This window comes from Symphalangus syndactylus, chromosome 9 (assembly GCF_028878055.3).
Source record: "Symphalangus syndactylus isolate Jambi chromosome 9, NHGRI_mSymSyn1-v2.1_pri, whole genome shotgun sequence".
Taxonomy (NCBI): domain Eukaryota; kingdom Metazoa; phylum Chordata; class Mammalia; order Primates; family Hylobatidae; genus Symphalangus; species Symphalangus syndactylus.
Window position 1 is genome coordinate 36,724,263 of NC_072431.2, and position 288,358 is coordinate 37,012,620.

General features: G+C 37.1%; 1 protein-coding gene and 1 long non-coding RNA gene across 3 annotated transcripts; both read left to right on the forward strand.

Annotated features, from left to right (window-relative positions):
- The first annotated feature begins 19,675 nt into the window (after positions 1-19,675).
- On the forward strand, positions 19,676-146,763 carry GRB14 (growth factor receptor bound protein 14). Of its 2 annotated transcripts, XM_055291943.1 has the most exons (14): positions 19,676-20,038; positions 21,339-21,471; positions 91,335-91,491; positions 111,978-112,099; positions 114,032-114,106; positions 117,026-117,163; positions 130,411-130,521; positions 130,713-130,808; positions 136,889-136,969; positions 141,702-141,818; positions 141,909-141,981; positions 142,097-142,184; positions 144,660-144,753; positions 145,999-146,763. In XM_055291943.1, exons 1-14 carry the CDS (start codon positions 19,848-19,850, stop codon positions 146,143-146,145), a joined length of 1,623 nt encoding a protein of 540 aa, XP_055147918.1. In that variant the 5' UTR covers positions 19,676-19,847; the 3' UTR covers positions 146,146-146,763. The 2 variants fall into 2 exon arrangements, with proteins under 2 accessions (XP_055147918.1, XP_055147919.1); XM_055291944.2 differs by lacking the exons at positions 19,676-20,038; positions 21,339-21,471 and adding an exon at positions 70,334-70,541.
- Positions 146,764-184,109: 37,346 nt separating this feature from the next.
- LOC129490535 (uncharacterized) lies at positions 184,110-197,515 on the forward strand. The gene is made up of 3 exons (XR_008660279.2): positions 184,110-184,233; positions 189,486-189,564; positions 197,395-197,515. It is a non-coding gene; the product is annotated as an uncharacterized lncRNA (long non-coding RNA).
- The last annotated feature ends 90,843 nt before the right edge of the window (positions 197,516-288,358 follow it).

A 288,358-nucleotide genomic window follows, 5' to 3' on the forward strand; every position in this document is an offset into this window, starting at 1 on the left:
GTCATGTGCCTGTAATCCCAGCTACTCGGGAGGTTGAGGCACGGGAATCACTTGAACCTGGGAGCCAGAGGTTGCAGTGAGCCGAGATCATGCCACTACACTCCAGCCTGGGAGACAGAGCAAGACTCTGACTCAAAAAATAATAATAATAATAATAAAATAAAACAAAGGCTGAAATTGTAAAAAAGGTCCTGTAATTAAGAAGAAATTTTACAAAGCCTCTCTTTACTAAACATACCTAGATTAGCAGAAAATATTCAGAGAGCTATGAACTCACATGATCTCATGAAGACTGGGCAAGCAAATTTAGATCTTCAGCAATGAAGTTATTTTATTCACTTACCTTTTGTTTTCTTTTTACAAAAGTCTCATATACTGAAACAACAAAAATATGCTGAATGCTTATCAACCAAAAATATCCAGAGATAGAAGAATTTTTTTTGTGTTTAGCATTATGAAAGGATGGAGAAGCAAATGTTACTTATATTAAATTGGAATTTTAAAAGTAAAATGATATTATCTAACTTATTAAAAATTGAAAACCAGAGGGCAATGAAGGATTAGTATTTCAAAGACAAAATATTAGAAAACTAAAAGAGCATCTTAATAGTTGAGATAAAGTTATACAATTAATTGACTTTATTTTCAGTTCAAAGTGTTCTATAACTTCAGTCGCTGATAGTTCAATTCACATTTGAAGCAAGTCTGAAAGTTAACTTAGAATGGTATTCCTAAATGTTTTCTAGTCACGATTTCCTAGAAACCCATTGTCCATCAGTATTGCCTAGACTTTACCAACCTACTTTTATTCAAAATGGAGGCAGGGGGAAGGCTGGAAAAATAAACCAGGTTTGAAGTAACATTTTACAAAGTTTTAAAACCTTTGTAAATAAAAAGGTTTTAAAAGTCAATGGTCACAAAAAAATTATATTCAGCTCATCAAATTTACCTTGGCCTAATCCATATTTACCAACTTAGTTCCTCCTAGCTATTTTCATCATCTTCTATCATTAACTAAGACAGTAGTCCTCAGTCTTGAAAGTAGCAGAAATAACCCCTTGAGGGAAGTAATAGCCACCTACCTCTCCAACCCCGCCTTGTCTGTCTACTTTGAGGCTTCTTCTTCCTCCTTCTGCCCCCTGAATGTTCCTGCCTGAGGTTTGTTCAAGTCTTTACTTTTCATACCCTTGCCTCTGACAATCTCATTTGCTCTGTGATTTCAATTATTGTCTCTCTGCAGAAAAATCCCCAACAGACGACTCTAGAGGAGACTTTTCAAACTACAGGCAGGCATTCCAACTTCCTGCTGTCCATCTACATATGGGTATACTACAAGCAATGCCAGTGTAATGTATGCAAAACCAAAAGCATGATTGACCTACATTCTCCATTTAACTCTTCCATTTCTGTTAATGCTCCATTCCCTACCTACCTTGTCTTGAAGCTCAGGGCTTCTTTGAATTGTCCCTCTCCTTTCCCACTGTCCTACCCTTACTATCATCACATGCACTATTTTCAATAGCTTCTTAAATTGTCTCTTTACTTCCAATTAAGGAACGTGTCAACTTGAATCACACTCTAAAGCATGGCTTTAATCATGTTTCATATGTTCTTTGAAAACCTTTGTTTGCTTCTGATTATCTATAGAAGAGTGTTCAAATTGCTCCATCTGGCATTCAAGAATTTAAAGATCTGTCAAACTTTTTGGGGGTCATCCTCCATCCATTTGATTACTTATAGCTTATACACTCAAGTTGAACTTGATTACTTAATATCTTCCTAATATAGCATGCAATCTCTTGCTCCTTCATATTTTGCTGATATTGTGTATCCTGTTTGTAGGTTGAAGTACTACACAACCTTAAAAACCCAGTTCAAATTATGTCTTTTCCAAGAAGCTTGAACTCCCAGGTTCAAGCTCTAGCTAGCTGTTATTTCTATTCTGATGAGCACCATGATGTAATGGAAAGGGCATGAGCTTTGAAATTCTATACGGCTGGGTTTCAAAGTCATTCTATTACATTTTTTATAATAGAAAAGATATTTAACTAATTTAAATCTTGGTTTTTCCATCTATAAAATGGGTATAATACAACTTACCAAAGGAAACCCTGTGTGATGTGATTGATGTCACCAGGAGAGTCAGTAGAGTGACTTCTAAGAAGCCTGAGAAAGGAGAATTTTCTTTCATTCAGATACATCAGATGTCTACTATGGATCAGGCACTTTAAAATAAAGAATAATGAGTGAGCTAAACACAGTCCCTGCCTGCTTCAAGCTAATAGCCTTAGAATATAAATTCACCTGGCCAGGCGCGGTGGCTCACTCCTGTAATCCCAGCACTTTGAGGGGCTGAGGCGGGTGGATCACGAGGTCAGGAAATCGAGACCATCCTGGCTAACACTGTGAAACCCCGTCTCTACTAAAAATACAAAAAAATTAGCCAGGTGTGGTGGCAAGTGGCTGTGGTCCCAGCTACTCGGGAGGCTGAGGCAGGAGAATGGCATGAACCCGGGAGAAGGAGCTTGCAGTGAGCTGAGATTGCACCACTGCACTCCAGCCTGGGCGACAGAGCAAGACTCCATCTCAAAAAAAAAAAAGAATATAAATTCACCCGAGCCCAGGGTCTACTCTACTTTACAGACTCAGGAACTTGATCTGATTTTTTTTTTTTTTTTTTTTTTGAGACTGAGTCTCACTTTCTTGCCCAGGTTGGAGTGCAGTGGTGCAATCTCAGCTCACTGCAACCTCTGCCTCCTGGGTTCAAGCGATTCTCCTGCCTCAGCCTCCCAAGTAGCTGGGAATACAGGCATGTAGTACCATCCTTGGCTAATTTTTATATTTTTAGCAGAGAAAGGGTTTTGCCATGTTGGCCTGGCTGGTCTCAAACTTCTGACCTCAAGAGACCCACCCACTTTGGCCTCCCAAAATGCTGGGATTATAGGCGTGAGCCACCATGCCTGGCCTTGACCTAGAAATGATTGGATTAATGGATGTGACTCTTGCACATGATATCCTTGAGACTAATATTTGAAACCAGAATAACAATGTACTTCCTTCCCTCCCTCCCTCCCTCCTTCCTTCCTTCCTTCCTTCCTTCCTTCCTTCCTTCCTTCCTTTTTTCTTTTCTTTCTTTTCTCTGAGACAGGGTCTTGCTCTGTCACCCAGGCTGGAGTTCAGTGGCACAATCATGGCTCACTGCAGCTTTGACGTCCCAGGCTCAAGCAATCCTCCCACCTCTCAGTCTTCTGAGTAGCTGGGACTATAGGTGCACACCACCATAACCAGCTAATTTTTGTATTTTTTGTAGAGAAGTGGTTTCACCATGTTGCCCAGGCTGGTCTCAAACTCCTGGGCTCAAGCAATCTTCCTGTCTCAGCCTCCCAAAGTGCTGGGATTACAAGCGTGAGCCACTGTGCCTGGCCCAACAATCTCTTATTCATCCTGAAAATGCAACGGTCAAACAAACTGGTCCCCCAACATTGGTCTACCCACATAGCCATATAAAATCAGAACTAGAAGGGGAACAGATTAAAATATTGGATAGACTTGGGCTATGATAGCCAGACAGATAATTTCCAAAGCAGGAGTCTTTCTTTCTTAATACATGTTTGTAGATATGTGGCATCTAGAATATCCAGCCCAAGAGAGGCCCTGGAGTGATCCCCCTCTCCTATTTTCCTTCATTTTCTGAAGAATTTGCAGAAGAGGTTTCCACATGTTCCTATAAAACTTAAAGGTAGGGATGGAAATGTTTGCTACAGATCACTGCACAAGGTGTTACCTCATGATGAGGCTGGGAGTGTTTGCAGAGGAAGAGCTGGAACTTTGAACTAAATTTTGAGCAGGGCCTAGGAATCATCATGTGGCAAGATAAATCACTGGATAAGTGGGAATGAACTCGACTGAGTATCTGCCATTAGGCAACGTAGCAAATCAGAGTCAAAGACTAGATTTCAGTGTCCAGCCAAAAGAAGTATCATTATATCCACACTGATTTTTAAGTTGCAGATTGTTACGTGTTTGTTAATGTATGACTTAAGTTTCTTAAACGCTGAGACAAGATTTTCTAATAGAACGCCATACCCCATAGACAATAGACTCAGAATTGATGCATAAGAAATAAATGAATGATCCATTTAATCCTTAAAGAGCATACAAATTATCTAGGCATCCTTTGTACATTGAGTAAGCCCCCTTATGAGAGAGATATTTGGGGGTTGGAAGAGGACATGTGAAATGCAGGCCTTAGATGGCATGAGACTTAAATAGTACCAGGTTGGCATCAGAAGGGAGGTTGAAATTTTATCTCTAACTTCCTCCTATCCCTTTGATATTCAAGTGTCCAATAAGAGAGAAATCTCTAAGACATATTGGCTCAGCATGAGTCAAAGGGAAAGTATAAAGTCAAAATAATCTTACCAAAATAGTGTTTCTCTGGCTTTGTCCACACTTAACTCTGCAGGTTATTTATCCCCTCACAAAACTGTAGTGTACAGTAAACATAGTAAGTTGTTAACTGTTATTTTTATATGTCCATCTATCCATCACTAAGTTTGTTCCAAAAAGGATTTGAGGTGGCTTGCACAAATACAGCAAGATAACAATAAAAATAATAGATGCAAATAAAATATATAGAAGGAAGTCAAGGTCAATGCTGAGAATAAGAAAAGAAAATAAACTAAAGCCGAGAGTATTATTCACCCACAGAACACAGGATTTAGGGATCCGTGTACTTGCTATAAATGGGGTACAAAACCACAATACTGAGCTTTCTTATATAAGCACTTGATCTTTGCTGGTATATTCTAATTCCTTGGGAAATCCAAGTTCCTTACAACATGAAAGCCAAAAGAGAATCTGTAGGGAAGGGATATATTAGCATTTCTTTAGGTATATCATCTATTTCCTTAGGTATAACACTTAAAAACTGGTACCAGAGATTTTCAATTCCTATAGCACGTTCTTCAAGGGAATTTTCGTTTCTATTTTATCTTGCCACAATCCCAATCCTTTTACTTCTTTTTATCTTTTTAAAATCGAATTCTGCTGCTCCTTTAAGACATTCATTCAAGGCTAGTCCTTGGATTTACTAGCACTGCCGTTGTAAATAAGAGATAACTAATTTGTTTATATTTCTAAATAAAAGTCAATAAGATGGGAACTATATCCAGCTACTGAGAGTAATAAAAGTTGAGATATGAAATAGCTGTACTTTACACTTCCATATTAAAGCTGGTAGCAGGATCACTGTGAGCCATCTGGAGCTCAGAGGTCTATGAGTATGCACAGTTTTGATCTAATAAGGGCAGGCATGCATAGGTGTGCCGAGAGGCACTCACTAAAAGTTGTGCTTCAAGGGCTGAAGAATAAAGCACACACCCTGGAGTACTGCTGTGGTTTTCTTTACCACTTTAAAATAAATAATATTGTACTGACTATAGCTCATAAAAGTGACAGACTGACAGATGGGGCCCCAAATTTCTTCTTCCCACAAAGCAATCACAAACAGGAATATTACAAATGCTGAAAAATGTTTGGTACTACCGAGAATTAGGGGACTTAATTGGTGCATTATGGAAATTCATAAGCATGCTAAAAGTTTTACATGAAGCAGTTTGAGCATCTGAAGGTTGTGTTAGAAGATAAATGAATAGGCTGGGTGCAGTGGCTCATGCCTGTAATCCTAGCACTTTGGGAGGCTGAGACAGGTGCATCGCAAGGTCAGGAGATCGAGACCATCCTGGCCCACATGGTGAAACCCTGTCTGTACTAAAAATACAAAAATTAGCTGGGCGTGGTGGCGTGTGCCTGTAATCCCAGCCACTCAGGAGACTGAGGCAGGAAAATCGCTTGAACCAGGGAGTCGGAGGTTGCAGTGAGCTGAGATTGCGCCACTGCACTCCAGCCTGGCAACAGAGCGAGACTCCATCTCAAAAAAAACAAAAAAAAGATAAATAAATAAATTCATAGTCTCGGCATGGTGGCTCACGCCTGTAATCCCAGCACTTTGGGAGGCTGAGGCAGGCAGATCACCTGAGGTCAGAGTTTGAGGCCAGCCTGAGCAACATGGAGAAACCTCGTCTCTACTAAAAATACAAAATTAGCCAGGCATGGTTGGCGCATGCCTGTAATCCCAGCTATTCAGGAGACTGAGGCAGGAGAATCGCTTGAACCTAGGAGGCAGAGGTTGTGGTGAGCCGAGATTGCACCACTGCACTCCAGCCTGGGCAACAAGAGTGAGACTCCATCTAAAAAAAAAAAAAAAAAAAAACCAATAAATAAATTCATAAGAAGTATAGGTATCTTTGTCTGTCAACTCAATTAGTGTTCCTAGAAGTTTCATTTTTAATTAGGCCCAAATATTATTTTAAATGGTCTTTCATGGGAGAGGACCACTTAACAGAAGATACTAGGATCCCCAATTGATTGTGGTCCTATAAAATAGGGCCTGCACCAGTTGGCCGCAGTAGTACCCTTCTATCTTAGAGGAACTTAACCTTTTACCATTATTCTCCTATGCTTTATTTTACTCGGGTGTGAACTTTTTCTTCTAAAAGCCACTGAAAGAAATGTATGGTCACTATAAAAGTTTGAAGATGCTTAAGCCTGGCCCAATTAAATTAAAAATTGCTTTGGTAGAATGACTAGCAATAAGCTAGGGGGCTAAAGAAGTCCTGTTCTAAATGAATAAAGTATAGACTATGTTATGATTTGATGAAAAGCCTCCCTCTTCCCAGGAGCATTTGTTAATTTTAGGCTGACATGTGATATCTCAATACAAAAAATTAAGCCAGAACAATGAAAGAATATATTCAAAATGTTGAAAGAAATTAGTGCCAACCAATAATTCTATAGCCAACAAAAACATCCTTTAAATGTGAAGAGGAACAGAAAAATAGTTTGACAAAACCCAATGCCTCTTCATAATAAAAACACTCTAGAAACTAGGAAGAGAAGCAACATTTTCAACTTGATAATGCAACATTTTCAACTTGACATTTATAACAAACCAACAGCAAACATAGTATGTAGTGCTGAAAGATTGACTATTTTCCCTTACGATCAGAAAAAGACAAGAATTTATGTTCTTGGCACTTCCATTCAACATTGTGTTGGAGGTTCTAGGAAAAGAAAGAAAGGAAGGAGGGAAGGAAGAAAGGAGGAAGGAAGGAAGAAAGAAAGAACTAAAATTGTCTCTGTTTGCAGATGACATAGTCTTACCTATAGAAAATCCTAGGAAATCCACTAAAAGATACAACAATAAAAACAAAAACTATTAGAACTAATAAACTAACTCAGCGAAGATGCAAGGACACATAGTCAATATGCAAATCAATTTTGTTTTCATATTAAGAATAAACAATCTGGGGCCGGGCGCGGTGGCTCACGCTTGTAATCCCAGCACTTTGGGAGGCCGAGGCGGGCGGATCACGAGGTCAGGAGATCGAGACCACGGTGAAACCCCATCTCTACTAAAAATACAAAAAATTAGCCGGGCGTGGTGGCGGGCGCCTGTAGTCCCAGCTACTTGGAGAGGCTGAGGCAGGAGAATGGCGTGAACCTGGGAAGTGGAGCTTGCAGTGAGCCGAGATCGTGCCACTGCACTCCAGCCTGGGCGACAGAGCGAGACTCCGTCTCAAAAAAAAAAAAAAAAAAAAAAGAATAAACAATATGGAAATATAAGAAAACAATCCATTTATAATAACATTAAAAAGAACAAAATACTTAGGAATAAATTTTTAAAAAAGTACAACATTTATAATCTTAAAATTATAAAACATTTTAAAACAAAACTACAGAACACACAAATAAGTGGAAAGATAATCCACGTTCATTGGAAAACTTAATATTGTTAAGAGGGCAATGCTCCCGAACTTGAACCCCAGATTCAATGCAATCCCTACCAAAATCCAAGCTGGCTCCTCTGCATTAGCTGATCTGAAAATTCATGCAGGAATTCAAGGGACTCAGAATAGCTTAAATAATCTTAAAAAAGAAAAACAAAGTTGGGGGACTCACAATTTGTGATCTAATTTTTTTTTTTTTGAAATAGGGTCTGGTTCTGTCACCCAGGCTGGAGTACAGTGGCACGATGATCTTGGCATACTGCAATCTTTGCCTCCCAGGTTCAAATGATCCTCCTGCCTCAGCCTCATGAGTAGCTGGGACTATAAGCACACACCACCAAACCTGGATAACTTTCGTATTGTTTTTGTAGAAACGAGGTTTCACCATGTTGACTAGGCTGGTCTTGAACTCCTGGGCTCAAGCCATTCACCTGCCTTGGCCTCACAAAGTGCTGCGGTTACAGTTGTGAGCCACCATCCCTGGTCCCCTGATTTCAAAATTTAAAGTTTACTACAAAGCTACAATAATAAAAATAATGTGGTTCAGCAGAAGAATAGACAAATCGATGGACTAGATCTGAGAGCTCAGAAATAAACTCTCATATTTATGGTCAATTGATTTTTGACAAGGGTGCCAAGACAATTCAATGGGAAACTAATAGTGTTTTTACTGATTGATGCTGGACAACTGGATATATACATGCAAAAGAAAGAAGTTGGACTCCTTCCTCATACCATACACAAATATTAACTCAAAATTATCACAATGTACATGTAAGGACTAAAACCATAAAACTCTTAGAAACAAATATAGGAGTAAATCTTTGTGACCTTCGCATAGGAAAAGCTTTCATAGGATCACAAAATCAAAAGTGTCCAAAGGAAAATATAAATTGTACTTCATCATAATTAAAAGCATTTTTGGTTCAAAGATATCATCAAAAAAGTGAAAAGTCAACTCCCCATATGAGAGAAAAATTTGCAAATCATAAATCTGATAAGCGATTTGTACCTAGAATATGTACAGAACAATTAAGGTCAATAATAAAAAGACAAATGACTCAATTAAAAAGCAGGCAGGATCTGAATAGACATTTCTCCAAAGACAATATGCAAATGGCCAATAGGCACATGAAAATATACTCAACATCATTAGCCATCTGGAAAATGCATATCAAAACCATAATGAGACACCAGTTGGCACCCACTGGAATGACTATAATAAAAAAGACAGATCATAACAAGTGTTAGTTAGGATGTGGAGAAACTGGATCCTTCATAGATTGCTGATGGGAAAGTAGCATGGTGCAAATACTTTGGAAAACATTCTGGTAGTCCTCAGATTATTAAATGTAGAGATATCACATCACCCAGCAATTCTAAAGAGAAATCAAAACATATGTCCAAACAAATACTTGTACACAAATCTTCATTGTGTCAGTATTCACAATAGCCAAAAAGTGGAAGCAATCCAAATGTCCATCAATTGAATGAATAAAAAATGTAAATACATATAACTTTATTCTTCACTAAAAATATAATAAAGTACAGATACATGATACAATATGTATGCACCTTAAAAACATATGCAAAGTGAAAAAATCCATTCATAAAAAATACACATATTGTACAATTCCTTTTATATGAAATATCTAGAATAAGCAAATCTATAGAGACAGGAAGTAAATTAATGGTTACCTGGGACTGGGTAGGTTGGAGTAAAATGGAGAGTGATTGCTAATAGAAAGTGATTGAGTGATAAAATTTTAATATAACATCTCTCAGGAGCTAATAGAATAAACAAAAAATCAGTAAGAATGAGGAATTTAAACAGCATGGTTAACACATTTGTCCTAATTGACCTACACATACATAAGTGAAGAAATTTGAGAAAACCTCTTCTTCTATATCATACATAGAATATTATTAAAAATTGACCATAGTCTGTGCCATAAAGTAAGTTTCAACAAATTTCAAAGGACTGAAATTACATAAAGTATAGTCTGTGATAACAAGGTAGTTAAATTAAATATTTTAAAGAATCAAAATCGACAGCTAGGAGAATATTGCAATGGAAAGTATAAAATACTTTGAACTGAATAATAATACAAATCAATATGCTAAAACTTCAAGGATACAGTTAAAAATCATACCTGGAGGGAAATGAATGTCTTTAAATGTGAATATTAGAAAATAAGGAAAGCTAAACATCAATAAGCTTTCCATGTAAAATATTTAGAATATCAACAAAAAATAATCAAAAAACCAGAAAAAGAAGGAGGGAAATAAGAAAGAAAAAGATAGAGGTCAGGAGCAGTGGCTCACGCTTGTAATCCCAGCACTTTGGGAGGCTGAGGCGGGTGGACTGCCTGAGGTCAGGAGTTCGAGACCAGCCTGGCCAACATGGTGAAACCCCGTCTCTATTAAAAGTACAAAAAATTAACTGGGCGTGGTGGTGGATGCCTGTAATCCCAGCTACTGAGGAGGCTGAAGCAGGAGAATTGCTTGAACCAGAGAGGCAGAGGTTGCAGTGAGCTGAAATTGTGCCACTGCACTCCAGCCTGGGTGACAGAGTGAGACTCCATCTCAAAAAAAAAGTATAGAAATTAACAAAATAAAACACAAATGAAAAATAAGGTTATTCTTGAAAAGCTTAAAAACTTGATAAACTCTGGGGAATATAATCAAGAAAAAAGGAGAGAAAGCACTAATATCCAATGTCAGGAATGGACATAGGGAAGCATAGTAAATCCTTCAGATATTAAAAAGTTTAAAATTTAGATGAAAGAGATACATTCCTAGAAAATACTACTTGTCAAAATTGACAGTAGAAAAAATCAAATTTGCAAGAAAAAAACAAACAACCCCATCGAAAAAATGGGCAAAGGATATGAACAGACACTTTTCAAAAGAAGACATTTATGCAGCCAAAAGACACATGAAAAAATGCTCATCATCACTGGCCATCAGAGAAATGCAAATCAAAACCACAATGAGATACCATCTCACACCAGTTAGAATGGCGATCATTAAAAAGTCAGGAAACAACAGGTGCTGGAGAGGATGTGGAGAAATAGGAACACTTTTACACTGTTGGTGGGACTGTAAACTAGTTCAACCATTGTGGAAGTCAGTGTGGCAATTCCTCAGGGATCTAGAACTAGAAATACCATTTGACACAGCAATCCCATTACTAGGTATATACCCAAAGGATTATAAATCATGCTGCTATAAATACACATGCACAGGTATGTTTATTGTGGCACTATTCACAATAGCAAAGACTTGGAACCAAGCCAAATGTCCAACAATGACAGACTGGATTAAGAAAATGTGGCACATATACACCATGGAATACTATGTGGCCATAAAAAATGATGAGTTCATTTCCTTTGTAGGGACATGGATGAACCTGGAAACCATCACTCTCAGCAAACTGTCACAAGGACAAAAAAACAAACACTGCATGTTCTCACTCATAGGTGGGAATTGAACAATGAGAACACATGGACACAGGAAGGGGAACATCACACACCAGGGCCTGTTGTAGGGTGAGGGGAGGGGGGAGGGATAGCATTAGGAGATACACCTAATGTTAAATGGCGAGTTAATGGGTGCAGCACACCAACATGGCACATGTATACATATGTAACTAACCTGCACGTTGTGCACATGTACCCTAAAACTTAAAAGTATAATAATAAAAAAAAGAAGAGATATGAACAGAAAAGAGGGAGAAATACTTAGGAAGTAGAATTGCTCAGGCTTAGGACTGATTTTTAGGCTGGTGCAAAAGTACTTGCAGTAATTGAAAAAACCACAGTTGCTTTTGCACCAACCTAATATCTGTAGGTGAGAGGTGATTGGCCAGCCTTTTGATGCTGCATTTGCATCAGCACCACCCTTACCTGGGCCAATTGGTTGTGCTCAGGGTGAGAGTCATGGGTTCAAAACATAGTGAGAGGTGACAGCATGCTGGCAGTCCTCACAGCCCTCACTCGCTCTCGGCATCTCCTCTGCCTGGGCTCCCACTTTGGTGGCACTTGAGGAGCCCTTCAGCCCACCGCTGCACTGTGGGAGCCCCTTTCTGGGCTGGCCAAGGCCAGAGCCAGCTCCCTTAGCTTGCAGGGAGGTGTGGAGGGAGAGGCGCGAGCAGAACCGGGGCTGCGCGCGGCGCTTGAGGGCCAGCTGGACTTCTGGGTGGGCGTGGGCTTGGCGGCCCCACACTCGGAGCAGCAGGCCGGCCCTGCCGGCCCCGGGCAATGAGGGGCTTAGCACCCGGGCCAGCGGCTGCGCAGGGTGTACTGGGTCCCCCAGCAGTGCCAGACCACTGGCGCTGCGCTGGATTTCTCACTGGGCCTTAGCTGCCTTCCCGCGGGGCAGGGCTCGGGACCTGCAGTCCGCCATGCCTGAGCCTCCCACCCCCTCCGTGGGCTCCTGTGCAGCCCAAGTCTCCCTGACGAGCGCCACCCCCTGCTCCACGGCGCCCAGTCCCATCGACCACCCAAGGGCTGAGGAGTGCGAGCACACGGCATGGGACTGGCAGGCAGCTCCACCTGCAGCCCCGGTGTGGGATCCACTGGGTGAAGCCAGCTGGGCTCTTGAGTCTGGTGGAGAAGTGGAGAACCTTTATGTCTAGCTCAGGGATTGTAAATACACCAATCAGCACCCTGTGTCTTGCTCAGGGTCTGTGAATGCACCTATGGACACTCTCTATCTGGCTACTCTGGTGGGGCCTTGGAGAACCTTTGTATGGACACTGTATCTAGTTAATCTAGTGGGGACGTGGAGAACCTTTGTGTCTAGCTCAGGGATTGTAAAGGCACCAGTCAGCGCCCTGTCAAAACAGACCACTGGGCTCTACCAATCAGCAGGATGTGGGTGGGGCCAGATAAGAGAACAAAAGCAGGCTGCTGGAGCCTAACGGTGGCAACCAGCTAGGGTCCCCTTTCACACTGTGGAAGCTTTGTTCTTTCGCTCTTTGCAATAAATCTTGCTACAGTTCACTCTTTGGGTCCACACTGCTTTTATGAGCTGTAACACTCACCGCGAAGGTCTGCAGCTTCACTCCTGAAGCCAGCGAGACCACGAGCCCACCTGGAGGAACGAACAACTCCAGCTGCGCCGCCTTAAGAGCTGTAACACTCACCGCCAAGGTCTGCAGCTTCACTCCTGAGCCAGCGAGACCACGAACCCACCAGAAGGAAGAAACTCCAAACACATCCGAACATCAGAAGGAACAAACTCCGAACACATCCGAACATCAGAAGGAACAAACTCCGAACGCATCCGAACATCAGAAGGAACAAACTCCGGACATGCCGCCTTTAAGAACTGTAACACTCACCGCCAGGGTCCGCGGCTTCATTCTTGAAGTCAGTGAGACCAAGAACCCACCAATTCTGGACACAATAGCAGCAAAGGAGCTCCTCAGTAGGACACATTGGCTGTGCCAGTCTGAATAGCCCCTGACTCTGGTTCCGTAGGGTGAGCAGGAAGCAGAAGACTACAGGAATAAATGTCTGCAGACACTTCTCTGCATCAAGAACAAGGGAGGACTTTCATGAGGGCCAGTAAGAGTCTTCTAGAGGATGGAAGGGGTAGCAGGATAGATGTATGGTCCCCAGCAGATTCTTGCCTTTCCTCCAGATGGTGTGGATAAGTGGGAAAGCCCTATTGTTCCTCAAAGTGATCTTGTCTGCCGTAAGTGTTCCTTTATGGAGAGCCACTTGGTAAGATGAGGCAATTTGCTTTCCTGTCACCCAAGTCCTAATCTCTAGCAGCTCCCTGGGAGGAAATGAGAGTCACACTGCAGTCTCAGACAAGGGCATCCTGCATCTTAACACTCAGGTAAGCAACCCCGCTCCCGGTGGTTATTCCCCCTGGACTTATGAAAGCTGTTTTTCAGATCTACAAGAGTACCTCTATTTTACCTTTATTCATTCTTCTGTGAAAGGAAGGTTTCACTCTGAATAAAGCTATGCTATCCATCAAAAAAAAAAAAAAAAAAAAAAAGAAAAAATAAGAATTTGGAATAGTCCTGTAACTATTAAAGATATTGAATCATTTATTAAAAACATTTCCACAAAGAAAACGACAGGGTCTGATGGCTTGACAAGTAAATTTTATTAACTATTAAGGAAGAAATAACACAGTTTATATAAGAAATAATCTGTATAAACTCTTTAAAGAAAGAAAAAGAGGGAAAACTCTGCATTTCTAACAAGGCCATCATTAGCCTATACAAACATCTCAGAAGAATATTACAAGAAAGAAAAATTCAGGCCAATCTCACTCATGAACATAGGTGCAAAAACGTGTAAACAAAATATTAGCAATCTTATTAAATATATGTATAGATATGAGTAGGGTTTATCCTATGAATGTACACTTAGTTTACCATTAAAAAAGTCAACACAGTTAGGCCGGGCTCCGTGGCTCACGTCTGTAATCCCAGCACTTTGGGAGGCTGAGGTGGGCGGATCACGAGGTCAGGAGATCGGGACCATCCTGGCTAACATGGTGAAAACCCACCTCTACTAAAAATAGAAAAAATTAGCTGGGCGTGGTGGCGGGCGCCTGTAGTCCCAGCTACTTGGGAGGCTGAGGCAGGAGAATGGCATGAACCTGGGAGGTGGAGCTTGTATGAGCAGAGATTGCACCACTGCACTGCAGCCTGGGTGACAGAGCAAGACTCTATCTAAAAAAAAAAAAAGTCAACATAACTACTTTTTAATACATAAAATGATGGAGAAAAACCATATGATCAACTCTAGAGGCAGAAAAGTTGATTTAATAATATTCATTCATAATAAAAATTCTTAGCAAACAAGGAAAATGAGGGAACCTTTCTCTCATCTGATAAATGATATCTGTGATAAAGATATGATATCATATTTAATACCCATCCTTTTGAGATCAGAACTCAGACTAAGATCTGTGCTATTAACTATCTTGAAGAATCCGTCTTGAAGAACAGAATGAAAAGCCCTGCTCCATTGAGTATTAAGACTTGTTATAAATCATAATGATTATGGCAATGTGATATTGACATAAATATTGGTAAATAAACTAGTGGAATAGAACAGAGAGCCCAGAGCAGACCTATGGGTAGATCAGCAATTGAATTATGACAAAGGAGCCACTGCAAAGTTGTGAGGATAGGATAATCTTTTCTATGAGTGAGGCTGTGATATTACTTATTCATATTAATAAAAACAACCTATATACCTTCACAGATAAGATAAAAACAGAACTTAAAAATAACTCATAAGTGAGTAAGAAAAAGACAAACAACTCATCATAAGAATGGGCAAGAGATTTGAATTGGTCCATCAAAAGAGAATGTCCAGGCCAGGCTCTGGGGCTCACCCCTGTAATTCCAACACTTTGGGAACTCAAGGAGGGAGGATTGCTTGAGCCCGGGAGGTTGAGATTGCAGTAAGCTGAGCCATGATTGTGTCACTGCACTCCAGCCTGGGCAGCAGAACGAGACTCCAACTCACAAAAAGAAAAACAAAAAGAGGATGTCCAAGTGGTAACTAATCATAGAAAAAATTGCTCAAACTCATTAGTCATAAAGAAAAGTTGAATTCCACAATGAGATAGTGCTATGCACTCACCAGAATGTCTACTGTGACAATTCTAATACACTAATTGTCAAGGATGTGAAGAACTGGGAAAGCTTATGCATTCCTGGTAGTGATAAAAATCAATACAAACAATTCGGGAAACTGCAATATCTACTAAAACCGAACATACATATATATATACCATGACCTCACATTGCCACTCCTACATGTATACCTCCCAGAAGTGCATGCCTATGCATACCAAGGGAAATGTGCAAAATATGCATTGTGGCAATATTAATAATAGTCAAAGCTGGAAACAGCCTAGATATCTTTCTGCAGTAAGATGGATCAGTAAATTGTGGTATTACATACAATAGAAAAACAAAAAGACTACAGCTATTTGCAACTGCATGGAAGAATATTACAAATGTAATATTAAGGGAACCAAGTCAAACATAAAAAGGCGAAACAGTATGATTCCATTTATGTAAAGATCAAATCTAGAAAATCTATTTCGTTGAGGGATGGATAGTTAGGTGTAAACTATAAACAAAAAGAAGGATTTGATTATTCTGAACATTTGTATTGGGCTGGGAGTGGTGTCTGAAGCCTGTAATCTCAGTACTTCGGAAGGCTGGAGAGGGAGGATTGCTTGAGCCCAGGAGTTTGAGACCAACTTGGGCAACATGATGAGACCTTATCTCTACTAAAAGTAAAGAGCTGAATGTGGTGGCATGTGCCTGTGGTCTCAGCTATTTGGAAGGCTGAGGTGGCTGGATTGCTTGAGCCTGGGATGTCAAGGCTGCAGTGAGCTATGTTCCTGCCACTGCACTCCAGCCTGGGCAATAGAGACACTGTAAAATAAAAGGAAAGAAAGAAAGGAAGAAAGGAAGAGAGGAAGAAAGGAAGAGAAATGGGGGAGGGAGAGAGAGAGAGAAAGAAAAGCAAGCAAGCAAGCAAGCAAGAAACTAACAAACAAATTAACTAACTTTGAATTGAAGGGAGGGGCAAAAGAGGAGTTTCTGGAAGGCTGACAAGAATCCATTTCATGACCTGGCATCAGTATTTTCCTTGTGATAAGCCATTATACATTGTTGTTTATGAACTTCTTTTCTGTATGTGTGTTATCTTTCACAATACAAAGTGTTAAGAAATTTAATTGATGAGCAGAGAGAGAGAGGAATGCAATGAGGACACATTTTCCAGGAGGGGTAGAAAGACTGGGATTCCTGAGGAAAGACAGGAAAGGGAGGGACAAAGAGTAGAAAAGGCCCACAGAGGAAAGGGGCCAGGGGACAAGCTGCTTCTCTGCAACAGGCCCAAGTCCAAAAGGAGGACAGCCACCCAGGGGACTGATATTGCTCTTTGATACCCACATATCTGCTTTATTGTTTCAGAAATCTGTTCATTATGAGGATGAAAATTTCTCTTTTAAATCTTCTCTTTTATAGAAAAATACCTCTATTTTCTTAGGCTGTAGCAGGTCTGACGGGATTCTGTACATTTTATACCGCATAGTTCTTTATTTAGAATCTTTTTTTGTAAACCATTTGGATGAAAAAACCTAGTTCTTTTATTGACTTGCTTCAAAAATGTGAATGAGCTAATTCTAAAAACTCTTGTTACAGATTCTCAAGGTATTACTGGGAGTAAATTTAACATTTAGTGCCAATCTACAAGACAAAATTATTTAGTTTCTCATTCTCAGAGACCTGTTCCTTTTCTTTTTGCCCCTGGTAATCTCAGGGATTACAATTTCTACCCATTGGGGTCAGAGGACCAGCATAAAGCCTGCAAATTGACCCTCCCTGGATTTCCACTAAATAGGAGAATGCTTGGAAAGGGGAGACAAAATAGAGATATCTTTCCAACCAAGGAATACTCTTTCTTGAGGTTAAGAAATTATGGCAATTATGCTAAGATGTGGAGCAAGATGCACATTGGGAATAGCATTTCCAGTGATTCCAAAGACATATGCAGATTTCACCTATCCCTTTCCCCAAGAAAAAAAGAAAAATAAAAAATGTGCTCTCTTTCTTTCTCTCTCTCTCTGTCTCCGCCCCCCGTGTGTGTGTGTGTGTGTGTGTGTGTGTGTGAGAGAGAGAGAGAGAGAGAGGAAGGGGGGAGAAAGAGAGAGAGAGAGAGTGTTGTTGGGAGTGGAGACAGTAAACTTCAGCCACTAATTCATGTGCTCAACTATATTATTCTCAGAAGAAGTGGCTGCCTGCAAGAGTTCTGGATAAAATTGGGATAATGACGTTAATGATTAAAGTTTACTTATTTCTTTGTTTCTTTAGTTCAAGTTGTCTGCAACTACATACCTTATTTGTTTTTTGCTGGAATAACCTCAGTATATCTGTATGCTTTTAAATTAAATTCACTTGAACTCAGGCATAGAATCTGTAATTCAGAGAACTGGATGTGAGTGAGGGCTTTGTCTGGCACATGTGTCAATAAATGTTAGTTATCATCATGGTTATTATTATTATTTTTTCCTGAGAAGGAGAATCACCATTTTGTCCTAGCTTAGCCAAAGTATTGTATAAACTGCAGTGTCCCCAACCTTTTTGGCACCAGGGACCGGTTTCATGGAAGAAAATTTTTCCACGAATGGGGTGGGGGTGATGGTTTCGAGATGAAACTGTTCCACCTCAGATCATCAGGCATTTGTTAGATTCTCGTAAGGAGCAACCTAGATCCCTGGCAGGCATAGTTCACCAATGGGGTTCGCTCTCTTATAAGAATCTAATGCCCAGCTGATCTGACAGGAGACGGAGCTCTCGCGGTAATGCTGGTTCACCAGCCGCTCACCTCCTGCTGTGCGGCCTGGTTTCTCACAGTTCATGGACTGGTAAGGTGTGGTCCAGGGCCCAGGGGTTGGGGACCCCTGGTATAAAAGATCCTAGAGATCACACCCGCTGTGACCCAGGTCACTTCTGGGCCTTAATTTTGACATTAGGAAAATAAAGAACTTGGATTCCCTGAACTGTGATTCAAGGATTTTCTGTCTTCACGGAGTGCCCCAGGTTTCCTCACAGGCTGGGAATTAGTGACCCCTGGGTTCTCCAGTGGTCGGTGCCTCGGTGGGCGAGGAAGCACTGAGATGGGGGAGGGGAGCTGCTGCTTTCTTCTGGAGGCAGTGTTTACCTTTCCCTGGGCAGAGGTTGTTGAAATTAAGAAAACCTGGTAAAGCACATGCCAGGGACAGATATTACCTAATTTGGTCAAAGAACAAAGACCCCGTGAAACATTTGGAAATCCTCAACAGTGCATAGGGACAGGCACACTTACTGGAAGAGCAGAAACAGGATCACCCAGCATTTCAGAGTAGGGTTGCTGCATCTCAGAGGGTGAGCATAATAATGTCGTTACTATTTCAAACAGTCTGGGTTTTTGAGAAGGAAGCTTCTGGGTTGGAATATTGACTCCACCAGCTACTAGTGCTCTGTTACTAGTGCAAGGTACTCGATGGTTTTGAGCCCCAGTTTTCTTTTGTGTAAAATGAGATAAACATCTAATTTATGGAGCTGTTGAGAGGATGGAATAGGTAGCGTAAGGCAACCTGGAATTCATTAATGTAAGCTTCTCTCATTACCATAAAACTAATAGTCTAATTCCAGATACCCTCAGGTTTACTCATGCTTTACTGAGAATTCTCAAAATCTCAGTAGTTTTCTATAACGATTGGACTCTTTGCTCCCCATCAACCCCCCAGTCTTTGGCTGCGGAGTGGATGGAAGAAGAGGCACGTGGGGAAGGACTGGGGCAAACCCCCTGGTGTCCTGACCTCCTGGCCTCCTGGCCTCTTGGACCGGTGGGGACTGTCATGGCGGCCCAGCAACAGCTTAGGTGATCTCAGATGGCAGAGCAGAAGAATGCAAGTGTATGAGGGTCAGGGCTGCGCGGACCCCTATCCCGCCTGCGGTCCTCCCGGCAAGCCCAGCGGGAGCGCCCGCTAGGCTGGGTCCCCGCCTTCAGCGGCGCCGGGGCCGCCCAGACCCTGGGCTCAGCCTCGCGCCCCGGTGCCCACCTGGGGAGGCGGCGGTCCCGGCCTCGCGTCCCGGATCGGACGGCGCGGGAGTAATGCCAGGGGCCCCGAGCGCCACGGGCCACGCGCGGGGCAGGCCAGCCGCTCTCGCGCCCTCCCCGCCCCCTCCGCGCCTCGCCTCGCCGCCCGCGGCCCCCACCCACCGGCCGCTCCTCCCCTCTCCCCACCCTCCTCCTCCGCCCCCTCCCCTCCCCCGCCGCCTCGCAGATTGCTCGGCCGAGCGTCTCAGCCGCCGGAACCCGAGCGCAGGCGGCGAGGCCACCACACCTGCAGAGCGCTCGGGCTGCCTAGCCCGCACCTCGCCTCCCGCCGCGCGATCCCCTTCTCCCCACGCGCGGAGTCTCCCATGACGCCCGAGCCCCCCGGTCGGCGACAATGACCACTTCCCTGCAAGATGGGCAGAGCGCCGCGGGCAGGGCGGCTGCCCGGGATTCGCCGCTGGCCGCCCAGGTGTGTGGCGCTGCCCAAGGGAGGGGCGACGCCCACGACCTGGCGCCGGCCCCCTGGCTGCACGCGCGAGCGCTCCTGCCCCCTCCGGACGGGACCCGCGGCTGTGCTGCAGACAGGTAGGCAACCCTGGAAGGCGCGGGGGAGTGTCCTGGCTGGGCAGCCGGCGAGGGGGTGAGGAGGCGGTCCTAGGGGGTGAGCCATGTGCCCAGAGCTGGGCCAAGTTTGTAAAAGTCTCTGAAGACAATCCCCTTTGAGCTGGCTCCTACCGGATCAGCAGGACATTGCGATCTCACAGCGCCTTATAAATAGCATCACTGTTTCATTGAGAGCTCTCATCTCTCTCGCCTCTGCCCATCGGTGGTGAAACTAGGAGGTCAGGCTGCAGGTCGATCACCTTCTGTTCCTTCGTCGCCATGCATTTTCACAAAGTAAACTCTATTTTATTTTATGTATTTTAAAAAATCGTAGCATAAATGTATTCACCTCCCACATAGAGTCTTACAGCGACCCTGTAGAAGCAAAGCATGGATTGACATTTGAGCAGTCTTGCTGTTCGGCAGGAAAGAATAGAGGCTTTAAAGGGTTTCCCAATCTCCACAGCATTCAGCACTAAGTGCCTTTAGAGTTGCACATACTTTCGGAAAGAAAAAAGGTTACAACAATACAAAAATCTATAGTCCTTTATATTCATACATTTAAATGTTACTTTTTTTTCCTGATTTTCAAAGCGTTCCAACTTCAGTGAAGTTAAAATTACTCTCCAGTGGACTATAATACATTTATACTAGCAAGTTCTATTAACTTACCTCCTCAAAACACTGCCTTGCTGTTTAATATCTATAAGCACTTGAAAAATCAACAGACTGTGTGTGGGTAACATTGTGAATGAAATTTGAAGTGAGATGAGCCACAGCTGTAATTAATAAATCATAACTTCCAAAAGTGATTAGCAAAATATCATAAGGATGAATGCACTAAATGCAACTTAGAGACTGTCGATATCATGGATGCATAACAATGTATGACTTCTCAGGTGATGTTTGGATTAGTAATTGTATAGTCTATATTTCTGTTTCAGGAAAATTATCAAAAGTGATGGAGTTTCTATGCCTGGTGATTTAAAGGCAAAAGAGAGAGAGAAGGCAGAGGTGGGGGGAGGGGTGGGAGGAGAGAGAGAGAGAGAGAGAGAGAGAGAGAGAGAGAAAGAGGAACTATAGGAGATTTGTTTGTATCTAATTAACATACTATATTTTGACCCATAGAAAGTACATCACAGACCTTTTCTGTATACTTTATATAATATGAGCTTTGTCACAGAGTGGTACATGTTCGCCTTAGCACACTTTTTAATCCTGACAGCAATTATATTTTACATTCTGTTTTATGTAAATTACATCCTATGTTCTCTTGCTGTAGGAGAAAAAAGAAAGATCTTGATGTTCCGGAAATGCCATCTATTCCAAACCCTTTTCCTGAGCTATGCTGTTCTCCATTTACATCTGTGTTGTCAGCAGACCTGTTTCCCAAAACAAATTCAAGGAAAAAACAGGTATGTATTTTTAAATTTTAAAATTCAAAAATCTTAGGAGTTCTGAATCCATACAGTCTTTAAGATGTTCTGTAATTTACAGTATTAACAAAGGATTAGCATGGGCTCTGTTAAATAACTCTGTTGACTGACATGGTCCTTTGGCATTATTTTCCATTTAGGGCCTCATTTTTCTAAGCTGTATAATGGGAATGTTAAAACCTATCTCCGAGGGTCTTGGGATGGATTAAAACAGAGAATATATATAAAGTGCAGTGGTTGAGAGCAATGATCATTCACCAGATAGATAGGAGAGATGATCATTTTTAAGCCAGGAATTGGGCAGAGGCTGGGGCGGGGTGGGCAGTAGTAGTGGGGTGAGAAGGGGATTGACTGATTCCTTTAATACTTTCTTTAATTTTTCACATTTTCAACCCAAGCCAACCTCATTTACTAAAGGAAAGTGATACAGTGATGCTGTGGCAAAAGGTACTTAGAGTTTAGGGTCGACATGTCTTCATTTCAGTGGATTCCTCAGTTTGGAGGCTCTGGCTGCAGAAGATAGATGACTTGCAGAGATAATTAGAAGACTAAGGACCATATCTTTATGATTTTGTTTTTTTCAAGTTTCTAGTTTGGGACTGACTTAAGCAAATTAGATTTTAAGGACCAAGCAACTAACAGAAAATACATCATGGCTATACATTTGGAGGGGAAAAAAATAGTGTATCATAGAATAATTCATCTCTTGTCATATACTTTCTCCCAGTTTTGACTCAGCAAAACAAAGAGAAGCCTCACTAGACAAAATGCACCTTATTCTTACAAGGGTGAAAGCAATAAATTGAAATAGCCAGATACTTGAAATGAGAGAAGGATAATGAACAGCGAGGACAAGACAGTTGGCCATTTTTCCGCATCTATTGCTCTTTCTTATTTCTGCACCTTTATTACTTCTAATGGGTTCAACTATGTGTGTTTATATTTTTAGGAATAGAGGAAATACTTTAGGAAGCAGATGAATTATTGATCATATACAGCAATGATAGAGACAGTAGGAAATATGTTTCATGGAAGCCCTGTGTATATATGTTTTGGGGGAAGGGCTTGAAGTCACTTGGTACACAGGTTTTTGGGTAAGGATTGGAGAAAATGGGAGTAAATTTTTCTAGAAGCAGAACTATGTTCTGAATTGGCATCTTTGAAAGGGGAAATAAACCTTTAAGTGGGTGGGACTGTAACTTTGGGGAGATAAAGAGGAGACTCTCTTGAGACCTTTATTATCAGGGTGAGGTTTAAAGTCAGATCCCGAGGAAAAAACAGCCCTAGTGAAACTTCCAAGCTCTTTGAGAGTTGACTTTTTGGTTTGGATAGAAAATGGAAGTAAGGATAATAGATTTGACTGTGTGCCATGGTAGTGGAAAAAAAAAAAGAGGCCGGGTGCGGTGGCTCATGCCTGTAATCCCAGTAATCCCAGCACTTTGGGAGGCCGAGGTGGGCAGATCATGAGGTCTGAAGATTGAGACCATCCTGGCCAACATGGTAAAACCCCATCTCTACTAAAAATACAAAAATTAGCTGGGTGTGGTGGCCTGCACCTGTAGTCCCAGCTACTCGGGAGGCTGAGGCAGGAGAATCGCTTGAACCCAGGAGGCGGAGGCTGCAGTGAGCTGAGATTGTGCCACTGCACTCCATTCTGAACGACAGAGCGAGAATCTGTCCCCCACCGACACCACCCCCCCACCCCCCCCAAAAAAAGATTCTGGATTGTCCTTGAGCCAGAGTAAGAAAAGGAAATGTCTGATGATGACATAATGGTCATCTGGAAGAATTTAATAGGTAGTTCCCAAATTACTAAGGGCCTGCTATGTTTCTCACAAATCCTAGGCAGTGAGGCCCCTAGCTAAGCAACAATACCATGCAAGATATATTTAAAAGATGGGGCTTTGATTTGGGGTTGTGGTAGCGGGTGGCGCTTGAACCAGAAGGAAAGTAAAGGGAAGGAGATCTGGGCTGACTCACTTTAATGCTATGAATGGACACTTGCAGAATGCCTGTGTCTAAGAGATTTGTTGATGATGCAGGGTTTGTTTTGAATAGAAAGTGAGAAGAGGTGTTGGTATGTTTATGTTAGTATAGGGGACAAAAGAGAAAGAATGGGTAAAGTGCCAGGGTTAAGGCAAGATGTGCCCTAAGTGTGGATAGTCATCAGACTAGAGTAAGACCTCTTAGAGATTGATGACATTTCCTCAGATCAGGTTTAAATTGGAAAATGGGGAAAAAAATAGCAAACTGGAAATGGGGAAAAGGTGATACTCTTATTGACCCCAGTAGGTTTCCTGCTCTGGCCTTGTATCCTGTGTCCACAATGACCTTCTCAAAGAACACTGTACCCACACACACAGCTGTACTGTTCCCTGAGCAGAGAGTCCCCACCTGATTTTTAAAGATCAATCCCAGAGGGCTGTCCCTACCTTTGAAGGGCCCTTCCTGCTGATCTCTTCCTTGGCCCAACTGTTGAGATCTCTATGAAGACAAGGGTGCCCCAAAGTTGAGGAAGAGGGAGGCTGCTTTTTACTTTCTTTTATGTTTCCTTTTTCCCCCACCTAGACTTTGCATTTAGAACTGATCCTTTTTCTTTAGTTTCTTTATATACACTCAGTTCTTTGAAATGAGGAAGGTTTTGAGAATAGACGGCTCTATGTAAGCGAGTCCCCCAACTCAGTAGCTTTGCGACACATATTACCCTTTTACAAGATGCTGTTTTTGGCCCAGTTTATCTGTAACCTTCAGTTGAGATGATGTAAGTGACTATGCGATATGTTCTACTGAGTATTATTTATGGTTGAAATATTATAGGAGAAGATGTCTCTTTACTTTATATTTTCTCTCATTTGTCCTGTTTAACCATTCCAGTCATTTTAGTGATTCTTTTCTCTGCATAGAAAAAGCGAAGAAAATAATTGTACTTGTTATTTACAAATCGATGACCAGAAAATTTGAGAGAATCCAGACTAAAAATGTTAAATTTCATCTGGCCTTTCAAAATCACAGTCAAAAACCATCTTACAAGTCATAAATTTTGTTTACTATTTGAGATGCATACATAATGCATGAGTGGTAAAGTGCATTGAAGCCACAAATGGGATATGCTTTATCACTTTTTGCAAATAAAATGTCCCAAAGTGTACAATACTGTATGCTTTCAGTACCATTATTTTTAAATGAAAGCTAGAATGAGAGAGAATCCATGTTCTTTTTTTTTTTTTTTTTTTTTTTTTTTTGAGAAGGAATCTCACTCTGTTGCCCAGACTGGAGTGCAGGGGTGCGATCTCGGCTCACTGCAAGCTCCACCTCCAGACTCTTGCCATTCTCCTGTCTCAGCCTCCCGAGTAGCTGGGACTACAGGCGCCTGCCACCACGCCCAGCTAATTTTTTTGTATTTTTAGTAGAGGCGGGGTTTCACCGTGTTAGCCAGGATGATCTTGATCTCCTGACCTCATGATCCGCCCGCCTCGGCCTCCCAAAGTGCTGGGATTACAGGCATGAGCCCCTGTGCCCCGCAATAATTCATATTCTTTATTCCCTTTCCCTATTTTTATAATGATGGCCAGATTTCCTAGGCATCTTTCTTTGTGTTTACTAATAAAGCAAATTTAAAGTATACCTTCCCTTACATACATGGTCCAGAAAAGTTACTTATATTAAAAGTGACTTCCATTATGAACTTAATCTCTTTTTTTCTAATTTCTGACTTACATTTATAAGGAAATCATCTGTTAGTAACGAACCCTAAACACCTATTGTTTGAAGAAAAGCAAAGAGTTAGAAATCTTTATTTAGCTCTTGCAGGAGAATCAGTTCTTGTCTTTTGTGTTGACCCCTAGGTAATTTTTGTGCTTGGACATAGCCTGTGTAGTAGCTCTGGTTAATTGCTTCCCAGGACTATGTTGTACAACTAAGTAAGAATAAAGCCTCTGAAGGCTTTAGAGATTTAAAAAATGCTGTGAAAAACTGTGTCACGAAATGTTTGAGTTGCATGAGACTTTTCAGATCTTCTATTCCGATATTCTTCTTTAGTGATATGTAAATTGAGTTTAAGGAATGCTATGTGGCACAGCCAGCACCTGAAATCTGGATTTCTTGAGGCTTTGACGGTCCCTTTTTAGGAAGGTACAATTTCTAAAGAAAGCGAGGACTGTAAATAAGAGTAATATAATAATACATGTATACCAGTGTTGTTAGTTACAACTCTCCTCATAACACAAGAAGAACAGGGGAGACAAACACCATTTGTTAGTATTCATCTAAGGACCTGGAATTCCTCTTTTTATTTCTCCCCAAAATGTAACTATGTTTTTTCTTCTAGCTTTCTTCTCCATCTTCTCCCTAAAATTGGTCTGAGAAATCTATCAAATATTTGATTTTATTATCAAATAAGATTTATTAGTATTATTAATAACCAGCTTTTGTGTGTAATTTACAGTCCACAGGATATTATTTCATAGGAACACAAGAAAATGAGTATGTCACCTGCATTTTAAGATTACAAAAAGATATGCAAAAACCAGAAGGGATTTGCCCATGCTTCCACAGTTTAAATAAAGGGAGATCAAAAAGAACATCATGTCTCAGTGTGTCCTGTCCCTCACCACACTGTTTCTAGTCTATTCTTTATTAAATTAAAGCCTTTTTTTGTATGTCTCAGAAAAATAAAAATTTATCTCAAATAATTAAAAAATTAGTTTTCCATATGCTCGGCCTTTTATTTCTTTTTAATCTACCATGTCATGGACTTTCAAAGGATAAGCAGATCTCTGTCCCCAAATTAAAGGGCCTCTTACATCATTCCTTTGTGATGCCAGTAATTATCCCACTTTGGACATGCTGAACTTGTATGTGTGGTCTTATCGGAATCTTGTGTGGCTGCTACATTAACTGAAATTTCATGTACTTATTTTTCTAATATACATAGAAGTAAAAGAAGAGAAACCCTATGTACATATTGTATTTTTTCCAGACTCAGCAATTATCAAGATTTTGCCTCGTTTACTCCATCTATTTCTTTATTAAAAATTTTATTTTCTTTGCTAAAGTATTTTGAAGTATATCCTGGATACCCCATCATTGCATCTCTACGTAGTTTTGTATTCATCTCTGAAAAATGAATTTTCTTTTATATCCCAAATGCCATTATTCCCTAACAGAAATAACAGCAATTCCTTGGTATCGTCTAAAACCATTCATAATTGGATTTTCTCAGTTGGAATGGCTCATGAAATTCTCAAATTACAAACTGCTTAGCTTTCAAATGTCTGAAAATTAGCTCTTTGGAAGTTTAAATTCATTTTTAGATGGAAACAACATCATAAATAGTATTTAGGCCCTCTGAGCTATTTTACAAAATCCCATTTAATTGGAAACAAAACATATATGCAGAAAGAATAATAGAAACAATACTCTCTCCTATTAAGGTTTCAAACAAATCTATCTTTCCAACGGCAATTTGCTACTTTTGAATGCTGGCACTTGATGAATATAATTTTTTGGGAGAATTTGAAAGTGTGCAGATCTTTGTACCAGTGTTGAAGCAGGCTTTACAGCTGCGCTTCTCAAAGTGTGGTCATTAAATCACCTTCTTCAGAATCAGCAGGGATGCTTATTAAAAATATGGATACTTGGACATCTTGCAAAACCCACTGAATAGGAATGTTCTGGGGAAGGTTACAAGAATTTGATTTTTTATATTTTTTTCTCTTTGACATGTATGCAAATCAGTGCTACTCTTAATCTCTACCATTTTCAAACTGGGGCAATTGGACCTTTCAAAATTGATGACAGTTCTGTTTTATTGACAAAGGTGAGTATGTTACAAATGGCCTTTAGTTGATATTTTAGCCAGGTATTGATTGTTCAGACAAAACAGAGCCTCAAATAAACCAGCCTGAAAGGCTATGTTGTAGTACCTGAAGGCCAAAAGGTCACTGGTCTCATAAGAGGCTGGAATTGGGAACAAGAAAGTCAGCAAAAATCAAGTCAACCACTTTCTCTATTCTCTCTCTTTTGTTCTCCCACAAACATACCAAATGGTCTCTGCCTCTCCTTGCAAATTCACATCATTTTTGAGATTTCTCTGCAGTCTTGCTTGCCCTGATTTCATGTCAGTGCCTGCGGCCCCAAGTGGCTGCTCCCAAGTTTTCCACCTATTAGTGGTTCAGTACTTGGTAACTGACTGGGAACTGTATCTGGAGAGGTATGTTAGTCCAGTGTGTCGAGCTCCTATTCAATCAGATGTGGCCAAGGGGACAGTGGGCCCTGGACCACTGTTCAGTCTGCAAGGGTGTGGTAACATGTGAGAAAGAGGTACAGGTTTAGTAGGTATGGCATATGGAGGCACTGTGTCCTAGGGGCAGCTAGTATCCTAGGGGAAAAAAAAGATCTCAAGCAGGACACAAAAACTAATTCTAATCATATTTATATGATATATGATGATCCACCAATTGGTTTATTTGACTTAACGTACCCAGTTCAGATTGTTCAGTTCCTTTGTCTCAGTTCACTTAATGTAAATGAAGCATACTTATTGGGCAGTAGTTTCAGTTGATATCACCGTTCAGGGATGCTCAGCTTCCTTGTCCATTTTCCTGAGCTTACATCTTACTGAGGTCCCGTAACCTCTGATGACAGGAGTTACCAACTCGGGTTCCTTCCCACCTTATGCTAGTTACCTTCATTGTAGGAGAAGTTAGCTTTCTTTTCCTATTTTAAAACTTAAATCCCCTAGCAGATCTTCTATTTGTCAAGGTTTTATTTCTAGTTTGAAGGTTGCCTCTAATTTTTGGTTAATTTGCAGGGTACATTTGCAGTCCAAGCTTTATCTACAATATGGGTTTTCTTTTCAACGTTATTGAAATCTCAGCTTCTGGTTTGTTTTTGCCTAGGGGCATATAATATGTTCTGTCAAGAGAAAGAAAATTGGAGTCATCCGTGGTTCAATATAAGTGTGGATTTTAATTAATATAAAGATTTCTGCAGTTTTATGGATATTGCTTTGAAAAAATGTCAGCTTATGTCAAATAGTAATAAACTCTATTGTATAAGTATATACTTATGCGTATTTCAGTGGTGGTAAGCAGACCTGAGAATTGTCCTTTTGGCATTCCAGATAAAGGTCAGCTCAAGGGAGACCCCAGGGAATGGCCACAAGTCTTTGCCAAGGCAAGGGAGTAGAAAGAAAGGGATCAGGATAAATTTAGAAGAGAAATGGCAGGACTTACATAGGGAGACCATCCTTTACTTCTTGTCCTTTTCTTTGGCCTACTTATGAACATTTTTTCAAAGCCACAGAAAAAATAAACACAAATAGGAGGTTTAATATTCTTAACCAGCTTACAAATGCTTGTATTACAGAAGATCTTTAATAAATTGGCCATTTATTCACATACATTTTTCCATAGACGTATTGTTACATGCAGTGGTTAGGTTGTCAGGCCAAAGCCTTAAAATCCATAATGGCTCCAAAATATAGTACTCTTATAACACTGCGTGCACCATTTTTAAAATTGCTTCTGTGGAAAGATGTGTCAATATGATGTGATTGAAAGATATTGGAAGAGGAATCAGCAAACCTAGTTTTTAATACAGTCCTACTACAGATGAGGGGTGTTAAATCAGCCCCATTGCTCACCCTTTCTGTGCCTTAGAGCGCTACAATTTTATTGTATTCCTAGAACAAGTGATTCTGATGGCTCCAGAAGCAGTAATGGCTCCTGTGCAGCAGATACAGGAGTTGAGGAAAGCAGGGTTTCATTTGTTCCTCTTGCCCTAGAAGCTCCCTCTCAGCCTCTGTTTAGGTATTCTCATATAGTGACCACACTTTTTTGTGATAAAGAGTATGTTTAGGGTGCCATAGGACAAAGAGCACATGAGTCACATTCATGGAAATAATTGGGGCAGAAGGGTCTGGTTAAACTAGAAACTGCTTCAAAGTCAAAGTTCAAATATTAGAAGAAGCATCAGAAAAGGAATCACATCTAGTAGGAGCCAGCTTGAGTGGTGAAGTTAAATACAGGACCAAGTATCTAAACTTAGAAATAAGGATACGAGATAAGATGTGACCACTTGAGACCGGCATAGGTCCAATACACATTTGGCTCTACTTGGTTTAATAGGTATGGGGTGGTCGTAACCTCTGAATTCTCTAAATTTATCTTTCTCCACCCTCAAATCATCTATTTGATTACTTAAGCCAAAATTCAAGGAGTCCACTTTCTGTTCTTGTTAAGTACTGCTACATCTTTCATCAAGGTAGGTTTGAATCTATATACATCTCCCCATCTCTGCTGCTACCATCCCAATTTAGCCATTGTCTTCTCACCTACAGGAGCCCCATAAATGGCCTCCTTTCTTCTTTGTTAGCTTATCTTGGTTCATTCTACATACACTTGTTATAGGGAACTTTCAGAAATGTAAATCACAGCATGTAATTTCCTGGTTTAAAAAATTTTAATACCTTAGAATGAAATCCACATTTCTTCCTTTGACTGACAGGACTCTCCACGGTTTTGTCCCTGGCTACCTCTTAAACCTCATGTACATTCTACCCTTTGTTCATTAGACTCCAGCCACAGTCCTATCTATTTATGAACTTAGCAAACTTTTTTTTCTATCTCAAAGGCTTTATCTCGGCTGTTTTCTGAGTCTGGAAACTCTTTCCCTGGCTCTTGACATACCTGATTCCTCTTTATTCTGTAGATTTCAGTATAAGGTCATCTCATCAAGGAGATTTTTTTTTTTGACCAGCCTAAATGTAGCCTGTTTTTTTGTTTTAATTTTTTTTCCCATCACATTTCTCAGTTTGTTTCCTTGGCTGCACTTACCATAATCTGAATTGTCTCATTTATCTATTTGGTCTAGTTGTTTTATTCTTTTTCCCTCTATGTAAATTATCTTGGCTTTATTATTCTTGGATTATTTCACGGAAAGAATGAATGAGTAAATGGATTATTGAAGATACATAGTTAAAACCAATTTAACAAATTATATTTTGACATATTTATTCTAATCATCAGTCATCTTCATTAAATTAGAATAAAATTAAATTTGATTAACAGATTCTATTTACCAAAATAAATTACATTTTTATTTTTTAAAATTTTTTCTTGCCGATTATTTCTTTGTAATATTCTTTGTAAAATAAAATTAAATCTAGATCCTGGACTAATTGGATTTTAAAAATACGTATCTTTTGCTTTCATTTAACACATACGAAAATTTGATCACATGTAATCAAGATATTTCTGATTTTATACATTTTTTATATAGTATAATTATAAGTGAGTGCTCAGTGAACTGCTATACTTTCTTTAAGTTTACTGTGTGTTCATAAGATCCACAGCTTTAGAAAAGATTAAGTGGAAATATTAGTTAGGTTTATAGTATGAGTCTCTTAGAGCAAGAGGTATGTGCTAGCAAATGTTGTAATTATTAAGAATTAATGTTAGTGGTGAATTATTTAGGTCAGTGTTCATCACATGGAAATGGGGAGACATATACCTTTTGAAAATACATGAAGACTTCCCAAGGGTTGTACAAACATAGATTTAAGAGAATCAGTTTTCACTTCCTGAGAACCCATCTGTGCTCCCAGTAACCTCCTCATGGTGCATTACCCTGGGGCATGTAAACCTCCAGGTCATCACACACAGGGAAAGCTTCCTTTAATGATTAATCAAAGCATCACAAATAAGAAGTAGTTCCTTTTTAATGTCTTAAGCCTCTTTCTGTTAAGGGTGAATCATGGTAGAGATGAGGATTTTGACCAGTGTTGAAATATTTTGAATTCAGATAGATGATGGTGTGATGGAGTAATCACAATTTTCATTTTTCAGTTTTTGACTTCAGTTCTTCCATGTCCTGACTGTTGTCAAAGAATATATAATAACCCTTGAGGGATAACTTCTTAAGAGCAAAGCAAGGAGTGCATTAGTGAGAAATATTGATTGCTGAAATGGCCTTTTGTCATGTATTTAAATGTATTATCTGCTATTCTTGATACATATTTATAGGATGCTGAAAGAAATCCTATAAAAGCACTGAATTTATGTAATTTATATAATAAATATGTATTCATAAATGCAAAGAAATCCTACAAAAGCTGAAAGAAAATGCACCTACAAACACCTGATATGATATAGGTTAGTGCTGCTGGTGAAGTTACCTGGGAAGTAGACTTGGAGCACAGGTTTGCCTTCAGGAAGTTTGCTGGGGAGAGCTCGTGGAAACAATACTTGTAGGAATGGACACAGGGAGAAGTTGGGCTGCAGCACAGCCACAGCAAAGGTCCAGTTGATCCCATAGGAGAGCTCTGGAGCTGGATTGGCCCTACAGAATTGTTCAGAATTAGGGCACAGGTGCTGGGATGTCTAGGAAATGTCAGAACTTGGGCATGGCAGCTTTCTTTAGCATAGTGCAATGGCAGTCAAGGAGGCCTTGGCCACAGGTCTTAGTGGCTGATACTCTTAACAGCTGGGAGAATGAGTGCTTCAGTCTTGAAGGAGGTGGATTTGGATGTTGTGCCACAGCATCTGCCATAGTTAGTAACTGATCTTTTAAAATGTTAATATAAATCTTCTTGGGGACTACCAAAGTTTTCAAGATAAATTGATTAAAACTCAAGAATAAAACATGTACATGATTTCTTTCAAATTTTTTTGTGTTATTAAATATTGTACTTAAATCTATTTTGGCAAATCATGCGATAAACTCTTTATTCCAATTCCAGTCAATTTCCATCCTATTTTATCATAAAATATTTTAATATTTTCTAATACCTAAAAAATGATATGCTAGCTACTGGACTATTTTTTTAATGTGCATATACCATTTGCATTCCTGAAAAACACATGAAATTTTTGTCATGGTGACTACTACATTTAATAGAACTATTTCTAATTTTATATTTGATTTTTATTTAGTTATATCCAAAAGCTGAAACCCAGTGGTGAAAATGTAGAGTAACACAATTGCCAAAGGAATTCTATGTACTTCCTAGCACTTCATCATACTCCCCAGAACCCTTAGTTCTGTATTAACTTTTTTTTCTTTTGTTTTTTTCCATTTGTCCAAGGCATGAACCAGGCATTGGCAACTGGGATATATAAGGGGTTGCTTAGCTTTGTTCCTCGTTGATATGAGATAGGCACCATCAATGTATTACTTTAATTTTGACTGCTTTCAGCTATTTCTCTTCTAAGATATAATAATTTATTTTTCAGTGTTTTAAAATTTTTTTTTTCTCAAAACGTAACTAATTTGTTTGCTTTTTTTTGAGAGGGAGTCTCGCTCGGTTGCCCAGGCTGGAGTGCAGTAAGTGATCTCAGCTCACTACAACCTCCACCTCCTGGGTTCAAGCGATTCTCCTGCTTCAGCCTCCTGAGTAGCTGGGATTACGGGCACTCGCCACCATGCCTGGCTACTTTTTGTATTTTCAGTAGAGATGGGGTTTCACCATGTTGGCCAGGCTGGTCTTGAACTCCTGACCTCAGTTGATCTGCCTGCCTTGGCCTCCCAAAGTACTGGGATTACAGGTGTGAGCCACCATGCCTGGCCAAAATATAACTAATTTGAATTGAAAAGTAAAGTTGGACTTTATCTGATAAAATATAAGTCTAATTTGGCCAATTGCTTTGAGAGTGAGGATTAACTTTCCAATTATATGGCTGACATTTTTCTTTAGAAACTAAATCTGAAGCCTTAAACTTTTAATGAAAATATATGTAAGACACACTATAAGACAAAAGCATCTTAGGAAAAAAAATTGGGAAGAAATCATGCAGAAGCCTCGCACTTTGGTTTGGCCAAGCTATGATAAAATTAACACATTTTCTGAGTGTATTAATTTGAACAAAGTACATTTAAGTTGAAGGGTAAAAAATCATTAATGGCTAATGGTAAAGTTTTGTTGATGGTAAAGCTTCATTGAAACTATCCAGAAATTGATAAAATGAGTGAATCAGGGTGACAAATCTTTATCAAGTCAGACGGTTTCTAATTTGTCGTTTTCAGTTGTATTATATGAGGTCCTTAACTGATTTGCTGGTCAACAGATTATTAAAGATTATTTTAGCTCTGATGGAGTTCAGAGATTAACATTGCCTTCCACCGCCTCTGTGCTTCCTCTTCTCCCTCGCTCAGATTAATTTTTCTAACTGGCATTTATTATTATCTGACATGTGTTATGTTCACATATATATGCATTCATCTACTACCTTTCCCTAGTAGAACATAAGCTCTGTGAAGACAGGAACTATTTTTTAGTAGAGTAAGATTTATTTATTCAATCTCTAGCATGTAGAATAACGCCTGGCACTTCACAGGCCCTCAGTAAATTTTTGCTGAATGAAAGAATAAATAAATGGAGAAATGAATGGATAAAGAGCAGGGAAGTCATTGTTATTAAGGGAGAGAATATTTGGAAACGTACTGATATTTTAATATAAATGACATCGAATGTGTAAAGAAACTTTGAAAAGTGAAATTTAGTTTATTTTCCAGGAAGAGTCTGATATTGTTTGATGTTAAAAAAGAGCCTGGTCAGGATAAACGTTTTGAGGATTGATTTACCACTATAAGCACATTCTAAATTTGGATTACCCTGGGTCAGAATGGGTTCTGTTCTTTGTCTCTTTGGTTCCCTTGTAAGCATTTTCAGTCTTAGCAGCACATGTATGCCAGTTAAAAAGCATGCATACTTTATGGGGCTGAGTCCAGTAAAAGCTTTTCAATCAACCCACATTCACAGTGGAAGATTACTTTCATTCCTGGGAAGGGTGACATATGCGTGTGAAACACAGTATTCAGATGAAAGGGCTACTTTGGTATTATTTAACTGTGTATTGGCAAGACTCTAGCCAGTATCTAGTTTCTCTTTAGAGCTATTTTGCATTATATTACAGTACTCTTACTGTGCTGTGCCAAGGAAATTAAGATCAGCTGGAACACTCTGTAGGTCATTGGCTTGGAATCTTAGGGCACTGGGAACTTGATGTTTTGTTTTAATGACCTCATTTAGGCGAAACTTGCCTTTGTCTCAGAAGCCTAAGGGGCCCTTTACAAAACCATGCCTGCACCTTGGGAAAGATATAGGAGAGGTTCAGAGAAAAATGACTAAATATTTAAAGCTATTGAGTCAACCTCCATGTATAAAGTACTTTATAAATTAATTGACTCTTTAGTCAAGAAAGATAAAGAGGAGTCCTAATGAAAGCCTCTTCAATACAGATTTAGCCGCCAAGTTCCATGATATCTGAAACATACTTTTAAAGTTGAAGGTTGTAATTTTAAGAAAAATGGAAAGAAGAAATGATTACAAGTCATGTAGGGGTTTATGGGTATTGTGTTGTGGCAAATGATTTCTAAAAGGGATTTCTAGGGGCAATCACTCTTGTGGAATGATGAACCTCCTCCATATTTCTCAAAGTGGGAGTATAAGATGCACATATGCATATGGGATGTGTGGGGATTGTGGGAGGGCCATATGGGAAGTTGCATGATAAACATGGAACACCTTTTTGGAACATTAACTTTAATTGAAAATATGGGAAAAACATTCTTATATTAAAATAAACACTCCTGTATTTATGAGTAGAATACATAATGTGCATGAATTTTTAAGAACAAATTATATGCCTCAGATATTCTTACCCTGAGATGGCAAAGGCTGTACAATTACTTTCTTTTGCATGTTGGGTATTTCTGGTGGAAACATTTGAGAAGTGCTAGTGTAGTTTTCATTTCTGTGGGAAGTGGCTCCTTGTAACTCTCATGAGGGTTGGTTATCTCTTTCTTCTTTAGCCATAGTCTTTTCTAGAGCTTCTCTGATTTTATTGGTATCTATATCATCACTACTATGAAAGATATTGGGTTTTAAACATTTGAACTATTTTCCTACTCTACTTTTCTGCAGCGTGGCAGGAAATAGCTCTCAACTAAAGTCTCTGAAGACCACCTTATTCCCGAAGACCTACTTTTGAGTCTTTATGTTGATGTCTGAGCAGTTTTAGACATTTTGACTACTTTTTCCTTCTTGAAATACTTTCTTGACTTCTGCCTCTTAAAGGTTCTGTTGTAGGATTTGAGTGTTGGTATTCCTTAGGGTTTTGTCCTAGAACTTCTTGTTTTCATTTTACTGCCAGGATGATCTCATCTACTTCCACAGCCTCAATTGCAGTGTGCATGTAAGTCTAGGCTAGATCTGTATACTGGGCTGCCTGTTGGATATCTTCATTTATACAGTCCATAGACATCTCAAACTCAGCAGATTCCAAAACAAGTGAATACTCTTCATCTTAAACTTGCTTCTTCTCTCATGTTTTCCTTCCCTGGAAATAGAATATACTCTCCCTGTACTAGAAAATAAGATATCTTAGCTCATCTTTGGCTTCTCTTTATTTCTCTCTCCTCATCCAGTTGGGTACCAAGTCCTTTGGGAAGAACAACTCTTGGATTTATCCACTTTTCAAAACTTCTCTGCTATTGCAACAGCTCAGGTCAAATCATCTCTTACATAATTACTTTGAGACTCTCCTCACTGATTCTCTAATTTTAGTAGTTTTCTACTCCTAGAGGTGTTGTTTGCTTACATATTTTTATTAAGGAGATAAAATTCATTAAGCCTAAAATTAGCCATTCCCAAATCTACAATTTACTGGCATTTACAATTTACTGACATAAGTGCATCCACAGTATTGTACCACCATCTCCTTTGTCTAGTTTCAAAACATTTTCATTGCCCCCAAAGAAAATTCTATACCCATTGAATAGACATTCTCCATTCTCTCCTCCCTCTCGGCCCCTCGCAACTGCAAATCTGCATTCTGTTTGTATGGATTTACCTATTATGGATATTTCATTAAAATGGAATCATATAGTATGTGACTTTTTGCATCCGGTTTCTTTCACTCAGCCTGTTTTGGAAGTTTATCCATGTTGTCGAATGTAATACTAGGATTCTCACCATGCAGTAATTCCAGACAGTTAGGGAACTAACATTTTTTTTTTTTTTTTTTTTTAAGAAAGAAGAGATTGTTCATACATGATTGCTTCCACTTTGTGTCTTTTTTCTCAATCCCATTTTATTTCCCCTTTTTCCTGCTGTGATGGAAACACTGTTCTGAGGTTGGTGAGTATCGTTTCTTTCCACGTTTTTATGCCTTTACACATATAATACTATAATGTGTCCCAATGATTTATTTAAAAATATATTGTATGTCTATCTCTGTAACATGTTTTCATTTGACATTTTTGATTAATCCATATGAATAAATATAAATCACTTACTTTAATTTTATTTCATTGTATGCATGTACCACAATTGTTTGTTTACCCATTGAAGGAAACTGAGAATTTCTCAATTTCCATCATTAAAGACCACACTACAATATACATTCTTATGCCTGTGTGCAAGCGTTTCTCTATTGTATGTATTTAGAAGTAGAATTGCTTGGCTGTAGACAGGTGCATGTTCAGTTTTACTAGGTATTGCCAAATTGCTCTCCAAAGTGGTTGTGCCCACCAGCACTATATGCGTCTCCGTTTCCACACTTTCTCGTCAACAGCTGGTATTTTCAGAATTTAAAGTTTTTGCCAATGTGGTGAGTGTAATGAGATTTAATTACTGTGTTCATTTGCATTACCTTGATTATTTGTAAGGTTGAGCATCTTTTTATTTGCTTCTGTCCATTCTTACTTCTTCTTTGTGAATTACCTGTATTATTCTATTGCATTGTTTGTATTTTTTAAAATGACTTGTAAGAATCCTTTATATGACATTGATAGCTATCTTTTTGCAATTGTAAACATTGCAATTATCTTTTCTCAGTAATTGTGACTTGCTTTAACTTTGTTTGTAGTGTTTCTTATGATACAGAATATTTTTGTTTTAATTTAGTTAAATCTAGTTTTGTACTTTTGTGTGTCTTATTTAAGAATTTTTTCCCTCTCTGTCATGAATATTTTTTCATCGAGTTTTTTTTTTTTTTTTTTTTGAGGTGGTGTCTCACTCTGTCACCCAGGTTAGAGTGCAGTGGCTTGATCTTGGCTCACTGCAACCTCTGCCTCCAGGTTCAAGTGATTCTCCTGCCTCAGACTCCTGAGTAGCTGGGATTACAGGTGCCTGCCACCACACCCAGCTGATTTTTGTATTTTTAGCAGAGACGGGGTTTCACTATGTTGGCCAAGCTGGTTTCGAACTCCTGACCTCAGGTGATCCTCCTACCTCAGCCTCCTAAAGTGCTAGGATTACTGGCGTGAGCCACCGCATCCAGCCTCATGTAGTCGTTTTTATGTTTTACTTTTCACGCTTGGGTTTTTGACATAGCACAAATTATTTTTTTATGATAGGAATTTGATTTTTTATCAAATGACCATCCATTCATACTAGCACCACTTATTAATCATCTTTTCTTTTCCCAAAGCTTCTTAACATTTTTTGATCATGTATTAAGTTCCCCTTTTCATAGGTGGAAGCAATAATGCTAAATGGCTAATCAAATTATCTTACTCCTAAAACCATTCCATGAATCCCCCTCACTCTTCAGATACTGATTTAAATGGGACCCTGAGGTACTATACAGCTGGACCACCTCTCTAATCATGCCTCTGACCCTTTCCATCTTATACTCTGTGCTTTGGCCACACTTAATTTTTTTTAGTTTTGTACAATGTCTTTCTTTTTCTTACCTGACTTTGGTCTTTACGTGAGATAGATATTCAATCTTCCCGCATATCTCTTTTCCTTAATCTTTAAATAGCTAGCTTCAGATAACATATCTTTGAAGACTCAGCTGCGAGAGTCTTCTCTTCCCATACCAGATATATGTTAGGTGCCCTGCTTAGGGATAATCTACCAGGTCAATTACATTGCATTATTAGTGTTCCACAATCCAGGAATCTCTGGGGGCAATAGGGATCAGTTGGCTTGGATTCTGGATTCTAGCCTTGTGCCGGGCACATACTAAATCTTCTGTATATACTTGCTGAATGAATGGAAGTTTCAGATAACACTCTCACCTAGAGTAGGATTCATTTTTAAAATATTTGTTAGATGATCATCCATATGATCTCCTCTTGAACATTTTCAATGATAGTGAGCTCATTAGCTTATAATCAATAAAATCCTCTTATAATGCTTTCTTATGAAGTACAGGTAAACCAAGCTTGTCTATAATTGTGAGGAAAAAATAATTGCACATTTTTTTTCAGGATATTGCCTCCATCCCTATGTAAATCTCAATTTTGACCTATTATTCCAGCATGTCAAGATATTATTGAATTTTGTTAATTTCAGTAATCATCTCTCTCATCATTTCCTTATATATTCATAGGTATAAAAGATGTTAGTGTCTTCGTTCAAGAGTTAAAATAAAGACTGTATTACTTGATTAAAATTACAGAGATAGGAAGTGGCAGAGGCAAGGTATGAATTCAGACTGCCATATTTTATGCTGTTTGTAGACTCCTAATCTCTCTTCCTTTCCCTTCCCTTCCCTTCCCTTCCCTTCCCTTCTCTTCCCTTCCCTCCCTTCCTTTTTTTAAAAAAAAATTTAAAATACATTTGGAGACACACAAAAAGTGTTTTGTTTTTTAAATAGACCAGGCCTATACTATGGATAATATTGCAGAGTAGAATTCCAGAGGTGGGTGTCATTGATACATTACTCTTACGTGGTATAACCAGTGTGCCTGAGGGAGCAGAACCGGTTTTAGATTTATATAAAGTTTCCTTTCACTGAACATTAGCTTGGACTTGATTAGTTTATTTCTAGATATGTAAAATTATAGGAATTAAACAAAATTTAAGTATAAAAATATTTTTTACTTCTTTGGGAAAAACAGTTCTTCAAAACTATTAAGATTGTATCCTGAATTGTGAAGGTCTGCAGCTGTAAAGTAGTGTGATTTATTTTCTTTTTCACTGGTTTATAAAGGTGCATATATCGTACCTTTATATTAATGATGACACAGTTTCTAAGATAATTTCAAATATGTTGTTATTTTTATTCTTTTAATATCTGAATGTAATAAATGGAATTCTTAGTTTTGTCCTAGTTTTGCAGATGGAAAAACATAGGGTCAAAGATCAAGGGTTAAATATACAGATTATGCCTGAGAGAACCAGGACTTGAACCCAGATTTTCAGATTTCAATTCCAGCCCTGCCTACCTAACACAAAATTCATAGGTAGAATTCTATTCGGAAACTATGTTCAAAATACCTTCTCTGTGCTTTCAATATTGTAGATGTTTATATAGTGAAATATGGGTTGTGACAACAATAAAAAGAGTTGTCCTTTACACAACCCATGAAACCAACCTTAATATATTCTGATCTCCCTCTACCTCCATAGTGTCTTTCTTATGGTATCAGTATACTGCCTTCATGAAATATCAAAAATCCTTTGTATTATTGTTTCAGAAAATGTCAGAAATCATTGTTATTATTATTATTATTATTATTTTCAATTTGTAAGATTTTGAATGACTTTCAGAAATTGCTAGGGAAATTGGATCATTCTAAGATCAGGATGTATTCTTACTGAAAGAGCTGAGCTGTACTCTGCAGTGTTAAAATTAATTTTCATTGACAGATCCTTGTCTGGGATTTAACTGAGATTTAAGTCAGTAAAAATTCCGCCCTGTGGCCTAGAGAACAATTGGACAAAGCAGATGAGGTGGACAGGAATGTATTTTCTCAACCTTTTTTTTTTCCCTTGGAAAGAACCCAGGTCACTTGCAGAGACGGTAGAGATTTGGCAATGGACTGGTCCTGCTGTTGTGTGGTCACTATTAGCAAGCCAAATACTCATCATTATAATAAATGTGGGGTTATAAATATCAGTGCAGAGAATACTGGGTTTTAAAAGCATGGAATCAAAAATGATTTAAGTATTTAGAGATTGAATTAAATTCCATTTTTAAAAAGAAATTAATAATTCTTTATTTTACTTGTCAGTATAATTATCCTTCCATCTTAGAAAAGTTGTTTTACATGTAATGCTTTAGGATGGCAATTCTCAAACCCCAGTGGGCATATCACATGCCTAGAGTATTTGATATAAGTGCAGATCCCTGGGTCTCATCCTTGGACAGTCTATTTCCATAGGCTGAAACATTAAAACCTTTAACAAGTACCTGCCGGGAAATTCTTATAGTTCAGGGGCAGCTTGACTCTATACCACTTTTGAAGAAACCCTGATATAATCTGATTGAATCAGGGTTTGAAATAATAACATTTCTCCTACAGAAGGAGTAGTCAATCAATACAGGAGGAGCTATTACTCATACATCCACATGCTTTATATATATGAGGTTCTATAATTTTTTAAAGGATAACCATTGTCTACATCTGTTTGCTACATCTCAAAGGTATTAGAAATTGCTTGAATTTTAAGTTGCACTGCTTTTAAAATTAAAGTATATTTATTGTTTAACAAACAACCTCTATGGCAACTGGAATTGTCCTTTCTCTATGACTCCTAAAGTGGTTGCTGAAGTAGATCACACGGGGGGGCGCTGTTTAAGTATGTTTGTCTGTGGATAGTTCCAAATCCATACAGCAGAGGGTGCACGCTTTAAATGACACAAGGAACCTGTGACCTGATTGTTTTAGTTTGAATTATTCTAGATTGCGTTATCAATTTAATTTAGACTATTAAAGAAATATGACTTGCTGAAACTTATTTAAGGATCATGTGAAGTTTTTATAAGTTAATAATTTAGACATGTATTCAAATTATTCTGGTTTCTTCGTGTTTTTGCATTACATTATAAACAGTGGCTCTAAGTAGCATCTCTTCTAGGTTGGGTCTTTTCTTTTTTAGTCATAAGAACTAAGATTCTGATATGCAAAAGTGCTAGTTGATTATAAATCTACAACGGACAGATATCTTCTACAGATGATTTGTTGTGTAATATTTTATAGTGTTTTGCCTGAGAATTGAAGATATATGTCATTCACATCATAATATGCTATTTTTCCTCTTTCCTTCCAGACTTAGTGCATATGCAAATGCTTTGTTTATAACTAGTTCTTTTTATGTAGCATTTTCCCATATATGCTTCTATCAATTCTCTATTAGTTACAGTAGAATAAATAAACTTGAGCTTGGTTAATCAGAAAAGCAATGCCTACTTTGTCATTCTTTTTGTCAAACTGTGAAGTTTTCTGAAGGTAGAGACTGTTCCTTATTCTTATCTCTTCAGTTTCTGCTATGAAACACTGGATAGAGTGATGCGTGTCACTGCTGGTGTCAGTTCCTAGATATAGGCCATGGTGGATTAAAGATGGTTGTAAATTCTTTACTACATTTCTCATGGGGAGAGGAAATCTATGTCCTATCCTCTTGGAAGGCTCTGATTATTTCACCCATATGATACTTTGGCAGTGATAGTGTGACCATTTGTGGTCCAAGGCTTTAAATGGCTTTGATTCCATTTCCTGTTTCTTGGAATACTCTCTTTGGGAACCCTGAGCTACCTTATCTGAGCCCTCTCTGACTATATCGAGGCACTGTGCTGGAGAAGCCATGTGTAGATTCTCCGATAGTCTCAGCTGCTCCCATCTTTTCAGCCATCTCTGCCAAGGTGTTAGACATGACGCTGAAGCAAGGTTGGATGGTCTAGACTAGCTCATTCACCAGTTGCATGCCTTTTAGGGAAAGTGACCTTCACTGACACCATGTAGAACAGAAGAATTGCCTAGATAAACCCTTCTCTCCAATTCCACAAAGTCATGAGATGTAACATAAGGGTTATTGTTTTAAGACACTGTTTGGGAGCAGTTTGTTAGTGTGATAATAAGAGATCCATAACACAGGCTAAGTTCTGGAGAGAAAAGTAGATGGTGGCAACTGGAAGGAAACTTGGAGAACATCTTATTTAACCACATCCATTTATAGGGAAAAACTGTTTTCCAGAGAGATGAAGTGGCATGCTCAAGGTCATCTAGATGGCTATGGTCACTGTCAGGACTCTTATCTGACTTTGTTGCCCTTGCCTTTAGCACATCCTATAAGATCATTGAACTTTTTACTTTAAAACTAGTAAGCGAAGACCAATAGATAGAGCCTGGAGACACCTGAAGACCTCCTACCATGCCAGAAAGAACTTTGCAGTCTCAAAAATACCAGGTTCCAGGAATACCCTGCCCAACCATTTTGTCCTATGTAACCATGATTATAAAAAGTTACATTCCAGTGTAATTGTACGTTTAATTTAACATTCAAACATAGTAAAAGATACTAGAAAAATAATTATGTGCGCAGATGTATGCTATCATATGTAAGCAATCACAACATTTAGGCAATTTGTATGCCAAAAATTCTTTGGTAAATTTGGGAGCTTGGAATGCATTTTCCCATAGAAACAATGCTATTCAAAATTCAATTTAATACCTAACATATCTAAAGTATAGTACTTGAAGTTATCACCATAATTATCAGATTTCTTTGAGGAAATGCTTTCTGAATGCCAACTTGTTATCTATGGACCCATCAGTCCAACCCTTCCCTTTATTTGGCTTTGGCAGAAGGACTTCCTGTTGGTTGAGCAATGGAGGATAGCACCGTATATCTTGCTCTCAGCACCAGCTTGCAGAAGATGTCTTCTTAGGCTTCAGGATGAAGGGAGAAAAGGTTCTAGGGTCTCAATGCAGTGAGAGAATGTCCTCTACTTAGTGAAGAAACAGCATGGTTCAGGACTTCTTGTTGGTTAAATTTCTTAGTTCAAGTCAACTCTTAGTGATTCCCTTCCCCTCCCTATTTTAAGTATCCTAGGGACTGGTTTACTTGCTTTCCTTTCTATCTGCCCAATAGCTTCCTCCTTCCAAGGTATCAATTTTGAAACTCATTAGAGAACAGGATGAAGTATTTCCATTTTTCCCTATGTTCCTATTTCTAAAACTAAGAAAGTGTTTTTATTTTTTGCTTCTCTTTCCTTGTCTCGTCCCACTTCTCCTCCTCTTTCTTCCTCTCTCTCCTTCTTTCTTCCTTCTGTCTCCCTCTCCTCCTCCTCCTGTCCTTGCATCCCTCCCTCCATTCTTTTTCTCCCTGCCTTTCTTCTTCTCTACCCATTGTCTTATTTTTCTTAAAATGAACCCAGCTTCTTTAATGGTTCCAGAATTGTTAGCGAGTATAGTTAATTAAATTCCTCAGTTTATTTTTAGATTTAGGGAAAGTGAGTGGCATTGCTCTGTATCTTTGCTGCTTGTATAAATAAGACAAATTATAAGTGTTCCTACTAGATTATAGGCATTTGAAAGGAGGGGCTACATCTAATTTTTCTTTATAATCCCTATCATAATTTTGAAATGCTTAGCAGTATTTATTGTGCAAATTTAATATTATAGCTACAACTTCTCTTTATTAATATATATCTGCACTATGAAAGAGGGTGAAATGCACTGAAAATTATTTTGACATCCTGTAAATCCTTGCACATTGCCTATGTCTCTAGTTTGTATATTGTATATAGCAAGTATATGTGAGGTTATAAAGTCAAATTTTGCTGTTGATTTTCTCTTTTACCTTTATTTTTCACTTTTACTGATCGTCTTTCACTGAATTCACTTTCACTGATATTCACGATACTGAGGGATTTTCTTCTTGAGATACAACCAAACAGTGGAACTGTGTAATGTTATGGATTGATGTGGTCAATTAACTAGTCATAAAAAGGATACCTGACATTTAATCCTTCCGTTCCTTAGAGTTAGATTAAATAAATGAAGGTTTTGTAGGTTATTTCAAGGATTAAAGACTAGATCTAGGAATCATTTTTTTTAAAGCTGGTTTTTTGATGGCAAATGAACTATAGTTCTTTACTCAAACAGAATCATTTGTACAGTGAGTGACGGTTCCAGCTTTCCCCAAGGATAAGACAAAAATTGTGCTGAAAAAGTTCAAGGTAATATTTGAGTTTAATGTTTGCTTGAGTCTGATTTGAAGTGTAAAAATAAGATGCTAACAAGTCCCAAGTTGAAGAACATATTATTCCACAAAATGTTTTCTTTGTGTATTTATCAGTATTTTACTCTAGCCATTCTAAACTATTTGCTATTTTTATCTTCTTAGACCAAATGTACTTTAAGTAATTCCTCAAGTCATCAAGAAGGAAAACACAGCTATGAGAGAATCTTAGATAGTAATTTTAAAATAAGATTAGAATAGCATGTAAGGAAACTTTTTAAAAAGGACTTTGGTTTTTAGTCGTTTCTGTCTCTGTCTTCTATTTTTGAGAAAGCTGGCATCTTAATGACTTGAGGGATAATTAGTTGCTTCTCATGTTAGGGTTCAGGATTGCTCTGATTTTCCTTGGTGCACAAATATTTTAGGAACAATATTTCAAAAGACAAAACAAGTCTTACTGCTTTATTGATGCTCGATTCATTTCTGTTATGTATTTAAAAAATAGCTTGTTATGTTACTTCTATCACTGTATGGTCACTTGTGTTTGGGAAAAACTGATTTGTGATTGTGTGTTAAGTAGAATGCCTACAGTATATTCTAAGTTGGGGGTTCACGTTTAAGTACAAATATAGAATTCAGTCTGTGTTTCTATCTTTTTTTTTTTGACGGAGTCTCCCTCTGTCATCAGGCTGGAGTGCAGTGGTGCAATCTCAGTTCGCTGCAACCTCTTGCCTCCTGGGTTCAAGCGATTCTCCTGCCTCAGCCTTCTGAGTAGCTGGGACTACAAGCGCATGCCACTAAGCACAGCTAATTTTTGTATTTTTAATAGAGACAGGGTTTCACCATGTTGGCCAGGATGGTCTCAATCTCCTGATCTTGTGATCCGCCTGCCTTGGCCTCCCAAAGTGCTGGGATTACAGGCGTGAGCCACTGTGCCTGGTCCCATTGAGCAAATTCTAATTAGATTCATGATCTTATTTCTGCACCATTGCAATAGTCTCTAAGTGCCACCAACTCTTCTGACAGATCACACCTGTCTCTTCTTCTTCTGGTATTGCTAGAGTGCTGTCTATAAAAACTCAAATCCGAACATGATATTTATCTATGAAAGTCATAGCTAAGAGACATCTTAATGACATTAATTCTTGAGTGGCTCCCCACTGCCTATAGAATGGAACCTAAGCTCTTTACTGCTTCTTACAAAACCCTCTGTGATCTGACTCCTGACAGCCTTCCCCTGGCCTCTGTTTCATCCTACTCCACATCTTACTTCCCCTTCAGGCTTAGTTTGCTGTCCCAGAGTGAATTATCCCTTTTTCTAGATAGCATTTCCTAATGTCCTCAAGAAAAACAAATCACATACTCCTTAGGCCTCACTGTGTCCATTGTGTTTGTTTGTTTTCATAGCATATATAACATCTGTGCCCAAATAGTTTTTTATATCTGCTTTTGTCTGCCACTAGACACACAGATTGTTGAGAATAGGGATTGTGTCTTACCCATTGTTAGCACTGAGCCCTTGGCACAGTAAAACTTTAAAAAGTTGGATGAAAGCATGAGTAGGCTTACCAAACTGAAAATTCTTAATGTCCATTTGACTACACAAACATTGGTTTATTGCAAAATCCTTTGCATGCTCTCAAGTATTCGATCATCTGGATTATTTTATTCTTCCTTTGATTTATCTAATAAACACATGTTTTCTTCCCTCTAACTACAGATACTGAGCTGGGCACTGGTGAATGAAACAGATATGGACTTATTAATGGGTCTAATATTGTCTGATTTAAAGGGCAAAACCAGGGTCTAAGATTGTCTGTTAAAGGGCAAAACCATTTTCATGAAGAACCTGTAGCTGAGTTATGGCAGAAACAGACTTTGATGTTTACTGTGAAGTCTGACCTTGAAGAACTACAGGAATACACTTTTCTTTGCCTCTTCTCGAAATGCTGTTTTTATTTTTGTCAATTTCCTTTTGTTATAAAAGTTTAAAGGAAAATATTTAGTGGGTAAGTTAAAATGTGTACACGATACTTGTGGTAAAAAATGTCTAGCCATAGAATCACTTATGAAGAGGTTTAAGAAGAAATGGATTTCATCTTTCTGCTCTTAAATGTGGCGACTTCAATTAACACCCTGGAGCTTGTCAAATTATGGGTGAGTCCAAAGTTCTCGGTGCACCTGTGGTAGATAATGAGCATTATTTAAAAATTTCTGAGTCAGTAATTACATACAACCTCTGTACTTTATAAGACAGAATATAGGGGAAAGCATCCTGGAGGATGTTGAGCAGAGGGTTTTCATCAATATTCATCTACTGTGTTGTGAGTCAGCACAAGATAGACTTTTTTTTTTTATTAGACAGACTGTAATAAGATATTTTAGATGCTATCTACTGATGGAAGCTGAAGATTTTTAGTTTTTGAATAGACTCCCCTTCTCCCCTACTGACAATATGGTCACATCAAAATTTTTTGTTAATTCTATTAATATGACTATGTAAATATCATTCAGTACTGCATAATATGTTATGATTATATTCTTTTGTTGTGAAAACATTCTGTTTTTCCTGTAGTTAATAATTGCTTTGTTGTTTCATTTGCTTCATTTTCTTTGATTCTATTTCCAAATTTATTCTCCTCTCCCAAGAAATGTAAAATAATCTTAACATAAACTTCCAAGTGGCCAACTGTGCAGGGACTCTGTTAGTTCTGTCCTTCACCCGAAGGCATCCTTCCTGGAACTTTCCATTCTTCTGCCTCTGTTCTGCCCCTGCCGAGAGACGTTGCTCTCCAGGGCTGCCACAGTACTGTCCTCACCTTGGGATTTTGCTTTGCCTTTGTTCTGGGAATTCCTTTTTTCTCTCTCCTGTATTGGATTCCCTGTTTCCAGGGTCTCATGATTTCTTCCTTTTCCTCTTTTTGTGGTGGTGTACCTAACTGGGGGAAAGAGGAGTAATTTTTCTGAGTCTTTATTGTTCTGAAAATGCCTTCATATTAAGTTTACAACTCAGAAATACTTTTGCTGAATATAGAATCCTAGTCATTTTTTGCTCAAGGCATTTTAAAATTGTCTTTTATTTATATACTGTTAAGAGTTCCAATTTATTCGCAATTCCAGCTTGCCATCTTGAATCTCTAAATCCTATGAAAACATATTCATTCATTTATTTACTTGATTTTATTTTTTAGTAGTCAGAATGTATATATAGTTTAATACTATTTAAAATACATTAAAATTATTCATTGAAAAGTCTTGCTCCCGTTCTCATATTTATCAGCACGTGTCACCTCCCTCAATACCTACAGGGATTTGCCTCCAGTAATGTCTTTTATACATCCCCATGTACTTACTTATGTAAATATAAGTAATTGTAGTTATAGGTTTATTATAGGCATATTCTATTTGCTTTGCCTTTTGGCTTAATGGTTTCTTGGTGCCTTTACAGGAAAGCACTTTAAAAAGTACAGACCACTATGTAACATAAAGTAATTGTATTAACTCATAATTTAGGATGGGTTTTTGCACACTTGCAACTACATGTTGATTAAACAAAAGGCTTATTATGGGGAATGACAAAGATAAGAATAACTGATCAGAGAGCTAAGGGCATGGAGGCAGAGTTGAAATGCTTTGAGAAAAGCAGAGCAATATTAAAAGGAAGTAAGAGACATGGAGGTGGGTATGTAGAACAACTTTCATAAACTGAGGAGTATTTCCATATTTGAAAAAAATTGTTGGTATGATAGAGTGCTTTACTGTATGCGGAGCACATACAAAGTAAGCAGAGAGAGAAGTCTTACGGTGTCATTAAGTCCTGATTCTCTTCTTTCAGTTTTTTAGATTGCGAGTAGGTTGCCATGCACATGAATGTCAGACAATGAAGAGGAAGGCCATATGAATACTATGTGTCTAGTGGCTGATGCTGGCCACAGACTTGGATCCCAGCCTAGTGGCGCCCAAGAGGTAGGGCCTCCATGTCAGAGCTGGCTTGTTTAAGGTGGGTCCCAAAGGTTTCACTGGGTGTATTAGTCAGTTTTCACACTGCTGATAAAGACATACCCATGACTTGCCGGGCACGGTGGCTCACACCTGTAATCCCAGCACTTTGGGAGCCTGAGGCAGGTGGATCACAAGGTCACGAAATCGAGACCACCTTGGCTAACACAGTGAAACCCTGTCTCTACTAAAAATACAAAAAAATTAGCCCAGCGTGCTGGTAGGCACCTGTAGTCCCAGCTACTGAGGAGGCTGAGGCAGGAGAATGGCGTGAACCTGGGAGGCGGAGCTTGTAGTGAGCCGAGATGGTGCCACTGCACTCCAGCTTGGGAGACAGAGTGAGACTCCATCTGAAAAAAAAAAAAAAAAAAAATACCCGTGACTGGGTAATTTATAAAGAAAAAGAAGTTTAATAGACTCACACTTCCACGTGGCTAGAGAGGCCTCACAATCATGGTGGAAGGTAAAAGGCACATCTTACATGGTGGCAGGCAAGGAGAAGTGAGAACCAAGCAAAAGGGGTTTCCCCTTATAAAATCATCAGGTCTCGTGAGACTTATTCACTACCACAAGAACAGTATGGGGAAAACTGCCCCCATGATTCAATTATCTCCCACTGGGTCCCTCCCACAACACAAGGGAATTATGGTAGCTACAATTGAAGATGAGATTTGGGTGGGGACAATGCAAAACCATGTCACTGGGATTAGTAGCCTATGAAGCACGCTCTGGGTCAAGTTTACCAAGTGTGTCAGCTCAGCCTCCCAGAGCAATAGATACTGCTTTGGACAAGGCAGTAGGCTCAGGAAATAGTTCCTGAGGATTAGTGAGGAATCATGGGGAAGTTAACTGCCCTAAGGCCTTTGGAAACCAATGGCCCTCAGACCAACAACCCTGGGAATTAGAGAAGATCAGGTCTCCCTAGACCTGTACTCTGAAAATTAGCAAATTAACAGAATGATATTGTAGGATGCAGTTGGACCTGAGCAGAATAGCCTTTTCCCTTGACCTCTTTTATTGAAGAACACAAGTACTATTAAGGCCTGGGCCTGAGGGTCTATTATAGGCATACTTTATTATAGGCACCTCTACATGAGGTGTTATTGGTTGGGGGATAGAAAGAGAATAGCAGTTTTGCTTTGTGGCCTTCAAGATTTTGTCACTCAGTAGACACTTTCAATGTAATGTTTTGGTCAAAACCCCTTACTTAATGGACTAAAGTGGAAGGTACTTCTGTGGTATGATGACAATAGAAACAAAAGTTAGTCTAATCTTCCTGTGTGCTCTTTCTCCATCCCTGGTCTTAGAAAGTCTTAATATTCTACACAGAAGATTAATGTGGAAGAGTATTTCTAACTGCCAATTTATCTATTTAACTGTTGTTTTGAGAGGAAAGCTCAGTTAAATACACAGACAGAATTTCTGTGCATAATCTCCAATCAGCTTTATATTAGAACTGAAAACAATTTCTTAGTGCTAATAGACATTCATTAGGCCAAATAATTTTGCTTTGTTAACAAACTGTATAATCAATTTAGGATTGCAGCCAAGTATTAGCATGTTATTCCACATGTGACTTAGCTGTTTTCAAAAGACATCAAGTGGCAGCTTTGCAAACATGGTTTAGAATAGCGGGACCAGTGCAGTTGTATATTCAGAGCATTTTAATATAAAAATAATGGAGTTAATATTTTCTATTCAAATAATGAAGAAAATGATTGTATCTTATTTGTGAAAATTTAAAAAGGTGAAACCACTTGTACAAAGCACTATCAAAGTGGTTTCAACCATAGGTTTAGATGAAATGATAGTGCAGAAGAGACATGATTAGGCTTGTAGAATTCCTCCAGTGTCAGGGTGCTATGTGCTGTATATAAAGCATAAACTGAATATCAATTTGTGTAGGATTATAATCTGAATAATGGCTTCATTGTTTCCTTCCCCCAAACTATTGAACTTGCTTTATTTGAGTGTGGCATAAGGTCATGAAATTTATTTGTTTATTTTATATCAGAATTGAATTGATACATCCACATAAGTATGTTCTCATTCACGGTACTCACTGGGAGACAACTTTAATTCTACTGTTATAGTTTCTGCTCAGTAATTTTGAGACAAGTAATTTTATTTTCATTATTTATAACCATCTTTTAAGCATTCCCATTGGTGACTGGTCCTAATTCCTTGACAGTATCTGCTTTTGAGAATGAGCAAAAAGTCGTTTAGAGCCAATTCTGGGAAATAAAGTAAAACACTCAAACTAGAGAATATATGAAGAAAGTAATGAGGCTCTGAGTTTCTTATGCGACCTGGACACATTTATTCCCTAGGAAAAATATGAAAATTGCTTGTGGAGGGGTATGGTATGGACTGAATGTATGGTTCCCGCTGCCTGCAAATTCATATGTGGAAATTACCCTATGTGATGGTATTAGGATGTGGGGCCTTTGGAGGTAAGGAAGGTGGAGCCCTCATGAACAGGCTTAGTGCCCCTATAAAAGGGACCTGAGAGCTAGCTAGCTCTCATTCACCACGTAAAGACCCAGTGAAAAATTGGCTGTCTGTAACCCAGATGAGGGTTCTCACCAGAACTCGGCAATGCTGGCACCCTGATTTCGGACTTCCAGCCTTCAGAACTGTGAGAAAGAAACTTTTGTTGCTTATAAGCCACCCAGTCTATAGTGCTTTGTTATAGTGGTCCAAGTGAAGTAAGACAAGGCCATTCTTGGATTAAGGGTTCTGTGGTTAGGATCTTTGACCCCTCCAAACCTCATGTTGAAATTTGATCCCCATTGGTGGAGATGGGGCCTACTTGTGTTTGGGCCATGGGAGTGAAGTCCTCATGAATAGATTAATGCCCTTCTTGGGTGGGAGGCAAATTAATTTTCTTTCCATGAGCTCTGGACAGAGCTGGTTGTAAAAAGAGCCTGACACCTCCTTTCTGTCTCTTGCTTCCTCTCTTGCCATGTGATCTGTGTACATGCTGGCTCCCCTTTGCCTTCCACCATGAGTGGAAGCAGCCTGGGGCTTTCACCAGATGCCTAATCTTCCAGCCAGCAGAACTGTGAGTCAAATAAACCATTTTTCCTTATAAATTACTCAGTCTTGGGTATTCCTTTGTAACAACATATATGGAGTAAGACAAAGGGTATAGGATATCAAAACTTTTTCTGTGACGTTGCCTGCGAAACTGCAAAGTAGAGCTTATAGGATTTTTAAAAAGGATAAACAAAGTATTATTGTAGGTGTAATTTAAATGCATTCACATAGGACAGTTTCTTGAAAGCAAAAATATAATAATTATAAACCTTTATCAATAAGAGTTGAATACTAATCTTATATTTTAACTTTTCTAAAATGTCTGTAAATGTGACTACAAGAGAGACCTCTATGTACTGTGATATGTACATTCAACCTACAAAAAATACAGTCCTACCTCATCAAAGTTGACTTGCAACTAATATGCTGGATTTATAACCATAACTACCATTAAATGAATGTTATCTGAAAGCAGTTTTTGGAATTATTTCTCTGAATTGGGAATTTTAATAAAGGTGTCTTGGAGGTTTAAACAGAAGTCATCTTTTTCTCAACATAGCCTTCCCTGCAGCAAACTGAGTATTTAAAACTATTGCATTGATTTTAGAACGATGTTACTTAAAATAGCTTGCAGCTTTTTCCTATTTATGCCAGAAAATAATGGTCTCTCTTTTGTTAATAAACTGTCAAATAGATACAGGTGGCTAACAGTGAAAATACAGGCTGATTTTAAACAATTTAGAATGAGGTTCAACATAAGGAGGTCTACCTGAATGACTTCTGAGACAATCACTTTTGAAGATTTCACTCATTTGCTGCATATATATGTCCTGGCATATTTGTTAAATAAGTATAATTATTGCATAGTTACACATCATAAATATTTGAACTTGAGGTAAAAAATGCATGTTCTCCTATAGTTACGGTTAAGAGTACTTTTCTCTCTCCACCTACATATGACTCTATAATGATGTCCACATTTGCTTTCTCGATGTTTCTGCTGTGACCACTGGCAGAAACAGCATAGCCGACCAGATGGTCTGTTGATTTAAGTAGAGAAATTCTTTGGCCCTTATTTAATTCAGTTGTTCTACTCAATCTGCTCAGGAGAGTCTAATGAGAGAACATAAGGCTGCTGCTGTTAATATGAGGTACATTGGCAACATTTCTGCATTTCTTGCCCACCCTTGGCTGGGCATTATTGTTAGTTTTCTTATCTTTATAAAACCATCAAATGAATCATTTAAATAATAAAAATTGTTTTCATGTGACATAATATTTTTAAAGAGGAGTTCTAGGTTTAAATCCTGTTACCTGTAGTTTTAGAAGATTGGAAACACATTTATCTGTTAACAGTTGATAAGAAGTTGATTATCTCATTTAGCTTGAGAAATATTTTGATGACCACCATGCTTCCAATGTGGAAAGATAGGAAAGAGCAGTTGGGAAGTCCTGAAGGAATGCAGTTCTTTAGAACTGCATGTTTATTTCAGAAATTATCATGGCAAACACTGCCTTTGAAAAGATCCTTCCAGTGCTCACCTCCTTTTAATGTGGACCGCAGTGACGCCATTTCACCCCCTCTTTCATGTGGTGTTTTACTTCTGTGAGAAAAGCTTTATGTCCAGTGCAGTTTTCTTTCCCATTGGTTTTGATATCAAGAATGAAAAATTTCTTGGGGAGATAATCCTAAATGTCAGTTTCCGGTTAGTAAGCCCAGCAGAACTTGCATTGGGAAAAATAAAGAAGGTGAAGATCTTTGCCTTAAATTCTTTATTGGACTTTAAACTAATTGACGGCCTGACTCCCTCCTTCCTTCCTTCCTTTCCTTTATTGGCAGTAATATTATCTGTTAGTATGTAGTATGAAAATTGGTAGATACAAGCAATATGACATTATTAAAGACAATTCCTATATTAAAGACAATTCCTATATTAAAGACAATGACTGTAGGGACATGGGGGTTCAGCATGTTTAGGGGCTACATTGTTCCAATAAACTGAATTTTTAAAACAAATTATTGACTGAAAGACAACTTTCTTAGGCAGAGGAACTATCTTGAACAAAGTAATTCACCTTAGATAATGAACGTCCAGCACAGTGCCTGAGACATAAAGGATGTTCATTACTGAGGGGCTCTGTATTTAAGGATGTCTTCACTTGACCCCTACTCTTGTTTAATCACTTGCCTGTGTATAGAATTCTAAAGTCAACTTTGAAGATATTGATCCATTGTCATCTGTCATCCAGTTTTGCAAATGAAAGTTTTTTTTGCCAATCTGATTTCTTGTTATTTAAATAAGACTTTTTTGTTTTGATTTGTTGTTGGTTTTTAACTTTCTCTCTGGAAACTGTACAGTTTTTCTCTTATTGTTGCTATTAAGATAGTTCATTAAAATATGTTAAAAATTGTCTTTAAAAAATAACTATTTCTGCTCTGTACTTGGTAGGCTCATTTAATCTCATGCGTTCGGTCTTTTATTCAGCAAAGAGAAAAATTATGTGTTTCATTATTTTCTTTCTTCTGTTTTCCCATTCTGTGTCCAAATTTTGCCAAGCATTATGTCAGCCTTGTGGTTTTCAGCAAGTTAACCTCTAACATCTTTGATCGTCAATTGCATTATTATAAAGTGGAAATTATAATCCCCAGGAGGCCAGTACCCAGTATGGTAATTATTCTTTCTCCTTCAGATGTCTTGCTTCTCTAAGCTTATCATTTTGATCAAGGGATTTGAATCTAAATATAGACTTCTGGCTCTTAAAGTTGTGTCTAGGCTGTTTTCAGCATGATGGTTATTGGGCATGACTCTGGTCTTCCTCAAGGTAGCGCTGGCTCATTTCTGAAAGCTTCGACACTGTAGCCTGTGTTTTGTGGCAAATGCAGAGATCAGCATGTAGAAATGAGTCAAAGCATATATGGAACGGGGAGACATAATGTTAAATAACAAGGAAACTCTTAGAGTTTGTTTTAAGATAGAAGTCTATAAAAGACAACAGTGGGATCTATAGTATTTTTATGTGGGTTCATCTGATGAATGGCTGCCACATTTATCTTCCCAGAAGAACAGCTCTCATCATGTCATATTCTTTGTTAAAAATCTTAACTGGATCCCCACTGCCTACAAAATTAACATCAGATGCCTCAGCTTAATTTTCGAGTTGTCCAAAAGATTAACTCCAATGCAACTTTCTAGTATCGTATCCCACTATTCTCTACATATTCCTTCACTCAAATCCAAATATGTTACTCTGTGCTTTCCAGATCTATCCCATGCTCTTTCCTTGGATTCCTTCCCTTCCTCCCATTTATACCAGGACATTCTTCTCTTTTAAGGTTCAACTTCATGACCTCTTCCTTTAAAATACCTTTGCCAATCTCTATAACTCCAGGTTCTATTTCTATGTATGCCCCAAAGCACATGCTGTGTGCATCTTTTATGTGTAACATTCTGCATTGAAGTGACTTAAGGCATAATCTATGTCACACTCATCTGTGAGGTCTAAGTCTAAGTACTTATAAGTACTAAGGTCTAACAGTACTTATAATCCATGCTCAGTAAATATGGTTGACTAAGTGACTGGATGCATTGTAGTCATGCTGCATTAGAATGTTTTACATTGAGAAAATAAATTTGGAGGTTGTTTTGTTTTTGTTTTTAAAAGGAGCTGACTGGTGACCAAAACTGTGCTTTGTTGACTACATTGACCTTACAGGTTTTTATATTATCTATATGCTCGCTTCTTAATATTTATTTATTTATTCAGCTTTATTGAGGTATAAATGACAAGTAGAAATTGCATATATTTAAGGCATAAAATGTGATATTTTGATATATTTATATATTGTGACAATAAATTAACATGACTAAGCTAATCCCATCATATAGTTATCATTTTTTTGGTATGGTAAGAATCCTTAAAATCTACTTTCTTAGCAAATTTCAAGTATGGGTTTCCACAAATAATGATAAACACTTGCTAATGACACAGGAGTACTGTCAGATATTTGGGAAATAGTTATTCAGCTTTCAGTCTGTTTCCTGTCAGAAGTTTATATAAAGAAAAATGAAAATCAAATATAATGCTGCTTGTAACTGAAAACATCGTGCATTTAAGCGAAATTTTTTGTACCATTTAGCTTGTTTTGCTCTTGAACATTATTTGAAAATAAACCAACTTATTACTTGGGATTGATGGTATTAAGTGTGCTGGGTGTTGAGATTTATTTCAAAATGCGTGGCCAGGTGCGATGGTTCACGCCTGTAATCCCAGCACTTTGGGATCTGCCCAAGGTGGGCAGATCACCTGAGGTCAGGAGTTTGAGACCAGCCTGGCTGACATGGCAAAACCCCATCTCTACTAAAAATACAAAAAAAAAAAAAAAAAAAAAAGCCAGGCATGGTGGTATGCGCCTGTAATACTGGCTACTCAAGGGGCTGAGGCAGGAGAATCACTTGAACCCAAAAGGAGGAGGTTGCAGTGAGCCAAGACCACGCCACTGCACTCTAGCCTAGGTAACAGAGTGAGACTCCACCTCAAAAAAACCACAAAAACAAAAACATATAAAACAATCGCAAAGGCATTCTCTCTTCTAGTTCTTTTCCACTGATGAAATCAAAGATACTGAACAATCCAATCTTTAAATTGGAGAATTCCTTGTAAGGAAATGTGTAACTTTTATAAAGGTACTAGCAGTTTCTTGATAAACATAAGAAAGAGTAGAACAAGACATTGTATGGCGGTTTGTTATGTGTGATTTATAGTATTTGGGGAAGATCAGCCATAATTTTGTGTCTTTAGTCAGTAGAATGGCATTGATTTGTGGCAAGTCAACATATTCCTTTGTATTTTTGCAATGGTGATAATATTTAGGAGAACAGTACTTAAGCCTCTTGAAAAGTATTTTTTTTTTTTTTTTTTTACATTGTAGGGACTTAGTCACACATCTCCTAAATATTTAAATATTTTAGTTTTGTTCAGGAAATGAAACTGTTTTCAAGTGTATATTAATGTTTTTTTCTTCTTATAAATGGAAAAGTACTTAGAAAGATAATTTTGTTTAAAAGCTTCATTTTGCAGATAGAAAGATAAAACTGAATTTTATTGGGCTGAATACAAATTTTTATTTAAAATAAATATAGGATAGAAATTGAAATTGGGTTAAACTGTAGCCAATAAATTGAATTAAATGCAATGCTGGCCTGGTGCGGTGGTTCACATCTGTAATCCTAGCACGTTGGGAGGCCGAGGCAGGCAGATTACCTGAGCTCAGCAGTTCAAGACCAGCCTAGGTAACATGGTGAAACCCTGTCTCTACTAAAATACAAAAAAAAAAAAAAAAAAATAGCCAGGCTGGTGGTAGACGCCTGTAGTCCCAGCTACTTGGAAGACTGAGGCAGGAGAATTGCTTGAACCTGGGAAGTAGAAGTTGCAGTGAGCCGAGATCGAGCCACTGCACTCCAGCCTGGGTGACAGAGCAAGACTCTGTCTCCAAAAAAAAAAAAAAAAAAAAAAAAAGCAATGCATTCTAAATTCTGCATAGTAATATAGAATTTTATTATAATGCCTAAGTGCGTATGAGATCACCTAATTGTGTCAAGAAGACAAAATAAGTATTTTCAGCACCAGGAAAGGAGACTCCCTCAAGTAAGAAAAGTCCAATTTCATCGAACTTTTCCACAATGTTTACAGTCAGAAAATCTATGAAGAAATGATTTCTATTTTAATGTAAGAATGAGTACGATATTTTACAATTTCAGATGTTTTCGCTTATATTCTTTTACTATTTGTCCCACCAGTTTTATGTTTCTTATTTTTTCTTTCTTGCCTTTTTCTGACTAATCAAGTATTTTAAAATTATTTTATTATTTTACTCTATTAGCTTGTGGTTATACACTATTTTACTGGATTCTTTTTGGTAGTTACTCTAGATACTGTAATGTGCATCCTTGATTCATTGAAATGATATTGTTAACACTACTTAAATCTGTTCCTTCACTTTCCACCCTTAATGTTAATATTGTCATGTTTTTTAATTCTACATAGATCTTCTACTTCACAGGACATTAATATGTCCACTCAATATTCACTCTGAATTAGCAGTATATTCACTTTTTTCACTGTTCTACCTCCGCTCTAACTTCTTTTTACAACTGTTGATTCTCTCTACCTTTTACTCTCCTTTTTTTTTTCTTTCTCTGACGTCAATTTTCTTCTACCTGAATATTTCTCTTTAATGTTTATTTTAGTGCCATTCTGCTAGTGACAAATTATCTCCAGTTTTCTTTGTCTGGAAATGGTTTTAATGTAAGAGGGCCATAGGGAGAACAGTGATATTTAGTGATAAACAGGGTTAACTTAGAATGAAGGGAAAGTTGAGAGAAGAGGTTGAATTTTGTGGGATTTTGTTTCTGATTAACTGTGAGATTCAGAAGCATAGTAAAAGAATTTTGGTAGCTGGAGAAGTGTGGATGGTGAAGTAAAATAAGCCAATGGACTGCTCTTCAGTAGAGAGTCTGGGGCCTGAGAATGGATGACCTGGGAGTTCTGGACCTGTGGTGATTGACATAAATGGGGAAAGGGGAGGGCATGAAGACATTGTGTTGAGGGACTCAAGACAAGCAATCACAGGGAAACTGTAAAGAGGAAAGTGTTTGTACCACCATACTAACTTCTGTGTTCTCCTCTTAGCTATTTCCACGATGATGTGGAGGCCAGGGGAGGTATTAGGTTATGGAGACTTGAAGGTTCCACTTCAATCCTAGGGAGTGAACTATAAGAGCTGAAAATAGGCTGGGTGCGGTGGATCACGCCTGTAATCCCAGCAGTTTGGGAGGCCGAGGTGAGTGGATCACGCAGTCAGGAGTTCAGGACCAGCCTGGCCAAGATGGTGAAACCCCATCTCTACTAAAAATATGAAAACTAGCCGGGCATGGTGGTGGGTGCCTGTAATCCCAGCTACTCGGGAGGCTGAGGCAGAGAATTGCTTGAACCTGGGAGGCGGAGGTTGCAGTGAGCCGAGATTGCACCACTGCGCTCCAGCCTGGGCAACAGAGCGAGACTCCTTCTCAAAATAAATAAATAAATAAGAGCTGGAAATAAATGGATTGATTTGGGAGATGCTTAGGAAGTAAAATTAGCAGAACTTGGTGACAGAGTGGATATGGATATGGGTTGTGAATAGAGGGAAATGTCAAAAATGACTCCCAGATTTCTGGTTTATACAACTTGAGGTATGTGGTGGCCATTCACTGAACTAGAAATGCTGGATGGAGGAAGACTAGGTTTGGGTGGCAAATGGTGACACCATCAGTTTGGCTTAGACTTTTTGAATTGCATGTGAGTCATCCAAATGGGGATATCAAATAGCCAATTAAATATATGAGTCTATTGCTGTGCAGAGATACCTGGGCAGAAGATAAAAATTTGGGAACATCTTTCTATAAATTGTTAATTGAAGTCTTGGGTCTGAATAAGCTGGACAACAGAGAGTCAACAGAGAGAGGCTAGTCAAGAATGCCAATATGATGCTGAAGGACAAATAGAATGAAGACAAGGGTCCTTAAAATTGAGGAGTTTATTGGTAAAAGATAATTCAGCTGGAGGGAAATTTTAGTGTCTTTTTTCTTTAAATCAAGGGGCTTGAATATGTGTAAAAGCCAGTGAGAGGAATCTGGTTGAGAAAAGTTAACTATCCAGGAAAGAGAAGAGATCATAATATAGAACTTCTAAGAAGCTGGGAAGGAAATAGACATATATGATTTTCCTCTTGCTGCTGTACAAATTACAACAAATTTGGTGACTTAAAACAACACCTATTTATCTTAGAGTTTTGGAGGACAGAAATTTGAAGTCAGTTCACTGGGCTGAAGTCCAGGTCTCAGTGGGGCTTCCTTTGTTCTGGTGGGTTTGGGTGGCAGGGCAGGTGTGGAGATCCGTTTCCTTTTCTTTTCCAGCATCTAGAAGCTGCCTGCATTCGTTGGCTGTGGGTCCTGAATCGCTTTGATTCCTGGTTTGTTTTTTGCCTTTCTTTTTCTCTCTGTTTTCATGGAAACATTACCTTCTCTAACTCTGATCCTCCTCTTTCTCTCTCTTTTAAGGACCCTTGTGACTACGTTGGAACCCCCTGTATAATTCAGGGTAATCTTCCCTGATCAGGACCATTAGCATAATCACGTGTGCAAAATCCCTTTTACAATGTAAGATTACATATTCACAGCTTCCAGGAATTAGGACATTGACATGGGGTGATGGCGGGGGAATTATTCAGCCTCCTACGAAGACCAAGCACAGTTAGAGGGGCAAGCCCTAAAAGAAAGAAGGGAAAATTTCCTAATTTAATTGAAGAGAAAGAAGGTAGAAAATAGAAATATGGGTGGTTTGTATATGTCATAGTGGAAATACAATGTATTTCCTATTTCACTAAAGTAGAGGTTGTTTTACTTGTTTGAGGGAAGAGGCACTGGTAGTAGATCCATAGAAGAAAGTATCATCCTGACAACTAGAGTATGTTTTCACTTCACTGATAGAACAGCCTGCTGTGTGCCAGGAGCCCAGTGGGCAGAGGGATATACAGATATCCAGCACAGGGTGATGACTACCTTTCTGTCACTGGGCATTTTCTTTACTTTTTTTTTTTTTTTTGAGACGGAGTCTCGCTCTGTCGCCCAGGTTGGAGTGCAGTGGCGCGATCTCGGCTCACTGCAAGCTCCGCCTCCCGGGTTCACGCCATTCTCCTGCCTCAGCCTCTCCGAGTAGCTGGGACTACAGGCGCCCGCCACTACGCCCGGCTAATTTTTTTTGTATTTTTAGTACAGACGGGGTTTCACCGTGGTCTCGATCTCCTGACCTCGTGATCCGCCCGCCTCAGCCTCCCAAAGTGCTGGGATTACAAGCGTGAGCCACCGCGCCTGGCCTGGGCATTTTCAAAGCATGTTAAATATACATTTCACTGGAAAAGTTTAGTAAGTACTCCTGGGTGCTCAGTTACAAAAGATGACTTCATTGACAGTTCTAATATTTGCTAATTGTGTAAGTAATGCATACTTTCTAAATAGAATGTTCTTTTTTTCTTTTTTTCCTGAGATGGAGTCTTGCTCTGTTGCCCAAGCTGGAGTGCAGTGGCACAATCTTGGCTCACTGCAACCTCCACCTCTTGGGTTCAAGCGATTCTCCTGCCTCAGCCTCCTGAGTAATTGGGATTACAGGTGCGTACCACCACACCTGGCTAATTTTGTGTTTTTAGGAGAGATGGGATTTCACCATGTTGGCCAGGCTGGTCTCGAACCCCTGACCTCAAGTTATACACCCACCTTGGCCTCCCAAAGTGCTGGGATTACAGGCATGAGCCACCGCGCCCAGCCTAGAATACACTTTAAAGAAATGTATCATAAGGCTGGGCGTGGTGACTCACACCTGTAGTCCCAGCACTTTGGGAAGCTGAGGCGGGCAGATCACCTGAGGTCAGGAGTTCAAGACCAGCCTGGCCAACATGGCAAAACCCCACTCTACTAAAAATGCAAAAATTAGCCCGGTGTGATTGGGCACCTGTAATCCCAGCTAATTGGGAGGCTGAGGCAGAAGAATCACTTGAACCTGGGAGGCAGAGGTTGCAGTGAGGCGAGATCACGCCACTGCACTCCAGCCTGGATGACAGAGCAAGACTCTGTCTCAAAAAAAAAAAAATGTATCATAGAATGCTACTAGAAATAATTGATCAGAAGTAAAGATACAGTAAGAATTCTTAAGAAGTTTTTCTAGATATTTGTGTAGTCGGAGATCATGGCACTCTATTAAGTACTTGCCCTTTAACTTGAGTAATCTGATAGCTTTTTAAAATTTAATTTTTCCACTGATAGTAAATGAATTATAAAAATTATAAGAATGAAAATAGATATATTAAAAATAACCACTTTGTGATCTCCTCTGTTCTCTTATTTTCCTTCCTAGAGATCAAGATTGTTAAAAATTTGGCATAGCTTCGTGGAGGTCTTTTTCTATGGGCTTACCTATGCTCATGTGTATAGCTGGTCCTCCAATAAGGTCATTTTCTTCAGCATCATTTTTATCTAACATGGTTGAGGAAAAAAAAAATCTATTGCAGGATTAGGCCACTGTCTGTGTGAAGTATGCACTTTCTCTGTATTTCTGTGTGGGTTCTCTCCAGAGACTCGTTTCCTCCCACTTCCCAAAGATGTGCAGGTCAGGTTAATTTTGATGTCTAAATGGTCCCAGTGTGAGTAAGTGTGTGTGTATGTACAAGTGTGCCCTGCAATAAAATGAGGTCCTGGCCAGGTTAGGTTCCCACCTTGAGCCCTGAGCTGCCAGGATAGGCTCTGGCCACCTGTGACCCTGAACTGGAATAGGCAGATAAATCATTAGATCATTATCTCACTTGTTTTTACTCATCTTTCTTAAATGTATATATAGCTCACATTTATTTCAGTGTTTAATATCAGAAGTGTTTTGGGTCTTTATTTAGAAATTTGGTGATGTTTTTATGACCAGAAATGTGCCATAGGACCTTAACTTATGTATTTTATCATTTAGCCCATGGTGAAACTGGTTTAAATCTTTATTATGTCTTTTGGCTTAAAGTCACGGTTTCTAAGAAATGATTGACAATGTTAAGTAAGGATTACTATATATATAGAAGTATAGGATATTTTATTGTTTTTACACAAATGGGGTCATACTAAGTAATATTGTAAAATTTGTTTTTTTAAATTGGATACTGTGTTTTAACAGTTCTTTGTTAGTCCATATTTTAGTTCTCTTAATTCCTACCTAGTATTCCATAGTCTGAATATATTACATTTTATTTATATGTGACCATTTCCAGTGTATATGGTGTTTCCACATTTTCCCTTGTAAACAGTGATGCAGTGAATTCTTCCAGATACTTTTCTAATCATTTATGCTCCTTAGTCTATAGAGAACCAGAAAAGGAGTGCCTATGTCAAGGGCATGGCCTCTCAAGATTTTTACAGGTGCTGCCAGATTTCCTTCCATAACATCTGTTCCCATCTATATGCTTTTTATCAGTATTGGAGAATACCACTCGCTCACTTGACACTTGTACCAGCCTTTGGCTTCATCAGTCATTTACATTTTTGTCCAACTCATGAAGATGCCTTATGTTAATGTATGTTTCTCTTATTACTGATGAGATTATCTTTTTAAGTGTTTATGTTCAGTGGTATATTGTGTGTGTGTGTGTGTGCGAATTGTCTTTTCATTCCTTTTTTTTGTTCATTTTTCTTTTGGGTTTTTATAAACTTTTCATTTTTAAAGAATGCTTTATGTAATTTATGTATTTGGATTATTAGTTTATTCTTAAATATATTGCATATATACTTACTCAATATGTGTTTTGTATTTGAATTTTATTTGTGGAGTCTTCTATAGCATTAAAATATTTATGAGTCAAAATTGTTTTTGTAATTCCTTTTAGGTCTTACTTTGGAAGACTTTTCATATTACAAGATTATTAAAGCATTCTTTTTTTTTTTTTAGACAGAGTCTTGCTCTGTTGCCCAGGCTGGAGTGCAGTGGCACGATCTTGGCCCACTACAACTGCCGCCTCCCAGGTTCAAGCAATTCTCCTGCCTCAGCCTCATGGGTAGCTGGAATTACAGGTGCACACCACTAAGCCCAGCTCATTTTTGTATTTTTAGTAGAAACGGGGTTTCACCATGTTGGTCAGGCTAGTCTCAAACTCCTGACCTCGTGATCTGCCCGCCTCGGCCTCCAAAAGTGCTGGGATTACAGGCGTGAGCCACCACGCCCGGCCATTAAAGCATTCTTGAGTTATTTCTTCTAACATATTTACAAACTAATTAGTTTTTTAGAATTTCTTTTTAGTTGTCTAATGTTACAGTCTATTTTAGAGTATGGTGTTAGGTAAAAAAATCTATATTTTGTTTACTCAGATGGGTATAGTTAGTCTTTTTAGAAAGTCTTATTCTTTATTGATTTTCAGTGGCATCTGTTGCATATATGCACACACAAACACGAGTCTGTCAAAACCTTTTTAAAAATTGGCTAACTACAGTTTTATTATATATTAGTGTATTAGTCCATTCTCACACTGCTATAAAGAACTACCAAAGACTGGGTGATTTGTAAAGAAAAGAGGTTTAATTGACTCACAGTTCCACTGGCTGTACAGGAGGCATGGCTGAGGAGGCCTCAGAAAACTTACAATCATGGCAGAAGGGTGAAGGGGAAGCAAGCATGTCTTCACATGATGGCAGGAGAGAGAGAGTTGAAGGGGAAGTGCTACACACTTTCAAACAACCAGATCTCATGAGAACTCACTATCACAAGAACAGTAAGGGGGAAATCTGCCCTCTTCATACCAGATCCCTCCCCAACCGCTGGGTATTACAATTCAACATGAGAGTTGGGTGGGGACATAGAGCCAAACTATATCAATTAGTATACCAGGTATGTGAAGATCCCCCTCATTGATGTTGTTTGCCTGCCTTTCTTGGCTACAATTGTACATTTTCTTAACTTTGAAATAGTTTGACTAGCACTGAAGTGATTTGTTCTTAAAAGGTTATATAGAATTTTTTTGTAAATCAAACCATCTAGGATTTGGCCACAGTTTTTGGGAGTATCTCTTTGACAACTGTCTTTCTTCTATGGCAATTAGTTTCTTTGAATTTTATGGAGTCAATTTGTATAAATTATATTGTCCAGAGAATAATCTATTTAATTATGTTTTATTTGCATAAAATTGGGGGAAGTAGACTCTTATGATTCTTATCATTTCTCTGGTATTATTTCTTATTTTGTATATTGGTACTTTCTCCCTTTTTCCCCCTGGATTTGTTTCACTATTTATCTATTTTATTGTTTTCCCCAAAGACAAGATTCAGGACTTATTAGTTTTATCATTCTACCTTTTTTTTCAAGTTTTAATTTCTACTTTTATATTTATTAGTTTATTCTTTCTGATTTCCTCAGGTTTAATTTAATAATTTTTTTTAAATTTTTGGATGTTAATAAATTTATTTTTGTTTAATATACATGCATTTAAGCTTATGAATTAGAGTCTGAGAATTGTTTTAGCAGTATGAGATATGATATATAGTGTTTATTATATTTATTATTATTACATAGACATTTTACACTTTCAATTTTCATTGTTTTCTTTGCCAGAACAGTTATTTGAAGAGTCCTAACATTTTCAGATGCTAGGAGCTTCTTAACCCCAGATTTATTAGTGATTTTTCCTTTTACTGTATTGTGATTAGTAACTATTATCTGTATTCCAGAATTTACTGGGGTTTTATCTTCGATGTCCAATGTGATCAAGTTTTTTTTTAAACCAATATCTTAAAGAGAAGGGATATTCTCTGATTTCAACTTAAAGTTAAATATATGGCAATTAAATCTATTTTATTATGTTACCCTATTTATATATTTTATATTTATACCTACTTTTTAATTCTCTTGTTATTCAGGCTTTGAGAAGGTTAAATAATAGTCAATTAATAGTGTGTTTCCATCTGATTCTCTTTATACTTATTTTAGAGTTTGCTTTACAAATGTGTACTATATGACACCTAGACGTTCATAATCATTTTATTTTTATTGTGAATTACACCATAAGCATTATAGTGTTTTCCTCCTTGCTCCTTCCTTCCTTTTTATTTTTATTTGTCCTGTGTGCTTTTGCCTATTCTTTTGAATAGGCAACTTGATGAAACACTTGGTTAAAGGGAGTTACTTCACTCTTAGAGTGGAGGGGAAAAAATGGCTGGTGGTGGATCAGATCAGCTCATCAAATGTAAAGACTGACTCTATGTCATTTACTTAAGGAAGTGAAAATTCATAGTAGAGTATGATGAGCTGGTAAAACCAGAGTTTCTGAATTTACCTCTGAAGATCTAGGCTACATATTTATTGCTGCAACAATCATGTTAAGAATTTTCTGAGACTGGTGTTCTCAAGACAACATTTAGATTTAGTGTTCACACTAGTGGTCACTAATAGAACTGTGTCAGATAGTAAAAGAATATCTGAATTTTCGTGTAAAGAAGACTTTGTGCTTTTGTTCAGAAAAAAATCGTAAGGCTAACAATTGTTAAGATGAGAAAGGAGGCTCTTGTCCACTATGTAACCAGAGTGACTAGTCTTTCCACATTGATTGTATGTGAACATAATGCCTACTGTGTACAAAGAACACTCTGCTAGGTATTCTGGGAGAAGCAGAGAAAATAAGAGACTCGATCCTAACCGTAAGGAATATATTTGTGTTGAGCAGAAAAAGTAAGGCCTGAAAAAGGATTTATAAGTTATCAAAACAATGCATTAGTATCAGGCAAGAAAGGAGAAATGGAAAAGTTTAAGTCCTAAAAAAAATTACAAAACAGAGAATGATATGATTTATATGGAGGGATGACTGCTTGGTGGAATAAATTTTGATCTATGTCTTTGAGAGAGATGATGAACCTAGCTAGGCAATGAGTTATCCCAAGGGGGCACAGCACAATAGTATGAGATACAGGGAAAGATGAAAGGACAGTGCAAGTTGTATTTTGTGTGAGGCAGGAGATTTGTTGGATTAAAAAAGTATTTGTAGGACTTGATATTCAAGAAGCATCTACCTTATTGCTTTTTTTTTTTCTCTGTATAAAGTCACTGGGGGCTTTATACAGTCAGATAGACACTGAGATGGTCAGAGAGAAGTTAGACATGCCACTGCCCTCAAGGAACCTCCATTCTAAATAATATAGAATGCATCCACATAGGAGACAGTAGCTGAAGTTTGAATAAACTGGTGTACGATAAAGAATAAAGTGGTAGTATTGGAAGGACAGGTAGGGTTTGAATCTGTAAAATGAGGTGAAATAATACTTTGCAGGGCTGTTAGAATAAAATGAAATAACATATGCAAAGTGCTTGACACTTAATGGGCAATTGATAGGTGTTTGTCGTCTTTCCTTCTTTCCCCACCTCTCAATTCTGAGACAACTTGTACTATAAAAAGGAGAGATCCTTGAAAGATGCACAGAAGTGAAATTTTCAGAAGAGGTGTGACTGGCCTTGGGCCTTCATTGTGGGGCTTAATGAACTGAGGAACATTGTGAACAAAGAGGTGGGAATACAGAACATGCTTTTGGGAGCTTTGTTGACGTTGAGTGGGAGAAGAGATTTGAAAGGGAGACTTGAAACCTAGAGGTTGGATGGTACTTTTGTATTAGATTGATGCAAATGTAATTGTGGTTGTTGCCATTACTTTCAATAATAAAAACCGCAATTACTTTTCCACCAACCTAATAGTATTCTGCTTCTGCCCAGATTCCACCTTGTATACTATAATAACTGATGGTTTATGTGTCACCCTGCATCAGCTCTCATGGTAAACAGGAATCATGAGTTGATTAACTTTGAATTCTCCATAATAAACAGCACAGCACTTTACACATAGTAAGGTCTTCAATACGTATTTATAAAGCAGGTTAATAAAACAAACAAATGCTTGGGTACGTCAGAAACAAGGGCTGTATGAATGTGACATTTTATGCTAATGTTGTATCAAGCTATGTATTTAATAATAAAATACAGAAACACATGTTGTAGAGTGGAATAGTGGGGTGCCTTGGAGAGGGCCAGATGCAGTTTTCTCCCTGGCTTAGTGGCTATGGACTTTGTGAACTTGGACAAGTTCTTTTGCAGTATGTGCTTAAACCCAAGACCATTTCTTAGCTGCCTGCTTTTCTGGCCTTAATTTCCTCATCTATTCAATAGCTAGTACCTTATAGAGTTGTGAGCATTAAGTGAAAACTAGCTCAGTGCCTGGCACATAATGGGTGCTCACATAAATATTATTGATAATCACAATGATAGTTATTTTTATTTTTCCTAATTGAAATATTGATATGAAAATATTTTAAGTGACAACATTTGTTCTATCCAGTTATCAAACAAAATTCTAAATAATATACACTGCTATTCTGTAATATTTTATTGTTGACTCTGTTGTGTTAAAAACATCTTGTAATGTTAGTTTCATTTTTGGAGATAAAAGACCAATTCTCTGCAGCGGGAGTTTAAGGAGTGTTTTGTTAGTGTCTGCCTTGGGCTCTTCCAGGCCTTCTGCAAACTTGATTTCCTTTGATCCTCACAGCAGTTCTGAAAGTGTTGGTCATAGTTTTTTATCCTCATTTTGCAACTGAAGAAAATTAAGGCTCAGGTGACAAGGTTAGTGAGTGGCAAAGTCATTTATAATAATTAATGAGAAAAAAGAATAGGCTGAATTAAATTTGGAATCAGTGTCTAAAATAACTAGGGAGTAAGATAAAGCACAGTCAATATGAGCACCTGCAAAGGATTACAGAAAAATGAGATTCCACCTGTCTTAAGTAGGCAGCGTGCTGTCTTGTTCAGTTGGCTGACTATGAAAAGTATCGGTAAGCTTCATTTTTCAAAGACCGTTGCCTTTTTGATAACATAGTCACAAAATGCCAAATTTTGCTCTTCATAATTTTCCCTGAAAATTTAGAAACTTATTTTTCCAGCGTTCTGAAGGGATGATCTATCACACACACGTAAGCAGCTAGTCATCTATTAAGTGTTTTTAAGCCCTTTTAGGGCATGTATATATTGCACTGTAATCTATACAGTACCTGGATACTGTTTTGAATTGAAGCATTTATTTTATAAATAGTGTTTAACAGGCTCTATGGTGTGATACAAAACAGCATTTCTAACTTCCCCATCATCTAGACTTCAAACCTCAGATTAAACTTTGAGACCTTGACCCTGGGTTCACATCAGTTTTCAAGTTCTGCATGTTCTTCCTGTCTTCACTTTTCAAAGCAAGTGCCGTTTCCTCCTTGAAGCCTGCCCTGATCTCACCCCTATTGCTTCTACCTTGGTGCACCCTTGATACTTAGCATTTAATCACTATTAGTCTCAGCTTACTACTGAATGGGATATTTTAACTTAAAAATTAGTATCTCTATTCCACTATGAGACAAGAGACCTTAACTGTCTTAATAATAGTGTGTTCCTACTGCCTGATACAGGGCTTGGCAAATATTACTTTGCTTGATAATTTAGTGAAATGAATTGCTTTCATTATGATGGAACCCCAATAAAATTTTTGAGACCAGAGATAACACTTTATTTTTATTTTATTTTTTTTGAGACGGAGTCTTACAATCTCGGCTCCCTGCATCCTCCGCCTCCCGGGTTCAAGCAATTCTCCTGCCTCTCAGCCTCCCGAGTAGCTGGGACTACAGGCATGTGCCACCACGCCCAGCTAATTTTTTGTATTTTTAGTAGAGGCGGGATTTCACAGTGTTAGCCAAGATGCAGAGATAACATTTTGTAATATTTGAAGGCTAAATTGAGAAAAGAAGACAGATAAGGCCAAATATTACGGATGATATTCTTGAAATTATTAGTTACCATGGTCTTTGTTATTGCTGGCTTGCTGAAAAGTAGCTCAAGGTTAAAACAGAATCTTTTACTTCACAAATGCTAACCCCCCCATTGCTGTATTAGTTGATATTTTCTTTCTTGGTAATTTTCTTTTAAAAGATTATGATAAACCTAACTGGATAAGGATCAAATTAATTAATGCCTCCAAACTAGATCTGTGACTTTTTATTTTAAGCGCAGTATTGCCACTCCCAACTACCATTCTGAGGGATTTTTGGTTTTGAAATTCAAAGCAGGGAACCTTGGAGTTGTAGTGTCTCTTTTTTCTTTTGAGGAATATGAGCTCACCATGCATATTAAACTCACTTATGTGTAAAGCAGTAAAGTGAACCCTGCCTAGCAGCAGTCAAGATAATGAAATGGAAAGTTTGTGTCTGTGTTGCTGAGAATCTTCCATTTTGCCTTGTTACTACAACAATCACATTGTAATCTAGAAATTACCAGTTCTTCTGCTGAAAGCAGTGGGTCATGACTGAAGAGCATTGAACAGTTCAGTAAAGCTTGTCCGGATGTCAGTCCAGAAGATATTTTACAATTGTAAAAGCTCAGATTAGTTTTAACGTTGCAATCCTTTTTGTCATTTTTGAGTGTTTCTTTCATTTTTTATTTAGACTTCATTGAAATTTTTCTTGTCAGTTATAGATATTTTCCGCTGTAAACCTCCTCCAGTCTCCCTCCCCTAGAAACATTAGAATAAAATTTTCAGTTTTTATGAGAAGAAATGCAAAATGGTCATTAAAATTTTGAGAAAGCTTTGGCGGTAGTTATTTTTTAAATGCTTTTAATGGAATGAAATATGCTACATCACACACATTTGTGCTTTTTAAAAACATAAGTATTTGAGATTGATATATTGTAATTTAATCCCCTCTTTGTATTTAACACTATTATTTAGGTTTATTGTTAAAATAATATTTAGCAGTGTGTGATATCAAGCATAGCTGGAAGGTTTATAATACAAAAATTTTAGTGTTTAGGAAATGAAAGATATTAACATATATTAAAACTCTTTTATTAGAACATAGAAATTAACACTTTGTGCCAATTCTAACCTCAGGATTATTTTTTGTGCCTTGTGTATGTTCCAATTGATCTCTTCATCAATTTTATGAACAGCATAAGTAAATTTAGTTCATTAATGTATTTATATACTTTAAATAGACCAATGTAAACAGATTCTTATCTGCCATATGTTGAAATGCTTTAGTAAAGACATAACTGCCTAGTCAACAAAGATGGCATTGAATTGCACTGTTTTGGAAAAAAGTTGAGCGAACTAGATGCCTGTTAATCTGGTTCTTTAAATATCATAAACAAAAGTATCAGAATGTGTTTCCAAGGACAAAGGCGGGGTTTTCCGGGCTTTGATTGGTTGCTGCCTTGTCCTGTCCCACAGCCATCCTTAACTGGCTTTGGGTAGATTGGAATCACATAAGCAGGGTGACATTTATTATTTTCCTAGTTGTTTCATTGCATTGAGCCCTGAGATTCCCAAGGAGTAACCATAAAAGATTTCTTTTATTTTGTCCATGACCTACGAGAGAGGATTATTCTAAGAAGAGCAGGCATGAGTTTGAGTGCAAGAAGAGTCACTCTGCCTGCAATAACGCCAATAATTCTACAGAAAAGGGTATGTGACTTCTTTTTCCTTTTTTTCTTTAGTTTTTCTTGCTGCTTTTTTTCCCGTTACTGTGTGTTTATTAATACATAGGAAGCTCTACTTATATACCCTTGAAAGAGCCTATAATTCATTGAAGTTGTAGGTAAAATTAAAAGACATATTATTGGAATTGAACTAGGAAAAATAATACTGCGCTAGAACATTGCTATAGTTAAAGACTTTCATCTAAAAGAAGTTTGATCTCGATTTCAGGTCATTGTGATTTAGAGACTGTATTGAAACTTTTTCTTTTTTTTCTTTCTACTGTAACTTCAAGCCTCTTTGTTTTTAGTTCAGTAGGAAATCTGCTATTATGTCTTGTATTTGTTTACCAAGGAATAGTTTCTTTGTTTCACCATAATTCATAATATATCAATCTCTTCATTGTTGAATAGACTATACAATTATTTTACTGTTTAAACATGTGTCACCAGTTTATTCTCAAGTTTCTACCCATTTCTATTGAGCTTCTGCGTATTTGCTTAAGAAAAACTTTCCATTAAATTCCCCTGTGAAAGGGCTTTCTGTTAATTATTAATGCAGTTAATCCTGGGTATGAAAATATTTTATTTATTAGTTTTTTGTAAAGATTATTTTTATGTCTCACTTTCAGCATTGCATTTTACAAGGTGGTATATGCAACCATGTCATGTAGCCATAGTAAACTTTTCTTGTAAATCTCCAAAATAAGAACATCGCACTGGACTTCTTAAAGAATCAAATCTGTCGCATTGAGAAGGAAAGCACTAAAACTCAGTTTTGGCAATATGCTTTCCAAATGGTTTTGGTGACACTAGAAACTGTAGTGTTTATTTTTGAACTCAACTTTTAATAGTTAACTGTTAACTATCAGTGCATTCCATTAAGTCAAAGGTCATGTTGCAATTTATTTGAAACATGGCAAATCTAACAGTTAAAGTGGCTATATTTTTTAAAAACGAAGTGCCTCTTTACTATTTTTAATTTTTAGATTTTCAGCTTATTTTCTTATCCAGTCAACCATTTATTTACTAAGAATATTTTATTTGGCATTGGAACAGCTATATGGTCATTTTGCCAACATGAGTTCTTTATCTTTCTTGAGGCCTTTTGCTAATCGTAAGCAAATTTAATTAAAAATATTTTGCTTTGGGTTTTAACTTTTATTTGGAATTGGACTTAGCAATGCATTAATAATGACAATATAGGTTCCTGGACTCATTGAGGATGTGAAAAGGCATATTAACATTTATCAAGTCTATGTTCTCATGTTTGAGTTCTTCTTTATCCAGTTAATATTGCAGTTTAGATTGACTCAGAAACTTCTATCATATGGTTTGTTTTTGATGACATGTTGGTATGATGGAAAGTGTACTATCTGGACTCTCCATTTACTAGCCCTGTGACTTTGGGCAAATCCAGTAAACTCTTGGAGTCTTTACTTCCTCATCTGTATAACAAACTGAGGAGTTTTCAGTAAATAATATCTTCAGCCTTATTTGTGTCTATAATTCTGTGAACCAAATATTTTATATTTTCATGGTTATAGTAAAATATGTAAATTATTTTTATTATTTTAGAATTATTATAAAACATTAGGAAAGTATGCTGTACTTTTCAAGGAGTTTGAACAATTAGCCTAGGAAAAATTGGTTATGGCAAAACTTGACTAGAAAAATAACTTCTGGTACTGTTTGCCAAGTAGGAAAACAAGATTACTCTGGAAAGCTGTGGTTATTATTGATGTTACATCTGAGCTACCAATGGTCACATCATTGTGATTTATCATGGTATTTTAATAATAAGCTTCTTGTCAAGTTTCTATTATAGTATTTATAAAAGTCAAAATTCCCTAGACTCAAATCTATGCTATTTTTTCAGTGAGTGCACATATTTTGGTGTTTATATAATTTAGCACACCATTATTTGCTTCTCCTGATATTTTAACTCCGAAAATTCCCATTTTTGTCTATTTGATTGTTCTGAAAATCTTAATATCTTTTATTTTAGGAGTTGGGTATTTTCTGATTTAAAAATCATCCATCTGCTCTGGTCACACCATGATTAATTTTCTCTTCCAATATAAGAAGTTATTTCATACTTGTAATTAACTTATTTTCCATGTTTGCCATAATTTTAAATGATCTTATAAATCAGTACAAGCATTTCTCAGAATTTGGGGAGCAACTTCTCATTTTCCCATGAAGGCAGGTGCTTTTTCCACAGGTTTGGTGTAAAGTTCGCTCATCCTGAAGGAGTGGCCCTTGACAAATAATTTATCAAATGGAATCCTAATCATTTAAAAGGCTGAGAGCATTTCTGAAAATGCTCCATAGCAATGGGGAGTAATTTTCTTATCAGCTAGTGTGTCTGATCCAAGGGGCTGTAAGAGTCTCTGGTAGTGATTAGGAACTTGAATTTTAAACATGGCCCTTCATGTGGTATAGATCTATTTTGTAGCAGAGAAAGTACGCCTTGATCTTTGAGAAAAAAGATATTTTGGTAGATTCTCTATCAAGTGAATTGGAAAGAAAATTTTCACTTCCAAATTCTATTAGGATCTGATTTCTCTGATTTAAGTGAATTAAGGTTCTGGTTAAGAAGGCTTCCTCATGTGCCTCAGAAATGATCACATCCTCAGCAAACATTGTGAATGAATCTTTTACCTCATCGCATTTTTCTCAGATCATCACTAGGTTGTAGCTTTTTATTTTTTCAAATGAGAAGTCTCAGTCTCTTGGGTGTTGAGTGACTTAGGCAAGGTCACCCAGAAGGTCAGTGGCAGAGCTAGAAATAGAATCTAGATCTTGTGACTTCCAGTATGCTTCTCCTAGATACGTGTTACCTCCTGAAATTAATATGATAATGAAATTGCCTTATGGTGGGTATAATTGCCATTCAAGTCTGGAATTAGCTTAGGCAAATCCTTTCATCTTCCTCTGCACCTCCACCAACTCCCTTATGCTCTAGCATAGAAAATATTTTATTCAGAAAGCAATTGTAAGCAGCCAAGTGTGTGTGTGTGTGTGAGTGTGTGATAGAAAGACAGTTTATACCTGGAACTCCAGATTGGCACATTACATAAAGAAAACATTTTAAGGTCCCTGAGAGTTAACATAAGGCTCAAGTATTGTAAAGTATAAAGTATAATATAAAATTCACATTCTTTTATGGAAACACTACCAGGTCAGAAGGCCTTATGTCCGTATCCTGATTCGGTGGGTTAGGCATATTTCATGTCTCTATCAGGTTAACATTTTTTGTTTGTTTGTTTATTTGTTTATTTTTTGAGATTGAGGCTTGCTCTGTCACCCAGGCTGGAGTGCAGTGGCGCCATCTTGGCTCACTGCAACCTCTGCCTCCTGGGTTTCAAGCGATTCTCCTGCCTCGGCCTCCTGAATAGCTGGGACTACAGGCATGTGCCACCACACCTGGCTAAATTTTTTTATTTTTAGTACAGAAGGGGTTTCACCATGTTAGCCATGATGGTCTCCATCTCCTGACCTCGTGATCTGCCCACCTTGGCCTCCCAAAGTGCTGGGATTACAGGCGTGAGCCACAGTGCCCGGCCAACATTGTTTTTAAGTTATGTTTGCAAGCATTTTTGCATTCTTCATACATGCTACAATTACAGGAGATGTTCATAAGCACACAAGATCCTGAAGTATCTTCTGAAATCTCAGAGAAAAAAAAGGGATACTTTTAGTGATATATACTTTTTTAAGATTCAAAACCTTTTGAAAATTGTAAATTCATGAGTGTAATACGGAGCAATGCCATTTATGAGAAGATCTAATTCTCCATTCATATAAGAGAATAGTTCATGTTATAATCATTTCTTTCCTCATACAATTAGAGTCATTGCTATGATTTTCTAAAAGTGATTTAGTGGAGAAAGAACACATACCATCACATCCCTATTTTTCCCAGAATCTTTTAAACATGTGCAAAATCAGTCCAAACTTCCTTAGCGTTTGCCGTGCTTCAGGGCCTGCCTGGCCCTCAGCCTGCCCAGCTTCCCTTGAAGCCATCACTGCAGCATGTCGTTTGCCTCCTTCTGCTTCAAACAGCTTTTAACATCTGTATCTCTGCACTTCTGCTCCCAGGATTGTGCTCTGTAGCCTATAGACAACTCTAGGCTCGTTTGCTTTCCCAAGTGCTGTCTGTTGTCTAAGCATCAGCTCAGGCTGTGGTCTCATCCTAAAGCCTTCTAAGACTCTTTTGCTTCACATTTATCTTCATGGTGCCTTGATTTAGTATCAGTGGACACACCTTTGTTACTCATTTGTCAATTCAACCACTACAGCCCTGTAACATCTATTTTATTATTACTTTTAAATAATATTTAAGTCATATTGCCGTCCATAGGTGTGTACAATATGACTTTCAATTGCTCTATCTTGTTTATTTTTGTATATCTTGGACCACCATTTGGTTTCCAAAAGTTGTCTTTTGATTTTTGGTCTTACGACTAGATCTTAGTATTTTAAGGGAAGAAATCTTTAAAATGTTTTGTCAATTATGGGCAGAATGTAATTTCATGTAACCAAAAAACACAAAGGATTGTGGATTAAGGAGGAAAAGAGATTTATTTTTCTTTCACTTTACAAGGATCCATCCAAAGCTAATATTGCAGCCCCACAATGTCCTCAGGCAACTGAACTCCTTCTTGCTTTCTATTATTTATTCTCTAGTGTGGATCCTTTTTCCTTTTATGGAAATATACATGTAAATTTCCAGTCATCCTGTTTATAGTCTTTGCACAGAGAATGTGAAGGACCAAGAACAGGCTAGTGAGTTTTATACCAGTTAACATGCCATTGTGGAGTAACCAGGAGTTTCTGCTTACATCTTATTGGCCAACTCTGGATACAAGAGAAGTCAGGAAATGCAGGCCTGGAGTGTAAGCACACTGCCCTCCTCACCAGAATCGGGATTAATCAGGAAGGGAGGAAGGGTGGATATTGGTGGGTAACTCGCCATCTCCTCTACAAGTGCTTGGACATATTAGACATTTAGTGAATATTTTTCTGGGATTTTTATTATTCTGGTGCCAGATATGAAATGTGGCTATGCTTTTTGAGCAAATAATATTCTATTACTTGTATAGGGATTGTAGGTATGGTACTAAGTGGGGAGAGAGCAGATTTCCTGAGCAGAAGAGGGTTGTGAAAGGCCATGGATGGTGGTCTTAGTTTAGATGGTGGACTTGCTTGGAAGGTGATAATGAAGTAAGTGGTAGTGGGCATTGTTACTGCTTTTTATCCAGAGTTCTCATTTTTGCTAAACCTTGATATTTCTCCTGCCCTTTTTACTTTTGTACAGAGTAACTTAGTTGCATACTCAACCAGGAAGGGTGTCACACAGATGAATGGTATTTGCATTTTCATAAAATGTTTCTTTTCTGAGAAGTGAGTTTTTAGGAAGTGTGATGTAGCAGATTATTTGTATGCTTTAGAGCCAGGAAGCCCAGAGTTTGAGCTCAGCTTCATCACTCACCAGTGCCCTGGCTTTGGGAGCATTCTTTCAAAACCCTCTGAGAATCAGTTTCTCTGTCTTGGGGATGATGATGCTTCCTCACAGAACAGTTGTGAGGATTCAACAGAATAAATATTTAGAAGCATTTCACACATAGTAGAAGTCTAACAAATATGAATTTCCCTTTTTCCCCACCTGTGAAATGGCATGTTTTACTAGTTTCATAAACAGTTTAAATTTCCCTGAGACTGAGAATTTAAATTTTCTGTGCCCTATTCTCCTAAAGTGGTTATCCAAAGATTTCGTAGTAGAAAATGAGTCAAACAAAAAATGGTTTTTCTTCATAGATTGCAGCCAGGGAGAGAAAGACAATATATCTTTCAAATGCTTGCTCCCACTGCTTTCCTTTCTGTAACTTTAGAAGGACTCTAATTTGAATTTTAAAAAAAATGAATCCAACTATATATGCTGATGAGTATTTTTTTAAAATCTTTGGGAACATAGATTTAAATACAAGATAGGTGGTTAATTACTCTTCCTTTCAATGTCCTAAGGAATATTAGACAGGGACTTCTGGGTTGTATATTTGAAAGGGATAAAAGTAGGTCTAGTATTAAGACGTTGTTTCAGTAGGCAAGTGGTGTTACCATTAATAGAACCTTAGCTGTATGATTGTGAGAACTTGTTACTTTTGATCATCATCGGACCCCAATGCCCAGCACATAGAAGGCACAAAGTTGGTATCTAATTACCAATTAGTTGGATAAAAACAATTTCTGTAAAGGCAATATTGAGCTCTTTAGATACTGACCTACTATTTGCTTCCTAATATTTGTCTCTCTGTTCCTTTTCCTTTATTTTTGCCAAGTTTCTCATCTTTTGGGATGAAAAGCTATAATACTCAGGCCTTTTCATTACCTTTATCTTGCTCCAACTTGCTGCAGTGGGCAATTTGGTATACCCTTCACACAGAGTATTGCCCTTCACACAGAACAATAAAAAATAGCAGCTACAACATGTTCAGCATTGATTACACATTCACTTTAACCCTCATAAGAACCCTAAAAGCTTGGTGGCTAAACCCATTTTTGGAAGAGGAAAATTGGCTTGGAGAGTTAAGTGTCTTTGCCAAAGCACCTCGCTCATAAATGACAGAGGCAGGACTGAGGGTCCAGGCCTCTGCTCCACCAAGCACAGGAGGGTGTGTCTCAGAATTGCCTGGGCACGTGTACTGCATAGCCACTCATCACCGTGTAGCTGCAGTAATTTGTCCTCTCACCTGTAGTCTTTTCATGGGACGAATCTCACCTTTTCTGCCAATCTGCCTTTTGCTCTCCTAGTTATTTTTCCTTGCTGTGCACTCAGTTTTGCCTCAAAGACATAGTGATTCAACCATCAGTTCAGAGTTTCTTAGAGCTCAACAGGACTGTAGGGGTCTCTTGGGACTTATTCAGAAATGCTTTATTTTGCTTTCAAAAATTTATAATAATAATTGCTAACATTAGTTGAGTGCTATCAGTTTGCCAGCATTTTCCCATTTTACAGTACGAGGAGTCTAAAACTCATGGCTAATAATAAGTTTGGGGTCTGAGATCTGATCACAGCAGATTCCAGGATCCCCTGTCCACTGTGAACACCTGGGCTGAACCCCCATGAGTACAGTTGCTGGGCATCACGATTTTGCACACTGTAATGCATGTTCCACATTTGGCAGTGAAGGCTGATTAAAAATAGCTGGGCTAATGAACGGTCTCAGACTATTGCTTGGGGCGGTCTGTAGGGCTTGCTCTCTTGGCTGTGCCCCAGAACTCTAAGCCAAATATTGAAAATAATAATCTCTTTTTGGCAGGAAAAAAAAGAAGCAAGACTTTTGGTAATTTCAGATTCTAAACCCCTAGAAAGGATAAAGATTTTCTACCCCTGTAGGATATGAAAAATGCTTGCCATTATGATAATTCTCAAAGAGGAATTCAAAATTTGTTTTGGCAAGAACAGCATTGTCAGAAAGCCTTCTAATCAGACATGCATATTTGAACGTATACATTCAGGCTTTGTTTGGGAAAATACCAGGAATTATTATTTTGCAGTTTCAAAACTGAAATTATCTTGGGTAGTTTTATCAATATTTGAAGAAAAAATTTGATATAACTGTTCGAAATCCCAGCGAAAACTTCAAGTCTGAGTTCCAGGAAAGTTTCCTGGTGAGGTGACACATAAGTATACATACATATGCCCCCAAAATCCTTCTTATTAATGTTTAATATGTAAAAATCATTTATCTTAAAAATTCAAATATTTAATAATTATGAAAAAATAGATATTAACTTTGTCACAAGCTTGTGATTATATCAAACAGAAACCCCATAGTTTTAACAAGGTCGCAGTTTTCGAAACATGGTATTTTCTCTATTTGCACAAACTGAGAAATAAAGACTCCCTCTGCTGGCTACTTCAGTATTTGCAATTATTCTGGCGAGAAGCTGTGAAAAGTGAAAAAACAAAACAAAACAAAGAAAAACAGTCTTTTTTGACACTCGAAAAGCTAGGTGCTTTGGGATATATGTACATATACATCTAATAATGTTCTAGTGTTTATTTATCTAATACTTTTATCCAAGATGTCATGTAGAAGCAGCAGCTTCAAGCAGCCTAAATACTGGACGAACAGAATGGTAAGAGTACAGCATCAGATGGGAGCCAGAAATGGGGATCTGTGGCTGGCTTGGCCAGTGACCACTTGGAGGTCCCTGAGCAGGTCAAGACTCCAGCTTCAGCTTTTTCATTTGTGAAATGGGAGGATTTCAGTGGATGTTCTCCAGGAACCCTTCTAACCTTTAGTATTTTATTATTCTAACAGTATAGATTCCATTTCTTTTACAAGACTGTGCTCTATGCGTGTCTTTCACTGATATAAAATACATATTTAGAAAAATGTAAACCAGTACAACCACTATGGAAAACAGTATGGAGATTCCTTAAAAAACTAAAAGTAGAACTACCATTTGACCCAGCAATCCCACTTCTGGGTATCTACCCAGAGGAAAAGAAGTCATTATATGAAAAGATACTTGCACATTCATGTTTATAGCAGCACAATCCACAATGGCAAAATCGTGTAACCAAGCCAAGTGCCCATCAATCAACGAGTGGATAAACAAACTGGTATATTTATACGATGGAATACTACTCAGCCATAAAAAGGAATGAATTAATGGCATTTGCAGCAACCTGGATGAAATTGGAGACTATTATTCTAAGTGAAGTGACTCGGGAATAAAAAATCAAACATCGTATGTTCTCACTAATATGTGAGAGCTAAGCTATGAAGATGCAAAGGCATAAGAATGATACAATGGACTTCGGGGACTTGGGGGGAAGAGAGGGAGCGGTGAGGGATAAAAGACTGCAAATGGTGCAGTATATGCTGCTCAGGTGATGGGTGCACCAAAATCTCACAAATCGCCACTAAGGAACTTATTCATGTAACCAAACACCACCTGTACCCCAATAACTCTTGGAAAAATAAAATAAAATAAGAAAATTAAATAAATAAATATTTAGAAAAATGAAGGAAAAGTAAAATTACAAAATGGGTATAAATCAGTTGTTCCCAGTGTTTGTTACTGCATGGGAATGTTAGGATCCAGAAAGTGATGTTTTGTACACTATTATAAGTTTATGAAATAATACCCCGAAATGTCCTCGGAAGGTTGAACATAGCATATTTTATTGATCGAATGGTACTTTAAGTTGTAAGAAGCATCATTATTTTATATACTTCCAATAAAACTATAGCATACCATTAAGGGTAAGTTACATCCAGGTTTCAGAGAAGTTAAATGTGAAAAAAATGTGCTTTTAAAAATCATTGAAATAAGGTAGTTCCTAAAAGGGCTTCAATTGATGCCAGACAACTCAATAATTGCAATCAAGTCTGATCTGTCTTGGGCTCTAGTAAACAGTATCTTTCTCCTCCTCACGTTTTCCCTCTCTTCTAAATACTTATTCCACCCGTCCCCTACTTGTTCTTCTTTCTCACTGTGTGAACCAATTTTTAACTTTTTCACTTAGACATGTCTTATGGCTGTTCCGGGAATAAACTATTGCTTAAAAACTGAAATGAGATCCTGAAATAACATTGTGTCCGACATAAGCATGGACAGTGGTATTCTGCTTTAAATATGAATTAGCATTAGCACTTGCAGAGGTTTTCTCGTTTCAAAGATGAATTAGCCCTGGTATCTTAGCAGGAATTGCATGAGTATTAATAACACTGAAACTTCAGAGAACACAGCTTTGATGAAATCATCAGAAACTTTAGTGTGGGATTTGTGATTTGAACCTCTCTTTATTATTCATATTGGATTTAGGTCTTAAAATAACATGTGTGCCTGTGTGTGTGTCTGTATGTGATAACAGGATATTTTCTAACTTAGTTGTTAATGTTTGCCTTCTTTTACAATGAAATTAGAGCAGTTTCTTTTGCCTTTTTTTCTGCCACATAATAGAACCAACTAAGGGCTTGAATTTCTCTTTGTCAAATTGAACCCCCACTTGGGTTGGAGTCCTTCTTTCTACCTAATAGGAAGAAAGGAGGCCCAAAGAAGGAGTACTCTTCATGGCTCTTGGCCTGAGACAACGAGAGCAGAAAAGGTAAATAACAGAGTAGGAGGATAAAGGTGAATGGAGGGGCTTTAAGGAGATGTCGTGAGCCTCTTCTTGCCTGTGGGCTTCTTTTCTCTTGGTTGGAATCCTAGATGCGGCATGCTGCTGCAGTGTCACTGCCCCAGGCTATCTGGTGTTTGACAGTGCTAATTTCCCTTCTGTGCCAAGTTTAGGGCATTTCCAGTAGTGAGACCACACTGGGCTTCTTTAGCCTGTTACTGGATGGGAAATTAATGCATCATAAAACCTCATCTGTGCATTTTGAATTCATATCCAGGACTCCTGGAAGCTCTCTGTGGATCGCCAGGAACACAAGTTCTCTATTTCTGAATCTCTTTATCCAGGCATGATCCTATAATTTACTGCAGAAATGTAATGTCATACAAATCTGTACCAGGGCTGGGTTTTTACAGAGGTGGTGTGGAGATGATCCATCTTGCGACCTTAATGATAAGAGCCATACCTCAAAGATTGTGCAAGGACAGAAAGAGCCTTGGTCAGGGGTGACTTGATGGAACCGCCTCACCAAACCCTGAGCTGCCTGCCCTGGTTTCGAATGTGAGAAGGAAATCAACCTCAATCTGGCTAAACCACTGTAGGTAGGAATGACTTTCTGTTATTGTAGCTGAACCCTTTCCTAAGTGATTAAGTCACCATGTGGTTATTTATCCTGATTCTCTTACCACTTTGTAATCATATTCATGTAAAACTGTCATTTTTATTATTAAATAACATTTAATTTTTAAGAATTATTTCTACGTTGCCATCTTTTTAAAAAGCTACCCATCACTTGTGTGTCTTCAAAAGCATCTCCTATTGTGGTGGCCCCTGGCTAGTTTGCACTGATGGAAACCAGTGTTCCATAGTACCGGGTGAAGGCACCCCCTCCTCAGGCTGCCTGGCACCCATGCTTACTTCCTGTCCTCATAACTTAGCCCTTCTGATCTCCATTTAGTGTGGTCTGATTATTCTTTCCTGAGTACTTTTCGCTCCTTTCTTCCTCAGTATGTTTGCTCATGTTTGTCCCACACAAGTGTTTTCTTACCTTCTTTCCTTATGCTTTCAGAATCCCAGATATAAAATGGCTCTCAGCAGTCACCTAAGCCACCTTTGTTCAGTCCATAAGTTTCATGAAAATTTGCCTAAATTTTCTCTTTGGTTCACATGGGTCTTTTCTCGCACAGAGGTTTTCAAACTCCGTGAGGTGTCAACACTACCATTTTGGCATTCACTAATACTGTCTCATGCAGGGGTGTACATGATGGTTTCTTTCATCATTGAAGGAACCGTTTTGATTGTTGCTGTGTGGCCCACATTGTGCTCACTGCTGGGGATATAAAAAGGAGAAAACAGTGGTCCCTGATGTCATACATTGTTCTTATGGTGAAGGGCAACGCGTAGTAATTATAGTTGCACACATGCATGCATGCAACAAAGGGCCTGGACCTAAGCTGGAGGGTCTTTGGAAGCTTCCTCCCAGAAATAACGGTTCATCCTAAGATACGAGGGAGCAGAAAAAGTAGAGGGTAGGGAAACTGTGTTCTAAGCACAAGCAGTAGCATGTGCAAGGGCCCTATGTTGAGAAGGAGCATGACTTTTTCAAGAAACAGAAAAAAATGTAGGATTGGAGTCAGAGGACAGGATTGTAGGGAATAAAGTTGAAAGGGGTTACAGAGATGTGGAATAAACCTGTTTGTGTCAATTCTTGTAATTCTGATATTGGTGACAGTATCTGTTTTAAGTAATGTCTTGTAACTAATTTAACATGTACTGTTCATGCTCAAGGAAAATGTGTTTTTGACTATCCCTTGCAAGTGGAGAGGATTGGAGGCTTTTCTTGCAACCTGATTTCTCAAAACTATGTACTGTTTTTCTCTTAGTAAATATTTGACAGCTAGCAAAATAATACAGGATAGCAATAAGAAAGCAGTGGATATTCTTGAGCTGTTAGGGTCTTTTGGAGCAGTCTTTGTTTTTAAGATGCAAAATTTTAAAAACACAATTAGAGATTTGGAATAAGTAATAATGACTACATTGCTTCCCATTCCTTTTCTTTCAAGGGAACTACTGAGTTGCTTAATTCAAGATATCTAAAAATGTCTCTTGTTATCTTAGGACACTGTGTTTCTTATTTAGAAGAATGTAAAAATTCAGGACTGCTCTGACCCTGATATAAAAATATTTCACATGACTTAAGTACATTGCCTATCTATTAAAAATAATAAAGAAAAATATTGAAACATTATAAGCTCTTTTATAATTTTACTGTGGTTAGATGATAAACTTTCAAAGAGCTGTAGAAATAAGCTTAGCTTTAGGACACAGTTCAGAGCCAATTCCTGTGAGCCTTGTTTCTTACTTTTATTTTGTATTAACTATATGTTAACTATACATATATAATTAATAGATACAATACATAAATTAATGAATTTATATTTCTGTTTAAAAATTATATATGTCTTATCATGCTAAGGTCATATTTAAACATGACATTTAAAATAAATTTAAAATAAATATAATATTTAAATTATTTTAAATCGAAGACTAATTAATTAATAGTAATTTAGTTAGGTTTAACTATTGAATTTAAAATTTCCTAAAATAGAAACTTTGACACAGAAGATAACCATAGATAACTATGCCCAAATATCTTTTTCTTTCACTTTTGCTCTTTTTTTCTTTAGCTTGCTTCATCGTATGCATTCTTACTCATTGTTTTGTGCTTAATCCATGCTCATTATTTTACCTGCTGAATGATGATTTCTCTTCTCTCTATTCTTGAAGAAACAAAGGATAAGTGGGGCAAACCTATGGCATAATTAATGACTTTCCAGTCATGACAGATCCAAAGCCCTCTTTTGCTCTGTGACATTCTCAAACGACCATTGACAACACCGAATTATTTCAAATATTCTAGAATGAATTCACATTGAAAAGGATCTGGCTATCCCATGCCATCCCATTCCTTGGAGTCAGCAAGGAGGAGGAGAAAGGCTGACTGCTTAGCCTTTGCTCACTTTTTTCCTTAGTTACAGCTTTCCAAATATGTTCTTAGAATTTCAGGTGATGCACAGAAATAATAAGTATGCTTTGGGAGCAAGGTGATACATACTGACTTGACTTTATTTTGTTTATTTATTTTTAGAAATGGCCTTTGCCTTTATTTTAAATATTTTGTCGCTTTTAGTCTAGAGGTTTTTTTTTCTGAAAAGTTACCATTTCTTCTTGTACTTTCACATTGTTGCGTCTAGTATTCTAAAAATGGGTTGTGTTAGTTTTTTTCATCTCTTTCCTCCACTTACTTTTTATGAAGAGCAGTCTAGGGGAGGAGTTGATGTGTAAAGTGTATAAACATGCCTTGACAGAATGTCAGCCAAAACAGAGATTTGCTTCACCCACATTCCAGCATATCCCTGCAAGGGCTGCAGTGACTACCTATTAAATTTGCATTGCTAGGTGCCATGTGCTCCTAGGGCAGTTTTTGAAGCTGTAAACTACTCCAAAGGCCAAGGTTGTTGTGATTGTCAGGATTAGAATGACACAGAAGGGCTTTCCAACACAGGCAGTGTGTACACTCTTGGCCTTCTTTGGACGCTCTGTTTATGCTGGTGGGTTGTTATAGATAAACTCTATCAGTGCTATGTTTCTCTTGCTAGTCAGCTTTCAATCCTTTGATGGAACAAAATTTCTTCCTATTCTTCTTCAGGGTCCAGGAAGAATTTCTTCCTGTTGGCATCCAATTTCAAATGATCTTGTAAATAAATTGATATGAATAATATACTGCTCACTCTAAAGCAAGCTGTGAATTTGGGCCACTGCACTGGAAATGTATAATATCCCTTTATTAAAGAGATGTATAATATCCCTTTATTAAATAGCATGATTATATAATGTTTAAATTTTTTTTTACCTTTTAGTATGTATAGGAAATAGAATACTAATATTTTGCTTCAGTGGTTCTTAAGAAGAGCTCTGCTATTTGTTTTTTACATGATCACAAAAGTCTTTAACTTAGTTTTAACCCATTTAGTCATGCAGTTTTCGTGATGAGTTGAATTCTTCTTAAATAGGAAAGTTTAGTGTAGTAATTCTTTGGGCAAGAGGCATATTCAACTCTACTAGAGAGTTAAGTCTTCAGTTGTCTGTTCCTTTTTCATATATATAGATATTCTTTATTGAGTCAGAGTGTTGCTCTTGTTGCCCAGGCTGGAGGGCAGTGGCGCCATCTTGGCTCACCGCAACCTCTGCCTCCTGGGTTCAAGCGATTCTCCTGCCTCAGCCTCCTGAGTAGCTGGGATTACAGCCACTCCTGGCTAATATTGTATTTTTAGTAGAGATGGGGTTTCTCCATGTTGGTCAGGCTGGTCTCGAACTCCTGACCTCAGGTGATCTGCCCACCTTGGCCTCCCAAAGTGCTGGGACTACAGGTGTGAGCCACCGCACTGGTCTTTTCATTTATTTTAAGGAGGAATAAATAGAAATTAAATGAGACTTTTTAACAAAGGCATCCCATTCATCGTATAAGGAATTTTCATAATTACAGACTATATCTAAGAGATGACAGAGATTTACTGCGTGGAATATCAACCTAAATATAATTTCATTATTCATAGATGAATGTGTATTTTGGATAAGTGTGAGCATTAAATAGGATTTTTAAAAAATAAGGGCTTGAAATGGATTTCAAACAAAAATATTACGTTTTTCTCTCAGCAGGTTTTATTCATTCTAACAATGAAATATATGCACTTATTCCAGAAATTCAAGTTGGCCTAAGCCCCTCTAAATTTGTGCATCTCAATTCTTGTCAACTTATGTCTAAATTTGCAGTGACATAGTCTGAAGAAAATAGTGGCATATCCTGATTATTTAGTCACTTTCTCATTTTATCCAACTTTACCTCTTGCTCTTTTCTAGCCCTTTTTTAAAAAAAATTGGTTTAGCCTTCAGAATGTCTCTAGTTTTTCATTTTCTCAGCTTCTCTGAAATAAGAGATAGAACATGCAAAATAAGAGGCATACTTCTGTTACCCCAGGTGATGAGAGCTTACTGTAGGAAAACATATGGGGGTAGTCAGGAGGTGCAGAGAACATTTTCAGCAACCCCTCGATCATTCTTCAGGCCCCCCCTCTCTTGGCGTGGAATGTACAGCAGGGAACAGAAACAGTGATGTTATTGCTGCATATGAAAGAGCAGTCCCAATTAAAAAAAAAAAAAAAGAAAGAAAGAGCAGTCCCAGAGTTGGTTCCTCTTGTCCTCTCAGGAGTGGTCATCTTCACATCATCTTTGGCAGAAGCACCCACGAGTGTTTAGTCCAGGCAGTTGTAAGCACAGCAGCATGCCTCAGAATTCCATCAGTTGTCTAGTATACATGCAGATACTGAAGATATATCCTTAAGAGCAGTAGCCTCCCAAGATGCAAACTTGAGAAACACTGAGACTCCAAATAGACCTTGACATCATAGTGAATGACATGTATTTACCAAAATTTGAATTAAGTGAAAATTCAGAGAGAATAGCATCTGATTTTGACAGTGTGTTTTTATGACCTTTTTCATATGACTTGGTATCAGACTAAATGACTTCAAAAACTCAGAACTGCCATATTGAGTCAGTTCCTACCTAGGAATTTGTATGATGAGAAAGTATATGTCTCTTACTCATTGAGAATATTTTTAATTTCCTGAGCATAAAAATGGTAATTAATTATATACTCAAAGGCAGAAAATACTTTTCTATTAAAATTTGCCATTATATAGAGTACCTACCATATACAACGCACTGTGATAGGCTTTGTAAGTGGTACAAAGTTCCCTCGCTCCACATTTCTGTATTAAGTCATGTATCACACTGGGGTAGGTTCCTGTGATACAATGATAAATGATGAATAAAGAGAGACTTTTCTTAAAAGAGTTTTTGCTAGGAGAGTGATACAGTTTGGATATTTGTCCTCTCCAAATCTCATGTTGAAATTTGTTCCCCAGTGTTGGAGGTGGAGCTTAGCAGGAGGTGTTTGAGTCATGGGGACAGATTCCTCATGAATGTCCTGGTGCCATATTCATGGGATTGAGTGAGTTCTCACTCTTAGTTCCGAAGAGGTCTGTTTGTTAAAAAGCATCTTACACCTCCCTCCCCTCCCTCTTGCTTTCTCTCTTGCCTTCTTTCTTGCCATGTGACACCCTTGCTCCCCCTTTGTCTGCTGATGTGACTGTAAGCATCCTGAGGTCCTTACCAGAAGCAGGTGCCAGCACCATCCTTCTTTTCCAGCCTGCAGAACCATGAGCCAAATAAACCTCTTTTCTTTATAAATTACCCAGCCTCAGATATTCCTTAATATCAGCACAAAACAGTCTAAGACACATAGATGGGAAGAAAGACATGCAAACAAAAAGTTACAAAATAAGAGCACATAAAAGAGGCACATTATGAACCCTTGGACAGTCAGGGAAGACTTTCTGGAGCAAGTGCGATGGGAACCGGGGCCAAATTTAAGTGGAAGTTTGCCAGAGAAAGCACGTTGTTTGTGAGTGGAGCACTGAAATTTCTTCCAGGTAGAAGGAATCACATGTGCAACTAAGAAAGAATGGTTTGCAAGTGTTTGTCTTGTTTGGTTTGGATCACATAGTGATCTATTCCATAGGACACTAATCCTATTTATAGGGGCCCCACCTGCATAATGTAATTACCTCCCAAAGGCCCCACTTCCAGATACCATCATCTGGGACTAGGGATTCAACATGTGAATTTTGGAGGGTACAAACATTCAGTCTATTGCTCATGACTTACTCTGTGTGGGCCCCATTTGCCCACAGTTGTTCTTGTAGTAACAGTAGCGGCTCCAGCCTACATTTTTCCAGGCTTAGGTCCAGTAGAAAAGGAAGTGTACTCCAAGGTTATGTGAACATATATCTAAATTGGCTCTAACTGCTTCTGATTAAGTCACATGCTCATCTGTTAAATAATCACTGTTGTCTGCGTACTGATTGGTCAATATAGGAAACATCTTCCACCCTGGAGCTGAGGCGATGGTGCACTGACAAACTGGCTCTAAAAATAAAAATTTTAAAAAGACCTTATATGTAGAAACCAGTATATGTAGTATACTGGTTTCTATCATAGAAATACTTCCATCATGGCTGATTTTAAGATGCCTGGCTTTTAGAGCTCCTGAATGTTTAATAGTCAGCTCTTGCAAGCCAGTTCCAGCAGCTCCAGCAAACTATCACTGAGCTGAAGGTGGAGCTACCAGAGCACAGAATCTGCTGGTGAGGGAGGGAGTGGTACTCTAAAAGGAAATTATCTATCTATGTATCAGAAGAGGAGTAGGAAACTAGTAGACAAAGCCAAGTAATTTTGCACTGTACCACTGAAGAATTTTTTTTTTTTTTTTTTTTGAGACGGAGTCTCGCTCTGTCGCCCAGGCTGGAGTGCAGTGACGCAATCTCGGCTCACTGCAAGCTCCGCCTCCCGGGTTCACGCCATTCTCCTGCCTCAGCCTCTCCGAGTAGCTGGGACTACAGGCGCCCGCCACCACGCCCGGCTAATTTTTTGTATTTTTAGTAGAGACGGGGTTTCACCGTGGTCTCGATCTCCTGACCTCGTGATCCGCCCGCCTCGGCCTCCCAAAGTGCTGGGATTACAAGCGTGAGCCACCGCGCCCGGCCTGCACTGTACCACTGAAGAATTTTTAAGTGTTCTTATACCATTTTCTTGAGTAACATTTTTAAGGCCCATATAATATTCCATTCTGTGAAAATACTGTAGTTTGCAATTTTTTTATTGTTGGATATTTAGGTCAATAGAATGATACATAATGCTTTGCTGGACATGTCAATGTCTAAAGCCATTTTCCATATTTAGGTCAGATATTTGAGATAGTTTGCTTAAGAAAAATTGCTGGGTCAAAGGAATAGACCATTTAATACTTTTGATAAATATTCTCCAATAGATGTACAAAATAGTTTTACCACTTTATATCATTGTGAGAGAGCAACTATTTCATTGCACTGTCATTAAGTATAATTTTTAAAAGATAGGACAGAATTGATATATCATTTTAATTTATAACATTAGCTGCTGTAATAGATAAATCCTAATTCACAGTGAGTTAACAGAATAGAAGTTTATTTCTTGCTCATGTCAGAGTCTTATATGGGTTTTCATAGGCATCTTCTATCTGGTTATTTAGGAACAAAGGCTCATTCTGTCCTATGGCTTTCCTTTCCTCTAGGCCTTTGTAGTCATTCTGTTCAGTGGGAGAATGGCAAAAAGCAATGGAGGACAACGTATAGGAGATTTTCATGGGCCAGGAAGTGTAACATTCTATATGCTTACATTCCATTGACTAAAATTCAATTCTTTGGCCACAACTAATTGCAAGGGAGAAAAGAGAAAGGATTTGGTGAACAGCTGGCCAGTTTTTATTCAAATATTCATACCTGAGATGGAGAAATCTTTTCATAAAGTCTGATTCTATTCCCTCCTTGTACTACTTGAGTATATCTGCAATAAATCCCCCACGTTACTAGGGTTATTTACAGAATTTAAATATAGAATATGACATTTTATTTTACTTTTAGATGGAGTCTCACTGTGTCACCTAGGCTGGAGTGCAGTGGCACGATCCTGGCTCACTGCAACCTCCGCCTCCCAGGTTCAAGTGATTCTTGTGCCTCAGCCTCCCAATTAGCTGGAATTACAGGTGTGTACCACCACACCCAGCTAATTTTTTATATTTTTAGTGAAGATGGGGTTTTGCCATGTTGCCCAGGCTGGTCTTGAACTCCTGACCTCATGTGATCCACCTGCCTAAACTTCCCAAAGTGGTGAGATTACAGATGTGAGCCACTGTGCCCAGCTATAATACTGATAAGAGGTACATAGCTTTTTCATAGACCAAAGTGGTGGGGAAGTAATACTAAATAGTTATTGAATGACCTTTAGTTTAGACACTGAAGAGAATGAAAGTTGTTGGACAAAGTAACTTTGACACATAAACAAGTCTTGGATAAGTAACATTCATTCAATGTATAAGAAAATTAAATATAGAAGACACTGTATAGGGAATTATAACTGACTAATGTTTGCTGACTTACTAGAATGATATTTTAATAAAATATTTTAATAAAAAGGCTACCTGTAGATAGGGAAAAAGTATTTGCAAACCATATGTAATTATAAGGGTTAATATCCAAAATTTATAAATAACTCATACAACTCAATATCAGAAAAACAAATAACCCAATTAAAAATGAGCAAAGGACTGGGTGCAGTGGCTCATACCTGTAACCTTAGCACTTTGGGAGGCTGAGGCAGGCAGATCACCTGAGGTCAGGAGTTCGAGACCAGCCTGACCAACATGGTGAAAACCCGTCTCTACTAAAAAAAAAATACAAAATTAGCTGGGCTTGGTGGTGCATGCCTGTAATCCCAGCTACTCAGGAGGCTGAGAGAGGAGAATCATTTGAATCTGGGAGGTGGAGGCTGCAGTGAGCCGAAATCGCACCATTGCACTCCAGCCTGTGCAACGTGAGTGAAAGAATGAAACTCCTTCAAAAAAAAAAAGAGCAAAGGGCCTGAATAGATATTTTTCCAAAGAAGACATAAAAATGGCTAACAGGTATATGAAAAGGTGGTCAACATCACCAGTCATCAGGTAAATGCAAATCAAAACCACTATGAGATATCACCTCATACCCATTAGGATGGCCGTTATCAAAAAGGAAAGAGATACCAAGTATTAGTGAAAGTGTAGGAAAAAGGGAACGCTAGTACATTGTTGGTGAGAATGTGGATTGATACAGTCATTCTGAAAAACAGTATGGATATTTGTAAAGAAATTAAAAATAGAACTGCCATATATGACCCAGCAATCCCTCTCTTGGAAATATACCTAAAGGAGTTTAAGTCAGCATGTCACAGAGATGCCTACACTCCCATGTTCATTGCAGCATTATTTACAATAGCTAAGATATGGAAATAACTTAAGTACCATGTCCCATTGATGGGTGTATATTTGAGCATATATACATAATTTATAGTATATTTGCATTACACACACACACACACACATACAGATACACGCAATGAAATACTTTTCAGCCTTAAAAAATAATATGCTGCCATTTGCTAGAGCATGGATGAACCCAGAGGACATTATGCTTAGTGAAATAAGTCCTTCTTTCTTTTCTAACAGAAGGAAAAATATTGCATGATCTCAGATGTGCAGTCTAAAAATAAGTCAAATATGCAGAGATAGAGAACAAAACAGTGGTTACCAAGGGCAGTGGTGGGGTGGAGGGAAATGAGGAGATGTAGATCAAGGATACAAAGTGGCAGATGTGTGGGATGAACACATCTAGAGCTCTAATGCACAACATGAGAACTATGATTCATAACAGTGTATTGAATTTGGAATTTTGAGAAATGAGTAGATTTTAGCTGCCCTTGCCACACTTGCAAGAAAATGGGTAGCTATGTGAGGTGATAGACATGTTAATTTGTTTTACTATATAACCATTTTGCTATTTATTTATATATATCTCATAACATCATGTTGTATACTTTAAATATATAAAATAAAATTTATTAAAAACACAAACAGGAATATTTTAGGTCTTTTTCTTGTTTCTACCTACACAGGTGATTAAAGTATACAGTGAAGATGAAACCAGCAGGGCTTTAGATGTACCCAGTGACATAACGGCTCGAGATGTTTGTCAGCTGTTGATCCTGAAGAATCATTACATTGATGACCACAGCTGGACCCTTTTTGAGCACCTGCCTCACATAGGTGTAGGTAAGGATACAGAGTTATTGTCTCACATCATTGCTTTTCTATTGCTCGTTCAGCTCCCTCTTGAACACCAATAATTCTTAGATTTGGTCTTTTGAGATAATTTTCTATATCTTGTAGGTGATCTCAGTTCCTTTTCATTCTTTTTTCTTTTTTTCCTTCTGATCATGTATTTTCAGATAGCCAACTCATTGATGTTTTCCTCTGCTTGATCCATTCCGCTGTTGAGAGCCTCTAATGAATTTTTCAGTTCAGAGAATGTATTTCTCAGGTTCACAATTTGTTGTATTTTTTAAAAAATTCAATCTCATTGCTAAATTTATCTTATAAATATCTGAATTGATTTTATCAATTTCATCCTGGCAGTCACTGAATTTCCTTAAAGGTGCTATTTTAAATTCTTGGTCAGAGCTCACATATCGCTGTCTTGCTGAGGTCACTTACTGGTTCCCTGTGTCTGTTTAGAGAGATTGCGGTTCCCTGTTCACTGTTGTTTTTATGGATGTGTGTCTATATCTTGGCACTGAAGGATTAGTTATTTGTTGGAGCCTTCTTTACCCGGCTTCTTTTGTTCTTTATTGGATATATTCCTTAGAGGTTTTTGCCCATAGGTCGTTGCCTTCTTTTTGGCTGTAGGTGGTGCTTTAAACCTAGGTTCGCCTTGGCTCTAGTAAAGGTCAGAGCACTGCACTTTCCAAATGGGAGAGGTTCCCAAAGGGGATATCCCAACAGTGCGGGACAGCTGGCTAGGGACCCATGGCCAGGGGACCTGTGGGATGAACCTCCTACCGTGTGGTGCTGCTGAACAGCCACTCTGATTTGGTTTCTCCTTTGGCTGGGTTGCAGAGCAGAGTTTCTGGGGCTGGGAATGGTTGTCCTGCCCCCTTTTATGTCTCTGCCTGTCCTCAGGCAATCAAGCAATCAGGATGCTTCCTATGATTAAGACAGAGACAGATCTCCTGTCAGGGAACCCAAGATGGGGTAGGAGGTTGTCCACCTTAATGTCACTTTTTCTGGTGTAAACACAGTGAGTTGGGGGAAAGTTTTTCACGAGCTTGTGGGAGGGGCATTGTGGTGGATATGGAAGTTTGATTCTCTTACCATCTGGAGCTTTTCTTTCCTTTTCTGTCACCCATGGAACTGCCTCATCTTCATATTTGAGTTCTGGGATACTTCTGGGGAAAATCTCAGTGCTATTTATTTGGTTTTGGTTTTCTATTGGGGAGAGTGAAGCCAGTGGCTTCTTTGCCGTTATTTTTCAGGAAGTCCTGCTTTTCTGTTTATTTTAGTATAGATCCTATGGTGAAGATTTTCTTCAGAGGTACAAAAATAGAAAAGAATTATGAATAATCATTTCTTTATTCTTTTTATTTTTTGTTATTTGTAGTCACGAGAGAAAGAAAGTAGCACAAAGTGGAAACAAGCCTAGAAATTTTTATAATTTACCCACCCCTCTTCATTTAAAGATCTATGGGAATTTTAGAACTAAAACAGCTCAAATTGATGGAAGAATACATTTCATAATAATTTTATTAGCACAATGCAAAGTGTTTGATTTATTAAAAAAAGTAAGCTGTCATTTGGACAACATTTTGAGTCAGTTGTAGCACAGACAGGTACAAATATCCATAGCAGTGGTTCTCTTTATGGGAGTGTAGACCCTAAATTTTTCTTGAAGAAATAAGTAAGTCCTTCACATTTTAAAGACATAAACACAAGGAGCAGCCTCTTAACAATGTTTTATTTGGAAATGCATCTCTATTGTGAAGTGTGAAGGGTTTAAAAAAATTCTTTTAATATGTTCTAAAGAATTTGTTCTACTAGAGTGAGGCAGGATTTGGCAACAATTTTGTCCCCTGATTTCTTATTTTTATAGATTTATTTTCGAAACATGTTTACATATAAGTAGATAAGACAGGAAGGAGTTTGTTATGGCAATGTCATTCGATTCTTTGAACTCCTTATTAGTTTCCTGTGGTTGCTGTTCCAAATTACCACAAACTCGGCTTAAAGCAACAGAAATTTATTCTCACACTTTTGGAGGCCAGAAGACTGAAATCCCTAACACTGGAGTGAAATCAAGGTGTTGTCAGGGATGTGTGTCCTCTGGAAGCTCTAATTTCTTGCCACTTCCAGCTCTGGTGGCTGCCAGCATTTGTTGGCTTGTGGCTGCATCACCTAATCTCTGCTACTGTGGTCATATTGCTTTCTGCTCTTCTGTCTGTGTCAGGTCTCCCTCTTTCTTATAAAAGCGGTAACATTTCGGGCCCACCAAGATAATTCAGGATAATCTCCATTTCAAGATCCTTAATTTAATACTGTCTGCAAAATTTTTTTTTCCATGTGACATTCACAGGTTCTAGGAATTAAGATGTGGTTATCTTTTGGGGGCTATAGTTCAGCCTGCCACAAACTTCGTTGCATTATATGTTTAACAACTTTTAGTAAGAAATCATCAAAATCATTTTAAATAATTTATCAGTGACAGCTCTATTTGTTGCTTCAATTTGTTCAGACTTGTGAAAGAATTTTATACATAGTCATTGGAGTCATTTACTTTCTAGCATAGCTGCCAGTATATAAAATCGTCCCTTTGTTTGATGCATTCAAGAGTTTATGCCTCAGAGCAATGTGCCAATGTAAGGTTCTCTTCAAATGAACATCTTTCTCTTATGAAATGGAATTAAAAATGATTTTGGTAGAAAAGGTGTGTTCTTAGAAGGATTCATTTTTTAAAGATTTGGGAAGTGGTTTTTTTGAACACTACATGCATTCCCTGAACCATTTAGAAAATGTTTGTACTTCTGATTTGACAACTGGTGTCCTAGGACATGTCAGAACCTCATGAAGGGGACAGAGTAAGGCCTGTGGAGAGGAAGCTAGAATTGTTCCATGGTATCTTCAGCTGATAGCTGATGAGCTACAATAGTGCAACTGACTTTGACAGCTCAGCCTAGATAGTTATCAACCTGCCAAGGACGCTTGCTTCTAAAGGTATGTCATACTGGCCAATATGACTTGTCTCATCTTCTAGGACAGAAAAGTCTCAACATATATTTTCTTCATTGTCACTTGTAACTAGTTTAACTTCTGTACATGATAATTAATCTAGAAGTATGGTGTTAATTCTCAATAGATATCTGCCCTATTCCAAGCTATTTCATTTAGCTGCTAATTAGCATAATATATTATTACAGTATTTTATATTCTTAAATTTTTCTTTCGGGGGGACTTAAATTTTTTTTTGTTATAGTCACTACCATTTATCTCTAACAAATAACTTTGCAGTTCAGTAATAAAAATCTGCTCTGTAAATCAAGAAGTATTTTTCCCTGAGAACACTGAAAATTATTTGTATTAAGGAATAAAATGCACAGGTCTTTTTTTTTTTTTTTTTTTTTTTTGAGATGGAGTCTCTCTCTGTCGCCCAGGCTGGAGTGCAGTGGCGCAATCTCGGCTCACTGCAAGCTCCGCCTCCCAGGTTCACGCCATTCTCCTGCCTCAGCCTCTCCGAGTAGCTGGGACTACAGGCGCCCGCCACCACGCCTGGCTATTTTTTTTTTTTTTGTATTTTTAGTAGAGACGGGGTTTCACCATGGTCTCGATCTCCTGACCTCGTGATCCGCCCGCCTCGGCCTCCCAAAATGCTGGGATTACAAGCGTGAGCCACCGCACCCGGCCATGCACAGGTCTTTTAATGCAAAAGCTTAAAGTGGAGCACTGGGAATTTATTTGATCCACATACTAAATTTAAACTTTTAGGCATCAAGTAGTAATAGAAGTTTATTTCTTTATTACTGTATTTTCTGGAAACTGCTGAAATAAAATCAAAGATATAAGCATATTCTCATGACTTCATCAACCATGCATTAGACCAAAGCTCATGAGAAAGAATTTTATTTCCAGAGCCTTCTTGTGTTTTTTTTTTCTTTCGTTTTTCATTCAGATTATATGTTTAAACAGAACAATTACAAACATTAATTCTACCCCAATACTAACGTGTATTAGATTTAATAGCTTCCAGTTCTTTACCGATGTAACAGGAGAGTAATCACTATTGAGGTACTGTCATCTTCCTCAGCACAAAATATTAACAGATTTGTCTTTAAAATGTTTTTTGTTTTAGTTTTGCCTTTTTGCATAGTTTATTATAATCTTGCAATGTCTATTCAGTCTAATAGTGGTGGGAAGTAAAATGTTCAATTTAATTTGCATATTTAAATGAATGGAAAGAACTACAGTGGTTTTTTTCTCCTTAAATGTGATATGCAGCTACAGATGCTCTTTGTTAACAGAATAAACCACTGACATCTTTACTGGAAGCCTTCTGTGAGTGCTACTGATGTAAAGAACCAAAGGATGAACTATTTTCCAGAACTTTAGTGATCAGCTAGTTGGCTCTGCATATTGTTTAAGAAACATTCTTGCACTCTTTTTGTCCAAAATGATGAATTTTCAATAAATAAAATTCTATTTGGTTTTCCGTTCCTGTGTTAACTTGCTTAGGATAATGCCCTTATTGAATAGGGAGTCCAGCATCCATGGTGGCTGTATGAGAGTGGCTTTATTTCTTTTTATTCAGAACATGATTGCATTCGTTTTTTGATGGCTTCATAGTATTCCATGATTTATATGTACCACTTTTTTTTTTTCTTTTCTGAAACAGAATCTCGCTCTGTCGCCCAGGCTGGAGTGCAGTGGCGTGATCTTAGCTCACTGCAACCTCCATCTCCCGGGTTCAAGCTATTCTTGTACATCAGCCTTCAGAGTAGCTGGGATTACAGGCACATGGCACCACACCCAGCTATTTTTTTTTTATTTTATTTTTAGTGGAGATGGGGTTTCACCATGTTGGCCAGGCTTGTCTTCAACTCCTGAGGTCAGGTGATCCACCTGCCTTGACCTCCCAAAGTGCTGGGATTACAGGTGTGAGCCACCGTGCCTGGCCTATATGTACTGCATTTTCTTTATCCAATCCACTGTTAGTGATTCTGTGTCTTTGCTATTGTGAATAGTGCTGCAGTGAACATATGAGTGCAGGTGTCTTTTTATTTATTTTGGATATATGCCCAGTAATGGGATTGCTGGGTTGGATGATAGTTCTTTTTTAAATTTTTTGAGAAATCTCCAAACTGCTTTCCACAGTGGCTGAACTAATTTACATTCCACCAGCAGTGTATAAGCATTCCCTTTTCTCTGCAGCCTTGCCAATATCTGCTATTGTTTTTTAACTTTTTGATAATAGCCATTCTGATTGGTGGGAGATGGCATCTCATTATGGTTTTGATTTGCATTCCTCTGATGATTAGTGATGTGGAGGAATTTTTCATGTTTGTTGGCTACTTGTATGTCCTCTTTCAAGAAGTGTTGATTCATGTCCTTCACCACTTTATAATGGGGTTGTTTTTTGTTTGAATTAGGTTCCTTATAGATTCTAGATATTAGACCTTTGTCAGATGCATAGTTTGCAAATATTTTCTCCCATCCTGTAGGTTGTCTGTTTAATCTGTTGATAGTTTCCTTTGCTGTGCAGAAGCTCTTTGGTTTAATTAGGTTCCACTTGTCTATTTTTGTTTTTGTTGCAATTGCTTTTGAGGACATAGTCATAAATTCTTCCTCAAGGCTGATGTCCAGAATGGTGTTTCCTAGGTTTTAATCTTTTAAATCTTTAATCTGTCTTGAGTTAATTTTTGTATGTGGTGCAAGGTAGGGGTCCACTTTCATTCTTCTGTATTTGGCTAGCCAGTTTTCCCAATACCGTTTATTGAATAGGGAGTCCCCTCCTCATTGATTATTTTTGTCAACTTTGTCAAAGATCAGATGGCTGTAGGAGTATAGCTTTATTTCTGGGTTCTCTGTTCTGTTCCATTGGTCAATATGTCTGTTTTTGTACAAGTATCATGCTGTTTTGATTACTGTAGAATTATAATATGGTTTGAAGTGGGGTAATGTGACCCCTCCAGCTTTGTTCCTTTGCTCAGGATTACTTTGACTACTTGGTCTCTTTTTGGGTTCCATATTAAGTGGGAGCTAAACATTGGATACTCATGGACATAGAGATGGCAACAATAGACCCTGGGGACTACTAGAGGAGGAAGAGGTGGGAGGAAGGGTTGAAAAACTAACTGTCGAGTACTGTGCTCACTTTCTGGGTGACGGGTGCGATTGTATCCAGACCTCAGCATCACACAGTATACCCATGTTAAAAACTTGCATATGTATATGTGCATTTCTTGAATTTAAATAGAAGTTGAAATTACAAAAAAAATCAATAAATAGAATTGTAAAGGGAAGGGCATAGTATCTATTTATTTAAATTTAAATTATTTACTTTTTTTTTTTAGAGACAGGATCTCTTTTGCCTGAGGTGGAGTGCAGTGGTGGAGTCATGGCTCACTGCAGCCTCAGATTCCTGGACTCAAACAATCCTCCAGCCTCAGCCTCTGTTATTATTATTATTATTTATTATTATTTTTTTTGAGATGGAGTTTCACTCTTGACACCCAGGCTGGAGTGCAGTGGCGCCATCTTGGCTCACTGCACCCTTCACCTCCCAAGTTCAAGTGATTCTCCTGCTTCAGCCTCCCAAGTAGCTGAGATTACAGGCACCCGCCACCACACCCAGCTGATTTTTGTATTTTTTAAACTAGAGTCAGGGTTTCACCATGTTGGCCAGGCTGGTCTCGAACTCCTGACCTAAGGTGAACCACCCCACCTTGGCCTCCCAAAGTGCTGGGATTACAGGCGAGAGCCACCATGCTGGCCTATTATTTTTAAAAATATTTTAAATACAAAAATAATCTATCTTATTGTAAATACCTCAAAAAAATCATGAAGTAAACAAAATTATTTATAATTTCAACACTGAGATAACTGATGTTAACATTTTTTAAAACTCTTTAATCAGTTTCTCTACTTTAACATAGTTGCTATATGTATTAACTCTCATAGACTACCTTTTTTTTCTTTTGTGCACTTAAAATATATCTTGAGTATTTGTAGTTTTTTACTTGTCATTTTACAGATCCCACAAAAATCAGTAACTCGTCTTGCCTTCTCTGTCTGTGTTACCCAAACAGTTTAGCAAATATTTATTGACAATTTTGTACCAAGCCTATATTTTGTTGTAGATTCTGGGGATGCAGTATGAGCAAAACAGACAAAAAGTATTGTCCTTGTGAGTTTGCATTTTCATAGGGAGAGAGACAGGAAACAAGGCCTAATATTTGTTATCCCATAGGGGATGATAAGCTCTGGGGAGGGAAGGCAGGAGGAAAGAGGGAGAGTGAGTGCTAGAGCAGAAGGGAGATGTACTTTATTTTTTATTTATTTATTTTGAGACCAAGTCTCACTCTGTTCCCCAGGCTGGAGTGCAGTGGTGCAATCTCAGCTCACTGCAACCTCCACCCCCCGGGTTCAAGTGAGTCTCCTGCCTCAGCCTCCCAAGTAGCTGGGATTACAGGAGCCTGACACCACACTCAGCTAATTTTTGTATTTTTAGTAGAGACAGGGTTTCACCATCTTGGCCAGGCTGGTCTTGAACTCCTGACCTCGTGATCCACCCGCCTTGGCCTCCCAAAGTGCTGGGATTACAGGTGTGAGCCACCACACACGGCTGGGAGATGCACTTTAAAGAGGCATCAGGGAAAGCCTCCCTGACGGAGTGATGTTTGAGTAGAGAAATGAAGCACATGGCAGGCAGGCTGTGCAATTAAATGGAAGATTGTTCTGGACAGAGGGAACAGCAAGTGGAAAGGCCTGGACATGGCAGTGTGCTTGTGTTCAGGAAGCAGCCTAGGGGCCATTGCACCTGGAGTGGAGTCAGTAAGGTGGAAGGTAATGGGAGAAGACATCACAGAGTTGCCCCAGGTCCAGATCGTGTAGGGTCTCATAGGCCAGGAAGTGGGCCTGGCATTTACATTGAGTGAGAGAAAAAGAAAGGGGAGGTCTTTGAGTCAGAGAAGACTATGATGTGATTTAGTTTTGAAAGTATACTACTAGGGAGGCCAGAATGCAAGATTTGACCTTTTATTTTGCTTTTCCATCAGACTACCTGTGGCTCCCTGGAATGATCCCCACCTATCTGTCATTTCTACTAGCTGTACATGCCCCCATTGTACCATCTTCACACGTGGTCTGCATGTTTATGAGATTTAGTGTTTGTGAGATCCTGAGGTCTCATAGGTAAGGATATTTTGACTTACAGGATAGATGAGAGTTGAGGGTTTTCTGCACTTTAGCTCACTTTTAGTGACCAAGATAAGCTTAGGCCAGTTTCAGAGACATTCCAAGTTGTTAATACATATGCTACTATCATTGATTCTCATCTATCTAAACCATATCACAAACTACTAAAAGCAGAAGGGGGAATACTTGATATTCAAAATGTGGTACTTTCCTGAACCTGAAGTCTAATTTCAGAGTTACGTTTTTTGTGGCAAAGGAACTTCAATCTTATTAGTATTTTTTTTTTTCTTTCCAAGATGGAGTCTCCCTCTGCCACCCAGGGTGGAGTGCAGTGTGTGATCTTGGCTCACTGCCGCCTCCGCCTCCCAGCTTCAAGTGATTCTTGCGCCTCTGCCTCCTGAGTAGCTGGGATTACAGGCATGCACCGTCACGCCTGGCTAATTTTTGTATTTTTAGTAGAGATGGGGTTTCACTATGTTGGCTAGGCTGGTCTTGAACTCCTGACCTTAAATGATCCATCTGCCTCGGCCTCCCAAAGTGCTGGGATTACAGGCATGAGCCACCACGTCCGGCCATTATTAGTAGTTTTAATATAAATGCATATGTGCGATATCTACTACTAGTGTGCATAGAGTATGTATTTTAATATCCACTTACATACAGGAATACAAAGATCTAGATTCTGTCAGATTGTGTAATCTGCATTTTCCACTGAAGCAAGTTGGTTTCTTCCCACCACAATATTTCAAGCAAATGTTCCTGAGATTCTGCAGTCGGTTTGCCTCTGTCTCACTCTACATCTCTCTCAGGAATGCTATAATTTAAATTGTGAACCACCAAGAAAACTTTCGTATAAACGTTCCTAACCCAGGTAGTAATGAAATTATTGAGATCGAACTGAGCCAACCCAGTTCACTTTATAGCAGAGGCAGATGTTTATTTTGGCTGAGTGGGAGAATCATGCTAAAAATTACCTGTTTTTGAATCTGTACAAAACATGAATTGTATAATAATATTATGTTTGGAACTTTGAATGCAATGTCCATGTTTCATATCCTCTACCTGTAATTATTAATATATGCTGCTGAGAATTTTAATAGAGTCAATCATTGAAGACAACTAAATACCTTGATTTTATTATGAATCTCTGAATGTCCTGATTTTGGATCATATTATTATATGGTTCTACTTGTACACACACTTTGATAGACATTGAATTCAAAATGTCAGCATATCAACAAATATTTCTCCTTTCATGAGGTAGTAAACCAGGTTTTGCAACTGGTGTAGTTCGCTTCACAGCCACTGGATGTCACTATAGTTCCCCAGATGGAATCCTCTGTGCTGTTATAATCAATGTAAGAGTAGGGTGGGGGAAAAACTTTAGCTTCAAGTCCTCTGAAACTTAATGGGATCCATGTTTGTCTTGCTCCCATTCTGATTCCTAATTGAAGCCATGGTATGAAGCAGTGGCAATTAACACAATACCTCAAGCGCATACCTACAAACTCCTCGGGAAGAGGAATTAATTGTATTTTAGTATCATTGCTAGGGACAGCTGAGATTTCCATTGTGAATATCATTGTGGAGTGGCTTTAATAAGCAAAATGAATGACTGGAGGCTTTTAATGAAACCATTTTAATGTGTGCATCTATGCCCACGTGATCGCCTTAAGACAGAAGCGATGCACAGTGACAGTGAGGGAATGGTTCACAGCCTCCTGCTTGGAAGCTGCTCCTTCACTCTTTTTTCTTTTTTAACAAAGGAAGTACAAGTGTTTTTCCTGTTCCGGAGCTGATATGTAGTTGGACTTTCTGTGCAGTTTATAACATACCAGCCGTCAGAGTTGTGACCACCCTCATCACAGCAGAAATCATTGTGAAGCCTTTGGGACGTGTGGCACCGTGCTTCCTTCCATAAAGAGAATCATGTGCCCTGACCCTGTGGGCTTTCAGAAGACATGGTGTCCTGGTGGCACGCACAGATCGGAAATGGGCAATATTTAACTAGCAAAGATAGGAAGTGCCTATAACTAAATCTGTTTCTGATTCAGCTGATTTTTCCTTCTACATATTCTCATAGCCTCGGCTACATGAATTCAGGTCCTAACATCTCTCCCTTCAGGTATTATGTTAGCCTCACAACTGGTCCTCCTGCCTCTGGTAGTACCAACATTATCCATCTGAATACAGACCTGATTCTTTTTGCATTTGGATCCAAGGTCCTCTGTGGGGCTTGTAGTATCTTATGACCTGTCTACCCTTCATAGCTGCAGGCTTAATGTCTCACCCCTCCCTCCTTTTAGTTTATACGTTAGAGAACTGCCTGCAGATGCCTGCATATACTACAGTTTCGACTCAGTTTTCTTGTTTATGATGTTAAGAGTCACAGGAAACCTTCCTGTCCATCTTTACTTGGCTAACTGCTATGCATCTTCCAGGGCTTAGTTATTTTAGTTAAAAATGGCAGGAAGGTAAAACCCCAGCCTTTTCTTAAAAATACTTATGACAATAAAGATGAAAACTCTTAGCTGTCCAAGCTGACTGATAGGTAACCTAGTGCCACAGTCCGGGGAGAGTGGAGAGGGAAAAGCAGTTGGAGGCATCCCATGCTCAGCCTTGTGAAGTAGAGTCACCCTTTCCATCTGACAGCAGGCCGGGAGACACACCTGCCTCTTACACTTGCCTGACTGCTCGGCACAAACTGCTGCTGCTGCTCCAGGGCTGTTCCTTGAGATGATCAGGATGCTTGCTGCCACCACCTGTACTCATACACTTCTTGGGAAATTGCAAATCCTGAAAACAACAGAGAACTGCAGGAGGCACGAAGAGTGTTAGTGATGAATTGTGCCCTGGGAGGTGATGCTTCCACAGGACATACTATATACGTGGGTGTGAGAAACAAGCAGTGTGGACAAGATTTAGATATAAGGTTGTTCAAAGTAGATTGTTTACAATATCAATTAATTAGACAAGTAAAATCTCAGTATAAAAGGAGAATGTTATAAATTACAGTACATCCATAGGATGTAATGTTATGCAGCTTTTGATCATGCTTTTATTCTTCCTTTGAAGACTGATGTGGGTAAATGTAAGGTTGTGGTGACAATTGAATAAAATCAGTGTATAAACATATAATGTTTTCTAATATTATAAAAAGTATATACACATACACTCATATAGAGCAAGAGAAAAAGACAAGAAAGGAATATGCTGAAAGGTTAGGTGCTTATTCCTGATTGACAGGTTTAAAGATGTATTGTGATTGTAAGTTATCTGTATTTGTAAAATTTCCTTTAATGGAATGTATTATTTTAATAATCAGAAAAAAAGAAATAAACACAATTTTTAAAACTTTTAAAGAGATTTTTAAAGCCTTAGCTCAGACATCTTTCTGAAGCCCCAAGTTGGACAAAATACACATCTTCTTTGCTGCTGTAACGTTTTCTACAACTATCTTAACAGTGATGATATTATTAAAATTAGGCAGTAATTCTATGGAGCTGGGACTCTCTGTACACATGCATCTTTGTAACCCAGGGTCTAAGACAAATAAATGTGTTTTCAACTAAGTCATACTAAGCTTTAAGGCATTTATATCAAAAAATTAAAATGATGGATTACAAAGTACATAGAAGGAATAGACTTGGAAAAGAAGCCAAAGACATCACATGCCGTGCTCAGATAGAATTTACTCTGAGTCCTTAAAGAATGCTGTGAGAACCTTCGAATTAATGGAAGCTGTCTGTAAGCTCTTCAGATATTTACCCAGTCAACTCGAGATCATATATATGCAGGCATTTTGTGGAAAAATAAGGCTGCCTCTGAATATAAGTTGCAATGGTTGGGTCGGAGTTAATTGGAGACTAATTCCCCTCGCAGAAGAATGAACTGCAGGGCCTTTATGGCCATCAAGCTGAAGTGTCACAATTTTCCTATTATTGCACTTGGGGAGTTGAATGTGTCTGATGGCAATTTTCTGGGGGATCCTGCTGGTATTAAGTAGTATTCTTAGGTTAAGGAACCTTTTAGAAATTGAGCTGCGTTTTATTCTTTGCTTCTCCAGTTTTTGTTTTGCTTGGCCAGAGGCTGTTCATTTTTATCTGAAAATAAGACTGACAAAATGTATGTAGTTTCTACCCAGCATAGAGAAGTACAAGGACCATTTGTCTCCTGGAGTTTCCTGTAAAAAAAGGTATTCAAAAAATTGTTTTCTGAGCGAATTAGAGGTAAAAGCCACTTTTGTTTCTTCTCTTATCGAGTGAGAGAAGAGTAGGGACTCAGGTTTCTATTTGAGCTCCACGCTGTACTTGGCAGTAGATTCAGCAAAGAAATCCAGGCAGAAGGTCACAGGTGAGCACTTTCGATTCTTGGAGGATTGAGGTTTTTAAAAAGACTTTGATGCTAAATCAACAGTTTCAGAAGAAACTTCTTGCTTTCTTCTTCTTTTTTCTTTTTTTAAAGAAAGAGTTTCTGAAAATTCAAAAACAGAATTACATGTAGTTATCATTATTTGGTAATATTTCTTTTTATTACCATAAGACCTCACTGACCTATTAGAAACAAAAAATACAACTTAAGGCAATACGAAATTTTTGTTTTTGTTTTGAAAAAGCTTTTAAAATGCTTTTGAAGCTTTTCTTTCTTTTTCCTTCTTCTTGATTGCTATGTTGAAGTAATTTAAGAGGGCTTCCCTCCTATTTTTCTGCCTACATATGAGTGGTAGTTGACAATTGTAATTTACTTTCCAATGCCCAAAAAATAACGTCAGAAAGTTTTATTTTAAATAGACTTGTACTGTGAAGTTTTAATAACATGTTTTATAATAGTATTTTGGATGGATTTTATAAAGTTTTAAAAATAAAGTCTTTAAAATAATAATTTTGAATTCATGTGATTCCTACCTGTGGTCACTTCTCAGATGGTAATTCAAAAAGTACCTGCATTCATTCTGGGTTTTGAACATTGCAGCAAGGAGCCCCTCATTGTAGAATTAATATTGTTCCTTTTGATATTTGAAATAAATGTTAAATAACTTAGTAGGATTACTTACTTGGTTAAAATTTGCCTGGTAGGAGAAAGGTCCAAGAAAGTTTATTAAAGGCCTTTTGGTTTAGTGTTTTGTTTTGTTTTCCCTTTTCTTAGGTCTTGGTAATGATGTATTTTGGTGAGACCAAGGCAAGAGAAAGTTGGTCTTCAGCAACATTTCACCTCCTTTTGCAGCGTTTTTATTTTCTTCTCAAAGTAATCCATCTAGTCATCTTGTATCTTCCTGTCGAATTTTCTGTCTATTAGGGCCTGTATTTAGTCAGATATCTGCATTGAAAAAAGAAATGCTAATTTTATGTGAGATGTGATTAACTGATATTCAATTATGCCTCCCAGGGTTATTTGGATTATTGTAACATTAATCCTTTAACATAATGAGATTGGTTGGGGGAAGGTACAATGCATCCAAATTGGGATGGTGATATATAAATTTAAAAAGAATATGTAATATAATTTCTAAAAATCAGATTCTATAATAAGAAAATTATATCTTCATTACCAGGCTAGTATATAAGGTAAAAAACTATAGCTGCTTTCAATCCTCTTGACTTTTATTAGCTTCCTTAATATGTTATCTGAATTTTTGATAGAATAGTACTAGAAATCTTTTTTGAAGGAATGGAATGTATGTCTTTGGTTTTCTCACATACTCTCTATTTCTTGATGGCTTTTTAAAAGACATATTTTTCTTAAGATTACCAGATTATTTTCCTAGTGCCAGTAATTGCATTATGTAAATACTCGGTTTTATAGTTCTGTGACATTTTTTGCAAATCTTTTATCTTTTATTTTATTTTTTCAAGATTGGTATTCTGGTTTTTATTTGCATGTAGTCAACAAAACCCCTGACTAGATTCCACTTCTTGGTAAACATACATGTTACATTAGTTCTTTTTTATATTCAGCCTCCTGAGTAGCTGGGATTACGGGCATGAGCCACTGAACCTGCTTAGTTCTTTAGTTACACATTTGTCATAGCTGCTCAAATGTAGTTTGATTTTTCAACCTTTTTTGTTTTATTTTCTTTTTTGATGTAGTCTAAATTCAAATGATTTGTACTTTAATGGAAAGTGAAGACTGATGTAATTTGAAACATTGCCCATTACTGTTTTGTCCCTTACACTTAAAATGTGATTTACTTTCAGTTAATTAGCAAATATTTACTGAATACCTTTCAAAATAAAAGAATTGGAAGCAACTAAGGTAGAGAACGGCAGGATCATGAAAGAGCAATTTTAGTTGTTATAGACAGAATGTGCAGGATGTAAATAGATCCAGCAGAGGTGGTAGGGAATGTCCCTTGGGTGAGAACTTCCATGAAGTTGAAGCAATGTGTGCAGAGAAAAGAACATCAACTTGGGCTCAGGCATGTGGTTGTCATTCAACCTGGGCACTTGGGACCTACAAGTGGGGGCACTTGGGACCTACACCATCCAGTTACCATCTAGCTCCCTCACAGTCTCCACTCCACCAGTTTCCTTCAATAACTCTTTAACTGTGCCTCGTTTCCCAGAGGGCAGAGGGTGGGTCCATATACATGGCTATTCTGAACCCCTGTTTCTATCTGTAAAATGGAACTATAACTTGCTTATTACAGTATCATATTGATTTCCTAAGGCTTCTGTAACAAATTACAAATTTGGTGGCTTAAAAAATAGAAAAATGTATTCTTTCACAGTTCCAGAGGGTCACATTCTTTCCAAGAACCTTAGGGAGATTCCATCCCTTGCCCGTTACAGCTCCTCTTGGCTACTAGCATTCCTTGGCTTGTGATGATTTCACTTGAACCTCTCCTTCCCTGATCACATTGCTTTTCCTCTTCTGTCTGTGTTAGATCGCCTGCCTCTCTCTTAAAAGGATATATATGATTGGATTTAGGGCCTACCTTAATCCAGGATATTTCCCCCATTTCAATATCCTTAATTCAATGACATCTGCAAAGGCTTTACCATATAAGGCAACATTTACAGGTTCTAGAGATGAGGACCTGATATCTTTAGGGCCATTATTTAGCTTACTACAGGTTTTATAAGAATTAAATACAATAATGAAACAGTTCTCAGACTCAGACATGCAGAAATGTAACTTCCTTTATTACTGTATTTTGAATTAGTTTCTGATACTGAGTAACCTGGCTTAAGAACAGACAGTTTATTCTTCTATTATCTGTTTGTTCTCTGGATTGTTCTTAGTCTTGTTGGGGAAAATAATCAACCCATTTTTTATCAATGAGTTCCATACACATTTAAAATGTGTTCAGTTAAAGGTTTAGACCTACCTTCACTCCTCCAGCACTCTGTTGGGAAATTTAAATCCCCAGAGGGATATCTGTCTAACTTTTATCCAACTGTTGTCTTCATGTTGTAGAAACTCCTGCTTTTTAAGCTTATTGCTTATGTCATGATGACCCTTAGGTTCATGGTCTTCCTTTAGTCCTTCCATATTTCTTCTCAGGAACTTGGCACTGCAATACTCTTGCCCTGTGCTGGGATGCTGTGGACTTGACATTGTACTTAGCTATTGCTTCTCTGTCTTCTTTGGTGAAGGGCTTCTATTTAAAGCCAGAGTATAGACTTAGGAAAGTCTATACTCTGATTTGAGCCACATACCACTGTTAAACCTATCTGGAGTCTTACAACTTTTAGAGGGTTCTGTTCAGGAAGGAGGCAGGATATGGGGTCACTTGGGACCTACACCATCCAGTTACTATCTAGCTCCCTCACAGTCTCCACTCCACCAGTTTCCTTCAATAACCCTTTAACTCTGCCTCCTTTCTCAGAGGGCAGAGGATGGGTCCGCACAAGTGACAATGGAGGATTGGCTAGGCATGCTTCTTCCTAACCAATTATATTTGTCAAAAATTGATAAAGTCTACTGTGACACTCAAAAAAACAACAAAATGCCTCTTTGCTATTTTTTCCTTTCTTTATAGTGTAGTATGAGGGCAGAATTCATACTGTTTTCTTAGAGGTAGAGAAAGGTAATGGGTCCAAGGAAACACAGGTTGGCAAAGCAAACAAACAAGCATCTTCATTGATATCTTGATATCGTCTCCCACTGCAGTTGCAAAGAATACAGATACCGTGCTTAGCACATAGTGCATTTAATAATGTGTACCTGTGTTTCATAATCTTGAAAATACCAGCTGAGTTTGTGTGAAAAGTAAACAGAAGTAAGGACAGATTTTTCAGGATGCAACTTCCCACTTGGTAGCTCAGTGATCACTGGATGTCCCTCCAGTTTGTCTTGGCAGTTTTTCTAGCTTATTACTGGTAACATAGTCCTTCCAATTGCTAAGGCTGAGAACCTTGATGTCTTCCTCAAGTGCTTTCTTTTTCACTCCATATCCAATTTGTCAGTGAATTCTGTTGGCCCTACCTTCAAAATAGATCAAGATTCTGTGTATTTTTTTTTAACCACATCAACTGCTACCATGCTAATCTAAGCTGTATCATCTCTCCTGGGGTTAGTTCCAATAGCCTACCAAATGGTCTTTGTGTTTTCAGCCTTTTAAAATCAGTTTTCTGCTCCACAGTGTGATCCGATTGAAACTTGTTAGTTCATGTTATTCTTGTGTTCAAAATGACATCCTGTCTAACACAGAGGAAAAGCCTATTCCTTACTATAGACTGCAGGGCTTTCTACAACCCACTATCTCATCACCATTATTTACTTAACTTCTTCTCCTGGGGTAACCCCTTTTCCTCATTCAGCATTAGCCACACTAATCTCCTGGCTGTATTTCAAACATACCAGCCTTTCTCTCACCTCAAGGGCTTTTTTTCTTGCTCCTCCTCTCTATCTGCTTGGCTTCTGTCCTCTTCTCCTTTAGGTCTCTGTTTAAACATTGCCTTCTCAATGAGGTGTTCTTGACAAGCTGATGGAAATGGATTCCTATCCCCTATGTCCTCAGCACTTTCTCTCTCTTCCCTGCTCTATTTTTCCCCATAAGGTTTATCACCACTATTATGGTTTAAATATTTGCCCCTCCAAATTTCATGTTGAAATGTGATCCCCAGTGTTGGAGGTGGGCCTAGTGGGAGGCGTTTGGGTCATGAGGGCAAGTCTTTCATGAGTGACTTGGTGCCATCCTTGTGATAATGAGTGAATTCTCACTCTATTCGTTCACACAAAAGCTGGTTGTTCAAAAGAGCCTGGCATGTCTATTGCTGTCTCTTGCCATGTGACACGCCTGCTCCCCCTTCACCTTCCTGCATGATTGTAAGCTTCCTGAGGCCTCACCAGAAGCAGGTGCTGCTACCATGCTTCGTGTATAGCCATGAGCCAAATAAACCCCCTTTCTATATAAATTACCCAACCTCAGGTATTTCTTGATAGCAACGAAAGACTAAGACCACTACTTTTTATGATTCACATTTTATTTATTATCCATATATTCCCATTAGAATGAAAGCTTCATGAGGGCAGTTATTTTGTTACTGTCTTCTCCATTACAAAATTTTTAGCCCTAAGGTGAGTTTTTGACATACTGTGAACCTTCCACAAATATTTGTTGAATGGATGAACAAATGACTAAGTTATAACTAACTGCCAGACTATATGGATTTATCTATAACAAGCAGAAGCAGACAAGCTTTTTGGGCAGGGTTCACATTCATACACATGTTTTAGGAGGTTTGCTATGCTAACAGTGTCCATGTTGGATTAGAAGAATGAGAAAGTAGAGGCTTGAAGATTAGTTAGGCTGAACAAGAAAAGGCAAAGTTCTAAATTGAAATGGTGACAGTGGGACCTCGTGTGGGGGTTGTTTGTTGTGTGAGAGACACTCAGAGGAAGAATCCCTGCTATCTGAGAATTTTAGGAGTAGAAGATATTGGAGTGGAGGTAGAGAAAGTTGCAAAGGTGAGTTGTAGTTCTACTTTTTTGGAGAGAATGTGGTAAAAATGACAGTAATGGAGATAGGATAATTTAGAAGAAAAAGTCATTTGAAAGGGAAAAATGTAGATGACTTTGTTTCGTTTTTAAGTTTAAAAAGTTTTTTGGTACCATTTAAAATTTTGTATATGTACAGTGGCATTATATGAATTCACATTGTTGTGCAACCATCACGACTGGCCATCAATCTCTAAAATATTTTAATTTTCTCATACTGAAACTCTGCATCAATTAAATGATAACTCCTTATTCCCTACTCCCTCCTGCCCCTGGCAGCCACCATTCTACTTTCTGTCTATGAATTTGACTATTCTAGGTACCTTGTGTAAGTGGAATCATACAGCATTTGTTCTTTTGTATTTGTCTTATTTCACTTAGCATAATAGCTTCAAGGTTCATCTATGTTGTAGCATGCATCAGAATTACATTCCTTTTTAAAGCTGAATATTCCATTGTAGGTACTGCATATACCACATTTGTTATCTATTCGTTGTTCATGGACGTGGACATTAGGTTTTCACCTTTTGGCTATTGCAAATGTTGCTGCTATGAACATTGCTACACAAATTTCTGTTCGAGTCCCTGCTTTCACTTCTTTTGAGTAAACAGCTAGAAGTGGAATTGCTGATCCTATGGTAATTTTATGTGTAATATTTTGACTTTGGTTTTAGACACACTGTGTTTGAGGTGGTGGACAGCATAGTAGTTAGGACAAGAGCGTGGGTGAGAACAATTATAGCCAGAGATTTCACTTCAGAAAACCTGACAAATGAGATGGTTGAAGAGGTGAGGATGGATTAATTTATAGGGGGAGAAAGAAAAGAGTTGAACCAAGGTCTGAGATGTAGGAGGAGAAGGAGCTAGTGGAGCCAGTCAATGGGATAGAAAAGGAACAATCAGAGTTAGGAATAGAACCCCAAGTGTTGATATATACTTAGCTTAAACTCATCCATATTCATTGAACACTGTTACCTGAACTTCTTTTTGGATGAATAAATGTCTATTTAAGAATGATATTACTTTCAAGAGTTTGGGTGTTGTAGGTCACAAATCACTACTGAATGTTGAATTTCTGAGACATAAATGCTTTTTAAAAACATCCTAGAAACAGTAAAACAGCAGAGAATTTCCATATTCCTTATTTGGTTGTTCTCCATTTCCTGTTTTGCATTGGTAATTTCCAGTTTCTTTTCTTTTTTCCACCTTTTATTGAAGTACGGCATACATTAAGAAAAGTGTACAAACCAAGTGTGCACAATTCAATGAATTCTCAGATATTGCATATACTGGAGTAACCAACCCCAAGATCAAGAAACAGTATTGTACTCACCCCAGTGATTCCCTTCATGCCCCCACTTACTTAATATCTCCAAAACCCTTTCTAGCACTGTAGATTAATTTTGCTGTTTTGAAGCTTATGTAAGAAGAATCATGCAGTATGTACTATCTGTGTCTGGATTCTTTAATTAAATATTGTGTTCATGAAATGCAATATTTATCCATACTGTTGTGGGTTGTTGTAGTATATTTTTACTGTGTGCTTTTACGAAATTTACTTATTCATTCTCCTATCAGTGGGCATTTGGGTAGTTTCAAGTTTGGGGCTATTATGAATAATACTACTGTCAACATCCTCACAGTTTCTTATAAAAATAGGAATTTTGCACCTCTTTAAAACTGCCTTTGCTTACTTCATTTAAGTGCCTTTTCTGCCAAGTGCCTTCCCACCCACTTAATTATCTTCATTGTTAATACAAAATATATTTTCCTTAGTATTAGCTTTGAATGTATAAAGTGCCCCAAGGAATTGGGTTGCTTAAAAAAAACCTGTATCCTCTTGTATTAAAATTTTCCTTTTAAAGCATTTATTTTAATTTTTCTCAGCTATCCAGATTAGTCTGGACAGTCTTAAATGCACATGAACCTGTCAAAATTCTTCATCTCTTAATGAGGTGAATTGTTCAACCTTGAAATAAATATTTTAATTTTGTCACCATGATGAGTCAGAGAAAAAAATAGCTCCCATATACTTAATGCAGATTTGTTATCAAACTTATATTATTTACACAGTAATAAAAGGAAATTGAGATAGCAAAAAGTACATTATGATATTTTATACATTTTTTTCTTTTTAGACAACAGTCTGCTTTGGTATGAAAATGAACATTAGTAATTGAAAATTGATGACAAATTTTATCAATCTGGCTATTTCATAATTAAGTTGAAATCTGCTGTGTTTAACAAAGATGCGTAATACATTTTATATGTTTGTATGTGTCTATGTGTGTGTGTGTATATATATATATATATATATATTTGTCTATCTGTCAACATACTCATTGAAACATTCTTTACAGAAAGAACAATAGAAGACCACGAACTGGTGATTGAAGTGCTATCCAACTGGGGGATAGAAGAAGAAAACAAACTATACTTTAGAAAAAATTATGCCAAATATGAGTTCTTTAAAAACCCAATGGTAAGTGAAATCCCCATTAATAGTTACGGAAAATAAATGAACCCATAAATTAAATTTTATGCGAAGAAGATAGTCACTATAAATAAAATACAGTCCTATTTGGTAAATTGTAGATGAAGACTCTGGTCCTTTAAAATTGTACCCATATTTCTTATGCTAACAATGATTAGTGAACATTATACACAGAAGTTCAGATACACAGGTGTAAAACTTTTTAAAGCCATATTGGTAAAGTCTGAATTGAGATGAATTTGGTTTACTTAATTTAAAAGTATTAGAAAACCTAGTTTTGCCTTTTGTGAAAAGGAAACAATTATACATTTGATGTGGGAAATGAATTTTTATAGGTTCTCAAACAGATTAAGAACAAGTGTTAAGCAAAATATTATATCTTAACACTTTCTACAGAATTTAGGAAATTTAAATAGCTTTCTAAAGTAAAAGCAGACTAATGATTGTTGAGAGTATTATAACTTAGCCAGAAATTAAGATTGACATGAATCTTGCTGTTCCAAATTATTTTGTTTTCAGTGCAGTAATTTTTGAACTAAGTAGAAATGAGATAAAGACGAGTGCATTATCTAGTAAATACTACTTTCATTGTAGTTCTCTTTAAAAGAAAATAAATGTATGTCACATTCTAATGAAGACTAGGGATCTAGAAAAGTCAGAATAGCCTCTGGGCTCATTATTTTAAATTGTTTTTGTCTCTGCAGCTGAAGCATATTTTTACACTAAGTTTTGGGTGATAATTGGATTGAAATGATTCTTTAGGAAAAATATATGATACACACCATAATAGAATATTTTCAAACCCTGAAAGACCTCTCACGTTCTCTTTTATCTTAACCTATTAATAGAAACATAATGGGATGATCTTTGGCAAAGAAAATTAGTCATAATAAAAATTAAATAAATTCAAATGTGAAGAGAAAGTGTTTTTCTTGTAAGTCTTTATTAAAGACAAGAATTTAAAAAGATATATTTAAAGAAACATTGTTCAATGCTTGTTTTTTATTTTTATTTTTTATTTAAACAAGGCTGGACATTTGTTTTGTAGACCTATTGCAGTGGTTCTTAACTGCGGATTGATTTGACAATGTCTGGACACATTTTTGGTTGTCACAACTGGCGGTGGGGAGCAGGGCTGCTAGTGAGCAGAGGATAGGAATGCTCTAAACATCTGTAATATTCAGGAGTGCCCCCCTCAACACAGAATTATTAGACCAAAATGTTAGTAGAACTGCTGTTGAAAAACCCTGTCCTAGAGGAAATATAGTAGAATATATTTTCCCAAACTTGTCTAATCATAAAATTTACTGAGGGGAGAGTGCTTATTCAAAACACAGAACCCAGGACTTGCCCGGACCTACTGAATCAGAAACTCCAGGAATGAGGCCTGGGAATTCCTATTTTAAACAACTGCCCTGGGTGAATTTTATGATTAAAAGGTTTGGAAAAATGGTAGGTAGAAAGAACTGGACTTTTAGCTCCCCAGCCCAGTTTAAGTCCTGACCTCCACTGTGTTGTGGGCTATGACCTTGGGCAGACCCTAAACTCTGTACTTCTATGAGCCTTTTCCTTGTAAAATGGAATGGATAGTCCTTTTGACCTCATAGGCTGGTTGCAGGACTCAGGAATAAGATGTGGGAGTAAGCACATTGTCAACTTCAGGGCAGTGTTTTATAACTCCAGATACTTGAATCCATCCACATCAGCATTATCTGGGGGCATTTGCTAATCTTTGTGCCCAACTCCAGACATTCTCATTAAGGTACCTATGAGTAGAGTCTAAGGAGGGGCATTTTCAAAAGCACTTTAGGTGAATTTTAGTCACACCAGTTTAAAGAACTTTTGCTTTTACTATATTGGTCATAATTGAATCTTTTCTAGCATGAATTTTGTGATAATTTAACTGTGTCTTTTTGACAGTATTTTTTTCCAGAGCATATGGTATCTTTTGCAACTGAAACCAATGGTGAAATATCGCCCACACAGATTTTGCAGGTAAAATATATTTTTATTAACATATATAAATAATAGCATAATGAAGGAAAACTTTTAAGTCCTTTTTTATACATGCCCAGATTTTGAAAAGTTATGCTTTGAATTATTATTAATATTTTTTGCTGGAGGTAAAACTAAAAAAAAAAAAAAAATGTACCCAGGTAAAGAATGTCCTAAATCAATAAACCTCTTTAACAATATTCTTCTTCCCAGTTTTAGCCAATTATCAAAGGATGTTACATATTTAAAAATGTGTGTCTTAAAAGGAAACTTGCAATTTTGTTCTGTGATGTGTGTAAATATTATGTCTTTAGAAAAATCAAAATTCTTAAAAAAAAAAAAAAGAAAAATCAAAATTGTTTGTAAAATACAGATATTTTACCAGTAGATACTCAGTATTAGCTTTCATAATAAACACCCTCAATCCTATTTGTAATAAAATATTTACCAAATAAATGAAAGGAGATAAAAGATACAGGATGCAAATGTATTCACTAGCGTTTGTAATAGCTGTTACGGAAATCCTTGCATAGAATTGTGAAATATTCTTAGCTGAATTCAGAATACTAGTTATCTAATTAAAAATCTCCTTATTTTTGTGTCTATTGGACTCATTTCTTCCAAACTGGCAGTGGCTTGAAATGGTCATTGTCAAAGTCATTACAATAAATGAATAATTTCGGTTATTTTCTTTAATTTTTGATAGATTTGTAGATTTTACATCAGAAGCTCTACAGTTGTTTTTTACAGGTTAATGTTGAGCAATGTCTTTATAATGGTTGCTGTTTGAGCTCAGCCCCATGCATCCCCAAACCCACTCAGTATTCCCTGATCTTTAATGAAGACAACTTTTAATATTTCCAGTATTGTTTGACCTTAAAAATATTAGGTTGGCAGAGCTATCATGGATTTTTCTGTGGGCTTTTTAATAGGTTATATTTCATTTTTGTGCTTCAGAATATTTTTGAAACATGATTAGTCCCCAGAGATTTTTCTAAAAGCTGCTTCTGTGCTCCTGGGTTTTTACAGAGACACCCCGTCAAAATGTTAGGTAAATGGCAGCAGCAGCTGTGCCCCAGGACTTTCAGATCTCAGCCCTCTGAATGCTTCACCACTGTATTACAACACAGTGGTGGGATGGAGTTTTTATTCCACCTCCTTTTGCAAGTCTTCCTGTAGCACAGTTATGTTGCTTTAATGTTAAATTATAAAAACAAGAAAAATCATAGGCTTTGGAATCAGATAGTCCTGCATGTGCCCCTGACCTCTTCTCTCCACTGAGGCAATGTTTCCACTTTTTAAAAGGTTTCTTCTTTTTCTAGTGTGACCTCTATGACTGTCTTTTAAAAATTTAATTGGTTTGGTTTAATAACTTGGAAAGCACTCAAACTAAAAAACCTACTTGCCTGTTTTGCATGTCAATTAATTAGTATCTGTGGCTCATTAAATTAAATTTCTTTTAGTAATTTACTTTAAAAAACATAAATATCTACTATCAGCATTTCCTTTAGTAGCCTTTTAAAATGTGTTACACTATTTTAGTTAATAAATTCCCTTATTTCAGATTTTTTCCATTTGTTTATTCAGAGGGATTTCTATTTTCTTTTTTGTTTTTAATGAGACACTAATGCATTTCCACTGTCTTATTAAGGATGCTGAGCACAACCACTCAGTTGAGCTATTCCTTTTCATTCTCATTTTCTTGACCAACACATGCCTACTGTATCAACTAATTATTACCATGTAACAAACTATTCCAAGCCTTTGTGGTTTAAAGTATCCGTTTACATTTTGCCAACAATTTGTGGGACAGGCATCTGGGAAGAATTTAGCTGGGTGGGTCATCTCTGAGGCACGTTGACTCAGTGCTGGGGATTGAAGGTCCCCTTCTAAGAGAGTTTTTTGACTGCGTGTTGTTTGATACTACTTGGTCTCTCTCTCTCTCTCTCCGCTGTTTTCCCCCACTTACTCTCTCCCTGTCTGTCTCATGGTGTCTCATCCTGCAGGGCTTTTCCAGTTGCATTGGACTTCTTACCTGTGATGGTCTCAGGGTAGTCACATTTCTTATGTGACAGCTGGATTCCAAAGGCCAAGTCACGAAAATCACCAGGCTAGTTAAGGACTACACCTAGAACTGGCAAAGGGTCACTTCCACGTATTGTATGGGTCAAAGTAATGATAGGCTTGCTCGCATTCAAGGGAGTGGAGAAAGACTCCACCTTTTTGTGATTCGGTGGTAAGATGACATTACAGAAGAGCATGTGGGATGGAAGACATTGTTGCCGTCCTCTTTGGAAAACATGACCTGCCACATCCACCCACAACTGAGAACCATAGATGACAAAGAAGAGATAGTTTTGTTTGCTTTACCCGCCTCAAGGAGGTGAACTTGGCTCAACTTCCTGCTTCACAATTGAAGTCAGGATTGTGGTCTTACTTATATACCATAATGAAGTTAATAGGTAAACCTGTAATCTCAGGGAAAACCACAGAAAACAATGAAAAGTGTATCAGGACTTAACGCTATAGATGACGTCCAACTTTTTGAATGGACATTCAATTAGCTGATAATTTTGGTAGTTAGATAACTATGTACTATCACTTAGAGTGTATATTTTGTGAACTCATTTTCATTTGAAACGTCTCCGGTTTTTGAAAGACTCTGATTTATTTTCTCTGTGTGTTTGTGTGTGTGTATACACACACACGGAGATAGAGAGAGAGAGAGAGGAGAGAGATATACCAAGGACTATCAAAGCAATGCAGTATACACAAACACATAGTTAATTACCGTAATGTTATATGTTATGATCCTGTGTGATTTTTACATGTTTATATTTGAAATCTTAATATGATTAGTATAAGGTTACCATATCATTGATTTAATCATAGTTTGAAAATATATAAATTTTCTTTCAGATGTTTCTGAGTTCAAGCACATATCCTGAAATTCATGGTTTCTTACATGCGAAAGAACAGGGAAAGAAGTCTTGGAAAAAAATTTACTTTTTTCTAAGAAGATCTGGTTTATATTTTTCTACTAAAGGAACATCAAAGGTAAATTGAAGTATCCATGATGTGTTATGACTGACATATTAAGCTGTAAGTTAAAACACATTTACTTTGTTGTATTTATTACTTTATTACTTGATTCAAAGGTTGGTCTTTGATTTTCTTGATTTAAAACGTTTGCCGTGATTATTTAAACACTATTCGGCTTTACTTCACATTGGTTTCAACGTAGTATCTTTGATGGAGTCTGGATAATCTTATTTCAGTACAACATATATTACTCCTTTGTCCTCACTCCTTTCTCCTCATCCTTGGCTGCAGAGTTTGAAGCCTAATGTAGTGTATACCTTTTCTTTTTACCCCAGGTCATACTGCTGATCTTGTCTACTTCTGAATCTCTGTTGATCAACATGAACAGAACAGAACAGTTAATAATAGAACAGTTAATAAAATGTTTCATCTGAGTCATTTATTGCTCTTTTATTATTGATTGATGGATTTATTTCAATAGGTTTTTAAGGAACAGGTAGTGTTTGATTACCTGAATAAGTTCTTTAGTGGTGATTTCTGAGAGTTTAGTGCACCCGTCAACAGGCAGAATACACTCTACTCATTGTATAGTTTTTTGTCCTTCACCCCCCCTCACCTTTTCCCCGAGTCCCCAAAGTCCATTGTATCATTCTTATTCCTTTGCATTTTCATAGCTTAGCTCCCACTTATGGGTGAGAACATATGATTTTTGGTTTTACATTCCTGAGTTACTTCATGTAGGATAATGGTCTCCAGTTCCATCCAGGCAGCTGGGAATGCCATTATTTCATTCGTTTTTATGGTTCCATGGTCTGTCTATCTATCTATCTATCTATCTATTTATCTATCTGTCTGTCTGTCTGTGTCTATCTATCTATCTATCTCACAATTTCTTTATCCACTCGTTGATTGATGGGGATTTGGGCTGGTCCCATATTTTTGCAATTGTGAATTGTGCTACTTTAAACATGTATGTGCAAGTATCTTTTTCATATAGTGACTTCCTCTGGGAAGATACCCAGTAGTGGGATTGCTGGATCAAAATGTAGTTCTACTTTTAGTTCTTTAAGGAATCTCCACACTGTTTTCCAAAGTGGTTGTACTAGTTTACATTCCCATCCACACCAACATCTACTGTTGTTTGATTTTTTTGATTATGGCCATTCTTGCAGGAGTAAGGTGGCATCACATTGTGATTTTGATTTGCATTCCCTTGATCATTAGTGAGTATTTTTTTCATATGTTTGTTGGTCATTTGTATATCTTCTTTTGAGAGTTTTTTATTGATGTCTTTAGCCTACTTTTTGATGGGATTCTTTGTTTTATTTCTTATTGATTTGTTTGAGTTCCTTGTAGATTCTGGATATTAGTCCTTTGTCAGATGTAGAAATTGCAAATATTTTCTCCTGCTCTGTGAGTTGTCTGTTTTCTCTAATGAGTGTTTCTTTTGCTGTGCAGAATCTTTTAGTTGAATTAAGTCCTATCTATTTATCTTTGTTTTTGTTTCATTTGATTTTGGGTTCTTAGTCGAGAAGTCTTTCCCTAAGCCAATATCTAGAAGGGTTTTTCTGATGTTATCTTCTAGAAACTTTTGTTGTTTCAGGTGTTAGATTTAAGCCTTTGATCCATCTTGAGTTGATTTTTGTATAAGGTCAGAGATAAGAATCCACTTTCATTCTTCTACATGTGACTTGCCAATTATCCCAGCACCATTTGTTGACTAGAGTGTCCTTTTTCCCACTTTTTTTTGTTTGCTTTGTCAAAGACCAGTTGGCTGTTAAGTATCTGGCTTTATTTCTGTGTTACCTATTCTGTTCCGTTTGTCTATGTGCCTATTTTTATACCAGTACCTTGCTGTTTGGGTGACTATGGCCTTGTAGTATAGTTTGAAGTTGGGTAATGTGATGCCTCCAAGTTTGTTCTTTCTGCTTAGTCTTGCTTTGGTTATGCAGGCTCTTTTTTGGTACCATACAAATTTTAGGATTTTTTTTTCTAGTTCTGTGAAGAACAATGATGGTATTTTGATGAGAATGGCATTGAATTTCTAGATTGCTTTTGGCAGTATGGTCATTTTCAAAATATTGATTCTGCCCATCCATGAGCATGGGTTGTGTTTCCATTTTTTTGTGTCATCTATGATTTCTTTCAGCAATGTTTTGTAGTTTTCCTTGTAGAGTTCTTTCACCTTCTTGGTTAGGTATATTCTTAAGTATTTTATTTTTTTTTTACAGCTTTTGCAAAAGGGATTGAGATCTTGATTTGATTCTCAGCTTGGTCACTACTGGTGTATAACAGAGCTATTGATTTCTGTACATTAATTTTGTATCCTGAAACTTTGCTTAATTCATTTATCAGTTCTAGGAGGTTTTTGGGGGAATCTTTAGGGTTTTCTAGGTATACGATCGTATCATCTGTAAACGATGACAGTTTGACTTCCTCTTTACCAGTTTAGATGCCCTTTATTTGTTTTTCTTGTCTGATTGCTCTGACTAGGACTTTCAGTTCTATGTTGAATAGAACTGGTGAGAGTGAGCATCCATTTCTTGTTCCAGTTCTCAGGGGGAATGCTTTCAACCTTTCCTCATTCAGTATAATGTTTGCTGTGGGTTTGCCATAGATGATTTTGATTACTTTAAGGTATGTCCCTTCTATGCCAATTTTGCTGACGTTTTTAATCATAAAGTGTTGCTAGATTTTGTTTAATGCATTTTCTGCATCTATTGAGATGAACATGTGATTTTTGTTCTAAATTCTGTTTATGTGGTGTATCACATTTATTGACTTGCATATGTTAAATTATACCTCCATCTCTGATATATAATCCACTTGATCATGGTGGATTATCTTTTCAATATGCAGTTGGATTCGATTGGCTAGTATTTTGTTAAGGATTTTTGCATCTATGTTCATCAGGGATATTGGTCTGTAGTTTTCTTCTTTTGTTATGTCCTTTCCTGGTTTTGGTATTAGGGTGATACTGGCTTCATAGAATGATATAGGGGTGATTCCCTCTTTCTCTGTCTTGTGGAATAGTGTCAATGGAATTGGTACCAATTCTTCTTTGAATGTCTGATAGAATTCAGCTGTGAATCCTTCTGATCCTGGACTTTTTTTTTGGTTGATCATTTCTTTTATTACCATTTCAATCTCACTGCTTGTTATTGGTCTGCTCAGCGTTCTTATGTCTTCCTGGTTTAATCTAGGAGGGTTATCTTTCCAGAAATTTATCCATCTTCCCTAGGTTTTCTAGTTTATGTGCATAAAGGTGTTCATAGTAGCCTTGAATGATCTTTTGTATTTCTCTGGTATTGGTTGTAATATCTCCTGTTTCATTTCTAATTGACCTTATTTGGGTCTTCTCTCTTCTTGGTTAATCTTGGCTAATGGTCTATCAATTTTATTTATCTTTACAAAGAACCAGCTTTTGTTTCATTTATCTTTTGTATTGTTTTATTTGTTTCAATTTTATTTAATTCTGCTCTGATCTTTTTTAGTTCTTTTCTTCTGCTGTGTTTGGGTTTGGTTTGTTCTTGTTTCTCTAGTTCCTTGAGGTGTGACCTTAGGTTTCCTGTTTGTGCTCTTTTAGACTTTTTGATGTAGGCATTTAAGCCTATGAACTTTCCTTTTAGCACTGCCTTTGCTGTATCCCAGATGTTTTGATAGGTTGTGTCACTATTATTGTTCAGTTCAAAGAATTTTTTCATTTCTATCTTCATTTCATTATTGACCTAACAATCATTCAGGAGCAGGTTATTTAATTTCCATGTATTTGCATGATTTTGAGGTTTCCTTTTGGAGTTGATTTCCAATTTATTACACTGTGTTCTGAGAGAGTACTTGAAATAATTTCAATTTTTAAAAATTTATTAAGACTTGTTTTGTGGCATATCATATGGTCTATCTTGGAGAATGTTCTGTGTGCTGATGAATAGAATGTATATTCTGCAGTTGTTGGGTAGAATGTTCTGTAAATATCTGTTAAGTCCATTTGTTTTAAGGTATGGTTTAAATCCATTGTTTCTTTGTTGACCTTCTGTCTTAATGACTTGTCTAGTGCAGTTAGTGAAGTATTAAAATCCCCCACTATTATTGTGTTGCTGTCTATCTCATTTCTTTATGTCTAGTAGAAATTGTTTTATAAATTTGGGTGCTCCAGGATTAGGTGCATATATATATTTAGGATTGTGAATTTTTCCTACTGGACAATCACCTTTATCATTATATAATGTCCCTCTTTGTCTTTTTTAACTGCTGTTGCTTTAAAGTCTGTTTTGTCTGATATAAGAATAGTTGTTCCTGCTCTCTTTTGGTGTCCATTTGCATGGAATGTTTTTTCCACCCCTTTACCTTAAGTTTATGTGAGTCCTTATGTGTTATGTGAGTCTCTTGAAGACAGCAGATACTTGGTTGGTGAATTCTTATTTATTCTTCCATTCTGTATCTTTTAAGTGGAATATTTAGGCTATTTACAGTCAATGTTAGTATTGAGATGTGAGGTGCTGAGGTACTATTCTATTCATTGTGCTATTTGTTGCCTGAATACCTTGTTTCTTTTTTATTGTGTTTTTGTTTTATATGTCTTGTGAGCTGTGAGCTTTATTCTTTTTTTGTAAGATGGTGATATGGTTTGGCTGTGTTCCCAACCAAATCTCATCTTGAATTGTACTGTCATAATTCCCATGTGCTGTGTGTGGGACTCGGTGGGAGATAATTGAGTCATGGGAGCAGGTCATTCCCATGCTATTCTTGTGATAGTGAATAAGTCTCACAAGATCTGATGGTTTTATAAAGGGGAGTTTCCCTGCACAAGTTCTCTTGTCTACTGCCATGTGAGATGTGTCTTTCACCTTCTGCTGTGATTGTGAGGCCTCCCCAGCCATGAGGAACTGTGAGTCCATTAAATCTTTTTCTTTTGTAAATTGCCCAGTCTCATGCTGATAAAGTATGTCTTTATCAGCAGCATGAAAACAGGCTAATACAGATGGAGTCTTGCTCTGTCACCCAGGCTGGATTTCAGGGGCACCATCTCGGCTCATGCAACCTCCACCTCCCGGGTTCAAGTGATTCTTCTGCCTCAGCCTCCCAGATAGCTGGGATTACAGGCAAGGACCACCATGCCAGGCTAATTTATGTATTTTTAGTAGAGACAGGGTTTCACCATGTTAGCCAGGCTGGTCTCGAAATTCTGCCCTCAAGTGATCCACCCACCTCAGCATCCCAAAATGCTGAGATTTATTCTTTAAAGAGGTTCTATTTTGGTGTACTTCGAGGATTTGTTTCGAGATTTAGAGCACCTTTTAGCAGCTCTTGTAGTGCTGGGTTGGTAGTGGCGAATATTTTCCAGCATTTGTTTGTCTGGAAAAGACTGCTTAGTTTCACTGGATACAAAATTTTTGGCTGATAATTATTTTGTTTAAGGAGACTAAAGATAGGGCCCCAATCCCTTCTAGCCTGTAGTGTTACTGCTGAGAAATCTGCTGTTAATCTGGTAGGTTTTCTTTTTTTTATTTTTCTTTGAGTCTCGCTCTGTTGCCAGGCTGAAGTGCAGTGGCATGATCTCGGCTCACTGCAACCTCTGCCTCCCAGATTCAAATGATTCTCCTGCCTTAGCCTCTCAAGTAGCTGGGATTACAGGCACATGCCACCATGGTAGGTTTTCTTTTATAGGTTACCTGATGTTTTTGCCTCATAGCTCTTCAGATTTTTTCCTTTGACTTGGCTTTGGATAACCTGATGACTATTTCTCTAGGTGATGATTTTTGTGACTAATTTCCCAGGTGTTCTTTGAGCTTCTTGTATTTGGATGTCTAGATCTCTAGCAGGCCAGGGAAGTTTTCTTTGATGATTCCCTCAAATATGTTTTCCAAACTTTTAGATTTATTTTCTTCCTTGGGAACACCAGTTCTTCTTAGGTTTGGTCATTTAACATAATCCAAAACTTCTTGGAGGCTTTGTTCATCTTTTAAATTATTATTATTTTTTATCTTTGTTGGATTAAGTTGAAAGCCTTGACTTTGAGTTCTGAAATCTTCTTCTACTTCTTTGATTCTATTGTTGAAACTTTCCAAAGCATTTTGCATTTCTCTTAGTGTGTTCTTTATTTCTAAAAGTTGTAATTGTTTTTTATTCATGCTATCTATTTCACTGAAGATTTTTCCCTTCATATCTTGTATCATGGCTTTTTTTTTTTCACTAAGTTGAACTTCACCTTTCTCTGGTGCCTTCATGATGAGCTTAATAATCAATCTTCTAAATTCTTTTTCTGACAAGTCAGAGATTTCTTCTTGGTTTGGATCCATTGCTGGTGAGCTAGTATCATCTTTTAAGGGTATGAAATAACTTGTTTGGTCATATTACCAGTATTGTTTTTCTGGTTCCTTCTCATTTGGGTATACTATGTCAAAAGGAAGATTTGGGGCTGAAGGGCTGCTGTTCAGATTCTTTTGTGCCACAGGGTGCTCCCTTAATATGGTGCTCTCCCTCTTCCCCTAGGGACCCTAGGGATGTGATTTCCTGAGAGCCAAACTGCAGTGAGTGTTATTTCTCTTTTGGATCTAGCCACCCAGTGGAGCTCCCGGGCCCTGGGCTGGTACTGGAGAGTGTCTGCAAAGAGTTCTGTGATGTGAACCATCTTCAGGTCTCTCAGCCATGGATACCAGCACCTGCTCCACTGAAGGTGGCGGGGGAGTGAAGTGGACTCTGTGAGGGTCCTTAGTTGTAGTTTTGTTTGTTGTGCTAGTTTTGTGTTGGTTGGCCTCCAGCCCGGAGTTGGCGCTGTCAAGAGCATATCAGCTGCAGTAGTACAGGGAGGATCAGGTGGTGGATGGTGCCCTGGAGCACCCAAAAGATGCTTTGTCTTTGGCTACCAGGGCAGGTAGAGAAAGACCATCAGGTGGGCCAGGGTTAGGCATGTCTGAGCTCAGATTCTTCTTGGGCAGGGCTTGCTGCGGTTGCTGTAGGGGATGGAAGTGTGGTTCTCAGGCCAATGGAGTTATGTTCTCAGGGGGATTATGGCTGCCTCTGCTGCATCATGCAGGTCACCAGAGAAGTAGTGGAAAATTGGCAGTTGCGGGCCTCACCCAGCTCCTGTGCAGCCCAGAAGTTCAGTTTAGCTCCCAACATGCCCCATCAACAGCACTGAGTATTTTTTCCAGGCAGCAGGTGAACAGGGCTGAGAACTTGCCTCAGGCAATCGGCCTCCCAATTGAGAAGGCAAGCAGGGATTTCAGGTTTTGCACCTCCCCGCCTGCCAAGGCTTCTGTACTGTGTTTGCACTACTGATTCATCCCCTCGCCCAGGTTCTGTCTAGGAAACAATGAGTCAGTTGAAATTGTTACAAAGTTCAGCTGGAATTTTCCTTCTCTCTGTGGTCTTTTCCAAGTTCCTCTGGCAGCCCTCCCCAGGGACCCCTGTGAGACAGTCAGAAAAGGCTTCCCCGGGGACCAAGAGTACCCACAGGCTCTTCCTGCTACTTTTTCTACCCTGTATTTTGTGCAACTCTGAATTTGTATCAGCTGCAGGTAATGTCAAATCCTTCTCCTGTGTTCTGGACCTTCAGGTTCCCCAGTGAGGGTGTGTGTTCAGGGGTGGACGATCCCCCTTTTCACACTTTGGGTACTCACAGTTTTTTGGCTGTCTTCTGGGGGCCCTGCAGCAGCAATCCATTTCCTTCAAAGGGTCTGTGGATTCTCTTGGCTTTCCTTTTATGTTCCTATGGTAGTTCTTGGAGCAAAAGTTCACAATGTGAGTCTCCTCATGCTGTTCTGCCTGTCAGAGTGGGAGCTGCAAGTTCGTCCTGCCTCCTGTTCCTTTACTTCTCTTTAGTTATTTTGTGTGTGTTATTTTGTCTCCTTACATACATTGTAAATTCCTAGAGGAAGTTATGATGCTGTCATCAGGAATGAATAGATATATTTAGCTACATGCTTATATGTTTGCCTATCTAATGGTTACATAGATATACATGTGCAGAAGTTCATATGCACATACATTATCACTTAAACATATATGTGTATTCTGCAGTGCCACCTGGTTTCTGTGTCTAGTCTATGTCTATTCTGTTATATAGTCTTTGGCATGCAAGTGTTGACATTTTATGCAACGCATTGGTGTCTTTCAAGTAAAAATTCTTTTGAGAGTTTTTATGGGAGGTTATTGTTATTCTATTTTCATGCATCTGTAGTTGTCAATGACAGCACCATTGCTTCTTTATGGGTTAAACTGTCTTTTTTCTCTAGCAATTTTTCAAACATTCTTATAAACTTTGGTGTGCAGTAATTTCCCTGCTATATTACTAGGTGTGTTGAAATATAGTCTGCTAAATCTTGCTTGATTCTCAGCACACACATTCAATCTGCAAACTCATCTTTTTTTCATACTAGAAATGTACATCCATTATTTATTTGACTACTTCTTTTCCATTCTTGTTATGTGATCTTTTGCATTTGTCTTAGGATTTTCTGTCTTGGCTAGTCATGACTGCAGACGTCCCATGGCTTGTCTCTGCCTTTGTATTCACATGGCCTTCTCCCTTTCTCTCTGTATGTCTCTTATAACAACACTTGTCATTGGATTTTGGGCCCACCTGGATAATCTAGAATAATCTCATCTCAAGATCCTTAACTTAATTATATCTTCAGTGACCCTTTTTCTGAATTAAGGTTACATTTACAATTTCATGGCATTAGCGCATGGGCATATTTTTTGGGGGGGCTACTATTCAACCCACTACAGAAAGCCATTGAAGTGTTTGAACAAGGGAGTGAAATTACCAAAAGAGTATCTTGAGATTAGTTTCGTCACAGGGAGCTTAACAAATCAAAGAGAGAGAGATTGAAAGAGAGAAAAAGAGACTGAAGGGAAGAAGGCAAAGGAGGCAGAGAGGGAGGAGTGGGAAGGAAAGAGAGAGAGAGAGAAGTAGAGAGAGAGAGGGAATTGGTTATAGGTACAGATGCTAATTAGATGATCATTTCATTAATCCAGGTGAAAGTGATGTGATCGAACCTAGGACAGGCAGTGAGGGGAGAATAAAGGAATGGCCACAAGATTAAATGGCAAAAGGCCAGATTTTTGTGGCTGACTGATACCAAAGAAGAGCAAGCAGTTAAAAATGTTCTTAAAGATAAAAGAAAATTAAGAAATAGAAAATAAAAAATAAAAATAAAAATAGGAATAGCATATTTGCTAGAAGGTAACTCTCTTAGAAGACAAATAGTGATCTTAGTTCTGGATATGTTTTATTGAGGATGAAGCAAACAAATGGCAATGCTCAAAACAGCTAACGATGGAGACCAGATGTTTCGGTAATGGTCTTGATAGGAGATATGGAGCTGCAAAATACTTATACCTGACTTTTTCCCATATTTTCCCCCAACTGCTTTTGTATAGCTTCCTTCTTTCCCTCATACACAGTTTTCTTTTGTTGCTGTTCTTGTGTGTGGGTCTTATGTATGTGCATGTATTTCCTTGTGGTATAATGCTTCATGAATCACTACCTGGCTACCATCTATGTTTGCTCAAGGCCCTGGGTCTCTACAGTCAGCACGTAGTGAAGCCTGCCAGGCTTGTGCCCTTCTCTCAGGGCAGCAAGTTCCCCCAGTCCCTGGGTTGGTCTAGAGATGCCATCTGGGACCATAGCCAAAAACCTTGGAAATCGGCCAGGTGTGGTGGCTTACATCTGTAATCCCAGCACTTTGGGAGGCCAAAGCAGGTGGATTACCTGAGGTCAGGAGTTCGAGACCAGCCTGGCCAACATGATGAATCCCCTTCTCTACTAAAAATACAAACATTAGCCAGGCGTGGTGGCACAAGCCTGTAATACCAGCTACTCAGGAGGCTGAGGCAGGAGAATCACTTGAACCTAGGAGGCGGAGGTTGCAGTGAGCCAAGATCACACCATTGCCCTCCAGCTTGGGCAACAAGAGCGAAACTGTCTCAAAAAACAAAAACAAACAAACAAATAAACAAAAAACCTTGGAAATCTACCTGTTGTTCCATTCTACTGTGGCTTAGCAGGCACTCAAACCATGAGACGCAGTCTTTGCCATTCTTTCCCCCGCTTTTCACTGGCAGAGGAGCCTCACCTCTGGCCACTATTACTACAAGTCCCCAGGGAGTACTGCTAGCTACTGCTGATGTTCATCTAAGGCCCAAGGGCTCTTCAGTCACCTTGTGGTGCATGCCACCAAGTCTGGGACTCCCCTTAATGGTAGTGGACTCCCCTCTGACTCAGAGCATGTCCAGAAATGTCATCCAAGAGCCGAGGCCCAGAACCGGGGACCCCTGAGAACCATCCCAATGCTCTACCCATCTGTGGCCGAGCTGGAATCGAACACACAAGACAAAGTCTCCTTTACTTTTCCCTTTGTTTTTCTCAAGCAGAAGGAATCTCTCACCATAGTCACCACAACTAGAAATGTGCTAGGTTTCACCTGAAGCCAGCATATCTTAGGATCTATCTTAGGGTCTCATCCAAGTCCCATGGATTACTACCTGGATATCACTGCTGGTTCTTCAGGGCCCAAGATCTCTTAGTCAGCAGGTGATGGATCCTGCCAGGACCAGGTTTTTCCCTTCAAGGCAGTGGGTTCCCTTCTGGCTCAGGGTGTGTCTAACAATGTCATCTGGGAGCTACTTTCTGAACGAGGGCCTCACAACTCTGACTGGTGCCCTGTCCTACTGTGGTTAAGCTGGTATCCAAGATGTAAGACAGAATCCTCTTTACTCTTCCCTCTCCTCTCCTCAAGTGGAAGGAAGGGATCTCTTTTTGGAGCCACGAGCTGTGCTGCCTGGGGTTGTGGGAAGGGTAGTGCAAGGACTCCCATAGCCACCCCGGCTATTGCTCACTAGCTTGTGTGCCCTCCAAGTGCATGGCTTCCAATCCCAGCTCATCACTAGGACTGGCTTAGGAGTTGCAGTCCTTGCAGCCTAGACTGCCTTTCATGTCTATTTAGGGCCTCAGAGCAGTTTAGTCCGCAGTTGGGAGGCTTGCCAGAACTCGAGTTCCAACTGCTGGGATGGGCGGTTCCCCTCTGGTTAGGGCAGGTCTAAATCCTCCCTCCATGGGTAGGTGTCAGCTGAGTTCAGTCCAGTTTTGCTTTCCACTGTGACAGGGCAGCACTGAGTTCAATGCAAAGTCTCACAGTTACTGTGCTCTCCCTCTCTCAAGTACACAGATTCTTTCTCCTGCTGAGGAACAGGGGAGGGGAGGTACTGACAATTTAAGACTGTTTTTCCTACCTCCTTCAGTGCCTCTTTCGGTGATACGAAGGCCCCAGGGAGTACTGCAGGGACTGCTGATGTTCACTTAAGGCCTAAGGGCTCTCCAGTCATGTTGTGGTGAATGCAGCAGGACTGAGACTCACCCTTCGTGGTAGTGGGCTCCCCCCTAAAACCAGATACTGTGAGTGCTCATCTGATTCTGGTTCTTAGGAAGGTGCTTTTGTTTTGGTGTAGATGTTAAATTTGGTGTTCCTGCTTGGGGGAGGATAGGTAGAGCTTTCTGTTCAGCCATCTTGCTCTGCCCCTCCTAATGTCATATATGGCATTTCTACCTGGCAAAGAAACGATTTCCTATCCTTTTCTCTGAGCAGGTCTTGATTGGTTTTAGTTCTAAATTTAGTTAACCACTGCTGCAAATCTTAAAGATGTGGTCATGAATATATTTACAGAGAAATCTCTAAGTGCCCTTCTCTCCACCTCCCCATGTCCGTACACATGGGGAGATGTACAAATGTACACATACTTACATTTTGCTAACCATGCCAATTCAACTTCATAGCCTTATGGTGCCATAAGCCTTAGCAGTGGTGGAACAAAAATCAAGAGAAAAAAACTCATCATACCTCTTACTGCCTTCCAGTGTTTCTTGAGCTACCTTTTACTCTTGTTTGAATATCTGAACTATATTGACTTCTACAGCATCAGTGGACAGGAGTGATTTTATTCCATCTTACTAGAAATCAAACATTTTTTACCAGCAAATTAGTTTCTATCAAGGAATAAGATTTTTAAAGCCAGGGCAATAAGTGTACCGTTCTCTTTCCTCCTACCTTTTTCCAAGGGTCCTATTCTGGGTCTTTTTAAAACAATTTTCTTTCCTGTCTCATTCTCCAATGGTGTTAGAAACTACAGTCATTCATTCGATTAAAATGCTTAAGAACAGTGAATACAGAGAAACTCTGGTCTGCCAGTTATCAGAGGTGTAATAACACGGGTAAATGACAATGAAAGATTCTTTTGGTTTTCGGATTTGAATGGGGTTGCCCGTTTTGCTCAGTGTGGTCTTCTGTGGGATGTTTTTTTTTTTTTTTTTTCCACTGCTTCTCAAATTTTACTGCTTATGAATCACCTGGGATCTTGTTAAAATGCAGATACTGATTCAGGAGGTCTGGGATGAGCCCTGAAAGTTTGCATTTCTAACAAGCTCCCAGGTGATACCAATGCTGCTGGTCTGAGACCACACTACTAGCAGCAAGGTTTCAGAGAACAAATGCATTTTGGTCAGTTTTGATTATACATTCAACCTCAGAATTAAGCACTTCTCCAAGTTATTAACCTATCACAGAATAATATGACCTAGTGATTTCCCATGACCAGTTTTAAATCTCATGGATTTCCCAGAGAAGAAATAGCTGTTCATGATTCCACTTTGCGTTGAAAATCAGAAACATTCTGCTGCCAGCTAATTTCCCTGAACTCATCTATCTGTACAGACTTTCTTTCTTTCCTTTAGTAAAGTTAGAGATTCCTGCAGTCGCTGCTTCCTGTGGTGTGTTCTGCTGTACACAAATGTGAGGGATGACTGTGTGAATGAAGCAGGAATCATTGTCTTGCTCTCTTTTATCTTCTCTGACTGCTATGGAAGCTCAAACCAACCTTCTCCCCTTTGTTGAGCTACCATTATTTGAAAGCTGGATGAGGAATACATTTCCAAAAGCCAATCTTTGCTAACTTTTTTCTCTCTCAGATTCCTTGAAATGGTGGCTAAAGAGAATCGGCAGTTTAAAACAGAAATGTATTTGTATTACTGGAAGTTAAATTATAAACAAAATTTTCACTTCTCAAATTAAATAAAATTGTATCCAGCTCCTGGTTAATTAAAGATATAGTAACTTAGATTTTTTTTTCTCCTTTTATTTTTGTGGCATCATGCTGAACTTCTGTTGGTCATAAGTTTTTGCCCAAGGTATAAATTATGTAATACAAACACACAAAAAAGATAATGCAAAAATATGTGTCCATTTCAATACTTTTTTTTTAAGGAACCGCGGCATTTGCAGTTTTTCAGCGAATTTGGCAATAGTGATATTTATGTGTCACTGGCAGGCAAAAAAAAACATGGAGCACCGACTAACTATGGATTCTGCTTTAAGGTACAGGCTTAATATTTTGATAGATGAATAAAGCAAGCCTCAGCCTTTTAGGTAAGCTTGAGTTTCTTTTGATTGCTTTTGAAAAGAGACAGCTTTCTCTTATATATAGGAGAATTTTAGTGGCTTTTATTTCAACAGGTGTTACCTTCAAGATATGCATTAACGATAAACAATGTGCTGTGGCCTTCTAGCCTAACAAAGCGGGAGGGCCCCGAGACCTGAAAATGCTCTGTGCAGAAGAAGAGCAGAGTAGGACGTGCTGGGTGACCGCGATTAGATTGCTTAAGGTAATCTCGTCAGAGGCATGAATTTCTATTAAATGCTGTGAGTACCATAAAAGTTAGAAAATATCTGTATTTCAGAACGTGAAGTCTCACTGGGTGGCTACATGAGAAAGAAGAAAAATAACCACCAAATATGTGTTTTTAAAATTCTAAATGATAAACATTTTCGGAGTAGAGTGGAATAACTTAATACATTTCTCTTTTGTGTGTGGAGTAAGTATTCCATTTCTAGAAATGTTCTGATTTTTACTTTTGTGAAGGTATTACATAGCCAGTATAACTGAATGAAATGTCTCCTATATATGAGTAAGTCTGCATTCTTAAAACGTTGCCAACAATCCAAGGTAAAGTGTATTTTAAAATGTGCCCACCCTTGAGATATTTAATGTAACTGTTTTGTGTTCGATTCATGTTTTATAAATTGCTTTCTAGTTTAACAAGCATGACAAATTATTGTACAATTTTACTATGAATATATTTTTTAAACATCTACTCTTGTGCTAAGTAGAAATTACAACTTCCGGAAGCATAATTTGTTGCTGCTGAGCAATTTTGAAATGAGTAACAATATTCTAAAGGTAGACGCCCACAGGAAATAAAAGCAGAACTGATTTCTTCCAGAATATATAGAAAGCATATTTATTTTCAAAAACTATTTGTCAGTAAATTGAGCAAAACTTAAAATGTATACTTATAACAATTATCAACTATTTCCTTTTAAAGATACTGATTTGGTAGTCACAGTTAGGGAGGAAATTACAAAATTTTGTTGTTGAAAAGATACAATCCAGGGAAAGTGCCCGTCCACATGAGTTAGTATGGCTGCTGCTGAAGCCAACAAAATACATAATTTATCGTTATTATTAAAGTTTTGGTTTAAAATAAGAGCATTAACATTTTCTAAGGTACTCTTTATAATTTATGCCTAGGCACTAATATAATTTGCCAATATATTGATTATGCATATTATATGTGTATTATATATATATAATCCTTTTCTTACCACAGGAAGATTTAGATGATTAACAATGCATGTACTAAAACTAGCTTTTCAGTATAGTTAGAAATGAAAATCAGAGCAGCTGGAGCATTGTGAAGTCCTTAGGTTCCCCCATTTCATTTACCCTGAAGAAGGGGATGCAGTAAACTTTTCAATTGATTTGCAGTTTGTATATTTTCTAGGTGTACTTTTTTCTTCTGCCTTTGCCATTTTTACCTCTTCTGCTCTCTGTTGACTTTTTCCTAGCATCCGACTTAAGAGAGATCAGGGTAAAGAAGGACAGAACAGTCATAATCAGAATCATTATCATACCAGGTTTAGAAGAAAGTTTAATTTTATATTCTTACAATTTTTAAATTGAGGTAAAATTCACAAAATATAAAATTAATCAAACTATCGTTAATGTGAATAATTCAGTGGCATTTAGTGCATTCAGTTCCAATACATTTTAATCACCTCAAAAGCAAACTCCATACCCATTAAGCAGGTACTCCCACACCCTAGCAATCACCAGTTTGCCTCTGTCTGTGTAGATTTACCTATTGTAGGTATTTCATATAAATGGAATCATACAGTATGTGACCTTTTGTTTCTGACTTTTACTTAGCATAAGGTTTTGTGGTTCACCAACATTGAAGCATATGTTAGCTCTTTATTCCTTTTTATAGATATGTACTATTCCATTGTATATATAGCTCTCTATATTTATCTATATGTTGGATAAACACAGTTTATCCATTTTTTCATTGATGGACATTTAGGTTGTTTCTACCTTTGACTACTGTGAATAGTGCTGCTATGAATATGTGTATATGTATTTGTTTGAGTACAGGTTTTCAATTTTGGGGGAATACATGTTGTAATGAAATTGCTTATTATATGGTAATTCTATGTTTAATTTTTTGAGAAATTGCCAAAATGTTTTTCCACAGTGGCTGAACCATTTTGCATTCTTACTCCAGTAACACAGGAGAGTTCGTTTCTTCATATATTTGTCAATACTTGTTATTTACATTTTTTGGTTCTTGTTAATTATGGTCATTCTAGTGGATGCGAAGTGGTATTGGAAGAAAGTTTTAACAAATGATTTAAATGAAGCTTTTTGTTTAACTGTGAAATTTACATTCTTTTGCTGTTTTGGCAGATAGCCACCAAGTTTACTTCTTTATGAGAGGTTTGCTTGTTTTTCAAATATTCTGCTGTTAAAGTCACCTGAGAAGCTTTCTGAATTTACATGTGGTCCCCGCCCCATCCTTAAGGATTCTGAATAAGAACTACTAACTTTGTCCAGCCCTCCAATTTTACAGATAAAGAGGCTGGTACTCTTTGGAAGGCTCTACTCCATCAAGAGTTATGGTAGAGAAAATACCTTGTGGTTTTTGGTTTTCTCTGTTTTTCAAAACTGGAAATCAGGCTAGGCTGTAAAGAGGATGTTCTTCAACCTTGTTAACCCATCTTCCTCCGTTCTAACTTGGGCTTAAAGTTTGACACCCAACACAGAAGCAGGTGGTAAGCCCACTTCCTTTCATCAGCATTTCACTTAATCTAAGAAGCCATTGGTTTTTACCAGGAGACGTCACTGTTTTTATTAGCATTAGAAGGAAAAAAAATGATGCCAATAAAATGATGACATGATGCTTTCATATCACTTATAATTTTTGTTTTATTTATTCAGATAGTTTTGTTAGGTTTATTTAAACCTAGATTTTTGTAATTTAACCATTTTTGTTTGTACACACATATATACATACGGACGTAAATGTATTTTACACATACACATATATATGCATTAAGTATATACACACATAAATATAAAATAAAATATATAAGTAGAATACATTAATTGAGGTATCTTTAAAACTTCTTCTTATTCTAAGCCTGGCTTTTCTGAATCGTTTTCATCTCAGAGTCACAGATACCTGTATTTTCCACAGGATATGGCATGGGGCTGTGTTCCACTGATATTGCATGTGCAAGGTTTGATGCTGGTGATTTCTTGATCCCACCAAAGGTTTCAGGCAATGACAAATCACTAGGTCCATAGTGAATATAAGATGTTATAGATTATAGGATGCAATTGAATTTATAGATGTTAAATTTTGAAATGCACATCTAAAAATGGGTGAAATACACTAAAAGCTTCCTTTAATTCTTCCATTTCAATGAGGCTTATTTCCTGGAAGAATGTTCCCTTCTCACTATTTTTTCTCATCTTACTGTTCTTAAGGCATCTTTCAGTCACAGATTCCCAGTTCAAAGATGCTTCATTGTGTTGGTTTTCTATGACTGCTGTTACAAATTACCACCAGGGTAGTGACTTAAAGCAACATAAATTTATTGTTCTTTAGTTCAGAAGCCTGAAATGAGTCTTACTGGATTAAATGAAGGTGTTGGCAGAGCTGCATTTCTTACTGAAGGCTCTAGAGGAGAATCCAGTTACCTTGTCTTTTGGCAGCCTTTAAAATCTGCCCAGACATCTTGTCTGGGGGCCCTTTCAAACATCTTCAAAGCCAACACTGTCACACCAAGTATTTCTCACACTGCCATCTCCCTGGTACTGCCTCTTCTGCCTCTCCCTTCCACTTATTAAGGCCCCTTGTGATTACACTGGGCCCACATGGATAATCCAGGATCATCACCCCACCTTACAATCAGCTGATTGACAACCTTAATTCCCTTTTTCCATGTAGCTTAAGATAGGCTCAGGAGATTAGGATATGGACATCTTTGGGGGACCATTATTCTACCTACCACATCCATGTTTCCTGTTTATTTCAATAATGGCAAAGCTTTTCCAGATGAGGCTGAAGAGAGAAGGAGGCATCTGTGAGGCCCTTTATCTGGAACCTGTGGGAACCCAAACAGGAAAGAGATACGATATGATCTCTTTTACACTATAAAATATCCAGATCACAGGAAGCCAGGGCTTGCTCCAGGTCTCACAACACAGACACACTTGTTGCATTCTAATGGTGGAGTGAGTTGGCTTCCCTGGCAACTTCTTGTCAGCAGGGCTCCTCCTGTTGGATCCCCCTGGCTGGTGCAGCTGGGCTCACCTGATGGTAGAAGTGTCTCTAACACCTACTTTGTTTTCTTTTGTTGTCTACTGTGTTATTTCCAGCGTTTACCATTGTACTTAGTGGGAATGAACAAGAAGATATTATCTTGGCTGAACTGGGAGTGCCCTCTTTTTTCATCACACACCACTTGTTAGATACGGCCTCCCACCAAGAATTTGGCCACTTGTTTTATTCTTATGTCCTTTTTTTTTTATAGATACATAAAGTCTTCATATGGATCAGATGGAGACTCTCTTTTTCTCTTTGGATAAATTCTAATTACATATAGAATTATAGAATATCTGAAACTTAGAAAATGGGAGATTTTCTCATGTGTAATGTCCTAGTTACATGTTGTCTCTTTTCCTTCCCTTCCATTAGAACTCTGCAAGGTCCTCTCTAACATATTTTGGTCCCTTATCTGCCCCTCCATAGGATGGGGAAATGTTAAGGTGACCCCCGCCCTACCTCTTGTCCAGAGTTAAATGCCTGCTAAAGACCTCCAGCGGCACAGAGGCAACTACCTAACACTGCAGGTGCCAGGGACAATATATCTTTGAAGAAAATAGACTTATTAGTAGGTAGCTGGCTTTTCAATGCAGATAAATAAAAGGTGGCCAAGCAGCATGTTTCTTGTGAAAGTGTTGGTTTCAGGTTATTATTCTCCAAAATGAATTTGACTAGGAATTAAGCTCCTCTGCCTTCTTTTTAAAGCTATTGTAGGTTTAGAGTTGATTTGAAATAAATTTCATTAGGTCCCATTAATGTCAATCAAACCTTAAATTAAAAAATAATTTTTAGAAGTTGGGAAATAATTGGATAAGAAGTCAACACAGAGAATTTTAAATGAGTGTGGGTTTGCATTCATGTTAAAAGCAAAATCTTGAAAACAGTGACTCCTCTAGACCCCCTCTGATTTTTTTTTTTCCTAATTACCAAATACATCCATTGTGCTAGAATTGCTTTTAAAGGAATAGTCTTTAGTAGAAAAACAGCTCTGCTGGAATGTTTAAATAGAATTTATCCTTCGGGTAAGATTTGATTCCATGGTGTCTATTTAATCTTTTATATAAAACCTAACTTTTAAGTTCATTATGGCTCTATGAAATGGACAGAATTGCAGAATATAGGGGAAAAAAGGCTGTTTATTCCATTGTTTTCTTTTTTTTTTTTTTTTTAACAAAGTGGCTTAAACCTAAAGGAGGTTAGCTTCCAAATTCAGATGTGGAAACCTCCAGGACAAGTTTGGTTTTGGCAGTTGGCATTCTTACTGTTTTTCAAACTCATAATCCAGTTATAATCCAGACCTGTTTTCAAATTCTGTCCTGCCAGCTCAATCCATATGATGCTGCCTCCTGAAAGTGAAGACACTGAAATTCTTATCTTCTACCACTTATATTGTACCTTGAAACCTTTCATTTGAAATCAGCTTGATTCGTCACTAGTTTGGTTTCCAGGAATTTGAAGTAAAAAATTAATAATGGCATTAATAGTTTTGATATAAGGATGGTATATTGTCAATAATTTTCAACATAGGGCCATGTTTATGGATTTACCAAAGAGGGAAAGTAAATCATTAGTCATTCATCAGAGAGGTACAATAAATTTTGCACAGTGTTGCTTAGGATGTGTGTGAAGTTTCTGGAATCTTTGTACCAGAAAGCACATCATCCTTCCCAAGTGAGTTTTTTTTATCATGAGGCAGTGTACTACTCCAGATAGTTGTGGTACAATTTGCTGCTAAGAATAATGAGTAGAAATGTCAGCTCCTGAACTCTGTACTGGTGAGCTGGACCTTAAGTTGTAGGTCTAAGTAAAAGACTTCAGTTGTCTTTTTAAATGTATTATTGCAGGGCACTAAAAGTTTATCTTTCAAAATTTTGGTTGCTTTACTTGTTTGCTTTTTTGTTTTCATATTTATATTGTATAAATATAATATTTCTATATTGACGAAAGTGTTGAATTTCATAAATTATCAGAGTAGTAAAAGTGGTGGGAATGTGTTTTATTTATTTATTCTGCAGTATGGCATGCAGCTGTACCAGAATTATATGCATCCATATCAAGGTAGAAGTGGCTGCAGTTCGCAGAGCATATCACCTATGGTAAGGACCAAATTTTTGAGCCTGTGTTTTAATTTACATTTACATTATATTAATTTAAATTGCACTACATAACGGTATCTTATTGTTGGTTAAGTAACTCTTTGGCACCATTCTAGTATAATGTTACATTGAATTTTTTATTCTTGGATTTTATTTGCTTGCAATCTATGTGATAAAATCATATCATTATACATAAAGTATTTAATAAAATATATAATAGTATATGTTAAAGTTTTAAATATTTGAAAGAATTATGTGTCTTTCTGTGTCATTATAACATTTGAAGATTAGATCTTAAAAATATAATTTATAGAACATATTCCTTGGCATTGTAGATTATGTTTTGTTAATTATTGGTTTTGATTGTGGTTTCATTTTTTATTTTAATACCGATTCTGGGATTGTCACAATCTAGTATGAAGATGCCAGTGATTTGGAATTTTAAAAGCTATAGTATACACATGTGAGCTCTTTTGCATTCTGGCTTTCTAACAATACTTTTCTTAAGTTCCAGGTCCTTTAAAAGCAGACTGCTTTCCAGGAAACCCAAAAACTGCAAGCCAAAATATAGGTCATGTGTTACATTAACTCTAGCACTGCTTTTCAGACTTATACTAAATGTAATTTGGATATTTATTTGCAGACACACACAGACACATCTTTTTCCTTCTTTAGGATCTAATTTTAATTTTGTGTGCATTAACGTAAGAAATGTATTTCTGAACTTAAGATTTATATTCTGCTATTTTTGCTGCACTCCTTAAGATAGGGTATATTAGGAATTCAGATGTATGCACAGGTGTTACAAATCAGTTAATGTGCATTTTTTTAATCTACATTTTCACTTAGGTTAAAAATATGCTCTTCATGGATGTGACCAGGGAAGGTGCATTTATCCCACATGTAATGTAGTAGATGAAATGCTCAGTTCTAGGAATGAAGCATGAAATAATGTTGATTATGAAACCTGATAGACTATATAGAAAAAGAACTCCAATTTTGTAGTTACATCACTTTAAGTTATGGAAGAATAACTTTTCATCTTTGTATGGTATTACTTCCAAGCCCTAAAATAAGAAACTAAGGAGCACAGTGAATTTTTATAAAAGCAATCATGTTAAGATGAATATTTTTACATTTTTTCAGCTTACTCTTATCTTTCAATTCATATGTATATAAAAATAATAATGAATTTTATTATATTAATCTTTTCCTAAACTCCTCCAAATTTCTTTTAGAGTCCAAAATTATTAGGATGAACATGTTAATAGCAGCCAAATATTTGGAGGCAATTATTTAGTGTCCTCTTAATCATAGGAAAAATGGTTATAAACAAAGTTCTTCCTATTCTCATCACTATCAGCATACATGTATGGTATTACCCTTGCCTTTTTCCATTGAAAGTGATGCTGCTGTTGATCAAGATGTGGATGACAGTTTAGTTAGTGTGGATTTCCTTGTTCAGTGCCAGGTAAAGGAAGAGATACTCCTTGAGTGAGTTTGGTTGGGAATAGTGATTGGAGGATGCAGGTGCCTGTGTGGTAAAGACCTATCCTGTCTGGCAGTTGTCCTAATCAGACACAGTAGTATGTGAGAATTACATCTTTAATATTATTAACTTACGTGAAGGAAACTTAGAATCTGTTTTGGGAAGTAGTTGTGTTGACTTTGGTGTCTGTATAAAATCTCACTTTTCCGGATTATTTGGGAAGAATCAGGGGCCTAAAAGATGCCAGTACTCTTTACCAGCCTTTGTTGCTTTTCATCCAGGGACTATTTTCAGCGATTAATATATAAGTTTTTAGTATACATTTTAGTATAAAACTTTAGTTATATTTTTAAAGGAACAATATTATTTTCTTTCTTTTCCTAACTTTTCCAGGTATACATTTTGAGAAAGGAAATGAGAAAAAAAATTCTCAAACCATAATGAACATCTTAGCCATATAAAGGATGTAACAGCCACCCCATCAGCCTTTGAAGTGAGAATCAATCAGCAGCAGACATTTCAGGAAGTCAAATATATTTGGTCCTTTTTAGGAAAAACAAAGGATTCATTTAAAGGAGCATTTATCAATATTGCCCTGGCTGGAGTGAGGGGACGGAGGGTTGGGGAAGGCGAGTCTGCTCAAGCTCTTTTTATGCTGCACTTTTGACCTGAGGATTGACATTCTAAACTGCAATTTGTTCACCGTATTTCCCACTCTAGAACCCTACACTAGACATAGCTGTTACTGCTTTTACCATAAGCTGCCTGTGTGACTTTGGTCAAGTCACTGGTATCCTGTGGTGTAAAATGAGGGTGATGGTTGTATAATCTAGAAACCATTACATTTCTGGTGTCTGTAGCTTTGTATAAAGCAAATGAGAGAATAATATCTGAAGAAATTGTGTGCCCTCTTGCTAATGATGGCACTGTAAGTTTATCTAAATCCTTCAAATGGGATGATACTCGTTGTCACCTAGCCAAACTTCCTGAAAAACCATTTTATGTGTAGCCTCACTAAGAATGAGTAGATGTGGTCTCAAAGTGTGGGCTGGATAATCCAGGGTATACCCAGACCAATTTTTTTTTAAAAAATAAAGTCATGCCATTAAAATCATGGACCCCTTTTATAGGGCCTTCCCTGTTCATCTCCTAAGAAGGAAGAGCTAGAAAAGGGGAGAAGTGTTGGAGAAATATAACCAATTCTGAATGTTATCAACATTGCTTTTCTATGTGAAAGAAATTGATCTGAAAATGACCTTTTGAGTTTGTCAGACTCTGCTTTACTTCCATTTCTTTGTCCACCAATGGTAATCTATTAATTTTTCATCTACCACCCACCATTCAGCAGAAAACATTTGCTATAGTCCTGTGTTTTCCCTTAACCTAGTTAATGTAGCAAATGAAAACGTTCCTTATTTGTAGTGTCATCTTCTTATGTATGTCAAGTAAATAGGGAACACAGGATCTCATTTTATTTCCTGGCCTGCTATACTAGAGGGAGAAAAATAGGACAACTGACTATGTTTATTTTTTTCTTAATATAATGGTATTTTTATGTTGCCAGGGAGTTGAGATTACAGAACCTACCTTGGCATGTAAAGGGAGAGATATTATAAGGATAAAGCTATTATGATTGAAGGAGCTTACTCTGTGGTTTGGGCAGGTGGATGCTTTTCATTAATGTCAGCAAAGCACAAGTATATCCGACTGGTCTACAGACCTGCACAGAAGATCACGGGGTGAGAAGGGCAAACTAAGGTGTGACAGCAAATAGGGATTACAGAGACAGCAGCTGTGTGGAAACAGCAGCTGTCAGTTATAAAGCCTCCTGTAACAAATGAAAGATTGCATGCCAGATCTTTAGAAATATAGATGAACCATAATAAGATTGTAGGCCACTACAGCATAGTTTGAAGAGAAAATTACAAATGCTAATAAAGTGGGATATGTGATGCAGTGATAAAGGAGTCCTATAGTTGTCTGTGGATAAGGTTTTGTTTGAAGCCTACATTTGACTATAGGCTATGTAACCAAGCCAGGTATAGCTGAATCTACATAAAGAGAGATAAAATGCTTTTAAGCCAGGGGGCCCCAGATGCAGTCTGGCTAGTAATTTACTATTATAACTCCACTTTGGGTTTTGCTCTTCTATTAATTAGTAGAAAATAACTGTTACTGTCCTTGGGTGTTTTTAATTTTTTTCTTTTGGAGAATTTTATTTCCTTCTTGATGTTGTATGAACTGAGTGGGATTCTTGACTAGAGATTTTGACAATGGTCTTTCTTAGGATTCATGACTTGTTGTGGGGTGGCATACTTGTTAAAAGGTGGTTGTAAAGTAGAGCCCCAAACAAACAGAAAAAGAAGATCCGGGTTTTGCATATTTTACTTTCAACTCAAAGAATATAAATACAAGAAGTAATTAGCAAAAACAATGACTTTATCATTTTTTTAAACTAAGTTTCTTTAAAGTTGCCCTCTATCAGTTCTTATTCAGGCTTATTTTTGCAGCCCTCATGTGGCCAAGTGTATTCTCACAAGATGAAAATGTGTTCATATGTTAAATCATGGAAATTTTAAGATTATGGAATTATCGGGATTATTCTTTCACTAAATTTTATTTTTTAAGTAAGGTGAAAGTTGATGTGATAAACTTTTAAAATACATATTCTAGTTTGCTCCATTATAAAACTCATTAAAAATAATGAGTATTATTTCTCAAGAGATGTATGTCAATCTTAGTTATAACTTTTGGGTATCTTGAATCTTAAAAACTAGTTGCTTCATAAGTAGATGGATTTGACATTTAATTGATGACTGGCGGATCTCAAAGCTTAATGGAGAGATCAATTCAGAGACAATGTATCTTTCTAACCAGAGGAAGAGCTATTCCTTTCTAAATGGAAGTTTTCCCATTTTACTAGAGAACGTGAAAAGATAAGTTTGTTTTAGATGAAAGACATACTTTAAAAGCTTTTAATCTGTTTATTCAACTCTTCAGTTACCTTAACAAATTACCATTTAGCTTTTTTAACAAAAATATTTTTAGCACCTTTATATCTTGAATATGTATTTTCACTTTAAATATTCCGCTAGCCACTTTGGGCACCACCTTCTAGAATGGAAATGTACTGCCAGAAAAACACTGAGAGAAAAACACTGAAATTGAAAAACACTTTCAATTTATTTGAAAGATAACTTTCAAAGAATATTTTCATAACTCAAATGTGTTTCTTTTTTCCAGAGAAGTGTGTCAGAGAATTCCCTGGTAGCAATGGACTTCTCAGGCCAGAAAAGCAGAGTTATAGAAAATCCCACCGAAGCCCTTTCAGTTGCAGTTGAAGAAGGACTCGCTTGGAGGGTACAAGTAGCTTCACATTCTTCAAAATATTTATGATTTCGGTTTGTTTCACCTAAAAACTTGAGATTTGTTTTCCCCTTCCTTGCTCAGAAAAAAGGATGTTTACGCCTAGGCACTCACGGTAGCCCCACTGCCTCTTCACAGAGCTCTGCCACAAACATGGGTATGTCTGTTCATAGTCATTGCCACTGAGTAGACGGCTAGACGTGAAAAGGACATGTAATGAAATTGCAATCATCTCAAACAAAGCTTTGCATTCGTCCTTCTTATTTCTTTAGCTATCCACCGGTCCCAGCCATGGTTTCACCACAAAATTTCTAGAGATGAGGCTCAGCGATTGATTATTCAGCAAGGACTTGTAGATGGGTAAGTTTGGTATTTTTAATTTTGAGTACTTGTGAATTGGATTTCTCCTATAAGCAGTAATTATTTATTCCATAGCCACAGAGAGTTCTTGATTTGGGCTTATCATAAAACAGAAGTGACATTGTTCTATAAATGAGGTTGTCATTGTATTCTAACAGTATCTGTATTATACCTGGTACATACTGTGTGTCTGGTATTTGTATATAAATGAACAAATAATGGAATAGAATATCTTGTTCTTAACCAGTGATCACTAATATTACCCATTATGTGCTGATTCTAGCATCTCAGATATCAATTGATGGGGGAAAAACGAACTTGTTTTTAAGTGTCAATATTTTGATTTGAACATATGATTTCAAAGTATGGTTTATATTATGACATTATGTCAAATGTATTTTTTTTAGGTATGATGCAACGTGTATTAAGTAAAAAGCTGTTTCTTATGTGTTTTGAACACTTATTTTTTTTTTTGTTTACATCCCTATTGTCCTTTCTCTAAATTTTAACATCTTAAAGTAATATAAACCTGTGAAAAGAGTACCTTTCAACTGTTTCTCATGTTGTCTTTTAGTGGGGTACCATGGAATACAAAAGAGAAATATAAAATGTATTATGAAAGATTTATAATGTGAAGAATTTTATTTTTCTCAAATTACTCAGTATTTCAGATACTTTCTATAATACTGGCTGAATTCCCTTTCCAAATGCAGTACAAATGAGGGAGGTTGTATTGTGGTTTAGATGAGTAATGAAATCATTATCAATTTAAACAAGTGGTGATGGGATCTTTTATCTTCAAAAGTTGGCTTAAGATAATGACAAGGTTTCAAGGTGATTTAATACTGAAATTTGGATAAAAATGCTTCTTCATATGGAAGATTATTAATAGGAAGTCAGCATTTCCCCAGACTGTAAATAAGATATTTTAATATGTTTCTTTGCATGGAATGCAGTCTTTTTGGATATAAATTTGAACAATCAGTAGAATTACAATCTGATGAAACCAAGAAAATAAATGAGTCACAAAGAATTATTAAAATGTTTTGAAAGATTGTAATTTTCTTTATTTCTGAGCCCAGTATTTATAAAGTGAATGAAATGATCGTATAAAAAAATGATAATATCTTATTTTTAATATTTTTGGTATTCTTTTGGAGAGATGTGATGGTGCCAAGTGATCCACTAGGTGGTAGTGGTGATCTACTTGGGAATGAGAGGAGAATTACAGCTTGATTTACCAGTGAAACACCCTTTTGTCCCATTTCCCAGTGATATAATGTCGGAATCTCGTACAGTGCAAATGAAATGGATAACCTCGTCAGACATCTGTGATGCTTTAAATTTGGCTGACTCTTTGCCCAGGCACAGTGAGATTCATATTGGATTCACCAGTGGGGATCATTTACACAGTGTATTTACCAGCAATTAATACAAAACTGGTTTTGCATTGCACTGCCGGTAAATAAGAATCCACTTCTGGCAGCAATTTTTCTTAGGCCATTAGAGGCCATGTCTTGTTTTTCTAGCCTGACATTATAGAGGCTTTTCTGCTGCATTCTTCAAGGTTAAAATATGTGTTGTTTGGATGATTTTTTTTTACTTAAAGCATTTTGCTTAAACATTTAATAAATAATTTCAAGATTTTTTTAAAACAATATATTCATTTCTTTCTTGCTATTGTGCATGTAACAGTTGAAACCAGAATCAAAAGAAAGGGTATCCAGTATAGAAGAGGGGGTTATAATAAAATAAAATTTCAGGCCAGGCATGGTGGCTCATGCCTGTGATCCCAGCATTCTGGGAGGCCGAGGCAGGCAGATCACTTGAGGTCTGGAGTTTGAAACCAGCCCGGCCAATATGGTGAAACCCTGTCTCTGCTAAAAATGCAAAAAATAGCTGGGCATGGTGGCATGTGCCTGTAGTCCCAGTTACCTGGGAGGCTGAGGTGGGAGAATTGCTTGAACCCTGGAGACGGAGATTGCAGTGAGCCGAGAGCACTCCAGCCTGGGCGACAGAGCGGGACCCAGTTTCAAAAGAAAAAAAAAAATTCATTCTAAATTCTTAGCTTCTTTCAAAACTAAACATGACCCAGAAGGTAAAATAACAATATGCAAATGCCTTAATCTTTAGGCAAAATAGTTACATGTGAATACCCAGTTTCCCAGTGCAAAGAGAACATGGCACCAATTGTTGATGCAGACCTGGCAGTGTATTGTTTATTGTGATCAAACAATCTGACAAATGGGTTGTGTATTTAGCCTATTAAAATTACAGTAGCACTGATGACAGCTTTGTAGTACAGATTATGTTATACCATATTGATTGCCAAATTGGATAATCCCACCCATTGAATACATAGTAAAGGAGTCCCCAGCTACATTTATGCATACACTTCTTGGATTTATTAATGCTATAGTTCTATGAAATCTGTGAGTAAATATAGAAACATTGAAATTCCTTCTCTCTCTTTAGAGTTTTCTTGGTACGGGATAGTCAGAGTAACCCCAAAACTTTCGTACTGTCAATGAGTCATGGACAAAAAATAAAGCACTTTCAAATTATACCAGTAAGTAATTCGTGATTTCACATTCGTATATTAGAAATGATCTTAATGCATAAGCTTTTGATCTTAATGCATAAGCTTTTGGAAACTTTGGTTTTCTTTTGGTCTTTTTATTAAATATAATTTGGGAGCTTGTGCTTTGACTAGAGTTAACTTTGGCAGAAATGATTTTATGAGCCTGAATTAATATAAGAAATACAGGAATTGTAAAAATTAAATTTTCCTTTTTCTATGAAATTTGATTTAGCAATATTGTATAGACCCCATGCCACCTATTGTTAAAAGGGCACTAAAGCTTCTTTCTCCTGAGTTCTGCTAACGGCTCTTTAGAAACCATTACTTTAAAGCCCTTTCTCCTCTCTTCTCTCAAAAATGTTTTTTGTTTTGTTTTGTTTTGTTTTTAATGGCTGTGGCTAGAAACAGAGATTCAATGGAACTGGTGAAGACTTCTGAACACATTTTTAAAAGTTCTGTGATTCGGCTTCTCTGTGGCACACAACTTGCCCTGGGACTTCTGTTGCCTCTGCTGCTGTCTGTCTGTGTGGGTGTGCATGTATGTTTGTGGTGTGTATAGTATATTGGAACTGAATGGTGTGGAATGAAGATTCAGTCTTTTTGGAAAGGTATTCCATAATATTGCTAAATTACTAGTGCGTCCTTTTGAATCGCCTCTTTTTGGAGTTATCCAAAGGCTACATAAAGTATCCTCCCTACTTCTTTTATTTTGTGATCAATGTCCCCAGCAAATATGAATTGTTTAGTACCAGAAGACTTCACTGATTAAAAAAAAAAGACAACTGACAGAATGACATTCCATTAGCATAATATGTGATTGCTTCAGAATAAATCTACTGATAAACTTATGTAAATATTCATTTTTCTAAGTAGACAACATTTGAAAAGGAAATTAATTTCTCAAGTGGGAGCATCAAAATCTTTTACTTTTACTCTGAATATTGTAGATTTCTTAGATTGATTCAAAATATTCATACTGTCTTTACTAACAGAATGCTGGGAGAATTAGAACTAGATGAAGTAGAGTAGCAATGCTTATCAGGGATCAGCTGATATTTCTTTTAAATGCAAGTGATGTTAAAAAAACAAGTAGATATGCCATAACATTCTTTTCACTGTCTTTTAGTTTTATAAACTTGGCAGTTTTGGCATGTGGGATAGTCTGCAATCGAATATGATTGTCCTTCTGTGTAATTTATCCTCTTTACTTATTTGTTGCTTTTCCTTCTGCAGGTAGAAGATGATGGTGAAATGTTCCACACACTGGATGATGGCCACACAAGATTTACAGATCTAATACAGCTGGTGGAGTTCTATCAACTCAATAAGGGCGTTCTTCCTTGCAAGTTGAAACATTATTGTGCTAGGATTGCTCTCTAGACAAATCAGAAGTGACTTATTAAACTATCGAAGAAAAAGGACTCAAGAAAAATAATAAAAGACCATAAATAAGGGTGAAAACGTTACCATGTGAAAAGAATGTATTTTATCTGCAAGTTACAAAAAAAAAGTTTGTGGATTGCAAATAAGCAAAGACTTGGATTGACTTTACATTCTTCATTTAAAATTTGTTAGTTAAAATTAAACCTTAGAAAAAAATGACTTGGTGTGTTCTTGTGTGATTTTTACATTACTGTAATATTTTCTTCAAATATGCATATTTAAAACATGTCTCCCTTATTTACTATATAGCAACATCAGAATTCTGAAACACAAAATATGAAATAAATTGGGGGTCAGAAATAATTATTTGTGCACTAAATTTTAATTATACTATTTTTTAATGTTAAGAAATATGATAATAACTTATCAATTAAAAGAAACTATCCACGACCTGTTAATGAAACTAAAAACTATTTTGAATTATACATTTTCTGGGCTTATGATCATCTTAAAATGAAATCATATTTTGAGATAGTAGCTTTAAACCATTTTGAAATATGTTGATTTTTTCCAGGTAATTTAAAAATATTATTAAATAGTTAATTATAAAATTTATACTGGTATTGTACCCATTAGTGGCATATTGTTCATTGTATTTTCTTCCATTCATTTAATGACTGGCTAGTACTACTTGTTTTTAAAGAAGTAATTGTAATGTAGAAGAGATGTATGTAATTTGCACACACCTTCTCATGGTATATAATCTATGACAATGTGACATTGTTACTTTAACATTTCACACTTGCCGCATTCTCTAACTTTCAGAACACTCTTTAGATCTTTTCACTAATAGTTCATTAACCAAATCAATATAGGTGAAATCAAAGATTCACAGTCTATAAGGATACTAATAGGGAAATCCCTGTTTTTCTCTCTTTGCCTTCCCCCTTTTCAGTTTCTTACCGGGCAACGAAAAGAAGGAAGCCAAAGATTTTGAAACTTGAAATACTAACCTTCCTTATCACTTCTTTGAGACCATCTGGGAATAGTTTTTAGATTCTATGATTCTTTTGTTCCCATTTTTTTGTAGGAAGGATTTTACTTGTTCCTAAAAAAAGAGGAACAAAACATCAAATAAACATTACAATTATGCTAACTATTGGCCATCACCTCTAACTGACCTTTATGACAACATTGCGAGAAAGATTTTTAAAGCAATATTCATAAATGCATACTTTAGTTTTAAATGAAAGCTGTATATTTTTTGGTGACAAAGCATACGAAAGCATTCATGAAATGCTAATAAAATAATAACTGAAAAAGAATTATTTATTGAATTTTTAAAAATTTAACTTACTTTTAGCTAATGTAAGCCTAATTGCTAAGACACTGAAACTTAGAACGTTAATCTGATGTTATAAAATACTGGTCTGGTTTCCACAAAGGCTTGGAAGGCACACAAGACTTCTAAGTAGAACAGCATGAGTAAACACACTTGCCTCTTTCAACCTCTCAGAATGGCCTTGAGTATTTCTGATTTAATTTTGATTTTTAAAAAGACTTTGTGTTTTGAATTTGAATACATCTTCTCAGGTCGTCACCCAGTTTAAACAGACAGTATCAGAAAACGTACTATTTTGAATACCAAACTCTTGTAAATTGGCCAATTTGTGCTTATCTTTGTGTCTCTAACTTCATAATCTAAATGTATTGTTGAGGGGCTCAGATTTTGTATGTAATTGCTTAATTTGATCTTAAAGTATGAGTGAAGAAACATTATTGAGGAAAGGTTGACAAAGGGAAATCATTATTGTTTCCTTCTGAAAATGGGTCTTGGGTGTGTGTGTGTGTGTCTGTGTGTCTGTGTGTGAATCTAATATGACATGAAATCTGAGAATTTCAGACACATTCACAGTTACTACAGCATTAAAGTGCATTCCCTAGTAAAATGTGAATTACCTTTGGATTACTTTCCATTTTGATTTAGCCATGTTCTGTTATCTTGCACCATTTGGGATAGGGATGAAGACAAATGGTCTCTGTTTTCTTCCATTTCTGTTCACGTTGGAGGTAATATGCTTTACTCTCCCAGAAAGAAGCTAGCACAGTAGACTATCTAGTAAATATTGTTTTTACAGGATAAAAATTATTAGTAGTGCTTCAATTCAGAACAATTACTTGTTTCATGTGGATAACAGTATAAGCCCTGACTGCTTTGAGGAGATTAGATGGACGTTTTTGTTTTAGCTGTTTTACAGTGGGTGACATCAGTTAATCAGAGCCCCATATGGTCTCTGGTTTTTGAACACCGATCCATGACAACTCTACACATGGTAGTTGTATTCTGGTGGTGATGTCGGATTATTTCCTGGATCATAACTTCTCTGAGGAGGAAATGTTGTCATGGGTAATGGTTTAAAGCTTGGTGTTTCGAGCTGGCTCCACCATCTAAAATGCTCTCTATATTGCCAGCCACTTTTAAGCTTCGTGGTGCCTTGGATCCATTCAGCAGCTGGGTGAAGCCTATGGACCTCCTTCTCAGAAGGTAGAAATGCTGCCATATTGTGACCTGCTGTGTCCCTGGCTGTGTTGATTTTATCCATATAAGACCTCCAGTTTTCCATCTTGAGTTCTTTAGAGAACAGAGTGGGTGATTCCTGGTGTTACAATACCTGTGGGGCACAAAGTAGTTCGCTTGAGATTTAGGGTACTTGTTTCAAGGACCTTGTTGTTACAAGATTATTGTAACATTGAAAATTCACTCAATGAAACCTCCATGCCTGTATCTTGTGGGATGCATCACTGCAGCCCGATCTTGGCTCCCATGCTTACTGTCTGTGACGTTCATAGGAATGTGTGGTGATATGAGCCGCAGTGCTCATAACTGGGGCACTGCATGTAACGTTGCTAATCTCATACTCCTCAGGTCACGATACAGATTTGCATAGACATCTTGGCTGAGCACATAACTATATTCAGCTAAGAGCTCATTGCAGAGATCTGCCCAGTTGAATTTAACCAGCATAAGTACTTGCCTGGGATTGGGATATCATGTGATTAGTTCTTTGCTATGTTAATATACTTTGTAAGTGTGAATAATTCAACATCACACAATGCACAAAACTTTAGAAACTAGAGTTAAGATTATAGCTCTGGTATTATACCTTGTGGATTCAAATTCCAAGTCATTATATACCAGCTATGTAGCCTTGGTCAAACCAGTTTCTTCATCTCTAGACGGGATCACTACCACCACCATCATAACCACCACTTATTAAGTTGTCTTGCCAGTCAAATCATTGGCTTAGATCTTCATTGGTATATATGTCTATTACATTAGCGATCAGACATTTAGGTCCTCTACCTCCCAGGGACATTGCTCTTTCCACTGAGTGCTATTGCATTGCTACCTCTTCTTCTTCCTGCCAGGAACAATATATTGTACATTACATATTTGCCTCTGCCCTTATTTCAGTTCTTTCTATAAGGATGCTTTTATGGAAGTAACCATGTGTTCTACAATAGGGTGCTAGCCAGTCCATCAGTAGGGACTCTGTGGAAAACCATATTGTGCCCATCTGTACAAGATCATACAGATCACCATGCTGATTAAAAAGATTAAGTGTGATTTGTGATTTTAAACCTGCTGATTAAAAAGATTAAGTGTGATTTGTGATTCTCACATTCATCCTGTCCCCTCTCCCCAAATTACAGTGATTGATAGGATGGGGAATACAGAAGGTTAAAAACCTGCTTTAGAGTTCATGCCTGGACAGTACAGGGCATGGGATGGTGCATGGCTGGGTGGGGGAATATGAAAAAAAGCTCTTCCTAGGCGATTGGTGCATCTCTGAAAAATTAATAGACTTTAGCTAAATGAATGTATCCTTCTTCTGGCTGATTATACACTCAGTATACCCTGCCCCCCTCAGAAGCTCTTTCGTTGTTAGCAATCTGATTAGGAGCTGAATGTTCTTGTCTTGTATGCTTGTTAAGTTCACTTCAGGATGTATTGAGTACCTATTATGTAGAAGGAAGTTTTAGAGATGCAAAATTGAATAATACAGCATAGATACACAAGTATCTGTCCTAGAAGTTAGGCTGGGTAAGTGTTATACTATAAATACAATAGGAGAGAGACATTGCTTACACTTGCAGAAAGATGGGAGGAATAAAGTGGGTTCCCGGAAGGCCTGTAGGAGTTCAATTTACAAAGCCTTGGAGAAAGGACTGTATGGTCTCATCAAAGGGAGAGGGGCAATGCCAGGCAGCATGGAAAGGACAGATACTGAATTTAAGAGTTTTTCTGCAAATGATAACTTCATTGTGACTGAAGTATACAGTTCATTATAACAGAGAGGAAAGTCGTGGCAAATAGGACTAGAAAAGCAAGTGGCTGCAGCACTAGGGGGAACTTCAATGCTAGGCAAAGCAGTTTATATTTTAGTTAAGGAAAAACATAGCCAGGTACCTCAATGCTTTACCCCATTAAATTTCTACCTGGAATGAGCTTTACTTACCTTTTAATCTCTACCCTGCACATTGATAAACAAAAATTGTTTATCAAACAAATGAGTGAATTTATTCTTCAATCTAGAGGGTAGAAGTAGGCTGATAATGTCTGGATTTGTAAGAACAACTGTGGATAGGATGATTAAAGATGAAGAAAGGAATCAAAGGAGGGTGGCGCAGCAAAGAGTGGTTGTAATAGTCTTGACAATAATCAGGAGAGCCTGTTCTAAAGCGATGGGCATGAAACGGGGATTTTTATGGAGGGTGAATCATCACTGATGTCATAAGCAATTGGTTGAGAGGGATAAGAGGGAACAAAGAGAGGAGTAAAATATGATTTGTAGGTTTAGGGCCAGAGAAACTAGGAGGGTTGATATTTATGGTGGTAAAAAAAAAAAAACAAAAAATAATTTTAACAGATGTCATTGAAATTCTTAGAGAAAAAAATGTCTTCATTCAGAACCTTTTTATACAGGAAAGTGAGCCTTTAAGGATCCATGCTGAAGGAAATAGTTAAACACAGAGAATTTTATTTTGTACAGGACAGTAAGAATTAGGGCCCAGGAGTGAAGAAGTGAGGCAGTTAGAGAATAATCAAGGGGCCTAATGGGATGGTGGGAGGCAGGAACCTGAGGAGAAAGACGGTCACTGAGAAAGTAAAGAGACCAGGTAGCAAAAAGACTCTTAAAAACATGGATATTGAATACACAGTATTAATGATGTTTACTATGTGGTTCTATAATTTAGCCACCCTTTATCCTCCCAATCCTGAAAGAAAGCTCCCGCACATACAACTGACCTGGAGGAGTGGTGTTACAGAAAGTCCAGGGAAAGAAAGGGCCATACTCCACACCAAAATTTAGGTGGCATGTAAAGGTAGAATACAGGCAAATACAAGTTTAGCAGAAACAGGAAATCCAAACTACAGGACCAACTGTCAGAAACTTTGAAGTGGACATCATCAGCCTTCCAAGTGACCTTGGTCACTGCAACCTCCACCTCCCGGGTTCAAGCAATTCTCCTGCCTCAGCCTCCCTAGTAGCTGGGATTACAGGTGTCCACCACCACACCCGGCTAATTTTTGTATTTTTAGTTTGGACGGGGTTTCACCATGTTGGCCAGGCTGGTCTCGAACTCCTGATCTCATGATCTGCCCACCTCGGCCTCCCAAAGTGCTGGGATTACAGGCGTGAGCCACTGCACCCAGCCCCAAAATCTGTTTCTAGAAATTTGTTCTCAGGAGAAAATTCATTAGGTAATGTATCATGATGTATTTCTCAATTTATTTACTTGTTTGTTCATACAGTAGATATTTTCTTAATGCCCAGTACATGTTTGGGAAAAACTCAGGTACATGCAAGACATGATCACTGATTTTATATCTTGGTAAATGATACAGACAAAAAACCCCATGAAAACAAATTTAAAAATAGTTCCAAGTTACTTATAAGGAAGTACTAACAGACATAATAGAATGGGCAATGTATATTAAAAAAGAGGTCCAGAGAAGACCTCCATTTACGTGGAGACACAGTTAAAATGTTCTAACCATGTGACAGCCATGATGGCAAAGAGCTTTTCAGGCAGTGGAAAGAGCATGTGCAAAAGTCCCAAAGGCAAAAATAACACACGGGAGACCAGGATGATTGGGGATGGTGGATAAGAAGGGGGTGATACAGATGATAGTGAAGATACTAGTAATTTATATTTGGGCAACATCACTTTGAAGCTTTGGGCATAATGGTTTGGAAGTGGGCAAGGATAGACAACATCATTTATAATAGTGAAAAATTATGAATAACAAGTAGTTATCAATAGGGATTTGTCATAACCAGATGGATGATCATATATCTGTACACACTGATATGGAAAAATTTATACAGTTTTTGAGAACAAGTACATCTGTATGTGTACACGTATGCTAGGAGGATGTTCACAAAAATGATCAAAGTAGTTGACTCTGTTCTCCCTATGATATAAAATTAGTGAGGTGTTGGGGTGACTTTATAATTTTCTTTATCTTTTTTTCTATGTAACATTTTATGATTGGGCATACTTTCTATAATCAGGAATACAAATAATTTCCTTTTTGTTCTAGAGAAAGAAGGCAAGGGAATATTATTTAGCCATCTTACACTCTCCACTTTCCTAAATTTGACTATGTTTGCCATTTCTTAATGTGAGCTGGCATTCTTTTCTAATACAATACACATTGAATTGTTAGTTATGTTTTCTGTCTAATCTAGTATTTCAATCTGAGCATGTTACTCCTCTGTCAAAACATGTGGGTTCGTTATTTCCTGTTAGTTCTCAATGGACAATGAACACACACCTTGGCAGATTCCTGCCTATTCCTTAAGGAAACAAGAGAAGTCTAAATTTAGGCTGTCTCCCTAGGCTGTGGTCTTTGTAACTCAAAGGAACTAGAGAATTTTCAATAAAAGAGACCTGTTTTTATCTTCTGAGGCTAGGCTAGCTCCCAGCTTTTCATCCTGAAGGACTGGTAAAGATCACAAAGTGGCTTCAGCTTCAAACTCCCCAGTCTTCTTCCAGTGGCGTTATTCTAGACATAGATGAATCCTACACAGGGCCTTGGGAGTCTGAAGATTGTTTGAGTATATTTCCTGAAAGAACATTACCTTCCTGTTGCTGTTAAGTGAAATATAGTAACATTTTACTACAGTAAAAGGAAATAATTTACCTAGAATTGCTATCTACCTGGTTGTCAGCCCCTCCAGAAAAAAAAAATAGTTTTTCCCCTAAGTGCTGGATGCTACCTCTCCTACTCTTACCATTTTATAACCCACCCTTGTAATACCCTTTTCTTGGTTTCTTATAGAAAATAGCTTAGCCTTTGTGTTTTCTTGCCCTTGTATCTCTTACCTTCTGGGTGTTTTTCAAAATTGTCTTTCATTCCACGTCACAATTATTAACTTAAGGCTATTACATTGTAGTTCCAAGCAAATACCCAAACTTGTGCAGTAACTCAAATTATCCATGGAGCTTCTGGTTGATCGAAAGCTTAGTTGTGGGATTTAGAGAGATGATCGTGACGATATGATGATGATGGTAATGATGATGGTGATGATGATGATGATGACTGGTTAAATATTAGCAAGAATGCTGAATGCATCATTGAGTGCTCTCTGCACAAGCACTATTTCCTCAGAACTTTAGGATATGTTTATTTACACTTAAAAAAATCATGTAAGTAACACATCTTTATTGTAGAAAAATTAGGCAACACTGGCAAAAAAAAAAAAAAACACACACACAAAAAGCCAAGACATCTGTAATTTTGCCACCTGCAAATAACACAGTACTGCTAATGCATCAATATGTATAATGAGAATAAATTATGTATTGTCTATGAGCATTTAATACTAGTTATCCCCTATCCATTTGATCTTACTTTTTCTGGGCATCTGATTTTTATTTATAAAGAATCATAAATTATTTCTATTTTAAATACACAGTCTGGAAGATTTGGAGAAATTATTTTTCCTTTTGTAAATAAGTTTTAATTGATTTGATGATGAAGTTTTAAGAATATAAAATTTCATACAAAAGGCATTCTTTCTGAAGAGTTTGTCCCTCTGATAAAGTTGAAGCTCTTCCCCTTGTTGCCAAATGCATCAAAAACTTCTCTCAAAGATTCTGGTGCAGGTCTGTAAAGGGACCCAGAATTCTGCATTTGTAATAGACATTCCAGATGTTTATAATACTTATTAAACTTTGAGAAACACGATCTTAGTCCACCTGACTATTACTGCCCAGTACTAGTCCTTTCCAAATGCTTCACTGTTTTCACAATTGTAGTAGCAAGGCAATTTGCCAAATTCCTGTTAGTGTAAAATGACAGTATTAATTTCCACTGATCATGTAACCAGTGATGATGCTTTCTCTTCTCACTATAGTTTGGTCTGTGTTCTTTCAAACCCACAATGGTAACAAGGTTTATTGAAGTCATTCTAACTCTGAATACACGAAGTGATTCTCATGTATCAATGAATTTCAAGGTTTAAAATGTTAGACACAGGATGCACTAAGTGTAATAGACATATAGGTTAATCCAACTGAAGTTAACATTAAAGAAAGGCACAAATATGTAAAACCTATGATTCTTTTTCACAAGTCTTGAACTAAGAATCCAAAGAATCAGAATAATGCTAAGGAATAGCCAGTGGATGTCACCAGTGCGCCATGGATTTGTAGAAGCAAGTGTTTTTGCTGTTGCTTCTCAGGAATATCTGGCTGGTGGTCTTATACCTTCTTAACATACAATCTTTTTTTTTTCTAATAAATTATTGACTGATTCTGTACCAATTAGTTCTACCAGTGGGTAGGTTTGTTATCAAGTTAAGCTTCAAGACAAGAACCTGGACTCAAATGATTAAAAATTTAGAGGCAGTTGATTAAATATGCAGATAGTCTGTGAAGCTACTTCTTGAAACTATTACATTGCCTTTTAATAGAAATGATTTGTATAATTAATAAAAAACAAGTTTGAAAGCATTTAAGAAAGAAGTGAGATATTTAAAGGGAATAGGGTTAAATGCTAAGAAGTAAGATTATCATTCGATTAAGAAACATTTACCCTAAAAGATAGTAATAGCTGCTTTGTTTTAAAAAGGTGGTTCCCTTTTCAGCAAATTTCATGCTATAGACTTGTACTACTGTTTTGGAAATTATATATTGGATCAGTGAGTTGTCTGAGGGCTAATTAAATACATTTTGTGAATTGTATACTTTTCTCTCCAATTAAAAATTTTAATTACTTCAGTGAATTTTGCCATTTGAAGGTTTGTTGTGAAGTGTAAGCAGTGAAGCATAGATGTCCAGATCAAATAGGGACTGCTGTTGAGATCCTTTGGCTTACAATAAAGCTACTTTTAGTTAATTATAAAATTGCCCAAAGCAGCTCTGACCCCCAAATTCTAAGTTTTAAAATGCATTTTTCTCCAAATCGTGGATTCTTCTCTGTTATGAACATGAGTCTGGAGTCTGTCCAGGTCTTTCCGTTGTGTAACAGCGGAAAAGATGTTTAAACCCTTTATGCTTCTTCTTCTTCTTCCTTTTTTCCCCCTGTATTAAAAGGCAAACCAAAAAATACCAATAGCAGAAATAACTATTATCTTGGGAACTCTGCTAAATGTCAGGCACCACCCTAGGCTCTTTGCACAATTTACCTCATTTAATCATTGAAAAAATCCCATAAGGAAAGTTGTGCTATTCTGATGTCACAGAGAACAGAGAAGTAAAGTGCTGAAGCTGGCTTTCAAATCATGGGATGTCTAACTCAAATGCCTAAGATATTTTTCAAAAGGGCTCTTTTCAATAGATAATGCTGTTGCCATACTTTCTAAGGCCCAGACATTGCACTGAATATACTCCATAGGTGGTACATTGACCAACAGCTGGCAGTACATGCCTCAACTTGAGTGTCATTGATGTCAAAGTCCAACACTCCTGAACAGGAGGTATCTGCGAAGCCTCTTCCAGGACTCTTTGAAGTGGGCCCTGTCTGTGCTAACCCCTGGGACTGAATCTAGTTACTTACACTTTGGAGACTGTGGAGTCAGAGCCATGTAGAATGTTAACGTTTATAAGTTAAGGTTTGAAGCATTATCATAGAAGACAAGAAACTGAAGAAGATATTTTCAATCTTAACTTAGAGATGAAAAGCCATGGTGAATATAAATAATAGCCTCAAGGCCATTACAGGAGTCTGGACTTAATTCTACGATTGACCAGCCCTTCTCATGTTAGGCCCTGGATACCCATGGTTTGAAGTGGATTATCAATCCCGCTCCTGTTGGAGACATTTTTCCAAAGGCTGCTTCCATAACTACAGTTTTTGCTGGGTTATCATTAACTATGTGCTTGAGTATCATCCCAAACTCAGCATGACCCAATTATATCTGTGGATAAACATTGTGAATAAATAAAATAGCAACTTTAAAATGATTTAAAATAGGTTAAATGCTTAAGAAACGATGGTTCTGGCTTTGTAGAATAACTATGTTTATGGGATAACTTGTTTTCTATTCCTTCATATTTCAGGGTTTGTTTGTTTCTAAGATTTCAATAAAGCGGTTTTATTTTGCTGTCGCTCATATGTGCTGTTTTGAAGTGTTTAATGGTTATTTCCAACAATATGTATCTAGCTATTTATCTATCTATCTATCATCTATCTGTCTATCATCTATCTATCTATCTATCTGTCTATCATCTATCTATCTATCTATCTATCTATCTATCTATCTATCTATCATCTATCTATCTATCATCTATCTATATCTATCTATCTATCATCTATCTATCTATCATCATCATCTATTATTTATTTATCTATGTATCATCTATCTTTCATGTATCTAACCTATAATGTATCTATTATTTATCTATCATCTGTCTAGTTAGATGGTTTATAAAATCTAGACCAGAAGTTATTTGTGTAGGAACTCTGTTGCAGATATTTCATTTGGAAGAGACCCATGGGAAACAGTATGCATGAGGGAGGTGGAATGAAAAGACCATACTTTTAGGTAGAGAAAGACTGGGGGTTCAAGCCCACTTACCAACTCTGTGATTTTGAACAAATAAATAACTCCTCTGCTTTTCAGTTTCCTTTAACAAAAGGAATTGTCATAAAGATTGACAGAATACATGCAAAACACAAGACCTAGAACCTGGAACAAAATAGATCAATACATACCATTTTTAAAATCCTTTTCTTTTTCCCTTTCTCTTTAGGAACATAATGATCGTTCAATAAATTTTGGTTAAAGGATAAATGACTGCTACTGTATAAGGAACTTTTAAATCAATTTGTTAATTATCATCTCCTTATCATCATTTTTTCATAATCTTTGAGCATCCTACCTTTTAAATTTCTCTAAATATGAGTCTGTTGTCGCTAACACCTCTCTGGGTTCTGTTACTGCTCATCACTACATTTGTTTCTGGAGGCTCTCATGGTCCCCTTTCACATCTACTCCCCCTAAAAGTATACTTTTTTTCTCACTCAAGGCCTCCCTCACTTATTCAAATCTTGCCATGCTTCAAAGCATAACTTAAAATATATGTTTTCCATAAAACCTTCCAAGAGAAGAAAAAAAAGATGCACATGGCAAACTGTTCTCCCAAGATTTTACATTTCAGAGGATAGGTTGAAGTGGTCTCTTTCAAATTAGCATGTGTTTGAAACAGACTATAAGGTCTTCTTGAGCAGGGAATGTATTTTATATGTTACTTTCTATCCTCTAGATGCTGAAATATATGCTGATTTGAATAATAGATACATTTCGAACCGAACCATATCAGAAAGACAGAAGATAAAATAATCCTTCTATAGTATTTTAGAAATAATTTTGCCTATTTTTTCTCTCCATCTTTGCCAGTACTTTCTTTTTCTTTTACTTTCTTTATTTTTCTTAGGAATATGAAAATAATTTAAACCAGTTTATATGTAAGGAGATTTCCAAAGTTGTTTTTGGCCATGATTGTTTTTTCTACCTCCAATTCATCAGTCTAACATTTATTGATTGTCTATTATGTCTTAGAAACTGTTCTAGGTACTAAGGAAATGAAACATATAACGAATAATGTTCTTGTCCTCAAAGATCTCACAGAAAGTGAGAACAAACCCATTGACAGATAAGTATAAAAATGCGGTTAGTGCAGTGACGCAACTCATAGAAATAATGGAAGCATCTCAAATAGGCAAATCTAACGTGCTTTTAGCTGCCTTTATTTTCAAAATGAGATGTTTTTATCCCGTAGCTTGCCCATGAGGGTTTTAGTTTAGTGAGCCTATACCCTTTTTCATATCTCTACACTTCTTTTTCCTACTAAGTTCAGAAAATCTTAAGATTTTCATATTCCATGTTGAAAATTATATGTACATGTGTGTATATGCCTCTCTGTGGGTATATATATATATGTATATGTATATGCATACACACATACATATATTTGTATATGTATATGCATACACACATATATATGTGTGTGTGTATATTCCATTCACAGGCCTTCTCTATTTTATGTATGGAATTACTTTCTTGATTCCTTCCTATGGCAACTGATAATATATTTTTATTACACCCCTATCACCTTACAAAATAACCAAGAATTTGGACAAGATCTATTCTGTCAATATCTATAAAGATGATAATGATTATATTTCTATACCACTTGATGATTTTCAAGGCATTTTATTAGAGATCTGAGTTTTGGGAGTAACGTTTTCCAGGAAAGATGTGCCACGTTCATTGCAGAGTACAATGTTCAGAATATTTGGCAAATACCGTACGTGGCAATTCTTTTCACACAAAGGCAGTCCAAAATGTTTAAATAATTCTTGTCATGTCAAGGAGTGCACATGTACTTCAGGTATGGTTGGTTGATTTTATAAATGAGTTTTTCCGCTTACCATTGTTACATCAACAGACATTTCATTAAATTATATTTAAAGATTTGACAAGACAGGTCCTGTGGAAAGCAAGTTAGCTTAAATTTCACCATCTCATCACACTGTGATTGGTCTAAGTGTGGTAGAGCCTGAAAGGGTGGGCTTAATCAGCATGAACATTTGCAGAAAGTAATGAAATTTAATAATAAATAATTCCAAGAGGCCTCGTTAGGCGGGAACATTATTATCAAACTGGATATACATGTTGACAGCTGTACCAATAAATTTGAGCGCTGCGAATATTTACCACATAAAATAATGAAGATCCTTTAAAAGGCCCTGCTGCTCTTGTTCTAGGGGAAAAAATGCTTCCTGACTATGTTTTCTTTCTTTACCAAAAAAGGGAAAAGGAGTGGGGAAATAAATGCAGTATGCCTACATTAACTGTAAGAAAAAAATTCCTAAAAAAGTTTATCAAATTATCTCTGCTATCAAAATTAAAACCGTAGATCCAGCTGACCACAGCACGTTTCTTGAGGTTTTACATCTTATCAAATTGATATAGTGCTTTTGGATTTTAGTTACAAATAAGAATATAAGAAAATTATTTAATCCCTAGATCTTGATTCTGAATGCAAAACTGAACACAAACTCATTATAGTTGCTGCATTGAAGTTAATAAAATTATGAGCCAATAATTAAATGTTATGCTTGAGGATAGATTACATTATGTTTGCAACTACCAGTAGTTTTCACAACAGATAAAAGAAGCAGACAAGCTCTGTTAGATTTATTTAGAATTTCTTGTTACAGAATATGGATACATTTTGGCATTAAATTGCACTGGATTTCAGAATACCTAGTGTGCAATTTCAGGTAGACAACTGCCAGTAGAGATAATTAAAATTTAGCTAAGCTAGAAGAGAATCAAATATATTATGGATGTTATAGTATAGCAAATGAATTTGGTAAAGAGAATCATCCTAATAAGATTAATTTTAGGCATAATTGCACAAACTCTGGCATCACTGAAGATAAACAATATAATCCTCTCAAGAGGTTTTCTAATAAGTCTGTACAAAGTGTATATGGGACATGAACAAATTTTTATTGTCTTATACTGGATCCAATAGAAAGAGGTGAAAGAATGAGAACAAATACTCCTTTAATTTTTGTGTTTTCTCATAAACATTTCAAATTACAAAAGACCTAGCCCCTAATTGACTATTACAGTCACCAGCAAAATAAAAGATATCTGGTTTGAGTTGTTGAAAAAATGAAGACCTGAAATATGCAAGTTCTGTATTTCTTATTCAGGGCATCTTGTACATACTACAATCTCTACACTAAAAGCATTAGTTATTTTTCCCCAAATTTCTGTATGTCAATCAAGTATTTGAATCTATTGACACTCTAAGGCAGAGCTTTGATAGTCTGCTCCTTCTGTACCTTGTCAATCTTTTTTTTTAGCCTTAAACTTGCTGTCTTCTCCAGGTTTCCTCTCTAGGACACCCGGCTGCACCCCAGTTCTACACCTTGGTAGATATTACTAGTGGTCACTAACATTCAATTTTCTCTGATGTCAGGCATATGGAAGACAGGTCCCCGGGTGAAAGCGCCCTGGAACTTTTTCTGGCCAAAAGACAAAGTATGGTGGTGAAAAGCTTGTGTGCTTTTTTCCAGTTGCTCTTGACCCAACAAAGGTGCTGAGAAGATGACATCTTCCAGATAGTATAGCTGATAGTATAGGATGGTAAGCCTCTTATCACCTGGCTTCCTGGGTGTAAAAGAGCCCTCCACCAGTCCGCTTTGTACATGTTATATGATTGAGAAAGACACGTTTTTATGTTAAACGAATTGGATTTTTGGAGTTGTTTTAGGGTTCTTTTCTGCCAACCAAAACCTAGTCCAACCAAATTAATAAATGTCTTTACACAGGATATTTTCCACTCTCACTCTTCCTATCAAAACTGTTTTCGTCTTAGCTGTTCTACTAGATTAGAAAGGTGTTTGAAAATCTCACTTATATGAAAATATTCATAGATACAGATACCCCTTGGTGGTACGAAAGAGGCGATGAGAAGCCAAAGACAAGGGTGAAGTGACAATGTTGTTACCCAAGGAAATAACTGTTGGCGGAATATTGTAGCCCTACATCTGAATGATAGGGGAAGGTAATGCAGAGTGAAAATCCGTCCTTATTTCTGTCTGTGGTTCCAATAAAGCCTAGTGCTTCCTGAACACCTAAACCTTCTCCATTAGCTCATGTGCATCTAAGCTCAGAAATCAGTTGCTTCTTAAAGCGTAGATATTTTTTAAAGTTAAATTTATTCAAGTGTTAATGTGAAAAATAACCATAGCTCTAGTTCAGGAGGGTAAAACATGTGAGAAATGAGATAAGACATTAACTTCCTGAGTGTGTAACAAGCAGAAATATTACATACTTCCTCCCCTCCGCTTTATTTTCCACAGCAGACATTTTACACACTCTCCAAAATTAATAAATAATATTTTGTCATATTTACTTCATGCTGTTTTTTTAAGAAGTAAAACTTTATAGCCTTCTCCCTTCTTTCCTTTCCAAAGGTAATAACATTCACAAATTTTATGTCTATTTTTATACTTCTACTACATATGTAACTACCCATAAATGATACATGTTATTTTCTGTGTATTTGAAAAAAAAAGTAGTGTTATTATCTTATACATATTGTTCTATAACTTGCTTTAAAAACAACAAAATAAATGTATTTTTGAAGTCTATCCATATTGGTATCTATGTATTGTTCTATAATTCTATCTAGCTATGTGTGTTTGTGCGTATTTCACTTTTGCTGCTTTTTAAGGTTATATCAAAGTTTATTTCCTGTATGTTTTTATTTGTGTTTTTATGAAGTTTGCATTATTACAAATAATTCTGCAAAAATATTCTAAGTTGTACCTTCTTATGAGAGTTTTTGCTTGTGTTGTTTATGTGGCTTTTGTTTTTGTTGCTTTTGTTTTTGTTGTTAGACTATCTACCTAGGAGTTGAATTGCTGGATTGTAGATTTTGTAAATTTTCTGTATTGCATGTACTGCCAAAATGCTTTTGTAGTTGGTCCTAAGACTTTACACCCCTACCAGCAGGGGTATGAGAACTTAAGTATGGGGATTACCTAAATCCTCATCAACACTTACTGTTACAGATTTTTTTTTTTTTTTTTTGCCAGTTGGATTGTTATGAAATAGTATTTTAATAATATTAATGGATGTGAATTTATTTTCATGAGATTGTGTTAATTAAAAATTCAAGTTTCCTCTTGTGATATTTGTTCAAATTTTTTGCACATTTTACTATTTGGTCGTATTTGTATCACTTAAAGGAGTTTAAACAACTTTTTAAAATTCGAATTCCTGGTCATATGTGTTTCAAATGTCTTCTCTCAGGGTAGGGCTTGTCCTTAAACATTGTTTATAGTATCTTTAGTTCAGAGGCTTTAATTTTGATCTGGCCAAATTAAATCATCCATTCCTTCATAACTTATAAGTGTTTGACATCCGAAGGCCACAAACATTTTATATTTTTGTCTTTTTTTTTTTGAGACAGAGTCTAACTCTGTCGCCCAGGCTGGAGTGCAGTGGTGCGATCTCTGCTCACTGCAAGCTCCGCCTCCCAGGTTTGCGCCATTCTCCTACCTCAGCCTCCCGAGTAGCTGGGACTACAGGCGCCGGCTACCACATCCGGCTAATTTTTTTGTATTTTTAGTAGAGACGTGGTTTCACCGTGTTAGCCAGGATGGTCTCAATCTCCTGACCCCATGATCCGCCCGCCTCAGCCTCCCAAAGTGCTGAGATTACAGGTATGAGCGACCACACCCGGCCATTTTTGTGTTTTTATATGTAAGCTTTAATCCTCTTGGAATTTATATATGTGTATACTGTTGAGTTTTATTATTATTATTATTATTGTTTAGTATCAGAAGCTAACATCTCAGTGCCATTTTTGAATAGGTTTGTTAACATATTTTCAATGCCTCTTTTATTATTTAACAAGTTTACCTCTATGCGTACTTCTATTTCTGAGATTCTTATTTAGTTCCATTGATCAATTTGTCTTTTTGTGTTCTATAGCCACATTGTATTAACTACCATGGCTTTACATACAAATCTTCATTTCTAGTGAAGCAAGACCTCTTTGCTGCTTATACTTCTTTGAAAAATGTTTGACTAGTCTTAGAGCTTTGTTCTTCTATATAGAGCTAAGAATCAGTTTGTCAAGGTGTATGAAAAATCCTATTGTGCTTTGGATTTGAATTGCATTGTATTTATAGATGATCATGGCGTTTTGACTCATCTACATAGTACTAATATATGTGAATAAAGAATTGATCCATACTCTAGCCTTTAATGCTAAGCAACAAACAGCATGTATGTATCACTTCCGAATCTAATGGGACTCTCAAGAAATGTGAACCTGTGTTGGAGGTACTTTAGAAAGAAGAGCAGGTGGTGTTTAAAAATGGAAAAGAATTTGGAGAGGATTCAATTTTAAAAACAGAAACAGGGAATGAGCAAAAAAAAAAAAAAAAACAATGTAACCATGGCAGAGAATGAAATGACATGAGGTGTGTGGATGGGGGAAGGGAGGGCTGGGAGGAAGTCACACAAGAATGCTAGTTGCGTTTTGGACCCTTCAGTGTCTTGAAATTGGAAACTTTTCAAGTGTGTTTCAAAGTAGTAACCCTTTCCCGCAAATAACAAATAAATTAGTTTCAATAACTATTGCCAAGTTCAAGCTCTAGAATCTCCTGGTTTAAATGATCTGTGCCAATGCATTCTTGTACATCCCACTTCCCTGCCAGCTTTGTTGTTGATTGGATACTGATGAATGGCATTGCTGTGCTCCACTGCAGCACTTCATAAATAACATTGCACAGTAGATACAGTACAATGGCAATTCCTATTTTTGCAGTGATTGGACCGGTTGGAAACAAATTATTTCCCTAATAGTGGGCTTTGTATGGATATGGGTGCTGGATTCATCTCTAACAGATGTGTCAACAAGCTATTAAAACAAGATGTATATAATTTTATGATGACTGTGAACATTTTAGGTAAAAGGCAAACTTGCTATTTAAATGTACTTGTGCTGCCGCAAGTGAAAAAAAATCCTAAATAAAACAAATTGATACCAGGAGAAATGTCAAGCACACTGCAAATACTTGTTAGATAAACATTACTGTTTGGCATTAACTAATGTTAATATTTTGTGTCCCTGGTGTTTCTCTTTATTATTATTTCTGAAGAACACTTATGTTTTTTCAAAGACTTATTTAAATGAAAACATATTTAATTACCAGATATTTGACAAAAATACAAAAGTCATCAGAATTTCAAGATTGTCTACTTACAGGGATATTATCCCTACTAAAAATGATGGCATTAAATGTAAGTCAACTATTTACATCAACTGATTAGGGATTCTGTAATAAGAAGGCCAAGTGAACAGTTAGATTTAAAAGACCTAAGCATAAATTCTGCAAGAAATTGACAATGAAGAGGATAGGAATTGTAGACTTTGGTAATTATTAGAACTGCAAGGGTCTATGTTGTCATTTCATCAAATTCTGCAATTTTATTGATAAGAACCAAGTAAGAAATATTCTCTAATTCAAAGGTTACATACAAGATCATTTTTAATGTCAAGGTGCTGCTTCCTTCTCCTGTCATATGGTGATACCTCCTTCCTCTATGTATGAAAACCCAAAAACTCCAACCTACAGAATGTCTGAAAACTCTTTGACTTTGTCACACTCTCTTGCTTACTAGCTTTTGAAAATGTTTCTTCAGCTTAGAATGCCATTTCTGCCACCATCTAATCCACCCTGATAACCTCCTAAATTTTCTTTGCTAAAAACAAGAATTAGTGACATTTATTGCATGTTTACTATCTACCAAGCACTGTTTTAAGCCCGTGACATGACTTAACTCTTTAAATCATCATATTGATCTGCCAAAATATGTAACACCATTTGATCGATGGAAAAACTGAAACACTGAAATATTATGTAGTTTGTTAAAGAAGGCAAAGCCAGATTACCAGATTAAAACCTAAAGTATATCTTCAGGGCAGGATATCTTGACTTCTGTGTTAGACTGGCACCACACAGGATTCAACCCAAACTTCACTTGTTTTTGCGACTCTTCTCCCACTCAGGGAGTCTCTTTTCTGAGTATCCACAAGACCACTATACATAGCACTTTCCATGGTGAATATTAATAGATTTCATTATTATCTCTCCTACTGTGAGCATCTTGAAAGCAAAAAGCAGCATTATATAGGATTAAGAGTTTGGACCTGGGATTGGACAGACCTGGATTTGAATCCCAGGTCTGTCACTTATTTAAAGTGTGGCCTTGGCAAATTACTTAACCTATTGAAGCTCCGTTTTTATCACCTGTAAAATGGAGATAATATTTGCTTCTTCATAATGTTATATTAGAAGGATTAAATGCATTACAATACACAATTGTTCAATGTAAATTAGCTATTATAATTATCTGTATTCTCTAAGTTGAGTACTGTCATAGTGGTAGATGCATTTTTTTTTTTTTTTTTGCACAAATAGGGCTATAAGTGACATAGATAAACCAGCCTGTATTCTGAATTTACTAACTAGCGACACATATGTTTCATGAACTCTGAAGATTAACTTTCAATATAGAGAAATATCCCTCGTTTAGCTATGCTATCTTGCAGTTTACGGTCCTCCCTCTGCCGTCTTAGTTGACACATCAACTCAGGCTACGTAGGATATCATTTAAAGCACAGGGAATGGATATGTTTTTTATGCATGGGTATTTCCTGAACTGAAGTAGGATGGGCATTGAAGAATCAAGTCTTTTAAATAGCTCCTAAAGCAGATGGAAGGAGCTATTGTAGCGATCTGAGCCTCTAAGTTGCTGCATGACCTGCAAGGTTTTATTCTACTTTTGCCCTTGAAAAAAGGAAAACAAAACTACAAAACTCTTGGCTTTCTTCATCCATAGGCCCTCCTGTGTATGTCTGTGTGTGCAGAAGTGTGACCCTCACACTGTCTTTGTTGATAAGGATAGGGATTGCTGGCTGAGAAAACTGCAGTGGGAGGAAGGAATCATAGTATCTGAAATGTCTGCATTTAAAAATATGGCCTTATAGTTGTAACACTGGAGCTTATGTAGACAAACAAGCAAATAGCATGAAGCAGACAAATAAGCATGAAGAAATGAGCTTCTCTCAAAAGAATAAAGCCCCTCAAGAGGAAACCCATTATAGATCCAATGTCAAAGCCCAAGGGACTCAGCAGTATGTACATACACCAGTATATTGCAGCATCAACGGCCTATTCACTCTGAAGTTATGATGAGTATGACAGTGTGATCAGATACCCAGATAAGTGAGGGACCCCAATGGAGTCTTCTGAGATGATTAGAGGAGGTCCCATTAGCTAAGAAAAGTTTTTCTCAGGCCCAATATAAAGAAGCATGTGGCAGAGAGACACTTGTGAATTTCCATGACCAAGCTATTCTCCACATATCGACCAGGATAATCTCTAAAATGAGAATACAGCCTGCCATGCCTCTGTTTAAACATCGTCATTGGTCTTTCATTGCATTATGAATACAAAGAAAGTTAGTGCTACAACCTACAACATCCTCTATGATCCAAGCTCTGCTCCCTTTTGCATTGCCATGCATGTCTCTCCTCTCTATGCATGCTCCCAGATCCGGGGCCTCTTAAAGTCTCTCAATGTACCTAGTGTCTTCCCACCTGGGGGTTGCCACACATGCTGTTCCCACTACATAAACACTTTCCCCCCAGATTTATGGATAAATAGCTCCTTCTCATTTTTTTTTTTTTTTTTTTTGAGACAATTTTGCTCTTGTTGCCCAGGCTGGAGTGCAATGGCACAATCTTGGCTCACTGCAACCTCTGCCACCTGGGTTCAAGCGATACTCCTGCCTCAGCTTCCCAAGTAGCTGGGATTATAGGCATGCACCACCACACTCAGCTAATTTTTTGCATTTAGCAGACATGGGGTTTCACCATGTTAGTCAGGCTGGTCTCAAATTCCTGACCTCAGGTGATCCACCAGCCTCAGCCTCCCAAAGTGATAGGGTTGCAATCATGAGCCACCATGCCCAGCCTCCTTCTCATATTTAAGGTCTCCTTTTAAATACCATCTCAGAGAGGCCTTTCCTGGCCACCTAACCCCTACACCTTCTATTCTTTATCATTAGCTCTATTCATACCTTCATAAAACACTTTGCAATTTCAATTATAGATTTTTGCTAGTTTGTTTGTACTTGCTTATGGTCTTTCTTCTCTACTAGGCTGTGAGCTCTAAGAGGGACCCTAATCTGCCTTGAGTAGGTATTCAGTAGCATTTGTTGACTGAAGAATGGGCAAATAAATGGATAGTTCCATGAGTTAGTCACCTGATTGGAGCCCTAAGCCAAGAGCTTCTTATGTTCATGAGGATCCAACAATTAATGGCCCTGACTTTTTCTCTTTGCTATGGCAGAATTGTGAGTGTGAAGCCAATTTAGAGAAGGACTTCACCTGGCAGTGTGTCTGAATTCTAGAGAAGGTAGCAACAAATTGAATGTTTAATATGTATTTGTTATGTTCAAGGGAACTTAGGGGATAAAAAGTTGAACAAGATGTGATCTTGGCCAGGCGCGGTGGCTCACGCCTGTAATCCCAGTACTTTGGGAGGCTGAGGCGGGCAGATCGCCTGAGGTCAGGAGTTCGAGACCAGTCTGGCCAACATGGTGAAACCCAATCTCTACTAAAAATACAAAAAATTAGCCAGATGTAGTGGTGGGTGCCTGTAATCCCAGCTACTTGGGAGGCTGAGGCAGGAGAATAGCTTAAACCTGGGAGGCGGAGGTTGCAGTGAGCCAAGATTGTGCTACTGCCCTCCAGCCTGGGCAGCAAGAGCGAAATTCTGTCTCAAAAAAAAAAAAAAAAAAAAAAAAAAGCTGTGATCTCTTTCCTGACTCATCTTACAGTTTAGGACACTAGAGTTGTCCTATAAGTAGATAAGTATAGCATGAACGTGGTAGACAGTCCAGCACCATGTGTTAAGTGCTGTTGTGCTACTGGGTGCTATAAGTGCTATGGGGGAACATAGACACTATTTGGTTTTTTAAAATAGTATTTTGAAGGCAGTGATTTTATGCTCTGATTTAATCTATTCTGTATAATCAATGGGCTTATGTATCTTTGGGTCTATATGCCATTGAAAAACACCTAGAGTGGAGCTGGCAAATCCACCTGTTCACCATTCACTTATTGATTATATCAGAAAATATTTTTCAGTCTCCTACAAAGGAACAGGCACTGTGTCTATTGTGCTAGGTACCAGGGATATTGCTATAAACAAGAAAGAAGTTCTGTGTTCCCACAATGCCCTTACATTCATGAAAAAGGTAGATGTTAAATAAGAATGACAGTGTCAGATTTTGATAAGTATTATGATAAAAAGAGAGTGGTGAGATTTAGAACCAGTGGCGTGGTGCGGATCACTTTAGATATGCTGATGAGGAAAGACTTCCTTAGGGAAGATGACATCGGACCTGCAGCACGAGGGATGAGCGTGAGCTGCCCATAGGAGAGCTGCAGGAAGAGCCTTGCATTCACAAAGCATCAAAAATCAGGGCTCGAGGCAGGACAGAGCCGTGTGTGTAAGACTGTGGGAAGTCAGTATAGCTGAGCCTAGTGGGGATGGGGGTGAGAGGAGGTCAGTGTGGCAGAACATGTTGGACCTGTGGCCATGCTTAGGACTTTGAATTTTATCCTAAATTTTATCCTAAGAAAGACAAGAAGAAGTTGTTGAGGTATTATAAGCATGGGATTGACGGGCTCTGATTTGCATTATTAAAGGGTTATTTCACAAGTAAAGAGAAAGAATTGTGCTATGGTCTGAAAGTGTGTCCCAAAATTCATATGTTGAAACTTAATATCCTTTGTGGCAGTATTAAGATTTGGGGTCTTGGATAAAGAAAATGTGGTACATATACACCAAGGAACACTATGCAGTCATAAAAAAGAACAGGATCATGTCCTTTGCAGGGACATGGATGGAGCTGGAGGCCATTATCCCTAGCAAACTAATACAGAAACAGAAAACCAAATGCTGCATGTTCTCATTTATAAGTGGGAGCTAAATGATGAGAACACATGGACACATAGAGGGGAACAACACACACTGAGGCCTACTGGAGGGTGGAAGGTGGCAGAAGGGAGAGGATCAGGAAAAATAACTGATGGGTACTAGGCTTAATACCTGGGTGATGAAATAATCTACACAACAAACCCCCATGACATAATTTTACCTTGTAACAAATCTGCACGTGTATCCCTAAACATAAAACACAAGTTAAAAAAGAAAAGAGTTAGGGTCTTTTGGGAATTGATTAAGTTGCTAGGCCCTCATGAATAGATTAGTCCCTTATGAAAGGGCTGGAAGGACTAGCCTAGGTTCTTCTGCCATGTGACATCACAGCATTTATACTTTTTTGCCCTTTTGAGCCTTTCCACCATGTAAGGATACCTAGGTGGCCCCATCTATGAGGAAAGGGTCTTCATAGGAGAAAATGGACCTGCCAGCACCTTGATCTTGGACTTCTCAGGCTCCAGAACTTTGAGAAATAAATTTCTATTTTTCATAAATTACTCAGTCTCAGATGTTTCCTTATAGCATCACAAACAAAGACAGGTTGTAAAGAGAGTATGAGTAAAATTTTAACTGTCTTCAATGATCACTATTAGACTCATCTTTCTATTTACATAACACAGCTCTGCAAAAGTGTATGGAGTAACCTCTACGTGGCAAGCATTGTGCAAAAACAAAGTTATTGTTGCAGGATTTGATCTACAATATTACTGGGCTTTTCTGTGGGGACAGAACTGCCATATTTTTCAAAATTGATTTCTTCATTCAATTTCAATTTCCTTTTCATGATGAGCTAAATCGAAAGCAAATGTTTAGGGTCCTTTTAACCTGCTCACCTCAAACTCTTTTTCTCTTTCTGAAAAGATCTGTAATTTCCCAAAGTAGTGCATGACTGTGGCATATAGTACTTATCCCGAAGAAGCAGGTTCTGCTGGGGGTTCATGCTTGAGTCCATTTTTCTTATCTTTCTCAAATGGCCGAAGTTAACTGATTTGAAAGGGCCTCATTTTAAATTACATTCATTCAGTGAAAACAGAAATTAACACTTAGAGACATCTATATGCTAATGATTGTAGCTCAGGGAATTCACTTCTAACCTTTTCAAAAGGCACTGGTAAAGAGCCATTTCACTTGAAAGAAACTTAGTAAAACTGGTAGATTAATTAAATACCGTAAAATTTCTTTAAGAATCTTTATTTCATTTATCATTTATGCCGTTATTTTTTCTTTTTTAATGTGAGCTACCTTGGTTCATACCGTGCCTTCTAGGACACATTATTTAGCAGATTATTTGACATGAATAATGTAGAATCCAGCATGGTAATGTGATGGTATGAGTTTGGAAGATAGTAAAAGAACAAAAGACAAACAAAGGAAATCTGTTCATCGAGGCCACCCCTAGTTCATGTTGTAGCTTTGTGCAATTTTTTTTTTTAAGTGCCCTGTGTCAGTGAAGCCCTGGGCAAGGGGATAAGCCTGGGAGTAGTAAATGGAGTCTAGGTACAAACTCCACTTGCTCCTTCAGCCACTTGCCCTGTGCAATGAACAAATTTCTCAGCTATACACAGCATCCTTTAGTGGCTCTCTGTCTCATTGCTCCATCTTACTTCTCTGTGTTCGCCTTATCTCCACTTATTTTCATCCATGATTTCATGTCTTTAAATTTTACTGTCAGGGAAAAGCAAGCTTTTCCTGTCTACTCATGCCCTGAAGAGTAAACTCTGACAAGGATTCATTTTAGAGTAGGATACATTTTGTTGAGCTGCATGAAGGGGAGACCGTGTGCCTGAACAGGGCAGCCCCTTCAGAGGATACATTCATGAAGTAAAAAGAACTTGCTATTAATTGCACATGCAATATATTGCTCGTATGTTCTGAATAAGCAGCAAGAACGGCACATTTTAGGGCATGGGGGTTTGCAGTCAGACCTGCTTGTGAGCCTTGGTTCAGCCCGATAGTAGTTGTATGACTTTATGCGTATTATTTAATCTCTTTGAGGCTTTGTTTTTTGATCTGTAATATGGGGACAATAACATGGACTGGGAGGGTTAAATGGGAAAATGCATGTAAAATGCTTGGCACAGGGTAAATGCTTGGTAGAAGGTAAGGCCTGAAGTGGTGAGGATAAATTAAAGAAATAAACACTTGAAAACATTGCTGCTTTCAGAAGCTGTACCCTAGAATATGTTTCCCAAAGTTGAAATAAGGGACCTCAGATACCTAAGCTGGCAATATTGTATGACTCCTTTGTTGTATATTGTTTATTCAAGCTTCCCTCATACTTTACTTCTCTTTGGCCCACATCCTCAAAAATGCTACTCTGGAGTCATCAGTGTGGATCATATTAATAAATGGGTCCAAGGTATATTTATTTTTATTTCTCTTCTACTTTTTAACAACTATAAAATTGAGTAAGTTTTGACATATATTTGCACCCATAAAACCTTCACCACCATCAAAATAATAAACTCATCCATTACCCCCAAATGTTTCTTTGTGTGATTTTGTTACCCCTCGCCTTTACTCTTCCGCCCTGTGTCTTCACTGCCCCTTCCCCATTCCCAGGCAACCACTAATCTGCTTTCTGTCCCTACAGATTAGTTTGCATTTTCCAGGATTTGATATAAATGGAAACATATCCATTCACATGTGCTCTTTTTTGTTGTTGTCGGTGGTGGTCTGATCTGGCTTCTTTCACTCAGCATAATTACTTTGAGGTTTATTGTTAAGGTAAACATTTTGACCCCAGTGAGGCATCATTTCTGTCTGAGCAGCATCCATTTTGTTGCATGTATCAATGATTTATTCCTTTTTCTTGTTAAGTACTAGTTCATTGTAGAGCTATACCACTAATTATTTATCCATTCGCCTGTTGATAGACATTTGGATTGTTTTCAGTTTGGGATTAATAAACTGGAGTTAATAAATTTTCCATGAGCACTCAAATACAAGTCTTGTTATGGACATTTTTTCATTTCCTTTAGAGAAATACCTAGGAGTGGAATGGCTAGATCATATGGTGAGTGTATGTTTAACTCTTAAAGTATTCATTAAATTGTTTTTCAAAGTGGTTGTGCCACTTTACAGCCTCTCCATCAGTGTTTGAGAGTCTCAGTTGCTCTATTTTCTCACCAACACTGGGTGTGGTTGGCCTTTTTAATTTCAGCCATTTTTAGAGTGATGTAATGATATCTCATTGTGATTTTATTTTTAATTTCCCTAATGGCTGTCATGTACTTCTTCCCAATCCTAATATCCTCTTTGATAAAGTGGCTATTCAAATTTTTTGCTCTGCTTTAAAAATTAGACTGCTTTCGGCCGGGCGCGGTGGCTCACGCTTGTAATCCCAGCACTTTGGGAGGCCGAGGCGGGCGGATCACGAGGTCAGGAGATCAAGACCACGGTGAAACCCTGTCTCTACTAAAAATACAAAAAAAATTAGCCGGGCGTGGTGGTGGGCGCCTGTAGTCCCAGCTACTCGGAGAGGCTGAGGCAGGAGAATGGCGTGAACCCAGGAGGCGGAGCTTGCAGTGAGCCGAGATCGCGCCACTGCACTCCAGCCTGGGCGACAGAGCGAGACTCCGTCTCAAAAAAAAAAAAAAAAATTAGACTGCTTTCTTGTTGAATTTTTAGTGTTATTTATATATTTGTATCCAAAATATATACAAATCCTGATAAAAGATTTGTATCCAAAGTATATAATATGCAATTTTTTTCCCTATTTGTGACTGTGTTTTCATGTACTTTACTGCATCTTTTAAAGAGTTCTTAATTTTGATGAAGTTCAATGTATCATTTTATCTTTTATAGATCTTTCCCTAAATCAAAATTACAAAATTTTCTCCTGTTTCCTCTGAGAAGTTTTATAGATTCAGGTTTTATATTTAGATCTATAATCAACTTCTGGTAAACTTTTTCATATGCTGAAAGGTATAAATCAATGTCTTTTTTTAATATATAGATCTTCAGTAGTCTGAGTACTACTTGTTGAAACACTATTTTTTTGTGCACTGAATTGCCTTTGCACTTTTGTCAAAAATGGTTGATCATATATGTATGGATTTATTTCTGGACTCTCCTCAATTCTGCTCCATTATTCTATTTGTCTGTTTTTAAGGCCATGGTATATTTTGAAAATTTTTAATTCTTGAGACAGTTTGTTGAGTGCCATTTCACCATTCTCTCTCTCCTTCCATGTACCTCAATTTGACAACTCAGTATAATTTTCTATTTTAGTGAAATTTAGACAAAGTGAATTTAGCCAATAATGTAAAATTGGTCTAAAGACTCTCTTTACCTTTTGTCAGTTCTGCTTCCCACTATTCATTTTTATTTTATTTTTTATTTTTTGTGCTTTTATGACCAGGGCATGGGGGGTGGTGGAGATGTGATATAAATACCTTGACAAACTGTTTTCTATCATATGTAAACTTAGAGAATCTTCAAATTGCTCATGGTGGGGCGGGGAGTGACAGTGGAAAAATCAAATAAAGAACCCAAAACAAACACTAAACCTTCTCTAAAAGATTCCTGCTAATGAATTTGTCCATTTCTAAATTTGACCTAAGTTTTCTCTGTCCTTTGTTGTATACACAGAGAGAAATATGTTCACTTTTGTTTTAGACATGACAATAGGGGCTCTGGAAAGCAGAGGCAGGTTGGAAATCTCAGGGCAGATCCAGCTGAGCCTGCTTGAGAACAGGGCTTTCTCAGGTAGGATTCCACTTGTAAATCCCAGCTGTGAAACTGTGAGGGACACAGCTTCAGAAGAGGAAAGAGCCAGCCTGTGGGAGGAGTCCAGAGAGTGTGTTTGTTGCAAACTGGAAGGCAGGGGAGGTAGTTATCAGCCCTGTAATAGGTCCAAGCTGATTGGTGAGCCCCTTGTTGATGCTAATGAGGCTATTTTTATACTGATAGCTCTATTATTCCCCACTATTGTCATGGTTACATGGACAAAAGAAGAAAGCGAATGTAAACTTTCTGAATAAAGGAGATAGCATGAAATTGGAATCATTTAATCATTTATTCTAACCAAAAAAAAAAAAAAAACCAAGTCTTTCCAGAGATGAGTTAATGAACTCTGGTTTCCCCCTGAGGCTATAATCCTCCACAGACGCAACAGTCTCCTCATCTGTTAAAATGAGGGGGTTGGACTGGATGACCTCTAAGGTCCCTTCCAGCACTGAGAATTCTATGATTCTATGATTATTTAATCTATTTCCTAGTGACTGGAAGTTTTGCATTTACCATATGTAGAAATGAAACAAAGGAAACCTAACTTGGAAAGTTTGAATTTTATTTGCATCACAAGCTTGATTTTGAAGGAAATGTTTGAATTCAAGAAATCGATGTCTACCATATTTTAGACTACATATAGTCACCTGCCTATCTAGCAGCACACTGAGGGGGTTGTGGGGAGCATGAAAGCATTCAGAAACCCCTCTGGCTCAGGTTAGAGGTGCAATTCAATATTCATGATAGGTTACCAAGGAAAATATCCTGATATCTGTGCTAGCTCCAATCCTCTTTCAAAATGCTTCTCAAACACAATTTGGCACGAACACATCAAACTAATATGGCAGATGTGGTTCTCACTTGCCATTTGTCAAAGCTGTGCCTGACCAAATCAGAATGTTTATCTCTAGACTTGAGCAGACCCTACAGACAGTAAAAAAATGAATCAGAATCCTTTCAGACAGATTATTAAGCAGATTATTAAAGCTGTTATATATTTAGGCCACAAATGGGAAGGGCTTTATTTTATTCTACAATTTTTTTCATATCATAGCATCTATAGAGAATGAGCATGTTGCTGGAATCGACTACCTGAAAGTGTTAGCTCATTAATCCCCTATTTCCATTCATAACATCACCTAAGTTTCTTTCAGTCTATACCTAGTGTTTCAGGAAAAAGGTTACAAATGTTGCATTAGATGCGTACAATTTTAGCCTTAGCATAAATCACCTTCTGTAGCCTTATCCTCCAGAAACTTATAATTTGCTTGTGCAGATAAGACTTCAACAATAAGCACGCTTAGTAGGGGCCCAGGGGATGAGAAATGTTCATATATTAGATGCTTTCTGTTTACCAGGAACTGGGCAGACTTCACACTCTGAGGTAGGTGGCCTCATTTATGTTCTATAAGTTAAAATCCTGAGTCGAGGGAATTAAAAAAGGAAACACACAAAAACCATGGTGGCATATCTAGTAAACTGTTGATCTGAAGTTTGAATCCTGGTTGATCTGACACCAAGACCTGTCTCATTCCCACAGCACTTGGGATGACACCCACATTTCATCCCATCCCATCTGTCAAAGCTGAGTTGTTGATGGAGCTCTACTTGGAGTGTTGGTCGAGAATGTTTCTCAGAGCACCTCTGGGATCACAGGGAGGTGCTTTGGTCCACTTGTGATGTAGCATGGATTCTCAATATTGCCTATACTTGCCTTATCTCTGGCTGGCTAAATAAGTGGCACACACCTAAGTTATTGGAGAAAAGAAAAGCAAGGAAAGCTCAGTGGAGTCTGCAGTGTTCATGGAAAATTCCTCAGAAAACTTGGAAGATGTACCAGTCTTGATCGATGGGCAGAATTTGAATAAGTGGACAAAAAGCAAACCAGCCCTCTAAAAACAGCACCAGAGGCAGAGGCAACAAGAGAGCAGATCTTTAAGGCAAAGATGGTGCAATTTTTATGAAGCTGAGACACTTCTCTTCACGCCTGTGTTAACAATGGGGCGATGGAATACATGTAGATTGTTTAAACTGGTTCAAAGCCCTTTCGCATTTACTCCGCTTGAACAATCTCTCTGTGTTTCATTAATTGCCAATAAGTTATCCCTTTGTTTCTGCATTTGGTTTTATGGATTCTATTGTTGTAATGATGAGAGCACAGGGAAACCATGTAATGACAGGGAGAAGCACTCGCTGGGGGAAAAAAAAGCACTTTGAAGCAGTGGGACTCCCAGGCTGCATCTGGGCACAATGCCAGCTTTTCTGCAGCTGAAGAACCTGCCACAGAAACAGCTGGCAATAGCTACAATTCACCTGTAATAAAGACAACCGATACCGACCACTCAGCACACTAATCAATGATTTAATAATTGTGTCAATGAAACAGATTATTCAATTGGCTTCGGGGGACTATAGCCCCCCTCTGCAGTCATACGCTGCCTTTGAGAATGGCCTAGCCTTCCCCAACTGACTCATACATTTCCCTCCAGTACTTTTATTTTAAGACTCTCTGGTTACAACTTTTATGTCAAAATATATTGGAACATCATATGCCCCTTAGACCAGTGTTTATTGACATTTATGGAAGTACCAGGAAATTCCAGTGAGCGAATAGAGCCTTTCCTCACTCTGTCTACCAAGGTTTGTAGAATCTGTCCCTGGTGTTAGCACTATCCCCTTGGGGGTCATAGAATATCCTTTCTCCAAACAAGATGCTACTTCCTGGGATGCATCACAGTTCAGTATGACTAAAGGGATTTGGCAAGAAAGAGTATATATTAGGCTTCATTGCATTTTGAATTTTTACTACTTTTTCCCTCTTCCTCTGCAATACTATGAGTGGTTCTCAAACTTAGTTAAGGTTTAATCCAATTGTAAGTAACAGTTTCCTATGGAGGATCTGGGACAACTTTTTCCTTCATATTTACTGGTGGACAAATGAAGAGATACAACAAAACGTGGAAAAGTCTATCCTTGGCTTTTTCTTGGCATGCACAGTAGGCTGCTGGTATCCCCCTGTCCTCTGCGGTCCTCTTGCACAAACCCCTCAGACCATGGCCTCGGGAGGCACGTGGAGTTTGGTTGGATAGTGTGGGATGGCTGGTGGTCATAGCACTTCTCGTGATCACTTTGCTGCCACTTCCTGCTCAGGAAGTTTTCCTATAGTAGTGCTTCTTTTTCCACTCTACCTTCTTAATCTCATACTAAATGATTTAATTGACTACTGTCTAAGCTCTCATACGTTAGTTAAACCTGGTAGATTTTCGAATTTGAGCATTAATGATACTGAGTCAGCTAGAGGTAGGTTTTCCCAGTTGGTGAGCCTATCATAACATTTGACTTTTATAAGAAAAAAATAGGGATATACATAATTGCATAATTGGCTCTTAAAACTTGTTGGTAGGTATGTGGGATCGCAAATAGGAAGTCAAATAGAAAAAGAATCAGAACCTACCCCTAACCAGCAAGGGTAAACTAGCTTATTTATTTATTTATTTTTTTGAAACAGGGTCTCACTCTATTGCTTAGGCTGGAGTGCAGTGGCGTGAGTATAGCTCACTGCAGCCTCAAACTCCTAGGCCCAAGCAATTTTCCTTCCTCAACACCCTGAGTAGCTGGGAGCTCAGGCACCCACCACCATGACAGCCTAATTTCTTATCTTTTCATGGAGACAGGGTTCTCCCTGTGTTGGCCAGGCTGGTCGTGAATTCCTAGGCTCAAGAGATCCTCCTGCCTTGGCCTCCCAGAGTGCTTGGATTACAGGCGTGAGCCACTGCATCCGGCCCCTGCATTGTTTTAAAAAAGCTTCTTTACTATCACTCTCCTTATCCCTGATTTATCCTGGGTTCCATTAATTAAGGGCCTGATCTGTGAGAAGACTGTGTTCCTTTTAGGGGTATATGCATTTTAATGGGTTTGCTCAGGACCTAAAAAAGATTCAAGACACAGAGGACCGGAGTCAATAAGGTTGGGATTTCAGGCAGTATGACAGGTATTGAGGGGGATATACTGTTGGCCAGAGGCCTTGCCTGACACCATTCACATTTCACAAATCAGACAGTTGTCTACTCCATAAGCAAATGGACAATATCCTTTTCTTCTTTTTTCCCTTCATAATTTTGACATAAACTACGCAGTGGAAAGTAGGTACTGACTGGTAGTATCCATTATGTATGGGGACCAATTTTATTAAGGATCTAGGAAATACCTCCTTCGGTGGCATATTTAGAAAGTAATATTGGCATCCCATCTGTCCATGTTATCAGAGAATGACATGTCAATGTCTTGATGCCTGATCTTAATTATTCACTCTCTGCCATTTCCAGAGACCTGAGATGGCTTTCGTCTGTGCTGACACATAGAATATAGTGAAGAGCATTAGTGGATTCCAATTATGAAAATGATAACAGAGAAGAGAAATTATCTCTATGTACAGATATATAAAATTCATATAAATGTATAAACATATATACTTATGTAAAGGTTGGTCCATCAAACCAATTTAGAGGAATCTAGCATAGGTGGTGAGAGTGCCATCTCATTCATACATGTAGAAAACCGTAGTGACTTTTCTTTCCTGATCATCCCCCAGAGAGCACATTGGATTACTTAAATATTACCTATTAATATTTAAGCAATGTTTCACATTATATAATTTGTAGAGTATTCTTTTGAGGATAAAATGAAGAGATAGATATGAAAATACTTTGAGGATTGGAAATTGGAAGATATATTTCATCATAATTATGATTATGATTATTTTCATGTTATCCATTTGGTTTCACGTTTTGGATTACAAATTTCCAGAGAGTAAGGCTGACACTGGTGGGATTTTCACTGTGAGTAGTTAAATGGCACAATCATGAACAAGGCACATCACACAGCAAAGCAGAAGGAACAGTGAATTGGGAGCCAAGGAGCTTGAATTTTATTCCCAGCTCTGCTGGTAACAATCCACGTGCCTTGGGCAAATCATTTAATCTCCCTGGGTCTTTGAGTCTTCATCTGTAAAATGAGAAAGTAAATCAGCCAATGTTACATCCAGCTCCAATTTTCAGAGATTTTTTTTTATATGAAATCTCTCATCAGGGAAAGTTCCTACTGCAAACTTATTGCTTCAACCACAAAAATTAGTTGGGATCAGCTCGCATAACATGTTAGGTTGTCAGAATTTCAGAAAACTCGAATATTTTCCAGAAATTGTTTCAATGCCAACAGGCTGTTATCTGTGTTGCTGCCAAGACATTATAATGTGTGGGAACAACCAGTAAAAAAAACATAAAAACAAAAGCTTGGGGGGAAATCTTTTGCTGCTCAATGAATCCTGTTTTTGGTCTGATTTATCTGACTACAAAGAAGTAGTAAATGAAAGTTTTTTCTTTCTTTTAACTTTTTCTTCCCCTTTCCTTTCTACCTTACCACCTGAACGCTATTCCTTGGAGAAAAATAGGATCATTTTAAAACTGCCTTGATAAATTAACTGGTTTAAGTTAGTTGGAGAAAAAATGAATTTCTACATCTCTGAAGGTCTGAATAATGAGGTGATATTGGGAGGTGACAGCTTGCTGGCAGTCCTCACAGCCCTCGCTCGCTCTCGGCACCTCCTCTGCCTGGGCTCCCACTTTGGTGGCATTTGAGGAGCCCTTCAGCCCACCGCTGCTCTGTGGGAGCCCCTTTCAAGGCTGGGCCAAGGCGGGAGCCGGCTCCCTCAGCTTGCAGGGAGGTGTGGAGGGAGAGGCGCGAGCCGGAACCGGGGCTGCGCGCGGCGCTTGCAGGCGGGCTGGAGTTCCGGTTGGGCGTGGGCTTGGCGGGCCCTGCACTCGGAGCAGCCGGCAGGCCCTGCCGGCTCCGGGCAATAAGGGTCTTAGCACCCGGGCCAGCGGCTGCGGAGGGTGTACTGGGTACCCCAGCAGTGCCAGCCCACCGGCGCTGCGCTGGATTTCTCACCCGGCCTTAGCTGCCTTCCCGCGCGGCAGGGCTCGGGACCTGCAGCCCGCCATGCCTGAGCCTTCCCCCGCCTCCGTGGGCTCCTGTGCAGCCCGAGCCTCCCTGACGAGCGCCACCCCGTGCGCCACGGCGCCCAGTCCCATCCGCCACTCAAGGGCTGAGGAGTGCGAGCGCACGGCGCGGGACTGGTAAGCAGCTCCACCTGCGGCCGGGTGCGGGATCCACTAGGTGAAGCCAGCTGGGCTCCTGAGTCTGGTGGAGATGTGGAGAACCTTTATGTCTAGCTCAGGGATTGTAAATACACCAGTCAGCACACTGTGTCTAGCTCAGGGTCTGTGAATGCACCAATCTACACTCTGCATCTAGCTGCTCTGGTGGGGCCTTGGAGAACCTTTGTGTGGGTACTCTGTATCTAACTGATCTGATGGGGACCTGGAGAACTTTTATGTCTAGCTCAGGGATGGTAAATGTACCAATCAGCGCCCTGTCAAAACAGACCACTCGGCTCTACCAATCAGCAGGATGTGGGTGGGGCCAGATAAGGGAATAAAAGCAGGCTGCCGGAGCCAGCAGTGGCAACCTGCTCCGGTCCCCTTTCACGCTGTGGAAGCTTTGTTTTTTCGCTCTTTGCAATAAATCTTGCTACTGCTCACTCTTTGGGTCCACACTGCTTTTACAAGCTGTAACACTCACCGCGAAGGTCTGCAGCTTCACTCCTGAAGCCAGTGAGCCCACGAGCCCACCTGGAGCAACGAAGAACTCCAGCTGCGCCGCCTTAAGAGCTGTAACACTCACTGCGAAGGTCTGCAGCTTCACTCCTGAGCCAGCGAGACCACGAACCCACCAGAAGGAAGAAACTCCAAACACATCCGAATGTCAGAAGGAACCAACAACTCCAGACGTGCCACCTTAAGAGCTGTAACACTCACCAGGAGGGTCCGTGGCTTCATTCTTGAAGTCAGTGAGACCAAGAACCCACCAATTCCGGACACAATATCAGAACAGTAATGTAAAGAAAGTTGAGGGAGCAAGACTTTATTCCCATCTATGTTGGGCAAGAGCGTCAGGCTGAGGGAAGAGCAAGCGCAGAAACGTAGAGGCATTTTTTGAGGCAGGAGAGTATCTGGTTGCGGGAATAGCAAAAAGGTCAGTATTCCTGGTGTCAAAGAGAGACAGAAAAAGTAGGAGAGGATGGTTGAAGATGAGGAGGGGAAGGCAGGTTTTGTAGGACTTTGTAGGGCATTAATGAAATGTGGAATCATTTGGGTTTTGCCAGAGGAATGACTTCCAAGTGTTGTTGCAATAGGGTATTTCTGGCAATAAATGGGGAGTGCAGCCAAGGGACAATAAGAATAATCCCGGGGAGTGGATGATGATATCTTGGAACAAAGTGATAATGGTAGAGGTGTTGATAAGTGGTCTGGATCCACTTTGACAGAAGAGCTAACATAATTTGTTGATAAATAGGAATATGAGAGAAAGAGAGAAGCCCAAGATGACTCAGAGGTTATGGCTTGAGAAGTTAAAACTATGGAATCGTTATCAACTGAGATGAGAATATGAAGAATTTGTCTTCAGATATGTTTTTGATGCCTGGATGAGGAAGAAATGTTTCTTAAATTCTTAGTAAACCTGTACTGAGTAATTATTTTCATTCATATTTAAATTTAGAAAGGAAACTTAGAAATGGGAAAAAATCTAAGACTCGGCCATTCTTTTAATTTCAGTCATGCATTCATTTACTAATTTAGTTAATATGTATTGCAATCTCTTACACATTAAAATCACCCAACTAGGTGCTGGGAGAGGTAGAAAATTGTTCATATGTGAATTATATTGTCAGCACACATATAATTTATTAGTGGTACCTGATAGAGGGTAGAAAGGTGATTCATTAAAACAGGTAAGATACCATGATATTTGGATATAAGCAAGTGACTATGGCAAGTAGTGCCCCATGAGATGACCTTAAAAATGGGTTGGCATTTTATATTCCTGGATGAAGGTTGCCACATCACCAAAGCCAGAAAGACCATGAAAGAGGAAAGACGTTTTCTTATCTGTTAATGACTTTGTGAGATTGTTGAAAGTAATCTGAAAGAACAATCTAGATGAGACTCTCAAGAAGTTCTGAGAATTAAGCCCTAATGCTCATTGTATGTAACACATTTACTTATATGTAGCTAGAATGGGATTAGTTATATACCATCCTTGGGAGGATTACGAAAATTTTTCCATGCTTCAGAAAGGCTAATCTAGTCTCTATGCGTCCTAAATTCAAGGTTATATTTATGTATAACTTAAATTCAAGGTTATATTTAACTAGAATAGAAGAGTTCAGCTCCTTGTCAAACCTCCATATCTAACTCCCTAAGCAAACAAGATGGTGGTAGCCCTGATCTCTGTTGAACTTGACATTGGGTGAGAGGCTGTAGGTAAGCTAAAATAGCAAAAGAAATGAAAGGAATTGCTCTTACCCTTGAGGGTCATGTAATCTAATTGGGAAGGCAAACACAACGACAAATACATAAGAACAGTTTTATAGCATGATCTAAATACTGCCCAGTGATATCATAGTCCTTGAATGTGTAGGGTGCTAATTTGCATTAAGGAATAATGAAGGTTGGCTGGGCTATATTAGAGAGGACATCCTTGAGAATCTAGATCCTAAGGAAATATTGGCAAGTCATTGATTAGTCAATTTTTAAAAATTGACATTTGAGGCCGGGCGCGGTGGCTCAAGCCTGTAATCCCAGCACTTTGGGAGGCCGAGGTGGGCGGATCACGAGGTCAGGAGATCGAGACCATCCTGGCTAACACAGTGAAACCCCATCTCTACTAAAAATACAAAAAATTAGCCGGACGTGTTGGCAGGCGCCTGTAGTCCCAGCTACTCGGGAGGCTGAGGCAGGAGAATGGCATGAACCCGGGAGGCGGAGCTTGCAGTGAGCCGAGATCGCGCCATTGCACTCCCGCCTGGGAGACAGAGCAAGACTCCGTCTCAAAAAAAAAAAAAAAAAAAAAAAAATTGACATTTGAGCAGAGATTTTATGAGCTAAAAACCATTGAGATTTTGTGGGAATGCTGACACATAGATGGCTTTCCTTAATATTTAGAAGAAACCTTCATGTACAAAAATCTTCACTTCATTTATGTTTGTACTCCTCTAGTCTGCAGGATTTTCCTTTCCTGAAGGCTGACATCTGTCTAATACTTGAGTTGTGAAAAATGTCCCTTTTGATAGGCTCTTTTCATTGACAGTTACGAAATTTCCTTTTGGAAAGCACTGAGTACTGCCTTCACAAAATGAACACTCTAATATCATGAAAACGTTCAAGGAAATGCAAGATCCCACACAGACAAATCCCTCACCCCTGGTGTGTGGATAACTGACTGATAAAGCTGCATCTCTCAGTGTGTGGATACGGTGAGGGATTTTGAGGAAGGGCTCTTTTTAACTTGGCAGGGGCTTACTGCTTGGAGCCCTCCATACAAGAAGCTGGAGACATCCTATACACATTCAAGAGAACAGGGAACCACACTGGATTTTTCCAGTGCCCACTTTGTGTAATATGTTGCCGAAACCAAAAATTTATAATGGTACATATCTGAGGTTAAATGTCAAAGGGGAAATGCTGTTGCAGGTGGAGGAGGAAAGATTGTGCTGTTTTCTTTCTTTTTTTTTTTTTTTTTTTTTTTTTTTGAGATGGAGTCTCACTCTACCACCAGGCTGCAGTGCAGTAGCATGATCTCAGCTCACTGCAACCTCCGCCTCCCAGGTTCAAGAGATTCTCCTGCCTCAGCCTCCCCAGTAGCTGGGACTACAGGCACATGCTACCACGCCCAGCTAATTTTTGTATTTATTTTTAGTAGAGACGGGGTTTCACCATGTTGTCCAGGATGGTCTCGATCTCTTGACCTCGTGATCTGCCCACCTCAGCCTCCCAAAGTGCTGGGAGATTGTGCTGCTTTTAAAGGGCACGTTGATTGAGGCTGAAGAAAAACCTGACAGCGCCCTGTGTTACCTGAGCACTGGCACATTGAAATATCACATAAGTGATGCATAGCATTTAATGAGTAGGGACTGAAAACTTTAATTTGCTTGTAGGGCTTTTTATTATTTTATTTTTTGTTCATTATATTTTCTGCTCAGTCTCTGTGGATGTTCTGCATTTTCATCATCAAATGACTGGCTGGCTATTTTTGTCAAACAAGAAGCCTGAAACCATCAAGTCTGAGTGTGGAGACAGTCTGCCCGCTCTGTCAACAGGATGAAAGTGAGTCTCAGGCTTTTTTAATTACAAGGATAACATGTTCGCTCATCTAATAATGAAGATGGTTAGCAATTTTAAATTTTAATAATCAATTACTGAAAGTAATTCTCCATTAAACCACAAGAGAGCCATTAAATCTCAAAAGATGGAACATGCTGTATGTAACAGTAGCAAATTTTCTATTTTTAAATATCATTAGGGAATATCTGATTGTTTCATTTCTCTGCATTTCTTTTACCTTTTTCCTCATGCAGACCATCTCATTTTCTGCAGGAAGACAGCACATGATCTTATAAATAATAAAAGAAAAACCTTGCAAGACTTGATCCAGGGGTGTGAAATATGTGCTAAGAATGTAATTTATTTCAGTCTGGCATATTTTGACTGAATAATAAGGAAGGTGACTAATTAATATTATACTATGCTGTGGGCAAGGCAGCATAGTGGGCTGGTCCATGCTCCTTTCACCTCTGGAGACCTGCATCCAAGCCTTAGAGGAGTTACATCCGCTGAGCAGGGCTTGGGGGAGGGGAGGGAGAAGCGTCAGATGTCTTTTCTTGGCCGTGGAGACCCCTGTCCATATTCTAAAACTACCCTGAACATCAGCTTCTGCTCTGAGGAGATGAGGGAAAAGAAAAATGATTGCTAGTTGGCTGTTCAATTTGGCAGACTTATATGTCAGGGGGAGAGAGCTCTGTGACAGCTTCAGCTGCCCTAGCTCTAGCCTGGCTTAGCTCTCTCACTTTCATCCCGCTTAAATCTTTGGAAATACATGGAATAAACAGTGTGTATGTGTGTGCATGTTTGTGTGTGTGTGTGTGTATTCAGGTAGGATGTTGGATGGGGGGACCAGAAAACAGAAAATGATTTAAAATCAAATTAGGTTAAATCTCCATTAGAAGCAGCTGATTCCATTTCTACAGTATTCGAATCTCAAAGAATAGAAAGGTACTGTGGTAAGACCCTTGGTTTGCTTTCAGATGATGGCAAGGACACTTTGAGTCTAACCAGTTGTGCTACACTCAGCACCAACTACCATCTGGTCTGTGGGATGCAGAGAATGTCATTGCTTCAAGTGCCATAAGCAACAGGGCCAGAAATGGGGTTCTTATCACCTCATCATCTTTGTTTTTCTGAAGGGGAGTATGCCCGTATTTCTGAACTGTGCTGACCTTTCCAACAAGCAATCCTCTGCTTCCCCCAGAAGGGACTGAAGCAGAAACTGCCAAGCCAGGCAGAATTGGGTGGGGGTAGAAGTAAGGTAAGCCCAATTTCATGACACGTGTAGTTAAAATGCAGATTATTTGTACTTATTCACAAGGTATTTCAAGTTTCTTGATATTTTAGTGTTCTTGTTTCTCTCTCATTCTGCTATGTGGAATTTAATCATCACTGGAACCATCAGCAGGGAGAAGCTGGTCTGGTGGAGATAAGGGAAAAGTAGTTGACGTTAGGTAATTTTGATCTTTATGGGCACAACTGAGAGATGCCTTGGAGAGGAAGGTTAAGAAGAAATTACTAAAGTTTAGATTCTGATGTGAGTTTTTTTTTTTTTTTTTTGAGATGGAGTCTTGCTTTGTCACCCAGGCTGAAGTGCAGTGGCACCATCTCGGCTCACTGCAAGCTCCACCTCCCAGGTTCACACCATTCTCCTGCCTCAGCCTCCCAAGTAGCTGGGACTACAGGTGCCCGTCACCATGCCCAGCTAATTTTTTTGTATTTTTAGTAGAGACGGGGTTTCACCATGTTGGCCAGGATGGTCTCGAACTCCTGACCTCGTGATCCGCCCGCCTCGGCCTCCCAAAGTGCTGGGATTACAGGCTTGAGCCACCGTGCCCAGCCCTGATGTAAGTTTCAGTTACCCGGTTATGATGACAAATCTACGTTCTGCCTATCTACTACTATTTGCAAAACTGAGATCTTTGTGTGAGAGTGATATATTCCAACTGGGGCATCACCTCTGGATCGCATAGGCAGGTTTCAAGAGCCAGAAATCCTTTTCTGGCAATAAAAGAAGGCAATGGAGTCCTCATTAGTGGGTTTGGTTCTGCTTAATATCTTACTGCAATTCTTGCATGTTCTCTATCCCATTTTCTACAGAAACAAGTCTGGTCCCTTAAAACAGCATGCAATAGAAAATACTGCTTCTTTTATTTGAAGTCTATATTTAGAAACAAATTATAGCTCCTTGTGCTGTTGTTTAGCCAGATGGCTATTTTGGGGTCATGAGAATCCCCCAAAGCTACCTGACAGCTAACGTTGGTTGGGCTGTTTTAGATTGGTCCCCAGGGTGCACACAGGTAACTGAACAACATACACTGAGTCCTCAGCTATTTGGTTTGGAGGTCAGGCTGTGGATCCCCTCCCCTAGGAATCTTTACTACTACAGAGTAGGAGAGAGTGAACTCTTAGTGGCTTCCCCGCAGAATAACTGATACTCCGCAGACAGTTGGAGGGAAAGGGCAGTGCCAAATCCCCCTTACTGCCCCAGAGGAGTTCGGGTTGTTCCCTGGAGGAAGAAAAAGTCACCCCTGGCACAACTGAAGGTGGGATTCTATTCCACGGAGCAGATGGAAAAGTCAGCAGGAGGCGACTCCAGGGACTCCTTTGCTGCTTGCTAAGAAGCAGAGAACAGAGTAAGGGCAAAGCCTTAGGGAGGCCTAAGCTAACACCTGGTGGAGGAAAGGAGAGGCAATCAGGTAACCTTTCTAGATGGCTCATGGTTAGAATCATAGAAAGAAGAAATAGGAAAACTCTAGCTAGAGGTTCCTTGCTTACTGATAAGAATTTGAATGACTCGTGAAGATCAAAGAGGTAGAGAGTAGCTCTACCAACACCAAAGTGGAGGGCCTCTGATTCAAGGCACCAGGTTTGCTGTGCTATGAAATGTGTACAGTGAAGCAAATGATTTTACACTGAGGTGCAAAGCAGCAAGAGTGTGAGATAGTGGCAAGGATCTGGGCTTTTGTAGTTGGACAGTGCTGGGTTTGAGTCCCAACTCAGCCACTCATTAGCCCTGTGACCTTGAGCAGTTTACTTAACCACTTTAAACCTCGTTTTTCTCATCTGTTAAACCAAGATTAGAATAGGGCAGGATTTCTCAACCTCAGCACTATTGACCTGTTGGACTGGATAATTTAAAAGCCCCCAATTCAATGTAGGGGTTGTCCTGTGCATTGAAGAATGTTTATCAGCATCCCTGGCTTCTACCTCTCAATTGTCAATAGGACAACCACTGCCCACAAGTTCTGACAAACAAAACAAAACAAAACAAAACAAAACAAAACACGACTTCAGACATTGCCGAATATCCCCAGTGGGCAATATGGACACCGCTGAAAACAACTACAATAGTTTTAAGGTAGGAATAATGAGGTTCTACGCAAAGCACTCGGCATAGTATCTGGCATATAATAATTGCTCAATAGATTTTTTTTTTTACCCATTTATAAAAATGTGAGAAGTATTTTTTATTTGATACTAAATAAAGCAGATATTAGGAGATGCCAATCACTCTCTCCATACACGTGTGAATATTCCTAATTCAGAGTTTCAGCTGGCTTGGGTGCCTTTTGCTTTGAACAAGAGGAAGCAGGTTAAAAAAAAGACCATTTTTTTGTGTGTTCTCATTCTTAGTTCATGTGCAGTATGCAGATGCACTCACAGCTCACCTGGCAGAGGGTTTGCATAACAGTAACTGCATGATTAATTGATAAACACGGCAGTGTTCATAGCGTATTCTGGAAGAACAATTACAAGTTCCCCAACGTAGTAGATGTCTTGATGTTGAGTAGTTGCTCACGATATCCTGACTTAGAAAGACATTTATGACAGTTATATGTAGGCTTCCATTAAAAATTTACTTATAGTGTTTCTGAACCATAGAATATTCACTTGTTTCGTTGACATAATCTAACCAGGAAGAATGATATTCATTTCTGTTTATCATGCACATTAATGTCTTATCTCATTTGCTATTATTTGATAGCATGTACAATAATATCATCATTCAAAATGCTATTCTATCTTCTTGCATTCAGTGATTGGAAACAAAGTGTGCATCGTGCACTAAATCCTGACTTCACATCAACCCTCACCACTTCTTCAGCGAAAGCAAACTTCAGGTTACTAAGAATAGGCATGACTAACTAAAGTAATTTCTTCCTGAATTAATCTTAAACTCTTTAAGAGTCATCAAGGTTTTATTTCTTTGGCTCCAGATTGAACTGTTGAATTTTGCAAGAAGCATTAAAAGTTACACAAGGGGGATTAAATTAAAACAAAAGATAAAACTACCATTAAGACCCCACTGAAGAGAGCTGGAGAAAAATGTGTATTTTAAGCTCTAAACATCAAAAGATACATTTACACATATGTAGCTTTTGTTTAAAAGCTTTTGTGTATATATATATATATATATATATATTTTTTTTTTTTTTTTTTTTTTTTTAAAGAAACCTTTGGGCTAAGAAAACCCCCGTTTCAATTTGTATTGGAAATATTTGGGTTTGGTCCTCCTATTTAATTGTAGGGTAAAATTCATAGAGTAACTTATAAAAACATTAATTTGACAGGTGCTCATTGCAAACACTTTGGGCAAATGGTATATTAGATTAGAGTTTTTGTTTCCCTGAATTATAAAAGTAAGTTGAAGAACCAAATCAAAACAAAGTTGTTTTTATTTCATTTAAATCTGCTGTGTGATCTTCCAGGCCATCTGTCAATTTTCCTCGCTCAATTTTCCAGCTCTTGTATCTTGTACACTTTTCTTAGCCCCAAATATAAATTTTCATGCTTACTTACCTTTTCGTTTTGAGCATCACTTTCATCACTTTCTTAATTCTTTGGGTTAAAACACATCCTTCGCATTCTCTTTCCAAGCTGCACCTGTCGCTTTATTCCTTAGCCTTCATTTCTTGGGTGGATATTTTTTACTACATTGTTTTGTACTGGTTTGTATATTTTGCTTAGCAGTTTTATGCTGATTGCATGTGTTTTGTATCTTTCCGAGCAGATTGTTATGTCATGGAAAGCATAGACTGCCTTTGATTTCTGTTTTTCTTGAAGTACCCACCAAAGTGTTTTGGATGTATAAATATTATATTGAACTATTTAAAATAAGTTTTAATGAGGGGCTTTTAATTTAAATGCTTAAAATTATATGATGACTCCGCATAACCATCAATACCAACATCAGAAATACCATTAAATAGAATGGTACCCCTGTTTAATCCAGTTTAATTCTCATTTTGCAGATAGAAAAACTGAATGGATAAATGATGCAGACCGGGTGCGGTGGCTCATGCCTGTAATCCCAGCACTTTGGGAGCCAAGGTAGGCAGATCACAAGATCAGGAGATCAAGAGCAATCTGGCCAACATGGTGAAACTCATCTCTACTAAAAATACAGAAATTAGCTGGGCATGCTGGCATGCGACTGTGGTCCTAGTTACTTGGGAGGCTGAGGCAGGAGAATTGCTTGAACCTGGGAGGCGGAGGTTGCAGCGAGCAGAGATTGCACCATTGCACTCCAGCCCGGCGACAGAGCAAGACTCCAACTCAAAAAAAAAAGATCCAATTGGTATAAACTCAGTGATCAAGCCAGAAGTGTACCCTATTTTCATCTTTGAGTACCACTCTCTTCCCCATTAGTTAAATGTTACTAATGAAAAGACACACTAGTCTAAAACAAATATAATGATAAGAGGGAGGTCACCTTACATCTTCCTAGAGAGTTAATACATAGCATGCTAGAGTTAAGCTCATGCTTTAGAGGCATGCAAATGGGGTTTGCCACTCCTTAGCTGGGAGAAATCAGATGAGTAACTTAAACCTCAAGCTTTGTTTATTCATCTGTAAAATGGGACTTATAATTGTACCTACATCTAAGTACCTAGCACATCAGATAGATTTCGCATGGCATATAAAAATCGGTTAGCACATGTAATTATTAACACTCTAGGCTCTAAAGTTTTAAAACAACTTTTAATTATGTTAATTTAATGTGTTTTTAGAGATATTATATATGGATATCAATCCATATATTTTATTGTATACTATACTCTATAGTGTACTCTAGAGTATACCTTGACAAAGTCCCCAGGGAAATTTCTTTTAATAATATACATTTTTTCTAAATTACCAAGAGAAGAAGATTTTACATTTGAGTTTTCAGCTTAGATAATTTTGATGTTATAGATACTTTCACTTTCATTTTCAAGAGAATGCTTAATGTTCTCATTTTAAAAATAGCTGTCAACGTTCTTAAAAGTTACTTATAGATTTAGTCACATATCTCCTTAGAGAACTTTTTTCTTTCAAAAAGTGAAATGATGAAAAAGAATACTGAGGGAAATTGCTTTATTCTCATGTAGCACAATATTCTTATAGCTATTCCTTTTAAAGTTATAGATTGAGTAGAATATAAAATTCACGTGAGGACCAAATCACAGATTTCTTTTATGAATTCCATATCTTATCTGTTTTAATTTCAACCTATACCCTTTTTCTCAGATAATTAGAAAAAACAACTTTCTGGAAAATGAGTTATATAACATTTTTTAAACATTTGCTATTATCTAAATTAATCATTGAAAATATTATATTTTATCTAGTATAATCAAACTAGCTAATCAAACTAGCACAAATGCCTTTTCTTGGTCACAAGTAGGTTTGAAGTATGACTATACCAGGGCAAACTCAGAGTACTCTACATAAATTAATATCCCAAAGGAAAATGCATTATGCTTATAATTGAAGTTATCATTTCTAATACCACCATTAATGCTGATTGAATCTTAAATTTGTATTGAGATCATTAAGTTGAAGACACTATATCTCTTAAAAATTCATGTCAAGTACACCCTATAAAGGTTAATCTATAGTCTTGAAGCTATTTCTTAGGCTTTGACAATCTGGAGAAGGTCAGATTATGAATCCATACAAAAATAAAAGCCTATTTTTTATCAGTTAAGAAGGATACCTATTTTATGGAAAGATGGAGATTGGCAATTTAGCTTAAGGGTTTTATTTATTAATATAAGCATTGATGGACCTTTTAACAATATTACCCATTTTAAACTCAGTTTTATTTTGTTAATTCAGAATTTTCATTTTAAGGCATTTTTTTCTACTCTTTGTATGGAGGGTTCTTGGGATACGTAACCTCCTCCAACCAGTCGACTTGTTTATGTTCTCCTCCTAATTCTTTCATCTCTTTTTCTACATAGATGGTTGACATCGTTATCTACTCAGTTGCTCTATTTAGAAGCCTTTTTGGGGATCATTCTTGGTGCTCCTTTTTGCCTCCCTTAGCATATTCAATCAATCTTTGAGTGCTGTCTTCTCATAAATAGCTACAGAGGTATGAAAGGCATCTACATCTTTTTATTCTCCCTACCATTGCTTTAGTGTAAACAACAGCTGTGTAACCATTAGGCTGAACCATATGAAATTGTCAACATTGTCAGACAAAAATACTCAGATATTGACAATTTATTTAATTCAACCTAAATTATTTTCCTTTCTCTTTAAAAATCCATTTGTTTCACACTGCAGCCAGAGGAGTCTTCCCAAAACACAAATCTAAGCGTATCTCACCCCTGTTCATCCCCTTTAACAGTTTTACATTGTTCCCAGGATAGGGTCCAAATTCCTCTTTGTGACCTACAAGGTCCTGCACGAGCTTGTCTCTATTGATTTCTTCAGTAGCACTTTTTGCAACTTTTCACCCTTGCAGTTTTTCTAGGTTGTATATAACTACTCTTTTGTATATATCATTTCTTCCACATGGACTGTCTTCACTGCCTCTTTTCTTGGCTTAATCCAGTTGATCTTTTAGATCTCAGTGTAGCCAACATTTTATCTGCCTCTCCAGGTGTGAGTTAGAAGTTCCCTTAGGTGCTTCTGTAGCATATTTAATTTAATTTCTTGTTTATTTTTCCATTTCTCTACTTAATATGCTTCATGAAGGCAAGGGCTATGTTTTCCTGGTTGAAGCTTGGGCTTCTAGTGCTAACTCATGGGAGGTAATACATTCTTGGGCAAGTTACTTAATCTCTCAAGTTAGCCTCAGTTTCCACATATCAAAGATGAAGATACCTTCTTAGGGAGGTGGTGAGAACTACATGAAATAACACATGTAGAATAGGAATTTTTGGCAGGTTACTCTTAGATGACTGTGCTTCCCCTTGCCATCCACTTCCACAGTATTGGTTTGTTTCCTTTCATTTGAGAGTTTTATTTGATCACTAGAGAGGAGAGATTTGGTGTATGATGTAGGGAGGATAGTGGAGGATGGGAGATAAAATGGAATCACCTTTCCAACCCACCACCAACTCACATTTTGGGGCCTACCTTTAGACGACTATACAGAAAGAGGCAGAAGTGGTGGGATTCTTCAAGGCTGCACTGTACCTAGGTGATAACGTGGGCAAAGAGTTTGGAAGGAAACACTTCTGCCCTCTGCATGGGACTCAGTATTTTGTGACTCTCAGAGGACTGAGACCTTGAGTTTGCCCAGGGTCAGGTTATAGGGATTTATTTTAAGACTGTATTTGACAGTTAGGAAGGCAGCATTTATCTCATGGGAATACAAAACTAGTAAACATACTATGCCACTCTTTGCGGAGAATAGACCTGGATTTAAGGAACTCTAAGAGACTTTTGTTTTATGGGTCATTTCTGTGTTCTGTCAATGGCACTTTAAGACATTCTTAGGGTTTTTTGTTTCTTTTTGGTCTTCTCTTTTCCCTTCTTGCTGCCAGCTGGTTTACTCATTTTCTACTATATATTTCCCTTTTTGTATGTGGAAGCTTTTACTTAGTCAAATCATCTATTTAGAGGTGAAATTGTCTTCATTCTACCTTAGAAGATGAAGTAGGAAGCCAGCTCATCATTTGACTTTGAAATTAATTTCTAATCCTGTGCTTATGGAAAACTTTATTATATTTACTTATTTATTCACTCCATTCATTCAACAGATACATAGTGAGCATATCTTACATTTCAGATATTCTTCTTGGCACTACTAATAATACCTGTATACTACTACTACTACTACTACTACTACTACTACTAATATCTAAGATGCTCTACACATCAAAGTCCCTGCCCTCAAGACACTCACATCATAACAACATTCAAACTACTGCAATTTATATTGGAAATGGAAAAGAGACTGAGACTTGAGGTGGAACTCTAGTAGTTACCAGTGTGATATTACTTTGCAAGAGATCAGCAAAGTAATGGGTGAGACCATGGAGGTCTGTTTTCAGGATTCCTTGACACAGCCCAGTGCTTTCCTTCTTCCCATTGATTGCTTACAGTCTATTCTTTTGTGTTACCTCAAAGTACAATATATATTCCTTGTTCATTTTGTCCCAACGGAACTGCTCTTTTCTGTGCCTTGTTGCCATACAGGACCAGTTTCCCTAGGTCGTAAAGAGTTCACCTGCAAAGTTAATTTATGGGCTGGGGAGCACTAATGAATTGATGCATCTTTTGTCCAGGTGATGTATTTGCATTTTCAGCAGTGAGTTTCTATCATCTGAACCCAACCCCCTACAAAGCACTTCTATTGATAATTTCAAACTTTTTTTTTTTTTTGTGGAGGTGGGAGCTGGGGGGAAGGGTTAATGGAGAAACAATTTGGTTGACAGGCAGACCTTTATTTGCTTCCCAAATCTCACCCTCCATGTGAACAATTGAAAAATAATTTCTTGAAACTCTGATCAAAAGAGAAATAAACCAGAATTCTATTCTTTTATGCCAACTGTTGCTTATTTTCCTCATCCTTTATAAAAGGAAAATATTGTGAACCTAAAATATTTTGAGATTATTTCTGAATTGCACTCATTAAAAACATAAAATATGTCCTTTTTGTGTTTGACATTATAAAGAAGCAATCTTGGGTAAGACCTTTGAGTGGGATGGGAGCCATCATCAGTGAATAGCTGTTTAAGTACGGAGATGCAATCCAATTACAGCGCTGCATTGTTTATCATCAGGCTGTTACTGCCATTCCCCTTAGCATTGTTTTACCTTAAATATCAGTACATTTATTGCCTTGAACCCCAAGATTCACCACTCTGGGAGTTGTTGGTTGCTATGAGGGCAGAGACTGCTTTACAAAGCAATAGAAGCCGCAAATCGTGGTGTTTCCCAGCTGTCATTCTCCTGTCATAGCTCTCTTTAAAAGGGTTTGGGGTGCTCCTTTCATTACATATGCATAACTTCCATTAGTGTTAATCACATGCTCCATTTTAGAGCTGTTTTGGCCCCTCCGGTTAAATGGGCGTTTAAGCAGTTTTTAATGCATTATATGTACTTATTTTTTAAACGAGTATTATATGCCCAATTGACTGGAATGAATACAAAGTCCATCAGGTGAATACAGATTTATAATTGTTTTTAAAGCATGTATTATTTACTCAACCAACCATGACAACCCTTTTGGAGTCATTCTAGCTGAGAGGGAAATACATGTATATGTCAATACCAAATAAACCTGCATGAATTCTTTTACTGAGGTTCTCTCAGCTAAGCTTAAAGCTTAACTGGCTAATCATTTTCTTTCAATCTCTCTCTTTTCACAAACAAATTCTCAAAATCTTGTTCACTCTTTTTAGCTAGCATTATCATCATTTGTGAACTAGATGAAAGCTATACAATGTCTCATTCAACTCAAACAAATGCAACAAATTCAGCAAGATATACTGTGTGTATGTACTTGGCATTAGGCCCTTATACTGAGAAAGAAAAGATGCCCAGTTCTCAAGGCAAATATAATCAACTTACATAAATAATAAAGGTTAATAAATGATTTGATATTATAAATTATCCAATTTGCTTTAAAATTTGCTAATAGGCAGATTCAAGAGAAATTAAATAGTCTTCCTCTCTTTTCAGATATACAGTTAAATTCCACTCTGCTTTTTTCATAGAAGTAAACATGTTAGGTGTCTTTTCTTCCTTCTATGAGTTTGTAGAATTATCCCCAAATTGTTTTCCAAGCCTTTATTTTCTATAATTGTAGTGTCTTTACTTTTTACAGTAATAATAGGTTCACTGTATAATAGTACACTGGAATTCATTATTTACTAACTTTTAAAGCTCAAGAGAGTGCTATCATGCAAATTCAGGCAATGCATTCAGAACCTATGCCAAATGAAAGATGGTTGCTCTAGATCATAATGTAAACCATGTCCTATGGTTGGTAGAGTTAAAATCCCTATTAGCTTTGAGAAGAAAATATATTGCTTATTACCAGAAAAGTTTAGTACATAGAACTTCCATTTCCAACTGAATGATGTTTAAGAATTATAAAATTTCAAAGGAACTTTAGGAAGACCCTGCTAATCTTTGTAGTTCAAAAATGAATGCATGAAAAGGAATATATTTCTTGAGGTCATCAGGAGTAATCCTTTCCATATTGTACATATGTGAGGATTGTTCTTTTGTTGTAGATAGACTCTGTTAGCAGAAATTGGTGATGTTTGCAACTCTGTCTGTCAGACTTGAGCTCAGTCTGAGACTCTTGCTAGTAGAATCTCCCCATGTGACAGGATGTATTAGTCTGTTCTCACCCTGCTAGTAAAGACATATGTGAGACTGGGTAATTTATAAAGAAAGAGGTTTAATTGACTCACAGTTCCTCATGGTTGGGGAGGCCTCAGGAAACTTACAATCATGGAAGGGGAAACAAGCACATTATTCTTCACATGATGGCAGGAAAGAGAAGACACAGCAAAAGGAGAAAAAGTCCCTTGTAAAACTATGAGATCTCATGAGAACTCACTCACTATCATGAGAACAGCGTGAGTGTAACTGCCTCCATGATTAAATTGCCCCCTACGGTGCCCCTTCCAGGGCACATGGGGATTATGGGAACTACAGTTCAAGATGAGACTTGGGTGGGGACACAGCAAAACCATATCACAGGATTTTGAGCCTAGGTGTGTTGCTGGTGGCTGCTACTGTCCAGTGGTTTCCCAGGGGGTGATTTGTTTATGGTTTATGGGAGTTTGTTGCAGAGGAAATCTTAATTATGACAATGTGGTTCAGAACTGAGGCAGGGATAGGTGGAATGCAATCTATTAGAAACAAAAACATAAACTTACCTTCCTAAAATGTTTCCTTGGGGAATTATAATGAAGTAAGGTGACCTTATTTAACAACAAATTTGACGCTGAAATTTTTAATCATGGATAAATTATCAGCCCAGCAACTATATTTACATTTGTTTTGCTTAATTATGGATTAATGTTGTTCCACATCTGATAGTAAAGGCTGTTTAACTTAATACTGTTACACATTTTATACTACTACTTTTCTTTTGGGTTTTCCTGTTACTTAGCTCCGTTATTCAAGTCTATACATCCTTTCTTTTTCTTTTTTTTCTTTCCTTCTATTTTTTTTTCATCCACAAATACTGATTGGAAATTTCCTACATGTTCCTCTCTGAATTAGGATCTGAATGAAATAATGATTCAAGTCTTTAAAACTGTCATAGTCTAAGAACGCTCTCTCTCTCTATATATAAAAGATAATAATCCAGTGTTATGAATGTATAAGTATAGTTTTAATAAAAATTTCTGGTAAGACAATATTAGTTGGGATTCCTTGGTAGCTTGAATTTTTAAAATTTTGTTTGATAATGGACATTTCTTTATGTGTTAACCTTTAGCAGAGAAAGAGTCTTTCTTAAATTGAAGGAAGACATTTCCTTGGAGGAATCAAAATGACTCTATTAAAAATTATTGGAGAGTGCCCCAATGCCTTTCTGAGTATCTTGCTTAAATATATGCATTTTTAATAATATAATATATGTAGTAATAAATCCATAAAAGTGTGATATATAAGCAAAAGCTTGAACTCGTTGAAAGTACTATCAGTATCATTATAAAACCTAAATAACCAAAAGAATAACTTACCAAAGAATAAAATTAAACTTTACATATTCATTGTAAAAAGAATTGTAAAAAATACTTGCACTACACTTACTCCTCACTTTTTTAAAAAAGGACTTTAAAAACTGTCCATAACTTTGAGGGAACATTGCTAGTAAATAGTATGAAATCATTTTTTTAACCTCTTACATCGTAAGTATATTTTCTTTACTATTTTATAAGGAACTGACTTTCTGTCTATGTTCTTGTTCTATAGTGTGAAGTTCTTTGTGAATGAGCCACATTTTTTACTCATTCAAGTCCCTACTGCATAATCACATAGATTAACTGACTTGGATCGTTAATTGTTACACTTGAAGAACTCCACAAACTTGATCAGAGAGGTGAGTAGCAGTGTGACATTGACTGGCATTTTCTTTTCTTTGTTGTTGGTTAGCTTGTATTTTAAAATTGTTTTCTATTCCCTGGTTATTTTCCACTTGAAGAACAATATTACTGAAATGTTTTATTAGAAATAAACTACTTTCACATTTAGCAATCTCTCAAAATACTGAAGCATTTCATTAGCTGGAATAAACTCCAGGTTTCACTGAACTCTTATATTAGTAAGGCTACAAAGTGACATCTTCTTCCATATGCCTTCTATGCTGCCATTAAAATGAAAATAATTCAGTAAATAAAAAGCATGGACATCAAACAGTGCTACAGTTGCATTTCAGAAAAATAATCTAGATAAAATTTTGATTTTTATGTTTATTGATATTAACACTTTGAGCCTCTCTTCCCTCTTTTACAAAGATGGTGGCTTCAATGGGTACTTTGCTTACAGTAGAACACAACAAAACAAAGAAGACCTAGGCAACTAAAAATACATTTAAAAAATAAGATAAAACGTTATGTGACATATGATTGTAAAAAATATTTTCACCCCATTTTTCTTCCTTTCTTTTTTGAAAATGCCAAGTATTAAGGTATACATATTTTATATTGTTTTTTTAAAGCATGCATGTATTACTTGTTGTTCTCTGTTCTTAAACATTTCTAAATGTGTATTTGTTAAAATAGTCAAAACCTACCAAGCTAATGCAAACCAGAAGAAATCAGTTTGGTATGGCAGACATATTCTCAAAAGTAATTTCTTTGCAAAAATCAGAAAATACATTCAGGCTTTCAGAGAAGAGAAATAGCAAACGCATTTTAAGGAGTTGAAGCATTCTCCCTTTCTGTCTCTCTCAGAACCCTCTGAAATCGACACTGCAGCTGAGCTGATTTCATGTTAGAAAGCTGTCCTAAATACACACTGACAGAGGGACCCTGTGAAGGGATGTAGAGCTGTCTGCTCTCTCACACATGCCACCACACACTCTCAGGTTCTGCATTGTTTAAGAAGACTGTGTGAGGGGTCGTTAAGCTTATTCTTAAAATACAGCCTAGATAAGATGAATGAAGACTCAAGCACCTATGTACGTTTATGTCAAGGCTGGCAACAGTTTACCTGATATTTAGTTTTACATGTATTGGAAAATATAGAATCACTGCCTGTATCTTTATTGGTTAAGTAAACATTGTGGTGAATATTGTGATTGATCCAGGCCTCCCCCCAAAAATTTAAGTATAAAAAGAGAGTAGATGTGCATTAAATTGGTGTGGTTGGTTTGGCAGACGCTTTCTTAATTCCCTTGCATGGTACAATGAAGCACTGAGAAGAATCTAGGGTGATATAATGAAATAGAATTCCTGTATATCTTTATTGAATGTGACAGAATATAATCAAAGAATGCACATAATTAAGTGCTATAGCTTGAAGCATCTTTGATGCGGGAATTCTGCTGGTTTTTTTTTTATTATTTTATGTGATTGCTTACAGATTAGTTCTCTATTTGCTCCTAAAGAATATACTTAAACACTCAATCAATGAATAACCTACAGCAGTTTGTTGTAGATTCAATAATGGGGAATGGTGCATTGTACCAGGATAGTCAGATATACCCATAGGGAGTGTCAGTGGTCAAAATGCTTCCATTGCCAGAAGGTAGTCTGAAAATGGTCTGGAAATTCAATACAGCATTGACCCTACATTGTATACACGGTCCACAGTTAGTTTCTCAAGCATACTTGAAGTTTTAAACAGAGTCATTAAGAAAAAAAGCTAGGAATTTTTAAAAAATCGATTTTAAATGAGTTTTTTTGTTGAAATAGTTTTAAATGTATTAGTTCAAATGAGCAGAATACCAAAATCTAATCATTTGTATTTTAAGTGTGTCTAAAATTATTTTACTTTAAAAAGAATTTAATAAAATAATTTTAAAACTTTAAAGTTACATACAAATATTTCTATTTTTATATGTATAGTTCATCTATTTCACCCTCCTAAAATCTGATCATCAAGCAACAGTCACACATAAACACACACCTTTGTGATGTCTATCTGATTTCTATTATATTTTTTCCTATGTTTCATCAGTGAAAACTGATAAGTAGAACAAGATAAGTAGCAAGGTATCTAAGTAAACACATTAGAGCCATTTACCTAATGTCACACAAATATGTTTCCTTTTTCCTACCTTCTGAGAATTGCCAGTATCTTTTTATTTAAACACATATCAATTTTACATTTTCTAATTTTTAACTGGCTTCATTTATGCAGTTATTCCAAATTGCTTTAAGATGACAATTTTTTTGTTAGTCTGAAGTTGGAGTAAGATTGGGAATTAGAATTCCTACTAGTGGAAAAAAAATAACAGAAATTGGAATATACTTAGGTTTATAAAAATGTCTTGTTATCTTCATTTACTCAGAGTTCCTTTGCAGAGCTTTAATAAATTGAGAATGTACATTAAAATAATACTACATCAGATGAATCTTAGCACCTATTTTGGAAGTTGTAGGTTTCTCATTTTCAAAATTATAAAGATAGCTACATTTGTTTTTTATGAACTGCAAGTAGACTTGAATGTATTATAGTAAATATATGTAAATAATGTCTGTGTATACATACATATGTGTAAAGATATACTTTCAGTGTTTCACTTCGGGATAGTAAATAAATAAACAAGACATAAACTTCACACACTTTAGAAGCTGGTACTAAAATCTTAGTTTGGCATTTACGGTTATTTGGTCAAATGGCATAGACAAATCATAAAATCATCCTGTGATGTTGGTGCTGTGAATAAAATTTTCTGATGAGCTTTAGACAGTATCTCATTGATTTTTATCATGCAGTTTTTATGTTGGATTTTGAAAGTGCTTGATAATGATAATAACCTGAATGCTAATTTTTTTCCTTATTGGTTGACGGGCTTACCTTTTTCAGCATATAAAGTACTTTGGGAAGTTGCATTAAATCTTATGGCTTATCAATTAATACAGTGGTTCATTAAGACCTCTTCACAAAATCTGCATAAGAAAAGTGCTGTTTACCTAGTTACAGATGGAGAAATGGTGGTATAATACAAGTTAACTAATCCACCTACTGAAATAAGAGTTAATTGTAATGACTCATTGGCTTTTCTATTAGAATTTCTTCTATTTTAAGATAAAGACTATGCTAATCTATAAAGTGATTTAGCTGATCTTAATCTTATGAAAGATGTAAATATTCACAGTACAAATATTTATACTTGCATCTTATGAAAACATCTGTATGTAACATATGCAAGGTGCCTGGATTTGGGCTAGGCACATAGTTAGATGTGTAACAAATGCTAACTCTCTTTCTCTGTTCTGCGTTCTACATGATGTTACAAGAATTTTAATGTTTTGTCCCCTTTTTTAATGAGAGAAGACTACATTTTTTAATTTGGACAAACCAACTGAGAAATTACAGTGTACATTGAAAATAACGCAGCCTATAGAACAAAGTTTGCATAAAGACTGACTTGATGCAAATTTTGCATAAGGACTGAGCTGAAGGGGGTATGAGGACTAAAAGTACTAGAAAAATTTGACTCCTATACTGTCGCATAATCATAACCTGATAGTAATATTCCTTCAGGGGGTTCTCTGGTTTACAACTAAGTAGGTTCCAAGAGGACAGTGCTGTGAATTTGTCCTGTTCATAGTTGTTTATCCAGCAACGAGCACAAAATAGGTGCCCAGCAAATATTTTTTTACATGAATGAACAAAATGCTACTTTTTCCCTTTGTTTTTATCTTTACAAAGGCATGTACATAAATTAAAGTTTTATATGATCTTGTGATATTTTAAAAATAATCAGAACATTCTATTTTAATTCTGACTAAATTATTGTTATGATTATTGCTTTTTTCTAAGACTGGAGCTAAATCAGTTCTACTATGATTATGATTCAGGCTCCTTGTGCTGAGGAATCCCTAATCTGCGTTTCTTTTTTTCTACTCCCCCTTGCTGAGTGATATTATACCTAGCACAATATTCCTACCTCAACTATGGGACCTGTAAGGGTTTAATGATCTTAATTTGTGGATCCTCATTTATTATGTAGTACTTGTAAACAAAGACCTTTACATTGATGCATGTGAATGAGACCTCCAGAAGAACTTTTCACATACCTAGAAATTAGTGCATGCTCTACTTTCACTGATGCAAATATTTACTAACAAGAGAGAAAAAGAAAATAATCTTTCTCTCTCATTTTTTTCCCTTTTCTGAAACCTAAAAGCATTTTGTTTTCTAGAGCTCTATAAAAGTTCAGCACATAAAAGGTTAGGAGCCTGACTTTTTTCTGTCGTGTATATCTTTGAAAAATTGGTTTATGAAGAGTCATACATCATGTAGCCGGACATATGGGAATAGTTAAAGATTAAGGTAAATAGACAAATTGAACTGCTTTAAATCATTTTCCTGGTTTCAATTTTATGAAAGAGCTTATGAACAAAAGCTGACATTAAGCAATCACAATAGGCTCTTCTATATGTTTTAGACAGTGGTAAAGACTTTAGTGTCAGAGAGTGTTGCATCACCAATAGTTACATCAATTTGATTGGTGTCCAGATTTCAAAAATGTTACCTTGTCAAACCATAACCTTTTCCAAGTCTTTCATTTGTCATTGTTTTGTAGATTATGCCATTTATTTTACATTACCTGTATCAGAAAGCATGGATCATGGATTATAAGATTTTTTTATTATATGTTGGTTGTTTTTGTTTTTAAAATAAAATTAATACTGTAGGCATTTGTGTTCAAAAGGGACTAATCAAATATTTTGGAAGGAAGTTTGATTTCATGTAACAAACATTACTGTAACTTCACCTAAAGAGATCTTTGGTTCCTTTTTGCTTAAAAATATATTTCAGAACCATTAGGAGAACATTTTAAATAAATTGAGTAAATATACTGAACTTTTCAAGGTATCTAATACACTAAAATCCTGTGGAGAGAAGCTGGCTGCTTGACTTTAAGGTAAGTTCTAGGAATTTGCCCAGTGGCATGGTGACAAACCCCTACTCTTATGAAAATTGCTATGAGATCTTTAATGTCCACAAAGAAGAGGAAGGATTTGAGGTTTTGTGGTCTCATTTGAAAGACCCCTACATAGTAAACTGCATGGAACTCAATTTATCTACCTCAGAAAGAAGAGAAGTCTTTGTAGCTCCTGTACCTATAAATCTAAGAAATTCTGTGAATATATGCCTTCATATTCATGCAGCACCAATTCCCTTCTTAAAAATAATAAAAATAACAAGGTCTATGATCATCACGTTCATATAGATAAAAATCTATTAACTTTTCATCATTATCACAGTTCTCCTATCAAAGTGTAGACATTCGTGGGGCAAGCTCACCTCCCCTGGTAGCTGTGCAGAGGTAGATGAAGATCTTTTACATACTTCTTTGTTGGTTTGCCTTTTATAGTGTATGTGCTTGATTTAGGAACTGCTGATGGTAAAAAGGTAATTTAAGAAGACTATAAATATTTGCACAGATATGTGAACCCAGCTTATAAGACATCCGGCTAACAGGTTTTCCCATATTCTGAGCAAAGTGAGTGATAGGAAAAAAAAGTAACTTCTAGAAAATGTTGACCATGTTTAATTCAGAGCTTGATCTGATTCTATGTGAGGTAACACATACTTTAATGCCCAATCTGGAGACTTACCTATGAGGTATTGTGCACGTGTTAGCTTTATTTTCTTTCCAAACATTCTGTTTGTCACTAGAAAGATACATAAGAAATAATCTAACAAAGTTTGCTGAAACATCTCAGAATGTAAATGTATAAACTGTTTCTCCATAAGAAATTTGGGTGTAAAAGAGGAAAACATTATCATGTATATTTTGATAAAATTATAGCAATTTTGTGGGTTGGGAATTTCTCTGGAATTCGGTGCCTCTAGCAATTTTGTCTTCAGTCTTTCCTTATTGTGTGCTTAAGCACAAAACTATGTTGGTTTGGCAGTTTTGATGTACTTAAAGGCTGAGATTTTTGTTTTTTAGGTCAGGTTAACTAAGTAGTTTGTTTCTATAAATACCATTTATGATTGAATAAAATATTACTATAAATCCATAATTTTGAATTCCTCTACTACATCTTTAGTACACTAACCCGGAAAGATATATTTGTGATTTAAAGTTGAATACACATGTCTTTCCTGTATTTGTTATCTATGACCATGAAATTCTATTTCAAAATAGAAACAAAACCAGTGTTTTACAGACACTCTTTCATTTTTTCAGCAGGCCCATTGTAGTCCAAGGTATACAGGTTTATTATGTGATTTATTTGTGAAATGAAGGGAGTTAAAACTAAGAGCAAACAAAAGTGATCATTTAATCATTTGCTAGGGTCTTTTTTGCTCACCTTTACAACTGGTATTGATTAAAACAAATAAGATTAATTAAAAATTTGAGTTCAGAGATGAAGTTTTTTTTTTTTCTTTTTCACTGTTACTGGAAACAATGTAAATTCAATCTTTCATTGTACATTATGGCTTTGGGTGTGAAGTAACCTTTTTCTTTAAGGTATTGTCATTAGTTAAGTTTTTCTCTGTTATCCCAGCAATTTATACAATTAACACATATCCTGAAATATCCATAAAATTTGACAATGTATTACTGAAGCAATACTCTAATAAAGTTAATGCACTATTATAACTTAAAGAAAATCTTAGATCATTTTAAATTTCTTCAGTATGCTTGATCACAGAATAATATTAAAACATTTTTAAGTTTAAGAGCACATTTAGGTCGCTTGTGGTGACAGATATACTTTTTAAAGGTTCTTAATATTGGCCTATAAAGCAAGCGTCAATGAGCTTGAGCTGCATACAAATGACTTTTCTGCCTTCCACAAGGTTCTTCAAAGCTGTGGGCACTAGAGGGTGCTCTTGGAACTAATACTAACAATGAGAGGACTAAACTTGTTCTTTCAAATCAATACTATCAAGATCCAAAAATGTTTCGAATTAAATACTATATCGTTATTAGTTTCTAACACTAGGCTCTGTGATTGTCATCAGCTCAACTTCCGAAACAAATCACGAAAACAGCAATTAAAGCAAAGAGCTCCATAGCATGACAATTATTTGTTGTTAAAATCAAGATTCTCCTCCTACTCTTTTAAGTATTCTCCCACTTTTTATTCAGGATGTATACATTTTTATAAATGACAAGGAAAACGGGCCTGTCAGGCAATTAACATTTTATTTGGAATTTAAATGCGCAGAGTCAGAAAAGGTTTTTTCTTAAAGGAAATGTATCAAGAGTCTGCAGTCCAACTTTTCTCATGGTATTTGTGAGGTATTGTGGGCATCCAAGGATGCTTGCACGTGAGGATACAGCATCCTTATAAATGTTGTTTTATATGAAATTGTAGCATCATCACCCCCCTCCACCCCCTGCAGTTATTTATAAAGGCGTCATTGGTAGTTGCCTTTCTTAGACCTTCCCTGCAGGCATGATCAGACTCAAGCAGGCAGCTATTTCTCTTTAATTTTCCACAGCAAGCCAGTAATGCTTATGATTATTGTGAAGTCAGGAAAAGTTTAGTTTCATCAAGTGACATGTAGTGATACAATTAGTTACTTAAGCACTTCTCATAAAATGTTCCACCATGGAACCTAGTTTGTCAGATGCAGCTAAATATTAGCATCTCATATTAAACACAAGAGTAAAGCTGCCTCGTGGAAAGCACAGCTGACAGCTCTCAACATGAGCTGAATGATCATTCTCAATTGTAATCGATTCTGTAAGTACTGAACACAAACCCCCAGGCAATTGAAGAAAATAGGATGATGAAGGACTGCAAACTAATATGTTACACATCTTCATTGATTAGACATTGATTAACCATTATTTTCCTGAATGACAAACAGCTAGTGGTAAAGTAACTGAGGCTTGTGATTTATTTACATCTTAGACAGAGATGACTTCTTTATTCAGCTGATTGTGAGCTAATGCTAAACCAGGAGATAGCGATAGCTAGAGAATCCAGGCTGCTGTTTTCTTTTTCTTTCTTTCTTTTTTAAAAAGAAATCCTCTTGGGCAGCCTTTCTAGATTTCTGGAATGTTTCTATTAGAAACAAATTTAAGTAGATTTTAAAATGATCAGCCAAATTCCAAAATACAGAACATGTACCTGTGGTATAACTACATTTAAAGGGAAGATCATTTTATAGACTTGGTATTTACAAGCATATTGATCAGTGTTTATTGAACTTTTAATTGAATTCTCTCTTCAGTGCCTTATTGGCAATTATACACATTTTTAGAATGAGCCAAATAAGAGTTTCTATGTGTCAGTTACTTATTTTTTCTTCTGTGAAGCATACTACTTTAGAACTATGAATCTATTTAAATGTGATACGTGTAAGGAAGCAAATATTTTACACTTTAAATAATTTTTGGTTCACATAAAAGTTGAATATTATGGACAATCTTAGATTTATGTAGCAAAATCTTGCAGCAGTGTCATAATACTTAAAGCTATTTCAAAAGATTGCGAACAGTATGCCCAATGGAAAAATTTGCTTGTGAATATTCAGGCAATCTTTTTTTCTATTATAATGAAGGAAAGAGAAAGATACTCAATGAAATGAACTGGATTAGCACTAAGTAAAAACTAAATAATAATGAGACTAGCTTTTTTTCTCTTTCTTAAGTACTCCACATTTTTAAGGTTTGTGGAAAACATTATTTATAAGCAGAAATAATTAAGATGTTCTGGCATTCTTCATCATAATGGTCATGATAAAGACTTTTGATGTTCAAGAAAGCATAATTTGCTTTTCCATTGGAATTTGATTGTAAATTAGCACTAATTAATGTTCACTTAAGTGTTACAGATGTGTGCTATATGTAGTTAGTTACCAAAGGGGTAACTGTAGAAAATTTATTCTGTAAAAGTATATTAATTTAGAGTAACGATTAGAATGTCATTTAAAAAATAAGAGAAATTCATTACCATTTCCAGTGTTACAAGCCAATTTTAGCATTTATACAACTTAGGAAAAAAATTAGTAAACCATATCATTTAAATTAATACAGAGATGCATTGCATTAAACACCACCCTATTAGTTCTTCAATAATTAGACATGTAATTGTAAAATTTCATTGTCTTTTGCCCTTTAATGTAATTCTAACTCTAGGCTAATAAATCAGATCTGTTATTTATGGACATTGCCAACTTTGTCATAATAAATATATGAATATGCTTTTCCCCAAGCAATTTTTGTTAGTCTCTTCTAAGAAACTGGACATTTGTGTACATGTATATTAACTCAAACCTTCCAACTAAAGATTTGTCATACAGTTTTAGGATTTAAACAATGGGGTAGAGAGAAAAATGTGTGAGGTTTAATTCTATATTTTTAATTTTGAAAATTGGAAAGCTAGTTTAGTTGTTAAAGAAACCCAGCTTTACTTTAAGGGAAACAGACTTGTTAAGTTTTGAAAGAGGAAGAATACCTAGTTGGGAAAACATGTGGTGCTCTGATTTTTACAAAGGGAGCTAAGTATAAGCTTGACTCATTGAGTTGCCCTTCGTTGTTAAAGTAGATCAGTGGATCCATGCTAATTATAAATCACCTCCTTAGTATTATTTTTAAGGGCTGATCTAAGTTCCCCCTTAGCTTTTTACAGTACTCAGAACTTAGGAGAGGAAAAGTGTTGATTGGCTAGTGGAGCGTGAAGAAAGAGCAAAATAAAAATCATCCAACAGCCATATCCCAGAGGGAGCTTGGAACCCCAGAAAGAAGTCTAATAGTGTGCTCTTTCCTTGTCCATCTGTGTTCAGGTGAGAGCACCACTGCAGGGGTCTGTGTGTAAATGTAAAAATCAGAAACCTAGAATTTTATAGAAGCAATGATGATGTGATATTTGCACAGCAACTCACCTTTGGGGAAATAAAAGGCACCTCCTTTGGTGTTCGCTGTCTTTTCCTTTGAATGAATGTGAGTGTGTGCATGCACACACACATGTGTACGTGTGAGTGTACACGCGTGTGCACTTATGTGGATCTGAGTATGCTCCAGTTTCTTCAAGCATATTTAATATCTTTAAAATTTTAAATGAAAATGTAGCTGTCAATTTTAAACTAATTTGGATGGACAGCAATAAAATGCAAACCTCACTTCAAATTAGAATTTTCAGTGAGGATTTCTAATGGAAAGTAATTGCTGACAATAGGAAATGACAAATTACTAATTACTTAGTTCAATTAGACTTTTGTGCCTTTGGTCCTAAGTGGCAAGCATACAGCAAATCTTGCACTTTTATAACAATTAATGACACTAAAACTATTTAAACTGCCAACAGATGTGAGTAAGAAGACATGAATTGAGACTTATTTAATTTACATACTATGCCAATTTTATATCAAGTAAATGGTGTTTAAGTTTTATGCTACAATTAAATATTACTGGTACAGTGCAATTTTCACAGAACTTCATAGGGCAAAATATCACTGTTCAAAAGCTGGTCAGTGTTAATGCTTCCTTTTCTCTTATCACAGCAGTATTTCTCTTTAAAAGACTCATGAGTATGAATTTCTATACTGTATTCATGATTACACATCAGTGTTAATTATATAGTGGCATCCTTGGTTTTCGCTTTTTCTCTATTTTTTTTGTCTATTCCGTTCATCTTTAACTTCCCAACAATCTATTTAGAATCCATATATTTTCTACTTCCCTTCTTTCCCGTAAGACTAAGTCAGGTGTGGTTTTGCGAAAGGATTTTGTAGAGAAGTTCAGTTGCATTAACTATCTCTGTATTGTTAACTTCTGGCTGTAGCTTATAGAGAACTTAATTTGCTATTCCCAGTGCTATCATTTTTTGTAATTTTGATTCTGCAAATATAGAATTTAAAAATGTTTCCAGTTATAATCAGAAAGATTTTTTTTTCCCTCCATAGGTCTGCAGCTCAGTACGCTACTGCAGACGCATGTGGAGTAAAGAAAGGAAGTCAAGGGATCCAATTCTGTTTGCAATGATCAATTTCCCTATTAAGATTTTAAATATATTTATTATTTTTTCAAAGCGTGTAAGAAAGTATTTATCAGTGAAATGAAAATAAAAATGCTGATCAGTAGTGATGCAAATTCACCTGGCATCTTATGCCTATGTAAGGGCAATGCTTTTAGGAACTAAACCGGCAATAAAAATAAACTTAAAAGGTTGTTATAGTAAAACAAAACACAATACTGATACAATTAAAGACTTTAAAATCATTGCATATGTAAGCAAAGAAGTGATCCACATGTAGAAACCCAAACTGGCTATTATATTCCAGAGTTTTCCTCTGGGAATTTCTTCAGCTCATGAGATTCTCTGCATGTCATTAAGAGTTCAGGCATCAGGTACTTAATCACCTTTTTCCTAGTGTTCTGGATAAAACTGCAAACATCCTATCCAAATTAAGTGTATATTTCTTATTGAGATGGCATGTATTGTGTGTCATATTAGTATTGAGAGTTCATTATAATCGGGGGAATGGAAGCTTTTTTTGTTCTACTTCCCTTGTAAACAAGAGAAAATGTAAATATACTTTGTTTTATCATATGGATGCAGAAATGGGGGCAAATTGGAGGGTTCTAAAACTTGAGAGCAAACATATTACAACAAGTACTTTCTCTAGGGCTTTTGCTTGATTTTTGCAGGTTTTTTCAAGACATGCAATTAAGCTATTGTTTAGAAGCAACACGGTAAACCAGATCTAAATAATCAAGGATAGTTTTTGGACAAACCTCTGTTGTTTCACCACAGCTGTAGTTTTCTTTTCTCACGAGCCCTGTGAACTTTAAGGGCTAGAAATATAACAGAGAGCATACTAGATAATAGAGGAAAAAGGAAAAGCTTAGGCAGGGGGTAGGAGGCCTGGGCAGGGACAGAGGAAAGAAAGACTTTCACAAATCACAAGAAAAATGGCACTGGCATTGTGCCTAAAAAAAGATAACGTGGAAAAGAGGCAATGGCAGCAATAGACTTAGCAAGTATATTTAGAGCAAGAATGATAGAAGAAAGAAGTGGCCTAATTAGAAGAGAGGGAAAAGGAGAGAGAGGGAGCGGGAGAGGGAAAGGGAGAGGGAGAGAGAGCAAGTGCAAAGGAAGTGTAAGAAAAAAAAACAGAAAGAAATAAGCCTAGGGAAATTAGCAAAACATATACGAAGCTAAGGATATATCCTCACTTGTGCCACAATACACCATGAAAATAGAATGTTTCGGTTGATTTAAACATCCAAGGAATGAGTCCTGTCTTTCTCAGTTTCCATCATCATTATTGAGACATAAACAACATAAAAATATCACTTTGATAATCTAGATTTCTTTTCTGTGGTTACCTGAGGAATTGAAAGGTATGTACTATCTATATATTATGCTTTATGAAATATATAAACTTGCCATATGCCTATTTCCATCTAATTTATATTGTGTACATGACTTACACATGTTCTGTGTTTAGTGAAAATTTCGGGAAGAAGGTTTTTAAGCTCAAAGAAATTCGAACACAATTATTTTTTAAATAGGCAAGCACGTTGAATTTCTCAGACGATTTTGAGACAATTGTGTTGTACAGGTTTTCGAAACTTGATATTTTAACATTATATATAAATATTTAAATATCATATGTGGAAACTTAAGATTATGCATATGTATTTATATATACACATATATATGTATAGCTATATATATACCTCTGTATATAAAAGCTTATGGGAAGGACATTTTCTCGAGTTGCATTTTTTCATATAAGACCTCACTTAGATGAACATGCTATTTTTTAAATTACAATTCAGTTTAGGAACACCCAAGCTTGATTCTTGTCATGCGTATAATCTTTCTAGACAGGCATATAGAAGTGTTGGAAGATTGTTGTCAGCCATTTCCTTTCTCCCTCTGTTCCTTCTTTCTTCCCTCTCTATCTTCGGGATGTGTAGGGCCTCTAAAATGTCTAACATGGCCTATTTGGGTAGGTTGCCCATTGGATGGATTGAATTTTATTCTGGATATGAATCTATGACAACATGGGATGAGAGGATCAGGGCAAGATTTTTTTGAAATAATCTTTGGAGGTGCTCTAGAATATTTGGTAATTCGTATCATTAAAGCAGATTGTGCTTTGTAGGTACTGGTCAGCAGTACATATATTCTTGACTGCTCCTTCACGTTCAAGATATGAAGACTTTGTTTGGACAATTTAGTAATGTCTTGATAATTTGTGTAATATGCTCCAACCTGGCTTGTCCTGTGGATAGTTGATACCATTTAGGAAATTGATTAATCACTTATTGCAACTATTGGACATCTTAGTAGAAACTTTCCCAATAAGAGGCAGTTTTTGATGTACACTTATTTCTTCATCTATCTCCCAGAGGCCAAGGGCTAACATGGCAGGGATTAAGATATCTACCAATTGGTTAACATTTTTGTTTTCTTGGAAACTGCTATTTTCCTTCTGGAGAATTTTTATTATGTAGACTCAAAATAAAGAAGGAAAAGCTGAGGAACATCATGTGTTTGTCCTTGACAGTGGATAGATTTTATTGATTAGGAGAAATATATATATATACATATATATATATGTACATATATACATATATATTACTGATTAGTAGAATGATATATATATATAAAATAAAGATTTATATCTTGTATGAAGTTGATGCAAAAGCAATTGCGATTTTTGCCACTGAAAATAATGGCAAGAACCGCAATCACTTTTGCACCTAAATACTAATAGTAAAATATGTTTGTCAGTTTCCATATATCCTTACAAAGTTACTAAGGTTAATTCAAATTTCCTATACTAATTTCCTCAAATAATTGCTTATATATCATGGGATATTTTGATTTACTGAATAGCAATATATACAGATATCAGGTTCAAAATCTTTATTTTCACTGTCACCATTTTTATTCCTACTGTGACATTAACAAAGAAAATATATTACTAGTGTGATGCAGGTATCTTAGTAAAAAGGTATGGATTTATCACAGACATAGCAAATGGAATCTGAACTCACAAGACATGTTCTTTTAAGGAACATTTTCTCAGTTTCTGCAGGTTTCTGGACTTCAAAAGTGACTCCTCAGAGAATACTTATTGTGCTAGCAACTTCTAGTTATTGTGCATTTTTGTGCATTTGTTGATAATAGTGACTAATGTGCAGAAAGTAACTTGACTTATTTTATATTAAAAGAAACAAAGCATTGCACTTTTGCATAATAAAAAGCCAAAATATTTGGCCAATAAGCTAAATGTGCTTTTTGTAATTGAATTATTTTAAATTACGTCTATTTCTTTTCAAGTTGGGAGAGGGAAAGGTCTCCTGACAGATGGAAATTCCTGTGTGAGGGCATCTTTCTAGAGATGAGGGGCAGGTGAGGGAGACTTGAAGGAAAGAAATATATAGTGGAGTACTGCGTTTCAAGTACAGAATATTTATTGTAAGCATGTAGTCAGATTTTTTTGAATAAATAATAAATTTAAAAATTTCAACTTCACAACATGAAGTATATTTTTGCTTGGTTTGAAAAAAATAAAATTGAATGTTTCTGTTTGAAACAAAAAAATTCTAAAAAATGTATCCATTCATCAAGCAGCCTCTGGAATTTAAACATACAGATTGAAATGTACAGAACTCTGGGCTAGAATCAGGAAAAAATTCTACTGCTATGCCTGCCATGACTTGCTATATGATTCTGTGCTAGAATATTCATTATAGGATGAAGATAATAATATCTATCTTTTCTACATTTGGTATTGTTTTTAAGATAAAGTGAGGAAATATGATAACTACTTGGTAAAATATCATGAGTGATTAAGCATCAGTAGAAGTTTGGTTTTTATGTCTTTAGTATTCCCTAAGATATTTTAAACTTGCTACTATTGAAGCATTACCACTGAAATGATTAAATACACTTTTTCTAAAGAAAACACTCAATATTAAATGATGCTTCTAAATTCCAAACATCTTAAAATCATTAAAAATCCACAGAAATACAGGAAGCATTCACATTTAAAACTTAAAAGAGGGGAGGGTGAGAGAAAAGAAATGAGGAATAAGAGCAAAAGAATAATATTCCTAGTAATAATACTTTAGAATTGCAAAATATTGTTTATAACATGAAGCTAAACTCACTAAAATAAAAAGTAACATATTTGACATGAAAATAGATTGACAGTTCTATATTTAAAATGTATTTTGCCTACAAAATCATTCAGATACTTGAGCAAATGTATTCACTGTACATTTAGATCAAATTTTTATTTATCTATACGTTGTATCCAAATTGTAATAAATTAGACAGGATAGTATAGTGTGCTAAAAAACTCAGACTGCCATAAATTGCAAACAAAAGCAGAAAAATCAGAGAATGAGGTAACCAGAATTCTGTGGGCCCAGAGGGTTCTACAAATTTAACTTCCTTTTTGATTGAAGAATCTCTTTTCCAAGGATCCCTGAGCACTGGTCTCTAGGCTCCACCTAATTACATCCAGTGATGGGAAGCTCACACTCTCTTGTGGCCATGTTTTCCACAAAACTTTGGGATTCACTTTTCACAGTCCGAATAATGTATATCTACTAATGACAACTTTGGCTTATACTAAAGCTTTTGGAAAATTAGATCATTCTATATTTTTTTTAAAAAAGAGAAATTGACTTACATCTGAAAAACAGTTATATACCATGGAGGTGCACATGTGAAAGACAGAATATCACAAACATGGGTCTTAATTAACATGTAGAAATCCATAACTTATAAGGAGACTCAGAACAAATAATTACCACATGGTATAATAAAGGTGAAAATAGAAGTATGAGCATACTACACAGGCAGGGTAGAAGAGGATTTAATAGATTTATAAGGAGATGTCTTGTAACAAGAGACTTCACTGAGCAATTGACACCCGCAATGAATGGTGTGGGGAAGGGAATGTAAGGCACGAGAGAAAGCATATGCAAAGGCACTGAGTCCAAATAACAAGATATGTGTGGGAAATTCCAAGAGAATAGCTAAATCAAGTTCCCCCTTCTTTATTTTTAGAATTGATTTTTTAAAACAGCCTTATTGAAATACATACATTTAATATATTTTAAAAACTGTACATATGTAATGTTTACAATTTGGTGAGCTTGTAACCATGGCGACACAATCAAAGTAATAAACACATCTATCAGTTCCAAGAATTCCCTTGTACCTGACCTTTCTTTTGTGGTGAGAACACTTAACATGAAATCTACCTTCTTAATATATTTTTTAAATGAATGACATCATTGTTAATTATTGGCACTATGTTGTATAGCACAGGGCTTCCCAACCCCCAGGTTTGTGGCCTGTTTGGAACCAGGCCGCACAGCAGGAGGTGAGCAAGGACAAGCAAGCATTACCACCTGAGTTCTACCTCCTGTCAGATCAGCAGCAGCATCAGACTCTCATAGGAGCACACTAACCCTATTGTGAATTGCACATGCGAGGGATCTAGGTTGCAGGTTGCTTACTCCTTATGAGAATCTAACTAATGCCTGATGATCTGAGGTGGAACAGTTTCATCCTGAAACCATTCTCTCAACCTCCCAATCCATGGAAAAATTGCCTTCCATGAAACCAGTCCATGGTGCCAAAAAGGTTGGGGACAATTGGTCTAGCAGATCTCTAGAACTTATTCAGCTTGCATAACTGAAACTTTATACCCATTAAGCAGCAATTCCTCAATTCCCCTTTCCCCCAGTTCTTGACAACCACCATTCTCCTCTCTGCTTCTGTGAGTTTGACTATTTTAGATACTTCATATACATGGAATCATGCAGTATTTGTCCTGTGAGTGTATTATCTCACTTAGCATAATGTCCTTCAGGTTATCTATGATTTTTGCATCTAAATCTAATTCATCTCTGTTTGTTAAACTTCTCCTCATTGAATGGTTTATTAATCCACTCTGCAAATGAATATTAAGTAACAATCATATTCCAAGTGCTATTGTAGGTGTTGAGCATAGTGCAATGAACAAAACAGGCACACATCTCTGCTCTTATAAAGCTGACATTCTAGTGTGGGAGTGGTAGGCAATAAGCAGGATAAATAAACAAGATTTATAGAATATTAATGAATACATGTTACAGAAAACATGTAAAGGAAAGGGAGACAGGAAATCTAGGGGAAGAGGAAAGGTGCTAGAATTTTCGATAGGGTAAGCAAGTAAAGTCTCACCAAGTAAAGGTAACAAAATAGTGAGCCATTTAGTTTTTTGGAGTTGATCATTCCAGGTAGAAGAATGGGATAAGTCTTGAGGGCAAAATATGCCTGGTATGTTCAAGGGACAAAAGGAAGATAGTGTAACTAAAGTGGAATTAGCAAAGAGGAGGTTAGGATGAGATCAGAGAAAAAAAGCTGGTTTTCTATGTCACTGCAAGTAATTTGAGCTCTTACTTTGGGAAAACCCTGGAGAATTTTGCATAGAGAAATGACATGATGTGACTTAGAACAGGATCTTTTTTTAAAAATTATTATTATTATTATACCTTAAGTTTTAGGGTACATGTGCACAATGTGCAGGTTTGTTACATATGTATCCATGTGCCATGTTGGTGTGCTGCAGACCAAAGCTGGCCATAAACAAAAGGAAGGAAATCAGGTTTTCGGGGGAATGGGAGGTGGGGTGGGAGCAAGGGAAGCTGCTATTGCAGCTTTGGGTGACTTTGACTAGGATGGTAGCAGGCAAGTAGTGAAAATTTGTTCTCTTTTGGATGTTTTTGAAGGTAGAGAGCAGGCAGGATTAGTTGAAGAATAGGATGCAGAATATTAGAGAAGTCATGAATGACTTTAGAATTTTGGCCTGAGCCAAAACTAAAGGAAGAGAGTTTCCATTTACCTAAATGGGGAAGACTACAAAAGGAATGAGGTAAGGAAGAAATATCAGGAGCTTATGTATTTGAGAGATCAAGTGATTCTCCCAGGAGAAAATATTGACTAGGCAGTTGGACATGTAAGTCTAGAGTTCCAGGAAAGGTACAGGTCAGAAACATAACTTCGAGAGTCAACAGCATATAGTACAATAGATGCTATTTAAAAATAATAAAACTAGATGAATTATCAAGAGAATGAGTGGAGATAGAATATATCAGTAATACAAGGACTGAACCCTGGGGCATTTCAACATTTAGAGGTTGGAGAGATGAGATGGAACTGGTAAAGGAGACTGAGAAGGAGTAGTCAGGTCAGTGGGAAATGTATTGAAAGTGGTTTCCTGAAAACCAGGTGAATAACATGGTGAAAAAGGAGAGGGAACACAACTGTCTCAAATGCTGCTGATAGGTCAAGATGGGAACTAATAATTGACCATTGGATTTAGCAACATATAAGTCATTGGTGATTGCTATGGCTTTAATGATGTTTATTTGTCTGCAAAACTCATTTGTTGAAATCCTAACCCCTGAGGTGATGGCATTAGGATGTGGGCCCTTTTGGAAGGTGATTAAGTCATGAAGGAGGAGCCCTTATGATTGGAATGAGTGCCCTTTTAAAGAGATCCCAGAAAGCTCGCTAGCACCTTCCACCATGTGAGGATACAGGGAAAAGGCATTGTTCTATGAACTAGGAAGTAGCCCTTTGTGACACCAAATGTGCTGGTACCTTAATCTTGGACTTCTTAGCCTCCAGAACTGTGAGAATAAATTTCTGTTGTTTATAGGCTACTTAGCCTATAGTACTTTGCTATAGCAGCCCAAATGGACTAAGACAGTGATCTTGATATGAGGAGGCTTGCTGGATTGATGGGAGGGAGAATCTAATTAGAATGAGTTGTGGAGACAATTGGCGAAGACAATTCAGGTGCAATGAATAGAAGCAGTTTTGTTGTTGTTATGTTTGTTTTTTTTCTCACAAGATTTGCTATAAAGAATAGGAGACAAATGGAGATAGTAATTATGAGCTGAAACTGCATCTATTTTGTTTTTAAGATGAGAGAAATTTATGTACATGGGAAGGAGCCAATAGAGAAGGAAAAACAGTTACTTAGAGGAGAGATGGGAAAATCGCTAAAGCAATGTATGCAAGAAGCAATGACGTGATATGTTTTACCTTAGAACAGGATCATTTTGGCTGCTGTGTTGAGAACAGACCAAAGCTAGTGCAATGTAGACAAGAAGGTATGGGCTAAAGTTTACAATGGGTGGAGGGGTTGGCCATGTTAGGGGATAATTCTCCATGAAATTATTATGTCTTTATATGTCTTGTGAACAATGTCACTTATTGCCTTTTTGTTCTAGACTCTCTTTTTAAGGATGTTTGTACAGTAAAGAGCCTGGGAAGTTAGAGATATTATCTATCTCCATTTGGAGAGAAAGCAGGTTTGCTTACTGCCAAATGTAATACAGATAATGTTTTCCTCTAAGGAAAAATCAGATGAGATTGCTCATGTCCTGTTATAAAATATTCAAATTCCCTAAGCCAAATTTTGTTACCTGTAATGCAACCCACTGCATATGCAGATTTCACTTGGTCCTCATCACATTGCCCTGTGAGAATTGAGGTCGAGGGAACTGTATTCAGGTTCTCCAGAGGATCAGAACCAATAGGAGATTTTATACACATACACATATATATTATATATTGTGTTATATATGATATATAAGAATAAAATTATTCTGAGGAATTGGCTCACGCAATTATGGAGATTGAGAAGTCTAGGATCTGTAGTTGGCAAATTAGACACCAATGGATAGTATAGTTGTAGTCCAAAGGCAGGAGAAGTCCAATGGCAGTCGGCACAGAGAGAAAACTCTTTCTTGTTCAGCCCTTTATTCTATTCAGGCACAGGCATTCAATGGATTTGATGAGGCCCACCTACATTAGGAAGGAAAATCTGCTTTACTCAGTCTACAGATTCAAATATTAACCTCCTTACAGACACATCCAGAAAGAACGTTTGACCAAATAGCTGGGCACCTGTGGCCTCCTCAAGTTGACACATAAAATCAACCCTCATAGGAACCATCACAAGCAAATGATGACACTCTAGCTACTACAATTTCTGTGAGTAGCAAACTGCCCTTTGTATACAACCCAGGAGTGTCATGGCTTTTGGTGTTATCCACAAAAATGTGGTAAGCTAACTTTTTAGGTTGAAAGTAGAGTCAAATCTCAGACTCTTCCTAACTTGACAGGTCACAGCTAGGAAACCGGGCCATTCTCCATCTTAATAGAAGCGTACAGAATGGTGGATAGAGTTTATGGACATAGATGCAGGTGGTTGGCTGTGATGACTTCATTTTTTTCAGTGAAATTGGAAGCAAGACCATTAGAATGTACTGAGTACAAGAGAAAGTGTTGATGTCTTAAAAAGACAAAAAAGTGTGAAATAATTGTTTAGGAGAGTGAAGGTGTGAACAGTCCAGGGAAATATCACATAATCCTTGGTGGTATTGAGAGTTACTTCTTCCTGAACTTAAAGTTATACTAGAGAGTATGGTTATGACTAGTTTAGTTGCATTCATGTTTAGATTCAAGCATAGACTTAGATGCAGAAGGTGGAAGTTCAGTGGAAATGCAAGGGAGAGCCAAGGGAGCTAACTAAGAGCCTGTGTAAGACAATGGTTATAATGACAGGACCATGGAATTTAAAGTTGGCTAAAGAGGGTAGTGAAGGCATCAGGGGCTGGGAAATCAGTGAAGGGTGATAGATCAATGGACATTAGGACTCGTTATCAGAGTGATCAAAGGACTTTGAACTGGTGGTACTAAAGGATGTGAGCTGGAAGGACGGTTCTGGTTGTCTATAATATTTACTATTCCTCCTAGAGTGTGCCATCTACGTTCTACTATTTTATTCACATTCTGATATTTCCTGAGTACTTTGCTCAATTCAAAATAGTAGTATTTACTCCATTATATTAATGTCAGAGTAACATTATTGAAAAGACAAATGAGGTCAATCGCATGCCTTATTTTTTAAGTCATGTTGGTTTCTAATCATTACACTTTAAAAATTATATTTATATTTCTTTATAAAATATCTTTCAGCATGTTCCTGATTATTGATGTTAGCCTCATAGAACTTTTATTTAGAGAATGCATGTCTTCCTGATCAATGATTTCCAAATGTTTTTGATAGTGCACCCCTTTCAGTAAAATATTTTTATGCATTTGCACTCCAATATATGTCTAATGATGTACTTGTACTAAAATATAAACATAATGCAAATATGACAGATGTACTATAAAACTTGACCAATTATAGGAATTGAAAAAGTATAAAGATAAGTAGAACGCAACATTATTTATTTTTTCAGTGTGAAAACCTTTTCTTCTCATTAGATTTTAGTAATTATATTTTAGTCAGTATTAATGTTACTTCTATTTTTAGTATTTTAGTGAAAGTCTCCTGACTGCATTAGATCTGATGAGACTATCATTGACCTTTAACTCATAAGTGTCTGATGAGAAATGTGCTCAAGTAAGAATAGAGATCTTAGCACTGCCATTTTCTAATTGTTCAGTTGTATGTGTGTTAATAGAATTGCCTTTGATCTGTGGCTCCTTTGTGGGAGTCTTTTTAAATTTCTTGTTCATTTTGTGAGGGTGAATTTCATTAAAACTAGACAATGTAATCTGTAAATCGACTTAACTGGTGTGCTTAAATTACAGTAGTTCAAATATGAGCAAAGGCCACCTGTCTTATTGAACTCCTATTGTTCCATTAGGATGCTTCAATAAACTATACAGCACATTTGATGGTCTCACATTTGGGCTCAATGCAGATGTCCTTGCCATTTTGTATATTAAATATTCATATAGCTTCTTGTCTTTTTTATCTTTAGGTTAAAAATACTAAGATAAATTCTAATATTTTATTGCCAACTGTTTTGGTTGGCTCTGTGTCCCCACCCAAATCTTACCTCAGATTGTAATCCCATAATTCCCACATGTCAAGGGTGGGACCAGGTGGAGGTAACTGAATCATAGGGATGGTTTCCCCCATGCTCTTCTTGTGATAGTGAATGAGTTCTCATGAGATCTGATGGTTTTATAAGTGTCTGGCATTTCCCCTGCTTGCACTCACTCTGTCCTGCTGCCCTGTGAAGAAGGTTCTTCCTTCTCCTTTGCCTTCTGCCATGATTGTAAGTTTCTTGAGGCTTCCTTAGCAATGCAGAACTATGAGTCAATTAAACTTCTTTCCTTTATAAGTTACCCGGTCTTGGGTATTTCTTCATAGCAATGTGAAAATGAACTAATGCAGTAAATCGATAACAAGAGTGGGGTGTTGATATAAGATACCTTGAAATGTGGAGGTGACTTTGGAACTGGGTAATGGGCAGAGGTTGGAACAGTTTGGAGGACTCAGAGAAGACAGGAAAATGTGGAAAAGTTTGGAATTTCCTAGAGACTTGTTGAATGATTTTGACCAAAATACTGATAGTGATATAGACAAAGAAGTCCAGGCTGAGGTGGTCTCAGATGGAGATGAGGAACTTGTTGGGGAGTGGAAAAGAGGTCACTCTTGCTATTCTTTAGAAAAGAGAGAAGTGGCATTCTTCCCCTGCCCTAGAGATCTGTGGAACTTTGAACTGGAGAGAGATGGTTTGAAATTGGAACTTAGTTTAAAAAAGAAGCAGAGCATACATGTTTGGAAAATTTGCAGCCTGATGAGGCAGTAGAAAAGAAAAACTCATTTTCTGGGGAAAAATTCAAGCCAGCTGCAGAAATTTGCATAAGTAACAAGGATCCAAATGTTAATCACCAAGACAATGGGGAAAATGTCTCCAGGGAATGTCAGAGAGCTTCATGGCAGCCCCTTCCATCACAGGCCTAGGAGGGAAAAATGGTTTTGTGAGCCGGGTCCAGGACCCTGCTGCTCTGTGCATGAGCAGTCTCAAGAACTGGTGCCCTGCATCCCAGCTGTGGCTAAAAGGAGCCAAGGTACAGCTCAGGCCACTGCTTCAGAGGGTGCAAGCCCCAAGCCTTAGCAGTTTACACATGGTTTTGGAACTGCGAGTGCACAGAAGTCAAGAACTGAGGTTTGGGAACTTCACCTCGATTTCAGAGGATGTATGAAAATGCCTGGATGTCCAGGCAGAAGTTTGCTGCAGGGGTGGAGCCCTTATGGAGACCCTATGTTAGGGCAGTGTGGAAGGGAAATGTGGGGTTGGAGCCCCCATACAGAGTCCCCACTGGGGCACTGCCTAGTGAAGCTGTGAGAAGAGGGCTACCATCTCCCAGATGCCAGAATGTTAAATCCACTGACAGCTTGCATCCTGAACCTGGAAAAGCCACAGACGCTCAATACCAGCCCGTGAAAGCAGCCAGGAACAGGGCTGTACCCTGCAAAGCCACAGGAGTGGAGCTGCCCAAGGCCATGGGAGCCCACCTCTTGCATCAGCATCACCTGGATGTGAGACATAGAGTCAAAGGAAATCATTTCAGAGATTTAAGATTTGACTGCCCCACTGAATTTCAGACTTGCATGGGGCCTGTAGCCCCTTTGTTTTGGCCAATTTCTTCCTTTTGGAATGGTTGTATTTACCCAATGCCTGTACCCTTATTATATCTAGGAAGTAACTAACTTACTTTTGATTTTTCAGGCTCATAGGCAGAAGGGACTTGCCTTTTTCAGATAAGTCTTTGAACTTGGACTTTTGGGTTAATGCTGGAATGAATTAAGACTTTGGGTAATTGTTGAGAAGGCATAATTGGTTTTGAAATGTGAAAGGGACATGAGATTTGGAAGGGGCCAGGGTGGAATGATATGGTTTGGCTCTGTGTCCCCACCCAAGTCTCACCTTGAATTATAATCTCCACAATCTTCAGGTGTCAAGGGTGGGACCAGGTGGAGGTAATTGAATATTGGGGGCTGTTTCTCCCATGCTGTTCTCATGATAGTGAATGAGTTCTTACTAGATCTGACAGTTTTACAAGCATCTGGCATTTCCCCTGCTTGCACTCACTCCATCCCTCCACCCTCTGTAGAAGGTTCCTGCTTCTGCTTTGCCTTCCACCATGATTGTAAGTTTCCTGAGGCCTCCCCGGCAATGTGGAACTGAGTCAATTAAGCCTATTTCCTTTATAAATTACCCAGTCTCATGTATTTATTCACAGCAGCGTGAGAACAGAGTAATACACCAACCCTAATGAATTATCTTATTTTCTCTGAACCATGGTACCTACTGTCAAATGATAAGAGAATAAACTTTATTTTTCTTTGCCACATATATGAAGTAATATGTATCATGTGCTGAGTAAATATTTGGTGAGTGAATAAGCCCATATGTTGCTCTGATTTAAAAATTAGAAACCTGCCTATTTCTGTTGTTTGATATTTCTTTGCATTCTGTGATTTCTCATACAGTGCTCACATATTTTGAATTTTATCATTATCCTGAAATAGAATATGACTAAATTTCATCCCATATGGGTCTTATCTGAAAATTTATGGACACAGCCACTTTTAAATGGCCTCCTTCTGTGTGTAATGGCTGGCTATTCTGTTGCTTTTTGTTTTCCCCATATTATTCTAATACATTTTCCTCTTAATGTTTTTAAACAATGCATATATAGTACACAATTTAATACAATATGTGATAAAAATCAAATTCCATAATTATTAGTCCATTACTCCATTATTAATCCCATCATAATTTCAAGGAACAAAGTTAGCTACCTTTTCTTTTATTAATTCCCTGAATTCCAACCCCAACTCTTAGAAAATCTAGAGCTATTTGAAAAATGTGCAGCCATGAGTTACATATTCCCCATTGGCATTAGTTTTCTCTTATAGAAAAGGAACTTAGTTTACCTAAAGAACATATGGGCAATACTTATTCAGTGAATAGTATATGGATACTGAAATTCCTCATGCCCCTAAAGCTTCTTCGTTCCATAGTATGTATCTCTTAACTTTATTCACATTTGCTAAAGATGTAAGGAGTTCTCTTGTTATTACTTCCTCACTTTGTTTGCTGTGGTTCTCACCTCCACTTTTTCAATGGCTGCAGGTATCTTTAGAGTCTGTCTTGAATCAAATGTGTTTGTTGTCTTAGGTAATTTTGAAATCTGTCTTTCAGTTTTTAAATTTTTAATAGAGAAGAAAGGAAATAAAAAGTGAGAGTGCTGTTAGGTAATTCCATCATTTTCTTCTTTTTCATGCTATTGTATTTTTCTTCCTGGCTTTTTCCTCTGCTAAGCAAGTGACTTCTCACCTCCCTCATTGTTATTTTGCAATACTGTTCAAATCCTTACAAGACTATTTTTTTTCTGCCATGTATATTCCTGTGTCTTCCATCGATGACAACTGGAGGCTTGTCTGCCAGCATATATGGGGCAAATACGGCAGCACCTTTCCTTTAAAATTTCATTATGTTTAGAGAGTAAATGAATTTCCTATTACTTTGTCACAAATGTGGGAAACTATTTAGGATGGACAAAAATACAACTTAGATTTCAGAGGGAGTTTATATTTCAACACTTCAAGTCATCTGACATTTCTTCTTTTCATAAAACAGTTAAGTGATGAGGGAGAACTCGGAGGCAGGCTCTTTGAACAGATTCATTTGACAACTCCTGTGATTCATGTTCACATATGATCATTCAGGCTTCTGGAAGATTGATTAGTTTAAAATGTTCTTAAACTAGTTCTCTACTCCCAAGCAAGTATACTTTCCTTAATCAATTGTGACATATATATTCACTGAGAAGATGCAAAACTTAAATACTTTTTAGAAGAATGGAGATAATTTTTTAAAACTTGTGTTGAGGTGGCAGGATTGCAAAGGCCAAATCCATAACTAATTAATAATAGTAACAGAAGCTTGGTTGGGACTATTTGTTTTAAAAATAAAATTTAGTGTTTTCTTTCTGATTACAAAAGTGATGCATATTGCTTATAATATTTATGATATATGGAAAATAAAAAGAAAGTTACCATTTATCACTAGATAGAACTGATAGAATTTTTTTTATGTTCTTGAAAAGTTTATATAGCATGGAAAAGTTAAGTTTAATATTTGATACCTTTTCCCATTTCTTTATGGGTTAATGGTTTATTCAGCTTTTCTGAATCAATTTTAGTAATTTTTTACAAAATCAATTTGGTAATTTTTTGTCTTCTTAGAAGCCTATTGTTTTAATTGAAAATTTTATATTTTTAATTATTGCTATAACTGTAAGTTAATTCATTTTCTGATTTTTCTTTGGAATTTTTTAATACTTGCATATTTGTGTGTGTGAGCAGAATCTTCAATCTCAAACTTCCTTTTTAAAAATGTATTATTTCATGCCCTTAATTTATTACTTTCATTTGTTTATTTTTAAAATTAAATTTATTTTGTTCTTCAACTTTTCACCCCAAGCTATTCAATGACATGTTAAGTTCATTGAATTTTATTCTTCCTTATTAAATAATGAGAGCATTGTAGGATTCTTAATTTTCTTTACCCATAGATTTGGCTTCAGTTTTTTTGTCTTACTGTAGTTTTTAGAGACAATAGCAATTGTACTTTCTTCTGTTGTCTAGACTACCTTTCCAGTAACAGCTTGGAGCAGGAAGCATGCCCTAATCACTGCAGTGCTACTCTCCCTGAAGCTCTTGCAGGAATGAGCGAAGTAGTAAGAACTACAGCACTATCTCCTTCTAAGAAGGGCCAATCTCCTTCTAGGACAGTGGTTCCCATGCTTCTCACATAACGCTAACACAAAGAATAACATGTTTACAGCCCAATGGGGTAAATGGTTGAAGCTGCTTCCAGCCGAAATGTCTAGTTTAGGAGCTCTGGGGCCTAGGGCCTGCTCCCTGCCCTTGCAACTAAAAGACAGCAGCATCTCTGGTCCACCTGTAACTTATTCTTGGAAGACCATTTGGGAATTTCTACTTTTAGACACTGTTAAGACTACTTTCACCATGTTTCAAATAATTGTTTGACTTAGTCAAAGTTAGAAGTCTAAGCCGCCACACTTACCTGTTATCAACTAAATTAAAAATAATTATGAAGGCCTAATTTACATATATTAACATTCTTCCTTCTTACGCTACAGCTGTATGAGATATAACTAACACAGAGTCATGTAACCACTACCACAATAAAAATATAAAATAAATCCATCAGTACAACAATTCCTTTGCATCCCTTTGTAGTCTACTCCCCCTCACCATGGGGACCTAAGAAACTACCAGGCTGTAGATTTACCTTTTCCTGAATATGATATAAATTGAATCATAATTATCGATCCTTCTAGATATGGCCTCTTCCACTTAGCATAGTGCATCTGAGAGTCCATGTTGCTACACCTATCATTAGTGTGTTTTTTCCCTTTGATGTTGAGTAGTATTGCATTGTGTGGATATATCTCAGTGACCTGTTGAAGGACATTTGAGTTCTTTCTAAGTTTTAGTAATTACAAATAAAGCTACTGTAATGATTTCTTTACAGTTTTTTGAGTGAACAGTTTTAATTTCTCTTAGATAAATGCAAAGAATATAATGCTGCTACCTAATTAACAATAATTTATGTGCAGCCATGAATATCGTGTGAATACAAATTCATTTCTAAATAGATTTCCACAATAGCACGGAAATCCTACTATGATGCTAACTTTCCTCTAAGAAGCTAACTTTCCAACTCTGAAAGTCTCTTAATTTCCCCCGATTAAATTTCCGATGTAAACCTTTATTCACTTCATTATTAATTGACAATATGGAAACCAAGAGATGCCAAAATCTGTGATGTTCCCTCCACAATGTAAAACCCTACTTACTTTTGCATCCATTTCCTTCTATTTCTGTCCTGTTATAAAGGTAGCAGTTTCATTTATCTTCTCAAAAAAAGTTTATTACAAGGCTGTGTTTTATTTCAATGCTTATTTGACCCTCACTCTACTTAAATTTGGTTCCCATTCCTAGTACCCCATTGAAACTACTTTCATTTAAGTCACTGATGACTTTCATGTTGCTAACATCAATGAATTTTTATTGTCTTCATCTTATGTGAATCTCTTGTGTCTTTGTCACGTTTACCACTGCCTTTAATTTTATTTTAAAGCCATTTGTTGCCATAACCAGAATAATATAGTCCAATTTAATTATTTCAAGGCGTTTGGAACAGTCCTCTAATGCGGTATTTCCATTTTTAGTTTTTATTTGACTCTATTATCTTCTTTCCCAAAACTTTTAATTTTTAAAATTATCAGATTACAAAATATTTCAAGAATAGTGAAAATAATACTGATATATTTTTCACATAAATTCTTCAATTGTTACCATTCTGTGACATTTTATTTCTCTTTCTCTAAATCTCTCTCTCTCTCTATAGAGGTATTTATGAGTATCAATCCACTTTTCTATGCACACTTAAAATATTTTTCTATATTGTATCTTAGAATTTTAGTAATTTAAATTCTAATTTAAATTTATGTGTTTAGGTCTATGATCCATTTCAGGTTAACTTTTTTGTGAGGTGTGAGACAAGAGGTTCGTTTTTATGCACATAGATATCCAATTTTTTCATCACCATTCGTTGAAAGATTTTTTTCTCATTGAATTACTTTTTTCTCATTGAATTACCTTCTCACCTTTGCTGAAAAATCAATGCACTATGTTAGTGTGAGTATATTTCTAGACCCCCTATTTTGTTCAATTGTTCTTTGTGTCTGTCTTACTTCCAATATCACACTGTCTTGATTAATACAGCTTTATAGTCTACATTAGCTTCAGTTTGCATATTGTAAGTTCTCCACACTTGCTCTTTTTTTAAACATACTTTTTATTATTTATTTATTTGTTGTTATTATTTTTTAGATGGAGTCTTGCTCTGCCGCCAGGCTGGAGTGCAGTGGTGCGATCTCAGCTCACTACAATCTCTGCCTCCCTGGTTCACGCAATTCCCCTCCCTCAGCCTCCTGAGTAGCTGGGACTACAGGTGCTCACCACCATGCCTGACTAATTTTTTGTATTTTAGTAGAGATGGGGTTTCACCGTATTGGCCAGGATGGTCTTGATCTCCTGACCTCGTGATTCGCCTGCCGCAGCCTCGCAAAGTGCTGGGATTACAGGCAAGAGCCACCACGCCTGGCCAAATACAATTTTTATTTTAAAGCAGTTTTAGATTTACTGAATTATTGAAAGCATAGTACACAGAGTTCCTATATACTCCACATTCAGTTTTTCCCATTATTAGCATTTGACATTAGTATGGTATATTTGTCCCAATTAATGAAATAACATTGTTAAATTGGTATTATATAATGTACATACTTTATTCAGATTTGTTCAGTTTTCTCTTAATGTTCATTTTTCTGGTTATAGGATCCTATTCAGGAAATGATATAACATTTAGCAATCATGTCTCCTTAGGCTTCTCTTGGCTATAAATGACAGTTGTCCAAACTTTTCTGTTTTCAATGACCTTGACAGTTTTGAGGAGTACACATTGTATGTTTTGTAGAATATGTCATAACTGGAATGTATCTGATGTTTTTCTCATAGTTAGATTGAAGAAATGTGTTTTTAGTAGGAATACACAGAGGTAAAGGGCCATTTTCGTCACATCAGGGGTATATGATAGGTATGTACCATACATACCTTGATGTATATCAAGAGTAGGTACTGTGATGTAATAATGACTTACCACTATTGATGTTAACCTTGATTACTTGATTTGAAGTATGCTTTATCTCCTTAACAGCAGCATATTTATATAAATTGTTTAGAATTTTCTGCACAGGATGTTCTCCTCTATTTATTCATTTATAAAGTTATTTATCTATATCAGTATGGATTTATGGATATTTATTTTATAATTTCATTAATAATCAAATACTAATTTTTTTATTTTGTTTCTCAAATTGTTCCAGCTTTGGCCATTGAGAACTCTTTCAGTTGGCTTCTGTACCCTTTGACATACCTAATATTGTGGGATCCCTTTGTTTGTTTATTTGTTTTGAGTACTTTCTTACTTTAGTTCACTACAGGATTCTCCAGAATTTGGGACTTCCCAGTCCTAAATTCAGCCATTTCTCTAAGAATCCCAGGTTCCTTTTACTAGAGAATCATTTTTGAAATCAAGATCTGGGAGCTAAGTATGTTTGTTGCTATAGTGGCATTATTGCTGTCAGGCCCTCCCAGCTGACAGAGCAAAGAGACATATACGTATGTACACATATCTATAAATATTTTTATATGTAAGCATCTATGTCTTTATTAAGCTAAACGTGAATTTGCCTACTGATGTCTTCAACTGTAATCCATTTCTAGACCGTTCATTTTAGCTCCCTCCCCTCGCTATCTGTGATCTTCTACTCCAGCAATAAGAAAAGTGGCTACTATTTCCTGCCATTCATTTATGTATGTGTTTAATTGCTGTATGATTGTGTAGCAGTTTTAGAATTGTTACCCCCAGAGAAACAACTTTGTCAGCTAAAGTACAGTGCTTATGCTTGGTTCCTTCTGCCATTTGTCTTACAGATTCCACTTATTTCAAAGTTACTAAGGTCAGAACAGTTCTCCCTCATCCCTTTCAGTGAGTTTGTTTCATATATGTGTAATATAATTAGATTGTTTGTCATATTCTCCATTCCATCTTGGAGCCCTGTGACCTCTTATTTTTTAATTTGCATATGTTAAGCTTCACTCTTTGTGCTATAAAGTTCTTTTAGTTTTGAAAATTGCATTGTGTCATGTATCCACCATTACTGTATTATACAGAATAGGTTTGCTACCCAAAAATATCCCGAGTTTCCCCTATATAACCCTCTATCCCCAAACCCTGGTACAGTGATCAGTGGATCAGTTTTCTACCTTACATTTTTGTTTTTGCCAGATTGCCGTATAGTTGGAATCATATAGTATGTAGCTTTTTCAGTCTGGCTTCTTTCACTTAGCAACACACATTTAAGATTAACCCATGTCTCTGTATGGCTTGGCAGCAGATTCCTTATCACTGGATAGTTGTCTTAGTATGTTAACGCTGCTGTAATGAAATGCCATTAACTGGGTGACTTATACACAACAGAATTTTTTTTCTCAAAGTTCTGGTGTCTGGAAATTTTAAGATCAAGTTGCCAGCAGATTCGATTTCTTGCAAGTGTCTGCTTCCTAGATGACCATCTTTTCATTACAACCTCACATGGCAGAAGGAGCAAGGAGCTCTCTCAGACCTCTTTTATAAGTGCATCGGTCCCATTCTTAAGAGCTTCATTTTCATGACCTAATTACCTTCCAAAGGCCCCATCTTCTAATACCGTCACTTTGGGGTTAGGATTTCAACATATGACTTTTGTGCAAACACAGACATTTGAATGACAGCAATAGTATTCCATTGTATGGATATATAAAAATTGTTTATCCATTCCCTTATTGAAGGTCCCCTATTGGTTGCTTCCAATTGGATAATTGTAAATAAACTTGCTACAAATGTTTACATGCATATTTTTGTGTGAATGTAAGTTTTCAGATTAGTTGGATAAATACCTAGGGGCGTGCTTGCTGGAACATGTGATAAAACTATAGTTAACTTTGTCAGAAACTGCCACTCTGTCTTCCAAAGTGGCTGTGCCACTTTGTCTCCCCACCAACAATGAATAAGAGTGCCTGTAGGTCTGCACCCTAAATATCAATTGCTATTTTCAGACCATTGGAGGTTAGTCATTCTACAGGATATACAGTGGTATCTCACGGTTGTTTTAATTTGCATTTTCCTAATGAGAAATCATGCTGAGCATCTTTTCATATGCTTCTTTGCCATCTGTATATCTCGTTTGGCAAGTATCTGTCCAGATATTTTGCTCATTTTTAATTGGGTTGTTTGTGTTCTTATTGTTGAGTTTTAAGGGTTCTTTAATATTTTGGATACAATTCCTTCATTAGATAAGTATTTTACAAATAGTTTCTCCCAGCCATGGCTTGCTTTATATTCCTCTTAACACTGTCTTTGTAGAGTAGAAGATTTTCATTTAATTAAGTCGAATTTATCAATATTTTTCCTTCATGGGTCATGATTTTGGCATAGTGGCTATGAACTTATCACCAAACTAAAGGTCACATAAAGATTCTCCTATGCTTTCTTCTTGTAGGTTTTTGGTTGTTTGTCTTTCACTTTACATTTAGCTGTAAAATCCATTTTGAGTTAGCTTTAGTGTAAGGTCTGTGTCTGAATTCATTTTTTTGCATATGGATGTCTAATTCTTTTAGTATAATTTGTTGAAATGTCTATCATTTCTTCATTGAACTGTTGCTGAGCCTTTATAAAAAACAATTGACTATATTTGGGGGTCTACTTCTATGTCCTACATTCTATTATATTGCTCTATGTTTATAATTTTGCCAATACCATGTTGTATTGATTACTTTGCTTTACAGTAAATATTGAAATTGGTAAGTGTCATTTGTTTTGCTTCAGCATTTTATTGGCTATTCTGGGTCTTTTGTCTTTACGTATGAAATTAAAAGTCAGTTTGTTGATATCTACAAAATTTCATCCTTGGAATATTATGGAGATTTTGATGACACTACAAGTTTTGAAGAATGACTTCTTAACAATATTGAGTCTTCTAACCTCTGAATGTGGAATATCTTTCCATTTTTTTAGACCTTCTTGAGACATTTCTTTGTATACATGCATATCAAGGATACTTCTGTGATACAAACTAAAAGTGTTTTGTAGTTTTCTACATACAAGCCTTGTTATAGTTTTTAAATTTGTATCTGAGTATTTTTAGTCCATCATGGTTTGCTTTGAGGCATAAATTGCTTATATTTCTTCCACGTGGAAAATACACTCACTTCTTCCAAACCCCACAAACTCCTATCCTATTGTAATATTATCATGAAGTCTAAGATCTCATTCCTTTAAAACAAGTTCAGTTGTATATTAGGCTCCTTCATTTATACTTTCTCTTGATGTTAACTTGTGAAGAAAAGATAAGTTATCTGTTTCCCACCCACAACATATAATGGAGAGATAGGCATAGGATGACAGCAATAGACTATCCTGTTCAAAAAGAGGGAAAGCAGGAAGCATATGGCAATCTGTGGTCCATAGCAATTCTGAAATTCAATCAAACAGATGTTGTCATTTAAAAAAAAATTAGAGCTCAGTACTGTTTCATGGAAATAATTCTCTGTGCCTATTTGCTTCTCCCTCTGAGCACTTTCTTCTGACATTGAACTCATCTTTCCTTTCTATAAGAAACAGCATATGTTTCTAGCTGAATAGTTTCTCAGCTTTTTTTTCCTAAAGAAAATTAGGAACCCAAATACCTTTTGTATTCCATAATATCACTGCATTTTTCTGTCCAACTGATACAATTTTAAAAAAACTTTGTAGATTTCATGTATATTAATTTATAATTCATGCCAATAGATAACACCACGCCCACAAACATCTTCAAAATAGGCTTTTCTATACATAGGGTACTCTGTGAGGCTAAGACAATGCCTCTAAGATTCTCTGAAGCCCAATGTTTTTAAAGAAGAGAGTCTACAGGGCTTGCCTAAGAAGGATTTTTATCCTTAGAAGTTATTTTGTCCAGCTGAAAGTGTTCATAAAACACCACCTTACATCTCTCTGAGGTCTTAAAAAAAGGTTTCACACTTTCATCCTTTACTTCATCTTTACCCTCAGACCTTGCTTTCTAAGAAGGACCTAGATTTGATCTTTTCTATGAGGCTATTTCTTACTTTTAACAGTTTTTGTTGGCTTGGAAAGACCGTCCTGAGCTCTTAGTATTTCCTCCAAATTATGCTAGAAAACTGAGAGATTTCTTCTTTAGTTTGTTTCTCCCACCTTTTATTTTTTCATAGGGAGCTAGAAGAATCTGTGCCTACAGATTCCTTAGCAAGATTTTTGAGACTATTAGGCTGCAATTCTATTTTCCATATTGCTTCAGGCAACAGTTTTGCTAACTGTTCTGTCTGTATATAACTCAGCGGTCCTTTTCACCAGCCTCCGATAGCATTTTCCTCATTGTCCTTGATGCCCTAATAGCCTCCCTGAGGCCACTTAAGGTTTCATGGATAGTTCTTTGCAGTTCCTGCTCTCCACTTCATACCAGCCAATACTACAGCTTTTATACTATTGGTTATCACACCACCACACATCTAGGTGCCAAATTCTGTCCCAGTTATCTATTGCTACATAACAAATTCCCCCAGAACTTAAAACCTAAAGCAAAACAACAACAACAACAACAACCACAACAACCAGAAAACCAAAAAAAAATGTATTATATCTCATAATTTTGTGAGTTAGTAATTTGGGCAAGGCTCAGCTAGCCCATGCTTTTGCTCTGCATGATGTTGAATGATGCCATTTGGCAGGATTCAGCTAGTGGAAGGATGGTCTGAAGAGTCAAGTTGACTTCACACACTTTTGACTGGTGCCTAAGCAGAGATGGCTGTGTGGCTTAATTCATCTGAGATTTTTGAAAAGAATTTGTTTTACTTTTAATTTTTTGTGGGTGCATAGTAAGTTTATGTTTTTATAGGGTATAGGAGATGTTTTGATACAACCTTGCAGTGTGAAATAAGCACATGATGGAGAATGGGGTATCCATTGCCTCAAGCATTTATCCCTTGAGTTGCAAACAATCTAATTACACTCTTTAAGTTATTTTAAAATGTACAAGTTATTATTGATTATAGTCACCCTGTTGTGCTATCAAATAGTAGGTTGTATTTATTCATTCTAACTATTTTTTTTTGTACTCATTAATGATCCTAACCTACCTCCCAGCCCTCCACTACTCTTTCCAGTCTCTGGTAAACATCCTTCTACTCTCTGTCCATGAGTTAAATTGTTTTGATTTTTAGATCCCACAGATAAGTGAGAACATGTGATGTTTGTCTTTCTATTCCTGGCTTATTGTATTTAACACAATGATATCCAGTTCCATCAATGTTGTTGCAGATGACTGAATTTCATTTATTTTTATGGCTGAATAGTTCAGCATTTTATATATCTACCACATTTTCTTTACTTATTTATCACTTGATAGACACTTATGTTGCTTCCAAATCTTAGCTATTGTAAACAGAGCTTCAACAAACATAGGAGTGTGGATATTCCTTTGATATACTGATTTGCTTTCTTTTGGCTATATACCCAGCAGTGGGATTGCTGGATCATATGGTAGCTCAGTTTTTAGTGTTTTGAAGTGCCTCCAAATTGTTCTCCATAGTGGTTGTGCTAATGTACATTCCCACTAACATTGTACAAGGGTTCCATTTTCTCTATATTCTGGCCATCATTTATTATTGCTTGTCTTTTGGATATAAGCCATTTTATCTTGGGTGAGATGGTATTTCATTATAGTTTTGATTTGCATTTGTCTGATGATCAATGATGATGTTGAGCACCTTTTCATATGCCAGCTTTCCTGCATGTCTTCTTTTAAGAAATGACTATTCAAATCTTTTGCTCATTTTTTGATCATATTATTAGCTTTTTTCCTGTAGAGTTGTCTGAGCTCCCTACATATTCTGGTTATTAATGCCTTGTCAGGTGGGTAGTTTGCAAATATTTTCTCTGATTCTGTGGATTGTCTCTTCACTTTTTTGATGGGTCTCACTCTGTCAGCAAGGTTGGAGTACAGTGGTGTGATTTCAGTTCACTGCATCATCTGCCTTGTGGACTCAAATGATCCTCCCACTTCAGCCTCCCAAGTAGCTGGGATCACTGGCGTGCACCACCACACCTGGCTAATTTTTTGTATTTTTAGTAGAGATGGAGTCTTACCATGTTGCCCAGACTGGTCTCGAACTCCCAAGCTCAAGCGATCTGCCTACCTTGGCCTCCCAAAGTGCTAGAATTACAGGCATGAGCCACCGTGCCTGGCCTGCTGTGTAGAAGCTTTTTAACTTGATGTGATCCCATTTGTTCATTTTTCCTTTAGTTGCCTGTGCTTCTAGGATATTGCTCAAGAAATCTTTGCCCAGACCAATGTCCTGGGGATTTTCCTTAATGTTTTATTGTAGTAGTTTCATAGTTTGAGGTCTTAGATTTAAGACTTTAATCCATTCTATTTTGATTTTTGTATATAGCAAGATACAGAGATCTAGTTTTATTCCTCTGCATACGAATATTTAGTTTTCTCAGCAACGTTTATTGAAGAGACTGTATTTTCCCCAGTATATGTTCTTGGAACTTTTGTTGAAAATGAGTTCCCCATAGGTGTCAATTTGTTTCTGGGTTCTGTATTCTGTTCCATTGGTCTATGTATCTGCTTTTGTGTCAGTACCATGCTGTTTTGGTTACTATAGCTCTACAGTATAATTTTAAGTCAGGTACTATGATTCCTCCAGTTTTGTTCTTTTGCTTAGGATAACTTTGGCTATACTATACTATAACAAGGCTTGTATGTAGAAAACTACAAAACACTTTTAGTTTATATCACAGAAGTATCCTTGATATGCATGTATACAAAGAAATGCATCAAGAAGGTCTAAAAAATGGAAAGATATTCCACGTTCAGAGGTTAGAAGACTCAATATTGTTAAGATGTCATTCTTCAAAACTTGATTTGTAGGGTCATCAAAATCCCCAAAATATTCCAAGGATGAAATTTTGTAGATATCAACAAACTGACTTTTAATTTCATATGTAAAGACAAAAGACCCAGAATAGTCAATAAAATACTGAAGCAAAACAAATGACCCTTACCAATTTCAATATTTACTGTAAAGCAAAGTAATCAATACAACATGGTATTGGCAAAATTATAAACATAGAGCAATATAACAGAATGTAGGACATAGAAGTAGACCCCCCAAATATTCACCGTGATTTTTCAGGCACAGAATTTTATGTGGAACTCCTGGATTTATGCCTTATGAATTCTTGCCTAACTCTAGGTCTAGTTACAGACTGCTAACTTTGCTTTTTGATTCTGATACAAAGGAAAAAAGCATTTGGAGAGCAGTATCCTTGGTAATATTAGGGTAATAGAAGCCTCGAAGAGCAACTCTGAATAAAGTCTTAAAGTCAACTGTTCTCCAAAACAAAACTGGTCTTCAAAGACAGGTAATTTTTTCTTTGTGGGAACTAGAGGTATGAGAGAGGAGCTCAATCATTGGCTATAAATCTGTTATGTGAGAAGTTAAGCAACAAGGTCAGATCATACCTAGCAACGCTCAATCAGCTGTCCAGGGAGCCTAATCCATGACTCTTATATTCTCACAGAATAGCTACAGTATCAGGCCTTGGTTCAGTTTTGCAGAGAGCTTTATCATATTCAAAAACGAGTTGCAATTTCTGTGTTTAAAAACTACGAGATCTAATAGGATATGTGGTCAAATTTGCCAAATGTGCGATACATAGAAATGAGTGCTTACAAGATTAAACAAGAACATTGAAGAAAAAGGTGAGTTTGCAAGTTTACAACATTCAAGCGAACTTTTCTAGAATAGGAAACAGGTCTACCAGAGTGCTTAGTTAATGGTTGTGAGTGGATAGAATCTCACTGAGGTGGTATAAAAGGAAGCTCAGGAAATGCTATCATGCTCAAATTCAAAATGTACACATAAGTGATAATAGAAAACTGCTTCAAGGTGATATTTACACACCATAACATAAACCCTTCCAGGGTTTGATGCATCTATATCATTTTGAATTTAGTGCTGTATTGGTTGAACATCCTGTGGATTCTGCTTGAAATGTTATTTAATTTTAGTACGTTTCTCCTTCTTCTATAGTGAGCTTTTATCTAGTTGTAGACCTCAAATATTTTCTTGCAGATTACTAAAATGCATCAGTAGTGCCTGCTTAAGTGACATCAATCTGATTGGAAGAAGTGTGAGCTTTGCACATAGTGTCAACAATAAACTTCTTAATTATGCTGTAAATCATGAGTTTCCACTATAGTATTAAAAATGAGAGTTACAAGCATGGCTTCTTTTTTTTTTTAAGTATGGCATTACTTTTTTTTTTTTCAAAAGAAGCACTCCTTAGTGCATGGTTTCATGGATATGTTCAGTAAAGAGTCATTTGTTTTGATAAGTTCTTTTTTATTTACCAGTAATTCTAAGAATCACTTATGTAAATGATTATAGTAGTCCCAAGACAAAGTTCATTGTTTTCATTTGGTAGAGGTTGCATTCTACAGAATGAAATAGACTTTTTTTCCTCTGGATTTTCCTGTCTTTAAATTTTGTTATGTCTGCAATAAACTTGTATTTAACTGCTTTTTTTTTATTATGTAAGGTATTCAGAAATAAAATAAAAATTCAAAGTCTTTAAAAGTTTTCAAAAATAATACTTAAAAATTCTCTCTGGTTTGTTTTGACATTAAGAAACCCACAAAAACATAGTATTATTTGACTTGATATTATTTATCTATAATTTAAATACATTTTACTCATTAAATATAATGTCTGTTAGCATTTAGTTCCAAAACAATAAAGCAAATCTTATTGTAATGACAATTCTTCTTTCCATGAAATTGTACATTATGATTGAATTATTGCCAATTATAGAAGGCTTTGTGCTTGTTGTACCTTTTAAATCATTGAGAATAAAAAATGTTATTTTCTAACTACATTTGGAGTCATAAGGCTTTAATTTAGCCAACTGTTGTTCAAATCACCTTTTGGCTTTGTTGATAGCTTTCTTTGAAGACTTTCTTCAAATGTTTCAACATAAAAATATCCTAACTTCTTGGGCTTTCAGGTATTTATATGATGAGTTAATAATATGCTTTATATTTCAAATACCGAGTTTTACTACATTAATTAAAAAACAATCATCAGGTATTATACAGTAATATTTTGTTCAAATATTTGCTTTCTGCCCACACTGTTGAATCTTATCTGTCTCTTACTTGTTCCTTAATGAACTTTATTAGTGATTTTATTACATAATATTTGCACTTTGTACATAATAAGCTTACATTAAAATTTTTTTCATTAGTATGATCTGTATATCTTTAGTATGATTTGATAAAATGGCTTTTATTTGCTGTATTTTACTTTTTTCCCATCACATTACTCACAATTCAGAGTTAATGTTACTATTTTATAATTTATTAAAAGATTATGTGGACAGAACTAAATCTCTAAACTAAGCCATTGCAATAAAGTGTTGATAGCATTGTAAAAGGACACAGAAGACAAACAACTGTTTTCTTTTGCCACTACTGTTATAACCTGTGAGGCTTTGGGCATATTATTTACTTTTTCTGAGGTTCCAGGGACACATTTGTAAAATGGGGAAACTAGTACTTACCTGTTTGAAAGCAAGAAAGTCTCCTGAGTTACATTATTGCCCTAAGATCTCAGATTCATTGATGATTAATTTCTATCTTGGTTTGAAGCATTTTAAAGTGTTTATTGACAGGCTTAGTATTATGCCTATAAGCCTCCTAGTAGCTAATCTCTATTTAGAAATGTTTGGTCAGTGTTCTCTATTCGTTTCTACCCTACTCAATGTTTATTTATTCCATGTTTATATAATACCTGATATAAAATAGTTGAGATGTGGTTGGGAACCATTCTAGTAAAGGAACCACATGTGAGCCGATGGTGAAAGCAATATAAATAGAAGTGGCTATGAGACACACATTGAGCGAGGAGGTTGCAGTGCATGCTAGCTCTATGACACTATCAGAGCAAGAACGACCTGAAATTGAGAGAAGCCTCTCAACACGCTGGGCCCTTGAGTTAGTTGGTGGGAGTAGGGTAGGGGTGGAGGAAGGAAGAGTCATAGGAGGTAGCAAAACTTAGTTCAAGGGATGGGTGAGTATCTTTCTCAGCATATTAAAGAATATCTTCTATTTTATGGATAATATTTAAATACTTCATAAATTAATGTTTAGTGTTGGCCACTGTAGAATGTGATGCCATAAGCTACAGGTTTGTAGCAAACTGCTGATGATACCTCTGTGACCTCACACCAACTGTACTTTAAGCTTATGAAGTTTTTAAAAGTCTCATGGACTCATGGCTATCCATATAATCATGGCTTTTTCTCTATTAGAGTATTTTTCTTCAATATTGCATAAGAAAAGGAAAATTATTTATTATTAAACAGATCCTAACACTGCTATCTGACATAGTTTGCATAAATACATCAATTACAATTTACGTGCTACATTTACATATGATGGTCCACTTAAATAATAATTCTTAGGAGAGTGCATTTTGTGAGGGGAGCAGTATAAACTTACATTAATCAAAATTTTATAATAATTCAATTCATCTCAAGAGTCTTGTAGAGAAGCTAAACCTTAGAGCTTTTGGAATCAGACATGTAACACGTCAAGAAAAAATGTCAACAAAAATTGTGTGGGAGAGTACTTACCAGGAAAATAAGAATGAAAGAAAATTCCAAAGAAGTAGGGATTGCAAATGCAGAGGCTTGGAAATGATGGAGCAGAGTGCAGCCAAAGTGTGTTGTCTTATAAAGTTAGGGTGGGGAAAGGGACAGATCTCGGGGTGAAAATTGGGTGTCAAGTCTTCTACAACACTAATGAGGAAGTGTCAGCAACCTATCACTTTGTTTAGCCTATGTTTTAGAGAAGATAAAAAGAAAAACAAATAGTGTTGTTTGGCCTTCAATGTAATCTTTATTTAGATATTATGTATTCAATATTTAGACACCTTATCAAAATATAGTGTATAGTCAATGCATTGGTGGTGAATATACTAATTATCACATATTCTATGTGGTGGCTGAATTTTTTTTTTTTTTTTTGAAACGGAGTCTTGCTCTGTCACCCAGGCTGGAGTGCAGTGGCGCCATCTGGGCTCACTGCAAGCTCTGCCTCCCGTGTTCACACCATTCTCCTGCCTCAGCCTCCCCAGCAGCTGGGACTATAGGCACGCACCGCCTCACCAGGCGAATTTTTTTGTATTTTTAGTAGAGACAGGGTTTCACCGTGTTAGCCAGGATGGTCTCGATCTCCTGACCTTGTGATCCGCCTGCCTCGGCCTCCCAAAGTGCTGGGATTACAGGCGTGAGCCACTGCGCCTGGCCTGAAATTTTTACTATATGTCTAATATCAATCCTTCAGTACCAATAGAAACTATGTATAATCCATTAAATAATAATACTATGCCATTTTGATTTATTGGCTTTTATGAAGTTAAAATATTGTCATTATTTTTAAATTTCACACATTTTTACTTATTAATTTGTCAGTTGATTTATGGAAAAATGTGATTATGTTAAGCTAATTTGGTGCTCACACTTTTTTTCAAAGTATTGCAAGATGTTAGATTTTTGACTCCCTTTTATAGATCAAAATGTAAACCACTTAATATTCAAATAGTTATTCTCCCAATAAAGGATTTTTAAATGGACTATATTCTACTTAAATATTATGTGATATGTTATGATTCTTACTAAAATAATGGCTGAATCCTACAGTCAAATTTTTCCACACAGCCTCCAAAAACCATGCAGATAAATGAAAGTAAATAACATCACCCAACGCCATGGCTAGACAAAACTAGGAGACAGTTGACTATAAACTACAATTCACATAAAGTGAGTAAACTAAGAATTAGAGAATTAGCCTAAAGAAAATCAGTTTATCCTAGAGAGAACTGAAAAAATATTATACCCAAAAACATACAAAATAAGCAGAATCAAGCTCTAAATTGTTTGAGAACCTAGTAAATTGTCAACAAAAGAATGAAGAGAGAGGAATGATCCTATTGGGAATACAATTCAATCACATCAACTAGGGTTTAACCTAGAAGAAGCTAGTCAAACTTTCAATGGGCAAAGATTGTGAAGATGCCTGATAACTGGCATGTTAATTTAAGAGAAGAGACTCAGAAAGTGTATTGGACTAGAGGAGCAATCTTGGAAAGACACTACATCTGGGAGACAGAGCAACATCACAGAAGTGGGAGGTATTAATTGGAGGCCTGGTTGTGAAAGCATTTTAAGATAAAGAGCTAATGGAGGCAAGAAAATGCTCCACTGTGAATTAGACCAATTGTGAAAACCACGAATACCAGATTGATGTAAAATAAAAGCTGACTGAACTAGTAGTGATCAATAACTGAGGAAAAAGACAGTTATACCATAATAAAGATTAATTACAAGGTGCCCACAGTAAAGTAGATATGTTTGATAATAGTGAAAGATACAAAACATACATATGAAGAAATAGCAAAAGAATAAAATTAATAAAGAAAGATGAAAAAAGAGCAGAGAGATAAAGGTTGATATGATTGGAATCCAAGAAGAACCAAAACAAAATATTGGAACAGAACTAATACTTAAAATGACAATCTAAAAAACATTTCTAAAATAAAAGAAGACTTGATTGTACATACAGTACTGAAAGCCTTCCATATACTGACAAAAATTTACTTTGAAATACATCCTAGTAAAACTGCTGGACTTCAGAGATAAAGAAAAATATTTCTTCAGACGTTTAGATTTTAAAAAAGCCACTTAAAAAGGAAAGGAAACTAGAGTTGGTATCAGAATTATAGACATCAACATACAAATTAAGACAATAATGAAGCACTGTTTTCAAGAAAATCAAGGATAGAATGACAAAGCTTTTTATATCCAGTCAAGCTGTCTTCTAAGAATTAAGCTAAAGAAAAGCAGTTTAACACAGCAAGAACTCAAAAAATAGCACACCTCCAAACCCTCCTTGAAGAATCCACTATGGAGCATATTACATCACACCTTCAGATGCTAGAGAAATTTTTGGCAAGTGGACTGGTAGTGAGAATTCAGAACATTTGGATGAGTATAAATATGGAAAAGGTTCACAGGATTTCTATATGTGCTTGACAAAGTAGAAGTAAGAAAATGAGACACCTTGGGAGGCTGAGTCGGGTGGATCACTAGAGGTCAGGAGTTTGAGACCAGCTTGGCTAATATCGTAAAAACCTGTCTCTACCGAAAATACAAAAATTAGCTGGGCATGGTGGCTTGTGCCTGTGATCCCAGCTACTTGGGAGGCTGAGGCAGGAGAATCGCTTGAACTTGGGAGGCGGAAGTTGCAGTGAGCCAAGACCGCACCACTGCACTCCAGCCTGGGTGACAGGGCAAGGCTCCATCAAAAAAAGAAAAGAAAAAGAAAAAGAAAGAAAGAAGAAAGAAAGAGGAAAGAAAGAAAGAGAAAGAAAGAAAGGAAGAAAAGAAAGAAAGAAAGAGAAAGAAAGAAAAAAGAAAGGAAGAAAGGAAGAAAGAAAAAGAAAGAAAGAAAGAAAGAAAAGAAAGAAAGAAAGAAAGAAAGAAAGAAAGAAAGAAAGAAAAAACAAGAGGAGATGGGAGAAAGAGAAAACTATGAAAAGCCCATGAACTTATCATGTATTTTGGAGTCAAAAATTATTTTTTCAAGCTGAGAAATCACATAAGAAAAGCTTAAGGAAAAGGAGGATTAAAAATAATATACAAGAGTATTAGTACAAAAGTAATCACTAGAAAAAAATAAAAATCTTCCTATCAAAAGAATGCAAAAAATAAAAACAAAACAGTGAAAAACACATAAATATAATACAGTGAATTGTACATATATATGTATCCATGTATATATAAGAGCTGAGACCAAATACATCAGTCATATATTACATGTAAATGGCCTCAATCATGTATTGAAAAAGATTTTTAAAGGCTTACAAAGCAATACCCAAGTATGCAATATGCATGTGACATATCTGAAACAAAGTGACTCAGAAACAATAAAAAAAATATTGGCAAAGATGCACCTTGTGTATTGAACACCTTATGTCCAACTTTTAATTATCTCAGGTCCTTATCTAACTCTACTCAGTGCTCTGGCTGTGGGTTCCAAGTAGGCTTTGCACTAAAGTGCCTCACTTTGCACATGAATCTTAATGATATAACAAATCTGACTATATACCAATTCATTTTAAAAGCTCAGTTCTGTGAAACAAAAATAACATGAAAAACATTCTATAGTCAAATGCAGTAAAAATAGGCATTTAATCACAAAAATCTTTAGAGGCCCTTCTTATCTAAAAGATATCAAACTCTTTATTAAATTCTTGGGTCAAGATGGAAACAAAAACCATCCCAAAATAATGATAATGGAAACACTGCATAATGGAATCTCTGGAATAACATTAAAGCAGTGGTAGGAAGAATTAAATAATTAGATCAATAAAAATGAAAATAAAAGAAATATTTGACTCAGAAATGTAGGAATACAGAAACAAGTTAAAATTTCAAAAAGCAGATGGGAAATAATAATGACAAAACCCAACATTTATTAAGTAGAAAATAGGAAACAAAACCCAGTAGAACTAAACAATTAAAGTGCTTTTAAAAATCGCAAAAGAAGCAAATTGCTAGCAAATTAGTCAAGAAGGACAAATATATGATACAAGAAATGACCATGAAACACCATTCGAACAAAGTATGTATTTAAAAAGGGAGATAATGCTGCTCAATCCTGTGCATATGAATTTGACAACCTTGCTAAAATGGCTAATTTCCTAGCGAAGTATAATTTATCAAAATTGACCCCAATATTAAGGTCATACTTTTTATAAAAGAAATAGATAATTAATCAATGAACCCCCCCAGGGAAAAGCATCAGGCTTATATATTTGTACAACCCTCAAAGACAAGATGATCCCAGTGCTACTTAAATTATTCCAGAGCTCAGAGAAGGAGAAAAATTTCCAAATTCTTTATATGAGGCCAGTATAACTGGTATTTGAATCTGGTAAAGATTTCAAAAAAGGAAGCCAAAGACCAATATCACCTATAAATATTAATGCAAACTTCTTAAATACTAGCAAGTTAAATCCAATAGTATATTTAACAATATATCATGACTAAGATTAATTTCATTAATGTCAAGCTGTTTTACACATAATATCAATTAATAAATCTAGCAATATAAATCAACATATTAGTAGGTTTAAAGAAAAAATAGATCATCTCCACAGATGCTCAAAAGTCTTTGACAAGATGTAACAATTCCTAATAAAAACACTTATTAACAAACATCGCTATTAGTTGTGTAAAGCAACTGTGTTATACTCACAGATCCTGCAGATGAGGATTTTTTTTAAGAAGGTATGGAAATGTACCATTTTATCACAAAGAGTCACACAAAAATGAAATAATATCTCAAAAAGGAAACTAGACTACCACCCTACCCCTTCAGAACTGGGGCAAGACAGAGGGCAGGCAGTGTGAATTCCCTGGCTCACCTGAGGCCAGTGGGGAGCTATGAAAAGAGAACCAATCTGAAAATGGGAGATGTTAACCTCAGGAGACTGAGAAGAACAGTGGGTCCTTAAAGACCCAGTCAGCCCTTTTAGAATGCTCAATAAGGGCACCTTTCCAAAGCTACTAAGCAGGCCCATGGCATTTCAGGATTTTGTCTTATGGTTGCATAAAAGTATTCCTTCCACCCAGACTTGGCACCTCTTATGGTTCAAAGTTAAAAACTGGGGAGGGATGGGTGGCAATGCAGCTCCTAGAAGAGCTCACCCAGCATAACTGCCATGGGCTCAGGGCCTTGGTTTCTGTTTAGCCCCTGGGAATACGTATATTTGATAAATTTTTATATAAATATAAAATAGATAAATAGAAAATATAAAATCTGAAGGGTTAGGGGAAAAAGGTGGGAGACTTGGCAAGAAGCCATGAATCAGGAGAGGTCTGCTCAGGCCAACTTGATCTCCTCCTTGATCCCTTTGGCTTCTTGCTTCTCCTCTTTCCTGTTCTCCTCTTCTGTGGCTTCTTCTCCTTTGAGACTTTCTGTTTTTCATCCTCTGTCTTGACCCTCTTCAAAAGAGCCAAGACAGTGGACCAGGATTCTGACCAGGCACGGGGTGATGGCTTGTCTCAGCAGCTTGATGTCTGGGCCTCATCTGGGGACTAAAAATGGCTGTGGATGACTCAAAGGCTGGGCACTGGAATTTTCTTGGGCTTCCTCTGCTACATGGTTGGCATTTGGACTGAGATGACCTATGGACTGAGCTCACTTGGGACCGCAGATCAGAACACCTATGTGTGGCCTCTGTTTGGTTTGGGCCTCTCAGAGCACGGTGACTGAGTGGTGAGAGGGTGCATGCTGAGAAGGAATATCTGGAGAGCTAACTTTTCAACAGACAGAAGGCTTCCTTTGACATAGCCTCGGAAGTCACACGTAACTTCACTTTTGTCGTGTCCTGTTGGTTTTAATTGAGTTGCTTAGGCTGATCCACATTCAGGGAGAAGGGAGTTAGCCTCCATCCCTTGATAGGAGAGTAGCAAGGTCACACTGCATAGGTAAATTTGGGATGGGAGATAGTACTATAAGAATTACTGGAAAATGCAATCAGTTACACTCAGCATCTTACTTAGTGGGGAGATAGTAGAAGTACACCTGCCAAAGTCAAGGCAAGATGCTTCCCATCTTCACTAGTCTTTAACAGGGGATTGGGGATTTTTGCCAATGTAATTAGAACAGAATAATTAAAAGTAGCATATGAACTGAAAAGGACTATCTCGCGCACATGCGTGTGCGTGTCTGTATATGAAAGAGAGAGGGAGAAAAGAAGTAAATATGTACAAAATCAAGATGGAGGTTATATAGATGCTCACCGACCTAAGGAACTCGAGAGATGCACATGATTGTTCTAGGCAGAGTATATATTAAAAGTAGGCTTGATCTTTGCCCTGTAGATACCTGTAATCTAAGAAAATATGCAAAAAACAGACCAAATATACAATCAACAAAGCAATGTCATTATAATTTTTAAAAATACCTCTTTCAAGAAGCTGAGGTGTAATTACAGATGTTCCAAATACAAAAACCTGAGAAGAGGCAAAGCACGAAGGAAATCATAAGAACACGTATGAAGTGGCAAGCAGGAGTAAAAAAGAAATGTAGACATGAGGACTAGTTTGGGAAGAATGCAGCTATTTGTATGAAAAGTCCTGGGTAGCAGAGTTGGTAGCTTGCGCTCATGCGTACATGAAAGAACATTTCAGACAGCTCCGTATGCTTCCATGTGGGGCGAGAGATTGAGGAAGGGGAAGGGATGCATGTGGAATATCAGTTTCCTCTATCACAGTTGTTATTCCGTTCAAAAGTTTGCAGAGGTTTGAGATCAAAGGTGTATAGTAAAAGTAATAATAATAATAATAGAACTAACCTTTATTAAGCCCTATTATATACTAAACATTGTGCTAAATAAGAAATGCTAGGCTCAGTGCTCCTAGCGTTATTTTCCACTGCACAGCTTCTTCTCTGAAAATTCACATGGCCTCTACACTGTCACACAAGCCTGAGTAGACAGCACGCAGGGGGCTGAGATCTCCCTCCCAGTCAGTGATAAGTGGAGGGGTACACTGTGACCCACCTCCCATCTGTGTCCGAAGTCCAAAGAGAAATAGAGAGCTCAGTGAGTATTATTGTACATGCCTTTTTCATTAGCATTCAGTTTTGGTCTGTTGCTTATGATGAGATAGGACAAGCATTTTCAGGGTGCTCCATTAAATTTCTTCCTAACGCTTGAATCTCTTCACGATAGTGGGAAGATAAGATGCCCTTGTCCTCAATGTCCTTTTATTATTCACTCTAACCTGGTTCTCGAGTGTCTCCATTCACCCATTCTGAAGCCTTCTTTTCCTAATCTTTGTAGATTATTTCTCCATTTTTTGAAGACCGGGCAGTTGGCTCTTAAATGTTTCCTGCGGTCCTTTCATTTCACTGAATTTTAAATATTTCAGCCAATTTGAAGAGTTCATAATGATGAATAAGATTAAGCTTGGAGCTTAACCTTTTGAAACTGGGTGATGCGTTAACTCGGCTGGAACGCTGGTTAATTTAACAGCAGGAGTTGAATTAACTTGTCACAGCTCTGCCATTGTTAAATTTCCTGTTCATGATCCTTGTCCCAGTCTTGCACAGCGTAGTTGTCCTGGGACCAGAGGATGAGCTGGGTGAAGAATAGGGTGGAAATGGGAAAGGAAAGATGGCATGCCTTGTTAGGTGGTAGCAAGGTGACCAGAAATGGCCAAATGAGGTATTTCTTTTAGTTGGGGAAGACTAGAAAGGGAGAGGAGAGGAGAGGAGAGGGTGAGGGGCTTGGAAACTAAATGGTGATGCAAGGGAGTCATGGAGGAATATAAAGTGGTGAATAGAAAGGAGATGAGATACAAAAGAGAGGCTTATGTTAAGAAGAGGCAATGGATGACGTTACATGATTTCCTGGGAATGCATTACATTTTGTGCATTTGAAGCTGTTAATATTGGCAGTCTGGCGCAGAAACAAAATTATCTGTTTAAAAATATTCCTTGCATTGGGCAAAAATGAAATTGTTGAAACATTGGAATAATTTCTGACATTATCTCAACAACAGAGATGTAATTCTAAACTCGGCTTAGCAGAATTATTAATTTTGCATATTTGCAGATCCTTGTCAAATATTTTGGCTTGATGCAATATAGTCAGGAAGCAGGTGTAGAGGAGAAAGTAAAGAAGCAGAAGAATTAGTGAGGGAAAGCTAATCAGGGAACAGTGAGTCAAAGGTGGGTGGGCAGAGGTAAGAGCATAGCATTTTTTTTTCCAGGGAGGAGTGCAGAGAGGGCTTTTTTGGAAGTTGGGGGCAGAAAGCAGGATGGAAGCACCTATAGCAAGCATGTCCACACAGCTAACTTCCCCTTAAACAAAGTAGCAGGCATTGCTGGGCTGGAATGCTCTGTGTATGTATTGCTTGCCCCATGAGTAACCCTCAAATATGCATTCTCTTAGGTTTGCTGTTCACTCTCAGACAAGAAGCTCTGTGCAGTTAAATAAGCTGCTTGGTTTTCAGGGCAGAGGCCTAATTACACCGGAAATGCAGGCAAAATGACCAGACTGCTTCTAAGCACCAGCCACTTTGAGGTCCACCAATAGAGATCACCTAGAGCCTGTCTTCCTTTCAATCGTTTCAGTGGTGCCTTAAAGTAACACCTAAAGGACATTTTCTTTTATTTGTATGACTTTGTTTCAGGGCTCATGTTATTCCACAGATGCTCTAACAGGTTTTCAATTTCCAAGGTAGTTGCCCGAAAAGACGGTTGGCTGTTCAGGAGTCTAACTAGCGCTCAGTAGCTGGATCTGAAGCGGATTACTAAGGATTCCAGGGCCTTTTGCTTCTGTCCAAAATTACTTTAAGGTATAGCTATCAGATGGCTGGGCTGTGTCTGATGGATCAAGAGAGTGAAGCAGGCGGAGAGAAGGTGAAAGGGATAAGCAGGAGATAGAGGACAAAAGGAAGATTAAAAAAAAGTGCAATAAGAGAGGAAAAGAGTGAAGAATTTCTTCTCTCATGGCATTTTAAATTCATCAACTGCTGCTAAAACGCACAAAGAAAGTTTTAAATCCAGGTATCTAGAGATCAATGCACTGCAAAGTAACCACAATAGAAGAAATTGAAAGAATTAGTGGGTAGGAAAGTATTATCCTCACATGGCAAGAGCAGTTTGCTGAATGCAGTGCTTGTTTTGCTTCAGACATTCCAAACAGATGTTGAAGGTGGGGCAGAATTTGGGGGTATAAATTTGCATAGTAGCTAATACTGCAATAGTGTTAACTACACATGGCCCCTTTACAACAGTGATAAAATTTTCTTTTTTCTTGTTTAGAGTTGGGCTTCACTCTATTGCCCAGGCTGGAGTACAGTGGTACAATTATGGCTCAATGCATCCTCCAACTCCTAGGCTGAAGCAATTCTCATGCTTTAGCCTCCCAAGTAGCTGGGACTACAAGTGCATGCCACTTTGCTCAGCTAGCTTTTTTTTTTATTTTTAGAAATGGGATCTGGTTGTGTTGCCCAGGCCGGTCTTGAAACAGCAGTAAAATTTAAAAATGTTTATCACCATCCAAAAAGTCTATAATTCTCAAAATAAAAATAACAGTTAGTGTAAGGTGAATTAGCTTTGCTCTCTAGCATAAGGATTTAGTTTTTTTTTTCAAGTTCTAAGAGATCTTTAAATTATTTGGTTTCTAGATTCATTAAGGGCAGCCCTATGTAGAACCTCTATGACTATCTTGTAACATATTGCTTCCCAATTTTATTTGGAATAACCTGAGTTTGGACTTGGTATTTCTGTTAGATAATGAAGATAAAATAAGGAAAATTTAGATTAAAAAGAAGAGGGGCACAAGAATTTCCTGAGACCTATCAGACCTGTCATTTCAGATGACTAAAGCAGTGATTTCCAAACTATGTTTCATGGAATAGTACATGAAATGGCATTTCATAAACAATACATTCCAATACTTTATTACTGCATATCTTCAGGATGTGGCAAAGAACTCTCCAAATGTATTGACTATGGAATCACGTTTTTTTGGTCATAGAATACTAATTCCTACATTTTAGAACAGGGCTATTCTTTCTAAGAATATTCCAGTCATTCTTCCACTGATTTTTCATGACAGGGCTCAGAAATGACTTGGACATACAGCCTATTCAGAGAGAGGAGAGAATTCAACATTCTCAGTCCCACCAGTGTTATTTGATGTAATAGGTCCCACATGAGACATATTCAGCTATTTGTGTCATGCTAGCGTGGGCACGACCCTCAGCTTGGAGTGGCTTTTATTTTTGGTGGGCAGTGTCCGAGGAACTTTATGAGTACAAGTTAAAGAGGTGCCATGGAGTTGCTACCAGGAAAACCAAGTCTCAAGGCTTCCAGATTTCAATGTGCTGAGTGCACATTTTACAGCTACAAAGCGGGAGACGCGGGCTGTTCTGGTTCATCTGGACAGGGCATCTGTACTCCTAGTCAAATGGCCGTCTAGGCACCTCGGTGCTACTTTACGTGCCTGTAATTTCCATTATGACTTTAGACTGTCATCTTTCAGCATATTTTCATTTATTGTTTTTAGCTACAATCAGGGCTGTAATAGGAGAGCAATTCTAGGTAGTGAGTGTGCAGATAAAATATGTAGACCCCGGCAATAGTGAGGTCTACTTAGCCACACCTCATATTTCAGTTCACAGAAATGTGTGTGGGGGCTGACATAAGTACTCCCTGTTGTGTTATTGCTTATGGCTCAGTAGCCCTTTGAGAAGACCGGAGAATAAAGGACTGCAGAGCGCGGGTGTTGAAACAGCAGTGCTAGAGAAGGTGCCTCCATGCACCCGAGAGAGTTTTATGTTTTTTAACAAATGTTTCTTGATGTTGCTTTTAAATCCCACATGCGCTTCCTTCTCTTGCCATCCACATCAGTTGACTCTCTGCTTTTCAGGCTTCCTTTTGAGGCATCAATGAACCTAAAGGAAACCAGCATGGTGGGAATTTCACGACAACTTGCAGCATATCACTCTTTCTTGGCAAGGGATGTTATTGAATGGCATTCAGACTCTCACTGCAGGGCCACAGCTGATCAATAATTTTCAGGAGCCCCTTCTGACTGTGTCAGAAGCAAAAACCAGGGAATGTCACCAAACCAGTTAGAAATAGCACCCTGACAGGAAAATTCCAGAGCAGTCAAAAGATAAATTGTAACATTTGGTTATATTACTATGTGCTAAGGCATTTTCTTGACAGGAGACATTTGGTTCCCATTTTAAGGTTGCAGAGGGCATTAAGTAAGCATGGAGATAGGACTGTGATGAAGGAGTGTTTCAAATAGCTACATTAAGAAATTGAGGTTGTCAAATCTCCCCTTGTGATTTTGAGGACGAGAAACGACCATTCAGGTATATACTAAAAGATTCCATTAGAAAATTATTTTAAATGCTGTTACCCTGGTAAAGCCTCCCCTGATGAAATGGAAATAATGTTATGATTTCTAAACTATTTTTTTCTCACTTTTCTATCTGGAAAGTCTCTCATTTTTAATGTAGTACAGTTATATTTTTCTTAGCTTATTTTTTTTGAAGTGGTAGTAGTAGGTGTACCTAGTTGCTGCATGATTAACTGGAAATTCCAACAGTTCATTATTTTTTAAAAATCTTAAATAATGCAGCGCTTATGCAGAACAATGGTAAATATAAAATAACTTGGTAAGTATTTTGGGATGATAAAGAATCACAATATCTACTTTCTTCATTGGTATTTTTCATGTAGAGAGAATACAGCAACTATTACAACTATCCCTGTGATCAAAGCCATTTACTGATAGCTAGCATGTAGAATAAAATATGGTTGGGGATGAGAAAAAAGGAAACTGAATTCTTGGACTTCTTATCCTCTTTTTGTAAGTTAGCAAACTGATGGTCAGACTCGTTAAGTAGTCCTATAGGTCATGAATGGTCAAGGTAGAATTTGAAAGGAGATGTAACAAACTCTAAAGTGCTTGCTGTTTCTTTAATACAAGACTGTGTCCTTGTCAGTAACAAAAAAGTGGGACTAACAGGTTATTTATTCTGTTTTCAGCTTGAGTCTGTTCATCTGTAAAATGGGGGATTATATTACATTCATTACATACATTTTAAAACTGTTGCAAAGACAAGAGATAATTGATACAAAGAGATTAGTATAGTAGACTCTTAACTAATTGTATTCTTTGCCATCATGATTATCCTCAACCAGAATTGCAAAGTGTCTTGTAGAGTTAGTGAAAATAAAAATATTTCTGAAAGAGATAAGGTTAATATTGATCAGCACTTTGAAAGGGCCAGACTTGACACAGGAGGGGAAGGTCATTGAAGTTAGATTCTCTGATTTTCTCTGTCAAGAGAATGGGAATCACTTTTAGAAAGATTTTTATTTTGAGTAACTCTACAAGTCACTTTCCAATTCGGCATTCTCAATGAGGGAATGTTTTGCCATAACTTGGAGGCGGGATAATTTAAATTTAAATTTGTGGTGTCTTTTATACAGGACTCATTGGATGGGATTGAAAGCAAATTGTCATATGTAAAAATATGGTGATGGCAATTAATAGAGTCTTCATTCATTTATTGATCAAACATTTAATGGGTGCCACTTCACACCAAGCAGAATACTAGGTTCTGGATTTATAAGATATATAAACCATGATTCCTCTATTCAAGGAGCTCACAGCTTAATGAGGCGTCAAATAATGAACCAATGCTCTTCTGAGTGGAAAGTGTTCTAAAATAGAGATGTGTAAAAGGTATGGTGATGGCAATGAGCAATAAGAAGCTAACTTTTTTCTTTTGTGTCTTTCTACTTATTTAAGTGTTTATTAATTTCATTCAATGTTCTCAAGGTACAAGTCTTACACTTTTTTATATTTCTTTTTTGGTATAAATCAAAGGAGTACAAGTGCTGGTTTGTTACATGGATATATTGCCTAGTGGTGAAGTCTGAGCTTTTAGTGTAACCATCACCCAAATAATATACATTGTACTCATAAAGTAATTTCTTTTCCCTCACCCCAGCTTCTACTCTCCTAACCTTCTGAATTTCCAATGACTATATTCTACATTCTGTGTCCAAGTGTACACATAATTTAGCTGCCACTTATGAGTGAGAACATGTATTATAGTATTGACTTTCTGTTTAGGATAATGGCCTCCAGTTCTGTAAAACACTGTGATTTTATTCTTTTTTATGGTTGAATCATATTTCATTATACTTAGTTAAATTTATTCCTAAGTATTTTATTATTTTTGGTGCTGTTGTAAAAGGATCTATTTTCTTAATTTTATTCTTAGATTGTTGGTGATTTATAGAAATATAATAGAAGGAAACTTTGCCAATCTGATAAAAGATATTTATGAAAAATCCACAGCTAACATCATATTAGTGGTAACTGAAATATACACTTCTAAAATCAAGAACAAGAAAGTTATGTATTCTCTCACTGCTTCTATTCAGCATTTTTGGAGGGAAAATTGTAGCCAGAGCAATTAGGCAAGGAAAAAAAGCCCATCCAGATTAAATAGGCAGAAACAAACCTATATCTAGGTATAGATTTGGTTTGGAATATAGAAAATCTTAATTTTTTAAAAAACACCTATTGGAGATAATAAATGATTTCAGCAAGTTTGCAGGAGCTAACTTTCTTGAGAAGACTGCGAAAGTCTTTTATAAAGAATGCTACTTAAAAACAGCACTTTCCTTTGAAATTTCAGTTTGAATTTCAGAGGATGGACAGCCCCAGAGTGGCCTAGGGAAGTGAAATAACAGAATCAAAATGCTTGACAAAGAAATTCCTTTACCTGTAGGATGTAGTGGAGAGTGGGGTCAGAAATATCTGAAAAAATCTTACAGTACATACTATAGGAAAAGGATAGAGACTAACCACAGATTAATTAGGAAGAATTAATGGATTACGGATTCTTCATCAAAGATAAAATGAGAGACATAGTAAATACGATATATTTATAAGCTTAAATGTTGTCGGAGATAATTGTGCCTGTGATATGTACATAGAAAGATAAAGAGCCATACAAAACATCAGCTTGAATGAGAGTTAATCATTCATTCCCAGCACAGATAATTTCAAGAAGGTGTCAAACAATGGGACCAACTGGGAAAACTGAATAGCTTATAAGCATTTTCTGAATTGAATCTATTTCATTTTGTACAGAGTCCACAACGGTATTATTGACAAAGAGGAAATAGATAAGTCTGAGGAATTATGAAACCAAATTTTTTTCCTTTTTGAGTTTGTCAAGAGTAGGGATATAAAAGCAACATTCCTATATAAAAAAGGAAATATCCAAACACACTTACTTCATGGCCCAAAGTGACTTTGGGATTATTCCCTGTTCTACTCTCTTTGATTCATATCAATAAATGAATTGCCCTGTATGTAAGTGAGATCTTCAAAATAAGATATTTCTGTGTTTCTTTAAGTAGCGATATATGAAGACAAAGTACAAGTGTTTTCATGGTATCTTCAGGAAAATTCTTTATCTTCAGTTAGTCAGCATGGTTATGATTGTTGTCACTCCAGTCCTGATAGTATAGATGTCATCATTATGTCCCAATGGTGCGACTTTTTATGTTCTAATATGACTCAGTGGACAGAAGCATGTCACATTTACTTTCCAGTGCTGTGCAAATTTTCTGGTTTTCTGAGGCTCACCATATCACAATTATTTATCTATTGTTTTTAAAATCTCCTGTTACTCAGAAAGAAAAATCTTCCTGAAATAACATGAAATGAAAACTCAGGGCCGGGCGCGGTGGCTCACGCCTGTAATCCCAGCACTTTGGGAGGCCGAGGCGGGCGGATCACGAGGTCAGGAGATCGAGACCATCCTGGCTAACACAGTGAAACCCCGTCTCTACTAAAGATACAAAAAATTAGCCGGGCGTGGTGGCGGGCGCCTGTAGTCCCAGCTACTCGGGAGGCTGAGGCAGGAGAATGGCGTGAACCCGGGGGGCGGAGCCTGCAGTGAGCCGAGATCGCGCCACTGCACTCCAGCCTGGGCGACAGCGAGACTGTCTCAAAAAAAAAAAAAAAAAAAAAAAAGAAAACTCAGGTGAGTAAATAAGAATCTGAAAATCTGCATTTATTTCTTTCAGTAAAGAAATATGACATGAACAAAGGATTTTAACTTTTGTTGGATGGGAGCATCAGTCTTGCTAATCTTGCCTTCATGAGGTATCAAAATTTAAAATCCTTGAGCTCAAGAGTGCATTCCTGGGAATATATAGGAAATTTAGAAGATGCAGACCAGGCAGAAATCATTTGGTGGGTATAGTTGAGTTAACAAAAATCCGAATGGTGAAAGAGAATCCTGGGATGTTCATGTTTGTTACTTGTACATTGAGATGATTCCAAACTCCGAGATGATATTCAGGAATAGTATAGTTTACTGATCAAGAGCATGGGCTTATCATCAAACAGACCTGGATTCAAATCCTTCCTTCTCAACTAATTATAGAATTTTGTGCAAGTTTTTTATCTTTGCTGAGCATGAATTAATTCCCTTATCCTAGGATGGTGACAAAGATGAAATGAAGCTAAGAGGAAAATGTTTACAAAATACTCAGTACAGTGCCTGACATAGAAAATGATCAATAAATGGTACTAGCTTTGAAATTATATATTTCTTTCTTCATATCTAGCTTTGAGATTTCAAACCAAATGAAACATTTCCAGCATTTGTGGGCAGGGGATTTAGTTACATCTCACCTATCCTCTTTTTGTACACTGCTGGAGAAGTACAGCAGCCAAACTGATTTGGCAAACTCAAATCAGTGTTCTGCCACTCTCTCCTAGACTTTGGATAATTATCTCTTTACAAGCTGATCCTTACAGGTCAGCCCCCAGCACTGCTTGCTGGAGACAGGGCTGCTTAAATGAATGAGCTTCCAGTGACTAGGGCTTTCCTGTAGTTGTTGGGCACTCTAGCCTATGGCTTTGCCCTGTTGCTCTTACATGGAGAGTTTTGTCTGCCCCTTTAGCCTTTTTGGTTTCTCCTTTATCTTATTTTAGCTCCTTAAGAAATGGAGAACAAAAGTGAATTTACAGCTTCAGTCTCTGATATGGGGCTTGTGACTTTGCCTCCAATGGCTGACTTGAAGACTTTACCCATCCAAGCAGAACTTCCCAACACTGCATGTCAATTTCTTTTCTCCAGTGTACTTATTTTGGGGAATGCAATGGATTCTTCTTAGACTTTGAGAAATCATTAAACAAACAGATTTATTGTCCCACCTAAAAATTCCAAATGTATAGGAGGAGGAGCTTCCTTCCCCTCAACATGAGGCTTACCTAAGGCTGTTTGTTCATGGCTAAATATCAACAGGCAACCTGTGTTGGAGCAACTGATGTTAGTGACTACTCGTCATGCTGTTGAGAGCATTGTTGCATGCTCTACCAGTGCCAGTGACTCCAGTGACTTAATTTCTCTTCATTTCTATTATAGGGAGATTAGATGTGCTAGTGTAATAAGGGTTACCCTAGAATCCTGTCTACTCTTGATCCTGTGGTCTTGGTATACTGTATTTTATTTTATTTTTAAATTTTATTTTTGAGACAGAGTTTCACTCTTGATGCTCAGGCTGGAGTGCAATGGCACAGTCTCGGCTCACTGCAACCTCCACCTCCCAGATTCAAAAGATTCTCCTGCCTCAGCCTCCCAAGTAGCTGGGATTACAGGCGCCCCACCACCAAGCCCAGCTAATTTTTTTGTATTTTTAGTAGAGATGGGATTTCACCTTGTTCACCAGGCTAATCTCAAACTCCTGACCTCAGGTGATCCTCCTGCCTCGGCTTCCCAAAGTGCTGGGATTACAGGTGTGAGCTACCATGCCTGGCCTTGGTATACTTTAAACATAAAATAGATTTCTTGTAGGAATTCTCCAAAAATGAAAAGGAGACCAGGACCTGATTTGAAAGAAAGCTCATTTTTGGAACCTTGGAGGCAGCTTCTGGAATTGATTACTCAGGGATATTCAGGGGTAATTCAGAGTCTCCCAGTGATTTGTATCAGAAGAATGGAAATAGTAGTTTCTTGTCTTGGAGTCTGTCATTTTGTCTCTCATATTATTTAAAGTACTAAAGAGACCCAAACACACACACACACAAATGTTGCCATAATGGCATAGTGAATTAATGTTCTTACAACTAGTGAGCCACTTAATCCTCTCTAAGAATTTGGCTCATAAAGAAAGAAAAAAAAAAAAAACACTTCTTGTTTTATAACAGTTTCCAAGATTTTATGTTTCTTTTCTTCTTTGAGGAATGGAAACTGTAATAATAGTATGGCCATCATTTGAAATTAATTTCAAAGGCCTACTCAGTTTACTACTTAAGATCAAAGCTTACATTTTTCTGACATTCTTTTGATACTAATTACCATTACAGTTTAATTGACTTCCTTTCGGGGAAAGCTATGTATATGCGCATGCACACACACACACACACACACATAACTTTGCAGGACTATGTTTTATACACATACATATATATGTATGTACTTATATGTCCATAATATGCTGTCATTAGCAGTTATTTAATAAAAAGCAGTAAAATAGCTGGGATTTAAAAATCCAGAATTGATTTAATAGGACATATTAAACATGTTTTACAAAATAAAATACAATAGAAACCAAGCATAAAGGTGAGTTAAAGATTTTGTGTGAGAAAATACTTTATTCTGGCCATCATGCCACTCTGTAAGACCTTTTCGAAATGTAGAAGCACAACCACACGCCATTCTCCCAGCTCTCTCTCTCTCTCTCCTTTTTCTTCCACATTTTATAAAACTGCAGTTTTATCGCTAGATAATACAGTAAAAAGATTCATTGTAAGGGTTACCTAACAACGTTGGTGGTGTTGATGAATAGTTGCAATTAATACATTCCCTTAATTAGTCTGATACCCAGAAGATGCACCTGGCAGGTCATTTTAATACTACAATTGATTTATAGCTGCTAGAAATGATTTTACCAGCTATCTTCAGAGAGTACAATTAGAGTGGATTTCATTTTTTTATGCATTTTCACTGAGGAATAAACATAAAAGGTCTATGTAATTCAGAACAAAGCAGCTATAATGTACTAATGGTTTATGGATTTTATTAATATTCAGCTAACATTAGAGGCAATTTTAGGGGACAGCAACCTATTTCCTTTATGAAGTATTCAGTTTTTTAGTATGTGAGTGCTTTGTTTAAAAAATAAACCTTGATATCTTCTGATGACTTGCTTCTATTTCTTATAGGAAAAATGTTACATGTTACAACATAAGAAAAAATAAAATAAAAAATTTAAGTGCTATTGATTGCAGGAAGATGCAATTATATACTGCATATTTACTTCTTAAATACACGTAAATTTTTAAAAAGTCGTTAGGTATTCATGTGATTTAAGTAGTGCTTCCATTAATATAATTGTTGAGCTAATGGATGAACTCTATTAGTAATGGAGGGAGTTGCACTTTGTGGTTGAACAGGTAACAAAATATTTTAAGTACCCGATTACATATCTGGCTTTTAATTCTCTGTTTATCTAGGGTATTAATTTTGCTAATCGGGAATCTTTGTCCTTCTTGCTCATCATCCATAATGTGGGCCCAATTTGCTTGTTTAGGTTAAGATAGTAAGACAATGAGAAATCAGTTCCACAGATAAAGCCCATAGTCCTTTTAAAAGTATTAGTACTTAAATGCATGATTCCTATGACTACTATAAACTCTATCAAGAAAATGTCTGTATCAAAAGGGCAGTGAACCTCTGTAAGCTCAGGAGAAATTTACATATAAAAAATCCAAAATTCATTTAAAATTTATTCTTTGACTATTTATCAAGGGCCTACTACATGTAGGATACTAAGACCGAAATTGCTGTGAATCAAGAGAGAAAAACAAAAGGTTTCTTTTTACAATCTAAATGGGAAGAAAGGGCAGAAGGACTCATTGACTGATGCACAAAAATGAACTCATAAGCCATTGAATTCCATGAAGGAAAGGTTGAGCCTGTAAGAGGATATAGCAGGGAGACTGGATTGCTTTTGCATCAGTGTATTACAGATTCTGAACTGGAACTTGACGGTCCAAACTACACAGAAATGCTCCACAGCACCCATAATATCTCTTTAAGAATATCTCTCCTTCATCAATAATGACAACTCTTCTTCTGAACCTTTACCAGTAGGTGAGCTTAGCTTTTTGTTTTGTTTGGTTTGGTTTTCAGTAATTGGTAATATACTTGCAAAATCATTCAGTCTCTGGTCCAGATTTCCTTCTTTTTAATGCTACACTTTACAAAGACAGTCAGCTTGGGTTAGCAATAGAGTTTAAGATCAGGTATTCTAATTCTCTGGAAGCTGATAATCCACATAAAGTATAATCTGTCAAATCTTACAATATATTTTTTAAATAAAAATTGCTCAGCCAACACCATTCTGGAAAACTGATGTTCAACATTATAGTTGTATTTCCTTTGTCTAGAACCATTCAGGCAAAATGATCTGTCAAGAGTTTAAGGCCTTTGATTCTGTACCTTTTGTGTAAAAACTACAAGTTTAAAATAATGGTGCTTTATTAAGTAGTTAGCATAAAGTTTCTAGATTTCCTGGTGAGTCTTCTAATGCTTATAAGGAAACTACAAGATGACTTCTACTGGGATGAGGGGGTCACCGGAACCTGGAAGTTTCGAGTTATTGGAAGCAACATTTTCTCTGCTAACATTCTGGTGTGGCTGACAGACAGTTAAAGCATGCTGCCTGTTGGCTATTAATGCCTGCTAATCCTTTTACCACCACTTCTGTGGTTATCCTGAAGGAGTCAGTAACCAGTTCCTAAATTATAGAATTGGGACTTTAAGAGGTCATTTTACCCATCCCCCTGCTTCTGGGCAGGACAATACTTAATGATCTTGGCTCACAGAGCTCTCTCTGAAACCAATTGATGCATAGATGCAACCATTCACCTCGGGGGAAAATGATGCTATGTAGATAGGTTGTCTTTGTTTATTTCCTTTATTGGTGAATGAACATTTAAAAGTGAAATTCTCTCCCACTTGATTTTGTTTGCAATGTGGTCTAAATTATATTCTGCTCTGGTCCTCATGCTGCAGGTGGTTTTTAATGCTGACCAGGATCACTGACAGCCATCTGTGCCTGGCCCCAGGCATGGACTCTCTTAGGATATGTCCACGCTCACCTGTCGGCACTACAGGTTTAGGCTGCTAATATCATTTGAAAACTTTGCATTGAAAGAAATAGGAATAAAAATATAGTTTTACATCCTGTGGGAGAGTCATTATTCTTACAATTTATTGAACAGCTAGCTCCTCCTTTCCAACTTCTTTACTGCTGGCTGTTGAAACAACTCATGTTACCTTTTACTCTTTTTTTGTTTTTAACTTCTAGTTTAGGTGCTGAAGAGTTGATGCTTCTTTTCCCAACTTCCCACTAACCTCTTTATAATAACGCATAAAATAATGAAAATGGAAACCCAAAATTAATCTGTAGTTTGTAAATAATTTTTAAACATGAAACAAACAGATCAGTCTCAATCATCTACAACAAGGTAGCCAGACGCTTTCTTCTTTGAAAGTGTGCTCACTGTTTCAAACCCAGAGACCTAGGGACTGAGAACTAGCAAAAGACTGCCAAGCATCTCACCCTTGAATGGTTGGGTTGTGGGAGCTGGAGACAGACATTGGTCTGTGGACCAGCAGCAAGCCCATCGCTTGTTGTAAGAAATGAGGACTCTTAGATCCAATCCTGACCTCTGAATCAGAATCTGCATTTGAAGAAGATCCGCAGATGATTTGAGTACTCATTAAAGTTTGGAAAGCACTGCCCAAAACTTTGAGATCATCTTCTAATACACTGCATCAATAAATAAAATGTTGAAAGAGAAAATTAGAGATGTTGAGGATGACAATTTTAACCAAACTTGGTGGTGTTCTGTTTCACCTGAAGCTAACAATTTTTAGGTTAGGGGACCTAGGAAAAATGTCCTTTTGTCTCTACCAATTGCTGGTTAAGTGGAACAATGAAGTGTCCTTTTTCTCCTTTTTAATATTTCCGGAGTACTTGAGTAACTGATTTCTGCATGTTTAAACTTACATTAAATGACCTGAGAGATGACTTTTGCTTTAATTTGACGGAGGCAATCCAGTGGCAGTTATCTGTCACTGATTTCATCTTAACTTCCTTTTCATCTAAGATCTCTGAATGATTATGTTAAGTACACTTAAAAACCAGAGAATACAAAATGATCTCAACTATTTTTCAAAAATGCATAGGAGATAGTCCTTTAGGAAAATACAGTGGTAACAATATTCACCAGAATTTTGGATGATTTCTCTTTCTTCATTTTAATTTTCTGTCTACACCAGCATGTAGTACTCTTATAGTTGGAAAATCATATTACAATATTTAAAACAATGCAGTTTTGTTTATGGAATATAATGAAACTATGTACAAAACTGCAAATATCTGGAAGTATATTAAACTATTCTCTATACTTCTCTGTATTTTTATTTCTTCATGTTGAATATGTATTTTTTTCTGTAGCAGCTGCCAGAGGGTTTCAGTAAATGACCAAAAAGTATTTTTTGAAGGAATGAACACATTTGTGAAGAAATTGGGACAAGTTTTCTTTTAGAGTCCACTCTTTACTACTAGTGTTAATAGTGAGGTATTTACAATATGTATTTTGAAATGCTGTCATTTATAAGGGTTGAATAATAGTGGCTAATTTGTATACCTACAATCAAGTCAGATTAGGGATAGAAGACGACAGTCCTCAGAGGGCCTTTCCTTTGTCCTTTCTCCCCAACATCATAGCATTTTACAACAGAATGGTTTAACTGAACTTGGCCAAAGCTTGAAAACATCCTGTTTAGTATACAGTTCCTTAAAAAGCAGTTTGCATTGAAATTAATTAACATATCCCAATCTCTTTAGCATATGATATAACTGGTAGGACTCATAGAATAGTTGGACTTTGGCTAGAAGCTATAGACTGTAGAATTCAGAGATTTTAAAATATATTAGGTTTGAAATCCTTTTTAAAATGCATTCTTAGTGATAACAAACAAAAAACAAACACAAATAACAAGTCTGGTTGTTGGGGGTGGGAGGAGTTCAGATTTTTCTGACTCTACATGAAGATTCTTAGGAACCTGCATTTGGTAAGCGTAGTCCAAAAACTGTGGAATCATAAAGCATTTGTATCACTGGGTCAAGATACAATAGTTTTTCCCCCCAGGTACAATATGGCCATGTAAAATCAATCATTATTTAGCATATTCATATTAATCATCTTTGCTGATCTTCTCTATAGCATTGAGAGGTAGTTCCTCATATTATTAATAAAGGAAAAAGAGATATTGAAAAAGCGAACCATGTTCACATCACCAATGAAGGCCAAAGTCAGCCTTTCACTCCAAGTTAAAAAAATGTAATCGAGATCACCCTGGCTAACACAGTGAAACTCCATCTCTACTAAAAATACAAAAAAAAAAAAAAAAAAAAATTAGCCGGACGTGGTGGCGGGCTCCTGTAGTCCCAGCTACTCGGGAGGCTGAGGCAGGAGAATGGCGTGAACCTGGGAGGCGGAGCTTTCAGCGAGCTGAGATCGCGCCGCTGCATTCCAGCCTGGGCAACAGAGGGAGACTCCGTCTCTAAAAAATAAATAAAAAAATGCAAACCTCAAAAACTTTCAAGGCAAGACAGTGCTATACATATTAACATAAACAGCTGACAAGCTGGAAGTTGTTGTTAACAGGAGAAGCAGCCTAGCGGGACAATCAAGAATTTAAGTGCTTGAGTCAGACTGGCTTGGTTCAAATCCTGCTTCTGCCAACTACTGGGTCTATGACCTTGTGCAAGTTATTGAATTTCTCTGTGTGTCTGTTTTCTAGTCTGTAAAATGTGGTTGTCATAATGTCTACCTCATAGATTAGTTTGGAGTTTAAATGAGTGACTGTAAAAAAAAAGCACTAAGTACGAGGCCTAACAATAGTAGATGCTCAGTAAATGTTAAACCAAGCATACTACTAGGCATATTGAGTGCATTATTATATTTAATTCTTACTACAAAGAAACAATTTTTTAAAGTTCCAATTTTATAGAAGAAACCAAAACTCAGTAAAGATAAGTCACAAATCTGAAAGTTGAGCCCAACTCTAACTCCGAAGCTGATGCTTTTATTATTTTTTGAAATATAGTAGCTTGTTTTTAAGTGACAAAGTTTTATCGAATTATTTTTTAAAATTAGAAATGAGTAATCATTCTTAGATATATTTAATCTTATTCATCTGATGAGTTTAAAGTATATATATTCATTTGTTTTTACAGTAACTCTGTAAGAGATTAAGTAGGCAAATACTATCATTCCCTATAACACAAAATTATTATTAAGAATGAGTTTATGCAGAAAAGATCAGTAGTAATATCAATGTTAATGCAAAGCAAAATACGTGAGACTGTAAATCTTCATATAGAGTGTGTTTTTCTCCCTGGGAGTTAATTATTCTACTTTGTATTTAACAGTTCTTCTATATATTTATAGTTTCAGTTACTTCTTTTCTGATTCATTCCATAAAATATCTAGTAGTATTTCAAATAATTGTCACACATAATTGCTGTTTCTCACTATATCATTAAACTTGATCATCTCTTCCTTATGATGGTGTATTAGTCTATTCTTATGCTGCTAATAAAGACACATGTGAGACTGGGTAATTTATAAAGGAAAGAGGTTTAATCGACTCCAGTTCAGGATGGGAGGCCTCAGGAAACTTACAATAATGGCAGAAGGGGAAGCAAACATATCCTTCTCATGGCAGCAGGGAGAAGAATAATGAGAGCCAAGTGAAGGGAGAAGCCTCATATAAAACCATCAGATCTCTTGAGAACTTACTATCATGAGAATAGCATGGGGGAAACTGCTCCCATGATTCAATTACCTCCCACCGGGTCCCTCCCATGACATGTGGGGATTATGGGAACTATAATACGAGATTAGATTTGGGTGGGGACACAGCCAAACCATATTATTCCATCCCTGGCCCCTCCCAAATCTCATGTTCTCACATTTCGAAACACAATCATGCCTTTCCAATAGTCCCCCAACGTCTTATCTCATTCTAGCATTAACTCAAAAATCCAAGTCCAAAGTGTCATCTGAAACAAGGCAATCCTCTTCTGCCTATAAGTCTGTGAAATCAAAAGCAAGTTAGCTACTTCCTAGATACAACGGGGGTACAGGCACTGGGTAAATCCACCCATTCCAAATGGGAGAAATTGGCCAAAACAAAAGTGCTACAGGTCTCACGCAAGTCCAAAATCCAATAGGGCAATTATTAAACCTTAAAGTTCCAAAATGATCTCCTTTGACTGCATGTCTCACATCTAGGACACACTGATGCAAAAGGTGGGCTCCCACAGTCATGGGCAGCTCTGCCCCTGTGGTTTAGCAGGGTAGAGCTCCCCCCGGCTGTTTTTACAGGATGACATTGAGTGTCTGCAGATTTCCCAAGCACAAGGTGCAAGCTCTCAGTGGCTCTACCATTCTGGGGTCTGGAAGACAGTGGCCCTCTTTTCACAGCTCCACTAGGCAGTGCCCTGTGGGGACTCTGTATGGGGACTCTGACCCCACCTTTCCCTTCCCCACTGTCCTAGCAGAGGTTCTCCTTGAGGGCCCCAACCCTGCAGCAAACTTCTGCCTGGATGTCCGTACATCCTCTGAAAGTTTTGGAGGTTCCAAAACTCAATTCTTGATTTCTGTTCACCTACAGGCTCAACACCACATGTAAGCCACTAAGGCTTCGGGCTTGCACCCTCTCTAGCAATGGCCTGAATTGTATGTTGGCCCCTTTTAGCCATGGCTGGAGCAGAAGTGGTTGGGAAGCAGTGTACCATGTCCTGAGGCTGCATAGAGCAGGGATGGCCCAGGTCCAGCCTAGGAAACCATTTTTTCCTCCTAGGCCTCCAGGTTTATGATGGGAGGGGCTGCAGTGAAAGTCTCTGACATACTCTGGAGACATATTCCCCATTGTTTTGGTGATTGACATTTGGCTCCTAGTTACTTATGCAAATTTCTGCAGCAGGCTTGAATTTATCCCGAGAAAATGTTTTTTTTTTTTTTCTATAGCATTGTCAGGTAGCAACTTTTCCAAATTTCTATGCTCTGCTTCCTCCTGAATGCTTGTGCGCTTAGAAATTCCTTCTACCGGGGCTGGGTGTGGTGACTCACACCTGTAATCCCAGCACTTTGGGAGGCTGAGGCAGGTGAATCACTTGAGGTCAGGAGTTGGAGACAAGCCTGGCCAACATGGTGAAACCCCTTCTCTACTAAAAATACAAGAATTAGCCAGGTGTGGTGGTGCATGCCTGCAATCTCAGCTACTCGGAAAGCTGAGGCAGGAGAATCGCTTTAACTCAGAAGGTAGAGGTTGCAGTGAGCCAAGAATGTGCCACTGCACTCTAGCCTGGGCTACAGAGAGAGATTCTGTCTCAAGAAAAAGAAATTTCTTCCACCAGATACCCTAAATCATCTCTCTCACGTTCAAAATTTCACAGATTTCTAGGGCAGTCTCCTAGCTCCACCAGTCTCCTAGCTCAGTCATCACAAAAGTCACCATTGTTCCAGTTTCCAATAAGTTCCTCATCTCCATCTGAGACCACCTCAGTCTGGACTTCATTGTCCATATTGCTAACAGGATTTTAGTCATAGCTATTCAACAAGTCTCTGGGAAGCTCCCAAACTTTACCACATTTTTCTGTCTTCTTCTGAGCCCTCCAAACAGCTTCAACCTCTGCCTGTTACCTACTTGCAAAATCACTTCCACATTTTCAGGTATCTTTACAGCAGCACCCCAGTCTCTGCAGTACAAATTTACTGTGTTAGTCCATCCTCACACTGTAATATGGTTTCATTCTGTCCCCACCTAAATCTCAACTTAAATTCCCACATGTTGTGGGAGGGATCTGGTGGGAGGAAATTTAATCATTGGGGGCAGGCCTTTCCCATGCTGTTCTAGTGATAGTGAATTAAGTCTCATGAGATCTGATGGTTCTATAAGGGGGGTGTTTCCCTGTACAAGCTCTCTCTCTTTGCCTGCCACCATCCATCTAAGATGTGACTTGCTCCTCTTTGCCTTCCACTATGATTGCGAGGTCTCCCCAGCCATGTGGAACTATAAGTCCATTTAACCTCTTTTTCTTCCCAGTCTCAGGCATCTAAAAACAGTAGTCTCAGCAATGTAAAAACAGACTAATACACACTACTAATAAAAACATACCTGAGACTGGGTAATTTACAAAGGAGAGAGGTTTAATTGACTCGCAGTTCAGCGTGGCTGGTGAAGCTTTAGGAAACTTACAATAATGGTGGAAATGGGAGCAAACATGTCCTTCTTCACATGGCAGCAGGGAGAAGTAGAATGAGAGCTGAGCAAAGGGAGAAAACCCTTTAAAAAACCATCAGATTTCATGAAAACTTGCTCACTATCATGAGAATAGCATGGGGGAAACAGCTCCCATGATACAATTACCTTCCATGGGATCCCTCCCATGACATTTGGGGATTATGGGAACTACAATTCAATTCAAGATGAGATTGGGGTGGGGACACAGCTACACCATATCAGATGGCAAAGGTATCAGAATACCCCCCACAAATTTTACTTCTGCTTAGTTTTCCATCACTTTTTAAATTTAAACTGGGATGAAAGAAACAGTTCAGATGACAATATATATTTCTTATGGCTAGCAATTAGAAAATTAAAATAAAATTTTAAAAGCTTAATGGGGTTGTCAATGGCAAACTGTACCCTACTAAATTAGCAACTTGTCAACTTAAGATAATTCAGAAGAACCATGAATCTCCCATGAGTGACTATTAGATGATATATTATGAAATAAGTCAATGAACTGAGTCTAGTTTCAATTAAATAATTACAGACCTAAAAAAAACCTAGATTTTATTTTCATCTTCTACTGAAATTTGCTGCTACTTAGCAAAGTGGACCAAACTTTAATGGAGAAAACAACTGGTCTACTCTTTCACCAAAGAAGTTGTCCTTTTCATTTGGGATTGAGGCATGTTTCTTTTATTGCAAAGGGCAGTTCATATTGAGGCTGTCATTTATATTGATGTTCTTTTTTCAAAATGACACCTCCATGTAATTTTTTTCTGCAGAAAAATTGGACTTCGGTGTTCAGGGTCATTGGTAAGAGATCTTTCACTGATTCAAAATTCATTTAAAATTTTTAGGAAGAAGGAAAAAATCAGAACTCTTCCTACCCTCCCAAGAGAAGTAATATGTACCTTACATGGAAAACCTAGGGCATTTTAAATAGGCTCACCAAATAGAAGATAACTTCTTTCCTTGGCTAATTTAGTGACAACACATGGGTATTTCTTTTTCTGGAATTTTGTGAAAACTTCCAATTATCACAGGACTGAGTGCAGTTTGTTTGCTCCCCACAAAAGCAGAGATGATTTTTATTGACCAATCTTTGATCCGAGAGATTAAAGAAAGTACTGCATGAGCAGCGAGAAGGATAACACCATGGGGGTCAATAGGCTTCACTGCTATTGGAAATGAAAGTGAATCATTCCATTGGGAGATAGGGTAATTTAGCATTCTTACTGGGAATGCAAGACTCTTTCTTTTTCTCCCTTTTTTGGAAAGAAAATATTCAACTAATGAATAAGTTTCTCCATGATTTAATACCATGGCCACACACGAGGTCATTTGGAGGGCACTAGATTCCCCAACATAATTCTGTACAATGCTTTTTAGCCCAAATGGCCTGGCTGTCACATTTTCACACCCTTGATTGAAATGTCCCTGGTAGACTTTTGGAATGCAGTCTGAAGGCTTAGTGACTCAATATTTTCACAGTGAATACATTTCCAGTCTCGTAGAAAGTTGCCACTGACTATTGCAGAGGTTATGTCTCTTTCAGTTTTCCTCTAAAACACTGAATGAAGTAAAATTCAAGTTTAGCTGAGCTTTGAGAAAACAAGATATAATGAATGCATGCTACCATTATTTGCCATTTTAACACACCTTTGCAAACTATCTATCCTACTGTCTTTCAACCGATAGTCTATAAAAGAGTCATTTTTCCTCCTATTTTCATAAATAGAAGGATCATTTTTTCCTTTATTTTTATTATGAGCCAGGGAATAAGGGTTGGAAGTATAACAGCTGGTATGATTGTGACTGGGGATAATGCTGAGATGCTATTGTTTATAGAATATTCACCGAAACTCCTGAGGCCTGACAAAATGTTCATGTTATGCTTCTTCATTTCTTTGAAAGATTGCCAAAAAATTTTACTGGGATAGCCAATTGCATTTCTGTTCCAATTTGCTAGACATATTCAAAGCTTATTTTAAACTTTTGACTGATTATTTTTAACAAAGCTCTTATTTGCAAATTGAAAGTGCCCCTGTTCTTCTCTATAACAGTATTTTGATATAATACAGGACTCTCATGATATCAGTTATTTACCAACTAGAACGATCTAGTTCTTGTCCCCTTGGTTTCTAAAGCTGATTTAGCATTAGAATTACATTACAAACTTGAAAGTTTAGATCAAAACTACTGTTTCCTCTTATCTCAAGGCGATTTTTCTTGTTGATTTTCTTAGCAAGAGTATACAACTAGATTATTTACATCATGACTACACCTTATCAAATTATATCATTTCATTTTATGACTGATTAATACTGAACATGATTTGCTTCTCCAGAATTTATGAGGAACTCAGACAACTCAACAACAACAAAAATAACCCTATTGAAACATGGCCAAAGAACATGAATATTTATTTTTCAAAAGAAGACATACAAATGGCCAATAAGCATATGAAAAAATCTTCATCATTGGTAATCATCAGAGAAATGCAAATTAAAACCACAAGTAGATATCATCTTACACCACTCAGAATGACCCTTAATAAAAAGATAAAAAATAACAGATATTGGTGAGAATGAAGACAAAAGGGAACACATACACTGTTGGTGAGAACGTAAATTCCACTGTTGGTAGGACTATTGGTGGAAATGTACAACCGCTGTGGAAGGCAGTGTGGAGATTTCTCAAAGAACTAAAAATAGAACTACCATTAGTTCTATTTACCAATAGAATTGCTATCTATCAATAGATTACTATTTGCCAATAGTAATCTTACTATTGTGTATCTGTCCAAAGGAAAAGAAATCATTGTATCAAAGAGATATCTGCACTCATACGTTTATTACAACACTATTCACAACAGCAAAGATATGGAATAAACTTGTATCTGTCAGTGGATGACTGGATGATGAAAATGTGAGACATATATAGGAATACTATTCAGCCATCAAAAAGAATGAAATAAAGTATCTTGCAGCAACATAGATGGAACTGGAGACTATTATCTTAAGTGAAACAACTCAGAAACATAAGGTCAAATACTGCTTATTCTCACTCATACGTGAGAGCTAAATAATGTATACATACAGACATAGAATGTAGAGGCCAGGTGCAATGGCTTACAACTGTAATCCCAGCACTTTGGGAGGCCAAGACAAGTAGATCACTTGAGGTCAGGAGTTCAAGACCAGCTTGACCAACATGGCAAAACTCCATCTCTACTAAAAATACAAAAATTAGCCGGGCATGGTGGCAGGTGCTTGTAGTCCCAGCTACTCAGGAGGCTGAGGCAGGAGAATCGCTTGAACCCAGGAAGCAGAGGTTGCAGTGAGCCAAGATTGTGCCACTGCACTCCAGCCTCTGTGACAGAGCTAGACTCCATCTCAAAAAAATATATATATACATATATATATCTTTATAAGAATCAACATTGGAGACTTGGAAGAGTGGAAGAGTGGGAGGATGGGAGGAGAATGAGGGATGAGAAATTAGTTAATGGGAACAATGTACATTATTCAGGTGATGGTTAGACCAAAAGCTCAGACTACCAGTATATGCAATATACCCATGTAAAAAAGATACTGCACTTAGCCAGGCGCAGTGGCTCATGCCTGTAATCCCAGCACTCTGGGAGGCCGAGGTGGGCGGATCACGAGGTCGGGAGATCGAAACCATCCTGGCTAACACAATGAAACCCTGTCTCTACTAAAAATACATAAAATTAGCTGGACGTGGTGGCGGATGCCTGTAGTCCCAGCTACATGGGAGGCTGAGGCAGGAGAAGGGTGTGAACCCGGGAGGCAGAGCTTGCAGTGAGCAGAGATCACGCCACTGCACTCCAGCCTGGGTGACAGAGCGAGACTCCGTCTCAAAAAAAAAAAAAAAAAAAAAAAAATAGATACTGCACCTGCACTTCTGCACTGATACTCCTTACATTTATACAGATTTTTAAAATTAGCATAATTCTGTTCATCTTAAGGAAATTTTCAGGAATTAAGGAAATTAATGAACATTTATTAATGTTCACAGGGACATATCGCTGTGTGTTTACATGGCAAAATGTGATTCCCTCCACTTTTTCTGGCATATGCTGTTTTAAATTTGTTTGTCTAGATTCTGCTGATACCATTAAGTAAATTGTTTCTTGGATGTACCAAATGGTCTCCAAGTGGCTTAAAATAGCATATACTTCTTTTCAAAGTGTTCATTTTGGTTATTAGTAAGAATTTGTACAATGATAAAGTCCGCTTTATTAAATGTTATTAAAGTTGATAAGACAGTAAATAATTCAGCAGACTGAAGCTCTTTTCTAAACTAAACATTGATTTATGTTTTTACCTGATGGAAACAAGTCGACTTTTACCAGGTATATATAATTTAGAAATAATCTTTGGTTTAAAGAGAGATCTGAGTAACATTTTACTGAAAATCACAGAAGATTTATTCTTCTTAAATGGGCAATCTCTGATTACTCTGTACCACTAGAGTGGAAGAATGATGTATCTTGCTAAAGTACCCAGTACCTCTAGCTAGCTATGTGATCTGTACTCAAAGCAATTACTGTTGGTTGGTTATCTGAATGCCAGGGGACAATATACAGCTAATATTAGTGCTACAGATCCTGCTGAGTTCCTGTATGCTAAAGTACAGTGACTACAATAATTGAAATAACACTATTTTTTGAGCACTTACTGTATATAAGAAATTGTGCCTAACAAGCACCATGCTATTTGATCTTTAAGATAAAGTGTTGGCCGGACACAGTGGCTCACCTTTGTAATCTTAGCACTTTGGGAGGCCAAGGTGGGTGGATCACCTGAGGTTAAGAGTTCGAGAGCAGCCTGGCCAACATAGTGAAACCCTGTCTCTACTAAAAATACAAAAATTAACCAGGTGTGGTGGTGGGTGCCTGTACTCCTAGCTACTGGGGAGGCTGAGGCAGGAGAATTGCTCGAACCTGGGAGGCAGAGTTTGCAGTGAGCCAAGATCATGCCATTGCACTCCAGCCTGGGTGACAGGAGCAAAACTCTGTCTCAAGAAAAAAAAAGTGGGGGGGGGTAGGTATTTGGTCAACTGATGACAAAAATGAGAATAAGAGAAAATAAATATGTTGTACTAGATATATAAACTATAGCTCTATTAAACTTAGAAAACAATTGAGAGAAAGATGGAAATAATTAAGTCCTGCAAATAATGAATCTTCAACCTCATTTGGAAGCTCATGGGACTTAAGCTGACTGACTACCAATTTAATTGTTAAGAAAACATATAATTTTACAATGTTATAAAGTGTTAGAAACAGAATCAAACACTATTTCTAAAATGTATGGGTATTGTGTATGTATATACATATTAGATAACATATCATATATAGTTATAGTTGTATTGTATATCCCTTTGATGTTCATACACTATGTATTTTACATTTTTTCTGATACTCACTATATACAGAAGTAGAGGTATGGGCACAGTTTAAATTTGCTTTAGCCAAATGTAACTTACATTTCAAAAAACAAATGGACTGATGTTAAAGAGTTGCTTGTTTTGTGCATATATACTGAGACTCTAAAGTAACACCTGATTGTTTAATCTGATTTAGCTGAGGACGTGAAAGCTTAAGAGAACATCTTGTAGAGGTTTGTTACTGAACATCTATTTTTCACTACATTTTCCTCACAGGACCATTATTTTCAGTGTATTGTAGCTGATAAGATCTTGGGCTTTCAAATAGGCAGACCTAGGTTCAAATCCTTGCTTTACTACTTACTAGCTGCTAAGCAATCAGCACTAAGCAATCTTGAGCAAGCAGCTTGATACCTTCCCTCTTATCTTGGTTTAATAGGACTAATGCTACTTGCCTAATAGTGTTATTAGTAAGACTAAATGAAATTAGGTATAAATATGTTTATCATACAGTTTTTGCACTTAATAAATATCAGTTGATTTAATTATTATTGTTATTAACTGCGGAGACAGGACAAGGTCTTTGTCATAATAATTGAGATCATGGGGTCGGTGGGCATGGTTTGCAGTTCTGAAGACTCACAGAATTTGTTAAGTGAGAGAAGCAATAATTCTTCTTTGGCCAATGGAACTGCTAGGGGAGAGGTCCTGGTTCTGCACCCTTTTAATAATACAGAGTCAACCTTGCACCTTGGCTGTTAGGGAGAATGGTGTTATTTATTTCAGAGAATTCCAGCTCAATTTCAGTTGCTAAGCTTCTTTTGCATCCCTGTAGTTAAATGCTGTAGTAGTTTATAGAAGATTTAGGATGTTTTGAAGATTCGCTCATTCCCTACCTATTTTTACTCTTTTCAAAATAAACACTCCACATCATTAAATGGAAACTGGCAATTCTATTACTTGATCCACTTCCCTTAGGGTTTCTTCTAAGGATCAAAAACTACAGCCTTGATCTTAGAATGCAAATCTACAATTTCTATTATGTTATATTTTAACTCCATAATTATGTTCTGAGCTAGATGTTTCTCAATTCCAACATTTTACAAAGCAAAAGTAAAAATAAATTGAGTTTTTAAAATGTGCAATTGTGGCATTTTCAAGAAAAGCCAAAACTCTTTGATATGAATATGAAAACTTCCCATCTTCAGAAGATTCAGGCCAATTTCTGAATTTTACCATGTTAAGGAAATATTTGTAGTTACTTCCTTGCAATAAGCAACATCAAGAAGAAAAAACAGTTTCATAGTCAATGGATGCCTTTTAAAAACCTTTTTCCTTTTCTTTTCACTACTTTGAACTATTTAATCTTACAGCTATTATTAGAATACAGGAGATACACAGGTAAGTCTTAAATTTTTGCTTTAAAATACAAAAAGCAACAGTAAAATGCATATAGTTCTAAATTATCTCTAATATTGAATATAGTTTGGTACAAATAGGAATCATGTAGGTGATATTATTCCCCAACTTCCACAACTACTGGGAAGAAATTACTTTCCAGGAAGAATTTCTGATGTAGCAAAATAAGACCCCAGAACACTGAGAGCCTCTGTAGAGTCAGAATTTTTATTGCTGAATTTCATTTGGAAGAGCCCAGGGGTGCATTATACTTATTTTATCTGCCTCTGAATGATGAAATACTAAGGAAAGTCAGCTTCTGATGAAACCTCTGTTTATGGATATAATATTATCTTGTTAGTGATTTATATTCCATATGGTATAAATTTTGACTTGGTTAATATCTGGGAAATGGGAGTATTATTTTAAAAATTCTGATAGACATATATGTCAAGAAAAATTGGTGTAAGCTCATGGAGAATCAAATTTTTCTATATTGAATACAGTGCAGTTTTCTCACTAACTACTTGTGGTTAGCACACACTTCACTGCTTAAGGGCACAGTTCTTCATAACCCTCCTCACTTCAAATACTAGCCACAAGCTCTGGAGTTCCCAGGCTACCTGTGCATCTGACCAACTACCTACACATTCAAGATTTCCCACTACTCACTCACGTTCAATAATTCACTAGAATGACTCACAGAACTTAGGAAGTGCTATACTTATAATCATAGTTTTATTATAAAAGATACAGATGAGGACCAATCAAAGGAAAAGATGCAAAGGGTAATGTCCGGGAGGGTCCCAAATGTGAAACTTCTGTATCCTCAGGACATGTTATTGTTCGACTAAATCAATCTGTATTACCAAACTGGCTGCTCACCTGAGCTTCAATGTCTAAAGTTTTCTTTGGAATTTTGTGTAGGCACCATTGGTTGAATCATTGCCCATGTGGTTGAACCCTATCTTCAGCCTTTTTTCTCCCCTCCCTGGAGATATAAATGGCTCAAAATCCCAACTCTCTAATGGCTGATCTTTTGGTATAGCCAGCCCCTATGCTGAGGTTATTAGGGGTGCATCATGAGTCACCTTGTTAGCATACACTTAGGTGTGATCTGAGAGGCCCACCAAAAATAACAAAGACACTCTTATCATTTGGAAAATTCTAAAGATTTAGAGGCTGTCTCCCAATACTAGGAGAACAAAGACAAGTAAAACTTTTTATTATACAACATTGAAATTTTAGAGTTTATAGTTTTTGTTGTATATATATTAGGCAATATATTAAACAAAAATGCATGTAAAACATCCTCCTTATAGGAACACCTATGCATAATCTTACTGGCGTGAATCCTATGTGGCTTGCTGAATTCTAGCTGATGATGTCTCTGCATGTAGAATGTCCTTCTACCACTCTTCCATAAAGCTGTATCCCATCACTCCCTAAACAAACTCAAGGAACACCTCTTCCAGGAACTCTTTCTTGTTTAGTGCACATTGTGCTGATGGTTTTCTTTTTTACAATCTTAACTTTACAATACTATGTATCAACATGTACATATTATCATTTAGTTGCTTATTTTTATTTCTGTGGACATTTAGATATTGACAATGCAGAAGAGTCTAGACAAGAAATTAGAATGCAGAAAATTAGAGACCAGAGGTAAAGGAAGATTTTAGACATAAAAGGTTCTTGATCCCCAGGATATACCCAAAAACTTATATTTTCAGTGTTTATATAAATAATAGTACAATGAGGTTCTGTTATATATCTGGCACTGTTGTTGGTTATTAGATACACTAATATTCAAGACAAGCAAGATAGGCAACTTCCCAGGGACCGTGCATTTTAGAGAAAGGAATGAAGAAATGCTCATCATCACTGGCCATCAGAGAAATGCAAATCAAAACCACACTGAGATACCATCTCACACCAGTTAGAATGGCCATCATTAAAAAATCAGGAAACAACAGGTGCTGGAGAGGATGTGGAGAAATAGGAACACTTTTACACTGTTGGTGGGACTGTAAACTAGTTCAACCATTGTGGAAGTCAGTGTGGCGATTCCTCAGGGATCTCGAACTAGAAATACCATTTGACCCAGCCATCCCATTACTGGGTATATACCCAAAGGACTATAAATCATGCTGCTATAAAGACACATGCACACGTATGTTTATTGCGGCACTATTCACAATAGCAAAGAGTTGGAACCAACCCAAATGTCCAACAACGATAGACTGGATTAAGAAAATGTGGCACATATACACCATGGAATACTATGCAGCCATAAAAAATGATGAGTTCATGTCCTTTGTAGGGACATGGATGAAATTGGAAAACATCATTCTCAGTAAACTATCGCAAGGACGAAAAACCAAACACTGCATATTCTCACTCATAGGTGGGAATTGAACAATGAGAACTCATGGACACAGGAAGGGGAACATCACACTCCGGGGACTGTTGTGGGGTTGGGGGAGGGGAGAGGGATAGCATTAGGAGATATACCTAATGCTAAATGACGAGTTAATGGGTGCAGGAAATCAACATGGCACATGGATACATATGTAACAAACCTGCACATTGTGCACATGTACCCTAAAACCTAAAGTATAATAATAAAAACAAAAAAAAAAAACAAAAAAACAAAAAAAAAAAGAAAAGAAAAAGAATAAAGAAAACCTAAGTGTATGCTGTCACAGTTACTGCTCTAGCAAACTCTTCAGTGGATCATCATGATCAGGAAACTCAGCAGTGACTTTGTCTCAGGGAAGCTGCAGTTCCGTTCCTGAGGCCTACAAAGAAACACATAGGAGGCATTTAAGTTTAAGTGACTTAAACTTATGTTACAGCCTCCTTACTCTTACCCCATGCTCCTGGAGAGATTCCGAAACCTCAACAATCACAATGCCACAAATAATAGACACTTTCCTCCTGTTGTTAAATTTTGGGGTGTCCAAATATGTCCACATAGATTTTAGGATGTAATCCTAAAACTTTGTGTCTTCTCTTTTACTTTTAACTTTTGCTCTAATATTTTTCTTATTTGTGCAAAATCTGTATCTTCCTGAATATGTGAATAAATTATGTATCAACTTCAAAAAAAAAAAAAAAAAAAGAAAATGTCGCACATATACACCATGGAATACTATGCAGTTTTCAGTTCTTTTTACTAGATATATAGAAATGCAGATTAAAAAATAACAAATAACATCAGGAATGTAGATAGAGTTTTGTGGCTTCCATTTTTTCACCCAACAATACACCATGAGCATTTTTTCATGTCAATACATATTGTTTTACAACATGATGTTTATGGGCAGCACAATGTTTTTTTATATGGTGGTGCCATATACATTCATTCAATCCACTATTTTTCAACATTTTAAAAATCACTTTTTCCTCAGTTATTATTCTTGCATATAAAGCATTGTACATATTTCCTTTGGTTGAATTCTTAAAATGGCATTACTATGTCAAAAAGTATAAATACTTTTAAAGCTTTCAATGCATAAGTTTCCTCCCAGAAATATACTAATTTGCCCTTCCAGCCAGTGGTTAAAGTTTCTGATCAACTGTATCCTCACCAAATATTTTTAAAAAACACTGCCACTTTAAGAGGTAAAATCCATAACTTACAGTTTTTACTTATGTTTTACTTATGTTTAGTGAGGTTCATATATTTTTCACTTATTGCCCCTTGTGCTTCTTTTTTGTGTAAATTGAATTGGCGCATTTTCCATAATGCCTTTCTTGAATCATCAGGTAAAATTTTTCATCTCTTCTGAAATTCCAGAGCATTTTATCTGTGCTTTATGGAGTGATTTTCTTCCTTGTATAGTATAATTGCATGCAAATGTCCTAGCTTCCTCATAGACTTGAGGTTGGGATCTTTGTCACTTTTCCTGGATCCTGGTACAGGACAGTACATGCAGCAAGTGCTCAAGGTGTACTCCTTGTGTTAATAACTGATCTGGCATTTATTTGAACAGATACCGCTGTAGAGCAACTGACCTTGATTTGGGTATTATTTGTGTTCATATGCTTCAGGATATTTTTCAAACAAAATTTCAGTTTTTGAAATGGTTCTGCTTTGATGAATTCAGTACTGAAATATAGTTTATTGTGTCATGAATTATTATGTTTATTCCCTATTTACTCTTATTATTATGCACTCACTTGATTCCACTCCAGTAACAAACTTTCATCAAATGCAATAGTACTTGAGCTGTTAGTTTAGTTAGACAGTTCAAACTTTACTTTGCATCGAGATCACCTGGAGTGTTTGCTAAAGCAGGCTAGAGTTTCCGACCCTATAGGTCCAAGGTGGGGTCCAGCAATTTGTATTTCTGACAAGTTTCTAGGTGATACTGATGTGGCTAGTCTTCTGACCAAATTTTGAGAATCATTGGTCTAAATGATATTCAGCATGTTTAGTATCCCCTTAGTATGAAAGAACAGCTTCTTCTTTGCTTAATTTTTACTACCGAAATTTGTCCTAACAAAGGACATAAAAATGGACTTGGAGAAGAAGAGAATTTTGCTTATAGCCTTGGTAAGCAGACTGCCTCAATGCCTTGTATTTTCTCTTACTGGGCAATTCTCCTGTTGAGAGGGCTGCCTCAGTTAACATTTTTGAACTTTTCCTGCTTTAAAGAACCCAGTGAGTTCAGAAGAGAGAAGAGAGAACAATGAGAAAGGACACCTGTGATGGACACAGGAGTGGGGTGCGGGTGTGATCAAATGATTTCCGTCAAATCACCAATGCTCCCACCTCCCCAAATGCAGAAGTTGGCACATTGTCTCTCCCTGAGGCTGTCTCCGAAGAGAAATGTCATAAAAGACTAAACTGCTGCTTAGGACAGCACAAATCCCATGGGGGCGTCAACTTCAACAAAATTTAAAAAACCGTGTGCCCGCTTCAAGTTGGCAATTTCGAGTTCACTTCACTGTAGTCAATGACGCACCTTCACACAGTAAGCTCAATAGAGACAAAGAGGTGCCTTGCAACTGCCAGAGAGAGAAAAGAGTCCTCTGAGATGAAATGTTAACATAAGAAGTGGAAATGGTTTGTCATAGTTGCAAGCTGGCTCTTTGGGGTTCACTTTCCTATAGTGAGTGAACTGTAGTTTGGTACCCTAGCAAAAGAGTCTCCATAAAATTAGAACGATCGCTTAAAAAGGGCAGAGGGAAAGAGAGGCGTAGAGAGAGAAGGAGAGAGAGTTCTTTCTTTTGTGTGTGTGTGATAAGAAGCTTAACAAAGGTGGAAAAACGCTTTATATGGATGTGAGTTTTCATGGCAGTCTCAAGCCGACACTCAGTTGCCTTTATTATAGAATAAGCTACTTTAGCAAGCAAAGAATAATGGAGAGACAGAGAATGCTGGAAACAACAGTCAGGTGGGGTGGGGGGAGACCTTTTGACAGAGAGTGTTCTGTAACTAAAGCAACATATACATTTCTTTGTGTTTTTTTATACACCATATTCCTTATGAGAAAGAAAAAGCATATGTCAGTTTCTCCCAAAGCTGAATCCTTGAAGTTCTTTTGAAATGTAATTTAATAGAAATATTAACTTTTATGTACAAAATAATGTCGTATTTCATGTTTAGGGCCAGGAAAAGTCTGTATGTATAAGAAAAATAGCACAGCTGGAGTGTATTGAAATAGTAATCATTTTTAAAAGTTTGTTTCCAATATATTAGAGTGGGAAAATTACAGGGGCTTGTTTACAGGAAAAAAAAAAATCAACTAGTTTCCTTGTTCTTTTACTTTCTGAAAGGTTCGGATGGATTAAGCTAGTTCAGAATTGGTAGAAGGAATTGGGAGATTACATTAAATAATTCTTATTTCAATTTTTAGTTTGAATTTTGCTCAAGTATTTAGGTTTGTTTTGTTTTTCTTTGACTTACATAAGATTTTAAGGAATTGTAGTAAGTGAGGTTTGAAAGAGACATCAAACCTATATTGACAGATGCTTGAATCCACTGGACAATATCCCCAACATGCTGTACCCCAGCTACTTCGTGAATAACGAAGTCCTCGTGAAGACAGCCAGTTCCACGTATGAATATCTTTGATTGCTGGATTAAACCAAAAATCTGTATCTTTGTAATTATCTTACCTTGTTCTTCCATTTAGGTAGATAGTAAGCCAGTCAACTTCGTCCTCCCTGGTACAACCCTGCTAACAACTTAATATTTAATATGTAAAATAACTATAAATATTTAAGCAATTATGCTAATTTTGGTTATGCTTATACATCACTTCTCGGAATGTATTGAAAAAAATCAAATGAGAAACTCAACATAGTGCTTGTTTTCTTACATGAGAATGCTTAACTAAATTTCAATTTTTTTAAGGTTTAAGAACATTGTATAGAAATAGCTTCAGAGTAATAATTTGGATCCATATAGTTTGTTTTAATTTTCTTATTTTCCATTTATTGAAGCCGTTTAGTAAATAAGTATAACAAATTTCACTCCCATCCCCCCAACAAAAACCACAGAAAAAATCATTTTCAAATGTTGTTCAAACAAAACTATTGTGGAGATTAGATAATGTCACACGGGCCAATATGTCTGGGTTGTTTTTTTTTTAAATCCTATCTCCGTGTTGCAATTTGACATTTTTACTAAGTTTCATATTTTTAGTTAGGGTAAAAAATGGACTTTGGGGATATCATTATGAGAATAAATATCCAGAAAATTTTTATTATGAGACTTGCAAACGCTAAATACAGCAAAAACATTTTCGTAACTGTCTTGTTTTCCAATAACCAGCATATTTCCTAGCATACAGTATGCTTATAATTTTTTAAAGAAATAAATGAGAATAAAGTTGTAAGTGTAATTTACAAAAATATTTAGAGGCATGATTCAGAGAAACATTCTACTTCCTATCCTTAGGCTGTTTCTGAGTAAACTATTTTGGAAATTGATGGTATTAATTTTAATAGAGATCCATTAACAGTCTTTATAGCTCAGGGCAAAGTGAAGTTTATTAAATAATATCAACTTTATTTGGAAATGAAAGTCCATTTTTATAGTATTTTTGTTAACCATCAAAGATCACAAATTTAAAATAGATGTCAGAGATGGAAGGAATCTTAGAGAGCATCTGGTCCAATTCACAATTTTATAGATAAAGAAACTGAAGCTCATAGTGATTGACTCATTGGCAATTAACTAACGTCCGTCAGTAGAAGCCACATTTCCTGACTCCCAGTTTAGTGCCTTCTTTCCCTCTCTAGTATGCTGCCTTCCTATTGCTAAGTTGTGTATATATATGATGTAAGGTCCCCACTTCACACATTTAGCGATTGTTCTCTAAAACTATGTTATGAACTATTGCATTTCAACAGGACCTTGATATTAATGAACAAGCAGCATATTGAATGATGTTCTTTTGGCTACATATGTTAAATTTAAAATAACTGAAATTTTTATTGTAGCCTCAGAACACCATAACGTTGAGAAATATGGTTTATTTCCCCTTTACCAGGAAAAACCATGAGTAAGAAAATTATCCTTCCACTACTTCAAAAAAATAGTTGATTAAAATAGTCCTTAGTCAAGATGCCACATATCACATACTTTCTTTTTATTCTAGATACTATTTTATGTGCTTTTCTAGTGGGAAACCAATACAGTATTTATTAAATTTTCCTATTTTTTATTCTGGGCACTCATTCACACTTGCTATGCCTTCTGCTTCTAGTGTATATCCCTTTAAAACTGTTAATTGCTCTTTTTGGAAGAACCGATACTAGAGCTGAGATTTAAAGAATGAGTGAATGAATACGTGATTGAATAGTGATAATCATTGCCTTTATTAGAGGGAAGGGAAACTTTGCTTCATGTTATGTTGTTAGGGTTTCAGGGTAACAGAAAATCTTACTGTTAAAAGAAACCTAGTTTCCTGACCCAAAAGTTAAACATTCATTTTTGCCAAGCTATTAAATTTGCAAGGTTTTTTAAGTGTTTCTGCATCATGTTATGTTCCTGCTTTCATATAATGTCCAACCTGAATTAACATGACTAGAACAGACGCTAAATGACTATACCTAAGTCACTCGTGTCCCATTTCACACTTTGCTTCATGAACAGTGCTAGACCAAGAGAACACTGGCCGTCTAGCTCCAAGTGGCACCATATGTCTTCAGACTCACTGGATATAGACTTGTGATCAATTTGCTACCAACCTGAGCCGCCATTACTTTCTTAAAATTTAAATGGAAGGGAACACACATTGCAATAAAAGTTTGAGTTAAAAGAATATGTGTTTTCATATTAAAGTTTTTAATAGAATGAATTTTTTATTAGTGCAGGTCAGGGAATATGCAATAATATTTTACTGGCTGAAGTATAAAATTATAGAAAATTTGTCAGTTGGTTTTGTGCAATAGACTGAAATTTAAGGTGTCTTTATTCAGAAAGTTTACAAAAGTTGGACAGAGTTAAAACCACTTTTTATTATAGATAAAGTTGCTGTTTTCAAATTGTAACATTATAGACCCCTGCAGTAATAAGGGGAACTATGTTAAAATTAAAAGTAGACCATGGAGCTGGGCTCAGTGGCTTATGCCTGTAATCCTAGCACTTTGGGAGGCTGAGGCAGGTGGATTGACTGAGCTCAGGAGTTCGAGACCAGCCTGGGCAACACGGTGAAACCCCGTCTCTACTAAAATACAAAAAATTAGCCAGGAGTTGTGGTGTGCACCTGTAGTCCCAGCTACTTGGGAGGCTGAGGGAGGAGAATTGCTTGAACCCAGGAGGCAGACGTTACAGTGAGCTGAGATCGCACCACTGCACTCCAGCCTAGGAGACAGAACGAGACTCCATTTCAAACAAACAAACCAACCAACCAGTAGACCATGAATGCAAACTACTCTCTAAATGATGATGGGGTGGGAGGCAGGCTTCCAAGGGCTGTGGTTTTGAGCCAGTATTGGTCAATACATCTTGTGGTAACTTCCATTTGCATTGGTTTTCTGAAGATATTTGTATTTACCTTACTAAACTAGAACTTCCTGAGGAAAAGTGAAGCATCTGTAATGACACAGGTCCAGACCTCTAGAGGCTCCAATTTACACATTGCAAACTGAGTTTTAGACTCAAAACAATACAGCAAATAAAACCTCACAATATATCCCTAGTTCCAGGATAACCCATTCAACCCAACTTGTTGAGGTCTGATTTGAGGATAAGTGTCTAATCTGAACTTTTGTAGAAAAAAAAGGTATATGCACAGTGCCTTTGATGAGACCATTTGAATGAAGCTCAGTGAGGAAATAGGAGTTATGCTTCTGGAGAAAGAAGATGCATCCATAACAATTATCATGAAAGAATCAGAAATTCTTTTGTCATTTGTAGAATATTAAAGAGGGTAAGACTCAGTTTCTCCTCGTGATGAAGAAAGGATTAGGGTCACAAAACTTTCATTTAATTTGCAGACATTTTCTGAGACCTGAACTAGGTTTTTGCTAGGTGATGGGGATACTGGGCAAAAGTATCATGGTTCTGGTGATGACAACCTCCCTTGGGTGACTCTCCGTCTATGCTTGAGAGTTTCCAGTAAAATCCCTCAAGTCTGATGGATTAGAATAAGAATCTCTGGGTTCATTCCATTAAAGAAGGGGGTAAAGATTTGTAATTTCTTGGTGATAGGATTGGGTGAGCAGTCCCAGGCGAGGTGACCATTCCAGCTGTACAGCCGCGTATAGGTACTTTTTCCTCAACTTTCTTGCAGAAGGAGAGTGCTAATGGAAAAGAGATAAACAATACCAATATTCAACTAATTTCTACCATTTTCGGGTAAATAAAAATTACTCTAGATAGAAGAGGAAATTGATTGAAATCTCCTAACTTACAGACAGAGCACTCTGTCTTTAAACATTTCAGATAGCTAAATTGTACTTTGATTTTCCACATGAGCCCCAAATAACATTCCTGTATTGTTATGCTATTAGTGACTGAATATTAAAACTCTGTTTTTTTAGAAAAGAGAAAAGTAGGTAACATTATGAATTAAAACTTATTTATTCCTGGGTGCTATAGAACCCACATATTATTTGATGAGTTTGTTTTTAAATATTCTAGGACATGTTAGACAAACTATTTGTGCAGAATTCTACTTGCCCTCTTTTGTATTCTCCCAGAATTTTCTTTTTTATTGAATTGCCTTATTTTTAATTTTACTTTCTTGCTCTAGTCTTTATATTGACTTTCAATTTTCAATGTTTACACATATTAGGTATTTGTAGACAATTCTCATGTTCCCCTTAGCCAACTGCATGTACATTATTTATTCTTTTAATATTTCCTCTGGAGTAAATACCTCTGGATCCTTAATTATTCCTGTTGATTTCTTCTGAACCTCCTGCAGTATGTCTCTCTTTTTCTCATAATGAGATCCCCATACTGAATGCATATTCCTGCTTTAGTCTCTCCTGAATCTCAAAGTAGGGACTCTTTTCCTCTGTTCCATAACATTTTTATTTTTATCTTTTTTGCATATGTAGTCAGTCCAGGAATAATAATGACCTTCTTCACTTAACAAGTTTTTCAGTATGAACCTGCTCACAATTACCTTCTGATAATACTTAAAATATTACACCTGTAACATTTTAATAATATTAATCCGAGCACTTTGGGAGGCCAAGGTGGGTGGATCACGAGGTCAGGAGATCGAGACCATCCTGATTAACATGGCGAAACGCTGTCTCTACCAAAAATAAAACAAATTAGCCGACATCGTGGCATGCGCATGTAGTCCTGGCTACTCAGGAGGCTGAGGCAGGAGAGTTGCTTGAACCCGGGAGGTGGAGGTTGTAGTGAGCTGAGATTGTGCCACTGCACTCCAGCCTGGGTGACAGAGTGAGACTCCATCTCAAAAGAAAAAACAAACAAACTATATATGTATAATTCATATAACACACATATATATATGAATTTATTTATTGTTTTGTGACTGCAGGCTTTTGGTAGATTTGGGAAATGATCTTCAGTTCTTTGAGACCAAGATTTTGAAATTAGTACCATTCTCTTTCATGGTGATCCAACATCCCATAATCAGGTACAGCAATAAGTCCACTTCTGCAGTTTTTCCAGGCTTCAATTGCTTCATAATTGATGAAATGTCAAGAAAGGAAGGGTACTGGCAAAATAAATTCTTTCAGCAGAGGGATGGGGATTTCATGTATGTGAAAGGGAAGTGTTCATCCTTTGGTTTATCCTCTAAAGAAGTTTAACATAAGTCAGTTCCATGGTCTCCTTCTTTCATTCATTCACAGTGATGCCTTAAATTAATTTCTCTGAAACGCCATTTTAGAATGTTACTCTTCTTTTTTTTTTATTTATTTATTTATTTATTTTATTATACTTTAGGGTTTTAGGGTACATGTGCACAATGTGCAGATTTGTTACATATGTATCCATGTGCCATGTTGATTTCCTGCACCCATTAACTCGTCATTTAGCATTAGGTGTATCTCCTAATGCTGTCCCTCCCCCCTCCCCCCACCTCACAACAGTCCTCGGAGTGTGATGTTCCCCTTCCTGTGTCCATGAGTTCTCATTGTTCAATTCCCACCTATGAGTGAGAACATGCGGTGTTTGGTTTTTTGTCCTTGCGATAGTTTACTGAGAATGATGTTTTCCAGTTTCATCCATGTCCCTACAAAGGACACGAACTCATCATTTTTTATGGCTGCATAGTATTCCATGGTGTATATGTGCCACATTTTCTTAATCCAGTCTATCGTTGTTGGACATGTGGGTTGGTTCCAACTCTTTGCTATTGTGAATAGTGCCGCAATAAACATACGTGTGCATGTGTCTTTATAGCAGCATGATTTATAGTCCTTTGGGTATATACCCAGTAATGGGATGGCTGGGTCAAATGGTATTTCTAGTTCGAGATCCCTGAGGAATCGCCACACTGACATCCACAATGGTTGAACTAGTTTACAGTCCCACCAACAGTGTAAAAGTGTTCCTATTTCTCCACATCCTCTCCAGCACCTGTTGTTTCCAGATTTTTTAATGATGGCCATTCTAACTGGTGTGAGATGGTATCTCACTATGGTTTTGATTTGCATTTCTCTGATGGCCAGTGATGATGAGCATTTCTTCATGTGTTTTTTGGCTGCATAAATGTCTTCTTTTGAGAAGTGTCTGTTCATGTCCTCTGCCCACTTTTTGATGGGGTTGTTTGTTTTTTTCTTGTAAATTTGTTTGAGTTCATTGTAGATTCTGGATATTAGCCCTTTGTCAGATGAGTAGGTTGCAAAAATTTTCTCCCATTCTGTAGGTTGTCTGTTTGCTCTGATGATAGTTTCTTTTGCTGTGCAGAAGCTCTTTAGTTTAATGAGATCCCATTTGTCGATTTTGGCTTTTGTTGCCATTGCTTTTGGTGTTTTAGACATGAAGTCCTAAAATGGCCATACTGCCCAAGGTAATTTATAGATTCAATGCCATCCCCATCAAGCTACCAGTGACTTTCTTCACAGAATTGGAAAAAACTACTTTAAAGTTCATATGGAACCAAAAAAGAGCCCACATCGCCAAGTCAATCCTAAGCCAAAAGAACAAAGCTGGAGGCATCACGCTACCTGACTTTAAACTATACTACAAGGCTGCAGTAGCCAAAACAGCATGGTACTGGTACCACAACAGAGACATCGATCAATGGAACAGAACAGAGCCCTCAGAAATGATGCCGCATAGCTACAACTATCTGATCTTTGACAAACCTGACAAAAACAAGAAATGGGGAAAGCATTCCCTATTTAATAAATGGTGCTGGGAAAACTGGCTAGCCATATGTAGAAAGCTGAAACTGGATCCCTTCCTTACACCTTATACAAAAATTAATTCAAGATGGATTAAAGACTTATATGTTAGACCTAAAACCATTAAAATCCTACTAGAATGTTACTCTTCTACTTAAAATCTTCTGTGTCTTCCTATTACTTATATGGCAACATCCAAACTCTTTAGCCTAGCATTTAAGGATCTCTGCAAATGAATTCATCCTTGTTTGTGCCTATTTTTTTTCATTTAAGAATCCTGATCATGTGTGTGTATGTGTGTGTGAGAGTGTTGTGTGTGTGAGTGTGTGCGTAAATTTCACAATGTCCACATTTTTTCACACAAAATTCTGCTCTGTACAACTTTCTTCTTCTTACAACTTGGTCATCCTTGTAAGAGCCTTTGAAAACTCCCGTATTCCTTGTTCTTAGCAATATTCACTTGGCTACACCGTCACTATGTTGTAATATCATAGGTGTCTGCACGTATACAGTGTATCTCCCTTTCAAAATTATAAGCTCTTTGAATGTGAAGCCTGTGTTTTCATTTTTCTTATTTTTCAGTGCAGAATAAAATATCTCAAAGACAAACGAAAACAAGAATTATTTTCACACTATTTATATTGTGTAAAGGTAATGAATACATTGAGTATTCGTAAGTGTTAAGGTTTCAATTGCATTCCTTCTAAAATTCATTGGTTGACATCCTAACCCCCAGCACCTCACAATGTGACCTTATTTGGAAATAGGGTCATTGCAGATTCGTTAGTTAAGATGAGGTCATGCTGCAGTAGGATGGGTCCCTAATACAATACAGCTGGCGTTTTTATGAAAAAGGGAAACTTAGACTCAGAAACAAACACATCTAGATAGATAGTAGGAGAGAGGCCTGGAACAGATCCTTCCCTAGCATCTTCAGAGAGAGCACGGACCTGCCTACACCTTGATCTCATAATCCAGTCTCCAAAATGGTGAGTTGATAAATTTTTGTTGTTTAAACCACTTAGTTTGTGGTACTTTGTTATGCCAGCCCCAGCAAACTCACACAATAAGAAACTAGCAAGACTTTATAGAAATAATACCCAATTAGTAGGGCTACCATACATAGTCTTATTTTTTTCTGTTTCTTTAAAAAAATCATTCATATTGACTGAGAGATAACTATTGTAAACTAATAAAATTTTCTTTAACATTTCTTTAGATACAGGGCTCTGTGAATCCTATTCTGAAAAACAACAAGCCCTCTCATTATAGCTACAATAGACAATTTCCTGAGTATATCTTTTGCTTTCATGGCCTTGACTTGTACATTTTTTTCTCCTCTGAGATTTACCACTCATGTTGACATAGATTTGTTGTGCATGATGAAGCCACAAAAATCAATGAAAAAGACATGTGACTCTTCTGCTTGCAAAAGGACTTTTTGTTGTTGTTGTTGCCTATCGTGGTAACTTTAGCCCACCAAACTATTTCTATAAAGATGTAGCTATTTCCTTGATCCATTTTATTCTACCCACGGCTTAGAGATTGCTCTTAGAAATACACGTGATATATTTCCAAAAATTTTGCTCTCACAAAAATAAAATACATGTGACCACATGTCCTAAAATGGAAGCTTTTCTGTCCTAATGCTCGCGACCAATAAGAAGCTTAAATCAGCAATGCAACTTGAAAGCTATATATCATTGTCTTTTATTTCCTCTTCCCATAAAAGAAAACCTCTTTCCATCTATAGGGCCAAGGGATGTCTTCTTTCTCCCACATTTCTTGCATTTATCTAGGATAAATAGCATTATCCAAAGCTGACCCTTCTGGTCCTAAAGTTATCAATGTAAGCAAAAAAACCTAGTGCTAAGTGTATTCACTAACCATAAACTTACATGCAGATTTTCAAACTGGAAAGTCAGTGTCAGATGTGTATTTTGAAAATGTAAGTGCCCTGCAGAGAGAGTCCACGGGCTCTGGCATTTCCCAGGAAAGAAATGATGAGGGCTTAGAATCAGGTAGTAGCTTTTGGGATGGTGAGGAGGGCTAAAGACAGTCAAATGGATAGAAACTGAGGATTTTTTATCTGGGAGGGTGAGAAAGATAACTTGTTGCATTTTTATTTTTAGTAATTTTTAGGCTATTAGCCGAGAAATCCTGTAAGAACCCTGTAAGGTGCTGTTGCTACTGTTGTTCTTGTCATTATTTATCAGTTCAGGGAAAATAAAAAGAAAATTTATCTTTTAATCATGCAATGAATTTAAATGTGAGTAGAACAAAAGAAGCTCAATATTAATAGATTTTCTATGATTCTTTTACTGTTATTGGCTATGTATTTTGAGATAAAATTTATCCAAAAATGGTTAAAAATAAAAGTATAAAAAATTCAAGAAAGTCAAAAAGTTAATATTAAATTAGATAATTCAGAGTAAAATGGAATCGAAATAGTTTGTATATTATGAGAAATAATCTATGCTACTCATACTCTGCCCTATAAATTGACTACACAATGAAAGATCTTGCCTTTAATACCATAGCAGTTATCAAACAAAATTTTATTACTGAATTTTAAAATTAATAGTCTAGCTTCAGTCAACTATGTAATGTAACTGGCATGAAGTTGTGGCTGTGTTGATCCAGGTTAATATTTTGTATTCTGGTTTTAGAAAAAAGTTATTTTGGTTTTTATAGTTATAAATTTGAGCACATGAACTTTGATGAACTTTTGTGAGGAAAGACAAGCTGGTTGTAATTGTGGATCTTTCATTCTTTCTACAGTCCCCAAAGAACCACTATCAAAATAGATTCTTGCCAGTCTCAAATTAAGAAGATACAAAATTTAAAAAATATATTAAAGGAATAAAAGTAACTCATTGAAATCTTAAAATAAAAAAATCAAAAGATAGTTTATTGAAAAGAATATTATAGGAAGAAAAACAAGTGAATATTCTTTAAATTCTGCACCAGACATATTATGCAATTAACATACTACCTATAACAAACAGGTAAATTATGTACCATTGTCTCTACTTTAAAAATATAGGACAGAGGTTCAGAGAAGTTGTTTGCCCAATATTACACAGCTAAATAAGAAGTAGAACAGTTTTTGAATTCACATTATTTTCTTTTAATAGATTATAAATTTTTTCTTTACCTCATGATACCTTTCTACAAATACCTGAGTACACAGAACCACATGAACTGCTGAAAGGCCCTGACTTTGGTACTTTTTGTCCTTTTGAAAATAATCCTATTGAAGCCTTAGCCCTTGCTTCAGTAAAGCTGTTTGTAAAACAGCACATTTCTAAAAATTAAACATGTGAGATAGGAAATAGTTCAATATTTATTCTGCAGGTTCTATTTTTTCTTTGTTAAAAGCTGAAAAAATTTATGTAGCTATATACATATCATATATATATATATATATATATGCACACAGAGCTAAGTGGAGAAAATAGTATAGTGGCTTATATGAGACAATTATATACTCTTATTAATTCTTTATCTCATATGTGGTACAGAATCTTCTCCCACTGTATGCTTGTCTTCCAATTTTATGTTATCTTTTGGTTCAGTGGTGCTATGGTTTGGCTGTGTCCCCACCCAAATCTCATCTTGAATTACACTCCCATAATTCCCATGTGTTGTGGGAGGGACCCAGTGGGAGATGATTGAATCATGGGGGTGGTTTCCCCCATCCTGTTCTCATGGTAGTGAATAAGTATCACAAGATCTGTTGGTTTTATCAGGGGTTTCCATTTTGTGTCTTCCTCATTCTCTCTTTGCCTGGTGCTATCCAGGTAAGACAGGACTTGCTTCTCCTTGCCTTCCGCCATGTTTATGAGGCTTCCCCAACCACTTGGAACTGTAAGTCCAATTAAACCCTTTCTTTTGCAAATTTCCCAGTCTCAGGTATGCCTTTATCAGCAGTGTGAAAACAGACTAATACAAGGGGTATAAAAGTAATTTTAATTCTAGGTTTTTAATTCTTTATTTTCTTCTAATAATTTGTAAGTTTTATTTTTCATATATAAGTATTTAATGTATCTAGTCTTCTTTTCCTGAATGGTATGAAGTGGGGATTTACTTATTTTTCATAGGGATTTGGAATATGGCCATTTCATATTGCTTTTTTAAGCAGGTCCCCAATCCCATTCCTCATCACCTGGTGGAATCTTCCAACCAGGGTCTCCAACTATCCCTGAGGGTGTTCTCTGGCTGACAGAGGTTTCAAACCTCCCTGGGATAGAGCTCCCAGAGGAAGGTGTTGGCACCATCTTTGCTGCTTCACAGACTTCACTGGTGATACCTCCAGGTACTGAAAAATCTGAAGCAACTAGTGACTAGAGCAAGCCACCAGCACACTACAGCAGCCCTACGGAAAAGTGCCTAGGCTTATACATAAAGGCCTGTTCCCATATCTCCTCACTAAGCAGGTCCTCTGGGCCAGGGCATCCAGCCACCTGCTGCCAAAGCTATCAAGCCAGTAGCAGTTCAGTAACTCCCTGGACAGAGCCTCCA

What these genes read in the sequence shown, in the direction of transcription:
- GRB14 (XM_055291943.1), top strand. Translation starts at nt 19,848, where the DNA reads ATGACCACTTCCCTGCAAGATGGGCAGAGCGCCGCGGGCAGGGCGGCT. An exon ending in CCTGCCTCACATAGGTGTAG is followed by an intron (nt 91,492 to 111,977) that starts GTAAGGATACAG and finishes CATTCTTTACAG; the next exon opens with AAAGAACAATAGAAGACCAC. An exon ending in CCGCGATTAGATTGCTTAAG is followed by an intron (nt 130,809 to 136,888) that starts GTAATCTCGTCA and finishes TTTATTCTGCAG; the next exon opens with TATGGCATGCAGCTGTACCA.